General features: G+C 39.6%; 6 protein-coding genes across 8 annotated transcripts; 4 read left to right on the plus strand and 2 right to left on the minus strand.

Moving 5' to 3' along the window:
• Positions 1–47,122: 47,122 nt before the first annotated feature.
• On the minus strand, positions 47,123–56,516 carry prdm13 (PR domain containing 13). The gene is made up of 4 exons (XM_061914747.1): positions 56,223–56,516; positions 55,220–55,351; positions 55,002–55,122; positions 47,123–48,737 (listed from the first exon to the last, which is right to left on the minus strand). Exons 1-4 carry the CDS (start codon positions 56,388–56,390, stop codon positions 47,308–47,310), a joined length of 1,851 nt encoding a protein of 616 aa, XP_061770731.1. The 5' UTR covers positions 56,391–56,516; the 3' UTR covers positions 47,123–47,307.
• A 37,218-nt stretch (positions 56,517–93,734) lies between these two features.
• tstd3 (thiosulfate sulfurtransferase like domain containing 3) lies at positions 93,735–102,046 on the minus strand. The gene is made up of 4 exons (XM_061916432.1): positions 101,796–102,046; positions 101,482–101,649; positions 94,823–94,982; positions 93,735–94,406 (listed from the first exon to the last, which is right to left on the minus strand). The coding sequence occupies exons 1-4, from the start codon at positions 101,929–101,931 to the stop codon at positions 94,349–94,351; spliced, it is 522 nt and encodes a 173-aa protein (XP_061772416.1). The 5' UTR covers positions 101,932–102,046; the 3' UTR covers positions 93,735–94,348.
• Positions 102,047–105,027: 2,981 nt separating this feature from the next.
• Positions 105,028–158,577, plus strand: usp45 (ubiquitin specific peptidase 45). The gene is made up of 18 exons (XM_061916433.1): positions 105,028–105,313; positions 108,828–108,936; positions 110,025–110,194; positions 112,672–112,772; positions 113,007–113,107; positions 124,201–124,352; positions 127,870–127,965; positions 130,745–130,875; positions 140,127–140,214; positions 146,386–146,467; positions 146,721–146,812; positions 148,482–148,538; positions 148,644–148,775; positions 152,580–153,222; positions 153,349–153,446; positions 153,522–153,608; positions 153,700–153,844; positions 157,151–158,577. Exons 2-18 carry the CDS (start codon positions 108,834–108,836, stop codon positions 157,279–157,281), a joined length of 2,409 nt encoding a protein of 802 aa, XP_061772417.1. The 5' UTR covers positions 105,028–105,313; positions 108,828–108,833; the 3' UTR covers positions 157,282–158,577.
• Positions 158,578–163,690: 5,113 nt separating this feature from the next.
• On the plus strand, positions 163,691–177,664 carry pnisr (PNN-interacting serine/arginine-rich protein). Of its 3 annotated transcripts, XM_061916434.1 has the most exons (12): positions 163,691–163,851; positions 164,279–164,384; positions 164,456–164,629; positions 170,363–170,616; positions 170,952–171,123; positions 172,524–172,708; positions 172,838–172,969; positions 173,040–173,139; positions 173,602–173,655; positions 174,017–174,211; positions 175,911–176,946; positions 177,334–177,664. In XM_061916434.1, exons 1-12 carry the CDS (start codon positions 163,798–163,800, stop codon positions 177,365–177,367), a joined length of 2,496 nt encoding a protein of 831 aa, XP_061772418.1. In that variant the 5' UTR covers positions 163,691–163,797; the 3' UTR covers positions 177,368–177,664. The 3 variants fall into 3 exon arrangements, with proteins under 3 accessions (XP_061772418.1, XP_061772419.1, XP_061772420.1); XM_061916435.1 differs by lacking the exon at positions 173,602–173,655; XM_061916436.1 differs by lacking the exons at positions 172,838–172,969; positions 173,040–173,139; positions 173,602–173,655; ... (1 more) ...; positions 175,911–176,946; positions 177,334–177,664 and having other exon boundaries at positions 170,363–170,552; positions 172,524–172,670.
• A 2,273-nt stretch (positions 177,665–179,937) lies between these two features.
• Positions 179,938–193,055, plus strand: coq3 (coenzyme Q3 methyltransferase). Its single transcript, XM_061916437.1, has 6 exons — positions 179,938–180,271; positions 181,945–182,082; positions 185,171–185,270; positions 189,167–189,433; positions 190,409–190,568; positions 192,393–193,055. The coding sequence occupies exons 1-6, from the start codon at positions 180,084–180,086 to the stop codon at positions 192,548–192,550; spliced, it is 1,011 nt and encodes a 336-aa protein (XP_061772421.1). The 5' UTR covers positions 179,938–180,083; the 3' UTR covers positions 192,551–193,055.
• A 2,921-nt stretch (positions 193,056–195,976) lies between these two features.
• Positions 195,977–234,130, plus strand: faxcb (failed axon connections homolog, metaxin like GST domain containing b). Its single transcript, XM_061914748.1, has 6 exons — positions 195,977–196,453; positions 208,651–208,786; positions 208,912–209,108; positions 226,659–226,876; positions 228,780–228,896; positions 233,348–234,130. Exons 1-6 carry the CDS (start codon positions 196,194–196,196, stop codon positions 233,671–233,673), a joined length of 1,254 nt encoding a protein of 417 aa, XP_061770732.1. The 5' UTR covers positions 195,977–196,193; the 3' UTR covers positions 233,674–234,130.
• The last annotated feature ends 48,370 nt before the right edge of the window (positions 234,131–282,500 follow it).

Genomic DNA, 282,500 nt, shown 5'->3' on the forward strand with positions numbered 1-282,500 from the left:
AAAAAGTATCTTTAATTATTATCATGATTTCTGGTTATGTTAGGCCAGCAAAGAAGGCTTTGCTGGACCTGACGGCACAACACTGCTTAAATGGGCTATGAAAAGGAAGTGTCGACCACGTAATTTGTTTTTTGGTGCATCCAAACATGACTGCGTGTATGTAGGGCGTTGACCCTTCACGACTCTAATAATAATAATAAATAAGTTATATTAAAGACCAAAATATGTATTTGTTATATTTTCACTTCAGAGTCATCATTTGGCTGTGAGACACACTCTATAGCAGTGGTCCCCAACCTTTTTTGCATCGTTGCATTATTGTTGGCAAATAATTTTCAGGGACCAGTTTTCTACTTGTGCCAGATAAATACAGCAAAAATAAGTGCATGAAAGATACAACTCACTATAACGCTGAAATAGTGGGAGCTCGGGGCTTGTTTCTTTGCAGTGAGATGCAGATGGACATCAGCCTTTGGCTACAATCTGTCACATTTATATTTATTATATTAATTTCTTTTTTTTTTCTATTAAACAATCCAACAAAACAATACACAACAACACCAAAATAATGCAATTCCAAAACTAAACGGACTCAGTGACATTTAGAATAGCCATAAACAGAGCAAGTAAAAGGGCACACAAACATGACACAAAACTATCTAAAAGCATCCATCCATCTTCTACCGTTTGTCCCTTTTTAGGGTCGCGGGAGCCTTTGTCAGCTGCATTCGGGCACAAGGCGGTGTACACCCTGGACAAGTCGCCATCTCATCACAGGGCCAACACAGATAGACAGACAACATTAACACACCTGGCCAATCAACTTATCCCCAGGTGCATGTTTTTGGCAGTGGGAGGAAGCCGGAGTACCCGGAGAGAACCCATGCAGTCCTGGGGAGAACATGCAAACTTCACACAGAAAGATCCCAAGGCTGGGATTGAACCCAGGACTGCTCAGGATCTTTGTATTTTGAGGTACATGCACTAACCCCTGTCCCACCGTGCGAATCTAAAAGTAGTGGAACGAAAATGAATATTATCAACAACAGTATCAATATTAGTAATAATTTCAACATAGCAGTGATTAAAAATCTGTCATTGACATGATCATTAAAGACATTTATAAAAAATAAAAACATTTTACATTGTTTATGTTCAGTATTGTGCGTTGTACAAACCCCGTTTCCATATGAGTTGGGAAATTGTGTTAGAAGTAAATATAAACGGAATACAATGATTTGCAAATCCTTTTCAACCCATATTCAATTGCATGCACCACAAAGACAAGATGTTTGATGTTTAAACTCATACTTTATCTTTTTTTTTGCAAATAATAATTAACTTAGAATTTCATGGCTGCAACACATGCGAAAGTAGTCGGGAAAGGGCATGTTCACCACTGTGTTACATCGCCTTTTCTTTTAACAACACTCAATAAACGTTAGGGAACTGAGGAAACTAATTGTTGAAGCTTTGAAAGTGGAATTCTTTCCCATTCTTGTTTTATGTAGAGCTTCAGTCGTTCAACAATCCGGGGTCTCCGCTGTCGTATTTTACGCTTCATAATGCGCCACACATTTTCCATGGGAGACAGGTCTGGATTGCAGGTGGGCCAGGAAAGTACCCGCACTCTTTTTTTACGAAGCCACGCTTTTGTAACACGTGCTGAATGTGGCTTGGCATTGTCTTGCTGAAATAAGCAGGGGCGTCCATGAAAAAGACGGCGCTTAGATGGCAGCATATGTTGTTCCAAACCCTGTATGTATCCTTCAGTATTAATGGTGCCTTCACATATGTGTAATTTACCCATGTTTTGGGCACTGATGCACCCCCATACCACCACAGATACTGGCTTTTGAACTTTGCGTCCAAAGCAGTCTGGATGGTTCGCTTCCCCTTTGGTCCGGATAACACGGTGTTGAATAATTCCAAAAACAATTTGAAATGTAGACTCGTCAGAACACTTTTCCACTTTGCATCAGTCGATCTTAGATGATGTCGAGCCCAGAGAAGCTGGCGGCGTTTCTGGATGTTATTGATAAATGGCTTTTGCTTTGCATAGTAGAGCTTTAACTTGCACTTAAAGATGTAGCGACAAACTGTATTTAGTGACAGTGGTTTTCTGAAGTGTTCCTGAGCCCATGTGGTGATATCCTTTAGAGATTGATGTCGGTTTTTGATACAGTGCCATTCAATGCCGCTTACGTGGAGTGTTTTCTCCAGATTCTGTGAACCTTTTGATGATATTATGGACCATAGATGTTGAAATCCCTAAAGTTCTTGCAAATTGCACTTTGAGAAACGTTGTTCTTAAACTGTTTGACTATTTGCTAACGCAGTTGTGGACAAAGGGGTGTACCTCGCCCCAACCTTTCTTGTGAAAGACTGACCATTTTTTGGGAAGCTGTTTTTATACCCAATCATGGCACCCACCTGTTCCCAATTAGCCTGCACACCTGTGGGATGTTCCAAATAAGTGTTTGATGAGCATTCCTCAACTTTATCAGTATCTATTGCCACCTTTCCCAACGTCTTTGTCTCGTGTTGCTGGCATCAAATTCTAAAGTTAATAATTATTTGCCCCCCCAAAAAAATGTTTATCAGTTTGATTATCAAATATTTTGTCTTTGTTACATATTCAACTGAATATGGGTTGAAAATTATTTGCAAATCATTGTATTCCACTTATATTTACATCTAACACAATTTCCCAACTCATATGGAAACGGGGTTTGTATAAGTTCACAAAGTTGGAACAAATATAACAAATGGCAGGTTTTATTGGCGTTAGAGTTAGGGTTAACCCTATAAAAAAAAGCTTATTGGCGTGTCTCGTGGGACAGGAGAAAGATAAGTCAGAGAAAATCAATCAATCAATCAATGTTTACTTATATAGCCCTAAATCACTAGTGTCTCAAAGGGCTGCACAAACCACTACGACATCCTCGGTAGGCCCACATAAGGGCAAGGAAAACTCACACCCAGTGGGACGTCGGTGACAATGATGACTATGAGAACCTTAGAGAGGAGGAAAGCAATGGATGTCGAGCGGATCTAACAGGATACTGTGAAAGTTCAATCCACAATAGATACAACACAGTCGCGAGAGTCCAGTCCAAAGAGGATCTAAGACACAGCAGCGAGGGTCCCGTTCACAGCGGAGCCAGCAGGAAACCATCCCAAGCGTAGGCGGACCAGCAGCGCAGAGATGTCCCCAGCCGATACACAGGCGAGCAGTACATGGCCACCGGATCGGACCGGACCCCCTCCACACGGGAGAGTGGGACATAGAAGAAAAAGAAAAGAAACGGCAGATCAACTGGTCTAAAAAGGGAGTCTATTTAAAGGCTAGAGTATACAAATGAGTTTTAAGGTGAGACTTAAATGCTTCTACTGAGGTGGCATCGCGAACTGTTACCGGGAGGGCATTCCAGAGTACTGGAGCCCGAACGGAAAATGCTCTATGCAGTTGTTTATAAATTATTTAATGTTTCTCTGCAGCCCGGTACCAAATGCGTCACGGACCGGTACCGGTCCCCTTGACCGGTGGTAGGGGACCACTGCTCTACAGGGAATCTGGTTAAATATACATATGACAACCAAATATTTCACCTACTCCGGAGGTGTGATATAGGGACTAAATGCATGTTTGACATGTTGCGATTTACAGGGGACATGTTTCCCTGTGGTTCCTCCTCGCCATCGTCAACACGAGTTCACCAGTGCAGGGAGCTGGTGCAACAGGCAGGGCTGTCATCCACAGATTGAAGGGACAATGGCGCTTCCCTTGGCCCCATTCACTATGTCACTGTGGGAACAGCATAATCAAGCCCATGTCACTGCCAGCTGGTCCAGCGGGAACACATTAAAATAAACAACATGCTAGGTAGGATCAGGGGTATAAAGAGGCTAGACAAGTGGCTCGGGAAGAAAGCGATACACTTCTCATGTCCGCCACTAAAGGGAAAGAGGACAGCTTGAGGCAGTAAGCGAGGGTGAAAGGTTATGATGAAATGGGACTGTTTCGTCACATTCAAGACAAACACGGCTTTTAAACCAAGTTCAAGCTTATGGCCATTGGTAAGCCATATGGTCTTTGAATAATTGCTTTTTTTTGGGGGGGGCCTTTTTGGGTTGGACATTTTACTTATACTCAAATTGAAGATAATGTGAAAGGAAAGTGGTGTAAAAAAAAGCACATCATTGTTCTTTTTCAAGGCCTACTGAAATGAGATGTTCTTATTTAAACGGGAATAGCCGGTCCATTCTATGTGTCATACTTGATACTTTCGCGATATTTTTTGCTTCATAAAAAAAGTCATTTTTAGAGGAGGAAGGGAAGGTGTACAGTAAGGTAAAAAACACACCTTGACTGAGATATATTTACCATCCATCCATCCATCCATTTCCTACCGCTTATTCCCTTTTGGGGTCGCGGAGGGCGCTGGTGCCTATCTCAGCTACAATCGGGCGGAAGGCGGTGTACACCCTGGACAAGTCGCCAGCTCATCGCAGGGCCAACACAGATAGACAGACAACATTCACACTCACATTCACACACTAGGGCCAATTTAGTGTTGCCAATCAACCTATCCCCAGGTGCATGTCTTTGGAAGTGGGAGGAAGCCGGAGTACCCGGAGGGAACCCACGCATTCACGGGGAGAACATGCAAACTCCCCACAGAAAGATCCCGAGCCTGGATTTGAACCCAGGACTGCAGGAACTTCGTATTGTGAGGCAGATGCACTAACCCCTCTGCCACCGTGAAGCCATATATTTACCAACTTTTTATTTTTATTTTGTAAGAGTTTTTGACTTCTACCTCTTAAATATGCCTGGATCTGTTGCAAGATAGTACCTTTTTTCTTCCAAGTAATCTAAGTTGTGGTTGGATTACAAAACGCAAAACTAAATATAAATATATAAAACAAAATTAAATGTTCCCTCGATTTAAATGATTTTGAATGAAATATGTTGAATTTTGCAAATAGGGATGACTTAGCTCGGTTGGTAGAGCGGCCGTGCCAGCAACTTGAGGGTTGCAGGTTCGATTCCCGCTCCGCCGTCGTAGTCACTGCCGTTGTGTCCTTGGGCAAGACACTTTACCCACCTGCTCCCAGTGCCACCCACACTGGTTTAAATGTAACTTAGATACGGGGTTTCACAATGTAAAGCGCTTTGAGTCACTAGAGAAAAGCGCTATATAAATATAATTCACTTCACTTATTGCCATATTTTTGATGAATGGATTTAGTAGAGAACATCCACGATAAAGTTCAAAACTTTTGGTGCTGATAAAAAAGCCTTGCCTTTCCCGGAAGTCGCAGACGATGACGTCACAAGAGTGAGGGCTCCTCACGTCCTCACATTGTTTATAATGTGAGCCTCCAGCAGCAAGATCTATTCGGACCGAGAAAACGACAATTCCCCTATTAATTTGAGCGAGGATGAAAGATTTTGTGGATGATGATATTGATAGCGAAGGACTAGAAAATTTAAAAAAAAATAAAAAATAAAGTTTAAAAAAAAGGCGATTGCATTGGGACGTACTCAGATGTTTTTAGACACATTTACTAGGATAATTCTGGGTAATCCCTTATCTTTCTATTGTGTTGCTAGTGTTTTTGTGAGATTAAATAGTACCTGATAGTCGGAAGGGTGTGTCACGGGTGTCTTGAGGCCAGTGTCTGAGGGAAGTCACGGCAGATACAAGGACGGCGCAAACTCCACTTATCTCCGGTAAGAGGCAACTTTTGACACAATTTTCTCACCGAAACCTGCCGGTTGACAAGTGGTCGGGAACCATGTTCGCTTGACCGCTCTGATCCATAGTAAAGCTTCACCTCCGGGAATTTTAAACAAGGAATCACTAAAGCTTCCCAACTCCATCTTTCTACTTTAACTTCTCCATTATTGATTGAACAAATTGCAAAAGATTCAGCAACACAGATGTCCAGAATACTGTTTAATTGCGCGATGAAAAGAGACGACTTTTAGCCGCAAATGGTGCTGCGCTAATATGTCCTGAGAGTCCGTGACGTCACGAGCATGCGTCATCATTCCGCGACGTTTTCAACAAGAAACTCCGCGGGAAATTTAAAATTGCAATTTAGTCAACTAAAAAGGCCGTATTGGCATGTGTTGCAATGTTAATATTTCATCATTGATATATAAACTATCAGACTGCATAGTAGTGGGTTTCAGTAGGCCTTTAATGAAAGCTTTCAGGCAGGGACGACAATGAGGTGCCTTTGAAAAATCACACACAGAATGGTAAAACGTTTACTATCATTTTTCATCGGGGTCGGCCGTAGTTTAGTTTTTCATGGGGAAAAATTTGGTGCGAAAAGGCACTACATGGCCATTCTTCACACTGCAGGTCAATTCAATTTTTTTTGCCCATATGCAACCTGTATCTGATTTTTTAAATTTCCGTGTGAACTATGCAATTGCACATTTTTCATATCCGACCCAGGCCTGTTTCGTGTGTGGAAATACAAAACCTAAACCAGTGAATTTGGCACGTTGTGTAAATCATAAATAAAAACAGAATACAATGATTTGTAATTCCTTTTAACTTATATTCAATAGAATAGACTGCAATGACAAAATATTTAATGTTCAAACTGGGAATTTTTTATTTTTTTTTCAAATAATCATTAAAGGCCTACTGAAATGAGAGGTTCTTATTTAAATGGGGATAGCAGATCCATTCTATGTGTCATACTCGATCATTTCGCGATATTGCCATATTTTTGCTGAAAGGATTTAGTAGAGAACATCGACGATAAAGTTCGTAACTTTTGGTGCTGATAAAAAAGCCTTGCCTGTACCGGAAGTAGCAGACGATGTGCGCGTGACATCACTGGTTGTGGAGCTCCTCACATCCTCACATTGTTTACAATCATGGACACCAGCATCTAGAGCGATTCAGACCGAAAAAGCAACAATTTCCCCATTAATTTGAGCGAGGATCAAAGATTCATGGATGAGGATAGTGAGAGTGAAGGACTAGAAAAACAAATAAATAAATAAAAAAGTTTAAAAAAAATGGCGAGGGCAGTGGGAGCAATTCAGATGTTATTAGACACATTTACTAGGATAATTCTGGAAAATCCCTCATCTGCTTATTGTGTTACTAGTGTTTTAGTGAGATTATATGGTACCTGAAAGTCGGAGGGGTGTGGCCACGGGTGTGGCGACCGCCAGTGTCTCCGGTGGGAAGAGGTAAGAGAGTCCGCAGCTGCATGAGGACACAAGCTCCGCTCATGTCTACGGTAAGAGCCGACTTATTACTAAAATTTTCTCACCCAAACCTGCCGGTTGACATGTCGTCGGGATCCATGTTCACTTGACCGCTCTGATCCATAGTTAAGCTTCACCTTCGGGAATTTTAAACAAGGAAACACCGGCTGTGTTTGTGTTGCTAAAGGCAGCCGCAATACACCGCTTCCCACCTACATCTTTCTTCTTTGACTTCTCCATTATTAATTGAACAAATTGCAAAAGATTCAGAAACACAGATGTCCAGAATACTGTGTAATTATGCGATTAAAGCAGACTACTTATAGCTTGGATCGGGCTGGAAAAACATGTCCGCCACAACCGGTGACATCAAACGCACGCGTAATCATACCACAACGTTTTCAACAGTGAACCTCGTAAGATCCTGTCCCGGACCATGTTTTGTTATGTTCTGTTCGTTTTGGACTCCATTAGTTCCTGTTATTTGTACACCCTTGTTTGTTTCAGTTACCATGGTTACTTATTATTTCCACCTGCCTCTGATTAGTGTTCGCCCGCTCACCTGCTGCCAGAGCACTAATCAGAGGCATTATTTAAACCTGCCTTGCCCGCCAGTCAGTGCTGGAGTATTGTTTGCTGTATGCTGTGGACCGCCTGTTTTTTGAATGCTGTGAGCAATTCCCTGGATCCCGACTCCTGTCCCTGTTTGCTGTTTCCTGGTTTCTGGTTCGTGTACTCCTTGTTTTTGTTTTTTTTTTAACATTAAAACAATATTTTCTTGTACCAAGCCTGTCATTATCTGCATCTTGGGGTTCGTCACCACCAATACATGTTGCCCTACTCGCTAGCATTATCTTATGACTACAGATGGACATTACAGTGCTTTTCCAACCGTGGGAAGGACCGTGCTAAGCAGAAAAAGTGGATGATATTCATGGAATTAAAGAAATAAATCATCGAAAACATGACAGAGCGTATCACTAACTTGGTCAAGCAATTCGAGTCTTCTGGTCTGCACCTTACTGAAGCAAAATGAGTTTAACACCCAAGAATGTTGAAATGATATCGAAACAGCCGACATGTATCCATGAAAATAAGGAATATCTGCTGATGGTGTGTTTGACAGAGAAGCAGCTGGAAGGAGACGCCGTACAAGTCCACCCTCCAAGGTAAATGCTATACATTATTACATTACGCCATAAAACTACTGTAGTTGTTTGTAGTACATTCTATTGTATTGTTTTTTTACATAATATGTATTGCCTTTTTTTTTCTAATAATGTTACATGTTAAAATGGTGCTTTTTTGGGGGTGGGGGGCAAGAACTGATAAAGTTGATTTCAATTAATTTCAATAGAACTGGTTGATTTGAGATACAATGTTTTCAGTCAAGAGCACCGTCCCTTTTTGTCTTTGAAAAACTTAATTTCATTGACAAATAGATAGATATACTTTAATGCCAAAAACAAACAAGAATGTAACGATTACTGATAAACCGCTGAAAAATGTCAGATGGTTATTATTAACGTTTCAAATTGTAAATATTGTGAAACTGTGATTGATTGCTGCACTTTGAAAACCTGTAATGATGATTACTGTAATTCTCTTCATTCCCTGGAGAAGCAATGTTAACATGAATTCAAGACTCCATCCATCTATCCATTTCCTACCGCTTGTCCCGTTTGGGGTAGCAGGGGGTGCTGGAGCCTATCTCAGCTCATTAACACTTTTTTTTTTTTTTTTACAAACGTCACACCCCAATCTAAAATTGCACGCATACATCACTGTCCGAGCAAATTTCGATAATTGTGCACATGGATTTAAAAAAAATATTTCAAAATAAAACTCGGTTAAATATTTTTTGGGTGTGTATATATAAGTAATTTTTGAGAACATTTAATTATACGGTGATAACATTTTTAATAGTTACATTTAGACATGTCCGATAATGGCTTTTTTGCCGATATCCGATATTCCGATATTGTCCAACTCTTAATTACCGATACCGATGTATACAGTTGTGGAATTAACACATTATTATGCCTAATTTTGTTGTGATGCCCCGCTGGATGCATTAAACAATGTAACAAGGTTTTCCAAAATAGATCAACTCAAGTTATGGAAAACAAATGCAAACATGGCACTGCCATACTTATATTATTGAAGTCACAAAGTGCATTATTTTTTTTTAACTTGCCTCAAAACAGCAGCTTGGAATTTGGGACATGCTCTCCTTGAGAGAGCATGAGGAGGTTGAGGTGGGTGGGGTTGGGGGGGGGAGGGGGGTTGAGGTGGGTTATTGGGGGGTTAGGGGTAGCGGGGTTGTATATTGTAGTGTCCCGGAAGAGTTTGTGCTGCAAGGGATTCTGGGTATTTGTTTTGTTGTGTTTATGTTGTGTTACGGCATGGATGTTCTCCCGAAATGTGTTTGTCATTCTTATCTGGTGTGGGTTCACAGTGTGGCGCATATTTGTAACAGTGTTAAAGTTTTTATACGGCCACCCTCAGTGTGACCTGTATGGCTGTTGACCAAGTATGCTTGCATTCACTTGTATGTGTGAAAAGCTGTAGATATTATGTGACTGGACCGACACGCAAAGGCAGTGCATTTAAGGTTTATTGGCGCTCTGTACTTCTCCCTACGTCCGTGTACACAGCGGTGTTTTAAAAAGTCGTAAATTTAACTTTTTTAAAAACCGATACCAATAATTTAGAAACCGATACCGATCATTTTTTATATTACATTTTAAAGCATTTATCGGACATCTCTAGATACATTACATACTCGCAAAAACAAGTGCATGAGAGAAATGCTACAATTTCACAGAACCAAATGATCGTTAGCCGTGCGTCGTCAGGTCTGGTCTCACATGTTCTTTTGTTTCCTTCATTTTTGGATTTGTTTCCTATCCCGCGCTCTTATTTCTATTCCACTTCCTGCCTGCCTACGTCTGCTTGGCGATCAGGAGACGCACCTGCTTTCGGTTTCTAATCAAAACAAATTATGTTCGTGCTAATCATCGTGTTGCCCTGCGATGAGGTAGCAACATGTCCGGGGTTTACCCCGCCTTCCGACCGAATGCAGCTGAGATAGGCTCCAGCGACCCCAAAAGGGTCGTAGAAAATGGATGGATCGATGGATTTCAAAATAAAACTTGGTTAAATATTTTTTGTGTGTAAATAAGGGCTTTTTGAGAACATTTAATGATATGATGATAACAATTTTAATAGTTACATTCCATAATCCCAAAAACAAGTGCATGAGAGAAATGCTACAAGTTCACAGAACAAAGTGAAAGTTACCCGTCTGACGTCAGGTCTGGTCTCACATGTTCTTTTATTTCCTTTATTACTGTATTTGTTTCCTGTCCCGCGCTCTTATTCCTATTCCACTTCCTTCCTGTCTGCTTCACCCGCCTCTTGATTAGCGATCAGGAGACGCACCTGCTTCTGGTTGCTAATCAAAACAAATTATGTTCGTGCTAATCATTGTGTATACCAATAGTAAAATGACTCGTAACAGCACATTTCCACCTAACTGTTGCATCCCGAGGAGAAGATTTAGGCCCACCAAAAAAGGGGGGCCAGCGGGGTCGTGTGGGTGATTGTTTTATGACCGAAAGTGTTCCCTTCAGGAAGCGGGGGACTGATTTTTGACCCCAAAATTGGGCATGGCCTAAACCGCAAACAGGAAGTATATATCATATCTGTCATGTCTTTGTGATCATGTTCTGTTTAGTTATGTTCTGTTTTGTTTTTGACTCCATTAGTTCCTGTTTTTGCACACCCCGGTTTGTTTTGTCACCATGCCAACCCATCAGTTTTCACCTGTTATGTGTTCACGACTCACACACCTGTCATCACTGCACCTATTTAAGCCTGTAGTTGCCAGGCAGTCAGCCTGGCGACATCACTTTCTACTCACCTCCTACACACCCATGTTTATGACCCCCACGCCCCCATTCAGGAAGCGGGGGACTGATTTTTGACCCCAAAATTGGGCATGGCTTAAACCGCAAACAGGAAGTATATATCATATCTGTCATGTCTTTGTGATCATGTTCTGTTTAGTTAAGTTCTGTTTTGTTTTTGACTCCATTAGTTCCTGTTTTTGCACACCCCGGTTTGTTTTGTCACCATGCCAACCCATCAGTTTTCACCTGTTATGTGTTCACGACTCACGCGCCTGTCATCACTGCACCTATTTAAGCCTGTAGTTGCCAGGCAGTCAGCCTGGCGACATCACTTTCTACTCACCTCCTACACACCCATGTTTATGACCCCCACACCCCTCTTCAGGAAGCGGGGGACTGATTTTTGGCCCCAAAATTGGGCATGGCCTAAAACGCAAACAGGAAGTATATATCATATCTCTCATGTCTTTGTGATCATGTTCTGTTTAGTTATGTTCTGTTTTGTTTTTGACTCCATTAGTTCCTGTTTTTGCACACCCGGGTGTGTTTTGTCACCATGCCAACCCATCAGTTTTCACCTGTTATGTGTTCACGACTCACGCGCCTGTCATCACTGCACCTATTTAAGCCTTTAGTTGCCAGGCAGTCAGCCTGGCGCCATCACTTTCTACTCACCTCCTACACACCCATGTTTATGACCCCCACACCCCCCTTCAGGAAGCGGGGGACTGATTTTTGGCCCTAAAATTGGGCATGGCCTAAAACGCAAACAGGAAGTATATATCATATCTCTCATGTCTTTGTGATCATGTTCTGTTTAGTTATGTTCTGTTTTGTTTTTGACTCCATTAGTTCCTGTTTTTGCACACCCCGGTTTGTTTTGTCACCATGCCAACCCATCAGTTTTCACCTGTTATGTGTTCACGACTCACGCTCCTGTCATCACTGCACCTATTTAAGCCTGTAGTTGCCAGGCAGTCAGCCTGGCGCCATCACTTTCTACTCACCTCCTACACACCCATGTTTATGACCCCCACACCCCCCTTCAGGAAGCGGGGGACTGATTTTTGGCCCCAAAATTGGGCATGGCCTAAACCGCAAACAGGAAGTATATATCATATCTGTCATGTCTTTGTGATCATGTTCTGTTTAGTTAAGTTCTGTTTTGTTTTTGACTCCATTGGTTCCTGTTTTTGCACACCCTGGTTTGTTTTGTCACCATGCCAACCCATCAGTTTTCACCTGTTATGTGTTCACGATTCACGCACCAGTCATCACTGCACCTAGTTAAGCCTGTAGTTGCCAGGCAGTCAGCCTGACCACATCACCTCCTACTCACCTCCTACACACCCATGTTATTCATGCTGATGATCCTTACTTTATCTTGGTTCAAGTAAGTTTTCGTTATTCATGCCATGGTTTGTAAGTTTTGTTTTCTGTCCATAGTTTTGCCATTGTGCGAGTTTTTGTTTTCATAGCCAAGTTTGTTCTCCGCCTTGTGCGCGCCTTTTGATTGTTCCTTTTTATTGTATAATTAAAAGATGTCTTTACTTTTCTCGTCGCTTTGCACCACGGGAAAACAAACCACATGACAATATCCGGCCACCTTAAAACAATCACCCAAAATTATTCCCAGCTGGCCCCCCTTTTTTGGTGGGTCTAAATCTTCTCTGAGGTCACAATTACCTCAGCAGTGCGTTTTTGTGACATTTCCAGAGACGCATCAGTCTTTACGACACAAGCAGGATGCCCAAAAGAAAGTTGTCAGGGCGATAAGGTACATCTTTTTTGCTGTCTTTGTAAAACATTGCTCGATAATACTGTAAAATATTATATCATACGTGAAGTCTTAGATGTCGCTGCTGTAAAAGAACAACCTGTGCTGGGGGTAATGCCGCTTCCAATTTCTGCAATACACGTCAGTCAAATAATTGTCAGATTTTAATGTCTGCGTGTCTATCCAAAAAAGTCAAAGGATTAAATTAACCCAAACACGGAGGTGATAAAAAGTCCTATATGTTGAAAATGAAATGAAGTATAGGTTGTGTGAGGCATATATGACACCCTATTCATTCAGTTTGAAGTGTCCTCTCACTAGCTAAGAATTCTTCTCATCTCCAGTACCTGTGAATTACACAAAATGATGTGTTCGCCCATTTATTTTATCAGTCCAGTAATCCCATTATAACATGTCTGTTAGTACAATAGCCAGATATGCTCTGAATAAAGGGGGCCCTTTCTTTGCCTTGTCAAAGGTAGGCTGTCTTCCAAATTACTTCTTCAGAAGTTAAAAGCCCCCCGTTGCCTAATCAGTCTATTATACAGGCTAATAGATGACCAGTAATTGCAACTAATAACTTATTACTCATCTGCGCAAATATTCTAATAGCTTGTATTTAGAAGCCTTTTTTTTTTTTTCAATGGACATAGTGGGAAAGGGGCAGCTATTCACAAGCTAGACAGAGCACAGCACAAAGACATACTCCCACAAAAGAAGCTTAGAAAGCAACCTGTAGCATTTTTTTTTCTCCATTCTTCTTCTTTTCTCTTTTCTGGATTAATATCTAACCTTATTCATGGGGACGTGAAATCCCGGCTTCGTCTTCGTCTCCAAAAGACGTAGCAGCAAGGCTTTGTTTGCTACCCGGACCCCTTTCTGAGAACGGAACAAGACAGAGAATGGCAGTTAATGTCCTTCTGACAGCCTGCAAGGGTTCAGACGGAGCCCAGTAGGGGCCTCAGGGGTGGACACCAGCGTATTGTCATTAGCAGTAGTAGGATACCTACTTGCAGTCGTGGTCAAAAGTTTACATACACAGGTAAAGAACATAATGTCATGGCTGTCTTGAGTTTCAAATACTTTCTACAACTCTTATTACTTTGTGACTCTACATGCCCCTAAAGCTGACCAACACGCCGGATTGTAGTCAGCTGGAGGCGTGTCTTAATGAAATTAAACAATGGATGTCCGCTAACTTTTTGCAACTCAACGCCAAAAAAACGGAAATGCTGATTATCGGTCCTGCTAGACACCGACCTCTATTTAATGATACAACTCTAACATTTGACAACCAAACAATTAAACAAGGCGACACGGTAAAGAATCTGGTTGTTATCTTCGACCCAACTCTCTCCTTTGAGTCACACATTAAAAGCGTTACTAAAACGGCCTTCTTTCATCTCCGTAATATCGCTAAAATTCGCTCCATTCTGTCCACTAAAGACGCTGAGATCATTATCCATGCGTTTGTTACGTCTCGCCTCGACTACTGTAACGTATTATTTTCGGGTCTCCCCATGTCTAGCATTAAAAGATTACAGTTGGTACAAAATGCGGCTGCTAGACTTTTGACAAGAACAAGAAAGTTTGATCACATTACGCCTGTACTGGCTCACCTGCACTGGCTTCCTGTGCACTTAAGATGTGACTTTAAGGTTTTACTACTTACGTATAAAATACTACACGGCCTAGCTCCATCCGATCTTGCCCATTGTATTGTACCATATGTCCCGGCAAGAAATCTGTGTTCAAAGGACTCCGGCTTATTAGTGATTCCCAAAGCCCAAAAAAAGTCTGCGGGCTATAGAGCGTTTTCATTTCGAGCTCCAGTACTCTGGAATGCCCTCACCTTAAAACTCATTTGTATGCTCTAGCCTTTAAATAGACTCCCTTTTTAGACCAGTTGATCTGCCGTTTCTTTTCTTTTTCTTCTATGTCCCACTCTCCCTTGTGGAGGGAGTCCGGTCCGATCCGGTGGCCATGTACTGCTCGCCCGTGTATCGGCTGGGGACATCTCTGCGCTGCTGGTCTGCCTCCGCTTGGGATGGTTTCCTGCTGGCTCCGCTGTGAACGGGACTCTCGCTGCTGTGTTGGATCCGCTTTGGACTGGACTCTCGCGACTGTGTTGGATCCATTATGGATTGAACTTTCACAGTATCATGTTAGACCCGCTCGACATCCATTGCTTTCGTCCTCTCCAAGGTTCTCTTAGTCATCATTGTCACCGACGTCCCACTGGGTGTGAGTTTTCCTTGTCCTTATGTGGGCCTACCGAGGATGTCGTAGTGGTTTGTGCAGCCCTTTGAGACACTAGTGATTTAGGGCTATATAAGTAAACATTGATTGATTGATTGAGTGATACAGTGATTGGAGCACATAGTTGTTGGTCACAAAAAATATTCATGGATTGGTTCTTTTATGAATTTATAATGGGTGTACTGAAAATGTGACCAAATGTGCTGGGTCAAAAGTACACATACAGGACACCTCAGTCACCTTGGACGTATCCTCGCTCATCCATGCGGACTGGACACTGGCCGAGAGTGGAGTCGGCTGTCTTGGTTGCTTTGTTGGGTCTGCTCCTGTCTCTGGCCATGCTCCCTCCACCCCAGCGGACGATGGCATGGAACACCGCAGAGGCCACCACAGTGGATATGTTTCTTTTACTTTTTACTCATAGCTGTATGTAGAAGTGTCTGGTTGTATCTGCTGCTTTAATGTATTTAATTTCCTCTGTGTTCTTTGATGTTTCATGTTTACCTCTTACACACATTGAAGAGGGATGTGTTCTATGGCTATGAGTTGTTTTTTTCCCCCTTGGCCTCAGTCTGCACCCCCTCTCCAGGGCCCAGGCCAAGACCGATTTTTTTATTTTATTTTAATCTTCTATTTTTTTTCTCCCATTCCCCCCCCTTGTTTACCTGTATCTCATCTTTTTTGTAAGGGGCACTGGAAGCCGGCAGACCCGTCAGCGATCCTGTTCTGTCTCCCTGTAATGTTTGTCTGATCTTGAATGGGATTGTGCTGAAAATTTAAATTTTCCTGAAGGAACTCTCCTGACGGAATAAATAAAGTACTATCTAATTTATCTATCTATCTATGTTAATATTTGGTTACATTTACCTCAGCAAATTTTAATGCTTTTGGTAGCCATCCACAAGCTTCTGGTTGAATTTTTGATCACTCCTCTTGACAAAACTGTGTGCAGTTCAGCTAAATTTGTTGCTTTTCTGAGGTGGACTTGTTTCTTCAGCATTGTCCACACGTTTAAGTCAGGACTAGGGGAAGGCCACTACAAAAACCTTAATTTTAGCCTGATTTAGCCATTCCTTTACCACTTTTGACATGAGTTTGGGGTCATTGTCCTGTTGGAACACCCATCTGCGCCCAAGACCCAACCTCCAGGCTGGTGATTTTAGCTTGTCCTGAAAAATTTGGACATAATCCTCCTTTTTCATTGTCCATGTCAGGCTTGCCCCTGACAGTTTGGTTGGGTTTTAGTTTTTCCTGTGTGTGTGTGTGTGTGTATGTGTGTGTGTGTGTGTGTGTGTGTGTGTGTGTGTGTGTGTGTGTGTGTGTGTGTGTGTGTGTGTCTGTGTGTCTGTGTCTGTGCGTGTGTGTGTCTGTGTCTGTGTGTGTGTCTGTGTGTGTGTGTGTAGTATTTCCTGTCTTTAGTTCCTGTCACCACTCTTATTTTGGTTCAGTTTCCTGTTTGTCTCCCTGAGTGCTGTGTCCCCTCAGCTGCGGATGATTGGCACCTGGCCACACCTGGTGTCAATCAGCCCGCTTGTATTTAGACCTGTTTTCTCCTCCAGTCAGTGCTGGATTATTGTTGTGTCGTATATTGTCGTGTCAATGTCATTTCTACTTGTCGTTCCTATTGGTCGTGTCATTGCAGTGTAGTGGTAAGCTATAATCGGTAGCTGTTTGTAGCTTATTGTCTTTTGTTCCCTGCTTCCAGTTTGTTTGTTCATAGCCAAGTTTGTTATCCGCCTTGTGCGCACTTTTTGTTAGTACCCTTTTGTTTGTTCTTGTTCTTGTATTTTAATTAAATCATGTTTAGCATCAAAAGGCCTGCCGCCTTCTCTGCATCTTGGGGTTTGTCACCAACATACGCTGACAGTCCCATTTACTCTCTGTAAAGCACCAGTTCCATTGGCAGCAAAACAGGCCCAGAGCATAATACTACCACCACCATGCTTGACTGTAGGATTGGTATTCCTGGGATTGAAAGCCTAACCTTTTCTCCTCCAAACATATTGCTGCGTATTGTGGCCAAACAGCTACAGTATATTGTTGTTTAATCTGACATCACATGGACAAAGATGACACCTTCTGGAGGAAGGTTCTGTGGGACATGTCACCAAATATTAACATTGCTGTATGTATACTTTTTGTGTGTGTGTGTGTGAAAATAATCATTAACTTAGAATTTAAAGGCAGCAACATATTGCAAAAAAGTTGGCACAGGGGCATTTTTACCACTGTGTTACATGGCCTTTCCTTTTAACAACACTCGGTAAAGAACAGATTAGACCAGTTTTTGAAGCTTTTCAGATGGAATTGTTTCCCATTCTTGCTTGATGTACAGCTTAAGTTGTTCAACAGTCCTGGGTCTCTGTTGTGGTATTTTAGGCTTCATATTGCGCCACACATTTTCAATTGGAGACAGGTCTGGACCACAGGTATGCCAGTCTAGTACCCATACTCTTTTACTATGAAGCCACACTGTTGTAACAGGTGGCTTGGCATTGTCTTGATAAAATAAGCAGGGGCGTCCATGATAACGTTGCTTGGATGGCAATATATGTTGCTCCAAAACCTGTATGTACCTCTCAGCATTAATGGTGCCTTCACAGATTTGCAAGTTACCCATGCTTTGGACACTAATACACCCCCATAACCATGACAGATGCTGGCTTTTGAATTTTGTGCCTAAAACAATCCAGTTGGTTCTTTTCCTCTTTGTTTCAGAGGACACAAAGTCCACAGTTTCCAAAAACAATTTGAAATGTAGAATTTCAGACCACAGAACACTTTTCCATTTTGCATCAGTCCATCTTAGATGAGTGAAGCCGGCTGTGTTTCTGGGTGTTGTAGATAAATGGCTTTGGCTTCGCATAGTAGAGTTTTAACTTGCACTTACAGATGTAGCGATCAACTGTAGTTACTGACAATGGTTTTTTGAAGTGTTCCTGAGCCCATGTGGTGATATCCTTTACACGCTGATGTCGCTTTTTGATGCAGTACCACCAGAGGGATCAATCGTAATATCATCGCTTACGTGCAGTGATTTCTCCAGATTCTCTGAACCTTTTGATGATATTACGGACCGTAGATGGTGAAATCCCTAAATTCCTTGCAATAGCTCGTTGGGAAATTTTAAAGTGTTGGACGATTTGCTCACGCATTTGTTCACAAAGAGGTGACCCTCGCCCCATCCTTGTTTGCGAATGACTGAGCATTTCATGGAAGCTGCTTTTATACCCAACCATGGCACCCGCCTGTTCCCAATTAGCCTGTCCACCTGCGGGATGTTCCAAATAAGTGTTTGATGAGCATTCCTCAACTTTCTCAGTCTTGTTTGCCACTTGTGCCAGCTTTTTTGAAACATGTTGCAGACATCAAATGCCAAATGAGCTAATATTTGCAAAAAATAACATAGTTTACTAGTTCGAATGTAAAGTATCCTGTCTTTGCAGTCCATTCAATTGAATATAGGTTGAAAAGGATTAGCTAATCGTTGTATTCTGTTTATATTTACGATTTACACAACGTGCCAACTTCACTGGTTTTGGGTATTTGTAGTTGTATGCATATTTGTTTAAAGATGCAAGACTAAATGTCAAACGCCAAGCAGATTGTTTTTCCTTACTGCTGGTGATATGGCTGTCATACCATTCAAGTTCAGCTTTTCCTAGAAATGCAGAGCAAAGCCAACTTATTAACTCTCAATCTATTATAGTTGTGTATTTACTGTATGGTATCTCATAACATTACAATTGCTTTGAACTAAATTGACACTTGGGAGGAAACATTATGACCAAATATGATTATTGGCCGAAGTGCATTGACCAGTGAATGGAGAGAATACAAAAGGAGTAGTTAAAGGGGCAGGACACACAAAAACCCACTGGGACTATACAGCCCCTGCTGATCAATGACCTCATCAAGAGTCAGTTTCGCTTTCAAAGGCGGCAAGACCAAAGAGCGGCACGGCATTTTGCAGCCCCACAGATAACAAACCAACACCAGACACCCAATAAAAAAGACTTCCACTTCATTTAAAAGCAATTAATATTCTTGGCTGGCCGGCGTGGTCTCTTTGGTGTGGCAGGTCTGAACACGCCCCCTGCTCTGTAATGGAGTTGACTGGTTAACTTTTGAGTCTGCGACCAGTGTTGGCTGCCTGGGTGAGAGCGCCGATGCGCAGTGGGACGCAGTGTTTAGATCAGAGTGAAAGGACCTGTCTCACAGCCCACTGCACCCCAAAAGAACCTCCTCTTCTCCATCTTTCTCAATACATGTCTTGTTCTCTCTGTCTTTCCCCCTTTCTGTCTATCTGTCCCCTTATTCTTCTCCACGTTTTCTCCCAGCGTCTATCTCGGCTTTGTGTCCTTTTCACCCCCCCACTTCTTTCTTTTTTAACGTCTCATCTTCAGTCAATATCAATTGGCCTTCAATAGGAGCAAGGGTTTAAATAGTCAGCCTTTGTGTTGTTTGGTAATGATTGGCCCCTCATATTTTGCTCCTTCAAGAACATGCACTCTCGCCTACATTGTGAGTTTAGTGAGGAAGGTAAACGGATGGTCACTCACTTACCTTCAATTTATGGACTGTAAGGTTTTATCTCCAAGTGTATCATTTGTGATTTGAAAATATTATGGGGTGTAACGATTGATCGATACAGCGATAGATCTGTGCTTGGCAGGTTTGCTTTTCAAGAGATAGGTTCAGTATGGTTTTAAAAGGGAATTAGTTGATCTTACCAATACTAGAATAAGGAGAACATAGGATTTAAGAACAGCAGACTTTATCGTATTTTTTGCACCGTAGGGCAAACCGGATTATAAAGCTCACTGCTGATGAGCAGGTATTTTTTTTTATTGATTGTTTGATACTTTTATTAGTAGATTGCACAGTACAGTACATATTCCGTACAATTGACCACTAAATGGTAACACCCGAATAAGTTTTTCAACTTGTTTAAGTCGGGGTCCACGTTAATCAATTCAAGGTACAAATATATACTATCAACATAATACAGTCATCACACAAGTTAATCATCATAGTATATACATTGAATTATTTACATTATTTACAATCCGGGGGGTGGGATGAGGAGCTTTGGTTGATATCAGAACTTAAGTCATCAACAATTGCATCAACAGAGAAATGTGGACATTGAAACAGTGTAGGTCTTACTTGGTAGGATATGTACAGCCAGCAGAGAACATAGTGAGTTCACAAAGCATAAGAACAAGTATATACATTAGAAGTACATTTGAGTTTTTTATAATCCGGGGAGATGGGATGTGAATGGAGGAGGGTATTAGTAAAGTGTTGAAGTTGCCTGGAGGTGTTGTTTTAGAGCGGTTTTGAAGTAATATAGAGATGCACTTACTTTTATACCTGTTGGGAGTGCATTCCACATTGATGTGGCATAGAAAGAGAATGAGTTAAGACCTTTGTTGGATCAAAATCTGGGTTTAACGTGGTTTGTGGAGCTCCCCCTGGTGTTGTGGTTATGGCGGTCATTTACGTTAAGGAAGTAATTTGACATGTACTTCGGTATCAAGGAGGTGTAGCGGATTTTATAGACTAGGCTCAGTGCAAGTTGTTTTACTCTGTCCTCCACCCTGAGCCAGCCCACTTTGGAGAAGTGGGTTGGATTGAGGTGTGATCTGGGGTGGAGGTCTAAAAGTAACCGGATTAGCTTATTCTGGGATGTTTGGAGTCTAGAATGTTTTCAGGTCTTTTGTCATACAAAAGGCACACTGGATTATAAAGTGCATTAAAGGGGTCATGTTATGATTTTTTTTCTGAATTTAAAACACTTCCATGTGGTCTACATAACATGGGATGGTTGTTCTTTGGTCAAAATGTTGCATAGATTATGTTTTACAGATCCTCTTCAAGCTGCTTTCTGACCGTCTCTTCAGGATGCAAACATTTTGTGGGCGGTCTTATTTACGTAGATCACCTTCGGCAGCGTCTTCTCCCCGTCTTCTTTGTTGTAGCAGTGTAGCGTGCAAGGACGGGAATGGAAGAAGTGTCAAAAATTAGAGCTAACTGTTTTAATGACATTCAGACTTTACTTAAAGGCCTACTGCAATGAGATTTTCTTATTTAAACGGGGATAGCAGGTCCATTCTATGTGTCGTACTTGATAATTTCGCGATATTGCCGTATTTTTGCTGAAAGGATTTAGTAGAGAACATCGATGATAAAGTTTGGAACTTTTGGTCGCTAATAAAAAAGCCTTACCTGTACAGGAAGTAGAAACCGATGTGTGCGTGACTTCACCGGTGTGAAGGCTCCTCACATCCTCACATTGATTACAATCATGGCCACCAGCAGCGCAAGCGATTCTGACCGAGAAAGCGACAATTTCCCCATTAATTGGAGCGAGGATGAAAGATTCCTGGATGAGGAAAGTGAGAGTGAAGGACTAGAAGAAAAAAAATAAGACGAGGGAAGTGGGAGCGATTCAGAGGTTATTAGACACATTTACTAGGATAATTCCGGAAAATCCCTTATGTGCTTATTGTGTTACTAGTGTTTTAGTGAGATTATAAAGTCATACCTGAAAGTCGGAGGGGTGTGGTGACCACCAGTGTCTCTGAGTGAAACCATGGAGGAGCCAAAAAAGTCGCAGCTGCCTCTTTGACAGCTGCAGGAAGAACGACACAAGCTCCGCTCATGTTTGCGGTAAGAGCCAACTTATTACCACAATTTTCTCACCAAAACCTGCCGGTTGACATGTGGTAGAGAAAGATGTTCGCTTGACCGCTCTGTTCCATATTAAAGCTTCACAACAAACAAAGAAACACCGGCTGTGTTTGTGTTGCTACAGCCGGCCGAAATACACCGCTTTCCACCAAATGCATTCTTCATTTTAGTATCCATTATTAATTGAACAAATTGCAAAAGATTCAGCAACACAGATGTCCAGAATACTGTGTAATTATGCGATTAAATCGGACGACTTTTAGCCGTGAGTGGTGCTGGGATAAAATGTCCGCTACAACCAATAACGTCACAAGCACGCGTCAACATAAGCATCATCATTCCGCAACATTTTCAACAGGACACTTCGCGGAATATTTAAAATTGCAATTTAGTAAACTAAACCGGCCGTATTGGCATGTGTTGCAATGTTAATATTTCATCATTGATATATAAACTATCAGACTGCGTGGTCAGTAGTAGTGGGTTTCACTAGGCCTTTAAATCAATAACGGAGCAGCATCTCCTTATCTGTGGCTCACTAGTGCAACAACAACACCGGAAATGTGTAACGTGAAAAACCAAAACCGTCCGACCGGAATTCTCTAATAACTAAAGTTCCATGGGTGAATAATGTAAATCCACGACACTGGTAGTTTTTAGCATTTTTATAGTAAGTCTATTGACGGATATGAGTTAAAACTTTACACTACTTTATATTAGAAATGGCAACAGTGGATGATGGATGCCCCATAACAAGAAGATATAGAATAAGAAGAAGCTTATAGACTATGATGTTGGCACGGACTACGATGGCAGATGCGCGCCAATTTTCAGGACTTATAAAGAACCCAAATACAGATCAGCAGGCACCAGAAGGTAAGAACGACATGAACAGGATGGCTTGGTGCATTTGGTGGAGTGGCATAGTGGCCTTGGCAGCAACCAGACGGTTCCTGGTTCGATCCCCAGCTTTTACCCCCCTAGTCACGTCCATTGTGTCCGTGAGCAAAACACTTCACCCTTGCTCCGGATGGGTCGTGGTTAGCAGCTCCTGCCATCAGTGTGTGTGTGTGTGTGTGTGTGTGTGTGTGTGTGTGTGTGTGTGTGTGTGTGTGTGTGTGTGTGTGTGTGTGTGTGTGTGTGTGTGTGTGTGTGTGTGTGTGTGTGTGTGGAAATAGTGCATACTTGCCAACCTTGAGACCTCCGATTTCCGGAGGTGGGGGGCGTGGTCAGGGGTGGGGCAGAGGCGTGGTTGGGGTGGGGGCGTGGTTAAGAGGGGAGGAGTATAATTCACCAACTCGAGTATTTCATATATATATGTGTGTATGAAATACTTGACTTTCAGTGAATTATAGCTATTTATATTTATTTTATTATATATATATATATATATATATATATATATATATATATAAAAAGAAATAGTTGAATTTCCGACGGCACCTATCAAATACACAGTAATAAAAACTCAGTTGTTCTACTAACTGTACTGTGCTTACTAAAAAACAACAACAACACTTACCTTTCACTATTTGAGTAACCTTTGTTCTGCCATTTGCGTATTGGCGAGCGATCTCCGAATCCGGGAACATATCCTTCACGGATTTGTTGTAGACATCCGCAAATGAGAACGGGATGTTGCTTCCAGATATCAGCATAGCCATCTTTGTCTCAGCATAAGTTACACTATCGGGTCTCCATTTTACGAGGTGACCCATAATACTGGGTTGTGAACGATGCTGCGCTGCGGACGCTTTGTGCTTCACTGACCGTTCATGGCTGAGTATATCCGTTCGGCCGCCGTGTTCAATGGAAAAGTCTGTTCTACAAAATTTACAGGCAATATACCCCTTTCCCTTTCGTACTCTCCTGGAAGAACTGAAATTTTTGTTTCCAATCATTCTGGAACTTGCAAGCGTATTTCTTCATTTTGCTCGTCGACGGGTAATCAAGGGGTTGGGTTGGAGTCAATAACCAGGCGACGTGTGAAGTTACGTCTCTTTACTGTGGGCTTCAGAACAGACTCCCTAATACATGTTCCTTGACTGCACTTAAATGTAGAATATATGTCGAATATATTTACATTTTATTCTATTCTATGTACAGTATATGGCAGTATTGTCCTGTTTAAGAGGGTCACAACATTGCTTAGTCAGGTTCTCATGGAGCTGGAGGGGGCGTGGCCTCCCGCTCCGCCTGAATTTCGGGAACATTTCGGGAGAGGCGCTGAATTTCAGGATTCTCCCGGAAAATCCGGGAGGGTTGGCAAATATAAAATAGTGTCAACGCGCTTTGAGTACCTTGAAGGTAGAAAAGCGCTACACAAGTATAACCCCAGAAAAAATTTATTTTTGCATAAGATTGCAAGACAAAATGCCAGATAATATGTCTGCTCATGGGGGCCATTTTGCGGTCCTCATATACACTCCATATGAATACCCTGTATTCATATGGAGTGTAGCCGTAACGCTCCCACAATCCATCATAGCTTACCGAAGTCATACTATAACATTTTGACAGATTTTTGAGCGCCATGTGTAATGTTTTATATTCTCAATGGAACATTTAAAGTTTTGGTGTTGTTTACTGGCCTCATCTTGCAATCCACACATATCTCTTATGTGAGGCTGCCATCTTCTGGTCACACTTATTGTACATACCAAAAAATCAATTAATCCTACCTTATTTTGTTTCCTGATAAGCCGAGGTGGAAGAGCTCTTCCCTCCCAGCTGAGCGCTTGACTCAATGTTTAAATTGTGTAAAGTGCTTCCACCTCATGGTGACGTTACGACGTAGCCAGTTGCAAAACCCTGCGAATAGACTCATCCAAAACAACAAAACCTTCAGCAAAAATGCATTGATCTGATGATTTGACATTTTGTTATTGTTTACACGAATATCCAACAAGTTAGAAAACACAAATTTCCTCACATATCTCACTTAAAAACATTTCCCCTTTCCATGGGTTCTCATTGTTCCCATTGGGTTGAGGTTTTTTTTTCTTGCCCTGATGTGGGATCAGAGCCAAGGATGTCATTGTGGTTTGTGCAGCCCTTTGAGGCATTTGTGATTAAGGGCAGTATAAATAAACATTGATTGATTGATGGTCCCAAGGCGGCCCCGCCTTAAACACAGACCTTGCCCTGTGCAAAGGGCCCAGCGATCAGTGGTGAGCCCCGTTTGGTGTGAAAAGTGATGTAAAATATCAATTAATAAATGACAGGGCACTTCATATCCAATTTTACTGCAAACTTATTGCTAGCCGCTTCCTGCTCTGTCACTGATAAGGCTATAATTGCAGTACTCTTGTGGCACACAGAATTAGTGCTCGCTTTGCAAGGCTCGGGGGTAGTAAATTTAGAATCCTACTCAGAGTTGAAGTAGCAAGTTGTAGATTTTATCATCAGCATTATTTTATTTATTTATTATTTATTTTATTGTCTACTGTGAGCGAACTGTGGTGCTGAATTTCCCCCCGGGATTAATAAAGTACATTCTATTCTATTCTATTTTAAGAACAATTTATTTTCCATGAATTCAGTTTAAAGGGGAACATTATCACAATTTCAAAAGGGTTAAAAACAATAAAAATCAGTTCCCAGTGGCTTGTTGTATTTTTTGAATTTTTTTTCAGAATTTTACCGGTCCCCGAATATCCCTAAAAAAAGCTTTAAAGTGCTTGATTTTCGCTATTTGCGATGCGACTATCCAGTTCCCTGAGACGTCATACAGTGCTGCCAATGTAAACAAACAACGGCGAATACAACAGCAAGATATAGCGACATTAGCTCGGATTCAGACTCGGATTTCAGCGGCTTAAGCGATTCAACAGATTACGCATGTATTGAAACGGATGGTTGGAGTATGAAAGTATTGAAGAAAAAACTGAAGCTATTGAGCGAATAGCTATTGACGCTATTCATAGCCATAGCGTGGCCGAATAGCTGCGTTAGCATCGCCGGTAAAATGTGCGGACCAAACGATCAGGACTTTCGCATCCCGTGACACTGGAGCAACTTAAATTTTTCGATTGGTAAGCCTTTTTTTCGCATTAAATGTGGGTGGAAGGAAACGTGATATAGTTTCAAATACATCTGCAGGTTATCCATACATCTCTGTGCCATGTCTGCTTTAGCACCACCGGTAAATAGCATGTTAGCATCGATTAGCTGGCAGTCAACATCAACAAAACTCACCTTTGTGAATTTGTTGACTTTATTGTTGCAAATGCATCTGCAGGTTATCCATACATCTCTGTGCCATGTCTGCTTTACCACCGCCGGTAAATAGCATGTTAGCGTCGATTAGCATAGCATGTTAGCATCGATTAGCTGGTAGTCACGCCGCAACCAAATGTCTGATTAGCAAATAAGTCAACATCAACAAAACTCACCTTTGTGATTTCGTTGAATTTATCGTTGCAAATGCATCTGCAGGTTATCCATACATCTCTGTGCCATGTCTGTCATCGCCGGTAAAATGTGGAGACACTTTGGCACATTCAATGGGGTTCTGGCGGCAGACACTTTCGCATCTTCGGGCCAGTGGTGCAACTTGAATCCCTCCCTGTTAGTGTTGTTACACCCTCCGACAACACACCGACGAGGCATGATGTCTCCAAAGTTCCAAAAAATAGTCGAAAAAACGGAAAATAACAGAGCTGAGACCCGGTGTTTGTAATGTGTTGAAAATGAAAATGGCGGCTGTATTACCTCGGAGACGTCACGTTCTGACGTCATCGCAAAAAGAGCGATAAACAGAAAGGCGTTTAATTCGCCAAAATTCACCCATTTAGAGTTCGGAAATCGCTTAAAAAAATATATGGTCTTTTTTCTGCACCATCAAGGTATATATTGACGCTTACATACGTCTGGTGATAATGTTCCCCTTTAATACATAACATACGTCAAATTAAAGTTTGATAAAAAAAAAAATTACAAAAATTGTTTCACATAAATACATTTTTAAAATTGTGGGAAAGAATGTAATGGGGAAAGGGAGTGGGGGTAGTTTTCAAAATTTAAACTGTTGCTTTGGGTGACCCTGCCTGGTTCAGATGCACTGCAGGCCATGGGAAGGCCAGAAGTAAGTAAGTTGTTTATTTCCGTGTGTATAAAAGTCTCAGCACAGTCCTGTTACTCAAATTATTTTTAATGCGAACTGCTTGTCAATGTATTTGATGGATCACTGTAAAGTGTTGAGAACCAAGATACTATAAGCATAAATGTCACTTTGCTATGGTTCTCAGTTTGCTGATTCTCTGCTAAAAACTCACCCCTGTTACTTTCAGTCCAGTTATGCAAATGACAAAGGGGTTATCTCCGGCACAAAAATTAAGTTGCCTGAGATGAACCAATACCCATTTTGAGTAGATTTGCAGATGACAAATTCACAAAATTAAAAAAGTTTATTTTGAGCGAGTCACAACAAGCAAATAGCACAATAGCTGAGGGTTAATGCCAATAGTTTTAATACATTTTTCGCTTCCATTGGGGAAAACCTATCAAGTAAAATAAGTCAACCTCCAGGGTATTCCTTTAAATAATTTTTAACAGGCAGCTACCCTAGTTCCTTTTTCATGCAGCCAACTGACATCAATGAGCTTTATACGATTATTATGGACCTAAAGTCGTCACATACAGCTGGAGAGGACAGGATATGTAGCAAAATCTTGAAGGCCATAACAAATGTGATCACTAATCCTCTTTATCACTGTAGAAACCTGTCACTTAGTACTGGTATTGTAGCCAAAATGTCCAAAGTGGCAAAAGTAATCCCAATTTTTAAATCCGGTGATAAAAATAATATAAACAATTATAGGCCAATTTAAATTTTACCAACATTATCAAAAATATTTGAAAAAGTGGTCTATAACCGACTGAATGGCTTTCTAGAAAATGTAAATATCCTTGTCCCCTCCCAATATGGTTTTCGTAAAAAAAAGCACCCCCCGTATGGCTATACTTGACCTCTTGGAAAAGGTCAATGACTGTATTGAGGAAGGAAAATGCGGTATTGGCATTTTTTTGGATCTATCCAAGGCCTTTGACACAATAGACTTTGAGATCTTATTGCACAAACTATATCACTATGGTGTCAGAGGGGTACCTCTCCATTGGTTCCGTTGTTACCTTTACGGAAGGCAACAATGTGTATTCGTCAATGATCACAACTCACCCTGTATGACCATAAATGATGGGGTTCCCCAGGGATCCATCTTGGGGCCTCTCCTTTTTATCCTATACATAAATGATTTCGTAAACTCCTCCGAAACTTTTCATAAAATATTTTTTGCTGATGATACATATTTGTTTACCTCACACAGGAGCCTAGACAATCTACAAGAAACTGTCAATTCAGAGCTTGTGAAAGTGGATTCCTGGTTCAAGTGCAATAAGCTCTCACTTAATGTAAATAAAACACATTTTATTCTATTTTGTTCTAAGAAAAAAACAGACAAATACTGAGCACTGCCATATCAACATCAATGGGCAGGAAATACAGAGAGTATACTCCACAAAATTCCTGGGGGTCATCATTGACGAATACCTCAATTTCAAATGTCACATTAGCCATCTGTTAAACAAATTATCCAAATATGTTGGCCTGTTCTTTCACCTTCGTCATTATCTTCCTCTTTATGCTCTACTTACCTTGTACAAAACTCTTTGAACCACATCTAAACTACTGTAATATCATCTGGTGTGACACCTTCCCTACCTACCTTCACAAATTAGAATCCATGCAAAAGAAAATTATACGGGCCCTGTCATGGTCCAATTTTAATGCCCCCACTCGTCATCTATTTCATAAATATCATCTCTTAAGACTGACAGAGTTCAATATTTATCAAAATGCTTGTTTAACCTATCAAGTCATTTACAGGCTGAATCTTGGGCTCTGTAGTTTGGTTTCTATATACCATCCCCAGCATGCCCACAACACTCGTAACTTCGATCTGATAACAGGTAAACATCGTTTACTGGCTTGTATCGCTCACAGTGTCGTATGCAGGGGACCAAAGATTTGGAACCAACTTAATGAGAGCCTCAAGATGCTGTATCCATTCTCCAACTTCAAAAAGAAACTGAAAAATTACCTATTAACCACATATCTTTAATGCCTCATGTGGGGTAGACTACTGTTGGGTTTTGCATGGTTGAATGAATGTATGTATGTATGTGTATGCTTGCTTTAGTACTATTATCTTGTGTTTATCATATAGCGTTGTTGTTGTGTTGTGCTTGCTACCATATTTGATCTTTCCATGTATATATTGTCCTTTGGACCCCCTGTCAAAAGCTTCTTCTAGCTTATTTGGGGGACCCTTTCACGTACCAACATCTTTAAATGATGATATTCACCACTATTGTAAATGTTATATGGTATTGTGAGTAAACTTGTAAACTTAATGAATGTGTAGTAAAGGGAAATAACGTGTGTCCATTGTGTCTAATCCATCCATCCTCTTCCGCTTATCCGAGGTCGGGTCGCGGGGGCAGCAGCCTAAGCAGGGAAGCCCAGACTTCCCTCTCCCCAGCCACTTCGTCTAGCTCTTCCCGGGGGATCCCGAGGCGTTCCCAGGCCAGCCGGGAGACATAGTCTTCCCAACGTGTCCTGGGTCTTCCCCGTGGCCTCCTACCGGTCGGACGTGCCCTAAACACCGTTCGGGTGGCATCCTGACCAGATGCCCGAACCACCTCATCTGGCTCCTCTCGATATGGAGGAGCAGCGGCTTTACTTTGAGTTCCTTCCGGATGACAGAGCTTCTCACCCTATCTCTAAGGGAGAGCCCCGCCACACGGCGGAGGAAACTCATTTTGGCCGCTTGTACCCGTGATCTTATCCTTTCGGTCATGACCCAAAGCTCATGACCATAGGTGAGGATGGGAACGTAGATCGACCGGTAAATTGAGAGCTTTGCCTTCCGGCTCAGCTCCTTCTTCACCACAACGGATCGGTACAACGTCCGCATTACTGAAGACGCCGCACCGATCCGCCTGTCGATCTCACGATCCACTCTTCCCCCACTCGTGAACAAGACTCCTAGGTACTTGAACTCCTCCACTTGGGGCAGGGTCTCCTCCCCAACCCGGAGATGGCACTCCACCCTTTTCCGGGAGAGAACCATGGACTCGGACTTGGAGGTGCTGATTCTCATTCCGGTCGCTTCACACTCGGCTGCGAACCGATCCAGTGAGAGCTGAAGATCACGGCCAGATGAAGCCAACAGGACCACATTGTCTGCAAAAAGCAGAGACATATTCCCGCGGCCACCAAACCGGAACCCCTCAATGCCTTGACTGCGCCTAGAAATTCTGTCCATAAAAGTTATGAACAGAATCGGTGACAAAGGGCAGCCTTGGCGGAGTCCAACCCTCACTGGAAACGTGTCCGACTTACTTTTTTTATTTTTTATTTATTTTTATTTTTAATCAGTGTCTAATCATTGATTAAAAAAAACAAACTGTTATCACTATTTCTAATTTATTGGCAAACAAAAAAATTTTTCAAATTCTGCACAATTGTCAGGGTTTCTTAATACATTTTTATTTAGCTGCGGTGAGGTGGCGACTTGTCCAGGGTGTACACCGCCTTCCGCTCGCTTGTAACTGATATAGGCACCAGCGCCCCCCGTGATCCCAAAGGGAATAAGCGGTAGGAGATGGATGGATGGATTTTTGTTTAGGATTTCAAGAACTATTCAGCGAGAAAATCCGATCATAACTCGAATGCTGTATTCACGCTTGTCCTTGTTAACCTCGCGCTAAAGCAGTGTTGTAATGTTGTGTTAAGTGGCTTATTAACCTCTAAATGAACCATAGCTTGGACTCATTATCGTTTATTTGATTTCTGAAGAGAAATGGCAGGTTAAAATAAAACACCTCAGTGCATATTTCATTCGTGCTTCTATTTAAACTAAGCGCAGGCGTGCACAAGTGACTGTCCTTGTGGATGGCTGAGAAAGGTTGCTCGTAAGAGACCTCGCCCTGCAAGTTGAATGATAATGACAAGTGCATTAGCAGGCAGTCGCCTGGTTGTTTACTAGGCTGAAGGTAATGGGGAAATCAATGGTCCACAGTTAACACATCATTACTAACCAACACAACTCAGCGATAAATACATTGTCCAGAAATATAGTTCATTTATATTGCGTGCTGATCAAGTCTGCAGCAAACAACAATAATCTGTCAGAGGATGAATCTAAACGTGTTGGACAAGGTTTGCTTTAACAGTGCAAGGTGTAACATCGACCAGCTGATTGCTTCTCTATTATGGGGTTCAATACGCCTGTAGGCCTTAATTGAATTGAATCCAACGTTTCAGCCAATTAGTCTGAGAGATACTCAACCTGTAACTTTTTCCAGAATTTACTGTCTGAGCTACTGTATTGTACACATGTTCCATAACCTCACATTCTAGGTATGTAACAAGACCAAAATAATCAAAGTTCTTTTTATTAGTTCTTTTTATACTCAGTAGAAGCATTTAAGTCTCACCTTAAAACTCATCTGTGTACTCTAGCCTTTAAATAGACCTCCTTTTTAGACCAGTTGATCTGCCGCTTCTTTTCTTTCTCCTATGTCCCCCCCTCCCTTGTGGAGGGGGTCCGGTCCGATGACCATGGATGAAGTACTGGCTGTCCAGAGTCGAGACCCAGGATGGACCGCTTGTCGGGACCCAGGATGGACCGCTCGCCTGTATCGGTTGGGGACATCTCTACGCTGCTGATCCGCCTCCGCTTGAGATGGTTTCCTGTTGACGGGACTCTCGCTGCTGTCTTGGATCCGCTTGAACTGAACACTCGCGGCTATGTTGGAGCCACTATGGATTGAACTTTCACAGTATCATGTTAGACCCGCTCGACATCCATTGCTTTCGGTCCCCTAGAGGGGGGGGGTTGCCCACATCTGAGGTCCTCTCCAAGGTTTCTCATAGTCAGCATTGTCACTGGCGTCCCACTGGATGTGAATTCTCCCTGCCCACTGGGTGTGAGTTTTCCTTGCCCTTTTGTGGGTTCTTCCGAGGATGTTGTAGTCGTAATGATTTGTGCAGTCCTTTGAGACATTTGTGATTTGGGGCTATATAAATAAACATTGATTGATTGATTGATATTATCACATGCTCAGAAAGTACTTTGTTTTTTGTTTTATTTAACAAATAATTAAAAACCACACACACATTGAGTAATGTTCTGTATGTACTAGTGTTGTCCCGATACCAATATTTTAACACCAGTACCGGTACCAAAATGTATTTCGATACTTTTCCGGAACTTTTCTAAATAAGGGGGACCACAAAAATGGCATTATTGGCTTTATTTTAACAAAAAATCTTACGGTACATTAAACATATTTTTCTTATTGCAATTGAACAATTGTGTCCTTAGATAAAATAGTGAACGTACTAGACAACTTGTCTTTTAGTAGTAAAGTAAGCAAACAAAGACTCATAATTTTTCTGCTGACATCTGCAGTATGCGTTTATCATTCTATTATGTTGTCAAAATTATGAGTGACAAGTTGTAAAAATGTATTATTAATCTACTAGTTCATTTACTGTTGATATCTGCTTATTTTCTGTTTTAACATGTTTTATCTACGCTTCTATTAAAATGTAATAATCACTTATTCTTCTGTTGTTTGGATACTTTACATTAGTTTTGGATGATGCAACATATTTAGGTGTCAATCAGATACCAAGTAGTTACCGGATCATACATTGGTCGTATTCAAAGTCCTCATGTGTCCATGGATATATTTCCTGACTTTATTTACATTATATGATTTTTTTTTTAAAAAGGAAAAAAGATTTTGTGATGATAAAAATATCGATATAATCATAGTAGTATTGACTAGACACGCTACTGTACTTGGTATCATTACAGTGGATGTCAGGTGTAGTTCCACCCATGGCATTTATTTACATTCAGGGTGCTAGATTGCTGTTAGTAATACAATCAATCAATCAATGTTCATTTATATAGCCCTAAATCACTAATGTCTCAAAGGGCTGCACAAACCACAACACAAACCACTACGACATCCTCGGTAGGCTCACATAAGGGCAAGGAAAAATCACACCAAAAAAACGGAAATGCTGATTATCGGTCCTGCTAGACACCGAACTCTATTTAATAATACAACTCTAACATTTGACAACCAAACAATTAAAAAAGGCGACACGGTAAAGAATCTGGGTATTATCTTCGACCCAACTCTCTCCTTTGAGGCACACATTAAAAGCGTTACTAAAACGGTCTTCTTTCATCTCCGTAATATCGCTAAAATTCACTCCATTCTGTCCACTAAAGACGCTGAGATCATTATCCATGCGTTTGTTACGTCTCGTCTCGACTACTGTAACGTATTATTTTCGGGTCTCCCCATGTCTAGCATTAAAAGATTACAGTTGGTACAAAATGCGGCTGCTAGACTTTTGACAAGAACAAGAAAGTTTGATCACATTACGCCTGTACTGGCTCACCTGCACTGGCTTCCTGTGCACTTAAGATGTGACTTTAAGGTTTTACTACTTACGTATAAAATACTACACGGTCTAGCTCCATCCTATCTTGCCGATTGTATTGTACCATATGTCCCGGCAAGAATTCTGCGTTCAAAGGACTCCGGCTTATTAGTGATTCCCAAAGCCCAAAAAAAGTCTGCGGGCTATAGAGCGTTTTCCGTTCGGGCTCCAGTACTCTGGAATGCCCTCCCGGTAACAGTTCGAGATGCCACCTCAGTAGAAGCATTTAAGTCTCACCTTAAAACTAATTTGTATACTCTAGCCTTTAAATAGACTCCCTTTTTAGACCAGTTGATCTGCCGTTTCTTTTCTTTTTCTTCTATGTCCCACTCTCCCTTGTGGAGGGGGTCCGGTCCAATCCGGTGGCCATGTACTGCTTGCCTGTGTATCGGCTGGGGACATCTCTGCGCTGCTGATCCGCCTCCGCTTGGGATGGTTTCCTGCTGGCTCCGCTGTGAACGGGACTCTCGCTGCTGTGTTGGATCCGCTTTGGACTGGACTCTCGCGACTGTGTTGGATCCATTCTGGATTGCGACGTCCCACTGGGTCATTATTGTCACCGATGTCCCACTGGGTGTGAGTTTTCCTTGCCCTTATGTGGGCCTACCGAGGATGTTTTGGTGGTTTGTGCAGCCCTTTGAGACACTAGTGATTTAGGGCTATATAAGTAAACATTGATTGATTGATTGACACCCAGTGGGACGTCGGTGAAAATATTCTATCCTCCTACGGTGTATAGTGAAGCATGTTTAACTATTCCTCATTCTTCAGGGATGATACTTGTAAGAGTTACGGTGATTTTATCAAAGTGCGGTTATTAATCACAGTTTTACAAGAACTGAAATTTGACACAGTATTAATAACCGTTGAGAATTTCATATTTTTATAGCGCTGCAACGATTTATCGATTCATTTTGATTAGAAAATCGTTCATTTGCATTGCAATTCTTCAATGATTTGTTTAATGAGTTTACTTAATACAAATGTATTCAATCCAGACCAAATTGACCACCCAGGACTCAAAATACGTGAACATTGTTTCCGCAGGACAGCTCCAATAGCGTGCACATGAGAGAGGTGCACCTACGGTGATGTAAGTCGTTTTTGCGAGGGATGTGGCCTGTGTGCGTGTTGTGTTGGAAACAGGGGAGTAATAACAGCGATGGCTCAAAGAAGAGAGTGAAAGAGAGCAAAGGGCCCAAAGTCAGAGAGTACCTTATTTAACCATGTTTGTGTTTAGATTGTAGTTTATATTGGTGTAGAGCAGACATCCATCCATCAATCCATTTTCTACCGCTAATAATATTTTGCTGGAGACAAAAAAGAAAGTTTGATCACATTACACCTGTACTGGCTCGCCTGCACTGGCTTCCTGTGCACTTAAGATGTGACTTTAAGGTTTTACTACTTACGTATAAAATACTGCACGGTCTAGCTCCATCCTATCGTGCCGGTTGTATTGTACCATATGTCCAGGGAAGAAATCTGCGTTCAAAGTACTCCGGCTTATTAGTGATTCCCAGAGCCCAAAAAAAGTCTGCGGGCTATAAAGCATTTTCCGTTCGGGCTCCAGTACTCTGGAATGCCCTCCCGATAACAGTTCGAGATGCTGCCTCAGTAGAATGATTTAAGTCTCAGCTTAAATCTTATTTGTATACTCCAGCCTTTAAATAGACCCCCTTTTTAGACCAGTTGATCTGCCGTTTCTTTTCTTTTTCTCCTATGTCCCCACCTCCCTTGTGGAGGGGGTCTGGTCCGGTGGCCATGGATGAAGTCCAGAGTCGGGACCCAGGATGGACCGCTCTTCCAGAGTCAGGACCCAGGATGGACCACTCGCCTGTGTATCGGTTGGGGACATCTCTGCGCTGCCGATCCGCCTCCGCTTGGGATGGTTTCCTGCTGGCTCCACTTTGGATGGGACTCTCGCTACTATATTGGATCCACTTTGGACTTGACAACTCTGTACACTGCTGCTGGAATTTTAATTTTCCTGAAGGAACTCTCCTGAAGGAATCAATAAAGTACTATCTATCTATCTATCTATCTATCTATCTGATTCCCACGGTTACGTTAGATCCACTATGGATTGGACTTTCACAATATCATGTTAGATCCGCTCGACATCCATTGCTTTTGGTCCCCTGGGGGGGGGTCCTCTCCAAGGTTTCTCATAGTCATCATGGTCGACGTCCCACTGGGGTGAGTTTTTCCTTGCCCATATGTGCGTCCTACCGAGGATGTCGTTGTGGTTTGTCCAGCACTTTGAGGCACTTGTGATTTAGGGTTGTATGAATAAACATTGATTGATTGATGCTGTTCTAATGTAGATTAATTGTCATTACCTGCCAAAATTTGCAAATTATTTCCCCGTGTTTTGTGTTTATTTATGTGTCAGCGCTCCTTCCTCCCTGTTTTTTCCACTTCCTGTATGCTTCATCTGCAGCCTGTTTTGAGCGCTAATTAACACACCTGTCTCTGTTTGGTAATCAGGAAACTCCCCTGTGGACAATTACTGATTAGAGGGTTATATTTGCCCTGGTGTAGTACATGTTTTGCATTTGTTGTCCTGCTTATTTCTGTTTTTTTGCATTTTCTCCTGTGGTTGTCTGCCCTTCCCACGCCGGCTTTTTTAGTTTTTGATACTGTTTGGTACTTTGGACTTTCTGCTTGCACATCGCCTGCCTTCTCTGCATTCGGGGATCCCTCCGACAACTGCAACCTCGCACCATCGTGACATAAATAATGCAAAATTAGGAGTTAATTATTTCATTCAACATTTTTATGTATGATTAACAAAGCAAGTTGTCCCAATAACTGTAGTAGCGTAGCGTGTAGAGCGGCCGTGTCAGAAACCTGAGGGTTGCAGGTTCGCTTCCCACCTATTGACATCCAGATCGCTGCCGTTGTGTCGTTGGGCAGGGCACTTCACCCTTTGCCCCCGGTGTCGCTCACACTGGTGAAAGAATGATGAATGAATGATTGGTGGTGGTCGTAGGGGCCGTAGGCGCAAACTGGCAGCCACCCTTCCGCCAGTCTACCCCAGGGCAGCTGTGGCTACAGATGTTGCTTACCACCACCAGGTGTGAATGAATGATGAGTTCTCACTTCTCTGTGAGCACTTTGAGTATCTAACAATAGAAAAGCTCGATATAAATCTATCCATCCATCTTCTTCCGCTTATCCGAGGTCAGGTCGCGGGGGCAACAGCCTAAGCAGGGAAGCCCAGACTTCCCTCTCCCCAGCTAATTTATCTAGCTCTTCCCGGGGGATCCCGAGGCGTTCCCAGGCTTGCCGGGAGACATAGTCTTCCCAACGTGTCCTGGGTCTTCCCCGTGGCCTCCTACCGGTTGGACGTGCCCTAAACACCTCCCTAGGGAGGCGTTCGGGTGGCATCCTGACCAGATGCCCGAACCACCTCATCTGGATCCTCTCGATGTGAAGGAACAGCGGCTTTACTTTGAGTTCCACCCGGATGGCAAATCTAATCCATTATTATTATTATTATTATTATTATTATTATTATTATTATTATTATTATTATTATTATCTCCCCCTCCTGTTACTAAATTATTAAAAATGATGAGGTCATCTTTCATGTGAGACATCATAACATGGACAGTATGGCCGAAACGGCGATTGTTTGTTTTGTGACGTAACCGCAATGTTCCACAAATTGCCAATTTCACCAATCTGCTTGCTAACGTTTGGATTTGAATTGTAAATGTTTGCGAGTTGAACATAAATAGACTCCTGAGCCCTCAGACCTGACTGCTCTATGCAAAGGACACAAACAATAGGTATTATAGTTTTCACAAACCTGGGCAAATGAAAATTCATCCCTCATTATTCATGACATCAAACAAATCGAGCTGGGGCCCAAAGCAGGCTAATTTGCAGCTGAATGTGGGAGGCTGCTGAGACAGAGGCCTGTTTAGCATGTGTATGTGTAGCAGAGGTGGCGGAGGGATGGAGGAGGAGTGGGTACCAGTGGGCCACAGCTGGTGTGTCACAGTCCCAACCTTCTACCTGCTGCTATCGCAACTGACACACAGAGGCCTAACTAGGGACTAATCCCGCTGACGTTGTACTCCGTCCATCAACCGCTTCTTCTGGTTTATCAATCTGAACCAAACTTGTCAACTGTTGATCCTTAATTCTTGTACAAACCTCAGTTAAACCTGACCTCAGAAAGCACGTGTTAGGCCTGTAAAGCAGCGGTCTGGACCAAGGCAGTAAATGGTGGCTTATACACTGATTTACATGCACAGCTGTCCATCTTCCAGTCCTCGCATGTCCCTCTCCTTGCCCCCAAGTTAGTCGTGTGCAGAGATGTCAGCATGCATCACTTTGCCCTCAAGGTGCCTTCGGAATTTTCCGTGTATGAGTATTTTTGTGCAGCTCTGGGAAACCAGTTGTGTGTGTTTATTCTACCTGGTTTACCTGCTCCAGGAGCGCAGGCTGCCAGCAACGGCAACATCAGTCCCGGTTTACGTTGTCAGTCTGCAATTGCATGCTGTGTGCACATCGTTTGTTCCATCTCTCTCAGGCAACGTCTGACCAGTTGTGCATGATGACTACTTGTGTTCATGTCCACATTTACCTGCAGCTGAGCAGTCACTAGGCATCACTGGACTGAGAGAGAGATCAGCATCCACTGTCTCTCAACCACAGATTTTTTTGGTTCAATCAACATAACTGCCAGGGAATATCCACAATCCATTTTAAATTCAATTTTCTCCCGGCAATTTTTTTTTACTCTACAGTTGTCCCTCCCGAAGTAGGATTATTATGAATACATTTAAATATTTTCATAGCGCATAATACATTTTTGACCTTTGTGACCTTTTTTAACACCCTCAATACCAGCTCCTGTGACACAAATCCACGTCGTCCAGTGAAATTAATGAAAATAGATGTTTTGGTGCTTGGCCCACGCAAAATAATCAATCAATCAATCAATGTTTATTTATATAGCCAAAAATCACAAATGTCTCAAAGGACTGCACAAATCATTACAACTACAACATCCTCGGAAGAACCCACAAAAGGGCAAGGAAAACTCACACCCAGTGGGCAGGGAGAATTCACATCCATTGGGACGCCAGTGACATTGCTGACTATGAGAAACCTTGGAGAGGACCTCAAATGTGGGTAACCCCCCCCTCTAGGGGACCGAAAGCAATGGATGTCGAGCGGGTCTAACATTATGCTGCGAAAGTTCAATCCATAGTGGCTCCAACACAGCCGCGAGAGTTCAGTCCAAAGCGGATCCAAGACAGCAGCGAGAGTCCCATCCAAGGGAGACCATCTCAAGCGGAGGCGGATCAGCAGTGTAGAGATGTCCCCAATCGATACAGGCGAGCGGTCCATCCTGGGTCCCGACGAGCGGTCCATCCTGGGTCTCGACTCTGGACAGCCAGTACTTCATCCATGGTCATCGGACCGGACCCCCTCCACAAGGGAGGGGGGGGACATAGGAGAAAGAAAAGAAGCGGCAGATCAACTGGTCTAAAAAGGAGGTCTATTTAAAGGCTAGAGTATACAGATGAGTTTTAAGGTGAGACTTAAATGCTTCTACTGAGGTAGTATCTCGAACTGTTACCGGGAGGGCATTCCAGAGTACTGGAGCCCAAACGGAAAACGCTCTATAGCCCGCAGACTTTTTTTGGGCTTTAGGAATCACTAATAAGCCGGAGTCTTTTGAACGCAGATTTCTTGCCGGGACATATGGTACAATACAATCGGCAAGATAGGATGGAGCTAGACCGTGTAGTATTTTATACGTAAGTAGTAAAACCTTAAAGTCACATCTTAAGTGCACAGGAAGCCAGTGCAGGTGAGCCAGTACAGGCGTAATGTGATCAAACTTTCTTGTTCTTGTCAAAAGTCTAGCAGCCGCATTTTGTACCAACTGTAATCTTTTAATGCTAGACATGGGGAGACCCGAAAATAATACGTTACAGTAATCGAGACGAGACGTAACAAACGCATGGATAATGATCTCAGCGTCTTTAGTGGACAGAATGGAGCGAAATTTAGCGATATTACGGAGATGAAAGAAGGCCGTTTTAGTAACGCTTTTAATGTGTGACTCAAAGGAGAGAGTTGGGTCGAAGATAATACCCAGATTTTTTACCGAGTCACCTTGTTTTATTATTTGGTTGTCAAATTTTAAAGTTGTATTATTAAATAGAGGTCGGTGTCTAGCAGGACCAATAATCAAAAATAACACTATTTTGATATGGTACTTGCCTTTTTTAAAGTTAAAGTTAAATTACCACTGATAGTCACACACTCACACTAGGTGTGGTGATATTCCTCCCTCTCATTTGCTCCATCCCCTTGTTCCACACCCTGGGAGGTGAGAGAGCAGTGAGCAGCAGCGGTGGCTGCACTCGGGAATCATTTTGGTGATTTAAGCTCCAATTCCAACACTTGAAGCTGAGTGCCAAGCAAGGAGGTAATGGGTCCCATTTTTATAGTCTTTGGAATGACTCTGTTTGAACTCACGACCTACCGATCTTTTAAAGAGAAAACCAAACATTTTGATAATATATTTTGTATAAAAACAATACAATCAAATTAATACTCACAGCTGGGCAGCGCCTAAAGAGCTGCAGCCATCCACCGTAGCCCCTACTCCCTCCCCTCTGTTGCAAGTCTCGAGTTATACGTTGTGATATGTACAGTGGGGCAAAAAAGTATGTAGTCAGCCACCGATTGTGCAAGTTCTCCCACTTAAAATGAAGACAGAGGTCTGTAATTTTCATCATAGGTACACTTCAACTGTGAGAGACAGAATGTGAAAAAAAAATTGAAGGAATTTACATTGTAGGAATTTTAAAGGATTTATTTGTAAATTATGGTGGAAAATAAGTATTTGGTCAACCATTCAAAGCTCTCACGGATGGAAGGAGGTTTTGATTGATTGATTGATACTTTTATTAGTAGATTGCACAGTTCAGTACGTATTCCGTACAATTGACCACTAAATGGTAACACCCGAATAAGTTTTTCAACTTGTTTAAGACAGGGTCCAGGTTAATCAATTTATGGTTTTGGCTCAAAATCTCACGATACATGGCCCCATTCATTCTTTCCTTAACACGGATCAATCGTCCTGTCCCCCTTAGCAGAAAAACAACCCCAAAGCATGATGTTTCCACCCCCATGCTTCACAGTAGGTGTGGTGTTCTTGGGATGCAACTCAGTATTCTTCTTCCTCCAAACATGACGAGTTGAGTTTATACCAAAATGGATACATGGATGATACAGCAGAGGATTGGGAGAATGTCATGTGGTCAGATGAAACTAAAATAGAACTTTTTGGTAGAAACTCAACTCGTCGTGTTTGGAGGAAGAAGAATACTGAGTTGCATCCCAAGAACACCAGACCTACTGTGAAGCATGGGGTGGAAACATCATGCTTTGGGGCTGTTTTTCTGCTAAGCGGACAGGACGATTGATCCGTGTTAAGGAAAGAACGAATGGGGCCACGTATCGTGAGATTTTGAGCCAAAACCATAAATTGATTAACCTGGACCCTGTCTTAAACAAGTTGAAAAACTTATTCGGGTGTTACCATTTAGTGGTCAATTGTACGGAATACGTACTGAACTGTGAAATCTACTATTAAAAGTATCAATCAATCAATCAAAACCTCCTTCCATCCGTGAGAGCTTTGAATGGTTGACCAAATACTTATTTTCCACCATAATTTACAAATAAAATATTTAAAATCCTAAAATTGGAATTCCTGAATTTTTTTTCACATTCTGTCTCTCACAGTTGAAGTGTACCTATGATGAAAATTACAGACCTCTGTCATCATTTTAAGTGGGAGAACTTGCACAATTGGTGGCTGACTAAATACTTTTTTGCCCCACTGTATATGTACTTTGCTATTGAATATTTTTTCCCACTCCAGACTGGGCCCCCTTAGCAGCCCATAGTCTAGATTGTATTTTTTTTACTCATCCATCTTTTACGGGGTGCCTTATGGCGACCCATCAGCATTCTTGTTCAGTAACCCTGTACATTGTTAATTTGTCTAATCTTGAACAGGTTTGTGCTGAAAAGTTTTGCTGTACTTGTGCAAGGACAATAAAAACCTACCTATACCTACCTAGGACCAAATGTTTTGGTTGGATCTTAACAGGGTCCACATTGGCATTTCTTATGCCAAAAAATTATGTCCAATTAAAATAAAAGTAAAATTCAAATAAACCAATCTTTTTTTTGTTTTATAACTCCAATTCATGAAACAAAAATAGCGATGACCAAAACATATACTGACTCATGTACGGCTGTCTTGGACTAAGGATTTTATTCGTCAAATCTGATTCGCTAGATAAGTAGATCAATTATTAGTTTGTCATTTTTTATATATTTAAAAGAAAAAAAAGAAGACAGGGATCAATATGACTAAACAGATATTAAATATGATTTTTTTCCCACCTCAAAGAAAAAGGCTAACAGACTCAAATACAAGGTAAAGATTTGGTTGTTGAGTGAGATCCTCAGATTGCCTACACCAGGGTTTGCTTCGACTCTGGCGGAACGCCAAAAAGACAATCAAACTTGACTATCGAGGCAGGAAAACAAATCAGAACGTGGTTCCTGTAGGTGAACCTGAGGAACGATCATTACGTTGGTCGGATGTGAGCAATAAGGGAGCCCTAAAGCCCAAGCGACAAAGGCGGGCTTTGGAACCACAGGGGGTGCTTCTCGTAGTCAACTCACCTCCCTCCCACGAATTGAATCTCATGATCTAATTGTTGAATGATTGACTACTAACGTAATTTCTGTTTTGCATAACACAACTTTTTTTGGGGCCCAAAACAAAATGTCAACTGGAGAGTGTTGATTCGCAAAAAGATATCACAGCGGTATAGCTCGGTTGGTAGAGTGGCCGTGCCAGCAACTTGAGGGTTGCAGGTACGATTCCCCCTTCCGCCATCCTAGTCACTGCCGTTGTGTCCTTGGGCAAGACACTTTACCCACCTGCTCCCAGTGCCACCCACACTGGTTTAAATGTAACTTAGATATTGGGTTTCACTATGTAAAGCGCTTTGAGTCACTAGAGAAAAGCGCTATATAAATATAATTCACTTCACTTCACTTTCAGTAATTTTCCACATAAACTCTATTATTGATGTACCCCCAGTAATCCTTTTTCTTCACGACAATGATCAGAACTAACTGCCTTACCTCATATAAAGGAGTCAATAGTAGGTGTCGAAGAGGTAGAATAATAATTATTGGTTAGTTGAAAAATCTTCCAGACAGAATTTCCCAGTTTTTGTTGGAAAAAAAAAGTCACTGATTTGCAGCTGTTCAAGGCTGACCATATAAAAAAAAGAAAAAACGGAATGGAAAAAATTGTCCCCACAACCCTGACCCATTGTTGTTCCTCTTGTCCCTGTTGAGAGCATTATAAGCTGTGAAGCCTCACTTGATGATTGCCTTTGGCTCCCCTGCACCTTTGTGCCTCGTTCTTTGAAAATTAGTGCTGTACAGTGAACCGCATTCCTGGAAATCAAACAAGTATCTTTTTGACCTGTTCCTTATGGCCTGCTATGGAAAATAGCTGAATGGAGGTTGTAGAAGAAATACAATAATATTCTAGAGACGCGTAAGCCTTGACTTGCCAGTAAAGTCTGACTTTGGATCAGAATTTACACAGTCAAACTTTCCCAACCAGTTTTTCTTGCACCCGCCCCCAGTTGTTCCCAATGGAGGATGGTAATTATTTGAAAACACTGATAAGAAGTGTGTTAGTTTGAGAGGCCAAAGATGAGTTGTTGGTTCGAAAACATTGGAATCTGGTCAAAATTGACATAGCGGCCCACACCGGAGAGATTCGGATGAAAATACTAAAACAATATGTTTTGAATCTTCTGTTTTGTAACAATACACTCACCTGTCTAGAGATAACTGCACAATAGGTTGGTCCGAACACTGTCAGAGAAGTATTTATTTAACAATAGGTTGATTATCGGCGGTGTATGGTATGTAAGGCACATTGGTTGTTTTTGGTTTTTTAATTTTTTAAAATAATCTCATTATTATTACTGTTGATCAATAAAAGGATAAGGAAAAAAAGAGCATAGACTTAGACTTCCTTTGTTGTCATTCAAATTAGAACTTTACAGTACAAATAAGAACACAATTTTGTTGTATTAGCTCGTTGTATTGCAGGATAAAAGAGCAATAAGTTGCAGATGTAAATAGATTTACTGCACAGATAAATATATTGCTTTTGCATATGCATCCATGTTTACAGATGTATGTTATATTGTCTTTATTGTCCAGAGAGTTAATCCGTTTTTGGGGGGAATTGAGGGGATTATTTTGATGCATTATTATGGACTGAGGGGGGTGAGCTGTTACAGAACCTGGAGGTTCTGCTACGGAGGCTGTGGAACCTCTTTCCAGAATCCAGCAATGAAAACAGCTGACTTTCATAAAAATATTATCAAATACTTTGTGCATGTGTGTAAAATTAAATATCATTTGGGGTCTTTATTTGTACATGAAGTCCATGCACCTTCCTTCCTTTCAGGAAAAGTTATTGATCAGTGTGTATTTTGATTTTAAAAGTCTGATCTCCTTTTGTTTGGCCTGAAAGTTCAGTTTTAGTAGAAGTTTTTTAGCCTGTCCTCCGTCTTTATTCATTCATACAGCAGAACATTAAATAGTATTTCTTGTGTATGTGTAATTATGTTTTAAACTAAAATGTGCTGGCTTCTTCCGTTGTAAAAAAATGTGGTATGGTAGCAACAAGCGCCTGCTAGCTCACGTACGCCACCCCAATTCATACTTGAACATTCTAAGACTCCCCACTCAGCAGTACTGAGGTCACCAGCAATGAAATCCAAAGATTAGATCCAGTCGGTGAATACAAGTTCAAGTAGCACAGCCCTTTCCCAGAAATTGATTTCACACTTACAGCAATCTCATAATCCATTTTGCTATCACTTGATAAAAAAAAACTCTACATTTTTGAACTCCTCTTCAGTGGTGAAAAGCGTCCACTTTCATCATTCCAGTCCCAACAGAATGCCGGGATCAAGATACTCAAGCTTGCGACATGTTAGAGCATTTTTCCCCCATTCCTGCTGCTTCTTAGCATGATATTCACATGTGTAAAAACTATTTATTATTTTAGATTTGGCTGCAGTGAGTGAAAACAGGAAAGGTTATTTTTAATTTGATGTCTGCAATGAAAGGCCTTGAAAGAACTGCACTCTTTGGTTAAGCTACCTGCTATGCAAGCATTGTGGTGTGTTCTTCTTTGTTGTCATTTTTAAATCAAACTCAACCTCAGGCACGCAACAATGCCAGTGTGTCTGCATCATAACCGCCTCCTTATAACTCTGCATCCTGTCAGACTTGCATGACGTCACTTCATGTCACATCATGCATGCCTGATGGAGATAAGGCAGGCTAAACCATATTCGCCCACGTTATATGCGGATGTGGCATTACCTTTAAAGTATGGGGAAGGTTTGGTAATTATGCATCAAAATGTTGTCAATAGCCTAAGAAATACTGTACATAAGCAATAATTATTTTTCATATTTTAAATTGACAAACTTGCATATATTTTTTTTGCCATACAGCTGATTATTCATTAGTGACTGTGAAATTATATGCATAAAATAAAACACATTCTGGTTATTTAATGTCACAAATGGTAAATAAAATGTCAGCAGATTGTTTTTATTTTGGTTGGAAGTTTTGGTCAAAATTGCTACAGTAATTAGGTAAATAAAAAGCCTATATTTGGATTTAAAAACTAAACACACAACATTATGCTGACATATTGATGCTTTAGTTTATCAGAATTGCAGGAGAAAGTATTGTATCTGCAGATTAATTCATAAAAAGAACACAGACTGACAATCATACCGTTTTATTCTCCAAAGAAAACTGAAACATAAAAGAAATAAATGCACCACTTGAATGAGATCAAAATAATAATGTATATTTTTAAAGAATTAACATTTTTGGGTACAAAAAGTGGCCACTGAGATTAATAAGTATTTAATCAGTATAGAGGCAAATGAGTGAGGTTTTACTATGATATATAATTATATTTTGTAAAAATATCCCAAAATATTATAGTATTAAACTGAAAATCATAATAAAAAATATATACAGACAGGTTGAAAAATGTGTATTATTTTCATTTCAGTTTTTAATTTTAACAAATTAAACGAATTGTATAGTAGTACTCCATTGTGAATTGCATGGATAAACATATAATGGAATCGGGTCCCAATTGTTCTGGAGTTTAATTGTAATTGGGAAAAACAATCTTAAAAATCCTCAAGGAAAAACACATTGCATTTTTTTTGTTTCCAATTTAATTTATTAAAAAACAACAACCACATATCGGACAGGGGTAAAAATCTTGTCCCGTTTGACAATGTGACATATAAACAAGCACGTACAAGACGGTAAAGTGAAATATCATACTTTACACATTTTTACATCGATCAAGTCTATACATTTTCTCTCTGTAGAAATAAATTCCATAAATAAACTGGGCGCTGCTGGTTGGTTCTTTAAGAACAGCGTGCCTCGGCAAAAAAGTGCAAAATTAAGTACAGTGTGTTCAAGAGTGAGGCAAGGATCTGTGTTTTAAATGAAGTCAAGGAAATACATTTTATTCATAAAATATTCATCAGGCAGCCAGTTTGTTCTTTTTTTTTTTTTTTTTTTTTTTGCAAATGTTGTTTTCCTTAAAGTGCAGACAGTAATTGTCAGGGAAGTGTGACTGTAGTTAATTAATCAATCAAGCAAAATAATAATTAAACAAAAATAATTTTATGTGCCATGTTTGGTGGAATGCAACATATATGTTTGTTTTTGTTTTTTCATCTGAGTAAACCACAGTGGTACATTAAAAAGAGAAGCCTATTTTTTTTATTGCTGCAAAATAAAAATAAATGTAAATAAGTAGTAATATACTGTCACTTTCTTATTGAAACAACTTTGACATTTTGCAATTTTAACCAGTTTTCGACTTGCTTATGGTTTCATACAGTCTCCATCGTCTCTTGAATGTTTGATTTATAGGAAAGGGGTGTCCAAACTAAAACTGTTTAAAGGAAAGGATAAAGACGATCCAAAATATGCAAATATTTAACCTGCAGGTCAGCGTTGTGTTAATTGGATCAATGTTAACGTTTTCCTTTACATTATGCATGTTGCTCCTCTTTTTAAAGTATTGGATTTTGATTTTCTTTTTTGTGTGTGCCAAAATATTTTAAAAACGTATTTTGTTTTTGTAGTACAAAACTACAGTTTTTACTATTCATGTGCCATTTTGCTTTGTTTATTAGTTTTTTTGTAATTTGTACAATGTGAGATGGGCTAATAAAAAACAAAACCATGGGTGCCACCTGGACTCCCCTGCTTTAGGACAGTGGTCCCCAACCTTTTTGGAGCTGCGGACCGGTCAACGCTTGATAATTAGTCCCGCGGCCCGGATGGGGGGTGGGGGATTGTTTGGGGGAATTCTTTATTTATTTATTTATTTATTATGTTTTTCCTTTGTCATGAAACATGGAGGGTTTTGTCATGAAAAAGGGAGTTTTTTTGGGTTGGTGCACTAATTGTAAGTGTATCGTGTGTTTTTAGGTTGATTTGATTAAAAAAAAAAAAACATATATATATATATTTTTTTATTATTATTATTATTTTTTTTACTTTATTTTTTTAAATAAAAATTAATAAAAAAAATATTCTGCGGCCCGGTGGTTGGGGACCTCTGCTTTAGGATATAGTTTTTAAATAAACATGGCAATATTAGGACAGGGGCGAGAGAAGTATCAATATATGGTGAAATTGTACATTAAAAAAATGTCAAATTGTCTTAGTCGTTATTCTTGCTGGATTCGGGCTCGCTTTGGTCGTCCGTGAAGCAGACGTCCACGTCGCTGTCGTTATCGCTCTTCGGCTCCGCGCCTTCAAACAAACCGGCCTTGTCGTCCAACTTCCGGACGGTCTGACCCGGATGTCTGGACTTGACGTGCCTCTCCAGGTCCCGCCTCCGCACTAGAACCTTGCCGCAGAAGTCGCACCTGTACGGGGTGTTGCCCTCCGCGTGGAGCCGGATGTGCTTGTTCAGGTTGCTGGGGTCCCCGAAAGGCCGAAAGCACACTTTGCACTTGAGCGGCTTGTAGCCGGTGTGAGTCCTCATGTGGATTTTCAGGCCGTATTTCCGAGAGTACAGTTTACCGCAGTACAGACACAAGTGGCCCTTTTTGGGTTTGCCGGAGCCGGCGTTGCCGTTACTGCTCGCCGGCAAAGGGTCCAGTCGGGCGCGGTTCTTTTCCGCGGCTATTTCGGAGAGCTGCTGCGTGTGCATGGCGATCTCCCGGTCGATGTTGGTGATGGCGCCCAGGTCTTGGCTGATGGGGGGCGCTCCGAAGTAGGACATGGAGTCTGGGTACTTGAGGAGGTTGCTGAAATGGAATTTAAGAGGGTAATACGGGGAACTGTACAGCAGCTCGCCGTTGTAGAGCGTGAAGGGCATAAGAGGGATGTTGCAGTCGCCGCCATAAGTCTTAACGCCGTCGAGGTGAGGCAGGGAGAACCGTTCAAAATGGAGTCCCGGGGGCACGTGGGGGTAGCGGGAAGGGGACAAGCCGGCGTGGACGCGACTCTCAACGTGCTTGAAAGCGGAGGTTTCCTCCACGTGTGGCAGGAGAGGAAAGCCCCGGATGGCGTTGGAGCAAGGCATTACGGGAGCGTCCAAGATGGCGGGGCCGCACTTGGCTGAGGGGTTCCCGCTTCCGTTCGGCTTCATGTTCCCGAGAAGTTTGCCGAATCCCATCTTGGAGCCGGCGTCGTCGTCGCCGCCGATTGGGCCTTTCGCCACGCCGGTGGGCTTGAAGGCGGAGCGCACGCCGGGGTGGAAGCCCATGGATGTCAGCACCGACGACGCCGAGCCGAGGCCGAGCATGTGTGCGTGGTTGCGGGACGAGGTGACGCTCATGTCCAGGGCTCGGTCCTGCTCCTCGGCGCTGCTTCTCTTGGCCAGCCCGGCTTTGCCCAGGAAAGGTGAGGACAAAGGCCGCCTGTTGGAGTCTGAGATGCTGTGCGAGGTCCTCGGCGAGGAGGACGTGTTGGGGATGTCCCCGGACTTCGGGGACCGGTTGAAGGTTTCCGTGCCGCGGGCCTGCTCGCTGTTGACGAAGCCTCGGCCGTTGCTGAGGGCGCAGTGGAAGTGGACGTGAGCTTTGAGGGTGTTGGGGTACTTGAAGATTCTCCAGCAGTACCAGCAGATGTAACGCTCCTCGCCTGCACAAGTCAGAAAGACCAAGGTTAGTGATGGATGCACAGAGATCGTCGGGTCTGAATCAGATCTTGAGTACCATATTTCCCTGGCTAATTAATTCAAAACCTCTTCTCACTCCTGCGCTTATCAAAGGCATGCGGTAAAAGTAAGCATGCGCTAATTATTTTAAAACCTCTTCTCACTCCGGCACTTACCAAAGGTATGCAGTAAAAATTTGAGTGTGATGTAAGCTTGGACCTTAAATCAGTGGTTCGATCGAACCCTAGGGGTTCGGTGAGTCGGGCTCAGGGGTTTGGTGGAGGTCGAAACACACCCAACTCATCGTGTATATAAAAACTTTTCCCATCGGCGTACTACGGATGCAGCAACAGCAAAAGTCAGACTGATTTGCAGGTGTGTAATTTGTTGTGAGTTTATGCACTGTGTTGGTTTTGTTCTTTGAACAAGGTGATGTTCATACACGGTTCATTTTGTGCAGCAGTAAAAAAAAACATAGTAGCACTTTAGGGACGGCGTGGCGCAGTGGGAGAGTGGCCATGCGCAACCCGAGGGTCACTGGTTCAAATCCCACCTAGAACCAACCTCGCCACGTCCGTTGTGTCCTGAGCAAGACACTTCACCCTTGCTCCTGATTGGTGCTGGTTGGCGCCTTGCATGGCAGCTCCCTCCATCAGTGTGTGGGAATGTGTGTGTGAATGGGTAAATGTGGAAGTAGTGTCAAAGCGCTTTGAGTACCTTGAAGGTAGAAAAGCGCTATACAAGTACAACCCATTTATCATTTATTTAGTATGGGGAACATATTCACCATTAATTAGTTTCTAATTAACATGCAAATTAGTAACATATTGGCTCTTTACTAGTCATTATTAAGTTATTTGAATGCCTTATTTGGCATGGGCTTTTTATAACCTTAACCCTCCAACCCTGGCCCTAACCCTCTAACCCAGGAGTAGGGAACCTTTGGCTCTGGAGCCAGATGTGGCTCTTTTGATGACTGCATCTGGCTCTCAGATAAATCTTAGCTGACATTGCTTAACACGGTAAGTAATGAATAATTCCGCTGGTAATCATTGTTAACAATGTTTTTAATAAGAATAAGAGATTTATTATAGTCCAAAAATGTTGGTCCTACTTAAAAAAGGCACATTTAGTTGTATTCAGTGTTATAAAATATTGTACAGCTCTCAAAGAAATACATTTTAAAATATTTGGCTTTCATGGCTCTCTCAGCCAAAAAGGTTCCCGACCCCTAACCCTAACCAAATAACTCTAAATTAAGTCTTTGTTACTTAGAACATGTTCCCTTAGTGTCCCAAAAACTCTAAATTAAGTATTTGTTACTTAGAACATGTTCCCCATACTAAAGTGTTACCCAAAACATATTACTTTGTCTTGAATTTGTAAAAAAAAAAAAAAAAAAAAAAAGGAGGGTTCTGTGAATGTGCACATGAAACTGGAGGGGTTTGGTACCTCCAACAAGGTTGCCTTAAATCCTACTGAATAGCTCTTAATCTTCTTCCCTTTTTGCGATTTCAAATTACCGGTATTGAACTCGGCCTCCTGCATTTTGAAAATGATGACAGGGGAAGTGCCACTCGTGACGTCACGAGTTTGAACATGCGGTAATACTAAGCATGCGCTAATTATTTTGGGAAGCCAGTTTGACCCGGCAGTAATTGAAGGCAGGCGCATACTATATGCCCTGCGGCAATTCAAGGAAATATGGTGTTTTGGGGTCGGGCGGAAGGCAGGGTGCACCCTGGACAAGTCGCCACCCCCGCGACCCCGAAAGGGAATAAGCGGTAGAAAATGGATGGATGGATGGATGGTGTTTTGGAAATCAATACAGCCCAAAGTGATTCGTATAAATGTCTGATGGTGCCAGGATGATGTAAACGAGTTTGAAACCCATCCATCCATCCATCCATCCATTTTTTACCGCGTATTCCCTTTGGGGTCGCGGGGGGCGCTGGTGCCTATCTCAGCTACAATCAGGCGGAAGGCGTTGTACACCCTGGACAAGTCGCCACCCCATCGCAGGGCCAACACAGACAGACAACATTCACATTCACACACTAGGGACCATTTAGTGTTCCCAAACAACCTATCCCCAACCATGCATGATTAAAGACAATAGAAGTCAAGAAAACAAGATCATGATGAATAAATGGAACGCTGGCAATAATTAAAAAATTATAAATTATTATTAATATGATGGTTTAATATGCTGCATGTCCTCTGATCAAAATACGACCATTAAAAATGTGTATGTTTTAATTATTTGGTTCTCTAATAATTTACCCTGGATGTCACAGCATTTAAAATAATTATTTCACAGAAAAATACTATAATCAAAATGTACTGTAGCCTTGCAACACATTACTGAAAAAATTACAATGCCCTTATATTTTACAGCATTTAACTTCACATTATGTTACTCATGCATGAAAGCGAGGCATCTATTAGCCAGCAATTTACTGTGAATTCACAATTTTTACAGTGTATACAGTATAAATGTATGCTTCTGGCCGCCTAGAGGCCAATTTCAAAAAGTCTTAAAAATGTTCTTTGTTTTTTGACTGTATTTTTAAAAATGTGTGCATGTTGCCTTTGGAAAATTAAGAACTGACTGTAATAAATCCCATTCATATATTTCATCCAAAATATATGATTGTATGGATCATTTTGTCCATTGTTTATTTTACAGGTGTTAAACTCAAGGCCCGGGGGGGCACATCTTTTATAGGCCCACGAAAGCCTGAAAATTAATGGTTGTCAATTAAGCACATCATCTTTGACACTAAATGTATTTGTTCTTTCATATTTGACAGAAAAATAGCATTTGAGTGCATGTCTTTGAAATGTAATGTTACATGTTTAAATGAAAAAAATACTTAAACATTGCCTTGTTACTCCAATTTATGATTTCAAGCAAGTTATTCATCAATTTGTACTTGTGAAAAAATATTAATCAAACGCATAATAATTGTGAAATAATATCATGAGTCACATATACATTAACAATTAATTATATTCACTGTTGAACTGCAGTGTGGCCCTCAATGAAAACGAATTGCCTAAATCAGTGGTTTTCAACCTTTTTTTAGTGAACTTTTTTTTAATTCAATTACCCCCTATTTAGAGCAAAGCATTTTGGGGTGGAAAAAAAGAGATAAAGAAGTAAAATACAGCACTATGTCATCAGTTTCTGATTTATTAAATTGTATAACAGTGCAAAAATATTGCTCATTTGTAATGTTTTTTCTTGAACTATTTGGAAAAAAAGATATAAAAATAACTAAAAACTTGTTGAAAAATAAACAAGTGATTCCATTATAAACAAAGATTTCTACACATGGAAGTAATCCTCAACTTAAAGTGCCCTCTTTGGGGATTGTAATAGAGATCCATCTGGATTCATGAACTTAAATCTAAACGTTTCTTCACAAAAAAAAAATCTTTAACATCAATATTTATGGAACATGTCCACAAATCCAGCTGTCAACACTGAATATTGCATTGTTGCATTTCTTTTTATAGTTTATGAACTTACATTCATATTTTGTTGAAGTATTATTCGATAAATATATTTATAGGGGCGGTATAGCTCGGTTAGAGTGGCCGTGCCAGCAACTTGAGGGTTGTAGGTTCGATTCCCGCTTCCGCCATCCTAGTCACTGCCGTTGTGTCCTTGGGCAAGACACTTTACCCACGTGCTCCCAGTGCCACCCACACTGGTTTAAATGTAACTTAGATATTGGGTTTCACTATGTAAAGTGCTTTGAGTCACTAGAGAAAAGCGCTATATAAATATAATTCACTTCACATAAAGGGTTTTTGTATTTTTTTCTATTTTTAGAACATTTGCAAAAAAAAGCTCGCATACCCCTTGTCATATCCCCAGGGGTACGCGTACCCCCATTTGAGAACCACTGGTCTAAACGTATAGCTCGGTTGGTAGAGTGGCCGTGCCAGCAACTTGAGGGTTGTAGGTTCGATTCCCGCTTCCGCCATCCTAGTCAATGCCGTTGTGTCCTTGGGCAAGACACTTTACCCACGTGCTCCCAGTGCCACCCACACTGGTTGAAATGTAACTTAGATATTGGGTTTCACTATGTAAAGTGCTTTGAGTCACTAGAGAAAAGCGCTATATAAATTTTTGAATTTCTTTCTATTTTTAGAACATTTTCAAAAAAAATCTCGCATACCCCTTGTCATACCTTCAAGTACCCCCATTTGAGAACCACTGGTCTAAATAAACAAGAAATATTAAGATGCAAACCACTAAATAAATATAAAATGTATATATATTGCCCACAGCGACCCCAAAGGGAATAAGCGGTAGAAAGTGGATGGATGGATGGATGTTGTATTTTAATTAAAAAAGTGAAACTCTTACTTGTTATAGATTGAGTATACATGTTTATTATAATTATGATATTTGAATTTTATAGCTAATAGAAAAACAAAATCAGTGTCTCAATTAAAACATAAAATGTTTCTAATTAGCTGCAAAAACGTCCTGTAATTTGTTTCCTAATTTACCTCTTGAATTAAAAAAAAATGTTTCACAGTTGATCGACTATAATAATTGTACTTGGAGTTATTTACATGCCTTTTTTAAATGTAACAGGTACGGCGACCTGTGCAGAAAGAAGCCATTTAACCATCTTTTTTCGAAACGGCCTCACGCTCCCAATAGTTTGAAAGGCTGACAGCCAGGGTGAGTCATGTTTTAATGACTCCCAGGCGGGCGTTCAGAGGTTGATATAGATGTAATGATTTTGTAATCCTCACCCGGGCCTTTGTTAATGATTCCCATCAAAAGCGCAAAACGCCCAGCCCAATCTGGCGCCCCGAGAGCGACGCATTGAAGAGTCTACTTTCCTCCTCTCGCCGTGGAAGTCCCAGCAGCTGTGGCTTGAAATCGCAAGTCTGCAGAAACAATGAGGCCGACCCATCTGTTGACGCCTAATAATGGGCCGCGGCGTATGTCCAGGAGCGTCCACGCGGTGCGCTGGGCCGGGGAATCAGGGCAATATACACTCCACATAAAAGTCAGCATTCATTAGGCCACAATACCTTAACGCACCCACCTAATTTACCGTGAAGCACTCGTTTTTTTTGTAATTTATTTGCTTTTGAATGCATGAATATTAATAGCCTGGTGACATTCGTTAACCTCCATATAAATCAACAGGGACTCCTCTCGTGGTGATTAGGATGATGTTTTTTTTAATCCAAATTTCAAATTCGGTAATTTTACTTTGCTATAGTTTTGATGTTCAAGAAACATATAAATCATTCATGGTTAATTAAATAATGTGTATCTAATTATAGGTATTTATGTGTGAAAAGGATTTGCTTTTCTTTAATAAACGGATTAACTCTTGCAGTGGGATTACAAGCATTTAGGATAATCCCCAAGCACCGGCGTCATTATCCCCAAATAGTGTTTATTTTTTATTAAGAACGAATTATTGTTGTACAGTATTTTTTTTTATTGAGTGTGGGTGTTTTTGTTGTTTTGCCTTTTGCAGCATTGTTCGTTTTTGTTTTAATTTATTTTTTTAATCTTTGTATGTGATTGCAGTGGGCTTCACGGTGGCAGAGGGGTTAGTGCGTCTGCCTCACAATACGAAGGTCCTGGAGTCCTGGGTTCAAATCCAGGCTCGGGATCTTTCTGTGTGGAGTTTGCATGTTCTCCCCGTGAATGCGTGGGTTCCCTCCGGGTACTCCGGCTTCCTCCCACTTCCAAAGACATGCACCTGGGGATAGGTTGATTGGCAACACTAAATTGGCCCCAGTGTGTGAATGTGAGTGTGAATGTTGTTTGTCTTTCTGTGGCGACTTGTCCAGAGTGTAACCCGCCTTCCGCCCGATTGTAGCTGAGCCCCCCCGTGACCCCGAAAGGGAATAAGCGGTAGGAAATGGATGGATGGATGTGATTGCAGTCATTTTAATTGGCAGCATGTTGTGCGTGTGTGTTTAACAACAATTCCGTGTTGGGTCTGTTGGGTCTGTCATATAGGCCATTCTATCGAATCTATAAAGGTAAATTATTATTTTTTTTTACGAAATAACTTCGTTATATCGAGGGAAAAAAACATGTCATTGATTTCCATCCCAGAAAAGAGGCCGATATTGGCATCCTTTAACCATGCAGTGATCCATCCATCACTTTACAAAATGTTTAATTTTGTCATTTAATGGTATTTATTTTAAATGTGTCATTTTTTTTTTGTTTCTGTCGGCTCATGTCTCACCTTTCTCGTCATGCGTGGGGGTGGCCGTGGTGGGGATGTCGTACCACTGAGCCAAAGCATTAGAATACCAAACACTGAGCTCCTCTCCGGCTGGGATTTCTCTCATCACTCGGTAAAAAATCTTTACAAAAAAAAAAAAGAATGTACGTTTTTTTTTAAAGTGTCCATGCACAAGTTGGGGATTATAATATTCATGAACGCAGTTGGTTAATATTTACCTGTCCGCCAGGGAGTTCTGAAACAGCCTCCAAGTTTTGTTCTTGACTGTTTCTGGCGGCTCGGATGAGTCCGATCCAGTCCGGCACCGGACAACCCGACTCGTCCACAAACTCCTCCCGCACCAAACGAATCTAAATGAACCAAATTCATATTTTAATGACACACACACACACAAAAAAAATATGTTTAATGATTTTATTCGTTTCTATAAGCCAAATCCTCACTTCCAAGCGTGAAGGCGCATGAGCACAACTGCGCGCTTAATGCGTCTTTATCCGCTCTGCTGATAATTTACTAAAGTGAATGACACACGGGCCTAATTGACTTGATATGGGAAACGAATTTGAGGAGTGTCAAAGCGTTTCTAAACTGTTCAAGGACATTAAAGATCCAAGCGTGACATTTGACACGGAGATTGCACCTGATGATCGCCCGCAGCCCCGAGGGGCCACGCATTTAGATGCATCAATCACCGCCGCTGACAGCCGCCACAATAACAGGGCGAGCCTCTAAATGCATTTATGGGGAGGAAATTGTTTATAATCGTTTATCTTTAATAATAATACAAATATTTTCTTTTTTAAATGATTAAGATATTGAATCCCCGCAGCTGGATATTTAGTTTTCTCACCCCGAGTCTGCAGTGACATCTTTCTGAGGCCACATTCCATTAAAATGAAACATCGGGATAACAGGCCCGCCAGGCGGGGGAAATGTGAGGCGTTTGAGGGCATGGAAGCCGCTTGCCCATTAGGACGGTTAAGTAGAAGCCCAGACTGACAAGTTGGTCACTTATTGGGTTCAATTATTTCTAGCCTGACAGCTTGCCTTATTAATATAAGGCAGGCGGGGTCCGATTGAGCTTGACAGTGCTACTTTTTTTTTTCTTCAAAATAATAAACAAATTCCTCATGCATAATTTGTTGTCATTGGGAGAAAAAATGCATAATGTAAGAATAATTAGAAAAAAAAAGTTATGCATGCAATTTAAAAAAAAGTTACCTTCTTCTTGGGCCCAAAATCTTTGCGGTCCGACACGTACTTCCCCAATTTAAAGACCCCCGGCATCGGTCCTATCCGGAGCCCGGCTGGGATCCCGCAGTCTGCAACCAGACTGACGGCGGTGGACGCCCGGGTGGCTTGCATGGCGTGGGGTGAGATCAGAACCATGAAGGCTGATGGAAGCCAAGAGAGGGGAGAGAGAGAGAGAGAGTGCGTGCGGCGGGGAAAGTTGACGCGGGCTGCACTAAGGAGGAGGACTAATGGCCGATATCCGCCCTCAAAGTGACGCGGTGGCGTTACGCACCCCGCTTTTCTAGTGATGGGTGCAGGCAAGGTGACCCCCCCACGCACACACCCTCCTCCTCTTCCCTATAGGGATGCAAGTGCACTGCAAGGTGGCTCAGATGGAGAGTGGTGCGCGTGCGCGTGCGCGTGAGTGTGAGAGAGTTGCAGCTGTGAGGACAGTGAAGAACACACCGGCCTGCTCACATGGAGACTTTCCCTCACCCCCATGCCGCATAATGAATGGCTCCGAACCGGTCATGAGAACAAAAGCGCCCGGCGACCTTCCCATCCCCAAAACCCAATTTGTCAAGGGCCGAGAAAAGAGGGCGCAGAATCAAAGGTCCAGTGCGACCATTAATCCTCAGCATGTGGCTTTGTCCCGCAGACAGTTCCGATATTTGAACTGACAAATCCACTGTATAATTTCTCCATAAATCGCCATCCTTTTCCACGCTTCCCCATTCAAGCCATGCTTTTTTTTTTTTAAAAGAAATCAATGGTTACTTTAAATCTACTCTGCTGGCATCCTTTGGTCTATTATAGACGTCAACGCGCACTTTTCTCCCCCTCCTTTGTTTCCTCACTGAGACAAAAGGAGCAGGAAAGTTTAGAGGACTTGTTAACTTCTATTGACTCTCGGCGTGTGCCGGCTTGAGATGAGGCAGGTACTGAAAGGGAACAACCAGCAGCGGGAGAAGAGGCCAGAAAAGTGGAAAGAAGCCTTTCAAACACACACATGCATGCAGCAACACCCTGTCCTTATGCCATTTTATTCTGCTTCACGAACTGCAACACCATGTTCTTATATCATTTTATTCTGCTTCACGTTACAAACTGCAACAGCATGTTCTTATACCATTTTATTCTGCTTCATGATACAAATAGCAACACCCTGTCCTTATGCCATTTTATTCTGCTTCACGATACAAATAGCAACACCATGTCCTTATGCCATTTTATTCTGCTTCACGAACTGCAACACCATGTCCTTATACCATTTTATTCTGCTTCACGATACAAACAGCAACACCATGTCCATATATCATTTTATTCTGCTTCACGATACAAATGGAACACCATATTCTTATACCATTTTGTTCTGCTTCACGATACAAACAGCATCACCCTGTCCTTATGCCATTTTATTCTGCTTCACGTTATAAACTGCAACACCATGTTCTTATACCATTTTATTCTGCTTCACGATACAAATAGCAACACCCTGTCCTTATGCCATTTTATTCTGCTTCACGATACACATAGCAACACCATGTTCTTATACCATTTTATTCTGCTTCGCGATACAAATAGCAACACCCTGTCCTTATGCCATTTTATTCTGCTTCACGGTACAAATAGCAACACCATGTCCTTATACCATTTTATTCTGTTTCATGATACAAACTGCAACACCATGTCCTTATACCATTTTATTCTGCTTCACGATACAAATAGCAACACCCTGTCCTTATGCCATTTTATTCTGCTTCACGTTATAAACTGCAACACCATGTTCTTATACCATTTTATTCTGCTTCACGATACAAATAGCAACACCATGTCCTTATACCATTTTATTCTGCTTCACGATACAAACTGCAACACCATATTCTTATACCATTTTGGTCCGCTTCACGATAGAAACTGCAACACCATGTCCTTATACCATTATATTCTGCTTCACGATACAAACAGCAACACCATGTCCATATATAATTTTATTCTGCTTGACGATACAAATGGAACACCATAATCTTATACCATTTTGTTCGGCTTCACGATAGAAACTGCAACACCATGTCCTTATACCCTTTTTTCTGCTTCACGATACAAACAGCAACACCATGTCCTTATACCCCTTTTTTCTGCGTGACATACAACTGCAACACCATGTCCTTATACCATTTTAATCTGCTTCACGATAAAGACAGCAACACCATGTCCTTATACCATTTTGTTCCGCTTCACGATAGAAACTGCAACACCATGTCCTTATGCCATTTTATTCTGCTTCACGATACACATAGCAACACCATGTTCTTATACCATTTTATTCTGCTTCACGATACAAATAGCAACACCCTGTCCTTATGCCATTTTATTCTGCTTCACGATACACATAGCAACACCATGTCCTTATGCCATTTTATTCTGCTTCACGGTACAAATAGCAACACCATGTCCTTATACCATTTTATTCTGTTTCATGATACAAACTGCAACACCATGTCCTTATACCATTTTATTCTGCTTCACGATACAAATAGCAACACCCTGTCCTTATGCCATTTTATTCTGCTTCACGTTATAAACTGCAACACCATGTTCTTATACCATTTTATTCTGCTTCACGATACAAATAGCAACACCATGTCCTTATACCATTTTATTCTGCTTCACGATACAAACTGCAACACCATATTCTTATACCATTTTGGTCCGCTTCACGATAGAAACTGCAACACCATGTCCTTATACCATTTTATTCTGCTTCACGATACAAACAGCAACACCATGTCCATATATCATTTTATTCTGCTTGACGATACAAATGGAACACCATAATCTTATACCATTTTGTTCGGCTTCACGATAGAAACTGCAACACCATGTCCTTATACCCTTTTTTCTGCTTCACGATACAAACAGCAACACCATGTCCTTATACCCCTTTTTTCTGCGTGACATACAACTGCAACACCATGTCCTTATACCATTTTAATCTGCTTCACGATAAAGACAGCAACACCATGTCCTTATACCATTTTGTTCCGCTTCACGATACAAACTGCAATGCAATGTCCTTGTACCATTTTTTTCTGCTTCACAATACAAACTGGAACACCATGTCCTGATACCATTTTATTCTGCTTCACGATACAAACTGCAACACCATATTCTTATACCATTTTGTTCCGCTTCACGATACAAACTGCAATGCAATGTCCTTGTACCATTTTTTTCTGCTTCACGATACAAACAGCAACACCATGCCCTTATACCATTTTATTCTGCTTCACGATACAAACTGCAACACCATGCCCTTATACCATTTTATTCTGCTCGATGGTACAAACAGTAACACTGTGTCCTATTCTGCTTCAAGATAGAAACTGCAACACCATATCCTTATGCCAATTTGTTCTGCTTCACGATAGAAACTGCAACACCATGTCCTTATACCATTATATTCTGCTTCACTATACAAACAGCAACACCTTGTCCGTACACCATTTTATTTTTATCCTGCTTCACGATACAAACTGCAACACCATGTGCTTACACCATTTTATTGTGCTTCATTATACAAACCGCAACACCATGTCCTTATACCATTTTAATCTGCTTCATGATACAAACAGCAACACCATGTCCTTATACCATTTTATTCTGCTTCAAGATAGAAACTGCAACACCATATCCTTATGCTAATTTGTTCTGCTTCAGGATAGAAACTGCAACACCATTTCCTACCATTACATTCTGCTTTACTATACAAACAGCAACACATTGTTTTTATAGCCTTTTATTCTGCTTAAAACAGCAACACCTTGTCCGTATACCATTTTATTTTTATCCTGCTTCATGATACAAACTGCAACACCATGTCCTTACACCATTTTATTGTGCTTCACGATACAGACAGCAACACAATGTCATTATACCATTTTGTTCCGCTTCACCATAGAAACTGCAACACCATGTCGTTATACCATTTTTTTCTGCTTCACGATACAAACAGCAACACCGTGCCCTTATACCAATTCATTCGGTCTGACGATATAAACCGCAATACCATGTCCTTAAACCATTTTATTCTGCTTCACCATACAAACTGCAACGCCATGTCCTTAAACCATTGTATTCTGCTTCACGATACAAACTGCAACACCATGTCCTTATACCATTTTATTCTGCTTCACGATACAAACAGCAACACCATGTCATACCATTTTATTCTGCTTCAAGATAGAAACTGCAACACCATATCATTATGCTAATTCGTTCTGCTTTAGGATAGAAACTGCAACACCATTTCCTTGTACCGTTATATTCTGCTTTACTATTCAAACAGCAACACCTTGTCCTTATAGCATTTTATTCTGCTTAAAACAGCAACAACTTGTCTGTATACAATTTTATTTTCATCCTGCTTCATGATACAAACCGCAACTCTATGTCCTTATACCATTTTAATCCGCTTCACGATACAGACAGCAACTCAATGTCCTTATACCATTTTGTTCCGCTTCACGATAGAACACCATGTCCTTATACAATTTTTTTCTGCTTCACGATACAATCAGCAACACCATGCCCTTATACCAATTCCTTCTGCCTGACAATATAAACCGCAATACCATGTCCTTAAACCATTTTATTCTGCTTCACCATACAAACTGCAACACCATGTCCTTATACAATTGTATTCTGTTTCACTATACAAACAGCAACACTTTGTCCTTATACCTTTTTAATATGCTTCACGATACAAACAGCAACACCATTTCCTTATACCGTGTTATTCTGCTTCACGTTACAAAACGCAACACAATGGCCTTTTACCGTTTTATTCTGTTTCACGATACAAACAGCAACACCATGTCATTATACCATTTCATTCTGGTTGATGATACAACTGCAACCCCATATCCTTATGTCATTTTGTTCTGCTTCACGATAGAAACAGCAACACCTTGTCCTTATACCATTTTATTCTGCTCCATGATACAAACTGCAAAACCATGTCCTTATACATTTTTATTCTGCTTCACGATACAAACTGCAACACCATGACCTTATACCATTTTATTCTGCTTCATCGTGTATGAACAGCAAAAGCATATCCCTATACCATTGTATTCAGCTTGCACATGTACAAAAACAGATACACCATGTTCCTATACTGTTTTATTCCACATCATAATATACAAACAAAAAATGCATTCTTATTTGGAATCATGACACATTGGAAACAAATTTTCGATATATTATGGAACTCATGCTTCATGACCCATGCATGCAAGCAGAAACACCATTTCCCTTTTATTCTTCTTCATCCATACAAAAAGAAAGACCATTTCTTTAAACGACCTTCATTCTGCTTCAAGCACCATCCAAAAACTTTTACTAATTATTTTTACTGCTGCTCTTTTTATGAAGAAAAATACCTAATGAAAAAAAAAACTCCTCGATCAGTTAATTAGTACATTCATGCGCATTCAAGCAATATGAACTCGTGGCAATGTTTTAAAACTATTTTGGACATAATAGTGTGTTTGCTGCAGTGTGCATGTATACTTTAATCACATGTAAATTGTTCAGATGAGGTGTTCCATGCAAAAACAAAATAGATCAGATTGGATTTTCTTATCGATGAATAAACCACAGGTAGAACTATTGACAGCAGTCCGTATACTAACTTTTGACCTGTCATGCAAAACTTGATTAATAACCCAATATAATCACACATATGTATTTATTCATCAATTGCAATGATTGTCGCATAGTGACTTATGACATAATGCATGAGTAAATGTGCAGCTTGCACGGTGTTGCGCCTTTCTATGCGCGCTCCTCCATTGCGCCTGTTTGCATGTGTGAAGGAGTTATTTATTAACATGTCTTTTTTTTTACGTTGGTTCCCATCCATTTTCTGCAATCCAAACAGGAAAAAAAATCTGATTTAAAAACTAGTCTTGCAAGCATGGAACATTAAATGTGTTTCTTGCACTAAACATTAATTACATTGTTGGATTTTTTTTAATTCAAGGACAATTTAGTCAAGTCAATGCAGTTCTTAAATCCAACTGACATCTATATAAAGTTGTTTTATTACAACCTGAGAAGGAATTGAAGTTTTGAAGGGTTTATGGGAGCCTCAGCCCGGCTCTTGCCATGCTTTATTTTTACAGTGTCAACGACGGGGGCTGTGATTTAACCGGTCGGCCATTGATGATGCATGAACATAAGAAGGAACAACCTGTCTGCAAAGCAAGGCGTAAATACAGAGAGCAATGCCCCACCAGGGATCTCCATTCATGCCCCCTGACTATACTTGAGCGGTGCCAAGGGTTCACCACCACCTCTCCTGGACCGCTTTCAATGGCCCACTATTTAGGGACCCCTCCGAGCTCTGAAGAAAACACATTTTTTATGTCGACCCATAAAACTTTGTGTGCCTCTATTCAAGAGAGCCCAATCATTGTGCAACCTATTTCTGAAAGTTTCCCACGTTTAAAAAAAAAACAACACCTCAAATATAATAATAAGAATATGAGGAATGCATGAATCAGCCACATTGGATGCATTCTATGTAAATATATTTTGTGTGTGTGTGTGTGTAGGGAAATATGCAAGCTGCAGCATCATGACCAGCTGCTTAACGCGGGTGGGACATTGGCGACCCAGTGAATAGTAATTGTGCTCGTATGGGACTCCCACCAGGTGACACGATTAGGATTTTTAACCCAGACTAATATTCCGGAGTATGCAAATAAACGCCGCATAATTCAACTCCGCTCATGCATGCGTAATTTTATTCCCAACCTTTTTTTATTTTTTTTGCCCCTGCCCTTGCGCCCATTCAAAAAAAAAAAAAAAAAAAAAAGTCTTAGTTTTCAGAGGCACATTTGCAGGGGTTCAAACTCACTTTGTCGCGCATGAGAGGAGGCGCACAAAAGGCGCGTGAAGTCGCGTGAATTGATATGTTTCGGTGTACCTTATAAATTCATACCTTTTCTCACTCGAGCGCCCCAGAAAGAACGTGTCACTCAGGCCGATTCTCTGTGGTGTCCGCCGCGTTTAGCGCCACATCCATTCCTAGGCAAATGTATGCAGGCATGAATAGAGCAGCGTGTCAGCCGACCCTAATTGGGATTTAGCCACCAAAGCATATGCACAAAGTGACTGCAGATCACCAGTTTCTAAGAAAGTGACAACTTTTGCCCCTTTCTTGCTGAATACAAGCAGCTCCTTGCCTCGTCCCCGCGCGTAAAAAAAAAAAAGTGCAGGATGAAGGTTAGTGACCCACTTGGGTTTTCTGCAAAGCTAAGAAAAAAAGTCATGGCAAAGAGCATGTTTCTAACATGTAACCTTCACCGGTCTGTTCTTACGTTTGAAAAGGATCTAGTGGGTTTTAACTGACCAAGCATAATTTCTATTATTGGTCTTTCTTAAAACATGACCATGGTCTCCACCATAATAAAGCAGGAATGTGCTATAGTTAAAAAAAAAAAAAAAGTTTAAAAAAAGACTACTAAAGAAGCAAATTTATGTTTCAAAATATAACATTAAATACAGTTGACAGAATGTATGAAATTATTGTGACATTTAAAGTTGGAATGAAACGGTTCTGCATAATTTTTCTTTAATTCGATATAAATCATATATACCGGTGGTTCTCAACCTTTTTTCAGTGATGTACCCCCTGTGAACATTTGTTTAATTCAAGTACCCCCTAATCAGAGCATAGCCTTTTTGGTTGAAAAAAAAAGATATAGAAGTAAAATACAGCACTATGTCATCAGTTTCTGATTTATTAAATTGTATAACAGTGCAAACTATTGCTCATTTGTAGTAATCTTTCTTGAACTATTTGGAAAACAAAGATATAAAAAAAAAATAGAAACATGTTGAAAAATAAACAAGTGATTCAATTATAAATAAAGATTTCTACACGTAATCATCAACTTAAAGTGCCCTCTTTGTGGATTGTAATAGAGATCCATCTGGATTCATGAACTTAATTTAAAAAATTTCTTCACAAAAAAATAAATCTTTAAAATCAATATTTATGGAACATGTCCACAAAAAATCTAGCTGTCAACACTGAATATTGCATTTTTGCATTTATTTTCACAGTTTATGAACTTATATTCATATTTTGTTGAAGTACTGAATACAGCACTGAATACAGCACTATGTTATCAGTTTCTGATTTATTAAATTGTGTAACAGTGCAAAATATTGCTCATTTGTAGTAATCTTTCTTGAACTATTTGGAAAACAAAGATATAAAAATGACTAAAAACTTGTTGAAAAATAAACAAGTGATTCAATTATGAATAAATATTTCTACACATAAAGGTAATCATCAACTTAAAGTGCCCTCTTTGGGGATTGTAATAGAGATCCATCTGGATTCATGAACTTAATTCTAAACATTTCTTCACAAAAAATAAATCTTTAACATCAATATTTATGGAACAAGTCCACAAGAAATCTAGCTGTCAACACTGAATATTGCATTGTTGCATTTATTTTCACAGTTTATAAACTTACATTCACATTTTGTTGAAGTATTATTCAATAAATATACTTATAAAGGATTTTTGAATTGTTGCTATTTTTAGAATGTTGTTTTTTTTTTTTTTTTTTTTATCTCACATACCCCTTGGCATACCTTCAAGTACCCCCAGGAGTACGCGTACCCCCATTTGAGAACCACTGACATATACTGTGCGTTATTTTACTTGCAGATGCATGTGCATTTACAATACTATTAAAAAAAAAAGCTTCATTCAGGTGTGAGTTTTATTTGGTAACTATTTCAGTTCAGTTAATTTGGAACATATACAATACAATGTAATGCATCACACAATTCCAGTAGTTTCATTACAGCACGTCTGAAAAGGAGTAGAAAGAAGCAGAGTTTATTTAATCCTCCCCCTTTTCATACCAATAGCGATTTTATCCAATTTCCTTGTCCTCTGTAACAGAACAGTGAACAAATGCATAATAATAAATAATATACAATAAGCAAACAAACATAAATAATCATTGTCTCGATGAAAAAAAAAAAGATTCAAGATGTTCATCATAATTCTTGTTTTGTGCAGTCAGTGAACACTTGTAGTTTAAACTGAATCATATTGGTGCTTTGTTTGATTTATGTGGTTAATCCGTTCCATAATGTAATTCCACATACTGATATGCTAAAGGTTTTAAGTGTTGTATTGTAAAAGCATACAAATGTTTTAAATTATATATTTTTTCCTCTTTTGTTGAGAAGAAATGTTGTACATTATTGGGTAGTAAGTTATAGTTTGCTTTGTACATCATTTTAGCTGTTTGCAAATGCACCAAATCTTTTAATTTCAATAATTGTGATTTAATAAATAAAGGGTGTGTATATTTTCTATATCCAACATTATGTATTGTTGTAACTGATCTTTTTTGTTACACATTTGAGACATTTAAATGTGAATTGAATTAATGATTTTCCTTTCATTCGATATGATATATATATATATATATATAGAAGTATGTATATAAATAAGTATGTATATAAATATAAGTAATATAAGTATATATGTATATATATAAATATAAGTATATATGTGTGTACATATATATATGTGTGTATACATATAAATATATGTGTATGTATATATATATATATTTATATAAAATCTCCTGACGATTGAAGGAACCCCTCATGAAACAGTTCTGTAGAGATTAACTAGTCTTGTGATTTTACACACACACACACACACACACACACGTGTGTATACAAATAAATATATGTGTATGTATATATATATATATTTATATAAAATCTCCTGACGATTGATGGAACCCCTCATGAAACAGTTCTGTAGAGATTAACTAGTCTTGTGATTTTACACACACACACACACACACACACACACACACACACACACACACACACACGTGTGTATACAAATAAATATATGTGTATGTATATATATATATATATATTTATATAAAATCTCCTGACGCTTGATGGAACCCCTCATGAAACAGTTCTGTAGAGATGAACTAATCTTGTGATTTTTCACACACACACACACGCACACACACACACACACACACACACATACACACGTGTGTATACAAATAAATATATGTGTATGTATATATATATATTTATATAAAATCTCCTGACGATTGATGGAACCTCTCATGAAACAGTTCTGTAGAGATTAACTAGTCTTGTGATTTTTCACACACACGCACACGCACACACACACACACACACACACTCACACACACACACACACACACACATGAATATATATAGTGTGCATTATTTTATACAATAAATTCACCAAAAAGTAAACACACTTGCAGATGCATGTGCATTTAAAAATAGTATTTAAAATAAAAAAAGTTTCATTCTGGTATTAGTTTATTTTAATAATTAAATCAGGTTTAATGTTGTGCAGGTATTTGTTGCTGCGTCTGCATGGAGGCACCATGGAGAGCTCCACGTTCAGCTTCCACGCACTCACACAATCACACGCACACATAAGCACTGTGACGGTGGTTCATTATTTCCATGAAGAATTCCACCGTGCCGCCGTCATTTCGATGCTATTGTCGTTAATCCTTTTTACAATCAAGTCTGAACATGTACATTCCGATTGGATGCACGTTGGTAAATCACTATAGTATGGAATCTAATGACGTCAGTGGCATGATTGGCATTTCTGGGTTTAAACTAATTGGGTTCTTATAGTTGGAGTACATGGGTAAATGCTGACCCGTTTTTGCTGCAGCTGTTACATATACTGTAATATTATGCATGGTAATTGGAATTCTTTATATATTGTATATATTATGTAGAAATATAATATAATAGTATAATATATCAGTACTGTATATATGATATGTAAATATTACACATGTTATATTTGATATTGCTAGTGAGGTACATTTTTAGTCAACTTTATACCAGCATTAATTATCCTTTTCATCCTTGCCCTTTCCGTCCTTTGTAACTGAGCAACAATTTCCCTTTTGGATCAATAAAGTTTGTCTAAGTGTAAGTCTAAATAATGTGGATACACAAATATTGATTACTGTATGAACGCTGTAAAAATGTACCAAGATTTTACAACATATTTTCACAGTAAAATGCTTTACCATTCCTTGATACCTTGTTATTTCACAGCAATAAACCACTATTTCCCCAGTAAGCTACTGTGAAAGTACAATGCAATTATTAGCCAATAATTAGTATTGAATTTACAATGAAAATATTTACAGTGTTTTACATATACAGTTTAGTCTAGGTGTGCCAAATGTATGGCCCAAGGGCCAGCTCAGGCCCGCCAACAAGTTTTAAGTATGAAAATGAACCTGAAAATTTAGAATGAAAGAAACTGCTGTTCTAAATGTGTCCACTGGATGTCACAATAGCAATTATTTGTATCTTTGTAGATGATGCTACATATGTACAAAATAAACCACATCATGTTAGTGAATCAGTCGAGTAAAATTATCAAACTACATATACAGTGGGGCAAAAAAGTATTTAGTCAGCCACTGATTGTGCAAGTTTGCCCACTTAAAATGATGAAAAAGGTCTGTAATTTTCATCATAGGTACACTCCAACTGTGAGAGACAGAATGTGAAAAAAGAAATCCAGGAATTCACATTGTAGGAATTTTAAATAATTTATTTGTAAATTATGGTGGAAAATAAGTATTTGATCAACCATTCAAAGCTCTCACTGATGGAAGGAGGTTTTGGCTCAAAATCTCTCGATACATTGCTCCATTCATTCTTTCCTTAACATGGATCAATTGTCCTGTCTCCTTAGCAGAAAAACAGCCCCAAAGCATGATGTTTCCACCCCAATGCTTCACAGTAGGTTTTGTGTTCTTGGGATGCAACTCAGTATTCTTCTTCCTCCAAACACGACGAGTTTAGTTTATACCAAAAAGTTCTATTTTGGTTTCATCTGACCACATGACATTCTCCCAATCCTCTGCTGTATCATCCATGTATCCATTTTGGTATAAACTCAACTCGTCGTGTTTGGAGGAAGAAGAATACTGAGTTGCATCCCAAGAACACCAAACCTACTGTGAAGCATGGGGGTGGAAACATCATGCTTTGGTGCTGTTTTTCTGCTAAGGGCACAGGACGATTGATCCGTGTTAAGGAAAGAATGAATGGGGCCATGTATCGTGAGATTTTGAGCCAAAACCTCCTTCCATCAGTGAGAGCTTTGAATGGTTGACCTTATTTTCCACCGTGATTTACAAATATTCCTATAATGTGAATTCCTGATTTTTGTTTTCACATTCTGTCTCTCACAGTTGAAGTGTACCTATGATGAAAATTACAGACCTCTGTCATCTTTTTAAGTGGGAGAACTTGCATAATCGCTGGCTGACTAAATACTTTTTTGCCCCACTGTATCACATACTGTAATTTGATTTTGATATAATTGTTTTATCTTGACAGATTGAAAATTAACACCAATGAATTGACTGATGAACATCATCACATAATTTAGAAAATATAAATAACGACAAATAAAGATCAAAAACTATTAACCGCAATGTAAGTGTTAAAAAAACAAAAAAAACAACAGCTATGATTTGTATATTTTCAGAATGTGCTTGTTCTATTTTTAAACAAAGAAAACAATCTGAAGTTGTCTTTATTTTTAAGTTATCGTGTCCTGATTACATTACCAGTCCGGCCCACTTGTGAGTAGATTTTTCTCCAAGAGGCCCCCTATCTAAAATGAGTTTGACACCCCTTGTTTAGACCTATAGAACTATATCGTATGAATATGCAACCTGTTAAATTTGCTGTGTCCTTATAAGGCAATTCCACCTTTTTTTGTTTTTTTGCTTGACACTCTTGTCATGCTTTTTACTCTTGAAATAAGTTGTCATATATGCAGCAAAGTCCCATCAAAATGAAGAGCAATACTGAATTCACTGTAAGCCATAGAGGCAAATCACCGACATACGGTTTTGCATCAATCTGTAAAGATTGATAAAAAATTGCGTTCTCACATGATTTCCATAATAACTCTGGTCTGTTCTTTTCTTCAGCTTCTATATGCTTTGCATTTCTCTGCTGCAAAAAGCCCCGCTAAAAGACACTGAGTGTATTTGGCATCCCCTGGCCAAATTCGATCGCTCTCAATCAGCAGCAGGAGGAAAAGGTGTGGAAGTGGATGGAATGAGGACAGGAAACGGCTGTATGCTGTCATTTGGCTGTAAGGACACAATTTGACTGATGGATTTTGGGCCCTCCAGAAAGTGTCAGGACAACATACCTCAACCCTCAGGTGACTTCGCATCTCCTTTCAGTTGCTCCTCTTTCTCCATGCTCTGCATGCCCCTGTATCCGATTGAATTGCACTTTTGAATATTTCAAAATGTTTTTGAGATACAGTGGGGGAAAAAGTATTTAGTCAGCCACCGATTGTGCAAGTTCTGCCACTTAAAATGATGACACAGGTCTGTAATTTTCATCATAGGTACACTTCAACTGTGAGATACAGAATGTGAAAAAAAATCCAGGAATTCACATTGTAGGAATTTTAAAGAATTTATTTGTAAATTATGGTGGAAAATAAGTATTTGGTCAACCATTCAAAGCTCTCACTGATGGAAAGAGGTTTTGGCTAAAAATCTCACGATACATGGCCCCATTCATTCTTTCCTTAACACGGATCAATCGTCCTGTCCCCTTAGCAGAAAAACAGCCCCAAAGCATGATGTTTCCACCCCCATGCTTCACAGTAGGTTTGGTGTTCTTGGGATGCAACTCAGTATTCTTCTTCCTCCAAACACGACGAGTTGAGTTTATACCAAAATGGATACATGGATGATACAGCAAAGGATTGGGAGAATGTCATGTGGTCAGATGAAACCAAAATATAACTTTTTCATATAAACATAACTCGTAGTGTTTGGAGGAAGAAGAATACTGAGTTGCATCCCAAGAACACCAAACCTACTGTGAAGCATGGGGGTGGAAACATCATGATTTGGGGCGGTTTTTCTGCTAAGGGGACAGGACAATTGATCCGTGTTAAGGAAAGAATGAATGGGGCCATGTATCGCGAGATTTTGAGCCAAAACCTCCTTCCGTCAGTGAGAGCTGTGAATGGTTGACCAAATACTTATTTTCCACCATAATTTACAAATAAATTCTTTAAAATTCCTACAATGTGAATTCCTGGATCTTTTTTTCACATTCTGTCTCTCACAGTTGAAGTGTACCTATGATGAAAATTACAGACCTTTTTCATGATTTTAAGTGGGAGAACTTGCACAATCGGTGGCTGACTAAATACTTTTTTGCCCCGCTGTATGTTATACCATTCCTAAATATGTCAAACGAAAGCATGGCTCCTGATGACTTTATCTGCTGCAAAATCAGAGGATATGTTTAGAGAATGGTGGGGTTAACATTCCATCCTCTAACTCTGGTGGGTCAGTGTCTGACTCCGTTGCAAAGGCCTTTTAAGGTCTTCTGTGTAGCAAAGGTCAAAGGTCAGTGTCCAGACAAGGGGTTTGGTCTGTGCAAAGCACAGAGGGGCGTGGAGGTTTAAGGGAGAGCGACAGTCACGTGGGATTTCTTGCTAATCTTGTCCGGTCATCAAAGTCATCAGCTGCACCAAAGGTGATGAAAAACTGGATCGTCTGCAGCAGGGGTGGAAAACTCGCCACCCGTAGGCCATTTGTGCTCCCACAGGTCCATATTTTGCACCCTGGGCAGCTAACAGTTAAATATATAATGGCAATCTTAAATCCCACTAAAAAGAGCACTAAATACTGTGAATGCTAACCCTACAACAAATTCCGGATTCTTGCGGTGGTGATTTGATTCAGAATGCATTCTCAAATTACCACACTTCTTAATTCAAATTGTTTCTCTCAATATATTACTTGGTTTATAAATTACAATTTAACAGGTTACAAAAGCTGCTCTTGCCTGCTGACATGATGTACAGTATATAGGTGCCAAAATTAAGCGCGGACATGACCTGAAAAAACGTATTTGAAAAATAGATTCTCGAAAAATTTTAATCAGTTCAGCATCGCAACACGTTTTGGATGTGAATCAAGTTTTCAGAGCCTCACTACTAAATACAACAATGATACAAACACAAAAAATTACAACTTTCTGTCAGCCAGTGTAATTGTACCATTTTACATAGCTTAAGTCTCTAGATACAGTCGTGGTCAAATTTTGCATACACTTGTAAAGAACATAATCTCATGGCTGTCCTGAGTTTCCAATCATTTGTACAACTCTTGTTTTTTTGTGATATAGTGATTGGAGCACATACTTGTTTGTTACAAAAAACAGTCATGAAGTTAGGTTCTTTTATAAATTTATTATGGGTCTACTGAAAATGTGACCATCTGCTGGCTCAAAAGTATACATATTGATATTTTGTTACATGTCCCTTGGCAAGTTTTCACTCAAGAAAACCATGCCTACCATCAAGCATGGTGGTGGTAGTATTATGCTCGGGGCCAGTGTTGCTGCCAATGGAACCGGTGCTTTATAGAGAGTAAATGGGACAATGAAAAAGGAGGATTACCTCCAAATTATTCAGAACAACCTAAAGTCATCAGCCCCGATGTTGGGTCTTGGGCGCAGTTGGGTGTTCCAACAGGACAAGTGCTAAAGGAATGGCTATATCAGGCTAGAATTAAGTTTTATAATGGCCTTCCCAAAGTCCTGACTTAAACGTGCGGACAATGCTGAAGAAACAAGTCCATGTCAGAAAACCAAAACATTTAGCTGAACTCCACCGATTTTGTCAAGAGGAGTGGTCAAACATTCCACCAGAAGCTTATATTAAACTTATAGCAAATATTAACATTGCTGTATGTATATTTTTGACCCAGCAGATTTTCTCACATTTTCAGTGGACCCATAATAAGTTCATAAAAGAACCAAACCATGAATATTTTTTGTGACCAACAAGTATGTGCTCCAATCACTCTATCACAAAAAATAAGAGTTGCAGGGATCATTGGAAACCCAAGACAGCCATGACATTATGTTCTTTACAAGTGAATGTAAACTTTTGACCATGATTGTAGCTGCGAGTAGGAGTTGTCAACAAATGTAGTCACATGGTGAAAATGGGATTGTGAAGTGAATACTATGCAGCCCAGCCTCACCCACACAATAGCTCTAGCAGCCCTCAGGTAAATTGAGTTGGAGACCCCTGGTCTACAATACACTGTACCCAGTGTTAAATCCAATGTTATCCTTTTGTGTCTTATAATTCGGAAGAAGAAAAGGTAGATTGATGGAAGGGGATTTACAGGAAGCCAAACAAGAGTTTGTAATTCTGCCCTGTTGTGTTGAAAGCAATTGTCACTTCCGACTACGTATTGTACATCCCACCAGATTTTGGCACTGTTTATGGGTCTCCGTATGAAGGATGATCAGAATAGATCCCTTTGCAGGTTAACTGCATTAAAGCCAGTCTTGTACAGTATATATTTTCTAACAACACTGAAAAAATAACTAATAAGATTTACTTGAAAAAATTATTGTAAGTATTAGCACGCAAATGATTTAAGTAAAATTTAATGCTGCAATATCAAAGAAACAGTCACTTGTCAGTATCAAGTAAATTCTACTTACCATATAACATAAAAGTTGTGAAGATATTAAGTAACAGTTACTTAATTACATCCAAGTTTTAAGTTATATTTATACAAACAAATTAAGTAAAGTCTACTTGTTTTTCATCGGCAGGAACATCATTTTACTCAGAATATTAAGTACATTTTATATACCGTATTTCCTTGAATTTAATTTAAAACCTCTTGTCACTCCTGCGCTTATCAATGGCATGCAGTTATAAACTGAGTGTGATAAAAAAAATGTAATAAGTTATTCTGCGGCCGCGCCCCATTGGATGGGGAACATTGTTCTACATGTCATCGCGCCCACTTATACACCATGCTGTCTGCGTGCTGGAAGGATGCATGCATTTCGCCGCTTTTCATACGAGATTGCAATGCATACTTGCTCAACAGCCATACGTTTTACACTGACTGTTGTGATATAAACAACTTTAACATTCTTGCTAATATGCGCCACACTCTGTGAACCCACACCAAACACATTTCTGGAGAACATCGGCTCTGTAACACATTCTAAACGCAAGATAGGCATTACCCATAATGCCACCTTGCAGTGCTGTGTGAAGTGATCCTAACGGCTGGAGTAGAGCCAGTCGGCCGGAGCCTGTTGTGCTGTGCGCATGCGTTGTCGTGCATGCGTTTCAAAACACTAGATTTTCACAGTAAAGTTTATGTAATATTTTTAGGTTTATGTACGTACAACTATTAAACATTTAAATAGTATGAGGAAACATAAGCAAAACTTACTCTTCCCCCATAATTCATGCATTACGTTAATAAAATGTTTAATTTTACTTAACATTCTTACTGAATGTTAAAAATACTAGGTATAAATTATGACAGTTACTCTAATAGAGTTTACAGCACCAAAAAGTAACTTTTTTCAGTGAAGCGTCCTTTGCAGAGGACATTTATGTTTTGCTTAACATGGCTATTTTTGTCCCCCGAAATGTGAAGTCTGAGCTTTCTGTTGAGGGAGTATGCAAGAAAATTAAGCAATATCTGTTATGTTTACACAACATTGTGAATGTATGTTCATGAATGTTCACTGCAATGGACGCTGGTTCCCGGGAGGCAATAGCTGGATTTAATATAGGTATAAAAAAAAAGCAGCCAAATTGTTTATTACCACTATCTAGGACTGCGAATCTTTGGGTGTCCCACGATTCGATTCAATATCGATTCTTGGGGTTGCTATTTGATTATTTATCGATTTTTTTTCGATTCATCGCAATTCTCGATTCAAAAACGATATTTTTCCGGTTCAAAACGATTCTGTATTCATTCAATACATAGGATTTCAGCAGGATCTACCCCAGTCTGCTGACATGCTAGCAGAGTAGTAGATTTTTTTAAAGAAGCTTTTATAATTGTAAAGGACAATGTTTTATCAACTGATTGCAATAATGTAAATTTGTTTTAACTACTAAACGAACCAAAAATATGACTTATTTTATCTTTGTGAAAACATTGGACACAGTGTGTTGTCAAGCTTATGAGATGCGATGCAAGTGTAAGCCACTGTGACACTATTGTTTTTATTTTTATTTTTATAAATGTCAATGAGGGATTTTTAATCACTGCTATGCGGAAATTATAACTATTATTGATAATGTTGTTGATAATATTCATTTTTGTTTCACTACTTTTGGTTTGTTTTGTGTCGTGTTTGTGTCTCCTCTCAATTGCTCTGTTTATTGCAGTTCAGAGTTTTGCTGGGTCAGGTTTGGTTTTGGAATTGGATTGCATTGTTATGGTATTGCTGTGTATTGATTTGTTGGATCACTAAATTGGCCCTAGTGTGTGAATGTTGTCTGTCTATCTGTGTTGGCCCTGCGATGAGGTGGCGACTTGTCCAGGGTGTACACCGCCTTCCGCTCGATTGTAGCTGAGATAGGCGCCAGCGCCCACCGCGACTCCAAAAAAGGGAATAAGGAGTAGGAAATGGATGGATGGATGGTTTGTTGGATGGATTAAAAAATATATATATATATTTTTTTTTAATCAATTAAAAAAAAAAAAAAAGCGAATCGATTCTGAATCGCACCACGTGAGAATCGCGATTCATATTCGAATCGATTTTTTCCCACACCGCTACTACTATCACACTTCCAATGCATCCGTAATGTGTTTATATGACACTGCTAGTCAGCAGGATTTGTAGAAAGATAATGCATTCCAATATCATGGGAATTTACATTATTTTAATAAGGATGTGATATTCTGGGCAAAATGCTTTCAATTTTATCTGTAACTCTTATTTTTTTATTAATGCACACCTTAAAAGTGTCTTCTCAATGTTGATGATGTGCATTTTTCAGAAAAAAGAATGAAAATTTTTGGAAGCAGAAACAATCTTTAATATTCCCAAAAATACACATTGGTGCTACAACAAGTGTTTCATCTGATTAATTAATTAATCGAACAAACTTTAATCGATTAATAGATTATTCGAAGACTAAAATAATCGATATCTGCAGCCCTAATTTAGTCCTCTGCTTTCCTTATCTGCCATATTTGTAGATATATCCTCAAGTTGAGCAGCTGCGGGCTCCTTAGCTGCCAAGGAAATGAGGTACTGAAAACCACAGTGCCAGAAGTAATACGGTCATCTAGTAGTTGGAGGTGTGTGCATGGCTGTGTGCACAATGTAGATCAACCTATTCTGCTTTTGTGTGTGTGTGTGCAAATGCATAATAAGGCTGTCTTATCTGTGCATAAAATGGAGTTGAAGACAGCTGTGCTTCATGACACATTTACACACTGAGGCAGTCCTCTGTGTGCCTGCCAGAAACAAGCCTGTATCCAGGTAAGGAACCTTGACAACACCAAGATGACATCTTGGAGGTTATTGTTGCTTGAGTGGTTCTTGGTCTGTTCTGTTGGCTGCAAGAATTCAGTTCCTAAAAAAATATTGTCTCACCCGGTGACATCTCACTGGTTACCGGTGTGATTTTTTTTTTAGGGACGTGGTTGATTTGCATTCAGAACCGCTGGTTAGTTTGTACTGCAAATTAGGGGAATACAAACAGTAACACTAATTGTTACTTATCAAAATAAAAGCACAGTTGGAAAACAATTATGTTTACAGGATCTTAAAGTATATGACAGGAGAAGTCACTCTATGTCCAAGATTTCCTAATCTGGGCATTTTTGCTCCGAAAGTAACACCCAATGTGTAAATACTGAAAGGACATCACTTTTCTATAACCATGCAAATGCTTTTTGAACATTAGGTGGCAGTCATACTCTTATCGGTGCATGGCAGGCCTCTTTTTAATCTGATATTTCGTACCCAGAAATGTTACTTTTGGGCTCAAAGAATGCTACATCATCTTGGATTTCTAACTATGATACTATAAATAAAAACTCTGTGCAGTTGTTAAGGGCCACAGCTACTAGGGGGGCCAACTGAATGGCACTTCACTAGTTGATCATCATGTGTCTGCTAAAGTTTTATTCAGCAGTGACTCAACATGTCCTTTCTCATATTTTTAGTTTGGTTTAGCAGCATCCATTCAAAAGCCCTTAAACATAATTGCTCATTTAGCATTGCTTAGAACAGGGGTGCCCATTACGTCGATCTCGGAGGGTGTGTCAGTCGATCTCAAGCCAGGCATTAAAAAATATACATAAAAATGAGCAATCATCAATCATACCAAGACTTCACTTTCGTCAGTTGTTTTACATTCTCGGCACCCGAGGATCTTGTGAGATGACGCTGGCTGCTGCGAGCTCATATTTAAGAAAAAAATCACTAACAGGGCGGACGCAGAGAAACACATTTTATTTCTAGAGACTCCGTACCTACTGTCAAAACTCTAAAGACCGACTGCACAGTTCCTGTCTTCACCATAAAAGACCTGTTTCATCCTGCCTGTGCTAACAAAATAAGAGTCTCAGAAAGCTAGCGTGCACAAGCTAGCAAGCTACGGAGTTTGATGCCAATGTATTTCTCCCCCGCCCTCAGCGACCGCTTTCTCACTTGCTTGCCCACCCGCACACTCACTGACGTCACTCACCTGCTGCCAGACATTAAAGGGCCACACACATATGCTACTCTCATAACAAAGTGTTTAAAAACGAGTATGCAAGTTGGACAAATGAGATGCCAAATCCAACCACTTTCATGTGGTATTGTACAGAAAGGAGGACTTTTTTTTTCCTCCATTTGAAAATGCGGACGTTATCAGCACCACTGTCTAGTTCCAATCAATGCAAGTCATCAGAATCAAATACACCAACTTATATTCTTGTCTTCATGAAAGAAAGGAATCTATGTGGACGGCGTGGCACAGTGGGAGAGTGGCCGTGCGCAACCCGAGGGTCACTGGTTCAAATCCCACCTAGAACCAACCTCGTCACGTCCGTTGTGTCCTGAGCAAGACACTTCACCCTTGCTCCTGATGGGTGCTGGTTGGCGCCTTGCATGGCAGCTCCCTCCATCAGTGTGTGAATGTGTGTGTGAATGGGTAAATGTGGAAGTAGTGTCAAAGCGCTTTGAGTACCTTGAAGGTAGAAAAGCGCTATACAAGTACAACCCATTTATCATTTATTTATGTGTGTTAAACATGCTTGTATTATCATTAAACACCATTAACTTGTTAACAAAAATGTCTCTTTCATAAATAAATAAATATAAATTATAAATAGGAATGAGGTAGATCTCCTCGACTTGGTCAATTGAAAAGTAGCTCGCCTGCAGAAAAGTGTGAGCGCCCCTGCCTTAGAACATTGTCATCGTGACAAATTTACGGACATATTTCTAGATTGACGATAATATTTAAGTTTGTATTGTAGCCGAACCTTTTACTTAAAGATATAATGTTGAAAGAATACTGTAATTTTTGTGTATTGCCGATGACTGGATCTATTCAGGTAGGTCTATTTTAAAACAAAAGGCGAATCAAATTAAAGGGGTCCTATTTATTTGTTTACATTCACAACATTTCCTTTTGGTCTACATAACATGTAATTGTCTTTTTTTGCTCAAAATGTTGCATAGATTATGTTTTGCAGCCCATCTTGAAGCCGCTTTCTGACCGTTTTTTTTGGATGACTTTATTTACCTGGCTCTACTTCGACAGCATCATCTCCCAATCATCTTTGTCGTAAGAGTAATTTGTAGCACTTCCACATCCCAGAGTCTACTGACAAATATAAGTTAGAACTGTACGTTACTTTTAGAAACGGCAACAGTGGAAGATGACTGCCCCATAACAAGAGGATAGAGAAAAAGAAGAAGCTTATTGAGTACGGTGCGAACTACAAACATGTTTTTGGGACTTATGCAGGTCCCAAATACACATCAGCAGATACCAATATGTAGGAAAAGTTGGTTTTGCATAACATTGTGAAACAAAACGCCAAAAGATGTTTCCAATAGGTGCCATTTTGGAGCCCTTATACACAACATAATTCCGGTATGCACAGTATGTCTGACTACGGTAGCTGTAATGCTCCACGTTCCATCAAGAGCGGTGTGGCTTCATAGCTTACTAAAGTTGTACTAAAACATTTTGACAGATTGTCTTAGCACTGAGTGTAATATTCTACACACCCCGTTTCCATATGAGTTGAGAAATTGTGTTGGATGTAAATATAAACAGAATACAATGATTTGCAAATCCTTTTCAACCCATATTCAATTGAATGCACTACAAAGACAAGATATTTGATGTTGAACTCATAAACTTAACTTTTTTTTTGCAAATAATAATTAATTTAGAATTTCATGGCTGCAAGACATGCCAAAGTAGTTGGGAAAGGGCATGTTCACCACTGTTTTACATCACCTTTTCTTTTAACAACACTCAATACATTTTTGGGAACTGAGGAGACACATTTTTGAAGCTTTTCAGGTGGAATTATTTCCCATTCTTGCTGGATGTACAGCTTAAGTTGTTCAACAGTCCGGGGTCTCTTTTGTCGTATTTTAGGCTTCAAAATTTTCAATGGGAGACAGGTCTGGACTACAGGCAGGCCAGTCTAGTACCCGCACTCTTTTACTATGAAGCCACGCTGTTGTAACACATGGTGTGGCATTGTCTTGCTGAAATAAGCAGGGGCGTCCATTATAACGTTGCTTGAATGGCAGCATATGTTGTTCCAAAACCTGTATGTACCTTTCAGCATTAATGGTGCCTTCACGGATGTGTAAGTTACCCATGCCTTGGGCACTAATACACCCCCATACCATCACAGATGCTGGCTTTTGAACTTTGCGGCTATAACAATCCGGATGGTTCTTTTCCTCTTTGTTCCCGAGGACACAAATGTCCACAGTTTCCAAAAACAATTTGAAATGTGGACTCGTCAGACCACAGAACACATTTCCACTTTGCATTAGTCAGTCTTAGATGATCTCGGACCCAGAGAAGCCGGCAACGTTTCTGGATGTTGTTGATAAATGGCTTTCGCTTTGCATAGTCGAGCTTTAACTTGCACTTACAGATGTAGCGACCAACTGTATTTAGTGACAGTGGTTTTCTGAAGTGCTGAATGTGGCTTGGCATTGTCTTGCTGAAATAAGCAGGGGCGTCCATGAAAAAGACGGTGCTTGGATGGCAGCATATGTTGTTCCAAAACCTGTATGTACCTTTCAGGATTAATGGTACCCTCACGGATGTGTAAGTTACCCATGCCTTGGGCACTAATGGACCCCCATACCATCACAGATGCTGGCTTTTGAACTTTGCGTCGTTAACAATCTGGATGGTTCGCTTCTCCTTTGGTCCGGATGACACGATGTCGAATATTTCCAAAAACAATTTGAAATGTGGACTCGTCAGACCACAGAACACTGTTCCACTTTGCATCAGTCCATCTTAGATGATCTCGGGCCCAGAGAAGCCGGCGGCATTTCTGGATGTTGTTGATAAATGGCTTTCGCTTTGCATAGTAGTGATTTAACTTGCACTTACAGATGTAGCGATCACCTGTATTTAGTGACAGTGGTTTTCTGAAGTGTTCCTGAGCCCATGTGGTGATATCCTTTAGAGATTGATGTCAGTTTTTGATATAGTGCCATCTGAGAGATCGAAGGTCACAGTCATTCAATGTTGGATTCCGGCCATGCCGCTTACGTGGCGTGATTTCTCCAGATTTTCTGAACTTTTTGCTGATATTATGGACCGTAGATGTTTAAATCCCAAAATTTCTTGCAATTGCACTTTGAGAAACGTTGTTCTTAAACTGTTTGACTATTTTCTCACGCAGTTGTGGACAAAGGGGTGTACCTCGCCCCATCCTTTCTTGTGAAAGAATCAGCATTTTTTTGGTAAGCTGTTTTTATACCCAATCATGGCACCCACCTGTTCCCAATTAGCCTGCACACCTGTGGGATGTTACAAATGAGTGTTTGATGAGCATTCCTCAACTTTATCAGTATTGATTGCCACCTTTCCCAAATTCTTTGTCACGTGTTGCTGGCATCAAATTCTAAAGTTAATGATTGTTTGCAAAAAAAAAAAAATGTTTATCAGGTTGAACATCAAATATGTTGTCTTAGAAGTAAAAGTGTAAAGTTCAAATTTGAATGACAACAAAAAGGAAGTCTAAGTCTTTGTAGCATATTCAACTGAATATGGGTTGAAAATTATTTGCAAATCATTGTATTCTGTTTATATTTACATGTAAAACAATTTCCCAACTCATATGGAAACGGGGTTTGTATATTCTCAGTGAAACATCTATGTTTTGGTGTCGCTTACAGCTAGCGTCATTTATTGAATAGGCGTCAACTTGCAGTCCACACTTGTCTCTTGTGTGACTACCATCTACTGGTCAAGCTCATCATTACACCATGTACCAAATAAAATTGCTTTGACGTCGGTATGCACAACCAGAATTATTTCATGCATTAGGTACATCAGGTTATACAGTGGGGCAAAAAAGTATTTAGTCAGCCACCGAATGTGCAAGTTCTCCCACTTAAAATGATGACAGAGGTCTGTAATTTTCATCATAGGTACACTTCAACTGTGAGAGACAGAATGTGGAAAAAAAATCCGGGAATTCACATTGTCGGAATTTTAAAGAATTTATTTGTAAATTATGGTGGAAAATAAGTATTTGGTCAACCATTTAAAGCTCTCATTGATGGAAGGAAGTTTTGGCTCAAAATCTCACGATACATGGCCCCATTCATTCTTTCCTTAACACAGATCAATCGTCCTGTCCCCTTAGCAGAAAAACAGCCCCAAAGCATGATGTTTCCACCCCCATGTTTCACAGTAGGTATGGTGTTCTTGGGATGCAACTCAGTATTCTTCTTCCTCCAAACACAGCGAGTTGATTTTATACCAAAATGGATACATGGATGATACAGCAGAGGATTGGGAGAATGTCATGTGGTCAGATGAAACCAAAATAGAACTTTTTGGGATAAACTCAACTCGTGAAAATGAAATGATTTTAAGTGCACCTTACGGTCCGAAAAATATGTTTTTTTTTATTTCATTTTCATAGTTTTTGCCTATTTATTGTGTTTGTTTACTTTTTTAATTAATGCTTATGTGAAATAACGGTATGAATGGTTACTTATTATGCAAAACCAACTTTTCTTATTTACTGGTACCTGTTATTGTGTATTTTGTCCCGAAAATGTTAAATCAAACAACAAAGGCATGGCGGTGATATTTATAAAACAATCTTAACTTCCTTCAAACTAGCCATTTTTAATTAGCCCAATTTGTGACATTTTTCCCCCTTGGTGATGTCAGCAGATATCTCCATATATGGTAAAGGCTTACCCAAAGAGCTTTGCGCAAGTCCGCCATTGTAGTCCAACTTTTTAGTCACTAAGTTTCTTCTTTTTCCCTATTTTCCTGTTGTGGTGCAGACTAGCTCGTAGATGCACATGCATCCTCTGCTTTTGCCATTTCTAATACAAAGTAATTCTAACTTGTACCTGTCTTTAAACTTGCTATGGAAGTGCTAAAAAGCGCCCAAAAAATGTTGCATCCCTAGGCAATCAGAAAGCGGTATTGATATGGTCTATAAAACATAATCTGTACAATATTTTGACCAAAGCAGCACAACGAAGTGTTTTAATTGTAATGAAGAAATCCTAATAATATCCTTATAAATTGTCTTCACTGCTTTAGAAGATATTGAACACTTTCATTTCCCACTTGGTCATATCAACCTATTTTTTTTCTTTATAGATTTATTGAATATAGACACATGACTCTTTATCATATTGGATTAAACTGAAGTATACATGTCATTGTAGCTTTTTTTTTGCTAATTGTTCATATGTGATTATTTATAGTAGTTACAAATCTTTACAGAACTCACTCTTTACATATTTCACTGTAGAAAAGAAAGAACACCCACGCACCTTTACAAGCCCTAAATTACTTATTTGACGTGACAAGGGACGACTGTACTACAACGGTCATGGTTATGTTGGTTATGGTTTAATTTATTTCGAACATGTAAACAGATACAATATGATACATCATAGACAAACAACGTTTCCATTTGACTTGGGAAATTGTGTTAGATGTAAATATAAATGGAATACAATTACTTGCAAATCCTTTTCAACCCATATTCAGTTGAAAATGCTACAAAGACAACATATTTGATGTTAAAACTGTTAAACATTTTTTTTTGCAAATAATGATTAACTTTAGAATTTGATGCCAGCAACACGTGACAAAGAAGTTGGGAAAGGTGGCAATAAATACTGATAAAGTTGAGGAATGCTCATCAAACACTTATTTGGAACATCCCACAGGTGTGCAGGCTAATTGGGAACAGGTGGGTGCCATGATTGGGTATAAAAACAGCTTCCATGAAATGCTAAGTCATTCACAAACAAGGATGGGGCGAGGGTCACCAAATTGTAAGTCAATTATCGAACAGTTTTAGAACGTTTCTCAATGAGCTATTGCAGGGAATTTAGGGATGATATTACGGACCTTTGATCCCGCAGGCGGTACAGCATCATAAACTGACATCAGTGTGTAAAGGATATCACCACATGGGCTCAGGAACACTTCACAAAACCACTGTCAGTAACTACAGTTGGTCGCTACAGCTGTAAGTGCAAGTTAAAACTCTGCTATGCAAACCCAAACCCATTTATCAACAACACCAAGGAACGCCGCTGGCTTCGCTGGGCCCGAGCTTATCTAAGATGGACTGATGCAAAGTGGAAAAGTGTTCTGTGGTCTGACGAGTCCACATTTCAAATTATATTTGGAAACTGTGGACGTGGTGTCCTCCGGAACAAATAGGAAAATAACCATCCGGATTGTTATAGGCGCAAAGTTCAAAAGCCAGCACCTGTGATGGTATGGGGGTGTATTGGTGCCCAAGGCATGGGTAACTTACACATCTATGAAGGCACCATTAATGCTGAATGGTCCATGCAGGTTTTGGAGCAACATATGTTGTCATCCAAGCAACGTTATCATGGACGCCCCTGCTTATTTCAGCCAAACAATGCCAAGCCACGTGTTACAACAGCGTGGCTTCGTAGTAAAAGAGTGCGGGTACTAGACTGGCCCGCCTGCAGTCCAGACATGTCTCCCATCGAAAATGTGTGGCGCATTATGAAGCGTAAAATACGACAACAAGACCCCGGACTGTTGAACAACTTAAGCTGTACATCAAGCAAGAATGGTAAATAATTCCACTTTCAAAGCTTCAACAAATAGTTTCCTCATTTCCCAAACGTTTATTGAGTGTTGTTAAAAGAAAATGTGATGTAACACAGTGGTGAACATGCCCTTTCCCAACTACTTTGGCACGTGCTGCAGCCATGAAATTCTAAGTTAATTATTTATTTGCAAAAAATAAATAAAATGTATGAGTTTTAACATCAAATATCTTGTGTTTGTAGTGCATTCAACTGAATATGGGTTGTAAATGATTAACAAATAATTGCAATTCCGTTTATATTTACATCTAACACAATTTTCCAATTCATGTGGAAACGGGGTTTGTATACTGTTGAGGTGGTTCAATGCCCAATAGTGCGTAAATGTGTTCCTGTATGGTATTTCTTCAGCAATGGTAATGTGGTGACATAAATTATGGTATTTTGAGAGGTAATCATTGAAGTCGGCCATCACCGAAGGCCTAGGTGGGAAACGCACACCGTTGTGTAATTGTGACAAAATGTACACCAATGAATACAACAGTTGTCTTAATAGTTAAACCAGTCATACCTACGTTTCAAAAAAGATGTTTTTCAAAATTCTTCTTCCTTGCACTTTATAAACACTTGTTTGAACCGCCTCTTAAATGTTATCATATTGGTACATTGATTCACAATACAATTAACAACATTAAAGACGAAATAGGGCCTCAAAAAGCCTGTTTAGTCTACAACTCACTGACTGCTATACCAGATTTGATACAACCGTTAACTGCCATACTTTTAGTCTATGTCAATCTGACCATGAGAATTTTTAGTGAACATCTGTGCGATCTTAAACTTCCACATTTGCATGATAGCAACATGTGACAACTTCTTGTGAGGGTCTGGTCAAGGTGTGTATAGCTGAGAATACATCTGGGTCTTTATTATAATCCGTCCGGCTTAGTAGTAGTAGTAGTAGTTGATTTAACCAGGTTAACACCACCACTCCATTTTGCATTGCATCACGGAGGCCGGGCCCTGGTCATTGAGAGCAGAGAGAAGATGCAGAGCTGATGTGATCTGCCCTGATGGGATGCTGGATTTTAATTGAATGCCAAGTAGAAGCTGAAGGGGTGACCTGATGAGGGCAGCTGAGGAACAAAAGAGCCCTGGCAAGATTTGACATAAATGAGTATTTATTAGTCTGGTCTGTTTTCCGCACATTAAAACCCAGAGTATGCAGAAATGCAGGGGCAAAAACGTGGAATTAAGTGCAACTGGGGGGAAATAAGGAGGCAGAAGAAAAGGGGCGGGTGAGGGTGTATAGTCTGAATTTTACGGTTGACATGGCATAGTGATATGAGAGGCCAAAATAGAGTGGTCAGGCCTGCTCAGGGGGATTATCTATTGATACCTAAACATTAGTTGATCAAGTAATTACACACCACACCGTCTACCTCATTAACGCAATCAGAGCCCTTTTAATGCACGGTTATCTAAAGTGTTTTTTTTCTGGCCAGAGCTCGTTTTATTGCATCCTCATATTGTGTAAAAAACAAAAACAAAAAAAAAATAACTTACCCAGTAAAGGACTGTTTTCACTGCTGCACTCTAGAAAGAAGTTCCGCAGCCTCCGTAAACAGAACCTCCAGGTTCTGTAACAGCTTCTTCCCTCAGGCCATAAGACTGTTGAACGCATCATAATAATGCCCCCAGGCCATAGAACTCTTTAACGCATCATAATAATCCCCTCAATTCCTCCCCAAAAACGGATTAACTGGCTGGAATATAAATAAATGATAAATGGGTTGTACTTGTATAGCGCTTTTCTACCTTCAAGGTACTCAAAGCGCTTTGACACTACTTCCACATTTACCCATTCACACACACATTCACACACTGATGGAGGGAGCTGCCATGCAAGGCGCCAACCAGCACCCATCAGGAGCAAGGGTGAAGTGTCTTGCTCAGGACACAACGGACGTGACAAGGTTGGTACTAGGTGGGAATTGAACCAGGGACGCTCGGGCTGCGCACGGCCACTCTCCCACTGCGCCACGCCGTCCCTTTTTATCTAATCACCTGTCGCTCTGTTATAAGCAGCAGCCAGGGGCAGAGACAGGGTTGGGGCTGGAGCCAGAGCGCGAGTGAGGACGAAAGAGAAAAAGACAATTGCAGGAAAGCAACTGAGAGACTAATTAAAAAACAAACAATATTTTAACCCTAAAACAGGCTCTCATGTTGGTGCGTGGTGGTCTGAAGAACCCCTAAGAGGGCAATATAAAGAAGATATGACATACATCCATAAATGTGGATGCATATGCAAAAGTGCAATATATTTATCTGTACAGTAATCTATTTATGTATATCTGCACCTTACTGCGCTTTTATCCTGCACTACAAGCTAATGCAGGGGTCGGGAACCTTTTTGTCTGAGAGAGCCAAGAAGCCAAATATTTTAAAATGTATTTCCCTAAGAGCCATATAATATTTTTTTTTAACACTGAACACAACTAAACGCGTGCATTTTTAAGTAAGACCAACACTTCCAGAGTATAATAGGTCTCTTATTCTTTGTATTAACATTGTTATTCTGAAGTTAACTGTGGAGGGGGCGTGGCCTGCGGGCCTGCAGCAAAGCGGGATGTTGCCAGGACCGGCCTCGAAATCAGCGACAGGTGCGCAGAAGGCCCACCTGGGCCTTTTTATCTAATCACCTGTCGCTCTGTTATAAGCAGCAGCCAGGGGCAGAGACAGGGTTGGGGCTGGAGCCAGAGCGCGAGTGAGGACGAAAGAGAAAAAGACAATTGCAGGAAAGCAACTGAGAGACTAATTAAAAAACAAACAATATTTTAACCCTAAAACAGGCTCTCATGTTGGTGCGTGGTGGTCTGAAGAACCCCTAAGAGGGCAAGCCCAACACTAACCAATAATAAATAAATTACTTAACATTAATGCAACTTCTTGAACATGAAAATGCATGAAAATGTTTTATATTTTGAACGTTATTGAATTATTCATTACTTATCGTGTTAAGCAATGTCAGCTCAGATTTATCCGAGAGCCAGATGCAGTCATCAAAAGAGCCACATCTGGCTCTAGAGCCATAGGTTCCCTACCCTTGAGCTAATGCAACACAAATTCGTTCTTACCTGTACTGTAGAGTTCAAATTTGAATGACAATAAAGGGAAGTCTAAATCTAATCATTAATAGGACATATTAGAAATTATACAAGTAATTATTTGCTTTGTCACCCTTACAGCCCCCCCCCCCCCCCCACACTCATTACAAAAAAAATTATCCTTTTTATGTGAACTGATTTATATACTTTTTTAATCAAACCTGAATGTATTTTAAAGCATGCTTTGTACTAACGTATATTTATTTCTGTTATATCTCACATTCTATATTGTGTTTTGGAAAAAGGTTGTCCTAAACATTACTTAATTCACACAAAAAATAATACAAAACAAAACCATTTTTTATGCATACGTAAATTTATTCAGTTATAAACATTTATGCCCTTTCTTCTTTCCTTCATGGATTTAAACTTTACCGCCCACGCCCGGTAGATTTTTCTATATTTTTATTGTAATATTTTCCGAATGTGTTTGTTCTATTTTTGGACTTAGTAAGACAAAGAAAATAATCTGAATAAATAAATTGTTTGATATAAATATATTTTTGTGCAAAATAATTCTTACATCATTAAAACGTACATTTATTAACCTTCCTAACTCAACTCGGGGATTAGAAACCAGCACTACATCCCTTTAGAACAGGGTTAGGGAACCTATGGCTCTAGAGCCAGATGTGGCTCTTTTGATGTCTGCATCTGGCTCTCAGATAAATCTTAGCTGGAATTATTCATTACTTATCGTGTCAAAAATAACGTCCATCCATCCATCCATCCATCCATCATCTTCCGCTCATCCGAGGTCGGGTCGCGGGGGCAACAGCCTAAGCAGGGAAACCCAGACTTCCCTCTCCCCAGCCACTTCGTCTAGCTCTTCCCGGGGGATCCCGAGGCGTTCCCAGACCAGCCGGGAGACATAGTCTCCCCAACGTGTCCTGGGTCTTCCCCGTGGCCTCCTACCGGTTGGACGTGCCCTAAACACCTCCCTAGGGAGGCGTTCGGGTGGCATCCTGACCAGATGCCCGAACCACCTCATCTGGCTCCTCTCGATGTGAAGGAGCAGCGGCTTTACTTTGAGTTCCTCCCGGATGGCAGAGCTTCTCACCCTATCTCTAAGGGAGAGCCCCGCCACACGGCGGAGGAAACTCATTTCGGCCGCTTGTACCCGTGATCTTATCCTTTCGGTCATGACCCAAAGCTCATGACCATAGGTGAGGATGGGAACGTAGATCGACCGGTAAATTGAGAGCTTTGCCTTCCGGCTCAGCTCCTTCTTCACCACAACGGATCGGTACAACGTCCGCATTACTGAAGACGCCGCACCGATCCGCCTGTCGATCTCACGATCCACTCTTCCCTCACTCGTGAACAAGACTCCTAGGTACTTGAACTCCTCCACTTGGGGCAGGGTCTCCTCCCCAACCCGGAGATGGCATTCCACCCTTTTCTGGGCAAGAACCATGTACTCGGATTTGGAGGTGCTGATTCTCATTCCGGTCGCTTCACACTCGGCTGCGAACCGATCCATTGAGAGCTGAAGATCCCGGCCAGATGAAGCCATCAGGACCACATCATCTGCAAAAAGCAGAGACCTAATCCTGCGGTTACCAAACCGGAACCCCTCAACGCCTTGACTGCGCCCACAAATTCTGTCCATAGAAGTTATGAACAGATCCGGTGACAAAGGACAGCCTTGGCGGAGTCCAATCCTCACTGGAAATGTGTTCGACTTACTGCCGGCAATGCGGACCAAGCTCTGACACTGATCATACAGGGAACGGACCGCCACAATAAGACAGTCCGATACCCCATACTCTCTGAGCACTCCCCCAAAAATAACGTTCAAAATACAAAACATTCTCATGCATCATCCATCCATCCGGTTTCTACCGCACCTGTTCAAGAAGTCGGATTAATGGTAAGAAGTATTTTATTTATTTTTGGCTAGCCTCAGAATAACAAATTTACTAAAAAGAATAAGAGACTTATTATACTCTAAAAATGTTGGTCTTTCTTAAAAATGCACGCATATAGTTGTATTCACTGTTAAAAAAAATAAATATATGGCTCTCACGGAAATACTTTTAAAAATATTTGGCTTGTATGGCTCTCTCAGCCAAAAAGGTTCCCGACCCCTGCTTTAGAACAAGCACTAAAGCCGTGTGCCATGAGCCCCAGTGCGACTGTGAGGGGAAGTTTGCCATTATGTTTTTATCAGTGACGGAGCAGGCAGCAGCTAGGAATAAGTTTGTGGTAAAGTTTCACGTTAGGCACCTGATTGTTTTTTTATTTAATATTTTACATGCGCTTCTTTATGCAAAAAAGGACACCCTATCGATCGTGGGCCCTATTTATAGCGCTTGATCAGCATATAGGGAGGGGCAGCCCTGCAAATATAGTTTGAACTTCATTGGTTTTATTATTTTTGGGTGTTTAATGTACAAGTCTCAAAGTGGCTCCTCACATCCATTAATTGTTATGTATGCAGCAATTGATGGAGAAAGTTTGGACACCCTTGTTAGAAATTATATAGATAGGGAATATTTTAGTTAAAATGTATAACACTTGTGGTCTATTCCAGTGGTTCTCAAATGGGGGTACGCGTACCCCTTGGGGTAATTGAAGGTATGCCAAGGGGTACGTGAGATTTTTAAAAAATATTCTAAATATAGCAACAATTAAAAAATCCTTTATAAATATATTTATTGAATAATTCTTCAACAAAATATGAATGCAAGTTCATAAACTGTGAAAAGAAATGCAACAATGCAATATTCATTGTTGACAGATTTTTTGTGGACATGTTCCATAAATATTGATTTCTTTTTTTGTGAAGAAATGTTTCGAATTAATTTCATGAATCCAGATGGATCTCTATTGCAATCCCCAAAGAGGGCACTTTAAATTGATGATTAATTCTATGTGTAGAAATCTTTATTTATAATTGAATCAATTCTTTATTTTTCAACAAGTTTTTAGTTATGCTTATATCTTTTTTTTCCAAATAGTTCAAATAAGACCACTACAAATGAGCAATATTTTGCACTGTTATACAATTTAATAAATCAGAAACTGATAACATAGTGCTGTATTTTACTTCTTCATCTCTTTTTTTCAACCAAAAATGCTTTGCTCTGATTAGTGGGTACTTTAATCAAAAAAAATGTTCACAGGGGGTACATCACTGAAAAAAGGTTGAGAACCACTGGTCTATACAATATGTATTGGATAACCTTTGGTGTAGAGTTTGCTCCACAGTCACTTTTATGACACATTTTGTTAATCTTTCGGCAAGATGTTAAATTCCGGAAGTGTTCCCAGATTGCAAATGAAAGCACGCCCCACCTTAAAATCAAAGTGTATCATGTGCACTTTTGAACATATATGTTGAAGTTGTCACCACACAATTTTTTTTTTCCACACACGGTCCAAGACAAGACTTTATAAACATTTATAGATTCACAAGAAAACCATTGACTAGCTTATGTTATACCATTAGTGCATGGGTGTCAAACTCCGGCCCGCGGGCCAAATTTGGCCCACCGTATAATTTCATTTGGCCCCTGAGGTAATATCAAATTAAGATTAGAGTTGGCCCGCCGGTATTATTCGATGCCTATGTAACACTGCATTCACCGCTGATACTCATACTTGCCAACCCTCACGATTTTCCTGGAAGACTCCGAATTTCTGCCGATTTCCACCCGGACAACAATATTTGGGGCGTACCTTGAAGGCACTGCCTTTAGCGTCCTCTACAGCCTGTCGTCACGTCCGCTTTCACGCCATACAAACAACGTGCCGGCCCAGTCACAGAATATATGCGGCTTTAACACACGCAAGTGAATGCAAGGCATACTTGATCAACAGCCATAAGGGTCACACTGAGGGTGGCCGTATAAACAACTTTAACACTTTTACAAATATGCGCCTCATCAAACAAGAATGACAAACACATTTCGGGAGAACATCCGCACCGTAGCACAACATAAACTCAACAGAAGAAATACCCAGACTCCCTTGCAGCACTAACTCTTCCGGGACGCTACAATATACACCCCTGCTACCACCAAACCCCGCTCCCCCAATTTTTATTTAAATTTTATCTGATATGCCATTGACATTTATTTAATAATTATTATAATTTGAACCTCGATTTTGCATGTCACTATAAAGTTATATAAGCCTTGCTTGTTCAATATTCAATGCAAAACTTGTTTGGGTCTCTATTAAAAGGTTAATTTGTTCAACCTTGGCCCGCGGCTTTGTTCAGTTTTAAATTTTGGCCCACTCTGTATTTGAGTTTGACACCCCTGCATTAGTGGTTTAACAGAACCCACTTATTTCAAAACTGTCTAAATATTTCACAATTGCTAAGTTTATGTAATAAAAATGGTCTCTGGCCAAAACAAAAACAATTAGTTTACGGCTGTTACCCTGTTTCGTCATAACATTGGCATACAAAAACAGTCCCAGAGGCAAATGAACAATTTGCATTCATGTTATGATAGAATATACATTTAATGACAGCTAACACCAACTATCCAAATCGCTATATCCATCCATCCATCCATCTTCTTCCGCTTATCCGAGGTCGGGTCGCGGGGGCAGCAGCCTAAGCAGGGAAGCCCAGATTTCCCTCTCCCCAGCCACTTCGTCTAGCTCTTCCCGGGGGATCCCGAGGCGTTCCCAGGCCAGCCGGGAGACATAGTCTTCCCCGTGGCCTCCTATCAGTTGGACGTGCCCTAAACACCTCCCTCGGGAGGCGTTCGGGTGGTATCCTGACCAGATGCCCGAACCACCTCATCTGGCTCCTCTTGATGTGGAGGAGCAGCGGCTTTACTTTGAGTTCCTCCCGGATGGCAGAGCTTCTCACCCTATCTCTAAGGGAGAGCCCCGCCACACGGCGGAGGAAACTCATTTCGGCCGCTTGTACCCGTGATCTTATCCTTTCGGTCATGACCCAAAGCTCATGACCATAGGTGAGGATGGGAACGTAGATCGACCGGTAAATTGACAGCTTTGCCTTCCGGCTCAGCTCCTTCTTCACCACAACGGATCGGTACAACGTCCGCATTACTGAAGACGCCGCACCGATCCGCCTGTCGATCTCACGATCCACTCTTCCCCCACTCGTGAACAAGACTCCTAGGTACTTGAACTCCTCCACTTGGGGCAGGGTCTCCTCCCCAACCCGGAGATGGCACTCCACCCTTTTCCGGGAGAGAACCATGGACTCGGATTTGGAGGTGCTGATTCTCATTCCGGTCGCTTCACACTCGGCTGCAAACCGATCCAGTGAGAGCTGAAGATCCCGGCCAGATGAAGCCAACAGGACCACATCGTCTGCAAAAAGCAGAGACCTAATCCCGCGGCCACCAAACCGGAACCCCTCAATGCCTTGACTGCGCCTAGAAATTCTGTCCATGAAAGTTATGAACAGAATCGGTGACAAAGGGCCCTGGCGGAGTCCAACCCTCACTGGAAACGTGTCCGACTTACTGCCGGCAATGCGGACCAAGCTCTGACACTGATCATACAGGGAGCGGACTGCTACAATAAGACAGTCCGATACCCCATACTCTCTGAGCACTCCCCACAGGACTTCCCGAGGGACACGGTCGAATGCCTTCTCCAAGTCCACAAAGCACATGTAGACTGGTTGGGCAAACTCCCATGCACCCTCAAGAACCCTGCCGAGAGTATAGAGCTGGTCCACAGTTCCACGACCAGGACGAAAACCACACTGTTCCTCCTGAATCCGAGGTTCGACTATCCGGCGTAGCCTCCTCTCCAGTACACCTGAATAAACCTTACCGGGAAGGCTGAGGAGTGTGATCCCACGATAGTTGGAACACACCCTCCGGTCCCCCTTCTTAAAGAGAGGGACTACCACCCCGGTCTGCCAATCCAGAGGTACTGCCCCCGATGTCCACGCGAGTACCCAAATCGCTATATCCAAAAGGTAATTTGTGTGTTACGTTTTGTATACGTCACTACGTCCCAGAAGCCTTAAGAGGGCGGGATATAAAATACATTCCATTGGTAAAGTTGGCGCCTTTTAGGCATCCGTGCAAATGTTGCAAAAAGCTACTTTAATATCCTAAAAAATGCTTCCATCTCACAGTGATGTCACAATGCAGCAACCCAGCAAACAGAGCCATCCAAAAAATGTGTGCAAGCTCCTGTCAAAATTCATAAAACTTATGCTTTGACTCATTTAACATTGTAAAATTATAAGTCAGAATAAATTAGTCAAAGGTCCTCTTTAAGGACTAAACCCTGCAATGATAATGCTTTTCAATCAGCATTTTGAATGCATTACCTAACAGTTAATTATTTTAGGAGAAAGTAAAGATTTTAACACATGACAAAGTAAGATTCGGGTTTACGTTCACATTTGAAAGGAAATCAAATTAACTCAAGAAAGAGACTACTGTAGACACAGTGTCAGCATGTATTTGTGTGAACTAAATCAATTCAAAATCTCTGTGACCTTAAGTGAGTCCCAAGTCTATGTATCCCTTGACATCAGATCAAACAATGGTGAAACTAAGTTCACATTGGAGGTGGTAGGTGATACAAGAGAACTGTGAGTAGCACACATACGCAATTTCAAGGACAAAACAGGTAATCAGACAAGCGATTCTGTTGCTGCAGCATCTTCTGAATGCAAGCACACAATGCACTCATTTGTGGAAAAAAAACAACTTTTTTTTTTTTTTTTTTTTAAAGCCTCTTAACGGTGGTAGTATTTACCGATACAAGGTTAAGTCAAAAGGTCAGTGTCCATTGACATTTGACGAAAATTTACTCATCTTTAAAGATGTATTGACTTTCCAGTCGAGATGGAATGTGTTACAGTACACTGAACAGTATTACATTACTACAGCTATCCAAGCTTGATATTCCATTGAAGGTTAGCGGCATAGCCTAATGTGAATACTTCACAATCAGAGATTTAGAAATCCAATCCCTGAGTTTTATTATCTCAGATGCAGTGTTTCATTTGAACAAATTTAAGTTTGTCCAACAAAACATACACAAAAAAGCGGTAGACAACACAGAGGGACTGAATAAGAAAAACAACATTAGTAATTTAAAACTGTAATTTATTCACAATAGGATGGAATACATTGGGACATTTCACATACAACATGCAATATTTATTCACATTCTTTAATATTAGACTTTATTTTAACACTGAATCATACACCGTTATTTATAAACCTTAAGTTAAAGTCAAGGCATAATAGAAAACATTGGCATCTCCTGATGATCACAAATACATCTTTTCTATAACCTATTGAAAACAAGCGTTCCCTTAAGTGGACTCTTGTGTTTTGCATAACAGGGCAATATTTTTTTAATCAAAATGTGAAATTTTGGTAAAAGAAATGGACCTAACAAATGTCCACTGTCGTAAAAAGCAGTTGTTTGTTCTTTTACGGTTAGTGTTATATGTTTTTCAACTCAAATTGGCAAAACAAAAAGGAACAATTACGTCATGTATTATGGCAGTAGTATTAGTAATTAGTGTGTGTTTGTGTTTTGAGCCCTTAAATGTCACATGTCTTGTGATTCAAACATTTCCAATTTACTGAGTAATAAGTTCAAAGACAAATCAAACCATTCATTGCATATAAAGATACCTATCATTTCCAAGAAAGAAAAAACAAAACAAAAAAGCTTGAATCTTAAATGAACCTTCAGTTTTTATGTTCATTTTTAGCCCAGTCTTGCCATCCACCGGGGTAATGCTGGACACTGAAATAGGGGATAGAGTGAAATAGTGAACTGGCAGAAATAGTTTGGTTTAAAAATCATAATATATTTCATTTTTTTTAGTATTTGTTTTGAACTTTTAGACACTGCGGTCAAAGTTGGAATTGCCAAAAAAAACTACTGTTGGTTGGCGGCTAAAGTGGATAGTGCACCCCCTCAATTTGTCACATTTCATGTGTCAGGTAAACCGCGACAAATGGGGCCTTATGAATCCCCTTTCTGTGTATAAGAACAGGGGCATGTGACCAAAGGGCCACAAAACTCTTGAGAACTAGCGTCCTCTACAGCGCACATTTGTGTGCATAACAGACAAATACAACATTCAATTCAATTGGTAAATTCTCTGTTTTGGGATTGTTTTAAAAAAGCAAAAAAAAGGTAGTTGTAAAAAGTCTTACTCTTTGTATCCCAGCGAGATGGCTGTGTCTAGTGCAGTCTTGCTCCGGATGCCTTTCAGGCAAGTGAACACTACGTTGTCTGCTTGTCCAGGCATCTCACCGCCATACTGCTTCCTGAATTCTTCAGGAACAAGCTGCAGGGCTCCGTTCACTTGGCCCACTGCAAAAACAAGTACTTACAAACAAGCTAAACAGGCAAAACAGGTGACGTTTTGTGATAAATAAATGAATAACATAATTTTAGTGTATATATATAGCAGACCTGCTTTAGTGCAGGGGTGTCAAAGTCAAGGCCTGAGGGAATGAATTATCTATGGCCCCCGGGATTATATTTAATTAGTATTTGAAACGGCCCGCAGGCCACATCCGCCTGCTGCTGTTTTGCATGCACCAATACTCCATCAGTGTTGGCACTAGGAATTTTCAAAATGGGGTGCCAGGGACCCCATCAAGTCATAAAAATGAGGTCCCGCAGTAAATTTTTGGGGTGTCTTGAAAACAAATGATGAATGTATCCATTATCCGGTTATATCTCACATTCTATATTGTGTTTTGGAAAAAGGTTGTCATAAACATTACTTATAATACAAAACTATTTTGTATGCATACGTACATTTATTCAGTTACAAACATTTATGCCTTTTCTTCTTTCCTTCATGGATCTAAACTTTACCACGCCCGGTAGATTTTTCTAAATTTTTATTGTAATATTTTCCGAATGTGTTTGTTCTATTTTTGGCCAAAGTAAGACAAAGAAAAGAATCTGAAGATTTTAATAGTCCGAACCGCGTGTGCACAGATTTTTCCTCCATGTGGCCCCTGAGCTAAAATGAGTTAGACACCCCTGCTTTAGTATATATAATACAGTACCGCGCACCAGCCAGATGAGTACTATACAGTATGTGTTATGCGCATAACTACACTGAGTAAGTATAACATTGATTATTAGTTCACTTTTTGCACTTCTTTATGTCTCCTAAGTTTAGGTGACAGTGCGCCAAATTTAATTATATTGCTCACACTTTTAGTCTCAACCACCCAACTGTCGTCGCCACCATCATTAAAGATTGTATCCTTCCTATGAAAGTGAGTGTTAACTAAGCAGCGTATGTGTCTTAAAAGGTTGTGATAGTGCTTTGGCCTGAAGACCAGGTAACAGTTCGAGATGCCACCTCAGTAGAAGCATTTAAGTCTCACCTTAAAACTCATTTGTATACTCTAGCCTTTAAATATACTCCCTTTTTAGACCAGTTGATCTGCCGTTTCTTTTCTTTTTCTTCTATGTCCCACTCTCCCTTGTGGAGGGGGTCCGGTCCGATCCGGTGGCCATGTACTGCTTGCCTGTGTATCGGCTGGGGACATCCCTGCGCTGCTGATCTGCCTCCGCTTGGGATGGTTTCCTGCTGGCTCCGCTGTGAACGGGACTCTCGCTGCTGTGTCGGATCCGCTTTGGACTGGACTCTCGCGACTGTGTTGGATCCATTATGGATTGAACTTTCACAGTATCATGTTAGACCCGCTCGACATCCATTGCTTTCCTCCTCTCCAAGGTTCTCATAGTCATCATTGTCACCGACGTCCCACTGGGTGTGAGTTTTCCTTGCCCTTATGTGGGCCTACTGAGGATGTCGTAGTGGTTTGTGCAGCCCTTTGAGACACTAGTGATTTAGGGCTATATAAGTAAACATTGATTGATTGATTGATTGATCAACATTGTATTGCAGTGAGCCCTTATGTTTATGTAGCATAGAGTTAAAAGATTGAAACGTTAAAACGTAAAAAGGGCCAAAAAGGCGTTAATGGCCAGGAAGGTGTGGTTTATGCGGTTTAGGTGTTCATTTAGGTAGGAGTTCAAATAGGGTTTGAGTGATGTAAACAATACATGATAGAAAGTGGCCTACGATAGATATTTTAATTCTATCATATCGTGAGAATACATGATGACACATTCTAGCAGTGTCCCACAAAACAGAGAGTGACAAGTTCTAACAGGTTGCAACAAATGGCTAATGTTTGTCTATTCACGGTGCGGAAATGTTTTTGCCGGTTATTAATAATCCTTGTCCACGTGGTGGCAAATTTACTCGCAAATGCGCCTAAAAATAGACTGTGACTCGAAAAAAAATGAAAAAAACTTTTGCACATGTGCAAATAGGGATTTCAACCCTTTCATGAATCCATCCAAATTTGATCAAACATTCAAACTCACATTGTAAACGATCAATGACTCCATACAAAGCTAAGAACCGGAGATTCACGAAATACATGTAAAATTGTGTCCGAGAAGGGGGACCTTGAACCCTGGTTTAGTGTGGCTTAGGCTTAATAAGTAATTGTTTAAGGCAGGGGTGCCCATTACGTCGATCTCGGAGGGTGTGTCAGTCGATCTCAAGCCGGGCATTAAAAAATATACATAAAAATGAGCAATCATCAATCATACCAAGACTTCACTTTCGTCAGTTGTTTGACATTCTCGGCACCAGAGGATCTTGTGAGATGACGCTGGCTGCTGCGAGCTCATATTTAAGAAAAAAATCACTAACAGGGCGGACGCAGAGGAACACATTTTATTTCTAGAGACTCCGTACCTACTGTCAAAACTCTAAAGACCGACTGCACAGTTCCCGTCTTCACCATAAAAGACCTGTTTCATCCTGCCTGTGCTAACAAAATAAGAGTCTCAGAAAGCTAGCGTGCACAAGCTAGTAAGCTACGGAGTTTGATGCCAATGTATTTCTCCCCCGCCCTCAGCGACCGCTTTCTCACTTGCTTGCCCACCCGCACAGTCACTGACGTCACTCACCTGCTGCCAGACATTAAAGGGCCACACACATATGCTACTCTCATAACAAAGTGTTTAAAAACGGGTATGCAAGTTGGACAAATGAGATGCCAAATCCAACCACTTTCATGTGGTATTGGACAGAAAGGAGGACTTTTTTTTTTTCCTCCATTTGAAAATGCGGACGTTATCAGCACCACTGTCTAATTCCAATCAATGCAAGTCATCAGAATCAAATACACCAACTTATATTCTTGTCTTCATGAAAGAAAGGAATCTATGTGTGTTAAACATGCTTGTATTATCATTAAACACCATTAACTTGTTAACAAAAATGTCTCTTTCATAAATAAATAAATAGGAATGAGGTAGATCTCCTCGACTTGGTCAATTGAAAAGTAGCTCGCCTGCAGAAAAAGTGTGAGCGCCCCTGGTTTAAGGGGTCATCCAGCTTAGTGTCGACACAGCCTTAGACTTAGACAAACGTTATTGATCCACAAGGGAAATTGTTCAACTTGGGCACTTTCTTTCACATTTTGAGCTTTTGTGTTTTTATTAGCTGAAAAATTGAGCACAGCTAAAATTGTTTAAAGAAGATCTGAGATTGTATTAGACTTTTCTTATTGGTTTGAAGAATTTTTATTATGGGGGTTTTAGACGGTATTAGGGCTGGGCGATATATCGCGGGTTTGTCTCTGTGCCATATAGAAAATGACTATATTGTGATATTTGAGTATATGTTCTCACACAGTTGTTTTTGGCTGCAGGCATTACATTACAGGCTCTTCCCACTCCTTTTTGTGTCTCCTTCACACAGACAGTAAGCGCACCTTCTCACACACGTCACATACGTATAAGCCCTCACGGAGAGAAGTAGCACCATGGGGGCGTTAGCTGTGATGCTAGCAGAGCCGTGCGAGTGGTAATGCAAGAGAAAGAAGGTGCGAATGAAGGAATAAATAATTCACAAGAAAAACAACAGTGGGTCTACAGTATCGTCTGGCGGTGGTTCGGCTTCAAGCGGGAATATATCGAATAGACAACTTTAATTTGTCATGTGTGGGGCACAAGTGTTGCTACAAAAAGTAGCATTACTGCTAATATGTAGCATCATTTTAAAAGTGACCTGCTAATAACTTTAGTAAATACAGTTTTGGTAAATTGACTTAGTTGTGATTTCCTTCTCTGCATGAAAGTTTAAAAGTAGCATATATTAGTGCAGTATGAACAAGAATGTTTTAATGTAGACACATAGAATCATCATACTGCTTTGATTATATGCATCAAGTGTTCATTCAAGGCTAAGGCAAAATATCGTAAATCGCGATATGGCCTAAAAAAGGATGCCACCCGAACGCCTCCCTAGGGATGTGTTTAGGGCACGTCCAGCTGGTAGGAGGCCACGGGGAAGACCCAGGACACGTTGGGAAGACTATGTCTCCCGGCTGGCCTGGGAACGGCTCGGGATCCCCCGGGAAGAGCTAGACGAAGTGGCTGGAGATAGGGAAGTCTGGGCTTCCCTGCTTAGGCTGCTGCCCCCGCGACCCGACCTCGGATAAGCGGAGGATGATGGATGGATGGATGGATGGATGGCCTAAAAATATCGCGGTATTAAAAAAAAGGCAATATCGCCCAGCCCTACCATGACGTCACGCGCACATCGTCTGCTACTTCCTGTACAGGCAAGGCTTTTTTATTAGCGAACAAAAGTTGTGAACTTTATCGTCGATGTTCTCTACTAAATCCTTTCAGCAAAAATATGGCAATATCGCGAAATGATCAAGTATGACACATAAAATGGACCTGCTAGCCCCGTTTAAAATAAGAAAATCTCATTTCAGTAGGCCTTTAAATGCCTACTGAAACCCACTACTACCCACCACGCAGTCTGATAGTTTATATATCAATGATGAAATATTAACATTGCAACACATGCCAATACGGCCTTTTTAGTTTTACTAAATTGCAATTTTAAATTTCCCGGGAGTTTCTTCTTGAAAACGTCACGTAATGATGACGTGTACGCGTGACGTCACGGGCTGTTAGGGAATATGAGCGTTGCGCACACACACAGCTAAAAGTCGTCTGCTTTAACGGCATGATTACACAGTATTTTGGCGATCTGTGTTGCTGAATCTTTTGCAATTTGTTCAATTAATATTGGAGAAGTCAAAGTCAAAAGATGGAGTTGGGAAGCTTTAGCCTTCAGCCACACAAACACACGGTGATTTCTTATTTAAAATTCCCGGAGGTGAAACTTTACTTTGATTGATTGATTGATACTTTTATTAGTAGATTGCACAGTTCAGTACATATTCCGTACAATTGACCACTAAATGCTAACACCCGAATAAGTTTTTCAACTTGTTTAAGTCGGGGTCCACGTTAATCAATTAATGGTACTATGGATCACAGCGAACATGGATCCCGACTGAATGTCAACCAGCAGGTTTCGGTGAGAATATTGTGGTAAAAAGTCGCTTCTTACCGGAAATCAGCTGAGCTTGTGCCACCCATAAAGCTGCCGTCGTCTTCCCTAAGACACTGCGCATCAAGACATCCGTGGACACACACCTCCGACTATCAGGTACTATTAAACTCACTTAAACACTAGCAACAATAGAAAGATAAGGGATTTCCCGGAATTATCCTAGTAAATGTGTCTAAAAACATCTGAATTCGTCCCAATGCAATCGCGTTTTTTTTTTAACTTGTTTTTTCTTATAGTCCGTCGCTATCAATATCCTCAAACACAAATCTTTCATCCTCGCTCAAATGGGGAAATTGTCATTTTCTCGGTCCGAATAGCTGTTTTTGTTGGAGGCTCCCATTAAAAACAATGTGAGGATGTGAGGAGCCATCAACATGTGACTTTGTCTGCAAAAATCCGGTAGAGGCAGGGCTTTTCTGTTAGCGAGCGAAAGTTGCGAACTTTATCGTGGCTGTTCTCTACTAAATCCTTTCAGCAAAAATATAGCAATATCCCGAAATGATCAAGTATGACACATAGAATGGACCTGCTATCCCCGTTTAAATAAGAAAATCTCATTTCAGTAGGCCTTTAAGTGCATCCTGAAATTGAACCCTAATGCCAAAACTGTAACTTTTTGTGCGTATTTTGTGTATGCAGTTCTCCCGTCCAAAGGCAAAACCCAGTAACTCAATTTTGGTCAAAACTGAGCTGATAATAATTTTGGAGTTCCTAGGTGACATGCTTTACATTAGTGTATGCGATATTGTCATTTGTTCCGTAAGTAAGCTGTTACGCACATGGCAGGACCTAGCAACTACCACATAACCATGTAGATACAACAGAAAAACCTAGTATCTCAAGGGACCAATCGGAGCTTCTTTGTCAGTCGCCTTATTGTCTTTAATGAGACATTTGCACGAATGGGGGCCGACGGTCAACCTGATTATGTGATATTATGGCACGAGGGGATATTTGGAAGATTGGCCCGGGACGTTGCAAGCACCTTCATTAAATGTATTGTTCTTGATTTTTCCCCTTGCGTACTCTTTTGGGCAGATAACTGTGGAGGTCAAAATAAAAACTGGACGCTGTACACGGCTCTTGCCCATTGTGCAAACGCAGAATGGGGCCCACCCCGAGATTGTGATAAAATATCTGGAGAAAGCCAGGGCACACGTTCATGAGAGATGATTCAATCCATGGCTCAATCGGCAAGAAAACCAAAGCTCAAGAAAACATCTATACGTTTGATGACTTTGTAAATCTTTGCAAGACAGCATCAAGATAGATTGATTTTCCTTTGTTTTCTCAAAATCAGCTGGAAGCGAGTTACTAGGTTTTGCCTTTGGACGGGAGAGTTGCGGACAGTAACAAACATTTCAAGTTGGGGGAAACAACACCCACGGGGGACGTTAATGGATCCAGGGATGACGCCGTACTCTCGGAGCTCCCACGGCTCTCTGACGTCTATAACAACAGCCTTTCCCCCGGCCAGGAGCCGCCTCAGCTGGGCATAAGTCAAATCTGTGCTCGCTGTCACGGAGGCCACGCTGCGGGTGCCGAGCCACAACTCTGCGGTTGAAAGAACGACCAAACAACTTACCACATATTGTAAATGCACACAATCCACATTTTGTGTCAAATACAAAGCGACACCCACGCTAAAAGTAGGAACATTTCTTATAATAATAATAATTAAAGTAAAGGAGAGAACTCACTGGTGCAACATGGCCGCGTGTAAACACCGGACAATGTTCGTCTGCTCGGGGCAGAGGCACTACGTGGAAGGACATGACTGTTCCCAACCAGCCGGCGGTCAGCTCTGAAAGCTTTCAGACACCAGCAGCGAAACATATTTAATTAATAAACACACAACTAACTTGATTGTAACACGACTTTTGGTGAGAGGTAATGGAGCGTAAGTAAGCGTCACCTCTCTTGTAATCATTTATAGCGCATGCGCGAAGTACGGGTCGTTCAAAGGACAAAACGCAGGCTCTGTACACTGCAGTGGTTCTCAACCTTTTGTCAGTGATGTACCCCCCTGTGAACATTTTTTTTAATTCAAGTACCCCCTAATCAGAGCAAAGCATTTTTGGTTAAAAAAAAAGAGATAAAGAAGTAAAATACAGCACTGTTATCAGTTTCTGATTTATTAAATTGTATAACAGTGCAAAATATTGCTCATTTGTAGTGGTCTTTCTTGAACTCTTTGGAAAAAAAGATATAAAAATAACTAACAACTTGTTGAAAAATAAACAAGTGATTCAAATATAAATAAAGATTTCTACACATCGAAGGAAACATCAACTTAAAGTGCCCTCTTTGGGGATTGTAATAGAGATCCATCTGGATTCATGAACTTAATTCTAAACATTTCTTCACAAACAAAGACATCTTTAACATCAATATTTATGGAACTTGTCCTCAATAAATCTAGCTGTCAACACCGAATATTGCATTGTTGCATTTCTTTTCACAGGTTATGAACTTACATTCATATTTTGTTTAAGTATTATTCAATAAGTATATTTAAATGATAAATGGGTTGTACTTTTATAGCGCTTTTCTACCTTCAAGGTACTCAAAGCGCTTTGACACTACTTCCACATTTACACACACACTGATGGAGGGAGCTGCCATACAAGGCACTAACCAGCACCCATCAGGAGCAAGGGTGAAGTGTCTTGATCAGGACACAACGGACGTGACGAGGTTGGTACTAGGTGGGGATTGAACCAGGGACCCTCGGGTTGCACACGGCCACTCTTCCACTGCGCCACGCCCTCCCTATTTATATTTATAAAGGATTTTTGAATAGTTGCTATTTTTAGAATATTTAAAAAAAAATCTCACGTACCCCTTGGTATACCTTCAAGTACCCCCATTTGAGAACGCGTTCCCCTGGGGGTACTTGAAGGTATGCCAAGGGGTACGTGAGATTTAAAAAAATAATATTCCAAAAATAGCAACAATTCAAAAATCCTTTATAAATATATTTTTTGAATAATATTTCAACAAAATATGAATGTATGTTTAAATCAGGGGTTCCAAACCCATTTTAGCTCAGCGGCCGCATGGAAGAAAATGCATGAGAGGCAGGCGGTTAAAATCATGGCATAATAACTTAAAAATACAACTACAACAACTTCAGATTGTTTTTTTCTTTGTTTGTTTTTTGCCAAAATAGAACAAGCACATTTTGAAAATGTACATTTCACAAATAATTGTTTTGTCAAAACACTTCAAGTTAGTGAAAAATTCTGAGGAAAAAATGTTTGATCATATTACGCCTGTACTGGCTCACCTGCACTGGCTTCCTGTGCACTTAAGATGTGACTTTAAGGTTTTACTACTTACGTATAAAATACTACACGGTCTAGCTCCATCCTATCTTGCCGATTGTATTGCACCATATGTCCCGGCAAGAAATCTGCGTTCAAAAGACTCCGGCTTATTAGTGATTCCTAAAGCCCAAAAAAAGTCTGCGGGCTATAGAGCGTTTTCCGTTCGGGCTCCAGTACTCTGGAATGCCCTCCCGGTAACAGTTCGAGATGCTACCTCAGTAGGAGCATTTAAGTCTCACCTTAAAACTCATCTGTATACTCTAGCCTTTAAATAGACCTCCTTTTTAGACCAGTTGATCTGCCGCTTCTTTTCTTTCTTCTATGTCCCCCCCTCCCTTGTGGAGGGGGTCCGGTCCGATGACCATGGATGAAGTACTGGCTGTTCAGAGTCGAGACCCAGGATGGACGGATCGTCGGGACCCAGGATGGACCGCTCGCCTGTATCGATTGGGGACATCTCTACGCTGCTGATCCGCCTCCGCTTGAGATGGTCTCCTGTGGACGGGACTCTCGCTGCTGTCTTGGATCCGCTTGAACTGAACTCTCGCGGCTGTGTTGGAGCCACTATGGATTGAACTTTCACAGCATCATGTTAGACCCGCTCGACATCCATTGCTTTCGGTCCCCCAGAGGGGGGGTTGCCCACATCTGAGGTCCTCTCCAAGGTTTCTCATAGTCAGCATTGTCACTGGCGTCCCACTGGATGTGAATTCTCCCTGCCCACTGGGTGTGAGTTTTCCTTGCCCTTTTGTGGGTTCTTCCGAGGATGTTGTAGTCGCAATGATTTGTGCAGTCCTTTGAGACATTTGTGATTTGGGGCTATATAAATAAACATTGATTGATCGATGTGCAGTTTCAAATTACAATGAAGAACACAATGAATTGAAGACTTCACCTCAGTATATAAGTTCATAAACTGTGAAAAGAAATGCAACAATGCAATATTCAATGTTGACAGCTAGATTTTTGGTGGACATGTTCCATAAATATTGATGTTAAAGATTTCTTTTTTTTGTGTAGAAATGTTTAGAATTAAGTTCATGAATCCAGATGGATCTCTATTACAATCCCCAAAGAGGGCACTTTAAGTTGATGATTACTTCTATGTGGAGAATTTTTTATTTATAATTGAATCACTTGTTTATTTTTCAACAAGTTTTTAGTTATTTTTATATCTTTTTTCTAATAGTTCAAGAAAGACCACTGCAAATGAGCAACATTTTGCACTGTTTTACAATTTAATAAATCAGAAACTGATGACATAGTGCTGTATTTTACTTCTTTATCTCTTTTTTTTTTCAACCAATAATGCTTTGCTCTGATTAGGGGATACTTGAATTAAAAAAAATTTTCACAGGGGGTACATCACTGAAAAAAGGTTGAGAACCACTGCATTAAAACATCTGCTTTCAAAGTTCAAGTATCCAGCTGGATCTTGCAGGACACTAGGAAGGGTAGGAGATTATGTTAACTGGCTAGTAGGTCCCTTTTTTTAGCTTTCCGAATCGTAAACGACATTATTCAAGATTGTAAACACGAAGCTTTCTCGTATTATTCCGGCGTGTTTCCAAAATTCCCCGTTGGACGTGAACGCAACACCCCAGTTTGCCATATTGCTTCCGAGTGCGTCACGTGTTGTTTACTTGCTGCGCTACTTGACGCCAATACGAAACCAGGCAACATCCGTAAAGTCCAGGTCAACATTGACTATATTCCGCATTAAGGTCATGTCAGGTGGTTTGGCTTCATTTGGCGATGACATTATTGTCACGCGTACTGGCGTTAAAGCCACTCATTCATCGTGCAATTAGTTTCGCAAGTCTTCGGCTAGCTTGTTTGCTAGCCAGCGAGAGTTAGCATCGTCAGTGTTAGCCATCTTCAGAAAAGAGGTGAGTTGTCTTTCCTTGCGTCTGCTGCAGCCCCAATACTGCGAGCAGTCTGTCACCTTGCAGGCCTATCTGATTGCCTTATTTTTCTGGTTGAAATGTGGTCAATCAAGGCTTCAATGGCGTGAGTGGATACAGTAGTAAATGGTTTCGATTATCCTCCTACACTTATGACGTGTTGAAGTCTCAGAAAGAATGTCCATCCATTGCATACCGCTTGTCCCTGCAGCTGAGATAGGCTCCAGCGATAATACCTTGACTACTAATCCGAGATCATTGCTTTCGACATGCTTCTTTTACTTGCGAGGCCATGTTTAAAGTTAAAGTACCAATGATTGTCACACACATACTATCCATTCATCCATCCATTTTCTACCGCTTATTCCCTTTTGGGGTCGCGGGGGGCGCTCAGCTACAATCGGGCAGAAGGCGGCGTACACCCTGGACAAGTCGCCTCCTCATCGCATGGCCAACACAGATAGACAGACAACATTCACACTCACATTCACACACTAGGGACAATTTAGTGTTGCCAATCAATCAACCTATCCCCAGGTGCATGTCTTTGGAAGTGGGAGGAAGCCGGAGTACCCGGAGGGAGCCCACGCGTTCACGGAGAGGACATGCAAACTCCACACAGAAAGGTCCCGAGCCTGGGATTGAACCCAGGACTGCAGGACCTTCGTATTGTGAGGCAGACACACTAACCCTTCTTCCACCGTGAAGCCACACACATACTAGATGTGGCAAAATTATTCTCTGCATTTGACCCATCACCCTCTATCACCCCCTGGGAGGTGAGGGGAGCAGTGGGCAGCAGTGGTGCCGCACCCGGGAATCATTTATGGAGATTTAACCCCCAATTCCAACCCTTAAAGGCCTACTGAAATGAGATTTTCTTATTTAAACGGGAATAGCAGGTCCATTCTATGTGTCATACTTGATCATTTCGCGATATTGCCATATTTTTGCTAAAAGGATTTAGTAAATAAATAAATGATAAATGGGTTGTACTTGTATAGCGCTTTTCTACCTTCAAGGTACTCAAAGCGCTTTGACACTACTAGTAGAGAACATAAACGATAAAGTTCGCAGCTTTTGGTCGCCAATAGAAAAGCCCTGCCTGTACCGGAAGTATGTGCGCGTGACGTCACGAGTTGCATGGCTCCACACATGTTCCCATTGTTTGTAATGGGAGCCACCTGCAGTAAGAGCAATTCGGACCGAGAAAGCAACAATTTCCCCATTAATTTGAGCGAGGGTGAAAGATTTGTGAATTAGGCAGTTGATAGTGAAGGAATAGAAAGAAAAAAAAGCGACGGCAGTGTGAGCGTTTCAGATGTAATTAGACACATTTACTAGGATAATTCAGGAAGATCCCTTATCTGCTTATCGTTTTAATAATGTTTTAGTGAGATTTTAAATGTTGTAAAGACATACCTCGAAGTAGGATGGCTGCGGTGAACACCCAATATAGTAGCTTTGAGTGCATTCTACTGGTAGATTACAATACTTAACAGTAGGCCGGAAGATCCTCCAAGCCTTGTTGCTTGGCCGCTACAACAATTACACGGCCACTATGTTGAAATACTTTGTCACAACCCGGGTAATTCCTCAAAGTTTGAACTGGGTTTTGATGTGCTTGAGAGTCGCAGCTACACCCGTTAGCTGTGTTGTTTGCATTCTGTGTTGTTAGCATTCTGTCTTGCATTGTCAGTCCACATCATTAACGCCAAAGGCTCACTCTGAGGAGCTGATGATATTGAAAATGAAGTGCATCAACAGTTCATCTCCACTTAACATTCCCTGGATACGTAATAGCAGTCTTGTTTGCATTAAATGGCGCATCAGTACTGGTATGTGTCGCGTCTTGTCTTTTGACATTGCCCATGCCAGAGGCTCACCAATATAGAGATGAGTTATTTATGAAGCTGGAGTTGAATATGAAGTGCATCAAAATGTTATCTGCCAAAAGTTTGTCAAGTTAATTGTCACGGTAAAGATACAGGAGTGTCGGGATTAGCCGCCATGTTGTAACCATTGTTCACTCTCAACCCGCAAACAGAAGTCCTGCTTGGTAAATGTCTATCAATTGCCACAACCTTATAATAATAAAAATAGACAAACTGTAACACATTTAAGACAATAATACGTAGAGTACCGTATTTCTTTGAATTGCCGCCGGGGCGCTAATTAATTTAAAACCTCTTCTCACTCCCGCGCTTACCAAAGGCATGCGGTAAAAGTAAGCATGCGCTATCCATCCATCCATCCATCATCTTCCGCTTATCCGAGGTCGGGTCGCGGGGGCAACAGCCTAAGCAGGGAAACCCAGACTTCCCTCTCCCCAGCCACTTCGTCTAGCTCTTCCCGGGGGATCCCAAGGCGTTCCCAGGTCAGCCGGGAGACATAGTCTTCCCAACGTGTCCTGGGTCTTCCCCGTGGCCTCCTACCGGTTGGACGTGCCCTAAACACCTCCCTAGGGAGGCGTTCGGGTGGCATCCTGACCAGATGCCCGAACCACCTCATCTGGCTCCTCTCGATGTGGAGGAGCAGCGGCTTTACTTTGAGTTCCTCCCGGATGGCAGAGCTTCTCACCCTATCTCTAAGGGAGAGCCCCGCCACACGGCGGAGGAAACTCATTTCGTCCGCTTGTACCCGTGATCTTATCCTTTCGGTCATGACCCAAAGCTCATGACCATAGGTGAGGATGGGAACGTAGATCGACCGGTAAATTGAGAGCTTTGCCTTCCGGCTCAGCTCCTTCTTCACCACAACAGATCGATACAACGTCCGCATTACTGAAGACGCCGCACCGATCCGCCTGTCGATCTCACGATCCACTCTTCCCTCACTCATGAACAAAACTCCTAGGTACTTGAACTCCTCCACTTGGGGCAGGGTCTCCTCCCCAACCCGGAGATGGCATTCCACCCTTTTCCGGGCGAGAACCATGGACTCGGACTTGGAGGTGCTGATTCTCATGCCGGTCGCTTCACACTCGGCTGCGAACCGATCCAGATTTCAAATTACCAGTATTGAAATCAGCCTCCTCCATTTTGAAAATCATGAAATGGGAAGTGTCACTCTTGATGTCGCGAGTTTGACCAGAGGGTAATACTAAGCATGCGCTAATTATTTTGGGAAGCGAGTTGGACCCGGCAGTAATTCAAGGCAGGCGCATACTATATGCCTTGCGGCAATTCAAGGAAATACGGTATTCAATATTTTTTATTAGATTTTTAAAAACATTTGCGATGTTGCGAATCTGCCATTTTTGATGTGCGTTGTAGCTAGGGATGACAGTATTGGGTTAATAAATCAAGCAAGTCACTTGTCTCGTGATAATAAAATAAGCTACACATTAACATTTCTCCATGCATCCTGCTGATTTGGCACATGAAAAAGAAAATACTTATGAATAACAGCAGGTTAAAGTTGACACTGCAAGTACAAAGAGCAGCTTGAAAAACTGTGGTTGTGTTGTGTGCTAACGCCAATGTTTTAACCTCCAAAGCTCCAAATGCGTCTTAAGGACCCCCTGTCCTTGACAGCCGCCAGCATGACAAAGCGGACAAATAAACCAAGAAAACCTCGAGATGAAGAATCGTCAGATGAAGTCAGTGGTAAGTCGCTCATTGAGCGTTATCAATTTGCTATAGTACTCAGTATGGTTTGGTTACTGAATGGGATGGATCCTAAATTAAGGCCCATATTAATATTGTACTATGGATTTTTATTAATATAATAATTTGATACTTGTGCACACTGATTTTTCATTTGCATCTGTTAATTCATAACTGAAATAGTTAGACTGGCTGAAGTACAACAGTTATAGTTCAACATTCATATGCATTTTAGATGTATAATTACTATGTCTTGCAAGACCATGGGCAGCACGGTGGAGGAGGGGTTAGTGCGTCTGCCTCACAATACGAAGGTCCTGGGTTCGATCCTGCGCTCAGGATCTTTCTGTGTGGAGTTTGCATGTTCTCCCCGTGACTGCGTGGGTTCCCTCCGGTTACTCCGGCTTCCTCCCACTTCCAAAGACATGCACCAGGGAATAGGTTAAATGGGAACACTAAATTGTCCCTAATGTGTGAATGTGAGTGTGAATGTTGTCTATTTGTGTTGGCCCTGTGATGAGTTGGCGACTTGTCCAGGGTGTACTCCGCCTTCCGCCCGAATGCAGCTGAGATAGGCTCCAGCACTCCCCGCGACCCTGAAAGGGATAAGCGGTAGAAAATGGATGGATGGATGCAAGACCATTGATACACAGTATAACTAAATCCAGTGAAATATAGTAACTCAGTAGAAATTACTGTTAATTATCGTCCCCAATTATTTGTAACATTTATTACACTAGCGCTTTTTTGCAGCCGGCCACTGTAGCGTGGTTGCTCCTTTCAAACTGATTTGCAAAATTGATTGTTACATCGGACTATTACGTGCATTTTGGGGCGGCATAGCTCGGTTGGTAGAGTGGCCGTGCCAGCAACTTGAGGGTTGCAGGTTCGATTCCCGCTTCTGCCATCCTAGTCACTGCCGTTGTGTCCTTGGGCAAGACACTTTACCCACCTGCTCCCAGTGCCACCCACACTGGTTTAAAAATGTAACTTAGATATTGGGTTTCACTATGTAAAAGCGGTTTGAGTCACTAGAGAAAAGCGCTATATAAATATAATTCACTTCACTTCACATTTTTCTTACTTAGGATTGACTTGCCAGCATGTGACGAAAGCGGTGGACTTGAGCTCGGTGAAGAAAGCGATGTTGTCCAGCTTGTGGCTAGTGTGTGCTGAGTGTCTAAAGGAAAGGACTATGATCAACAATGAGCCTGCAGCATCTCAAGACATCTTAATTTGCCTCAAATGTGGTTTTCAAGTAAGTCTTCCTGCAGATGCACACAAAGGACCTCAGCACAGTCAAGATACACATTTAGAGACGTATTTATCCCTATACTATAAGCCATTCATTAAGATTTGCAATGAGATGAAAGGGTCAAAGGTTTGCTGTGGATTTATTTTGATTAATCACGATTAAATATAATCTAATTCTTTTTTCCCTAACATCTTATATTGAGCATGAACAATGGAGTACAACCCCTCTGCACAGATAAACACAAGTTATAATGCTAAGATTTTTCTCCCAATTTTTTAAAGTTGAGCTTTAATGTCATTTATTATTATTTTATATTATTTTTTTTACTTTATTCTAACAACCCACCGGCCACACCCCTTCAAAAAACAAGTAAATGAAAATAGATAGATTCAATTAAATAAATAAATGCAATTTAAATATAAAAAAAGTCTTGACGGCTTGAAATTAATTCATTAGTTAGTATAATAATACAATTTTAAAAAGTAAAAGAAAAATAAGAAATGAAAAAAAATGGAGATCATATTTTGTTAAAATTATATAAAATGAGCTCAACATCACAGGGTAGCAAGTCATGAAGTTGTTGCAGTAGCGAAGTTGTTAAACCCATATTAAGCATGTTTCATTTAGCAAAAGTAAAGAATCTAATAAAAAAAGGGAATATATCAGGTGTCAGCAAACCAAAATGTTGAAAGAGCCATATTGGACCAAAAATACAAAAAAACAAATCTGTCTGCAGCCGCTAAAAATGAAAAGCCGTATGCAAGTCTTATAATGAAGGCAACACATGATGTACGTGTCTAAATTAGCTATGATAGCCTACTATCAAAATGACTATGTGTCGCAGGCACATGTCGCAAATCTTCATTGACAGAAATGTTAAAATGTAATATTTATTCTACACATTTTTACAACATTAGAAACCATTAGTAAATCAGAGGCTACTCAGAAGGTGAGATAACTCCTGGAAATTACTGTCTTTTAATGGCCAAAGGTATAGATGTGTGTGTCCAAGTTAAAGGAAACAGCAGGCTGTATTCTTTTAATACATTTATTACAATCTTTGGCCATTTAAGAAATGTTTGCTGTGGTCTGGAACAACATGGCATACAAACAACTATTTGAAATGCAGCCAATATTACATACAGGTGATGTGTCATGAAACATGCAAAACAAAATTTTACACTTTGAGAATAAAAGTAGAGGATATTGTCTCAAATATGCCTACAAATGAGGCATAATGATACAACGTGTATATACAACTAGCCTAAATAGCATGTAAGCATTGATTAGCTTGCACTCATGCACTGACCAAATATGCGTGATTAGCACTCCAACAAGTCAATAACATCAGTAAAGCTCACCGTTGTGCATTCACGCACAGCATGAACCTGTGGACAAAATGACCCAACCCCCAAAAATTTTTTTCACCCATCTTTTTCCATTTTCAATACTTTTTAAAAAATGCTCCAGGGAGCCACTAGGGCGGCACTTAAGAGCCCCATGCGGCTCGAGAGCCGCAGGTTGCTAACACCCGGAATGCATATTCACTTAACATGCTTATCAAACATTTTTAATTCCATGTTCATGTTATGTCAAATTTTCTATAATCATACATTTATTCACATTGATGTGGACCTGATAAATCCTTCTGCAGCGTATTGATAATACTTTGTCAATCGACTGTTCCATCATGTTTTCTATTTTTATTTTAAATGCATTGCCAGAGTTTTTTCAGGAATTTTTAGTTAATCTACACTGCAGATGGGTTAATTACATTACATTTTTTAATCTGATCAGTAATAGAGTAACCCATTTTGACAGCCCTATACACAATACAGTATACTGTATAGAAACAATAAAATCCCAGAACAAAAAGTAATGTTTTCCACAGTATTGTAAGTGGCAGTGTGTATCAGAGATGCAAAAACAACACACCACATAAAAACACATTTTTTAAATTCAACTTCAGTAGCTCAGTCTGTAAACACTTGGCCTGCGCGCCGCAAGGTCATAGATTTGTATTCCATTGAACATAAAAAAAGCAAATTGGGGCTGGTTGTTGGAGAGATTCTTGTCACCACCTGAGCACGCTTGCTGCCCTTGATGAAGCCACCAAACACACACAACTGCTTAACAGCACCACACATGCCTGCATGCAGCGGAGGAAAGGAGCACTCTCCCTATTATGACTAATAACACAGATCAACTAATCTGATCTGGAATATTTATTCAACATTATTATGTTTTCATTATATAAATTAATCGAATGATGAAAATAAGTTTTAATATTAAAATGTATTAACAAACATTTTTAATTTGAGTGCAATTTAGCTTAAGGTCACATATGTTGTACAGTTATTTCTGTTGTCTTATTTTGTTTGGTAAAAGTAGGGCGTGTTGCATGTGCACCACGGTGTTTTGTACCAATCGGACAACAGATTATATGACTAACATTTGTTATATTATGTACTACTTTACAGGGCTGTAACCACTCAGGGATTGAACATGCTGTCAAGCACCACAAAGCTTTCCATCCTGAGTCACACTGCATCACCATAAGCTTGAGCACATGGAGGGCCTGGTGAGAAATGTCTCAAATTCGGATAAAATGCAGAAACTAAATATTTTAGTAATGTATGTTTCTTGACCAGCCAATATCTACAACTTCCAATGTCTTTCCTATAAAGTGCCCCCCACAGTCAAGTTGTTCTTCTTTTATGTCAATAAGAAAAGTATTATGTGTGTGAATATTATTATTTAATTTTAATGTCGGTCTCAGTTTTTGTATTTATATTGTGTACTCCCTTTGTGCCAGGTGTTTTGAATGTAATGAGGAGCTCTCCACTCACTGTAACAAAAAACCTCTGGCACAGACTCTGGATTTTCTACAGAAGCACTCTGTCAAGGCAACGTCTGGTAAGGTGTTTGTCTCACAAGTTTTCTACCTTATTACAAACACTCCTGCTGCAAATAATTTCAGCAAGACTAAGTGCTCATTTCTGTTGTTTTTATTACATACACAATTCTCAAACATGGTAGTAATCCTTAAAGTATGATAGAGTGACACACTATGAATATCGTCAGCCAGCTCATTAGCGTCAACAACAATAACATACATACATACATGACAATCTATTCTCATAAAGGTACCATACAGAATACATTTTCTGTCAGGGATTTACAGCACTGCAGCATACCTGCTCCCCCTAGTGGCAGAAGGTGCAGCAGTGTCAGACTTTTATGTGCAAATTGGAACTGTTTTTGAAAATATTTGTGTTATTCACACATTCTTTGATAGCAAGTACATTATATGTAAAATGTGAACATTTTAAATCATGGTCCTTACCTAGGACCACTAGATGATCCCTCTATAGTTGTAGTGCAATCCATTAAAGAGAAACATTATAGTAGTAGGGCAGCACGGTGAATAGATAGATAGATAGATAGATAGATAGATAGTACTTTATTGATTCCTTCAGGAGAGTTCCTTCAGGAAAATTAAAATTCCAGCAGCAGTGTACAGAGTTGAGATCAATTTAAATAAAAATAAAAGTAAATAATGGGGGTTTAAATGGAAACAAAATAGAGAAATATTATAAACAGGGGTTAGTGCATATGCGACACAATACGAAGGTACTGAGTTCAATCCGGGGCTCAGAATCTTTCTGTGTGGAGTTTGCGTGACTGCATGGGTTCCCTCCGAGTACTCCGGCTTCCAAAGACATGCACCTGGGGACAGGTTGATTGGCAACACTAAATTGGCCCTCGTGTATGAATGTGAGTGTGAGTGTTGTCTGTCTATCTGTGTTGGCCCTGCGATGAGCTGGCGACTTGTCCAGGGTGTATACCGCCTACCGCCCGAATGCAGCTGAGATAGGCTCCAGCACCCACCCCCGACCCCGAAAGGGACAAGCGGTAGAATATGGATGGATGGATTGTAGTAGTTGAATGGTACGGTTTAAACAGGTGGGACATTTAGCGTTTTGTATTTGCTTTGACCAGTGTGAGGCCAGTAATTGCCACTAGGCTCTTTGTGTGGTAACCATGGAGACTGTTTCTTGAGTTATAATTTGTAACTTGCTTATAAAGGAAACCTATTGTGCAAAACCAACTTTTCTTATCTATTGGTACCTATTTTGTGTCTTTGGGATCTGCGTCTTAACTTAGTCCTCTTCACACTTTGCAGTGCTTAGTGCATCCATAGCTCAACGACAGTTGCCTCTGTTCTGCGCAAGTCTCCCTAGGCTGTTCAATATGTGGTTCTGTTCTTCTCCGTGTACCCTTTGGTCTGCCTCTCTTTCTAAAGTAACTGAATAGTTACTTTTCACGGCAACGCATTACTTTTTGGTGTAAGTAACTGAGTTAGTAACTGAGTTACTTTTGAAATAAATTAACTAGTAACTGTAACTACTTACTGGTTTTCAGTAACCAACCCAACACTGTTTATATTTACCTGAAATAATCACCTCTTGGTGACTAGATGTACATCATGTGACGTTATACTGACACCTATAGTGACCAGTCGGTGTACAGTACTATCATCACAATCTGTTACTTCTCTCTTTAAAAAGCACCATTAATTTGACTGATAGTCGACTACGTGCAATATTTAGCGAATCAGATTGACTATAAAATCTTTAGTCGAAGACAAACCCTGGTAGTGATTAGTTATTTTTTCAAGTAATTATATCTGACTGTTTGGACATCATTTCATCCGTCAGTACATATCTTCACTTAAATCTATTGTGTTTCCAATGCAATATTTACTGTAAATGTGTATATTATTCACATTTATGAGTCCATACTCCATACTAAACACAAAGTAAAGAGGAAAGTTTTCGCTAATATTCCCAATATTGTCAGCTACTGAAGGACCCTGTTTTGTGACGCACCTATTGTATATAACAAGAATAACTGTGATGATGGTATGCACATGAAATGTAAGAACAATTCTTGTCACAGGACTGTGCCTATCACTCCAACTCATCATTTGGATGCTCCTTTTTGGACACTTAGTGTGCACTAATTATGCATTGGGTCTTTCTTCTAAACCAGGGGTGTCATTTTAGATCGGGGGCCACATGGAGAAAACTCTACTCCAAAGTGGGCCGGACTGGTACAATCACCGCAAGATAACTTAAAAATAAAAAGAACTTCAGATTGTTTTCTTTGTTTAAAAATAGAACTAGCACATTCTGAAAATATACAAATCCTAATGTTGTTTTTTGTTTTTTTCACACTTACATGGTGCAGTTAAGGGTATTCTATCTTTAATTGTCGTTATTTATGCTTTCTGAATTAATTATGTGATAATGTTCATCAGTCAAGTCATTTGTGTTCATTTTCAATCTATCAAGATAAAAACATATTAAAATCAAATAACAGGATGTTATTTATGTAGTTTGTTCATTTTCCTCGACTGGTCCACTAACATGTGGTTTATTTTTTATATATATATGTAGCATAATCTACAAAGATAGAAAAAAATGCAATTGCAACAGCTAGTGGACAGATTTAAAACAGCAGTTTCTTTCTTTGAAAAATTTCGGCTCATTTTTATACTTAGCAAACTCATCCCACGGGCCGGATAAAACCAGTTAGCGGGCCTAATCCAGCCCGGGGGCCGTACGTTTGACACCCCTGATCTAAACTGAAGCATGAAGGCAGTTGTGTATATATAGATATGATAAAAGGCTTTAAAAGTATGGGAGATGATTGGCGTGGTGGCTCCTCCTCCCTTCGTAGCGTCACTAGTTTCGGCCTCTCGGTGTCCAGTTCCCGGTGTCCGTAGGCCAGCCGACCGTGCTCATTGGGACTGGTCCTTTGTCAGTCTCTCAAAAAGAGTTACAGGAATAATGCTGTAAGTCTCCCACACTCGCCATGCACGTCACATGACTGCACAAATTAGAGAAATTAGGCGCTTGAGTGATGCTCCCGCCTGGGTTCCCTGAAGAACAAGAGCAGCTGTGTGGAGTTAGGCCTCTTCTCCCATACCTATTGTGTTTTTCCTTTTTATCTGTCCCAGTCTCTTGTTCCTCAGTCTAGTTTGCCACCTTTGGGCCTGTGTGCAGCACTAGTGGGTAGCCGCTGTTAATAGAAGCTCTTCACAGCTGGACTGCACAACTCTCTCTGGACTTGCACACAGATAATGTGGAAAATAACATTAATTTCAAGGCAGCACTGTATTTTATTGTGAAACTATATCACCCATTACACAGTCATTTTACATTTTCACTAGCAAACGGGATACAAAGTAGTTTTTTTTTCCCCAGAGAAGGTGCAAGCTCTGAAAAAAACAGCAAATACATGTAGCTGACAAGTACATAACATACGTGAGGGATAGCAGATAATTTGATAAAAGGTGTGTATAGTTTGCTTCATTCTGTCTCAACACATTTTTCTGTAATAAACAAGCCATGATAGAGAACAAGAAATGAGCAAGTTCTACAAATAATTTTTTGGGGGCAAATGGGCACATTTTCACCTGTATGAAGAAAACTTGTCTCAAAATGTTCTTCAAGCATATACATAATTTAGCTTTGCAGTAAGTTAAGAAAATCATTTTTGGACAAGCTATTGTTTGGCATATATTGTGTTGAAGTATTATAATATTATTTCATGGGGTAGGCCTTTGGTGGATTTGTTCTAACTAACTGTTTAACTGTCAACTATTAACTTGGGCACAATTTTCCTGTACCTACTGTTCTGACTGAATAATTAACCAGTCACCTTTCCTGCCACACAATTGTTCTATACTGGTTGAGGAAAATGCTATATAAATAGGCACTCAATAATGGGCAAACTAGAGTGTCTGTATTGTGGCTGAGGAGCATGTAAAACTGCATTTCGGTGTGAAGGACAAATTTTAAGAAAACACTGTTGTTGTTTTTCTCCTATGCCACTTAATAACAAAATAACCTTTTAAAAAGGATTTTTTTGAGAATCCAAGATAATTTGGTACAACAATTCATGGAAGACGGCAAGTCAATTAACTGTGCTCTTTCACCATCAAGGTCTTTGGCTCATGTACCAGATTCTTGGTAAAAGAGCGTTGACCTTAGGAAGTTTGACCCTGTCTTACAATGCAGCTGGGGAGTCTTTGTAAAGCATATCAAAGGCTTCTGAATGGACATACAAACATTTCTATCATCAGAATCTTTTAATTTGTTATTGTTTTACTGTGGTAATAGTATTCAGTAATTAGTCTACTAACATGTTGTTTTAATAAACTATGTAAATATAACTGATTTGGTTAAATTTTTTAATCACTAAATTCTCACTCCTCGAGTTGAGTAGATTTGCAAAAATAAATTATATATCCAGTACAGTGGTACCTTGTCTTACGAGTTCCTAGCATTCTGAATTTTTTGAGATACAGGACGCCTTTTGGCCAATTTTTTGCTTTAAGTCGCGAGCAAAAACATTAGTTACAAACCAGCTAGGGAATGCTTAAGGAAATCCCTTAAGATCCCCCTAAAATTGCAGTGGCTCACTTGTTAATATTATTTAATAGTAGACGGAATGCTAGACAAAACTTTGATGTTTTTGAACCATGGGTCTGAAAAAAGAAAGTGTGAAGGACAGTGCTGAGAAGAAGCAGATGATACATTTACTTAAAGAAATAATCCAAAAACATGACTGATGTGTGTTTTGGGGAAGCAGTACAAGCGTAAGAGGATACAGTCGATAACGACTACTATAATACCGGCATTGGGCGATAAGATTGTTGTTTTTTTTAAATGTGGACATGTACCAGTGAAAATATAACGACACTGCTTGTTGTGTGTTTGATGGAGAAGCAGCTAGTAGTAGATGCAGTAAACCCTCATTTATCGCTGTTTAATGGTTCCAGGCCTGACTATGGTAAATACATTTTTGTGAGGTAGGAATTATTCATTATGAATGAGACATTTTCATAGCTAGGACGTTAAAAACCCGTTAACCTGTTTTATTAACATCTAGACATGGAGTAACACCCACATAGTTACTGTCACACTCTTTTTATCTAAGGTAGTAATACTGCTTGAGGCTGAGCCAATAAGTCGTCACGATACTGAAAAGTGCGCTCTGATTGGTTTAAGCTCAAACTTGTGGCCAGTACTGCTGTTACCATTTTAATTCTTTTAGCCATTTATATGATTTAAGTTAAATACATTTTAATTCAGGCAAACATATGTAAACCGTAGCGCGGTTGGGAGAGTGGCCGTGCCAGCAACCTGGGGGTTCCTGGTTCAACCCCCACCTTCTACCAACCTCGTCACGCCTGTTGTGTCCTTGAGCAAGACACTTCACCCTTGCTCCTGATGGTTCGTGGTTAGGGCCTTGCATGGCAGCTCCCACCATCAGTGTGTGAATGTGTGTGTGTATGGGTGAATGTGGAAATAGTGTCAAAGCGCTTTGAGTACCTTGAAGGTAGAAAAGCGCTATACAAGTATAACCCATTTACCATTTAATGCATGCTTAAAAAAACACAGGAAATCCACGAAAGCCACACATTTCAAAGCGTGTTGTTACAAGGGGTGATTGTACTGTAGAAAACCGCTTTCCAAGGTACATGCTATTCATTATTATGTTATTTAATAAAACTACTGCAGTTGTTGTACATTCAATTATATAGTTTTTAATTCAATATTTGTTACAGTGCATGTTAAAACATTTTTAAGAATTTTTTTGCAGGCCCGACACTAATTAATTTAATTTCAAATCTGTCTTATTTTTACTTTACTTTGAATCAGTCTTCATTAGCATTCACTTTCTAAAAGATAATAATAATAATTGGTCCATAAGCCACTTGACACTTACTTATGCAGCCAAGTCAGTGGCCAGTGAAATACTTTACAACCATTCCCTGGTGGTGCCTTCATAGACGTAATCAAGGGTGATCCCGCCTTAATTCCCACCATTGCACATGAAAGTAGGCCAGTGTGTGTGTGCATGTGTATGATTACTATACATCACCAAAATTAGCCTGAAAAATAAATCTCAAATACATTCCCTCTAATTGAAAGCAACATTTCTGTAAAGATATTATTTGGTAAGAGTCAAATTGCATACAATTAATTTGACCAAGTTTCCCCTAACATATTGGCATGTTAATGTGTGTGTAAGTAAAATGTCACCGTGCTCGCCTGGCCTCAGATGGCAAGGAAGCAAGCTTTTTATGCCCAGCAGTCACAACAAATTAGTGAATTAATAAGAAATTTGGTGTTGCTCGTCCTTCCTCATGACTGCTTGCTCTGCATGAAAGGAGCTGACTTTGGTCTTCCACACTGTAAGCAAACATTGACGCTAAAACCCGGATGGCCAAACAACTGTCTTATAAACAAGTCCCTGAATGAAATTTTTTCACTGGCTCTAGGGCTTGCAATAACTGCGATATAGCTTATACAGCTACTTAATTATCTAGATTGCAAAGAATAATTGTTTTGCATTGTTGTTGATTCTCACTCCAAACCGGCTGATCGCCTTTTTGCAGTCACATAAAATGATGGTGGTGGGTGTTTGGTTAAACCTTGTATGTCTTTGTTTACCATACAGTTTTATACAAAATAATATAAGCAGTCCTACGTTTGGTTAGCTCTCGTGTGAAAAGAGCAGGGAGCTCGGGAGGTGTTGGTGTACAAGCATGCATGTGGATGACTCTGAGCACCGTGATGCTTTTCTCCACCCTGGGGAAAGGCTCCACACTGTTTCTGCTGCCCATACTCGGTGGCTGAGCAAGAAGGGCCAGGTGGTGATGCTTAGTGCGGCACAGTCAAGCGTGGACATGGCGCATGCTGACATTTGCCATCGTTGACTGCTGCAGGGAGAGGAAAAATCTGCTTTTCCATATGCTTGTGCTCATTGCAACCCTTCCCTCCACCCACTGCCCCCAACAACTGCACTCCACTGACCCCCCCACCCCCTTGCCAGTCCCAACCAGATGGCTCCCTGAACATTGTTTACCTTCGGTGACGGTCCCAGATGTAGTGTGTCCATAGGCATCCCCATTCTACCAATTTAGTTTTTTCGTCCCTTTCCTCTCTTTTGGCTAGTGCCTGTTACAACTCTACCACTGACGTTGCATGAGGTTAGTTTTGTCCTCCTCTCTCCACTTGTTCTCCTTTCCTCTTGCCCCACAACAGGTAGAGGCACTTGACATGTCCACACATTTTCAGTGGCAGTCCTAGTATTGAAATGCACTTTGTTTTTTAAGATCAGTTTCCCTACCACTACAATGTGTCTTGACATATGGGAGCTCCCTTATGGCTTCATAGGCGATCTGTAAACCCCAGATGTTGCCAGCACAGGGAGCCAGATGTATTTAGCACCACTGAGTGGAGTGCTGCAACAGTCTGCAATCTTTTCAAGCTGAACCTCTATAATCCCAGAACTACAGGATTGGCCTTCAACGGCTCTCCTCACATGTCATCAGTTTTTAACACTTTACACTTACTGTATTTTTCGGACTATAAGTCGCAGTTTTTTCATAGTTTGGCCAGGTGTGCGACTTATGTGTGAAATTATTAACACTTTACCGCAAAATAATGAATAATATTTTTTAGCTCATTCACGTAAGAGACTAGACGTATAAGATTTCATCGGATTTAGCAATTAGGAGTGACGGACTGTTTGGTAAACGTATAGCATGTTCTATATGTTATAGTTATTTGAATGACTCTTACCATAATATGTTACGTTAACACTCCAAGTACGTTCTCAGTTGGTTATTTATGCCTCATATAATGTACACTTATTCAGCCTGTTGTTCACTATTCTTTATTTATTTTAAATTGCCTTTCAAATGTCTGTTCTTCGTGTTGGGTTTTATCAAATACATTTCCCCAAAAAATGCGACTCATACCCCAGTGCGACTTTTATGTTTTTTCCCTTCTTTGTTATGTATTTTCGGCAGGTGCGACTTATACTCCGGAGCAACTTATACTCCGAAAAATACGGCAATTCCAAGTAACATTGTTTCAGTTGCATTAATTTATTATAAATTGAATAATTGTCTTTTTCAAAGCTGACATTTCAAATAAAGTTTGAGTCTAAAATGTCAATCGCCAAGCCAAGATTATAGCTGAATTGTAATATTTCAGTGGACAATAAATGGGCGTGGCCTTGAATGGAACTGAATTTAACAGGAAGTTTTTGCCAGGTACTATGGCCACCTGCCACAATCCAAAAGCATTCATGTGAGGTTTTTTTGATATAGTAAATTTTCCATACAGTGGGGCAAAAAAGTATTTAGTCAGCCACCGATTGTGCAAGTTCTCCCACTTAAAATGATGACAGACGTCTGTAATTTTCATCATAGGTACACTTCAACTGTGAGAGACAGAATGTGGGAAAAAAAATCCAGGAATTCACATTGTAGGAATTTCAAAGAATTTATTTGTAAATTATGGTAGAAAACAAGTATTTGGTCAACCATTCAAAGCTCTCACTGATGGAAGGAGGTTTTGGCTCAAAATCTCACGATACATGGCCCCATTCATTCTTTCCTTAACACGGATCAATCGTCCTGTCCCCTTAGCAGAAAAACAGCCCCAAAGCATGATGTTTCCACCCCCATGCTTCACAGTAGGTTTGGTGTTCTTGGGATGCAACTCATCTGACCACATGACATTCTCCCAATCCTCTGCTGTATCATCCATGTATCCATTTTGGTATAAACTCAACTCGTTGTGTTTGGAGAAGGAATACTGAGTTGCATCCCAAGAACACCACACCTACTGTGATGCATGGGGGTGGAAACATCATGCTTTGGGGCTGTTTTTCTGCTAAGGGGACAGGACGATTGATCCGTGTTAAGGAAAGAATGAATGGGGCCATGTATCTTGAGACTTTGAGCCAAAACCTCCTTCCATCAGTGAAAGCTTTGAATGGTTGACCAAATACTTATTTTCCACCGTAATTTACAAATAAATTCTTGGGACGGCGTGGCGCAGTGGGAGAGTGGCCGTGCGTAACCCGAGGGTCACTGGTTCAAATCCCACCTAGAACCAACCTCGTCACGTCCGTTGTGTCCTAAGCAAGACACTTCACCCTTGCTCCTGATGGTTGCTGGTTGGCGCCTTGCATGGCAGCTCCCTCCATCAGTGTGTGAATGTGTGTGTGAATGGGTAAATGTGGAAGTAGTGTCAAAGCGCTTTGAGTACCTTGAAGGTAGAAAAGCGCTATACAAGTACAACCCATTTATCATTTATTTAAAATTCCTACGATGTGAATTCCTGGATTTTTTTTTCACATTCTGTCTCACAGTTGAAGTGTACCTATCATGAAAATTACAGACCTCTGTCATAGTTTTAAGTGGGAGAACTTGCACAATCGGTGGCTGGCGAAATACTTTTTGCCCCACTGTAGGTGTTAATGTGGCAGTGAAAGGTTATGTGTCACCAGCCTCGTACTCCCACTTCTTGCTAGTCAGGTAGGATAAGCTCCAGTTGTGGCCCTAATGAGAGCAAGTAGTACAGAAAATGAAAGCATTTTTAAGACTTTTTTTTTGAATACATGTGATTTTCCCATAGATAATATTTTTTCGTGGTAAGTAGCCTAAAATGTCTAAATATCGAATAACAATCAATATGAGAGTGGCCCTGTTTTTGAGGCCTTTAGTAACACATACTAAAATATTTACAAAATAAATTATTTTTGTGATGACTAAAGTTACATTTCTGACAAATGTACTGCATAAATGTCTCGTAAAATATAGGAATTTAAGTTTTTGGCACAATGTCAACAATTAACCTCCTTATTATGTCTACAATAGTCTGTTTGTATACATCACTGTTCAATTGTTGCCATTAGTGCCTGACTTTCTGTTTTAAAGGGTAGTTTTTATTGGGTAATCAAGAGTAACAGCTGTCTCTGGAGAACAGTCTTTCAATACCGAAACCCCCCACCCCTCATTACCCAGCGGTAACTTCTACATCTGTCATCTGATTTCCTACATGACCCAACTTTCCTTCCAGCTGCCAATCTCGTACTGTGCTCCCAGCATGTTTTTTTTTTGACACGGCTCAGTCCAATTTTTGTTCAGTCTTAAAATGAAGAAACGTCAAATATAAATTATTAGGCCTCACAGTGTTTGTACTGTATTTCCATTATCAATTTAAAATTGCTTATGTTGGCTTGAGCACAATTTAGAGCCTTTCTGGTGCAAATTCAAAATTTAAGATGCCATTTGATAATTAACAAGCTTAATGTAATTTGGGGTGTCCATCTTTGTCAGAATCATCGTAACTCCACAGAGCAAGGACAATTGACGTTTGTTTAATTTCAAATGATTGTTTTTTTTTGTGAGTGTTTTTAATTTTGTTTTGCTCACCAAGTTTTTAGTGAAGGGACAAGACTAGCGGTATAGCTCGGTTGGTAGAGCGGCCGTGCCAGCAACTTGAGGGTTCCAGTTTCGTTTCCCGCTTCCGCCATCCTAGCCGCTGCCGTTGTGTCCTTGGGCAAGACACTTTACCCACCTGCTCCCAGTGCCACCCACACTGGTTTAAACGTAACTTAGATATTGGGTTTCACTATGAAAAGCGCTTTGAGTTACGAGAGAAAAGCGTTATATAAATATAATTCACTTCATTAATTTGTGTGCTTCATAGTCACTTAACCAGTCAGAACGGTTGTTGGTTGGCAGGAGATCAAATATTTATATCACTCAATCAAATACAAATTATTTAGATTTATAACCTTTTATTTATGTATATTCGAAAATGATCATGAAAATTCGGATTTGGAGATCAAATAATATTTTTACCTTCTCTGGCTAAATAAATCCAACTTGTACACCCAATTTTTGTTTCCAAAAATAAATAAAGATATGTTGCATAATAGTTCCAACCTAGAAAAACACATTTAAGACAAAATTACATTCAAGCCCATAAGTGTATGTAAACCTCTGACTGCAACTGTAGAGAAAATGTCTGACAGCAACCCAGTTCAACACGTTTAAAGCAACTGATTTAAAGCCATGTAACCACCAGGCTCTTGAGTCATATATTTTTATATGCTTTGTGTTTTAGCATCAACCCTCAAGATCCTCAAACCAAGAGAGGAAGCCTCAAACTGTAGTGACCCTCCAAGAGGAAAGAGTTCAGCCATCAGCAGTGCATTGGTTCCTGTTAAAGGCATCAGTAACCTTGGTAACACATGCTTCTTCAATGCTGTTATGCAGGTTTGTACATTTATAAGTGGTTTAGTTGCTTAAATTGTTTTTAATTTCATCAAAGTATTGAAATTAACTACTACAGAATCTTAGATTTGACCAATTATATATTAATCTATGTTCAACCAGGGCTGCTCATTTATTAAATTTTGAATTGTATTCGGAATGATTAATTATGATAATGTTAAAAAGGAAATAATTAATCTCTGTATCCTGTCCTCTTCATGCAAACTACCATACAATCTGTTTTCCTGTGACAACTGTCTCCATAGACATGTCAGTGTTTCCCATATATTTATTTATTTGTGGCAACTAATGACATTTTCTCAGTAACAAATGCGGATTTGGCGCTTCCAATTTGCCATCGTTGATGAACATTATAATCATTGCTAAGAAGACAGAACTTAGAGACACTCTTCCATTGTATGGCAACACTTTACCCTTTTGGTGGTCTGGATCACCCCAATATGTCATCACTTGTTTGAGTTTATTTTGAACATTTATGCATACAACATGATACATCACAATCTCCAGTTTCTCCTTTCAACATGTCCGAAAAGGAGTAGGAAGATGCAGAGTTCATTTAATCCTCGCCCTCTTTCTTTACATAGCAGTTGCTAACACTTTTGTTCACTTACTGTTCTCAATTTATTCACAGTATACTCCACAAGTAAAAACATTAAAAAATAAATGAAATAACAACTAGGGAAGTAAGTTGTATTTCATATGGTGAGATATATAAGATAATCAAAAATTCAGAATGTTTATCATGGTCATTTTTCTTTGTAATTTGTGAACACTTTAAGTTTGAAGAGTTTCTTGAATTGGATCAAATTATTACATTGTTTGATTTCTTTGCCTAATCCATTCAATAATTTAATTCCACATACTGATATACTAAAGGTCTTAAGTGTTGTACACGTATACAAATGCTTTAAATAAAAACGTTGTTTAAGGTTATATTTCTTCTCTTTTGTTGAGAAGAATTGTATGTTCTTAGGTAGAAGGTTATAGTTTGCTTTATGCACAATATAGCTGTTTGCAAACTCACTGTGTCATGGAATTTCAGTATTTTCGATTCATTAAATAATTCCGTCTATTTGTATTTGTGTTTGACTTTCGCTTCTACTGTGAAAGAATAGCATTATTTTAGTTTTACTAAGTTCGAAGGATAATCTCTTTGTGAAACCACCATTTTAATCTGTTAATTTATACTGTTATTATTTGTATTAGCTTCTGTGTGTTCTCTCCTGAATGAAACGCTGTTGTATCGTCCGCAAATAATACTAATTTGAAGTATTTTGTAACTTTACAAATGTCATTTATATAAAGACTTTTTGCAGAAAGTTGGCCACTTGCTGTTCTGCTGAGGCAACATCCACATCATCTGGTTCGCCTCCAAATATTCACAGCTTTCGCATAGGATCTTGGTTTAATTCAGTGCCCTGTCACAATGTTATCGTTGTTATCCTGATCCATTTCATCTATGATATTCCTCAGCATGTTGTCTCGTTTCACTGCAATAACTTCTTCTTGAAGAATCCTCATTTAATGACGCATTTCTAGAAAGTCCTTTCTTATGTTGTCATTCTGACCTTTTTTTATATTTTCCTGCAGACTTCTCATATCTTCTTTGTATTCTGTTGTTGCTTTTTAGGATTTTCTTTTATTACTCTTTCCAGGTCTGCTTTGTGTTTTAATTTGACTCTTTCTATGTCATTGACTATTTTTTTTAGCATCAAGTCTTGCTTCCCATCATGTCCTTTGGCCTACATCAAATCTTGCTTCCCCTTGTGTCCTGTGTCCAGAGAATCATTTTATTCGGATGACACAGAAGTTTCAGGGTTTGATATTTTCTTTTAGACTTTGACGTCGCAGCAGCTCGTTGACGTCAGTGCCTCTCGTATAAACTCGCTAACCAAATCAGTTTGAAGATGCCAGGTAACTCTCCTGTGGCTGTGATTACAAATCATTGGCCAAAAGACTTCACATTTATCAAAAACCCCAGTAGCAAAAATAGAGCCTTTTTCTTTGCATCTTCTCCCATTGACAGGAACTGACGAAACTTTTTCCTTTTCTGTTTTTGTTTCCATTTCTGACATTTTTGGAAAGTTTATTTGAGAAATGTTACTAACAGACAGGCAGACAAAACACTGGCAAAACAACATTTTCTGAGGGAACCCTCTTGTCAGTCATCCACTCTTTATGTCTCTGTGTGTGAAGGCAGTGCTGCAACCATACACACATAGAGAAGTTGAGCTTCGTAACTTAAACATAAGTAAAATGGATGGCCCCTTAATCCGTTTATGACATTTTCTTAAAGATTCATTAGATTCAGCCCGTAACTTTTTAAGAGAAAAACTGAACATTTGATGGTCCTTTGCAAGTAATGCATAAGCAGGCTTATTGAAAGGAGGAAGTCTTAATAATGAGGCTGCTTAGTTGTCACTGTCCATTAATGTAGCGGAAGATCCTTTCACACCGTTCAAAACCCCAAAATTTCCTAACACAGATCGTCGTAAACCGAAGACCACCTTTAAACCTAGACAATTTGTTATCATAACTCTCTTGGTGTATATATATTTTTTCACTAATCCCTTTGTTATTTTTGTGTCTACAAAGTGGACAGATGATAGATAGTATATGGCATTAAAATTGAAAAACTGCTGGTTTTTTTGTATATCTTTTGTCGTAATTACCTTGTGGCCTCTTATGTTGTCACAACTTTTGTAAACACTCCTGACAATGGCTGTATGCAAACAGGCTAGGTGGTTTTGAAATGTGGTCAATTCAGTGACAAATGCAATGCTAACATGTTTACCTGCCCAGACACGAGTGGCTTTCAGTTGGTGCAGAGCATGATCACCATACAGTTCAACCATACAGCCTCCTTGTCGCTCTCCGGTTGTGTCATGGTCACTGCAAACCGGCACGCCTCTTTAACAATAAACCTGTTTTTTTCCGCCATTTTGTTAATCACCCCTAGGACCTTCCTCGTTTGTTGAAATTCGAGTGGGCGCGCTTTATTTTCTATTTTTTCTGTCTCTTTCTCTCTTGCTCCCTCCCTTTATTTTCTCTCCTTGAAAATTGCAATCTTTTGGGTGAAAACAGGTGATTGTTAGAGGATGAGCTGTGTCTGCATTCACAATGCCAGCTCCATTGTGTGTGTTTTCCATAGCAACTGTCATTGCCAGGATGTGACAAAACAAATCTCCTGCAAGAAAAGGAACAGATACTCCTCTCTTATGATGGGATATTTCCTCACCGACATGTCCTTCATTTAAATACTGATTTAAAACCTGTTTTCATAGAATGAACGCACCACCACCCTACTTAAGTTAGAGAAACTTTTAAAAAAATGATCGCATTGAATTAAATGAAGCTAGGAGTGGAAACTACTCGTTCATAATATGCAATACAATAGATACTTTATACATGGCATTTTTAGAACTCATTTGATACAGCAATGAGATTTTCTAAATCATAAGAAATGTTTTTTTATATTGACATAAAATATCTCTTGCAGAACCTGTCTCAAACACACATGCTCATTGACCTCATCCAGGAAGTGAAGGACAAAGGGTACAAATTGAGGATCTGTCCTCTCGTTGATGGCCATCTGGTATGACTGCATTTCTCAATCTTCTTGACCTCTGCAATATATTTTAAAGTAGCAGATTTTGGTCAAATGGTTACTGTTGTTAAAACATTTGGTCTGATTTGTAATATTTATCATGAAATATTTGTTCATTGCACATTCTAATAAAAGAAAAGTTGATAAACTAAAAGTTTATTGAATTTTAGTCTTGAGGGTAGTCCTTCATGGAATAGAAGTCCCCACTCCCGAAAAAACCTACAAATGCATAAACGTTTTCAGTTGGTCAAGGGTTTACTCAAATTCTGCATTATACTGTATCTAAACTGCAGGACGTGCCGATGAAATTGTGTGATTCATTAATATATGATTCTTCATCTTTCAACGTTGTGGTTGAAAAGGTGAAAGTATGCACCAAATTTTTCGGGGTATAAGTCGCTCCGGAGTATAAGCCGGACCTGCCGAAAATGCATCATAAAGAAGGAAAAAAACATATATAAGTCGCACTGGAGTATAAGTCGCATTTTTGGGGGAAATTTATTTGATAAAACCTAACACCAAGAATAGACATTTGAAAGGCAATTTAAAATAAAAAAAGAATAGTGAACAACAGGCTGAATACGTGTATGTTATATGACGCATAAATAACCAACTGAGAAGGTGCCTGGTATGTTAACGTAACATATTATGGTAAGAGTCATTCAAATAACTACAACATATAGAACATGCGTTTACGTATACGTTTGCCAAACAATCTGTCACTCCTAATCGCTAAATCCGATGAAATCTTATACATCTAGTCTCTTACGTGAATGAGCTAAATAATATTATTTGATATTTTACGGTAATGTGTTAAATATTTCAGACATATGTCACTCCTGAGTATAAGTCGCAAACTATGAAAAAAACTGCGACTTATAGTCCGAAAAATACGGTATTTGCCGATTTAACCTATGATCTTTGAGATTGTTTAAAATTGTTACAGTTGTCCTTCTGACAGGGAGTAATAACAACTAAAGGTAGATGCGTAGAGAGTAGAAAGTGGTAAATTCCAATAAATAGTCATGACTAATCTACTTTATAAACTTAATTCTAAGGGGAACTTCCTTTTTTTTTTTTAATGTTGCCTATTGTTCACAACCATTATGAAATATATGATGACGGATGTATTTTTTTTTAATGCATTCTAAATATTAAATACATGCGATCAAAGGTTTGCTGACAATGGAGCCCATGGGAATCGCTCTATTCCGCCTATAAAGCCTTTAAAAATGTCCAAACACCTTAATTAGGATTTTATATGCATGTTGTAAGTATATATGTAATGTTCCAACAGGCATACTTATAATAATATTTAATGTTTACGTATTTTGCTCATTTTAAGCATATGTGGCACAAAAATTGTTCACAATGTCCGCTTTTACGGTGTAATGCAGGTTACACCGTGGACAAATCGCCACCTCATCGCAGGGCTAACAAAAATAGACAACTATTCGCACTCCCATTCACACACTAGGGCCAATTTAGTGTTGCCAATCAACCTACACTCAGATGCATGTCTTTGAAGGTGAGAGGAAGCCGGAGTACCCGGAGGGAACAGACAGTCACAGGTAGAACGAAAGACTCCAAGCCCGGGAATCAAACCGTCTTATTGTGAGGCGTGAGCACTAACTACTGTTTCACCGTGCTGTCCTCATTATCAGTAATACTTGGTTAATAATCAATTAATGAAATGTAAATGGGAGTATTGTTTGTGCTTTTTTGATTGGTTTTTATTTGGGTTTTATGGGCGGAATGGAGGACCTCAAATTGGCTTCACTGTAAGCAGACTTTTATTTACATTTATGAGTTAGAATGCATTAAAAACATACGTCCATTGTCATGTCTTTCATAATGATAGTGAAAAATGGGCGACATTTAAAAAAAAAATGTGATTCCCTTTTAATTCTAGGCCCGGGCAAAAAGGTCTAAAAAATTTTTTTTCAATTAACCATTTTTTCAGATTTTTTTCCTTACCTTTTAAATTAATACATAAATACAAATGACAGAGATAATTGAAAACAACTTTTTTTTTATTTGATCAAAAACAACTAATTTGATAGGAGACAAGCAATGTCACAAGATACATGCTATCAACATACAGTCTCACTCAATTTTAGTTTCACTCTGACATTTTACTCAAATGTTATTTTTCCAACATATTTGAATTAAACTTTGTATAAAATAATTTCCAAAAAAACAAAATAAAGAGCTGTGTTCTGGGATGCAAAACTTCTGTCTTGAATAAAATATTTCTGTAATGAAAATTATACCTTTGCACGTTATATGCAAATGAATAATAAACTCTGACATCGAGTGGGGTCTATAGTTTTAGTGAGTGGGAAAAAAAGTCTTTTCCACTGTATGTAAGGGTAGCAAATGATTAACAATGTGCAGAGCAACAGCTTCAGTGATTGCTATATGCATTAGCAGTAGCCGTGTTGTTGGTATGTATTTATGTGAATCTTTACTAAGGAGTTGAAGTGAAGGGCAGGACGGAAGCTACGAATGCTCCTTTAAAAAGATATGTTACAAAAAACTCAAGTCTATGGATAAAATGTATTTATTGCACATGCATACGTTGCAATATTACAAATGTAAAATGTTCCCAATGTGTTGCATGTCATACCATATAACCATTATACAACTATACAGATTAATTTAATTTTCTAAAGTTGATGTTAAATAATAAATATAACCATTTGGTACTGCCTTTATAAACAAAATGTCTGTCAACAATTATTTATGTTGTCTTCATTAATTGCAGGGTCCGTTATTAGTAACCCTTCCCAGTCCTGAGCCTCTGACTGCAGCCATGTTTCTCTTCCTACAATGCATGAAAGAACCAGGAAAAGGTCCGGTCAGTCCCAAGAGCCTCTTTAATCAGCTCTGCCAGAAGTAAGACACTAACATTATCAATGATCATTCTATTTTATAGTAAGTCTGTTGTCACTTCAAGTTATTCTCAGATTATAGCTCTCTGTATTTCAACCATGGTACATTACAGCATGTTTCTTGTTATGTGGGATCCAATGGTAGCCACCCTTAAATGTGGAGTGCCTTTGCTCTCCTAAAGAGTATACAACTCAGCTGTTAAAAGTCCCCCATTATCTAATGGAGTGGATTTGACAGACTGCCCACAATTTCTGCCATGTTATAACGTCCTTAATTTACTTACCTTCACATGAGCATGTTCCTTAGCTAAATTCTTGTTTGTGTATCCAACCTGTACTCTGCTGTGCTCATTTTGTGCGTGCATAGAGTTTAGGGTTGGTCTTGCACTGTTGTGCAGGTGGGTGACCAGGACATTTGATACTGGATGACTAGATACATCTCTGGTGTGGCTTTGACATTTATTCTGGTACCTAGCTTTCGAGCAGGCCTGTGTGTCTGTTTTTGTTTGAAAGTGTGTGCGTATGTGTGTGTTTGTGCTTCAATCTCACCTGGTACCGCTTCAGCCAACAGCACTCAGGCAGTCAATGTGCACTCAGACAGCAAGCACTGCAACCACCTGTATGCAATCACATGGAACTGATATTTCGTTGAGCTAATCTATTCCACGTGCATGCATTTAAAATGAGATATATCATGTTAAGTACTTGGTGCCTGTTAGTCTTATGATAAACGTATATAAACTTGTAGTGTACTATTTGTGGATTTTATATTGTGACCACATTGTGCTTCTTTTCCACTTGTACCCCATAGAACCCAGCTTTGTGTTAATGCTCTTATTTAAGTGTGCGCATATGTGTGCTTCAGCCAACTGATTACCTCATTACCGGCATAATCTGTGATCAGAATAATGCTAAACTTTAGTTTTATGAAATAGTAAGTCAGGCTTAGCGATATGGCTGAAAACTGTATCACAATATACATTTTTATATTGGCAGTCATTTTTTATGACCTATGGAAAATATGGACGAGGAGAAAAGTATACAAATTTTAAAATTTTTGTTTTAAATGCAACCCTACTCCTCAGATTTCAAGGCAGAAAAGATAGGAAAGATCAACACAACCATGGAAACCACTCAATTACTCTAAACAAAATTCTAAAATCACATTAGAAATCTTAACAATAATCTATTTAAATTAAAGTGCAAAAATTAGGACTATGTAAGAAATGCTTGATAAAATTTAACAAAATAGTGTTAGAAAAAATTAGAAGAACAATTCTTTTCAGGTTTAGTGCCAGGAAGTTAAGTGGTCTGTACAACATTTAATTTTGGTCTGTTATTCTTATTTAAGTACGAAAATGAATTTATTTTATGCAGTTAATAATTATTTAAAGTATCACATTTGTTATATTTTGTTATTTATTCATACAGTCCTCCACTTTAGTTTATAGCTGTTGTTTCCGTACATCTGAATAGGGAACGGACGAGGGTGGAAAGGATTACGGTCCTCCATTTGTTATTGATATCGATTTTGATAGTTTTATCGGCCAAGCCCTACCAGTAAGTAGAATACACTCTTTAAACCGTCAAACACCGTATTCTTCATCTCTACAACACTTTATAGATTTGGCTTTTTCCACTTGTCACTTTTTATTTAACTAACACCATGTCATGGTAACTTTTAAGAAACGTCAAGTAAGACAAACACCTTGGCCCATTCATAAGCGTTCTTAATTGATCAAATTGCTCTTTAGATTTTGATATTATAACCACACATATTCAATAACAAAAAGAGTATATACATCATATTATATTTCCAATTTGTTGGACATACAGTAAAAGCTTGTAACATTCTGTCAAATTAGAGGTTGAAAGAACAAGTGTTCCTTTTTTTTTGTTGAGATATACCACCTTTGGTTATATTCTTTATTAATAAATCATCTATGTGCAGCGGTTCCTCACCTTACAAGTACCCCAACTTACGACTCTTTTGAGATACAATCTCTCAGCTAATTGTTATACTTTAAGTTTCGAGCGAAATTTAAGTTAAAATATGAGCCTTCCAGCAGCTTGTTGGCATAGCAAACGCCACAGTGAACTCAATAAAATCTGCCCAAAACACCTTGTCTTACTAAATAGTATTAGTTTATAGTTTGAGATCGACATAACTTTGTCTCTTTACTTATGTCGCTTAATGTCCTCGAGGAACAGTGAGAGCTACAGCAAATCTCAATGATGTCGCACTTGCTTCACGCTGCTGCTCCAACTGAACTTTCTCTCCTTTAAGGAGTGCCACCCTCCTTTTAATATTCGCAGATTGCACATTTCGTCGATCGCTGTTTGTGGGGTATACAGTATCTCAAATATATTAAAGTACGTCAACAACGCGGCAAATAAACGCGTGCGTATTGCTTATGTCATCGCAACATCCGGTTTTGGCATTGCTGTTTCAAAGATCAAAGTCTTTTTTTTCTGCAGCACATTTTTGGTGCATCACTAGTCAATAGTGCGCAAATAATAGGCTATATATATCCATGCAATTTGCAAACATTATTTTACTTAAATTTGTTTTCACGTTCAAATAGCTCCTAATTTTTTAGGTGTGGCAGGTTTTATTTTGCCGTGGCTGACCGCTAAGATCAATTAGACGTAGGGGAAACTCTGTTATTATTACATTACAGTACCTCATAAAACAACTGTATTTGTCAGTCGTACATTGTAGTGTATTCTTTTTCAAACAGTGTCTTATCTAAAAGTTAGTTTTTATTTTTAAAAAGCCTGTTACATGTTACAATTGTGGTATGTAACGGGGTGGCCAAGAACCAATTAACTTAAATGAAGTTCAATGGGTCTTGTTCATTGAATCAATTGAGCTCATAAGTTGAAGTAGTACTGTATATTGTGAACGTTGTCAACGTTATAAAATTCAAATATTTGTCCTCATTCAATGTACCTCGAAAAGGTACTTTTATTCTTTTCATTGAATCATACTAAATTCTTGTTGAAAATATTAATACTTGTAATTATAGTTGCAGTGGAAGTGACATGTTTAATAAACAGCCTTGACAAAAAGGTTACCTGCTTTCTCGGACAGAGATGACCCACTTTACGCTTTGTTGTATTGGGAGAAAAGAATTGAGAGCTGGCTTCTTTTTTATATTTACTTTGCGGAAATGTCAACATACCCACATCTTTCAAATATTATTCACCATCCTCCACGAGAAGCCTTGCATTTCAGTTGGAAACAGCCAAGAATAACAATGAACTTCATCTATTGCTGTCCCACGTACACACACGTTCGGTACAAACACAATGAGTCGAGCCTCTTGTGTTTGTCTGCACAAGAGGAAGATTTTTTTTTTTTTAAAGAAGGCAATATTTACTGTTTCTTTTGAAAAAAAAAAAAAGGGTACAAACATTGTGCTTGTGTGCTTTTCTAAGACATGCCCAGAGGCTAACATTGTTGTCTATTAAATTTGGAGTACAAATTCATTGGAATACAGAAGGGTTTCTAGGTGTAAAACAGGAAGACCTGCAAATACAAATGAACGGATTGCATCTTAATAGAAATATTTGTAAACTTCAAACATTTCCCTTCTTTTTGCAAGGTGCTACACTTCACCATCCACCCAAAACCATTTTAAGAGGGCTTCCGAACAATTATTGAAAGTAGTTCCAACTAAATGTTATTACACAGGACCTGTTCAAATATTTATAAGAGGGTGTAATATGACGCTGGTTGCTGTAAGCTCAGAATGAAGAAAAAAACAACCAGCAGGAATGCGAGAAGCATTTTTTATTTTAACAAACTCTTTACATACCGGCAGTCATTGGTGGACAGACCGACTGCACAATTCTTGTCTTCACAATAAAAGTGCTGTTACATTCTGCCTGTGCTAACAAAATAAGGGTCTCAGAAAAGTTGTGCAAACCAGCTCGCGATCTACGGAGATAACTCTAAAGAATTTTTGTAAAGTTCAATACAACTAGTATGGAAGCTGGACAAATAAGAAGCTCAAAACCAACCACGTTAATTTGGTATTGGAAAGAGAGGAGAACTTTTTTCCCCTCCACGATGTAAATTTATGAATTGTGGAACTTATCACCAACTACTGTGAATCCTGTATGACTGCAATCGATGCAAGTCATCAGAATAAGGTATTACGCAAACTTATATTATTGTCTTCAAGAAAGAAAATAATCTATATGCGTTAAACGTCCTTGGATTTTTATTAAACACTGTTAACATTTAAAAAAACAAAACATATCTTATATATTCTATATATACATAGGGTACAGGCCAAAACTTAGGACACAGCTCATTCACTACACAACTGATGGTCCCAACCCCATTGATGAAGCTAGAAATTCCACTAATCAACCCTGATAAGGCAAAACCCAGTTACTCAATTTTGGTCAAAACTGAGCTGATAATAATTTTGGAGTTCCTAGGTGATATGCTTTACATTAGTCTATGCAATATTGTAATTTGTTCTGTAAGTAAGCTGTTACACGCATGGCTGGACCTAGCAACTACCACAGAACCGCGCAGATACAACAGAAAAACCTAGTATCTCAGGGGACTAATCGGAGCTTCTTTGTCAGTCGCCATATTGTCTTTAATGAGACATTTGCATGAATGGGGGCCGACGGTCAACCTGATTATGTGATATTATGGCACGAGGGGATATTTGGAAGATTGGCCCAGGACGTTGCAAGCACCTTCATTAAATGTACTGTTCTTGATTCTTCCCCTTGCATACTCTTTTGGGCAGATAACTGTGGATGTCAAAATAAAAACTGGACGCTGTATACGGCTCTTGCCCAATGTGCAAACGCAGAATGGGGCCCACCCGAGATTGTGAAAAAATATCTGGAGAAAGCCAGGGCACACGTTCATGAGAGCAGATTCAATCCATGGCTCAATCGGCAAGGAAATGAAAGCTCAAGAAAACATCTATACGTTTGATGACTTTGTAGATCTTTGTAAGACAGCATCAAGATAGATTGGTTTTCCTTTGTTTTCTCAAAATCAGCTAGAAGTGAGTTACTAGGTTTTGCCTTTGGACGGGAGACCTGTGAAGGGAAAACCATTTCAGGTGACTACCTCTTGAAGCTCATCGAGAGAATGCCAAGAATGTGCCAAGCAGTAATCATAGCAAAAGATATATATATATATATATATATATATATATATATATAATTTTTTTTTTTTTTTTTTTTTTTTTGGCACAGTTGGGTGATTATTCTATAAAAGTGTTTGTCTTCATGTGAGTAAGTGGAGTAGTCAGTTATTTTTTTATTTCTTTCCAAGTGCATTGTGCTTATACGTGTGTGTTTGGGGGATGAGCTTGTGTGGCCTTGTGTCTGGTACTAACTCATCCGGCTATTAATTGTGTTAGCACCGCAGCTGTTTGCATTGGCCAGATTGAGAGCACCGCTACAGGGTCCTTCTGCTTCCCTCCACTGGGATGAGCTTACAGACCTCTTCTTTCCCAGTAACTCTTAGCAAGCTTTCCAATTTTTACACGTTTATTTTTATGTGTCATCTTTCTACGTCCCTGTGACTTGTAGTTTTCAGTCTCTCTGGTCTCCTCGAGGAGGTTAACAGACATGTTGCTGAAAGAAAAAGGTGGACATTCCTTTGCATGCTGTTAATTTTTCGGTCTTGCGAACAAATGACATATGTGCCCTCCACCATTCTTACCCCTCCACCCGCCCACCTTTGCCTTTCCAATGCACGCATATCGTGTCAGTATTTAAGGATGGGGGGAGGTTGATTTACAGTAAGGTAGCACTAGACCCCCCCGCCCTCCGTCCCGTCTGTGACCTGCATTAAGGACCGGTTGTTGGCCATCTTTCTTCCGGGCATGGATATCTATTCTTTTACCCACTGTGTACATGTCCAAAAAAAGTTATTGTCTATTTGTCCCAACTTTCTGCCTAAAAAGCAATTATTAAATTATTTCATTTTTGTTCTCCACGACGGGATGTCTTGCATCCTAGTTTTTGTAATGCCGTAAGACAAACCTGTCCTTTGGTAATGTGGCAGCCCAAGCCCAACAGGTTGAAGTGACTCTATCCTTTGCTGCCCATCTGGCCTTAACATCTGCCCACACATCTGTTCATTGTTGACAGCCAGGGGACGGTACCAAGGAGAGCCTCTCCTCTCAACACATTGGTGGTAATGCTTTGCTTGGAAAGTGTTCCAACTAAAAAAAAATAATCCTGCAGCTCACAAGATAAAACATTTGTATACCTGCTACTACTAGCCAATTCATTGTCTTTAAAATGTTTTCCTAGATTTGTACTCAAAACTATTTGACTCCTCTTAGTATATTAGATTATTTTGTAAAATGCACATAACTTCTGAAAATATTACAGTAAAATATTTACTTTTTAATCCCAGTTGCCTTGATCTGTTAATTTTTTTTTGTTTTGGTTTTAGACTCAATCACACGTGGCCAAAGTTGAAAGCGCATTTAAGATCTTGGGTCAAAACAGAATTTAATATTTAAGAACCTTGCGCTAAGGCTGCATTGTAGCCTTGCGGTAAGCACATACAGTAGGTCGCACAGTCAGGAGTTTTGGGTTGACATTTTTGTTGGGATCTCTCTGTGTGGAATTTCCATGTTGTGCCCGTGTGTGCGTAGGTTTTTTTTTCCCTAGGTACTCTGGCTTCCTCCCACATTCCAAAAATATGCATGTTAAGTTAATTGAAGACTCTAAATTGTACATCGGTATGAATGTGCCTGTGAATGGTTGTTTGTCTATACAGTGGGGCAAAAAAGTATTTAGTCAGCCACCGATTGTGCAAGTTCTCCCACTTAAAATGATGACAGAGGTCTGTAATTTTCATCATAGGTACACTTCAACTGTGATAGACAGAATGTGAAAAAAAAATCCAGGAATTCACATTGTAGGAATTTTAAAGAATTTATTTGCAAATTATGGTGGAAAATAAGTATTTGGTCAACCATTCAAAGCTCTCACTGATGGAAGGATGCTTTGGCTCAAAATCTCACGATACATGGCCCCATTCATTCTTTCCTTAACACGGATCAATCGTCCTATCCCCTTAGCAGAAAAACAGCCCCGAAGCATGATGTTTCCACCCCCATGCTACACAGTAGGTGTGGTGTTCTCGGGATGCAACTCAGTATTTTTCTTCCTCCAAACACGACGAGTTGAGTTTATACCAAAAAGTTCTATTTTGGTTTCATCTGACCACATGACATTCTCCCAATCCTCTGCTGTATCATCCGTGTATCCATTTTGGTATAAACTCAACCCGTCGTGTTGAGTGCATTAATAACATATATAATAATAATAATATTATTAATAATAATAATATATAAATTAACAGATCAACGCAACTGGGATTAAAAAGTAAATATACTGTATATCTACAGTATGTGTATATGTACAGTATATACACATACTGTATATAAATATATACATGCATACTGTATATAACATAGAATGTAGATTGTTACTCAAAATGCTTTGGTAAAATGAAATACAAGCTCAGTAGAAAAAAAGAAGGTAGAGAGTAAGTTTAGAGTCACTTTTATCTGAGACTTTCGTCAAAACTTGTCAAGACACTTCTAATAATAATCCCACACTTCTGGCTTCACAATAGCGCTATGCGTCACATCCGAGTTTGTAATGTAATATTTTACATTTCTCCCTGAATAAATATTTCATGGCAAATTTAAATAACTTATATATTCTTTTATAACCTGTTCTGATTAATAGTCCGCAATTACAGAATGTTCATCAGGCTGAATATTACATTTTATTAGTAAATAAAGAAGGTTTAAACATTGTCATGCAGAGATATGAATACCATTAACTTGTATATTATGTAAGATACAGAATATCATAAGCATTTATTCAGGTAGAAATATCACAGATTACATTACCTCACATGATCGTAACAATCCACATTTTATGTTAATAATGTGTGAAACTGGTATTGAAACATGGTGTAGCGCTTCTCCTCTGAATGCAAGTGCTTCTACAGCAGGGGTACAAATTCTGTATTCTTACAAAATGCAATGCAGGTATTTATTTTAATTGTTATTAAAAGCGTGTTTTTGTCAGTTTTGGGTTGAGTTGTTTAAAGAGAATATTGTTCAAAAAACATTTCATTAAAGCAACTAATTGTTCAGTCATGGCAATATAAACCTAAAAAATTATCTGTCGAGGGTACACTTACTAATGACGAAAAATTATATTTATCTGCAATAAATTGCGTTTCATTTTGAGTTAACTCTGAACAAATTGCAGTTAGATATTTAAATTGTTTGACAATCGTAATCTAAAGATATTCAAATTTCTGTAAAAACTGCACAAAAGTCTACCAACAATTTCACGGACCCCTGCAGTACCTGTGTGGACACCATGTTCTATTTTTGTTGTTTTAATTAAATACTGAATATCTCTAATGTCACAGTGAAAAAGTCCTGCCTTTGATTCCCGAGCTCGGGGTATTTCTGTGTGGAGTTTGTATGTTCTTCCCGTGATTGCGTGGGCTCTCTCTAATTACTCCGGCTTCCTCACCTCTAAAAGCATGCACCTTAGTATTGGCTGATTAACAACACTAAATTGACCCTCATGTGTGAATATGAGTGTGAATGGTTGTTTTGTCTATCTCTGTTGGCCCTGTGATGAGGTGGCGATTTGTCCAGGGTGTACCCTGCTTTCCGCCTGAGTGCAGCTCGGATAGGCTCCACTCCCACTCCCTCATGACCCCGAGAGGCACAAGCGGTAGAATATGGATGGATTGATGGACCTGTTTACTTTCTCCCAATGGATTTAAAAAAAAATATGCCTTTGAAGGCCATGTGTAATAAACATGTTTCAAAATATGGTTTTTCTACTGAATCTGCATCATGAAAATTTGGAAAGCTTTTGGTCTGCTCTGTATAATGTCTCTTGATGTGTTATTTGGTCTACTGACACACAAACAGATACGTTTGGATGCAATAACCTGATGAGTACATATTTGGTTTATGTGATATTTCAGTCAGTTCAGTTGTTGCCATACAGCTACAAACAAGGAAGAATTGATTCACTTTAGAAGCATCAGAATGTTTTCAACATTTGAGAAAAGTACCTTTTTGTCTGTTGTAAAACATTACTACATTTAAAAGAATTGCAAAAGTGAGCATTGTTTGATTTTTGATATATTGTATGCCCTTTTAATCTTGCATGAATATTTTAGTAATGTTTTCCTTTTTTTCCTTTGAGGGCTCCACGTTTTAAAGGCTATCAACAACAGGACAGCCAGGAGCTTTTACACTCTTTACTGGACTCCATACGAGTAGAAGAAACTAAAGTGAGTGATATGTTTTCATTTCTTTGATGAATAAGAACCTCTGATATCCTCCTGAGAACCAACATGCTCTGTAGTGGAGATTTGTTTTTGCTCAATTTCTGTGGTTGGAGTTTCAAATCTCTGAAAAAAATAACCCCGTTATGCAAAACCCACGTGTCCACTGCAGAGGATGCTGGTTTTTAGAAAAACATTTTTCTACACAAAATAAGTTGCAATCATCCTAAATATTAACGCCAAATTGTTCATAAAACCCAAATAACCCTGTGGAGACTTGTTAGAGATGGGCTTTATGGCTCCTTGAAGGGAGCCATATCTTGAGTAGCCGTTCCTTTTAAAAGAGCCGTTCAAAAGTGTGTCTTGTTCTTACATGTATATGTATATACATTATTCATTTATTTATTTATTTATTTTTTTTAAACTTGTTTTAATCAAGGAAACAATCACTCTTTGCAGTAATAACTAAAGGTTTGGTCAATAAATCAAAATGTATACATTACACCGGACCTGGACAATTATTTTGACTCGAGGGCCACATTGGTTAATAAAAATGCCTCTGGGAGCCGGTATGTGTGTGAACGTGCAAAACAAAGGGGGAAAGGGAAGTACTCGGATTGAGCCTAAATAGAGGCTAAAAGACCTCGGTAGATTAAGGGTGAGAGACATAATTTTTTGGATACCTCTAACTCAGTGATGTCATAACTCCTTCAATAAATAAACCCGATAAAGCTGCTTTTGATTCTGATTCTGAGAGGACAGTGTGAAGAACGACTCTCAAACGAATGAACTACAACTGTTAATCGGTTCTCATCGTTCACTTGAAAAAGACTTGGGGACATTCGATTTCAAATATCTTCAAAGCTTGGTCACATATTTTTCCCCGTGTTTTTTGTTTGTTTCTGTCTCAGCGCTCCTTTCTCCCTGTTTTATTACACTTCCTGTGTCCTTGCTCTGTCAAGAGCATTGATTAACATGCCTGTCTCTGGTTTGTAATTAAAAGATTCACCTGTGGACAATCACTGATTAGAGGGGGTATAATAGCTGACAGTGCTAGTACATTGTTGAGTGGACACTTAAGTTGTGCAGTTTACGTTTCGTCTACTGCTTAAGATACGACAATCCTTTATTTTTTTTTACAAGGAAATTGATACTATCTTTTGCAGTTTTACTTATGGTTGATTGCTTGGCACACACGGGTGTGCTTTGTTTTTTTTTAATACTCTGCTTGCTAGCTAATACACTCAGCATCAACGGTTGGAACTGTTGGTTAAATCACTGAAATGATTCCCGGGCGTGGCCACCGCTGCTGCTCACTGCTCCCCTCACCTCCCAAGGGTGAACAAGGGGTTGGGTAAAATGCAGAGGTTAATTTCACCACACCTAGTGTGTGTGTGTGACAATCATTGGTACTTTTTTCAATAAAGAGACCTGCTTGCACACTGCCTGCCTTCTCTGCAGCCTAGGTTTATGTCCCGTATGTCACAACGACACAAACGGGACAAACCCCTACATCAGGGGCGCTCACACTTTTTCTGCAGGCGAGCTACTTTTCAATTGACCATTCGAGGAGATCTACCTCATTCATATTTATAATTTATATTTATTTATGAAAGCGACATTTTTTTTTAACAAGTTAATGGTGTTTAATGATAATACAAGCATGTTTAACACATATAGATTCCTTTCTTTCACAAAGACAAGAATATAAGTTGGTGTATTACCTGTTTATGGTGACTTGCATTGATTGGAATCAGTCAGTGGTACTGATAACGTCCGCATTTTCAAATGGAGGAGAAAAAAAGTCCTCCTTTCTGTCCAATACCACATGAAAGTGGTTGGATTTGGCATCTCGTTTGTCCAACTTGCATACTCATTTTTAAACACTTTGTTATGAGAGTAGCATATGTGTGTGGCCCTTTAATGTCTGGCAGCAGGTGTGTGACGTCAGTGAGTGTGTGGGCGAGCAAGGAGAGGGAGCGGTCGCTGAGGGCGGCGGAGAAATACATTGGCATCAAACTCTGTTGCTTCCTAGCTTGTGCACGCTGGCTTTCTGAGACTCTTACTTTGTTAGCACAGGCAGGATGAAACAGGTCTTTTATGGTGAAGACAGGAACTGTGCAGTCAGTCTTTAGAGTTTTGGCAGCAGGTACGGCCCAAGAGTCTGTTGAAATAAAAAGTGTTTCTCTCGTCCTGTCAGGGATTTTTTTCTTAATAATGAGCTCGCAGCAGCCAGCGTCATCTCACAAGATCCTCGGGTGCCGAGAATGTCAAACAACTGACGAAAGTGAAGTCTCGGTGAAGATTGATGATTGCTCATTTTTATGTCTGTTTTTTTAATGCCTGGCTTGTGATCGACTGACACACCCTCCGAGATCGACCGGTAGCTCGCGATCAACGTAACGGGCACCCCTGCCCTACAAGAAGTCTTTTTTTGGTTTGTTTTGATATAGTGTTTTTTGCTCAGATTTCTCTATAAACTTCAGTTATTAACACAAATATCGAACATGTTTTTTTTTTTTTACCCTTTTTGAGGATGAGATGTAAAAGTTTATATAAAAGAGTTGCCGGGGTTGGTGCAGACGGACAATGATAGCCGGGCTGAGCGACGGGAGGCTACACACCACGAGTGTAAGGCCCGGGTGAAGACAGACACCCCCCGGCCACAGAGAGTCTAACGCACAAATGCAGGGGTCCACTGACCAGCGCTAAATGACCTGCAAACGACCTGATTCTGGGTCGGGGTTTTATAAGTACCAGAGCAAAAAACCCACGTTGAGATCTATTGAGAGTCATCCTTTGATCTATATCTTAAAACAGTGGTTCTCAAATGGGGGTACGCGTAACCCTGGGGGTACTTGAAGGTATGCCAAGGGGTATGTGAGATTTTTTAAAAATAGGAACAATTCCAAAATCCTTTATAAATATATTTATTGAATAATACTTTAACAAAATATGAATCTTTTCACAGTTCATAAACTGTGAGAAGAAATGCAACAATGCAACATTCAATGTTGACAGCTAGATTTTTTGTGGACATGTACCATAAATCAGGATGTTAAAGATTTCTTTTTTTGTGAAGAAATGTTTAGAATTAAGTTCATGAATCCAGATGGATTTCTATTACAATCCTCAAAGAGGGCACTTTAAGTTGATGATTACTTCTATGTGTAGAAATCTTTATTCATAATTGAATCACTTTTTCAACAAGTTTTTAGTTATTTTTATATCTTTTTTTCCAAATAGTTCAAGAAAGACCACTACAAATGAACAATATTTTGCACTGTTATACAATTTAATAAATCAGAAACAACTTCTGTATCTCTTTTTTTTCAACCAAAAAGGCTTTGCTCTGATTAGGGGGTACTTGAATTAAAAAAATGTTCACAGGGGTTACATCACTGAAAAAAGGTTGAGAACAACTGTCTTAACTGATACCGATAAATAAAGATTGACTTTGTGGGCCCTCCTTTAGGAAAATGTTAAATATGAGCAAGTTCCAAACAGCCTCTTTTAATACAGTAGCTTGTAGTGCTGTGAGATGTCCAGGGAAGGGGGGCGTGATAAGCAGTAGCGTAATAGCATCTTTAGGGGTCGTAAAAAAACTACCTTGAAACATACAGATAAAAAAAAATAATAATAATACAATTCTGTCCCCTAGGAATGGGGGATATGACAGAAAATAGTTGAGAAACCCCTGAAATAATCAGAGGTACAATCTAATGTTATTTATCATTTTGAATGAAAGACGAGCGGAATGTTACATTGTCAATTTTTTACAATTTTATATTAGTAAGTTGGACAATGTTTGGGAGGCTTTTCTTATTTTAGACAATTAATGATGCCATGCATTTTGCACTCTCATGGTGCTGCCACCCACCAATTGCAATTAGCAGACCCACAGCTCGCTTTTTGAAGGCTGACATGTTCCCAGTTGCCCCACCAGTGGCTGCGTAAACCTAGCAAGAGAAGTTAGCGGGTGTGTTTAGTGGTCAGCCTCGGGCTCCACCGTCTAGGCTCCCCGTCTCCCATTCAAACTTGTGAACACTGACAGTTGTGCCACTTAGTGGACTTGCAAGTGGCATAACCAGCGTCATTGTATGATCTTGGGAAACCCGCAGCTGCTGAATGAACTCCACGTCGCCCCATTGTGCTTGAGGGTCGCCCATCACCCCCTCCCACACGCACACTCAGCCAATTTCCACTGTAATAAAGGGAAGCATATAGAATGAGGAACAGCCTCTTTATTTCATTCAATCAAACAAATGTATTCAATCAGGCGTGTGGAACGCCATATTTACTCGTTGTTCCATTTTGGACGGAAACCAACCATTCTATAACACATGATAAAGTAAAACAATTTACTCAACAGATGTTAAACAGTCATAAATTTAATTATATTGTGCACACATAGCATTTGCAATATTCTACTCGTACAGAGTCCATTCACAAGTTTGTGGTGAGCTAGCTGAGCATGAGACCGAGAAGGGTGTGACTGTCCTTTTAGAGGCCCTAAGTGTTTGTGTTCATTGGCCATTAGTATCAGAGATTTAAATATGCTAATTTGGCCCCAGTCAATTATCAGCAATTAACTGCGATGGTCGCTATTACTCTCTCAGGGCATAGACTGTCCTTCTTCGCCCCATCTTCATTTTCTTTCCGCTCTTGCACCAGTTAACCTTTCCATCCCCCCCGCCCCCTTGTCCCTACCCATCCAGGGTGAGACTGTGCATGCTGTTACATTGGAGAGGATAGGTGGGGGTGACCAGTAATTAATTAGGAGAGCTGCAGCCTGGTCTCAGTGTGCTCACTGATGTGACCGCAGCCACTGTGGGTGCGCTGAGACTGGCTGGACTGGGATTAACGAGGCTTTTTGACCTAAATTCCCAGTCCAGTGCGTGGGTCCCGGGACAATGGGGGGTGACTGGTCTCAAACGCAGGCATAGACCATGGCCAATTATGTATTGATTGGTGCTTTAATGTGGTTGTGCCTCTTCACAGCTCTCTCATCAACAACTCACTGACCATGTCACCTTTAATCAGAGGGCCCTCTAAAAAAACTTCACACACACACACATGGACGCGCATACACTCATAGTCTTTCTTACACACACGCGTGCACACAGAAACATGCCCAGTTAGTGACAAGAGCCCCGTGTCAACAACTTCAGACAAGGACAATAATTATTTTACACTAATGATGCTTATGATAAATGTAACTGTCAAAGTGAACTATTGTAAGGATACTAATATTTTACTAATGGTCGTAATTAAGAGAATGTAAGACAGGGGTGTCCGAAGTTGTGCCCAGAGGCCATTTGCAGCACAAAGCTTAGTTTTTATTGGCCTCCGGCATAATATTAAAACCACAATATTTGGGCCACTTAAAACAAAAGTTTTACATTTGTTTTAACTATTAAATCAACTTAAAATAGTAGTATTTATTTATTGTGATGTATAATGTTTACAATGTGGTTGTCAAGCTTATGAGATGCATTGGTTTTTCATTATTATTGGTTGTGATGGTGATGGAAATTATTACTAATAATAGTATTGATGCATGTTATTTCTGTTATTGTAATTAATTTAGTTAGTTGTTTTTTAATATTTTTTATTCATTATTATTGATGTCATTATTGTTATTGATAATGTTACTGATACTTAATCATTTATTTTTATTTTTTTCCATATCGTATTTCTATGTCTTCTCAGTAAATTTCTAGTATTGTCAAACTGGGATTGTGTTGGAGTTGGGATTGCTTTCTTTTCTTTTATAAGATTACCGTTATGTGTGTTTTTTGTAAATAAAATACCTGAAAAAAAGTTTGTGAAAAAAGACATGATGTTTTGGGAACAGTTAAAATGTTGATAATAATAATATGCCGTTTGACACACAACACAAATGCTGGAAGATATTTTATTCTTTAAATTAATTGAACTGCATGGTATAATTTCTTGAATTTGCATCTTTAAAATGGGTGAGAAATATCAAAGTAGCCCAGCCAACCTGTTATTTTGCAACACTTGGCGCTATTTGTAAAAAAAAAGTGGCCACTCCTGATATATATTTTTTAAAAAGCAGTAGGAATTTATCATGGAATTTATAGTCTAATATATTGATTTAAATTTCTCCAAGGAACCCCATTCAAAGTCACAATTAATGTATTTCCTTTCCAGAGAGTGAAGGCTGGAATTCTCAGAGCTTTTAACAATCCCACAGAGAAGACAGCCGATGAAGAAACCAGGCGTCAAGTCAAAGGTTTGTTATGCTGCACAATCAGGGTGGCTAAGAGCCATAGTTCCATCTTGTGGTAGTTCAAGGAAATACAACTAAGACTAGATTAATAGGAAAACATCATGGGAATCTTAAGGAAGATTTGTAGCTGTGGTTGTGTTGTTGTGCATTATAGTAGGGGACTATTATTAGATCATATAACATATATATAAAATATTGAATTACAACTGATGTAAAATAATGCTTGCAACTAATCGAAAGCTGTCTTCCCTATCAGCGTATGGGAAGGAAGGTGTAAAGATGAACTTCGTTGATCGCATCTTTGTTGGAGAGCTAACCAACACAATTATGTGTGAAGAGTGTGAACATGTAAGTGTGTTTGCGAAAATCCAGAGTTATTACATTCTACACTACATACATATCATGTATATTATAATGCATATAGTAGATGAACATGTAGCCGTAATACCAGGTTTTACTGCTGGGGAAAAAGACAGCACATTAAAGCATTTAACAATATTAATGTGACTCCTAACTTTTACAAAACCTGGGCAAGAAATATTTAACCAGCTTATTATATATATATATATATATATATATATATATATATATACATAAGGGGTGTGGGGAAAAATCGAATCGAATACGTTGTGCGATTCAGAATCAATTCTCATTTTTTTTAAAATCGATTTTTATTTTTTTAATTTAGTTTTTAGTTTTTTTTTAATCAATCCAACAAACCACTACACAGCAATAACATAACAATGCAATCCAATTCCAAAACCAAACCTGACCCAGCAACACTCTGAACTGCAATAAACAGAGCAATTGACAGAAGACACAAACACGACACAGAACAAACCAAAAGTAGTGAAACAAAAATGAATATTATCAACAACAGTATCAATATTAGTTATAATTTCAGCATAGCAGTGATTAAAAATCCCTCATTGACATTATCATTAGACATTTATAAAAAAAAAAAAAGAACAATAGTGTCACAGTAGCTTACACTTGCATCGCATCTCATAAGCTTGACAACACACTGTGTCCAATGTTTTCACAAAGATAAAATAAGTCGTATTTTTGTTTCGTTTAATAGTTAAAACAAATTTACATTATTGCAATCAGTTGATAAAGCTTTTTCTTTTTTTTTAAATCTACTACTCTGCTTTCATGTCAGCAGACTGGGGTAGATCCTGCTGAAATCCTATTTATTGAATAAATACAAAATCGTTTTGAATCGGAAAAATATTGTTTTTGAATCGACAATCACATCGAAAAAATCGATATGTTACTGTATCGATTCTTGGGGTCACGATTCGATACAGTAACATATCGATTTTTTCGATGTGATTCTCGATTCAAAAACAATATTTTTCCGATTCAAAACGATTTTGTATTTGTATTTTGTATTTACATATATATGTATATGTGTATATGTATATATATGTATAAATATATGTATATACATATATGTATATATGTGTATATATGTATATATATGTATATATGTGTATATATGTATATATGTATGTATATGTATATATATATGTATATATATATATATACATATGTGTGTGTATATATATATACATATGTGTGTGTATATGTATATATAATAAACTGGTTACCTATTATTATATTGATGTGAATAAAGCAAAAAAGCACCTTTTGCATGGATTACATCCTTCAGTTTAGAATACATCCTAAATAAAGACTTTCGAATGGATTCGGTCCGGGCTCGGACTTGGCCATTCCAAAACTTCAATTATATTGTTGCCAAAGAAACACAGAATTTTGGGAAATCATTTTTTAAAATAGGTCATCACAGCAATTAACGTTGGAAAATGTGTTTTGGTCTGATTAATCAGCGATGGAACAATATGCTTTGTTTGCTACAAAAACATCATCATTATTTTGGTGAATTGTTGTAGGGACATATTTTGGACTTGTTTTACTCTAGGTGTTTTTCATAAACAGTACCTAATGTGATTACATGATCTTTATTTTGTAATGCCTTGTTTTTTTATTTCAGATCTCAACTGTGAAGGAAGCTTTCATAGACATTTCTTTACCTATTATAGAGGAACGGGTAAGATGATGAATATCACTGTAAATATTGATTGATGATTCATAGCGGACAAATTAGATATTAGGCAATGATTATGTTGGGATGTATTGTATCTGTTGGCCTTAGATATCAAAACCATCCGAACGGGGCAGGCCGGGAAAAGGAAGCCGAGAACACGAATCCAACACGACACATAATGAGCAAGCTATTTCCTCTGCAAATGCGGCTAACAGGAAAACAAGGCATCCAAATGGACAGGTAATTCATTGTTACTTGTTGCCATACAATATGCATTCCTATACATGTATTATGAATATAAGATTTAGGAACTTAGTTGTTTCTTAAGCAGGGTTGGTAAATATAAAAGTTTTTATATTGAAGCAATTTTTTCCACTAGAAACAATGTAAATATGAATTATGGGTAGCAACCTTGGTACTTTTTTTAAAGGTTTGTACACTTTGAACTTGGGCTGGGCGATATGGCCTTTTTTTAATATCGCGATATTTTTTAGGCCATATCGCGATACACAGTATATATTTCAATGTTTTTCCTTAGCCTTGAATTAACACTTGATACATATAATCACACCAGTGTAATGATTCTATGTGTCTACATTAAAACATTCTTGTTCATACTGCATTAATATATGCTCATTTTAAATTTTCATGCAAAGAAGGAAATAACAACTAAAAAAATCACAATTTTTTTCATACGGTGTTTATGTGCAAATGTTTGCCTTGGCCTTTTGATGGTGTGGGCGTGTGGCACTGAATGAAGATGTTGACATGCAGAGTAAAAACTCTTCATTCTCTAGCAGGTGACTTTTCAAATGATGCTACATATAACAAGTAATTTATAGCAATGCTTTAGCCCCACACTTGACAAATTACGGTTGTCTGTTCGACATATTCCCACTTGAAGCCAAACCACCGCCAAACAATGGACCCCTTGCTGTTTTTCTTGGGAATTGATTATTCCTTCATTTGTTACCAGATTTGCACCTTCTCTGTCTCATATTACCACTCGCACGGCTCAGCTAGCATCACAGCTAACATTACCCATGCCGCTACCTCTCTGCTCTGCGAGGTTGTATACGTATGTGACGTATGTAAGAAGGTGCGCTCGCTGTATGAGAGAAGGAGAGACAAGAAAGAGCGAGGAGAACCTGTAGTGTAATGCCACACTGCAAAAACTGATATCTAAGTAAGATGAAATATCTCAAATAAGGGTGATATTTGATTATTTTCTGTCTGATAAGATTATTCTTCTCACTAAGCAGATCTTATGTCAGTGTGTTTTACTTGTTTTAAGGGTTTTGGTCCTAAATGATCTCAGTAAGATATTACAGCTTGTAACTGAGATTTTATGACCTATATTGAGTAAAACATGCTTGAAACTAGAATATCAACTGATGCAAAGCTGTGTCATTAACACAAGTATAATATTACTTTTTTAAAGTAATAATTTCTTACTTCAAGCATGAAAAAAATCTAGATGTGGAGCGCATATTATTATGTCAAGATAATGGTGCTGGCATTTACTTAATTTAAGAATATTTTTCAACATATTGAGCAAAAAGGTCTCATTTTTTTTCTACCAAAAAAAGTGCACTTGTTTTTAGTGAGAATATACTTTTTTTTAATGTATTTTGGGATTCTATTGGCAGATCATTTTGCTTAGTTCGAATAAAATACCCCTAATTTTTGTATTGTTTTTGAACACTTTTTGCAGTGTATCATTATGTCATTGAGGTTAGCTAATTGTACTTGTTTTGGAAAGTCTTGACAAGCCAAATTTTCTTGTTCTATTGGTAGATAATTTTGCTTAGTTCAAGTAAAAATACCACTAATTTTTCTTTCTTTTTCTTCTAGTTTTTAAAGACTGACTTTTTGCAGTGCAGCAGCTAAAAGCAACTGTGTGAAAACGTATACTCATTTTCTATATCGCACAGAGACAAACCCGCGATATATCGAGTATATCGATATATCGCCCAGCCTTACTTTATATCAAACAAACATAATAAGACAATAAATGTTACATTTATTATCAAAGTGAAGCTGAAATGTCCTCATTTGTAGCCGCCCTGCTGACACCAGGGATGGGAATTTTCCGCAGATCCGCGGAATTCCGACGATTTTGGCGCCGCCAGCGTCATTTCTGTGAATCGTTTAAATCCGGGGAGAAAATTTTAGGGGGGGTTAGGTACTCGTGGTTTTTGTCTCTGCGTTGACCTAGTTATCAGTACAAGGCAGACAATTCCCGCCAAAAATATAATGTCAATGTGTGAAGGCACCAGATTGGCTAGCTCTACTATCAGTTGACAACATCAACCAATGACATTGCCCGTTAAAGGCGTCTGCACGTGTCGTTTGCTGACAATATCTAGTCCCTGATCCTCAATTATTGTGAGCGTTTCTGAACTTGTATTCTGTTTTAATTGGTTGTGTTTATCGGCGACTAATCTGGAAAGAAAACACAGTAGCTCTCAATTAACACGTTTCTTTATTGACAAAACAGTTTCAGACACGGTTAAGCTTATTCAAGATAGGAATGCTTCATTAGCGAAAGATATCAATAAGGGCGTGAGAAACAAGTGGAACTGGGCATGGCTCGATATATCTATCAAACTAAAGGTGAAGATTAACAATAATATCGTAGAAGTAGACGAACTGATCAGCGATTTCATTGCAAAGTGCGATGAACCGGGACGTGCTCAGTGCTTATATTGCAAGGACATTGTGAACTACGGATCTCGGGGAAAGGTGGCACTCTTTGACCACGCAAAATCGGCAAGGCATCTAAGTAAAGTGAGTTTACGGAGAATAATTCTGCTTAATCCATTTGTAGGCCTATTTTTCTCTATAATCCAAAAGTATGCAATAATTTGATATATGTGTAAACTTGTATACAACATTTCATCACATGATACATTTTTATGAAAATATTTGCTAATAAATGTGAAATTTTGGTCTGGAGAATATTGTTAGATTTTGATTCAAAATAGCAGCTAACATAGATTTCTGGGGAGTCATGCCCCCAGACCCCCATAGCAGGCGAGTGCACCTCGGGTGCAGCCGCTGTGCGGCCTTCCGCAAAGCGGTGTTTTAGGATTAAAATATTTTCAGCTGATTTTGTAAATCTTCATTCCCATCCCTGTGACACGCAGACACACTGTGTCTTTAGCCCTGTGGTGCTTAACTGACGGTTTACAATCACACAACTTTAATGTTAACAGCCAGGTCACCACTATAATTAGAATTTTAAAATATCCAAACTAATTTGTCAGTTAATTTTCTTGGTGTGCCGCACAAGGAAGGGCAGTTGGGGAGAACGCTGTGGATACTTTTTAAATGTTTTAAACCACATATCGCTTGTCCATTGCTTTCTTTAGACTCATTTTGAGCTACCAAAACTAAAAACATTTACTAAAAGTCTGAAAAACACTTAAACATCAGCGTAAATAGTCCTTGAACACATTAGCTAATGGCTGCAACACTTAGCTGCCAAACACTGAGCACCATTGATCGATCAGCACACCCACAATTGCTGTGTTGCGAAGCCCACAATGGGTGAGTGAAACATTTGTATACTAACACTAGGTTCGAACAACAAAACATATATTTTATTCAGTCTGTGGTTTGTGAAATTAGAGGTAAAATTAGTTTAAAAAAAAAAAAAGTGAATGCAAATAAGTTAAAAGTTATGTGCATTTAGTCTGTTGTCACCTTATCTCCTGGGCAACATTAGGGCACAGCGCTTCTATGCTTCTAGCCAGCGCAGCTATCCCCATGTGACGCTACAAGCCAAACGGATTTGCATTTCTGTTTTGAGCAGTTTCACATTTCAGTGCTTCTAATGGACTTTTTCAACTTTTCAGACCCCATTATGGACTTACTGCCTAGAAAGTAAACTGGAAACTGTAATTTGAAAAGTGTCACTAGTTTTGGTTTATGTCCTGGAAAAGTCATGTGAAATATATTTAGTGGAAGACTGGGATGATGGTATCCCAAATGTTTCCCTTTGCCATCTAAAAATGGCTAACAATTGTATTGTTCTTCTAGAAAACACAGGGCAGGAGGTCTTCTGGCTCGATGGATGGAAAGGGTGCAAGCTGCAGTACGGAACACCCTGAGGAGGAAAGCACTGGGGGATCAGAACGCCGTGTCTCAGCTTGCAAAATGGCTGCTTGTGGAAGCTTTTCAGATTGCAGCGAAACAGATTCTGGTCCTCGGGACAGCAGTAACGATGCCGACAGTGAGGCTTCAGAGGGCGAGTGGACTCCTCACACATCCATCTCCAGCCATGTCCAATCTCACTTGACACCTAATGTCAATCAATCTCCAATATCTGCATTTACCTCATCATCATCATCCTCTTCCAGGCAAGGTGGCGCTGTAGAGCCACTACTCTACACTTTGTCCAAAGTTAGCCTTGGTTTCAGTTCAGGGGACAGCTCACCCACTTTGCAATGTTCTCCAGAGGAGCCTACAGAAAATAGATCACGTGATAATTTCCACCATCAGCATCACCAGACGGCATTCCAAGCTCTGTCCCACAGTTACACGCCCAGCTCCAAGGAGTGCTCCGTTCAGTCCTGCCTTCACCAGTTCACCTCTGTGGAACTACTGATGGGCAACAACAGGTTGCTTTGTGAGAGCTGCACTGAACACAGACAGAAGCTAATGCGAAAGAGCAGGTCCACTGGTGAGCCCCAATCTTTAAATGTGCGATTGTTTAGCTACACAGGATTGTAATAGGGCTGTTTTTAAACACTTTAGTTTGGCATGTTGAATGCAGGCTCAGAGTCCCACATTACTTTTTGTGTTGTAGATAAAAAATTGGAAAAGATCTACACCAGTGCAAGAAAACAAATGCTCATTTCCTCACTTCCTCCTGTCATCACATTGCATCTAAAACGCTTCCATCAGGTTTGTTACATTTAGGTATTACAAGTTTAATGTTTTACAGTTGAATATTTATGTGGGTGTTTTTTTGTCTCAAAGGCAGGGATGAATCTACGAAAAGTAAACCGCCATGTTGACTTCCCTTTGGTGTTGGATCTGGCCCCATTCTGTTCAGCATCATGCAAGGTAACTTCCACTGAACATTAATACCGTTTTTTGTTAATCATTTGTATGTTTATTGAGTTTTCCTTTTCGATCTTTTTTTTGTCAATGACAGAACTTGGCACATGATGAACGTGTCCTTTACAGCTTGTATGGGATTGTGGAACATAGTGGCTCAATGCGTGGCGGTCACTACACTGCATATGTAAAAGTCCGTGCTCCCCAGAGGAAAACCGAACAACATCACAGGAACTTGTCAGGTCAGGGTTCAGCGGTCATTTATCAAACTTGGGGCTTCACGGTGGAAGAGGGGTTAGTGCGTCTGCCTCACAATACGAAGGTCCAGGCTCGGGATCTTTCTGTGTGGAGTTTGCACGTTCCCTCCGGGTACTCCGGCTTCCTCCTACTACCAAAGACATGCACCTGGGGATAGGTTGATTGGCAACACTAAATTGGCCCTAGTGTGTGAATGTGAGTGTGAATGTTGTCTGTCTATCTGTGTTGGCCCTGCGATGAAGTGGCGACTTGTCCAGGGTGTACCCCGCCTTCCGCCCGATTGTAGCTAAGATAGGTGCCAGCGCCCCCCGGGATCCCAAAAGGGAATAAGCGGTAGAAAATGGATGGATGGAGCCTTTTTATTTGTTGATCGGGTATGGCAGCATGCTTGCAGTTGTCTTTGATCTCTCTTCTGTAAAGAGAATGTTTGATGGATGCCTTTGTGCTCTATGGATCCAGATTTTGTTTTAATTTTAAAAATTCAATACACTGTATAGCAGTGATTCTCGCACTGTAGTACAAGTACCACTAGTGAGTGCTCTATCGAGTGGTACGCCAAAAAATCACTTAATTAAATATTATTGTGTAACAGTTTTATTTTTCTATATTCAAACAGTGTTACTTTTCAAACGGTGTGTAATGTTACAATAGACCTGCGAAGTAGAACTTGTTCTTAATGAACTGTATATACTGTATTTCAATGTTGCTCATTATGGTGGTACATTGTGGGTTCTTCCGAGGATGTTGTAGTCGTAATGATTTCTGCAGTCCTTTGAGACATTTGTGATTTGGGGCTATATAAATAAACATTGATTAATTGATTGATTGACTTTGAGAGCCAAGGGTTTTTTGAGGTAGTACTTGGTGAAACAAGTTTGAGAACCACTCTGTCCATCCATCCATCCATCCATCCATCCATCCATTTTCTACCACTTATTCCCTTTGGTGTCGCCGGGGACGCTGGTGCCTATCTCAGCTAAAATCGGGCTGAAGGTGGGGTACACCCTGGACAAGTCTCTACCTTATCGCAGGGCCAAAACAGATAGACAGACAACATTCACACTCACATTCACACACTAGAGCCAATTTAGTGTTGCCAATCAACCTATCCCCAGGTGCATGTCTTTGGAGTTGGGTGGAAGCCTGGAGTACCCAGAGGGAACCCACGCAGTCACAGGGAGAAACTTCCAAACTCCTCACAGAAAGTTCCCGAGCCCGGGATTGAACACAGGTCTACTCAGGACCTTCGTATTGTGAGGCAGACGCACTAACCCCTCTTCCACCATGCTGCCCGCAGAACTACTCTGTATATTCTATTAAAAATCTCCAAGAAGTTGCTTAAACTGAGACAGTTACCATTGCTGCTAATATGATAACAGTACAATGTGTTTTTTTAAGTTACATCAAGATTGTTATGACTTGAAATACCTTTTCTAATTGATAACCTCAATTATGGCTTCAGAACAATGCCAAAATGTTTGCGCAGAAACCACACTCGCATGGACACACTTTGTGCTGTGTCTTTCTGTTTCTCTACTAGCAAAGTGTACCCCCCTTTGGGCACTTTAGGGTGGGAATAAATACACAGCCTCTGCAACTCATCTCCTTTATGATTGGTCAGTTTAAACACCTACTGTCTCCTGGTTAGAGCTAATCCAAGGTAACTTTTACCGTCAAACTGTGTCCCTTTTGAAGAAAAGTAGTCTTTAGAATCTAAAATTTAGACAAACCCCATTCCATTATTCCCTTAGAAAAGGAAAGTGCTTAAAAAATAACACACACATGTTATCACATTGTGAGCGCATCACATTTGCAACTCTGACACTATCACATCAAAGCATTGATAAATGATCTACCTTTTTTAATATAAAGTATGTGTATTAATTCCAAAATTGCTGATAGCTGGGGAGCATGCTGTATATCCAGAACAACATTTTGCTGGTCGAAATACACTATCTATCGCGCGGGGTGCTGGAGCCTATCTCAGCTGCATTCGGGCAGTAGGCGGGGTACACCCTGGACAAGGTGCCACCTCATCGCAGGGCCAACACATAGACAGACAACATTCACGCTCACATTCACACACTATTCTTACCCATGATAATACAGTTAAATTAAAGCAATTTGCTCTTTGCGGATTTTCCATATCGTTTTCTTTCTTTCTTTAGTTTGTTTCGAACATGAACACACTTACAGTATAATACATCGCACAGTTTCTTATAATTTCTGTTTACATCATGTCTGAAAAGGAGTAGGAAGAAGCAAAGCTTATTTAATCCTACTCCTTTCCCACTTCAGAGCGTTTACAAATATATAGAATCATTTACTGACCTTTTTATAATAAAATAACATCTGTGAATTAGTATACACAACAAATTTGTAATATGTAATCAATTAATTCAGTCATTATTAACATACTGAGATGCAGAATATCTTATTTTCAATGAGGTTGAAGGTATTTCTCATAATTCTTCTTCTTTGTACTTTGTAAGCACTATTATTAATTTAAACAACCTCTTAAACTGGATCATATCAGTACAATGTTTAACTTCATTACTTAATCCATTCCATAATTCCACATACTGATATGCTAAAGGTTCTAAGTGTTGTACATGCATACAAATGTTTTAAATTAGATTTTTTTCCACTAAGGTTATATTAGTCCTCTTTAGTTGAAAATAATTGCTGTACATTTGGTAGCATGTTATAATTTGCTTTGTACATCATTTTAGCTGTTTGCAATTTTACCAAAATACCGAACTTTAATATTTTTGACTCAATAAATAAAAGTTTTGTATGTTCTCTTTATCCAACATTATGTATTATTCTAATTTATCTTTTTTGTAACGCGGTTAACAAATGTAGCGCACATTTGTAGTTATTTCCCCATATTTCTGCACAATACCTCAGATATGGTGACACTAGCGAGCAGTAGAGAATATGTAGTGATTTTTGAACCAGGACGTATTTTGCTTTTTTCATTATTGAAATGTTTTTTGCCACCTTATGTTGTATGTTTTGTACATGAGATTTCCAGTTCATTTTATCATCTATTTATACTACCGAAAAAAATGTTTCTTTTACCGTTTCAATATATACTCTGTCTATTTGTTTTGTGTATAATACTCTTTTCTACTGTTACCAAATAGCATTATTTTAGTTTTACTGAGATTCAAAGAGTCTGTTTTTATCAAACCATTTTTTTAATTTGTTCATTTCTTCTGTTATTATTTGTATTATATTTTCCACTCACCACTTTGTTGTATTAACGGTGCATGCGTGTGTTTCAGGTGCCAAGGATTCAAGCAGCAGCTCCCAGGGCCAGTGGTTCTACATCAGTGATACTACAGTCCAGACGGTACCAGAGTCCAGGGTTCTTAATTCTCAGGCATATCTGCTATTCTATGAGGAAATCCTGTAATTGGACTCAATCCCTCTCACAGTAGACAATTGTGTTTGTCCGTCTATTACAATGTGTAAGCATTTGAAAAAAGGGAAATGATTGGACTCTTTATTGAATGACTAATTTGCATATACATTTGTCCATAAATCCCTATACTACATAGATTAACATGTGAAGATGCGGTTTATTTAGGATTAACTTTTCACTTTTATTTTGCTAAAACATGTCTATCTATCATTGCTCTCTTTAAATTACAGTATGCTTATTTTTTTATGCTTGCAGTAACCGTGGTAACACGTCTTATCAGCGTTTTCAGCAATCTTTGAAATCCAGTGATGCTGGTTAGGCTCAGTAAAAGGCAATTGACAATTGATTATTATTACTATCAGTTGGTACTATAGCAATACATGCATAAATACATGGTCAAGTGTAGTGAAAGCCATATTTTGTATGACCCCCGTGAAACATATACGCCAAAATGCAGCATATATAGAATAGGCGTAGTAAAACAGTTAAGTATTGGAAAGTAGTGGTATCTTACTTAATAAGGTATCAATAGGTCACGTTTGCCAAAGATGCAGCTACAGGTCAGGGCTAAAAGTAATGAACAAATCAAACACAAAATTATATATATTTTTTTAGCAGAACTTTTCAATTTTTCTGTTGTATGTATTTTGTTGCGCGCACAATTTACTCCCTTTTTTTTTAATCATCCTTACAAATCACCTTGCCTTTATTGTACAGTATTTAAGTTCTACTGTAAGTAAATCTGTTCATTAAAATTGTCTACTTCGTTACTGTCAGTGAAGTTGGACAAAATAATATAAATTAAAATATAGATCTTAGCTGTAATGTGCATTAGATTACTGCTCTATTGATTTATATTTGCCACGTTTGAATCATCGACATCATTGAATGAGCTCATACAGTATTTCTTTTCTAGATATATATTTTTTTGTTTGTTTGAACATTTGCCAAACCGGAATTGGTTGCCATGTGCAGCCATCAAAAGATGAATATTAGATTAAACATTTTATGTGCCTCCTGTAATCCTAATGAAACGTGTGCATGGTGGAAAGAAAAACATGAACTGCTCTGATTGATATGACATTCATGTACAACATACAGCTTGTACTAATAGTACATGTAAATGTATACTGTATACAAACAAAAGCAATGCAAGGTGATGGTGCTTTAGGCATGCAGGTGTTTTTTTTCCTGTTTAAAGGAGAACTTTTCATCATAAAATGTTGAACTTATTTGCATCAAGCTGTTATGTATCATAAACTAAATAAATCTGACATATGGACAATATATTATTCTCTTAAATGTTTTACCCACTCTTGGGAGAAAAGCCTGAGTTAGAAGCATGATGAAGATCTTTGTTGTTTTCAACTCTGGAGTTGTCATCTTGCGTTCCCTGCGGGATCGTGGCGACAAACGCTCTAAAGTGTCACTGTGTGCGCCACATTGTCGTCGCTGATGTGGCCTGACAGGGGCAAAGCATCACTGCTCCAGAACATGTCGCCAGCTGGTGAAGAGGAGGTGGGTGTGGAATCTGGGAAAAGGCCAACGTCCACAAACATTGCCATGCGCATCTTCTTGTTACTACAAGCTGTGACATACAAGTCATGCTGCTGGAACATAAAAACAGGTTGTCAAGCTGCCACCAACGAATCAGCAAATATTTGCTGAAATTGTCTATTTTTAAAATGGCCTTTGGCTCAGGAACATGCTGCTGATGCATTAGACATGAGTTAATCTCCGCTAACAAAAGACGCCCCTTCGCCCCCCTCAGACTTGCAGACACTTGTAAATAACAAATTTGTCATCAATGTCGACCAGCAGTGTCATTTTTGCTGCTCTCACCACATCATCACTGCTTGACGCCACATCTCACATGCACGCATTAATACAACGTAAACACATCCCTTCGTGTAAAGCTCTACACATTGCCTGAGGCATTGCTTTTCACACATCATAATTACAATGCCACTTAAACGCAGCAGGAAATGTTTTGATATAAAAATAAATGTACATAAATGTCAGACAGGAGCAAAATTTGGAATTTCAATTCAATTTAAATTTCAGCACGTTTTTGCATGTGCCTCACAATACGAAGGTCCTGGGTTCGATCCCCGAGCTCTGGGTTTTTCCTGTGTTGAGTTTGCATGTTCTCCCCGTGACTGCGTGGGTTCCCTTCGGGTACGTTGGCCTCTTCCCACCTCCAAAGACATGCACCTGGGGATAGGTTGATTGGCAACACTAAATTGTACCAAGTGGGTGAATGTTGTCTGTCTGTCTCTGTTGGCCCTGGGATGAGGTGGCGACTTGTCCAGGGTGTACCCCGCCTACTGCCCGAATACAGCTGGGATAGGCTCCAGCACCCCCCGCCACCCGGAAAGGGGGATAGGCTCCAGCACCCCCCGCCACCCGGAAAGGGACAAGCGGTAGAAAATGGATGTATGGATAGCCCAGTGCTTAAGTCACTGCACTGAGTTCTTGTTGCGCAGAGAATAGACTTTACCACAGCTCTGCTTGTGTACAAGTTTCTTCACAGTCTTGTATATCTCTGACATGTGAATCGTATAAAAATCTCAAGCTCTGAAAAGCTCAGGGAATGGTCTCCTGCTGGTGCCCATGCAGAGTCAGGACGAAACATGGCGAGGCTTTGTTTAAGTTTTATGCTATTGAAATCTGTAATAGTCTTCCTGAAGATGTGAGACCAACCTCAAATTTCAACTATCGACACTATTTGGTTTTAATGTGGATTAATACGCCTTCTACCGCCCAAATGCAGCTGAGATAGGCTCCTGCACCCCCTGCAAACCTGATAGAGACAAGCGGTATAAAATGGATGGATTAATAATAGTTTTTGTGAATATTTTATGTTTTATTTTTAATTTGAACTATAATTACTTTTATGATATTTTTATTTATAATTGTGCCTTGTGGGCTTCACGGTGGCAGAGGGGTTAGTGTGTCTGCCTCACAATACGAAGGTCCTGCAGTCCTGGGTTCAAATCCAGGCTCGGGATCTTACTGTGTGGAGTTTGCATGTTCTCCCCGTGAATGCGTGGGTTCCCTCCGGGTACTCCGGCTTCCTCCCACTTCCAAAGACATGCACCTGGGGATAGGTTGATTGGCAACACTAAATTGGCCCTAGTGTGTGAATGTTGTCTGTCTATCTGTGTTGGCCCTGCGATGAGGTGGCGACTTGTCCAGGGTGTACCCTGCCTTCCGCCCGATTGTAGCTGAGATAGGCGCCAGCGCCCCCCGCGACCCTGAAAGGGAATAAGCGGTAGAAAATGGATGGATGGATGGAATTGTGCCTTGTAATTCTATATAAAAAAACACTTTGGATTGCCCTGTGTACGATTTGTACTTGGCTTCTCTTATGCATGATTATGCAATATTCTTTGTGGTTAATCACATCAGTTAATAAAATAAATTTGACAGCCCTACTAAAAATATTTAATCAAAAAAATTCAACATGGCCTCCTATTTTGAATGCGTGGATAAAGTAACATTTGCTGCAATTAAAATACAATACGTACATGAGTTTAAAAAACATCAGTCTATTATACCTATTTCTTCTCTCTGCATGATTAGCATATAGTTCTGAGTAGGGCTGCAACGATTAATCGATAAAAAAAGCTTCAATTGTTGCTTTGATTATTCCTTTGAGGGTAACTAATAAACAATCTGGGCATACGTACCGTACCCTCTCCCCCTAACCCTTATTTTGGGGACGGCGTGGCGAATTTGGTAGAGTGGCTGTGCCAGCAATCTGAGGGTTACTGGTTCAATTCCCACCTTCTACCATCCCAGTCACGTCCGTTGTGTCCTTGGGCAAGACACTTCACCCTTGCTCCTCATGGGTCCTGGTGAGCGCCTTGCATGGCAGATCTCGCCATCAGTGTGTGAATGTGTGTGTGAATGGGCGAATGTGGAAATAGTGTCAAAGCGCTTTGGGCTCCTTAAAAAGGGGTAGAAAAGCGCTATACTAGTAACACCCATTTACCATTTAAGCCCTGTGAATATTAATGTGACCATTGTTACTCTCCAACAATTGTACCTTGATTTAGGTAGATTTGGTTTTCTAACGGGTTAATATATTAAACCGAGGTACGACTGTCTGTATTTAAAACCGCAAAAATGCAGTGAGGTCCTACACTACTAAAAACAACTAAAATTATATATTGTATTGCACAAGTGTCCAAACTTTTTTTCCGCATAGGGTGATGAGAGAGAGGAAGGAGCATGTTGTTGGACTGCTTCTCTGAACTTCAGAATGTCTGCAGTTGCCGAAGATGGCCTGCATTAAACCCCGTATCCTTCCTCCTCTCCACCAACTCCTTCACAGTGATCACACCTGTGAAGTGAAAACTATTTCAGTTGCCTATTTCCTGAAGCTCATCGAGAGAATGCCAAGAGTGTGCAAAAAAGTAATCAGAGCAAAGGGTGGCTATTGTGATGAAACTATAATACAAAAAATGTTTTCAGTTATTTCACCTTTTTTTTGTTAAGTACATAACTTCACGTGTTCATTCATAGTTTTGATGCCTTCAGTGACAATCTACAATGTAAGTAGTAATGAAAATAAAGAACATCCGTTGAAAGAGGTGTGTCCAAACTTTTGACCTGTCCAGTATATATATATATATATATATATATATATATATATATATATATATATATATATATTGTAAATTATGGTGAAAAATAAGTAGTTAGTCAACCATTCAAAGCTCTCACTGATGGAAGGAGGTTTTGGCTCAAAATCTCACGATACATGGCCCCATTCAAAAAGTTATATTTTGGTTTCATCTGACCAGATGACATTCTCCCAATCCTCTGCTGTATCATCCATGTATCCATTTTGGTACAAACTCAACTCGTCGTGTTTGGAGGAAGAAGAATACTGAGTTGCATCCCAAGAACACCAAACCTACTGTGAAGCATGGGGTAGGAAACATCATGCTTTGGGGCTGTTTTTCTGCTAAGGGGACGGGATGATTGGTCTGTGTTAAGGAAAGAATGAATGGGGCCATGTATCGTGAGATTTTGAGCCAAAACCTCCTTCCATCAGTGAGAGCTTTGAATGGTGGACCAAATGTCTATTTTCCACCATAATTTACAAATAAATTCTTTAAAAATCCCACAATGTCAATTCCTGGATTTTTTTTCCACATTCTGTCTCTCACAGTTGAAGTGTACCTATGATGAAAATTACAGACCTCTGTCTTCATTTTAAGTGGGAGAACTTGCACAATTGGTGGCTGACTAAATACTTTTTTGCCCCACTGTATATACATACATATATATATCTATATATATATCTATATATATATATATAGATATATATAGATATATATTCTCCGGATAATCCAATCAAGACATATATATATATATATATATGTCTTGATTGGATTATCCAGAGAATAGTGCTCGATACCGTGGTAGAGCGCAATATGTAGGTCTGGGAAAAATCACAAGACTACTTCATCTCTACAGAACTGTTTCATGAGGGGTTCCCTCAATCATCAGGAGATAGAAAATCTCCTGATCACCCCCTGGGAAGTGAGGGGAGCAGTGGGCAGCAGTGGTGCCGTGCCCGGGAATCATTTATGGTGATATATATATATATATATGTATATATACATATGTTTGTATATATACATATATGTATGTACGAGTGTATATATATATATATATATATATATATATATATATATATGTGTATATATATATATATGTGTATACATGTATATGTGTATATATGTATATATGTATATATATTCATTCAATATTTTAACTTGTTCTCTTTACAATGTGGCTTTAAACCTAATTTATATATATATATATCCATCCATCCATTTCCTACCGCTTATTCCCTTTTTTTGGGGTTGAAGGGCGCTGGCGCTTATCTCAGCTACAATCGGGCGGAAGGCGGGGTACACCCTGGACAAGTCGCCACCTCATCGCAGGGCCAACACAGATAGACAGACCACATTCACACTCACATTCACACACATATATATATATATATATATATATATGCCCGATTGTAGCTGAGATAGGCGCCAGCGCCCCCCGCGACCCCGAAAGGGAATAAGCGGTAGGAAATGGATGGATGGATGGATATGTATATATATATGTGTATATGTATATATATATATATATATGTGTGTGTGTATATATATATATATATATATATATATGTATATATATAAACACACACACATACACACAATTGAATATTTCTTGAGGGACAATAAATACCAAACCACGAACTGCACTCTGCCGTATTAGAACTATGAAAGAATGGTTATTTATGTTATGGTTACAAGTTTGCTCATTTTCTTCACTTTGTCAGCACACTGCACTATAATAGCTGCCAAAAACGGACACGACCGCGTCTTAAAAAAAAAAAAGTCCAGCACGAAGGTACATTTTGAAGCCTCTAACGTGGCTGTGAAATAGCGGACAGGAAGCCGCACAGTCGCTGCTCTTCATCACAGCAGTTCGCTCATGCACGGTCGCCATTTTGGACCTCCAGCGCCTCAGAGAAATTGTCCGGAAAAGGTAACAATGTTTTTCATCCATTCCTCTATCTTACGCTTACTCCGTCGTATCTTGTCCGGGCGGTGTAGAAATGCTCGAATTGCAGGTATTTGCCTAAAAAGACGCGGGGAGGCTCTGCTGGCCTTCATTCTTGGGCTAATCAAGTTAGCTTAATGCTTGAGCTTTCTTAGCTGCCGAACGTATCTTATTTGGGATTGGAGGTTCAAACCGCCTGCTGTGTTAGTTTGTTGTCATTATTGTAGTTACTCTGCATTATATTCTGCGGCAAATATTGTTTAATATGAATTATACACTCGATAAATGTAGCTCGTCAGTTGTTGCTAACATTAGCATGACGCCTGCGCTTGTGGTGTAAATAAACCCGCATTCAAATCAGCTTTAATCTGCGATTCAAACTATTATATCACTCAGACTGCTTTCCTTCCAGATTATATCTCAGAGAGGAATGTGGGACCAGGGAGGTCAACCCTGGCCACAGTGGCCTCTTAGCCAGCAGCAATGGATGCAGTCTTTCCAGCACCAACATGATCCGGGTCAGTAAGCATGTCAGTACCGCCACTAAATACCTGTCTTTTAAATGCTTTGTTTTGATGGTTTTCAACAGGTCAGGTGGACTGGGCTGCACTGGCGCAGGCATGGATAGCGCAGAAGGAATCTACAGGAGCAGATCCCAAAATTGAGCCTAATGGACAGGACATGCCGGGTCTAGAACCACCTACACAGGGCAACCACGGCTCCTTCCAGGGTGAACCTGCTTTTGGCCGAATGTGGCAGCCAGGTACGCATCTACTACAAAAATGGGACCCATTAAAGGGGAACATTATCACAATTTCAGAAGGGTTAAAACTAAAAATCAGTTCCCGGTGGCTTATTTTATTTTTTGAACTTTTTTTCAAACTTTTACCCATCCCGGAATATCCCTTAAAAAAGCTTTAAAGTGCCTGATTTTTGCAATCTGTGAAGCCAACTCCCATTTTCCTGTGACGTCACATAGCGATGCCAATACAAACAAATGGTGGATAGCACAGCAAGATATAGCGACATTAACTTGGATTCAGACTCGGATTTCAGCGGCTTAAGCGATTCAACAGATTACGCATGTATTGAAACGGATGGTTGGAGTATGGAGGCAGATAGCGAAAACGAAATTGAAGAAGAAACTGAAGCTATTGAGCTATTCGGCCATGTTTGCTTTAGCATCGCCAGTAAAATGTGCAGACCAACGATTGGAAGTTTTGCATCTTGTGACACTGGATCAACTTAAATCCATCGATTGGTAAGTGTTTGTTTGGCATTACATGTGGGTGGAGGGAAACGCTGGATGTAAATATAGTTTAAAATGTACATATAGCTAGCTTAAATAGCATGTTAGCATCAATTAGCTGGCAGTCATGCCGCGACCAAATATGTCTGTTTAGCACATAAGTCAACAACATCAACAAAACTCACCTTTGTGATTTAGTTGACTTTATCATTGGAAATGCATCTGCAGGTTATCCATACATCTCTGGGCCATGTCTGCCTTATCACCGCCGGTGAAATGTGCAGACACTAAGGCACATTCAATGGGGGTCTGGCGGCTGATGTCTTTGACTTTATCGTTGGAAATGCATCTGCTTTGAGTGTCGCAGGATATCTACACAATCTTGCCATCTCTGTAGTAGCATAGCTTTCGTCGGTAAAGTGTGCGGAACAAACGACTGACCATTTCGTCTGCTTTCCCCACACCCTCGTATTTTGAACAAATTTCGTCCAATTTCTTGCCACTTTCGCATGTTTGGGCCAGTGGTGCAACTTGAATCCCTCCGTTAGTGTTGTTACACCCTCTGACAACACACCGACGGGGCATGATTTCTCCCAGGTTCCAGAAAATAGTCGAAAAAACGGAAAATAACAGACCTGAGACGCGGTGTTTGAGAAAATGAAAATGGCGGCTTTACTAGGTGACGTCACGTTCTGACATCATCGCTCCGAGAGTGTTAAATAGGCGTATAATTCGCCAAAATTGACCCATTTAGAGTTCAGAAATCGGTTAAAAAAATATATGGTCTTTTCTGCAACATCAAGGTATATATATAGGTTTGGTGATAATGTTCCCCTTTAAAAGCCTACTGCAGTGTTTTTCAACCTTTTTTTGAGCCAAGGCACATTTTTTTGTTGGAAAAATTCCGGAGGCACACCACCAGCATAAATCATGAAAAAAAAAAATGAAACTTAGTTGACAGTAAAAAAAATCATTGTAGCAATTAATGGATATGAATTCAAACCATAACCAAGCATGCATCACTATACCTCTTGTCTCTGAGTAGGTGTACTGTCACATCACGCCGTGACTTATTTTGAGTTTTTTGCTGTTTTCCTGTGTGTCGTGTTTTAGTTCTTGTCTTGCGCTCCTATTTTGGTGGCTTTTTCTCTATTTTTGGTATTTTCCTGTAGCAGTTTCATGTCTTCCTTTGAGCGATATTTCCCGCATCTACTTGGTTTTAGGAATCAAGAATATTTCAGTTGTTTTTATCCTTCTTTGTGGGGACATTGTTGATTTTCATGTCATGTTCAGATGTACTTTGTGGACGCCGTCTTTGCTCCACAGTAAGTCTTTGCTGTCGTCCAGCATTCTGTTTTTGTTTACTTTGTAGCTAGTTCAGTTTTAGTTTCGTTCCGCCTTACTTTCCCTAAGCTTCAATGCCTTTTCTTAGGGGCACTCACCTTTTGTTTATTTTTGGTTTAAGCATTAGATATCTTTTTTACCTGCACGCTGCCTCCCGCTGTTTCCCACATCTACAAAGCTATTAACTACCGCCTGCCACCTACTGATATGGAAGAATATTACATGGTTACTCTGCCGAGCTCTAGACAGCACCGACACTTAACAACAACAACATATCATTTGAAGACTATAATTACTGGTTTGCAAAAAAATATCTTTAACCCGAATAGGTGAAACTTTATAATCTCCCACGGCACACCAGACTATCTCACGGCACACACGGCCTACTGAAATGAGATTTTCTTATTTAAACGGGGATAGCAGGTCCATTCTATGTGTCATACTTGATCATTTCGCGATATTGCCATATTTTTGCTGAAAGGATTTAGTAGAGAACATCGAGGATAAAGTTCGCTAACATTTGGTCGCTAATAAAAAAGCCTTGCCTGTACCGGAAGTAGAAGCCGATGTGTGCGTGACGTCACCGGTGCGAGGGTTCCTCACATCCGCACATTGTATACAATCATGGACAGCAACAGCGCGAGCGATTCTGACCGAGTATGCGACAATTTCCCCATTAATAGGGGCGAGGATGAAAGATTTGTGAATGAGGATACTGAGAGTGAAGGACTAGAAGGAAAAAAATAAAAATACGAGTGCAGTGGGAGCGATTCAGATGTTATTAGACACATTTACTAGGATAATTCTGGAAAATCCCTTATATAATTATTGTGTTACTAGTGTTTTAGTGAGATTATGAAGTCATACCTGAAAGTCGGAGGGGTGTGGTCACCGCCAGTGTCTCTGATGGAAGCCATGGAGGAGCCAAGAAAGTCGCAGCTGCCTCTTTGACAGCTGCAGGAAGAACGACACAAGCTCCGCGCATGTTTACGGTAAGCGCCAACTTATTAACACAATTTTCTCACCGAAATCTGCCGGTTGACATGTGGTAGAGAAACACCTTCGCTTGACTGCTCTGTTCCATATTAAAGCTTCACAACAAACAAAGAAACACCAGCTTTGTTTGTGTTGCTACAGCCGGCCGTAATACACCGCTTTCCACATAATGTATTATTCTTTGTAGTATCCATTATTAATTGAACAAATTGCAAAAGATTCAGCAACACAGATGTCCACAATACTGTGTAATTATGCGATTAAATCGGACGACTTTTAGCCGTGAGTGGTGCTGGGATAAAATGTCCGCTACAACCAATAACGTCACTAGCACGCGTCAATATAAGCGCCATCCTTCCGCGACGTTTTCAACAGGACACTTTGCCGGGAAATTTAAAATTGCAATTTAGTAAACTAAACCGGCCGTATTGGCAATAGCATGTGTTGCAATGTTAAGATTTCATCATTGATATATAAACTATCAGACTGCGTGGTCGGTAGTAGTGGGTTTCAGTAGGCCTTTAACTCCCTGCTCGGTTGGTAGAGTGGCCATGCCAGCAACTTGAGGGTTGCAGGTTCGATTCCCGCTTCCGCCATCCTAGTCACTGCCGTTGTGTCCTTGGGCAAGACACTTTACCCACCTGCTCCCAGTGCCACCCACACCGGTTTAAATGTAACTTAGATATTGGGTTTCACTATGTAAAGCGCTTTGAGTCACTAGAGAAAAGTGCTATATAAATATAATTCACTTCACTAATTCACTTGGCACTCAGCTTCATGGGTTAGAATTGTGGGTTGAAGGCCTACTAAAACCCACTACTACCGACCACGCAGTCTGATAGTTTATATATCAATGATGAAATCTTAACATTGCAACACATGCCAATACGGCCTTTTTAGTTTACTAAATTGCAATTTTAAATTTCGCGTGAAGTATCCTGTTAAAAACGTCGGTATGATGACGCTTATGATGACTCGTGCGCGTTTGATTGATTGATTGATTGATGATTCATACTTTTATTAGTAGATTGCATAGTTCAGTACATATTCCGTACAATTGACCACTAAATGGTAACACCCAAATAAGTTTTCAACTTGTTTAAGTCGGGGTCCATTTTAATCAATTCATGGTAAGTGACGTCACGGAATGTAGCGGACATTTTGTTCCAGCCAGATCCCAGCTATAAGTCGTCTGCTTTAATCTCATAATTACACAGTATTCTGGACATCTGTGTTGCTGAACACATTTTCAAATTGTTCAATTTATAATGAAGACGTCAGAGAAGACAGATGTCGGTGGGAAGCGGTGTATTGTGGCTGCCTTTAGCAACACAAACACAGCCGGTGTTTCGTTTTTTACATTCCGGAAGGTGAAGCTTTACTATTGAACAGAGCGGTCAAGCGAACATGGTTCCCTACCACATGTCAACCGTCAGGTTTCGTTGAGAAAATTGTGGTAATAAGTCTGCTCTAACCGTAGACATGAGTGGAGCTTGCGTCGTTCCTCGTGCACCTGTTAAAGAGGCAGCTGCTACTCTCTTGCCTCCTCCGACCGGTTGCCCCCCGAACGTGGGATGCTTCCACCGTGGAGGAGGGGAATAAAAAGCTCAGCCCGGCCCAACCGGCTGCCTTCGCTTCGCCTCGTCGAGAAAACGTGGCTTTCCTCAGAGACACTGGGGAACATTAAATTGAAAATTAATAAAAAAAAAAAAAAAAATTAATTAGTTCTGCTCAACGATTTGGTTCTTTATCGGGTTGTGTCATCAATTCTAATTTGGGGAAATAAGAGAACTAACAGATGGTTTAGCATCAGTGCTGTTTAGTTTATAGGTAACATGATCTTACAAAGCCAACAATGAGGTGTTAAGTGGGACACATCAAAAAAAAAAAAAAAACTTAAAAAAAATTAAAAAAACATTATACAAAATATATATTCTCCTGTAGAATTTTACAAACTAAAATACACGTGGAAATTACACAAGAACGTAACATTCAGTCACATTTTCAAAACCTTTAGGAATGTTTGTCATCTCCTTAGAAAATGTATTGGAATTACAATTACAATATCGTGCACTGTTTGTTTAGATTTACAAGGTGAAACAAATATGACATCAGCTCATAACATGCTACTGAAGATATTGCAATCCTTCTTTTGATATAATTTTGACAATTATGGCTTACAGTTTATACATTTCCATGGTATTAATGACTTACTGATCTAATCTTAATGTACTTGTTTTAAAGGGGAACAGCACTTTTTTAGAATTTTTGCCTATCGTTTACAACCATTATTCTCCCTGCCCACTGGGTGTGAGTTTTCCTTGCCCTTATGTGGGTTCTTCCGAGGATGTCGTAGTCTTAATGGCTTGTACAGTCCTTTAAGGACATTTGTGATTTAGGGCTATATAAATAAACATTGATTGATTGCTTGATTATGAGAGACATGGCGATAATAGATTTTTATTAAATTTTTTTGTATTCTAAATATTAAATACATGCAATCAAAAGTCTGCTTTCAATGGAGACTATTGGAGCCGCTCTATTCCACCTGTAACGCCCTTTAAAAAAAACATCCAAACACCTCTATTGGGGTTTTATATACATGATTAAAGTGTATATGTTGTTTAGTAATGGGCACATTTATAACAAAATTGATAATTCATATATATTTTTTAATGCTAAAAATTATTTTAATTACATGATGACATCCCATTGACCACGCCCCACCGCCACTTGTACATTGCAAGCTGGGGGAAACCCTTGTAACAGTTAATAAATCGAAACTTTGTTCTTTTCGATTTAACTGATTAATTTTGCAATCCTAAACAAAACAAAGACAAATCTATTTGTGTTACATTATGCTGTTTTGCCCTATTTTTGTTTATTAAGTAATTTTGTTATCAACAGAATGGGGAATGCATAGCCGGCCGCCATCGCGGCCTCCTCCCCCTCCTCCACCACCCCCGGAACAAACCTGGATCCCACCTGGTTCAGCGCCGATGGATGTGGTGAACCCCAGTGAAGATAGCAACAGCCAGGACAGCGGAGAGTTCAACTCTGAAGCGCATCGTGGGGTTTTCTCCCAGAACAGCCATGGGTATGGGGCACAGCCCGACAGCTACGACATGGCCCCCATGGCCATAAACCAGTTTGATTATCAGGTATGCAGATGATACAGTAAAGAGTGTTAAAGCATTTGGGTTTTCCATAGAAACTTTACCGGGTCCCATCATCTAAGTGTATCAGTCAATGCCTTCTTGAGGCGGTTCAGAGGCATCTATTGACATTTTGAGGATCCAGCATGGATTGGTATTGTTTTTTTTGTTGTTTTTAATTTAATTTACATTTTTAAACCAAAAACAAAACCAGCCTATGCATTAATAATTTTGGCTGTTGCGTTTTAACGAGAAGACTATAGCAATCTAGAATTCAGCAAGCCGTGGTGTCATTTTATATTAGCTTCATCTCACTTTAATTGTGTACTGTCTTTTAACAGCATGGACTACATGGAGCTGATTCATCCTTTGCCCCGCCGCCCTCCGGCTTTCATTCACCCTACTGGCAGGGACCGCCTCAGAACAGACGGGAAGCCCGACCGCCAGGTTTTAGGGAAAGAACCAGATCCCCCATCCGGCTTCCCATTAAACAAGAAGCGACAGCACCACTTGGTAAGGAGAACACAAAGTTTCCTGAAAATAGTTTTAAGGATTTTTTAAATGTAATTTTTTTTTTTAATTACCTATTGATTATTCATTGTGCAAGTCTAAATATATACGTTAAATAGGGATAGGCAATACGTTGTGAAATGTATATCGATATATGTATTGCAAACTCTTGTAATGATAATCAATTATTTGATATCATCCATCCATTTATACATTTTTCTACCGCTTATTCCCTTCGGGGGTGCTGGAGCCTATCTCAGCTACAAAAAAAATCATAATTGGACCATTTCAAAATGGGTTACAAAAGTTCCTAATTTAGCTGCTGACGTATTTGGTACATATTGGGTCATTTCCGAGTGTATTATTTTCCCTTAACTATTATCATTATGGTACTTGCTAATTTACTGTTCAGAGCTGGTTACTCTCTCTTGTAACATGGTTATCTCTACACTTCTCTTAAAATGTACTAAACACTTATGTTGTTTCAATACATCTACATTAGTTTTGGGGAATACTAAAAATGTGCGTATTGTATTAGTCACAGGAGCAGTATTGGTCATATCGATGCTCATACTAAAAATGTTCAGGATTAAGTTATTACATTTTTGATAACTGTAATCTGACAAAAACACAGGGTGACAGTGTAACAATATTAAGTTTTTTTTTTTATTTTTTTTATTATTTCCTTATTCCCTTTTAATACATACGGAATTCATACAAGTCAATTGTGCAAAACAAAAGCAAAAACTACTATTAGCTATTTTTTCCAGAGTTTTTAAACTAACGATCAACAAAACGTGTGGTCATAAAATATTGATATTATTACTGTGGTAATATGCTGAATTTATACTTAGTGTTGTTACTGTTGATATTTGTATCGATTCACCCACCTCTGTTGAGCTGTAGCTTAGCGGTTAGCTTCGGGTTTTTTTTTTTGTGTCCTTTGTGTTTAGTGTTGCATGTTTTAGCAATTTTTTTTGTCCTCTGGTGATAATGATGCTTATTAGAAATGTAGTTTATTTGCCGCCTTGCAGGTTGGGATTAATCATTTAAAAGCTGCACTGTGTAGGGACGTTATCTGCTCTCAAGGATGCTATGATGTGTTAAGAAGGATGCAGATGTTCACAGGTTGCTGTCAAAGAAAATGTGTATAATATGTGATGTATTGTATTGAAACTTAATACATGTTCAAAATAAAATTAACCTAAATTTGCAGGAGACAGCTAAATAATGACATTATGTCTCATCAGGAAATAAGGATTGTATCTGTGACCAAATGTATATAATTTATCTTGTGTAACATTTAAATCACACAACCCTATTGGACAAACTGTCAGTCATTGAAACCTGCAAAGATGCGATCATGGTATTCAAGTAATATTATGTGTAACACTCATTTTCAGACGCGTTGAAAAGGCGCACACTTCCTGCATGGATACGAGAGGGACTAGAAAAGAGGGACAGGGAAATGCAGAAGAAACTTGAGCAAGAGCGAATGGAGAAGGAGCGTGCAGAAATTTCAGATGATTACAAAGAGCACAAGGTTGATGATGGTGAAGGGCCACATATGCCGCGCAAAAGTAAATTTGTAAGTGTTTTTATTTCATAACAAATTTTAAAAAATGATCTTGCAAAAACATTTGTTTTTGTAATGTGCTGAAGGATTTCTGAGGTAATGAACTGGTCAAAGATTGTTTGTATGTCTTGTCTTTTACAGGACAGTGATGATGAAGACAATATTTATGAAGAAAAGTCTTCCGTAGAAAAAGAGTTTTATGTCCGGAGTCCATCGCCTACAGCAGAAGAAAGCGAGCCTGAAATGACTGACGAAGAAAAAGAATTCCAGCTGGTCTGTCTAACAATACAAATATTCTTAAAGTAGTGTGACTGTGACTGACCGACGTTCTTTTATTCTTTAGATGATCATCACAAAAACTCTTCTCACAGAGATCCTTTTGGAAGTGACCAATGAAGAAATCCTGCATGTGGCAAAAGAAGTCCACCGCAAAGCAACGCGAGGTCTGCTCTTGTCTTGTCCAGCAAATACATCATTGATTTTCACGCACACAGTTCAGTCTGAAGTGTATTTTAAGTGCACAATAACTAGAACTTATAAAAAAAAGCTATCATTTGCTTTTAGAAACCATTCTCTGCTAATGCATCGAGAAATGAGCCTTTGAAACTTGCACTGACCCATAACCCTTAAGGTCCTGCTGCCCAGCAGCTACCGATGTGATGCACTAGTACAGAGTGGTTCCTTCTCTCCTCTCCGACTTTTTGACTTGAAGTGTCTGAAAGAAGTTTAACTCTCTCTCTTGTCTCCATTTTTTATGTTATATTTTTATCCTGTTACCAGTGGCAGCTGGTGTGAATAGTGAAGCTTTATCTGTGATCCCCGTCCCTTCTCTAGCGACTCTTGCCTTTGAGAGAATGGATGTATGTGTTTTAACATGTTGTTCCTGTTGTTGATGTGAATCAAAGCTCCTGCAAAACAGCTGGCACAGTCAAGTGCACTGGCTTCTCTGACTGGTCTCAGTGAGTATCCATTTTTTTACAGTGGGTGGGAGGGCAGGAACATTTCATTATCTTATTCTAAAATGACTGGGCTTACAGGGTTGTGGGAGGGCGGGGGTTGTTTGGGGGAAGGGGTGTCCAAGATAACAACCAACTATCCGAAGTTTTGGCTTTTTATTATTAGAAGCATGCTGTATAAAATTAGATAAGATTTTAAGCCGTTGTATTGAATGCTCTGAGGTCTTCTATTGTGAAATGTAGAAAACAAAGTTGTGAAGAATTTAGTGCTGTTCAGTGAGACATTGATTTGTGTTTTTATGCTGAACATTTGACAACTTATCATTTTCCAACACTCAAAAACATGGGGTTTCTATTGTGGCAGGCGGGTTGGGCGACTACGGTTCGGAGGAGAGTGCGGATGAGGACGACCATAGTGCCCGAGGGTCTGAATCGTCTGACACAGATGAGGAGGAGTTGCGCCATCGTATCCGGGAGAAACTGGATGCCTTCCACCGCAAAGAGCGAGAAATTCAACTGCACCAAGAAAAACTTGCACACGAAGCTCAGCTTGCACGTGGTAAGATGTTGAAATGTTGTCGGTGAATGTTTAATTTCTTATGACTTTTAGTTACACATTAGGAGGGATTCACCAAAATTAACATTTGTGTCCGAAACCAGAGGCTAAAAACCGAAATGCCAAAATAAATTGTAATGGCAATCATTACTATTGCCATTGCATTTTCAGTTATGCCTTGTTTATTGCAGTTAATTGGTAGGATGTAGGAATTCATAACAGAGATGTACGTTTAGGTTTTTTATTAGAATCACCGGTGCTACTAAATTTTTGCAGAACATGAAAATTTAGGAGCAATATGAAATGTCTTAAATATCACTATTTTATTATTAACACTCAAACAACATACATGTAAACACAATGCCACCATAAAGCCTCCTGCAACGCTCAAACATCGCTAAACTGTGCTAGCGCTGTCGGCAAGACTAGGGTATGGCTGGGTGAAATGGATCAAAAATCTATTGAAGTAAATAAATATCTCCACCATGCCTTCATTATACATTTTCAGGACTAATGTGGATCCCAAATACACAAAAACTGGTATTATCAAGTAAGAACAGTTAGTTTAGCGTGATAGGATCTAAACTTAAGAGGTGTTTTGAGATATGAACAAAGAGATAGCCCTAAAATATAATTTAAGAAAAGTCAAATATAATCTCCAATCTTCTTCTAAAAATGTAACTATGCTCAATTCTTTAGATAACAAAAAAAATAAATGTGATAAAGTGCCCTGATTTAAGAGGACATGTTTAAAGGTCAGAAGCAACATGAAAACAATAAACCTTTAATAATGGTGTTTTTAGAGGTAAACATTACTATAGGACATACAGATTTTAGCCAGGAACACCAACCTGCCAACTGCCTCATAATGCTGTGAGTCAGGCCTTGTTCTGAAAATTACTTTTAAGTATTTAGTTATAGTTACTCATTACTCTACCCCAAAAGTAATTGAATTACTGATGGAATGAATGACTCTTTATTTAATGTAATTAGTTACTGGGGAAAGTAATTAATGCATTACTTAAAAAATAATTCAAGTATCTAGCAGAAAGCAGTTGAGGAGTTTCATAGAAAGTTTGTGTGTGTACGCACACGCGCTTTTAAAAGGCGGTGCCTGTTGCCTAGTGACGTCAGTGAGTCCACGCTCATTATGAGTCCCACAGGCATTTTAGCTTGAGCTCATTTTGTTAGCTTAGCAGGCTAGCAGCAGCAGTTTGTCAGCTGTGACAGCAGCTCTTTTGAATATTTCACTGGTTTTAGTTACCTCTGTTTAATAAATCGATTTAATGTGCTTCCATGACTGTATGTTCTTGTCAACAAACGGGGTATTGTTTGGGTCTTTTTAATCTTTGATTTATTAAATATTTTCTCCGACCTCCGTAGTTACTAGAGCGCAGGGCAGTTTGTGTCAAGTTTTAAGGTGGTGAAAAAAACGTCTTTTACTAACCGAAAATATTCATCATTGGTCCCCTTTTAAAGAGCAGCAGCCGCCACTACCCTCCTAATATTTATATACTGCACGTTTTGTATATCACTGCCCGCTGGTCTTTCTTGTATATTTTGAAATACAAACATTGAAAAGGCAATATTGGGCCATTACAGACATATTCATTCGATGGCCAAAATGTTGGCGCATCACTACAACTTGTTTTAAATTGTCATATCTACTCATAATGGACTTTTATTTTCTGTGTTTCTGCAGATGAGATGTTGAGGGAACGATTAAGCAGAGAAAGGGGTGAATATGAAGAGATCCACTCAGAGAATTCTCACAAAGAGGAAATAAAAGAGAGGGAGGTGGAGCCCTTAGTAGAGAGACGTAGGTCCCGTGGTGAGTTGGAGAGTAGTGAGGGCAGAAATTCAGGCAGAGGGAAAGAGAGATCGAGCCGAGGTGGCAGCAATTCCCCAGCCAACGGTCACAGCAGCAGCTCTCACTCTTCCTCCAGCCACAGCAGTAGTCGGTCATCCTCTTCATCCTCAACGTCATCTTCTCGTAGTTCTACTCGATCCTCTTCCCCCCGCAGGAAGAGGAGGCGTAGCCGCAGCCATAGTTCTCATAGACGTCGCAGTGAAAAGATCCGGGACAGGAGGAGAAGCAGCACAGAGCAAAGAACCGGGAACCGTAAGAAAGACCGTAGCGATTCCAGAGAACGAAGGAGTCGCCGTAGTAGGTCCAGATCAAGAGATCGAGACCGCGGCAGGGCTCGGGCGAGAGACAGCCGCAGTCGCAGCAGGGACAGGGGGAAGGATAAGGAGAGGAAAAGAAGCAGGGAGCGCAGAGAGAGTAGCCATAGCAGCAAACACAAACAGAAAGCTTCCAGCAAAGACCGAGAGAGGAAGCGAGATCGATGCCGTAGCCATGAGAAAGACAGGAAAAGGAAGGATATGGATAGGGAGAGAGATTCTGAAAGAAGGCGAGACAAAGCAAGGACTAAAGAAAAAAGCAACTCTTTAGTTAAAGAGGAAAATGGCAAGTCCAAGAAACAGAAAGAGGAGGACTCTCATACAGACTCTCAGAGTGACAGGCAGTCTCGGCATGATGGCAAATCCAGCAAAAAAGGCTCGGCCAAAACTTGCAAGAAACACTCAGACTCGGATTCGAGTAGATCCCCTTCCCCTGAAGTTAGTAAGGAAAAGAAATATAAGAAATCCAAACGTAGTCGCTCAAGGTCAACGGAAAAATCTCACAAGTCTGGTAAGAAGGCAAGCCGCAAACACAAGTCTAAGTCGCGATCAAGGTAGTATTCCTTTTTTTTTTCTCTCCTATTCCCATTCTATGTTGTCATTGTTTGTCATTGTGATTTATCCTCAGTCATCTTAACCAATTTTGTAATACATTAAAATATTAATTACTGCGAAATTGTTTTGGAAATGACCTACCATGTGTAGATTTAATTCCTGTGAGACTTACAGCCATGAAACAGTGCTCACACCTTGTCTGCAGTCAGTTAAATTATAAATTAATATATGGTTCCTTTACAGGTTGGACTCCTAAGTACGTCTTTGTAAATTGTGTGTATTTGAGACTGTATGTGGGGGAACAGCTGATATGTTTCTCTACTTTTTGCACTCTGGATTGTGTCTGATTGGTGCATCTATTAACTTGTTTCATGCATCTTTTCCAGGTCAACTTCCCCCTCTCATCGTAGCAGACGCTGAGGCTGCTTTCCCATCGCTAAATTCCAAGAGTTTAAGTGGCTTGTCTCATTATAGAGGCAACTATGTAGGTGATCATCCCCCTTACATCTCTTTCCCCTTTGTAAATATGTTCTTTTTTTAAGTGTCTGAAGCTAACAGGACATTATGAATGGTTTGCAATCTTTATGTATGTTGAGTAGTGATGAATAAGCCTCGGTCAACACTAAGAACTGAAGTTGTATGGTTTTAAATCTTAACAGAATTCACAGTCCCACAACAAACATTATTGTAAGCTGTCCAATAAAAACTTCAACCCTGTGTTGCTTTATTGGTACCTCATTATAATAGTAATGCTACAGTTGACTTTTCTTAGCACCAAATTAAGTGCAAATGCTACAAATAATTATACATTAATACTTTAAAGCCTGATAACTGTTGCAGGTTACTGTTTGCATTTGTTCTGACTGTATAGGCCTTAAACTTACTATACATAATTATGCATTTTAGAGACCTTGTGCCCTCTTTAATTTATTGGGTTTCCATTTACACAATACAGCATATATTAGTAAACAGGCTGTATAATAAATGATAAATGGGTTGTACTTGTATAGCGCTTTTCTACCTTCAAGGTACTCAAAGCGCTTTGACACTACTTCCACATTTACCCATTCACACACACATTCACACACTGATGGAGGGAGCTGCCATGCAAGGCGCCAACCAGCACCCACCAGGAGCAAGGGTGAAGTGTCTTGCTCAGGACACAACGGACGTGACGAGGTTGGTTCTAGGTGGGATTTGAACCAGTGACCCTCGGATTGCGCACGGCCACGGCCACTCTTCCACTGCGCCACGCCGTCCTTGGTTTCCTTAAATTCTTGATGTGGGCAAAGTGGCTAATTTTAATGAAAGTAAATGGTCAACATTTTAATTGGAACATTAACGTGTAAAATTTTGCAATATGATTTGAAACGTTTGTGATGCAAACGTTGATTCCCTTTGCTGGATACATGTGAACGCCGTTATCTCCAAGCAGTGACTTGCAACGACACATCCACTGTTCTATAGTGTTGTTTTTGCAACATCCATTTATCATATATATACCACCTGTCATAAATAAAATGCAAATGCTGAAGATACATAAAGATAGTTCATTACAAGGAATGTAAGTTGAAATAAGTTTACAATATATGCAATAATAGTGTTAGCGTGGACAGTATGTGTGTTAGATACACTATATAACCAGGGGTCACCAACCTTTTTAATAATTATTAGAATAATTTCGCGACATCCAGTGTGTGTGACATTCATTGGTACTTTAACTTTTTGAAACCAAGAGCTACTTCTTGGGTACTGATTAATGCCAAGGGCTACCAGTTTGATACACACTTAAAATAATTGCCAGAAATAGCCAATTTGCTCAATTTACCTTTAATTTAAAAAAATATATATATATAAATGGGTATTTCTGTCTGTCATTCCGTCGTACATTTTTTTTTCCCTTCGACAGAAGTTTTTTTTGTAGGGGATAAATGATGAAAACAAACACTTGAACGGTTTGAAAGAGAAAACACGAAAAAAATAATTTAATTTTTAAACATAGTTTATCTTTAATTTCGACTCTTTACAATTCAACCGAAAAAAAAGAGAAAAACTAGCTAATCCGAATCTTTTTGAAAAAATTAAAAAAATAATTTATGGGACATTTGTAATTTTTCCTGATTAAGATTAATTTTAGAATTTTGATGACATGTTTTAAATAGGTTAAAGCCCAATCTGCACTTTCTTAGACTATATAACAAATTGGACCAAGCTGTATTTCTAACACAGACGAATCATTATTTCTCCTAGATTTTCCAGAACCAAAATTTTTTAAGAAATTCAAAAGACTTTGAAATAAGATTTAAATTTGATTCCAAAGATTTTTTAGATTTGCCAGAATATATATTTTTTAATTTTAATCATAAGTTTGAAGAACTATTTCACAAATATTCTATGTTGAAATAACAGAAGCTTAAATGAAGAATTAAAAATGTATTTATTACTCTTCACAGTAAAAAAATAAATTTACTTGAACATTGATTTAAATTGTCAGGAAGGGATTTAAAAGGTAAAAAGGTATATGTGTTTAAAAATCCAAAAATCATTTTTAAGGTATTTTTTCTCAAAAATTGTCTTCCTGAAAGTTTTAAGAAGCAAAGTAAAAAAATAAAGGAATTTATTTAAACAAGTGAAGATCAAGTCTTTAAAAATATTTTCGTGGATTTTCAAATCTATTTTAGTTTTGTCTCTCTTAGAATTAAAAATGTAGAGCAAAGCCAGACCAGTTTGCTAGTAAATAAATAAAATTTGAAAAAATAGAGGCAACCCACTGGTAAGTGCTGCTATTTGAGCTATTTTTAGAACAGACCAACGGGCCACTCATCTGGTCCTTACGGGCTACATGTAGACCGCGGGCACCGCGTTGGTGACCCCTGATGTATACATACTGTCCCCCGATGAACCGCGAAGTTGGACTATTGTGACCTCGCCGGCGTACCGTATATACGCTTCCAAAATGGCGGCTGAAGGACGCTTCCGCAGTATGTAGAATTATAATTTCCGTTCCAGATTGGCCACCACAGGAACTTTAAAGATCCTCGCGGTTTCCGGCCGAGCAATAATGACCCGAGCACAGTGAGCGGCTGACTTTAATGTCAAATGTATCTGAAGTCCTAAATTGTATAAGACGAACACCATGTTGCCAAACAAGTTTGGCCGCATCATGTCAGGGTTGTACAGTCGCAGGTCAGTGTCCTTGTGCGGTGTTGTCCAGTCGACTGTTGGTCAGAGTGGATTCTGTTGGACGTCGGTGTGTAAACATGGTTCCCAGTGGCTCCAGAGAAGGTGTGCTGGGGAGCGGACACAGCGACACTGTCGCAGCAGGTACTACTTTTGTGATGATTACTGTACCTGTGGAAAGAAAATACATCAATCTAGGTAATAATATGTTAAAGTTTATAAGGTACACTTTATTTGCAATTAGAAACACATTGTTATTACCATACATCCATCCATTTTTTACCGCTTGTCTCTTTTGCAGCTGCACACGGGCAGAAGGTGGAGTAAACCCTGGACAAGTCGCTATCTCATCACAGAGCCAACACAGACAATCACACTAACATTCACACACTAGGGCCAATTTAGTGTTATCAATCAACCTATCCCCAGGTGCATGTCTTTCGAAGTGGGAGGAAGCCAGAGTACCCGAAAGGAACCCACGCAGTCACGGGGAGAACATGCAAACTCCACACAGAAAGAGACCCGAGCCCAGGGTTGAACTCAGGACGTTCGTATTGTGAGGCACATGCACCAACCCCTGTTCTTTCGTGCTTTATATATTTTTATTAACTAGTAATTGTGTTGGGCAGCGCGGCAGGACAGAGGTTATAGTGCATCTGCCTCACAATACGAAGGTCCTGGGTAGTCCTGGTTTCAATCCCAGGCTCGGGATCTTTCTGTGTGAATGCGTGGGTTTCCTCCGGGTACTCCGGCTTACTTTCACCCCCAAAAACATGCACCTGGGGATAGGTTGATTGGTAACACTAAATTGGCCCGAGTGTGTGAATGTGAGTGTGAATGTTGTCTGTCTATCTGTGTTGGTCCTGCGATGAGGTGGCGACTTGTCAAGGGTATACCCGCCTTCCGCCCGATTGTAGCTGAGATAGGCACCAGCGACCCCAAAGGGAATAAGCGGTAGGAAATGGATGGATGGATAGTAATTGTGTTTAAAAAAATACCAAGGAATGTTAAGAAAATAGAGCAAACCCAACTCTTACCCAGTCCCAGCTTTGCAATATTTCATAAAAATTTACAGACCAATTGAGAATACACACACACACACACATATATATATATATATATATATATATATATATATATATATATATATACCGTATTTCCTTGAATTGCCGCCGCGGCGCTAATTAATTTAAAATCTCTTCTCACTCCTGTGCTTACCAAAGGAATGCGGTAAAAGTAAGCATGCGCTAATTATTTTAAAACCTCTTCTCAGTCCGGCACTTACCAAAGGCATGCAGTAAAAATTTGAGTGTGATGTAAGCTTGGACCTTAAATCCTACTGAATACCTCTTACTCTTCTTCCCTTTATGCGATTTCATATTACCGGTATTGAAATCAGCCTCATTATGAAAATGATGACAGGGTAAGTGTCACTCGTGACGTCACGAGTTTGACCAGGCGGTAATACTAAGCATGCGCTAATTATTTTGCGAAGCGAGATTGACCCGGCAGTAATTCAAGGCAGGCGCATACTATATGCCCTGCGGCAATTCAAGGAAACACGGTATATATAATAGCAACAGCATTATCAATAATGATAACAATAATAGTGATTAAACACATAACATAATCCATTCCATTTGATGATTAGGTTAATTATTGTTTACATAATAATTTACATTTTTTATTTTTAAATGTTTCAAACAAGACTGCAACACATGATCCCTGAGTTCTACACCCTTTTTCCCCCCAACCATAATTTTCTCTGGTTAGGGGGTTCAAAAATGTCCCACGTCCGTCCATTTCTCCCCGCACAGTACTCGATTGGTCCATCAATCTACAGTAGACCCTGAAGAGCTGAAGCGATTCCAGTCACTGGCCAGCAAATGGTGGGATGAAGATGGAGAATTCAAGGCCCTCCATGCCATGAATGACCTGAGAGTGCCTTTTATAAGGTGTGTTTATGCAATTTATATGTTTAAATACTGTACTTTTTATTGAAATTGTAATGCTTATACTAATGCTTATGGGGGATGTTAGCGCCTTGCATTGCAGCTCCCGCCATCAGTGTGTGAATGGGTGAATGTGGAAATAGTGTCAAAGCGCTTTGAGTTCCTTAAAAAAATTGTTGAAAAGTGCTATACAAGTATAACCCATTTATGTAGCTGTATTGGTTATCTAAACACAACTGGGGGCCTTATGTTCTTGTAGGATTTTGAAACTAGCTGTATTCCCATACGTGCCAACACTCCCGGATTTTCCGGGAGACTCCCAAAATTCAGCGCCTCTCCCGAAAACCTCCCGGGACAAATTTTCCCCTGAAAATCTCCCGAAATTCAGGCGGAGCTGGGGGGCCACACCCCCTCCAGCTCCATGCGGATCTGAGTGAGGACAGCCGGTTTTCGCGTCCGCTTTCCCACAATATAAACAACGTGTCTGCTCAATGAAGTTATAACTGTAGAATGATCGAGGGCGAGTTCTTTGTTTCTTATGTGGGTTTATTGTTCGGCAGTTTCGTTAACGCCCTCCTAGCGCGGTAACGACACACAACAACAGCAGTCACATTTTCGTCTACCGTAAAGCAGTTTTTCTGCCGTAAACAGCAATGTTGTGACACTGTTAAACAGGACAATACTGCCATCTACTGTACATGCACCACAACACCTCCAGGCAACTTCAACCCTCTTCTAATACCCTCCTCCATTCACATCCCATCTCCCCGGATTGTAAATAACCTTATGTAAATAATCAAATGTACTTCTAATGTATATACTTGTTCTTATGCTATCTGAACTCACTATGTCCTCTGCTGGCTGTACATATCCTACTAAGTAAGACCTACACTGTTTCAATATCCATTTCTCTGTTGATGCAATTGTTGATGACTGAAGTACTGATATCAACCAAAGCTCCTCATCCCACCCCCCGGATTGTAAATAATGTAAATAATTCAATGTATATACTATGATGATTAACTTGTGTGATGACTGTATTATGTTGATAGTATATATTTGTACCATGAATTGATTATGGTGGACCCCGACTTAAACAAGTTGAAAAACGTATTCAGGTGTTACCATTTAGTGGTCAATTGTACGGAATATGTACTGCACTGTGCAATCTACTAATAAAAGTATCAGTCAATCAATCATGCATATGTGACAATAACATCTACGGCTTTTAAAGTGCAGTGCACAACTGTGCACACAACAGCTGTAAATATACTCCTCCCCTCTTAACCACGCCCCGCCCCCAACCTCGCCATCATGCCCACCCCCCGACCATGCCCCCCACGTTTCCCAAACCCCACCTCCCGAAATCGGATGTCTCAAGGTTGGCAAGTATGTGTATTCCTAACCCAAATAAGTGAAATTAAAAGTGACAGAATTCCTCCACACTTCAGCACTTTTTCAGCCAATAGCATTTGAGTAGCCCCAGCATTGCATATGTGTGCATGTTTTTTTGGAGGGGGCTGGCTTAGCTCGTCTTGATTGATAAGATCTGTTGTTATGGCCAAGCATGATAAACATTACTTAATCCATCCGGCAGGAAGAATATAGCTGCTCTCCTCCTCCCCCATTGTGGTCCCATTGGTGCTGTTGATGTGTGCTGATGGTGACAGTGTGACATATCCAGTGCCAGTGTGCCTATGTCTTCAGTGTGGCTGATTTTCCTGATGTGTCTTTACCCTCAGGGCGTGTCTGAATAAGACGCAGCTTCACCCCTACTGTTGCTGTGTGACTGTCACCTTCTGACATTCTTACTGTGATACGTTTAATGCGGCTGTGGTACTTTTTTCTATAATAAGCCAATGCACATTTGGGAGCACTCCTCATTTTGAGGTAGCAGGAAATATTGTAACCACTTATATTATTTGTTGTTCTGCTCAGACGATATTCACACATGTAGTTATAAGATTATCTTTCCCTTTCTAGTGGTGCCCTTCTGAGCTAGTTACCGTCTGTAATTACAATAATGTTTTGCTTTTTTTGCACCAAAACTTACAGAAACTGCATATTTCAGACTTCAAAGTATAAGTTGTCTTGTTTGACTGTGGAGATAATGAATTAATCATGTATATGGAGTTCTCATTCATCTAGGTCAGTGGTTCTCAACCTTTTTTCAGTGACGTACCCCCTGTGAACATTTTTTTGATTCAAGTACCCCCTAATCAGAGCAAAGCAGTTTTGGTTGAAAAAAAGAGATACAAAAGTAAAATACAGCACTATGTCATCAGTTTCTGATTTATTAAATTGTATAACATTGCAAAATATTGTTTATTTGTAGTGGTCTTTCTTGAACTATTTGGAAAAACAGATATAAAAAAAACTAAACACTTGTTGAAAAATAAAAAACAGATTCAATTATAAATAAAAAAATGTTACACATAGAAGTAATCATCAACTTAAAGTGCCCTCTTTGGGGATTGTAATACAGATCCATCTGGATTCCAAAAAATAAATCTTTAACATCAATATTTATGGAACATGTCCACAAAATATATAGTTGTCAACATGTAATATTGCATTGTTGCATTTATTTTCACAGTTTATGAACTTACATTCATATTTTGTTGAAGTATTAATCAATAAATATATCTATTAAGGATTTTTGAATTGTTGTTATATTTAGAATATTTCTAAAAAATCTCACGTACCCCTTTGCATACCTTCAAGTACCCCCAGGAGTACGCGTACCCCCATTTGAGAACCACTGATCTAGGTCATTATAATCTCAGGGCATTCAATCGATCACAACTGGACTGCTTAGTTGGTCTTGGAAGACGTTCCGCTTCTCATCCAAATATGCTTCATCAGTTTGTGCTCATAGACTTAGATTGGTCAGATCTAGTCCAAAACCCCAAATGTTTATACTCCAATCCCAGGGGGGTGTGCCAGGGCAAGGATGGTTTCGCCCATCTTAATGAGAAAAACAACTTTTTTAATGCAAACGAGCAATCCTACTGTCATTTCCGGTGAAAGTTTCTGTGTGGACAAAATCTGACTAAATTAAAAACAAACATTCATCTATTTTGCTGGTCAGGGATAATCTGCTGAATGTCCACAAAGCGAATCATCCTGGGAGACCACTGGCTGGACTGCGCCTACTGGATGTTGGCTGTGGGGGCGGTCTGCTCACCGAGGTAATAATTTGTCTGTTCTCGTATATTCGACTCTTGGCAAATAAAAATATGGAATCACCAGACTTCAATGATGTAGAGTTAGACTTAGACAAGCTTTAATGATCCACAAGGGAAATTGTTCCACACAGTAACTCAGTTACAATGATGTTAAGTGAAAGGAAGGAAAGGATAATGCAGGTATAAATAGACTAAATATAGCGGTGAAAAATATAACATATTTACATAATATATGTAAAGTATATTATATATAATAATATATTATGTCTATAGCAGTGTTTTTCAACCACTGTGCCGCGGCACACTAGTGTGCCGTGAGATACAGACTGGCGTGCCGTGGGAGTTTATCTAATTTCACCTATTTGGGTTAAAAATATTTTTCAGCAAACCAGTAATTATAGTCTGCAAATGATGTGTTTTTTGTTTGTTAATGAATTTACTAATCAATCCAACAAAACAATACATAATAATGCAATCCAATTCCAAAACCAAACCCGACCCAGCAACATTCAGTGTCATGTTTGTATGTCCTCAATTGAGAGCAATTGAGGACATACAAACATGACACTGTACAATCTAAAAGTACTGAAACAAAAATGAATATTATACATATTAGTAGCAGTGATTAAAAATCCCTCATTGATATTATCATTAAAAACGTTAATACAAAAAATAATAATAAAAAAAAAAAGAACAATGCATGTTATTTTTTTTTTTGTACAAAATGAAAAAACTGATAAACATCCTCCAAGACTGGTGATTCCGTAAGATTTATCGGGTGGTGATTGTGTGTGTTTGTGTGTGTGTGTGCGGGAGGGGGCAAAATGCTGTATTGGCATTAAAAGGACAAGCGAAAGAAGTGTGTATTATGTTCCATCCTCCCACACAATTGTGTAAATGACTTCCTTTCACATCAAATTGTCTTCCCTACAAAACAAATCTTTGTTACTGTGTGAGAACTTGCTTGCAGCCCTCACGTGCAGCAGAAAAACATCCGCAACGTCTGACAATTCATAATCTGTCTTGACTTGACTGGTCTCCGTTTGGTAGAGTGGACAGTCGGTCGTTTACACTTGTTTATAGTTTGTTAGCATGGTTAGCTTCTCAGCCAAGACAGAGATCCTGTCTCAGCTTTCATCCACACTGAGGACACACCAGCTGCACTTTGTGATTGGAGAAGACAAAATCAGGTCCTGTATTTACTGCGGCTCACACAGGCTGTCATTTACATGGCGACACAGGAGGAAGCCGCAAAGTTCGTCTGTGAGGAAGGCAACTGGGAACGTGTCTCTGGAGGTTTTTGTCACCCATCAGAGAGCATCAGCTTTAGAAGAGATGCTGGCCTCGGGCAAGCGGGTGCTGTTCTGCACACTGGGCTGCATGCATGGCTTTGGTCCACAAGGGGGCACTACAAATGCAATTTAAATCATTCCACTGGGGGCTAATGTGCTTTTGCTAGTTTCAAGTGGATATTTGGGCAGCAATATTCAATTATTTTAAGACCCCAAATTGCCTGCACTGTAGGTGTCAACAGTGTTAAGACACTGTCACCATCATAGTCTCTTGTACCTTAAAGAGTCTTTTTAATCACAGACTTATGATGTGACACCAGGTGAAACAGGAGGTTTCGCACCTCGTTTTGGCAGTCTTTTAATTCCTAATTTACTATAGCAGTTTGTGTTTGAGCAACTTAGTTGTGCCTATTGTTTTTATATGAACAATAAAATGCCTGTGATGAGGCGGCAACTTGTCCAGGGTGTACGCCGCCTTCCGCCCGATTGTAGCTGAGATAGGCACCACCGCCCCCCGCAACCCCAAAGGGAATAAGCGGTAGAAAATACATAAATGGAGAGAATAAATAAATGCAATTCAATATGATCTGCAACATTGTTATCAATAATCAGGAGATCATGTGCCCATGCCAGAACCTAAATTTAACACCTTCACTGCTGGTTCCTTCCAATTTGATTGCATTTGGAAGCACATTAGGAAAAGGGGGTATTCTAGAGAACTGGTTAATTGAAAACCCTCACTATGTAAAACCTGAAGTGAGGGAAATTCAGGTTTTTCCATTTCAGACAGAGATAAGTCAAATTTAATCAGTTACCTTGGTAACTTACTCTGTAAACAAAACTATATGTTATTTTCATGACTCTTCCATCCTGTTAAACCTGATGCACACTGTCAGGCGTGAATTTTTTTTTCATTTTTGGTTACTTCATAACCCAGTCGATGTCCAAACAGAATCAATTCCTAAACCCTTTTTTTCCGCAGAGGATTTTGGGGCCATAGTTAGTTCGATTTACAGTACAATATCATTATGTAGGACTGGTCAAAAATTATCTGGTTAGTCAATAATTAAAAAAAATCATTGATTTTATATAAATTTTGGGTTTTAGTTTATTCCGAACATGCATACAATTACTATATGATACTTCACGTAATTACAGTTTCTCATTACAGGATGTCTGAAAAGGTGTAGAAAGAAGCACATTTTATTTTATCCTGCCCCTTTTTGTATCATAGCAATTACGAATACATTTGTCGCTACTCATTCCGTAACACAACAATGAATTAATAGATCAGCAGATAAAAACACAAATGAGTACATAAATGAATAATATTTTCTCATTTTTTTAAAAAGTTCAGGTGGTTTATCAGGATTATTTTTCCTTGTACTTTGTAAACACTGAGTACGAACAGTTTATTAAACTTGATCTTATTAGTACATTGTTTACATAATTTAAATTCACATAATTATATGCTAAAGGTCTTAAGTGTTGTGCATGTGTACAGATGTTAATAATTGGTCTAACACAAATTTTTAGCAAAAAAAGTAAAACTTGTTTATCCTTGAATTTAAAGGATCTGTTTTAGTCATAATTGTAAACTATTTAGGAAAAAACATTAAAAGTAGATTTTCTTGTATTTTGTTATTCTAGATCTAATATGTGCCATATTACTTACAATAAGCAAAATAACCTACCAACAAGAGTTGTCATTTCAAGAAGTATATATCATATTTCAGTGCATTATAAGTCACGATTAGCAAATTTATATAACAGAAAATACCTGCTTCAGGAAAAAAAATATTCACTTTGCATTGACTTTAGTTGTCAAATATCCATCCATCCATCCATTTTCTACCGCTTATTCCCTTTCGGGGTCGCGGGGGGCGCTGGTGCCTATCTCAGCTACAATCGGGCGGAAGGCGGGGTACACCCTGGACAAGTCGCCACCTCATCGCAGGGCCAACACAGATAGACAGACGTATTTAAAACAAATAAGATACTGTATACTATTTTCAGCTGCCTTTACCTTTGAATTTCTCTCTGGATCAATAAAGTATCTATCAATGTACGTTTTTACCAGTGGAATTGCACCCACATTACATCTCTCACATATGTCAACCTGTGGGCTAATAAGAAAACATGACTTAATGTTAGATTACTGCATTCAAATATTGTCATTGACTCAGTCAGTAATTATCTTTCACTTCAGTCCAATTTTTTTTTATAGTATTACTTAAAAAAATTCTCCTTACATAAACACACATTAATACTTTCAATTCCAGTGAGGTAATGAAAGATGGCCTTTTCATTTCCCAATTACTATGGTGGATCGTACAATCCGTGCTCCATTAATCATGGATTTTTATTGTTGTCCTAACTTAGGGTTAACACACTCAGGATTATGGAAATAACTCAAATCAGCTGTTCTGCAGTTTACCCATCTTAGGCTAAATCAAATCCGACTTCAGGTTTGTTGGGATACACCCCAGCGACAGGAGAACAATTAAGGGTGTGTATACAAAATGTTTGTTTTTCCCTGAGACATGCAAACTTTTGCCTACTAATAATATCAATAATATATCTCTCTCTTGTGTCACATTACGCCAGCCCCTGGGTCGCCTGGGAGCCAGTGTGTTGGGTATAGACCCAGTGGAAGACAGCATTGGCACGGCACGGCTGCATTCGTCATATGACCCTGATCTTAGCGAGCGGGTAAGCTATAGAGCATGTGCCCTGGAGGAGCTCTGTGCCGATGGGGCTGGAGGCGAGGCGGCGCGGGAAGCCGGTTCGTTCGATGCCGTCGTAGCATCCGAGGTGGTGGAACATCTGGCCGACCTGGAAACGTTTGCCGTCTGCTGCAGCCAAGTACTGAAGGTGTGTGTTTTTCTTCCAGATGCTGCCTCATGTCAGATACTTTTCTATATCCAAGGGTCTCTATGTTCATATGTGGCACGTGGGGCTAGTTTGCCTCATCTAGGCCTCAATGGGAATAAACTAGCATACATTTTGCAAAGTTTTACATTGCACTGAAGCTAGGAAAAGTTTTTGTGAAAACAGTGAATCAGCACTGAAATTACTTCTGTTCAGTATTAAATAGTAGGTTTGTGTGTCACTTACAGCAGGGGCTCTTAACCTTTTAGACCTCGCGACCCAACATTTCCACTACATAAGGGCCAAAAAATATTAACTTTGAATTAGTAAATATTACCCGTGATTTTATTCGTATTTAATAATACTATCTAACTTACTTACAGTTTACCATGATAAACCTAGTCAAATTATATAAAAGCATGTATTAATCACAAATATTATTATAAAGGCTTAGGTCAGGTTGATTGAAAAATAAATACTAATCAATGAAAAATATTTTTACATCCAATTAAGCAATCTATTAACCAATGAATTGGAACTTAATTCATAAAAAATGTTACCATTTGTTTCTTAAATAAACAGTCAATAAAATTAAAGTGCCAATGATCATTCAGTTTCACTACTTTAGTCATCATTTTTGCGCTCGAGGAACCATCTCTATGACTTTAGCGCCATACTTCTTCTGTTTGTTTTATTACTGGCACAAGTGGTGGAAAAGTGTATTTACAACGGAGTACCGCTGCGGCCCACAGCTGAGAAACAGATATTTTTTTGTCAGCTCTCGCTGTCCAAAATGGTTTAAGAAACACTGAATGTAAGGTTGTGACGAAAACAGCTTACTTATTATTGCCACCATTTCACCCTTATTCTATTGTACACATCCTTTTTGAAACACTGTTTCACATCATCATGTAGTTTGTAGACTGATGCAAATAGAGAAAATAGTTCCAACAAAAGTGTTGATGTTGTCCAATGCAGCCAGGCGGCTCACTCTTCATCACCACCATCAATAAAACCAACCTATCCTACGTGCTGGCAATCGTTGTAGCCGAGCAGCTGCTGCGCATCGTTCCCAGCGGGACACACGACTGGGAAAAGTTCATCAGCCCTGTAGATTTGGAGCGCCGTCTGGAGTCCAGTAAGTTGCTAGCAGTGTCAAAAACTGCAGAAAACTAAATATACGTTTAATTTTTTCTAACCATAGTGTACAGTATTTATGTTCATTTTGCATCTGCTTGTTACAATGTAATATTTTCATTATCAGCTGTTAAAACGTGTTTAACTGTCAAAATGGAGGATGCAATGTATAGTCAATAACCATTTTGTTAGAAAACAACCTGGTTCAATCCCCAGCTTCTACCAACCTAGTCACGTCCGTTGTGTCCTTGAGCAAGACACTTCTCCCTTGCTCCTGATGGGTCGTGGTTAGCGCCTTGCACGGCAGCTTCCGCCATCCGTGTGTGAATGTGGAAATGGTGTCAAAGTGCCTTGAAGGTACAAAAGCGCTGTACGAGTATAACTCATTTACCATTTATATTGATAGCAAATATACAATCAAATTCAAAAGTATAGAAGGAATATGCTTGGTTGTGCTCTTCATCTTGTTGCTTTTGTATTATGGAAATGTATTTAATCACACCAACATATATTTCTATACAGGTATCATTAACCCAATTAGGGCTGCAATGATTAATCGATTAAAAAAAAGCTTAGATTGACATGTTCTGTTGCTTAAAATAATCGTTAGAAAAATTGATAAACTCTTCATATACACTGAGATAGTTTCTGCACAGGTGGTTTGTGGGTGCAGCAATCTGTTTTTTTTTTAATGCTCAAGCTAAAATGGCAATTTAAGTATTGATTGTGGTCATTTATGAGAGAAAAAAAAAGGTCAACGATATGGCGAACTGAAAATGTGTTTATTTTAACTATTTTCATGAAAATAGTTATAATAGTGTGTTTTGTCTGATTATTTGATTGAACAAACTAATAGATTACTAAAATAATCGATAGCTGCAGCTCTACACCTGACACTGAATTAGATGGTTGATAATTACAATTCTCTTGTTTGTAATATTATTAATGGCATATCATTGTATATTGTACTCAAAATACAATAGGACCCTTAAGGTCATACCCATTTTATTATATACCTCCTATTGAAAACCAATTTCAAATATAATAGCAATAATCTGCTCCAGGGTCAACCTGTCACTACTCTAAAACCTTTATTTGGTGTAAAGAGATGTTTTGCAAGGTTTCCGCAGGTCATTAAATAAATTTACTGTCACACAAGTGTAAAAATAAGTTGAGTGACCTTGGGAACTCCTAATTCAAAAGTAAATGATAAATGGGTTGTACTTGTATAGCGCTTTTCTACCTTCAAGGTACTCAAAGCGCTTTGACACTATTTCCACATTCACCCATTCACACACACATTCACACACTGATGGCGGGAGCTGCCATGCAAGGCCCTAACCACGAACCATCAGGAGCAAGGGTGAAGTGTCTTGCTCAGGACACAACGGACGTGACGAGGTTGGTACTAGGTGGGATTTGAACCAGGGACCCTCGGGTTGCGCACGGCCACTCTCCCACTGCACTGCGCCACGCCGTCCATTTGTGTATATTCTTCTTTCAATATTGAAAATGTTAAATTATCCTTTTATACTTGGATATATATATATATATATATATATATATATATATATACATATATATAGATATATATATGTATATGTATATATATATATATACATATATATACAGGTAGTCTTGTGTGAAGTTATGCATTATGATGTTTTCAACTCCAACTATTTGCGCGTATTTTCTCCCAAATGATTTATTGTTGAAACCAACTCTAAATAGTCCAATATCAGTAGTGTTCAACGTTAGAGTATGCTCTGTGTTGTGCTCTGTACATAGTTTACTTCCACCCACATCTCACATGGTCTTCCATCAGATGGTTTCTCAGTGCAGTCAGTCCAAGGGATGCTGTATAATCCAGCATCAGGAGCCTGGAGTCTGACTAACAGCACTGCCATCAACTATGCATTGCATGCTGTCAAAGTGGCTGAGGACCCCCAACAGGACCACTCTGAAAGCTCACACTACACGTGATATATGGACAGTGGTCAAGAAACCCGAGCCCTGATGTTCAGGTATCTAACAGGTATCTGTGCTAACGTCTGCTACGCTTTGACCATTTCAAGTCCTTCTGATTATTTTGAGAAATGGAGTCTGTCATTAACTACTTGCTAGAGAAGCAATCCCATTAATTAGATGACATGGAATCATTATGCACACTGATACAGCGTGGTTTTGGATTATTTTGAGTGTTTGAATTGTGTCAGTGATGACTAAAAGTTTGCAAGTACAGTAATTCTGTGACTGGGCTTGGACATCCTTACACAGAACCGTGTGACTTGCTGATTTTTCTTTGAAGACCGTGGTCAAATAGTAATGAAAATATTCACAACAAACACAACTCCATGTGGCTCTGTGCATGCTGCTGAGTATATTTAGCTTGGGAAGCACGAGAGGGGGCGGTCACATCCTCAGGGAGTGGAAGCATTTCATGTGTCAGTGTTATGTAATGGCAATAAAGGCAGTGGCATAGAACAAATCATGTTATGTCTGTCTTTATTATACTGCAAGGGGCTTTTTTTAACCTTTTGTACAAAAGTGAGCTATTAAGTAATTAAAATCTGAACCGTACCTTGTATAGTTCACATTTTGTTTGTAGGCAGTTTAATCCTCTGTCCAGTTTTACTCGCATGCTGCTCCTGCTTTGTGCTCCACTGCATACTCACTCAAGCCGCGGGAACACACACACACACACACCGTCCTGGTGCTTTTCTAGTAGGTGATCTTATCCATCTTGGCCACCTGTTGACCTGCACAGATGTTGGAGGGACCTTGACCACATTTTCTTTGGGACGTTGGTCACACTCATTCTTTAGGCATGCCAGGCCAACAGCGTCCAGCAACAGAGCATCAACATGAATTACCTCCTGCACTTTCGAGGCTGCTCCAGAGTGAGTACACTATACTACTATACAGTAAAGGCTAAATGCTTATGTATGCAATATTAATAACTACGTAAGAAGTTACATGTGCCCCTTGTGCAGTTGTTTTATTTTGCTTGCAATGCAAGTTAAACCTTCTGTATATTTGCAATGTGTTGCATTATCGAGTGAGCATTATGATCTAAATAAATGCATGTTTGTGCATTTAAAACTGTCACATTCATGCTGGCTTTCCTCGAGCGCATCACTGCTTTCACTGGGATGAGATTAGGGGCTCTTTAGGGTGGGGTGGTTTCTCCATCGGAGCAGACAATAGGTCTGCTGTGTCAAGTCAGCACTATTTGGACCACCTAGTTTGCTTTGAAAATAAAAGTAGTACAACTCAACAGTGACATTGTTTAAAATTTTAAATGGCATCATTTTTAAGCAGGGGTTTCTATCTTTTTTTCTTCCTAAGAGTTACTTAAAAAAAACAAACGGCGAAGAGCTATTTATTTTTGTATCATTTATTCCCAAAGCTTGATTCAACCCAAGGGAATAAACAATTTTTCCCTGAGCATTAACTAAAAATATGTTGATCTGCATCTTTATAATTCAGTATGCATGTATTTCTTGTGCAGTTTTGTAAAAATCATTATTTGAGCTACTTGGACAAACAGTTATATTTATATGACTGGCAACATTTAAATCGCATCTAATTTAGGAAGCAGATCTGCACCCAAACATTCTGGTTTTGAGCTAATTCGTTACTAAATGTCTGAATTTGAACAGCTAGTGGTTGGATTACCATTGACCCTGCTTTTAAAGGGACTAATTTAACAGTATTCACACACACCTGCACTAGCTGTTTTTATCTTTGCAAATAAAACAATGCTAAGTTTTAGAGGTACAGTAGTTATATAACTATATATTTTATTGGTTGTAAGTTATAGTTAAACCTGGATTTTATATCAAAATACTAGACACTTGCGCTTATGTTGCTTTTCGTAGGTATATTAGAAAGGAACAGAAAGATAATGTTCTGCAACACTGGACTGTGTTTCATAATTTTTTAAAGTGTATTTAGTAAGAATTATATTCAAGTAAATTAACTGTATGCGAATAAAAAAATACATGTTCAAAATCAACTGACGCTGAACTGAATATATTAGTGTCGATGGACAGTTTGATTTATTTTGAAAAACTGTATGCAAATGAAAAAATACATGTTCGAAATCAACTGAAGCTGAACTGAATTTATTAGTGTCGATGGACAGTTTGATTTATTTTGAAAAACTGTGTGCGAATTAAAAAAATACATGTTCGAAATCAACTGAAGCTGAACTGAATTTATTGGTGTCGATGGACCGTTTGATTTATTTTGAAAAACTGTATGCAAATTTAAAAAATACATGTTCGAAATCAACTGAAGCTGAACTGAATTTATTAGTGTCGATGGACAGTTTGATTTATTTTGAAAAACTGTGTGCGAATTAAAAAAATACATGTTCGAAATCAACTGAAGCTGAACTGAATTTATTAGTGTCGATGGACAGTGATTTATTTTGAAAAACTGTATGCGAATAGAAAAAATACATGTTCGAAATCAACTGAAACTGAACTGAAGTTATTAGTGTCGATGGACAGTTTGATTTATTTTGAAAAACTGTATGCGAATTAAAAAAAATACACGTTCGAAATCAACTGAAGCTGGACTGAATGTATTAGTGTCGATGGACAGTTTGATTTATTTTGGAAAAACTGTATGCAAATAAAAAAAATACATTTTCGAAATCAACTGAAGCTGAACTGAAGTTATTAGTGTCGATGGACAGTTTGATTTATTTTGAAAAACTGTATGCGAATTAAAAAAATACACGTTCGAAATCAACTGAAGCTGGACTGAATTTATTAGTGCCGATGGACAGTTTGATTTATTTTGAAAAACTGTGTGCGAATTAAAAAAATACATGTTCGAAATCAACTGAAGCTGAACTGAATTTATTAGTGTCGATGGACAGTTTGATTTATTTTGGAAAAACTGTATGCAAATAAAAAAAATACATTTTCGAAATCAACTGAAGCTGAACTGAAGTTATTAGTGTCGATGGACAGTGTGATTTATTTTGAAAAACTGTATGCGAATAGAAAAAATACATGTTCGAAATCAACTGAAGCTGAACTGAATTTATTAGTGTCGATGGACAGTTTGATTTATTTTGAAAAACTGTATGCGAATTAAAAAAATACTTGTTCGAAATCAACTGAAGCTGAACTGAATTTATTAGTGTCGATGGACAGTTTGATTTATTTTGAAAAACTGTATGCGAATTAAAAAAATACTTGTTCGAAATCAACTGAAGCTGAACTGAATTTATTAGTGTCGATGGACACTTTGATTTATTTTGAAAAACTGTATGCGAATTAAAAAAATACTTGTTCGAAATCAACTGAAGCTGGACTGAATGTATTAGTGTCGATGGAGAGTTTGATTTATTTTGAAAAACAAAATCCGGAAGTGAAGCTGTCTTCCTCTCCGTGGATTGACGATGATAAAAGCCCAAGGGAAAGTGAACTTGGGGCTGACCATCATCATCATCATCCTCATGCTGGGGAGGGGGAGCCAAGATGTTTACTCCTCGTAGTTTTGTGGGACAAACATTAACCGCCGCAGCCGCCATGTCGTAGACCACATGACGCCTTCCTGGGAGCGCAGGGCCGAGAAAGCGGGGAGGCTGTGACCGAGGGAGGGGAGGATGTACTGGGCTGCCGGCTTGGCCTCTTCCCGGCCGTGTGTGGTGGATCTCGGGCGGAATCACAGCCTCCCTCTCGGGCTGTGTGTGCCCGAGCAGCACCAGTCGTTGTATGGATACATCATCGCCCTCCCTTTGCAGGACTACGGAGGCATCATGACGGCGCTGGCCTCGGACTCCTGGTGGAAGAAGACCCTGTACATCACCGGGGGGGCCCTCCTTGCTGCTGCAGCCTACATACTACACGAACTGCTCGCCATCAGGTAGGCTCGTTTTGGCACAACTCCTCTTGGCTTCCTCGATGGCCGCTTGGTGTGTACTGTGACAACACGCAGACGCTTTTAGTCAGTCGCCTCCCTCCAAGGGCACGACTCGTTGGTTAAGGGAAAAATAGATTTAAATAATAGTCGAGTCACGTTTCCGCTCGTGTGCCAGACCCGTCGCCACCTAAGCGTGAATAAAACGAACCGCTCCCTGGGGCGCTGCGGAGTCACGCCGACCTTTAATGAACCCTGCTGTTGTTTACAGGTTTAATTAGATGCGACGATAAACAGATTAATGTACTATAGTTAGGCAGGTACCGAGGAGTAAACACATCCCATTTAACCTGCTGCAGGATCACATGTACCCCTCTTAGGTTGCCAGAATCATCTGTTTAAGACATGTGACGTCATATTGGTGGAGTGCAGTTGTTTTTCTTATGCTTATGTGTGGATGTCCACTCTCTTTCCACAGAAGGTCACACTGAATGAATGAATGGTTTATTTTGAGCCGTGCAACAAAACAGAAGAATGACATAAAATACAAAATAAATATATATATATATATATATACATTATATGTACAGCTACATTGAAAACATTACATGTGACTAATCTTTTGTAGATGTCAAGATTGGCTCAAAAGGGAGTGGGAAGAAGTAAACTTATTAGGTTCCACCCCTATAAATATACAATATATATATATATATATATATATACACAATATAATGCAATAATATATTAAATATAATTCAATTCAGTGGTTGCTGCGTAGATGCTATAGATTATCTATATATAATACATTTAAATTCACACACACTTACATATATACATATGCACACACACATATATACAAATTATCCATCCATCCATCCATTTTCTACCGCTTATTCCCTTTTGGGGTTGCGGGGGGCGCTGGCGCCTATCTCAGCTACAATCGGGCGGAAGGCGGGGTACACCCACATATATATGTGTATATATATATATATATATATATATGTGTGTGTATATATATATATATATATATATATATATATATATATATATACACACATACATACAATACATATACACTGACAAGTCAAATAATGCAGGGAGACAATTTGGATGTGTATGTACAGTATTATATATCAGTTAGCGTGTTAATGTGCATTAATACATTAGCATTAACTTGATAACATTTTTAAGCAATCAAATCAAAGCCATGCTTTAGAGCAGGGGTCACCAACGCGGTGCCCGTAGCCCGTAAGGACCAGATGAGTCGCCCGCTGGCCCGTTCTAAAAATAGCTCAAATAGCAGCACTTACCAGTGAGCTGCCTCTATTTTTTAAATGTTATTTATTTACTAGCAAGCTGGTCTCGCTTTGCTCGACATTTTTAATTCTAAGAGAGACAAAACTCATAGTATTTTTGAAAATCCAAGAAAATATTTTAAAGACTTGGTCTTCACTTGTTTAAATAAATTCATTTATTTTTTTACTTTGCTTCTTATAACTTTCAGAAAGACAATTTTAGAGAAAAAATACAACCTTAAAATTAATTTTAGGATTTTTAAACACATAACTTTTTCAATTCCGTCTTCTTTTTTCCTGACAATTTAAATCAATATTCAAGTTTTTTTTTTTATTATCGTAAAGAACAATAAATAAATTTTAATTTAATTAATTTTAGCTGCTGTTTTTTCGACGAAGAATATTAGTAAAATATTTCTTCAAATAATTCTGGCAAATCTAGAAAATCTGCAGAATCAAATTTAAATCTTATTTCAAAGTCTTTTGAATTTCTTTTAAAATGTTTGTTCTTGAAAATCTAGAAGAAATAATGATTTGTCTTTGTTAGAAATATAGCTTGCTCCTATGTGTTATATATTATAACAAAGTGCAGATTGGATTTAAACCTATTTAAAACATGTCATCAAAATTAAAAAATGTATCTTAATCAGGAAAAATTACTACTGATGTTCCATAAATACTTTTTTAAATTTTTTCAAAAAGATTCAAATTAGCTAGTTTTTCTCCATTTTTTTTCGGTTGAATTTTGAATTTTAAAGAGTCGAAATTGAAGAAAAACTGTTTAAAAATGTAATTTTCTTTTTTTTCGTGTTTTCTCTTTTAAACCGTTCAATTAAGTGTTTTTTTCGTCATTTATTCTCTACAAAAAACCTTCTGTAAAAGGAAAAAAAATGTACAACGGAATAACAGACAGAAATACCCTTTATATATATATATATATATATATATATATATATATATATATATATATATTTATTTTTTAAAGGTAAATTGAGCAAATTGGCTATTTCTGGCAGTTTATTTAAGTGTGTATCAAACTGGTAGCCCTTTGCATTAATCAGTACCCAAGAAGTAGCTCTTGGTTTCAAAAAGGTTGGTGACCCCTGCTTTAGACACCCCTGACATAGACTTATGAACATAGATGTAGTGCATTGGTTCTCAACATTTTTTCAGTGATGTACCCCCTGTGAACATTTTTTTTAATTCAAGTACCCCCTAATCAGAGCAAAGCATTTTTGGTTGAAAATAAGAGATAAAGAAGCAAAATAAAGCAGTATGTAATCAGTTTCTGATTCATTAAATTGTATAAAAGTGCAAAATGTTGCTAATTTGTAGTGGTCTTTCTTGAACTATTTGGGAAAAAAAGATTTAAAAAAAACTAAAAACTTGTTGAAAAATAAACAAGTGATTTGATTATAAATAAAGATTTGTACACATAAAAGTGAAATTATTTATATATATATACGCTTTTCTCTAGTGACTCAAAGCACTTTACATAGTGAAACCCATTATCTAAGTTACATTTAAACCAGCGTAGGTAGCAATGGGAGCAGGTGGGTAAAGTGTCTTGCCCAAGGACACAACGGTAGAAACTAGGATGGCAGAAGCGGGAATCGAACCGGGAACCTTCAAGTTGCCGGCACGGCCACTCTACCAACAGAGCTATACCACCCGGGTACTTAAAGTGCCCTCTTTGGGGGTTGTAATAGAGATCCATCTGGATTCATAAATTTAATTCTAAACTTTTCTTCACAAAAAAATAAATATTTAACATCACTATTTATGGAACATGTCCACAAAAAAATATATAGCTTTCAACACTGAATATTGCATTGTTGCATTTCTTTTCACAGTTTATAAACTTACATTCATATTTTGTTGAAGTATTATTCAATAAATATATACATTTTTGAATTGTTGCTATTTTTAGAATATTTCAAAAAAATCTCATGTACCCCTTGGCATAGCTTCAAGTACCCCCAGGGGTACACGTACCCCCATTTGAGAACCACTGATACAAGTCATATAATGCAGGGAGACAATTTGGACGTGCATGTACAGTATTAGATATCAATTAGCGTGTTATTGTGCATTAATACATCAGCATTAACTTGATAACATTTTTAAGCAATCAAATCAAAGCCATGCTTTAGACACCCCTGGCATAGATTTATGAGCATAGAAGATGTAGTGTGTGAGTAAAGTGTGTTACTAGGAGCTGTTTCAGCACCACACAGCAGTGGACAGAGTCACCATGTCAGCTCACCAGCACTAAGATGTTGTATAATATCCTGAGGGAACTCTCCGGAAGGAATCAATACAATACTATCTATCCATCTAATATGCCATAACACTCATTTTCTTTTCGATTCGATGCATTGTGCAAACATATCCAATATGTCTGCTAACATTTTTTAAAGAAGCTGTGTATTTCAAATAATACCATGTCTCATAGCATAAAGCAGTGGTTGTCAACCTTTTTTCATGGATGTATCCCCTGTGAAAATTGTTTTTAATTCAAGTACCCCCTAATCAGAGCAAAGCATTTTTGGTTGAAAATAAGAGATAAAGAAGTAAAATACAACACTATGTCATCAGTTTCTGATTTATTAAATTGTATAACAGTGCAAAATATTGCTCATTTGTAGTGGTCTTTCTTGAACAATTTGGAAAAAAAGATATACAAATAACTAAAAACTTGTTGAAAAATAAACAAGTGATTCAATTATAAATAAATATTTCTACACATAGAAGTAATCATCAACTTAAAGTGCCCTCTTTGGGGATTGTAATAGAGATCCATCTGGTTTCATGAACTTCATTCTAAACATTTCTCCACACAAAAATAAATTTTTAACATTAATATTTATGGAACATGTACACAAAAAATCTAGCTATCAACACTGAGTATTGCATTGTTGTAATCTTTTCACAGTTTATGAATTTACATTCATATTTTGTTGAAATATTATTCAATAAATATATTTATGAAGGATTTTTGAATTGTTGCTATTTTTAGAATATTAAAAAAAAAATCTCACGTGTGACGTTTCGCTGGCATCGGGGTACAGGTGGCACTCTTTCAAGATGCAGATCGGGCTCGAACACAGCGTAAAGGTAAGAAATATTGGTTTATCTAAACTAAAAACAGACTAACAACAGAAACACTGGCACTAGGCACAAAAGGCAAAACAAACAGAACTAGCATGAGAGCTAGAAAGAACCAAAAGCGTAGCGCAGAAGCTAGCGAGTACAAAATGTTTTACCAAAGTCGGGAATCAGCGCCGTCACCTGTTGCGTGGAACAAAAACTTACGAAGCAAGAACGAGTCAACTAAAAGGGCAGGCTTAAATAAGGATGGTAATCAACAAACAGGTGTGAGTCCGGAAACAAGGAACAGGTGAAAAAAATAAACTACCATGGTGACAGAACAAACAAGGAAGTGCACAAACAAACTCAAAAATCCACAAAACATATGATCCGGGTAGCAGATCATGACACTCACGTACCCCTTGGCATACCTTCAAGTACCCCCAGGGGTACGCGTACCCCCATTTGAGAACCACTGCCATAAAGAATACAAGACAGTTATTCATATTGAGGTAATGGCATGTATAACTATATAGTCAAACTTCTGTAATAAAACAGCAAAAAAAAAACAGGACAAAATCATTCAAAGTACACAAAAATGGTGTTACAAAGCAAGAAATGGGAAATTTAGTAAAATAATAAAAGCTTTAAAATAAATGTACTATTAGCAAAAAACAAATTCATTCTCAATACAGTTACACGAGCATGTTGATGTAGAAATGTAAGTTTAGCTACTTTATTACACTGTATTCCTGTTAATGATGTACAATATCTCAAATAACAAAAGTACCGATATTTTGATTTGAGAATCGATATTACAGCATAAATATCTAGTATCAGTGGTATCGATATTTCAGTATCGATCCGCACATCACTACTAAAATGTACATTTACATTCTTGGCTTAAGGCGGAAAGGCAAAATTCCAAAAAAAGTGCACATCGTTTACAATCCTTATGAGAGACAAGAACAGATTAGGTTTTTATACATTCTAATTTTTAATAATTGGCTCTTACTAGGTAGCCAGCAATGCAGCTAATGGAAGCAAACCATTCTGCCTTTAAATTAAATAATTATTAAAAACACCATTTCAATCAATCAATCAATGTTTACTTTTATAGCCCTAAATCACTAGTGTCTCAAAGGGCTGCACAAAGCACCACGACATCCTCGGTAGGCCCACATAAGGGCAAGGAAAACTCACACCCAGTGGGACGTCTGTGACAATAATGACTATGAGAACCTTAGAGAGGAGGAAAGCAATGGATGTCGAGCGGGTCTAACATGATACTGTGAAAGTTCAATCCACAATGGATCCAACACAGTCGCGAGAGTCCAGTCCAAAGCGGATCCAACACAGCAGCGAGAGTCCCGTTCACAGCGGAGCCAGCAGGAAACCATCCCAAGCGGAGGCGGATCAGCAGCGCAGAGATGTCCCCAGCCGATACACATGGCCACCGGATCGGACTGGACCCCCTCCACAGGGGAGAGTGGGACATAGAAGAAAAAGAAAAGAAACAGCAGATCAACTGGTCTAAAAAGGGAGTCTATTTAAAGGCTACAGTATACAAATGAGTTTTAAGGTGAGACTTAAATTTCCATCTCCAGTTAATTATTGGTAGGTTGAACAAAGTTTCTGCAACTGCAGGCATGCAGAGTTAGTCAGTGCAAACAGTTTGTCTTTCATCATACTTACCAACCCTCCCGATTACCTGGCAGAGCCTTGAATTTCAGAGCCCCTCACGAAAATCTCTTAGAGCTACCATTCTCACAAATGTCTCCTTATTTACACCCAGACAACAATATTGCTATTTTGCAATATGTGTATTCAATAATAGTTAAGAGGAGATGCTTCGTTAAGCTGAAAAAAAAAATCTGTTTTTTCGCGGCCTTTCTAACTATCTCCCTAATTCTTGGGACTCAAGGTTGTCAAGTATATCTTTCGCTTTGAGGCAGTGTCCTCCTTGCCAGATACAAAAAGATTTTCCATCGATAAAAACATTGTGTACCTTTCAGTGCAGCAAACGCACTCCATTTCTGTCGGTTTGTGTGTGCGACCTCCTGTTTCACCGTCTCAAAAAGTGAGGCTTAATGTTCAATCAGCGTTGTGCCGTTTCTCTTTTACACAGCTGGAAGTGCAGAATACAGAAGACCAAAATACATAAATATGACTAACACCGGCATAGAAGAAGGAGCAGCAACTTTAGTGATACACTTTACTTTCACTATCTGCTGCAGCTCACCAGTAATCCTGCCCTGAATGCGGGCTTGCAGGCACTCAGAAGGTCTATGTAACTGTATTGGTCCCGACTGGGAGAATCGACACATCCACTGATTTTAATCAGAAAAGGTATTTTTTAATCCGACTATTTGTTTATGTGCCTGGAATATATAGGCCAGTGGTAGGCAACCTTTACCACTCAAAGAGCCATTTTGACCCGTTTCACAAAGTAAAGAAAACAATGGGAGCCACATAACTCTTTTGAAATTTATAATGAAATAATACTGCATACAGAGTTTTTTTTTGCTTTGTGCTATGTATAAACCAGGGGTCTCAGACACGCGGCTCGCACCTTAAAAATTTAAATTTAATGTTAATGTGGCCCGCGAGTTTTATATGAATGCCGCTTGACAGCGTCACACCTGCCAACCCTCCCAATTTTCCCGGGAGACTCCCGAATATCAGAGTAACTATTCTCTCGAATGTACGCTGGTGTTCACCCAATGAACAATAATAAGGTCGTACAATGATGGCACTACCGCTAGCGCCCTCTACAGCTTGTACAAATAGCTTACCAGCCCAGAGAATTGTTTGACGGGGCTATTGCAGACACACGTAAGAGATTGCAAGGCATCCTTATTCAACAGCAATACAGGTCACACTGAGGGTGGCCGTTTTAAACAACTTTAGCACTCTTACTAATATGCGCCACACTGTGAACCCACACCAAACAAGAATGATAAACACATTTCAGGAGAACATCCGCACTATAACACAACATAAACACGGCAGAACAAATATCCAGAATCCCTTGTACATTATACCACCCAGCTACAACCAACCCCACCCCTCCGTGCGTCATTTGAGGTGGGCGGGGTTGGTGGTAGCTGGGTGTATAATGTACACGGGGATTCTGGGTATTTGTTCTGTCGTGTTTATGTTGTCTTATAGTGCGGATGTTCTCCCGAAATTTGTTTGTCATTCTTGTTTGGTGTGGGTTCTCAGTGTTGCGCATATTACTAAGAATGTTAAAGTTGTTTATATCACAACCCTCAGTGTGACCTGTATGGCTGTTAAACAAGTATGCCTTGCAGTAGCGTATGCGTTCAGATTGAGGACGCATCCAAAATGTGACTTGGCGGCACGCAAATAGCATGGTGAAAATCCTGGTGCGATGACATGTAGAAAGGATGTTAGAGGCATTGTCATCACGGCGCGCCCTCAAAGTTGATGTCTGAGTGAAAATCGAAAAATGTTTACCTGGGAGATTTCTGATAGAAACACTAAAATTTGGAAATCTACCTGACTTCTCCGGGTGGTCGGCAAATATCCGGCTGAGCCACGTGAGAGTGGTCAAGGAGGCGCATGCGGCTCCGGAGCTGCGAGTTGCCGACCTCTGATATAGGCACATGAACAATAACAAGATCTGTTGGCTCAGTCACAGCTCATGTTATTCTATTCTGTGTTATGTGTTTTATGTTGCACAATTGCGCCAAGTAAAATTCCTAGTTTATGAACCCGTTCTCAAACAATGGCAATAAAAACTCTTCTGATTCTGATAAAACATGTTTTCAGATATTTCACCTTTTTTTGTTAAGTACATAACTCCACATTCATAGTTTGAATGCCTTCAGTGACAATCTACAATGTATGTAGTACAGTGTTTACCTTTTGCATTGAAACCTTAAACAAATACTATGTTTTTTAATCATTATACTGTAATAAATGTGTGTGTGTGTCACACACAGTCGTGGTCACAAGTTGACATACACTTGTGAAGAACATAATGTCAGGGCTGTCTTGAGTTTCCAATAATTTTTACAACTCTTATTGTTTTGTGATACTGTGATTGGAGCACGTTTGCACAATCAATCAATCAATCAATGTTTATTTATATAGCCCCAAATCACAAATGTCTCAAAGGACTGCACAAATCATTACGACTACAACATCCTCGGAAGAACCCACAAAAGGGCAAGGAAAACTCACACCCAGTGGGCAGGGAGAATTCACATTCAGTGGGACGCCAGCGACAATGCTGACTATGAGAAACCTTGGAGAGGACCTCAGATGTGGGCAACCCCCCCCCTCTAGGGGACCGAAAGCAATGGATGTCGAGCGGGTCTAACATGATACTGTGAAAGTTCAATCCATAGTGGCTCCAAGACAGCAGTGAGAGTCCCGTCCACAGGAAACCATCTCAAGCGGATCAGCAGCGTAGAGATGTCCCCAACCGATACAGGCGAGCGGTCCATCCTGGGTCCCGACGAGCGGTCCATCCTGGGTCTCGACTCTGGACAGCCAGTACTTCATCCATGGTCATCGGACCGGACCCCCTCCACAAGGGAGGGGGGGACATAGGAGAAAGAAAAGAAGCGGCAGATCAACTGGTCTAAAAAGGAGGTCTATTTAAAGGCTAGAGTATACAGATGAGTTTTAAGATGAGACTTAAATGCTTCTACTGAGGTAGCATCTCGAACTGTTACCGGGAGGGCATTCCAGAGTACTGGAGCCCGAACGGAAAACGCTCTATAGCCCGCAGACTTTTTTTGAGCTCTAGGAATCACTAATAAGCCGGAGTCTTTTGAACGCAGATTTCTTGCCGGGACATACGGTACAATACAATCGGCAAGATAGGCTGGAGCTAGACCGTGTAGTATTTTATACTATGAGTGGAGTTTGGTTCTTTTATGCATTTATTATGGGTCTACTGAAAATATGACTGTATCTGCTGGGTCAAAAGTATACATACAGCAATGTTAATATCTGGTTACATGTCCCTTGGCAAGTTTCACTGCAATAAGGCACTTTTACAGTGGTGACTGACGTTAGCTGCACCTTAGCAAGCATTTTTTTTATATTTAGATTGTGATTGATGAGCAAAATGACAAAAATAAGTGCAGTTCCCCCTTTAACATCCACCACTTAACACATCAATCTCAGTACAGTACTGCTGAATGTGCAGATTATACACATCTGTTCTGTCCACGTAGACAAGAGAATTAAGTAAGATACTTTTTTGGGATGTTTAGGCAGCTTAATTTCAAATCAGCTTACTTAGCGTTACTGTAACTGATTGACACTAAATAACTTGATCGTACTGACAGTTATACAGTCGTTTATACAGTGTGTTTACTTTTCTATGCTGGCAAGGTTGCAGTGGTCTAGGATATGTAGATATTTCAAATGTCACAGTATGTGTAAAGTGCATTAACTTGTTTATTTGTGAAGCATACGCAGCATACCACTTACAATATGCCTCACCACTGTCATAGCTGAGCTTAAAACCCGTCTTTCATTTCAATAATCACGATTTTATGACATATAAGTTGTGATTCGTGATTGGAATGAAACCCCCTCTTTTTTTTTTGTTAACATTTCCCTGGGAAATTTCCAATCTCTTGCAATGCAAATATTGATGGGTATGCCCTCTCTTCTTTCACTGAATAACAATCACCTCCACTATGACAAATAAACTGAATTTTTTTGTATTGTTAGTCACTGGAGGATGAGGCTAAACATACTATATACACCATGAGCAACTCAGGAGCAGGCACGCCTTGGCTAAGCTATTAAATAAATACTTAGTAAAGTTTAGGAAGTGTAGATGGAACCACATTACAGGAGAAAGTAAGCAGCTATAAACAGGAAATTAACAAGTAGATTAATAACAGTTAAAGATAACAACTGTTGTGTCACAGTCAGTACGCGACCAGTAACAGGAGGGCTGATCAATCTATAAATGTGTGATGTTGACACCAGCGATAGTACTAGAATATAAATGATACATGAGTGATCCGGGCAATATTTTATTTTCACAAAATCAATCAATCAATGTTTACTTATATAGCTCTAAATCACTAGTGTTTCAAAGGGCTGCACAAACCACTACGACATCCTCGGTAGGCCCACATAAGGGCAAGGAAAACTCACACCCAGTGGGATGTCTGTGACAATGATGACTATGAGAACCTTGGAGAGGACCACAGAAGTGGGTCAAGTAAACATGTTGTTTGTTTTATTCCATTTACACGTGACAATTCCTCTGTTATTTCCTCAAAACGAGAGAACCTATTTTGGAGGGCAGTATCCGCCGTATATACAATCGTATCTGTGTTAATAGAACCCAGGTGTAGCTGGGACGCATTGTCTTTAATCTCCTTTCTAATGACTTCAAGTTTCTTATTAAAGAATTGCATAAAGTCATCTGCTCACTGGGTGGAGCTACTGAAAGGGGTCCCTTGTTGGGTTAGCGATGCTACCGTACTAAACAAAAATTTAGGATCGTTTTTATTAAGGTGGATGAGATTTGAGTAATATTTAGCTTTAGCTAAGGTAAGCATGCTTTTATAAGTTATTAAACCATCACTTCATGCTTGATGGTGCACCTCAAGTTTAGTCGTGCGCCATTTGCGTTCCAGCTTTCTACATAATAATTTCTGAGCTCTAGTTTCTTCTGTAAACCATGGTCATTTCTTTGTTGTTTTTGTTAACATAATTTATAAACTCAGGAAACAATTCCTTGGATACAGGGGGACTTTAGGAGTGACCACCAAATAAGTTAAATGAGTAGTAGAAAGTAGTTTTTGTTTAGTTATTGTGTACTACTGACTTTGTTGTACGTCATAAAAGAGAATAAGGGACTAGATAAAATTTTGTGTTGGTATTGTTACACTGTCAATGGCACTCAACTAAATAGAGAATTTAAAGATAACATATGCAATCAGTGTCAGTCGATCTCACTCGTAGATGAATTTCTTCAATCGGCAGTATAAAACCCTGATTGGAACATCCCTACCTTGAGAAGATGTAATATCCCCCTCACCTCAGCACCCCATCATCATAAACACACAAACAGTTAAAACAGTTGACACTTTTAAATACCTGGGCGTAAACTTGTACAATAAACTCACCTTTGATCAGCACACCACGGACATTCAAAAAAGAAGTCAACAAAGACCGTCAGCCATCCGAAAACTTAAAGGACTATACGTTGCACCTCGTCTCCTGTTATTACTTTACCAAAGCATTGTTCAACCCATCCTTATCTACTGTTCCACATGTTTTTTCACCATGCTTTCTGTAACCAACCGGACCAAACTCACGCGCATTACAAACATAGCAGTTAAAATCATCATTTCAGATTCAAAACACAGGTCCATCATTCGACTGGCAAACACGATAGTCCAGGATATCAGTCACCCACTCCACAAATACATAATCCCACTACCATCAGGGCGCAGGTACAGAACCGTCAAATTCCGGAGGGCCCACCTCAGGAAAAGCCTTATCCCTGGAGCTATAGCCGCCCTTAACAGCAGCCCCGGCCGACCTGTCTGACAAAGCCTGTAAATGTGTTGGTCATGTATGATGTCTTTTTGTTATTTTTGTTTTGTGATGTGTAATGTCTATATGTTTAAATGTACAGCAGTGAAAATGAATTTCCCCAACGGGGACCAATAAATCTAACTCTAAATCTAAAATACGATGGTTGCAGATATGTGGTATTATTTTGTGAGCTACTGTATAATTGATGATGTACTGTGACTGTAAGGCAAGCAGGCTTTTAATTGATTTGTATCTTCTGTGTGTGTGCAGGAAGGAGCAGGAGCTGGACTCTAAAGACGCCATCATCCTCCATCAGTTCTCCAGGCCAAAGAACGGGGTTCCCAGCCTCTCACCTTTCTGCCTCAAAATAGAGACATATCTAAGAATGGTGGACCTGCCCTACCAGGTACGTGTTGGCCAGGTGTTGTAGGTCTGATTTAGCATGGAGTCTGAAAATTGTGATGACTTCCCTTCTTTGTTCTGTTAGTACTGCATAAAATATTCTGACGTGCAGCTTTGTGTCCCCCATAGAACTATTTTGACGGGAAGCTGTCTCCTCAGGGCAAGATGCCCTGGCTGGAGTATAACTATGAGCAGGTCTCAGGGTCAGAGTTCATCGTAGACTTCCTTGAAGAGAAGCTGGGCGTCAACCTCAACCACAACCTCACGCCTGAGGAGAGAGCCGTGTCACGTGCTGTCACCAAAATGGTTGAAGAACATCTGTACTGGTAAGTTGCACGTTGTTATGATATGTATTTTATGATTCTTGTACGTTAGGAGTCTCCAAAGTCTGGGTAGGGGGACATTTCCAGCCGGTAGATTTTTTTTTAATTGTCCTGTGTCTTATTCCAAAAAATTAAATGCATAAAAACAAAATATTAGACTGGCTAAAAATAATCGAATGTTTTGTTGTTGGTATTACAACTCAGATGGTAAAAATAGCATCTTATTTTGTGGAAACTACTAACTACACTACAAAGACTGAAATCCAAGCTTAAATACCTTAAATCAAGGTATGAAATAGGTAATTTTTGACAAAAAAATATATATTTTTCATTATCAGGCTATTTTATTTTAAGTATACAATGTATACTTCTTGAAAATAAGCTCAATAATTTGCCTGTAGAACAAAACAAAATGTGATTCCAAAACGCTTTTTGGCGACAAAGTGAAACCTCGATTTATAAAACCCCTCACTGGACAATTTTTTTAATTTCTGAACCCCTTGCTGAAAAAAATATGAACATTTCTTCCACCAATTGTGTGCCTCGCAGGGCAACCATTTTGTGCTCGACATCACAGCCACTGTGGACGGGGAGATCAATCATACTCGGTTAACACAGCAGTGTCGTTAGCAACTACTGTGCTAATTGCTATTGCGTGTGCTTTTTAAGGGTTTTCAAAAGCCTACTTACAAAGTTTTTTTTAGTTTTGCTAGCTCAGTATGAGTCCAAAAAAAGCTATCCGGTTTGGTTTGAAACATTCAGGAATAATCCACAGCCATGTCAACCCTGCCTCCTTCCAATCTCCCCTTCCCTTCCGCTGCACAGCAAGAAAATTGATTGTCTGACAAGTTAAGGTGGATTTTCTTTTATTATTTATTGCTAATCACTGTAGCGACTTGGCTTTTAGAGTTTTGTGATTTTAAACTGTAAATGCACCACAAGGCTAGTGACAGTGTGTGTGTACGTGTCAGCAGGGCGGCTGAAAATAAAGACAGTTCTGCTTTTTGTTGTTGTTTTGGCTTTGTTTTAAAATAGTTGATTTATCACCCCTTTGTTGTTTATTTGATATACAGTGGGGCAAAAAAGTATTTAGTCAGCTACCGATTGTGCAAGTTCTCCCACTTAAAATGATGACAGAGGTCTGTAATTTTCATCATCGGTACACTTCAACTGTGAGAGACAGAATGTGGAAAAAAAATCCAGGAATTCACATAGTAGGAATTTTAAAGAATTTATTTGTAAATTATGGTGGAAAATAAGTATTTGGTCAACAATTCAAAGCTCTCACTGAAGGAAGGAGGTTTTGGCTCAAAATCTCACGATACATGGCCCCATTCATTCTTTCCTTAACACTGATCAATTGTCCTGTCCCCTTAGCAGAAAAACAGCCCCAAAACATGTTTCCACCCCTATGCTTCACAGTAGGTATGGTGTTCTTGGGATGCAACTCAGTATTCTTCTTCCTCCAAACACGATGAGTTGAGTTTATACCAAAAAGTTCTATTTTGGTTTCATCTGACCACATGACATTCTCCCAATCCTCTGCTGTATCATCCATGTATCCATTTTGGTATAAACTCAACTCGTGGTGTTTGGAGGAAGAAGAATACTGAGTTGCATCCCAAGAACATCATTCCTACTGTGAAGCATGGGGGTGGAAACATCATGCTTTGGGGCTGTTTTTCTGCTAAGGGGACAGGACAATTGATCCGTGTTAAGGAAAGAATGAATGGGGCCATGTATCGTGAGATTCAGAGCCAAAACATCCTTTCATCAATGAGAGCTTTGAATGGTTGACCAAATACTTATTTTCCACCATAATTTACAAATAAATTTTTTAAAATTCCTACAATGTGAATTCCTGGATTTTTTTTTCACATTCTGTCTCTCACAGTTGAAGTGTACCTCCATCAGTGTGTGAATGTGTGTGTGAATGGGTAAATGTGGAAGTAGTGTCAAAGCGCTTTGAGTACCTTGAAGGTAGAAAAGCGCTATACAAGTACAACCCATTTATTTTATGTATTATTATTTATTTTGCTTCAAAATACAAACATATTTATTATCCATGTTAGAAGCTTTTTGCTTATTTAATCAAATGTTTTGTTGTTTATTTTAATTTTTTTTTATTTTACAGTGATTTAAAGCCTTACATATAAATATTGATCATGGTTTTACGAAATTGCCTGAGTGGAAAAACATTTTTTAAATTTTAAGTCTGTTAATATATGTGTGTGCCTCAGGTTTAAACATTGCTTTGACAGCTCTTACATGCATGTTTACATTCACCTATTCTTATTTAGGGGAATGTTTTAACACCAAATTAATCTTTATAAGAACAGTAGGAAAACCGTGTCAGTCATTATTGTGGTGAGTCACTGCAATTTTCCTGAGTAAGAAACGCAACACTTCTCGAAACTCATGTTCCACTTCCCTCAAGTCTCGAGTGTTTCCACTACTAAAGCTCCACTGAGACATACACGAGCCAAGGTATTGTTATAATTTTATATGCTCTTCTATGTAATGCGTTGGAACACATGGTCATTATTACATCCCCAGATTAAGTACAGTGCATCCAGCACTTCACTTTTTCCACATTTCATGTTACAGCCTTATTCTGAAATAATACATTCCTTTTTTTTCTCAAAAAATTATAGCAAATACCCGATAATGACAATTAGAAGTTTTACATTTTTTAATTTTGCAAATTCAATAAAATAAAAAAAAAAAAAAAAAAAAATCACATCTTAAGTATTTGATGCACCTTTGGCAGCAATTACAGCCTCAAGTCTTTGAATACGATGCCACAAGCTTGACACACCTATTTTTGGGCAGTTTCGCCCATTCCTCTTTGCAGCACCTCTCAAGCTCCATCAGACTGAATGGGAAGCATTCGTTTTCATCCAAGATGTCTCTGTACATTGCTGAGTTCATCTTATTCGAGTCAGGGAGGTGACCAAGAACACAATGGTTACTCTGTCAGAGCAACAGCATTCCTCTGTGGAGAGAGGAGAACCTTCCGGAAGGAAAACCATCTCTGCAGCAAACCACCAATCAGGCCTGTATGGTATAATGGCCAGACAAAAGCCATTTCTTAGTAAAAAGGTTGCCAATGTGCACCTCTCAGACCATGAGGAACATAATTTTTTGGTCTGATGAGACAAAGATTGAAATTTTTGGTGTGAATGCCAGGCATCATGTTTGGACGAAACCAGGTACCGCTCATCACCAGGCCAAAACCATCCCTACAGTGAAGTATGGTGGTGGCAGCATCATGCTGTGGGGATGTTTGCCAGTGAGATTAGTCAGGATAGAGGGAAATATGATTGTAGAAATGTACAGAGACAGCTTGGATGAAAATTAATGCTTTTCATACAAGGTGATAGAGCTTAAAGGCCTACTGAAATTATATCTTCTTATTTAAACGGGGATAGCAGGTCCATTCTATGTGTCATACTTGATCATTTCGCAATATTGCCATATTTTTGCTGAAAGGATTTAGTAGAGAACATCGACGATAAAGTTCGCAAATTTTGGTCGCTAATAAAAAAGCCTTTCCTGTACCGGAAGTAGCAGACGATTTGCGCGTGACGTCACAGGTTGTAGAGCTCCTCACATCCTCACATTGTTTACAATCATGGCCACCAGAAGCTAGAGCGATTCAGACCGAGAAAGCGACAATTTCCCCATTAATTTGAGCAAGGATGAAAGATTCGTGGATGAGGATAGTGGGAGTGAAGGACAGAAAAGAAGGAAAAAAAAGACGAGGGCAGTGGGAGCGATTCAGATGTTATTAGACACATTTACTAGGATAATTCTGGAAAATCCCTTATCTGCTTATTGTGTTACTAGTGTTTTAGTGAGATTATATAGTTGTACCTGAAAGTCGGAGGGGTGTGGCCACGGGTGTGCTGACAGCCACTGTCTCTGAGGGAAGCTACGGAGGAGGCAAGAGAGTCGCGACTGCCTCTTTTACAGCTGCAGGAGGAACGACACAAGCTCCGCTCATGTCTACGGTAAGAGCTGGAATATTACCACAATTTTCTCACCGAAACCTGCCGGTTGCATGTGGTAGAGAGCCATGTTCGCTTGACCGCTCTGTTCCATATTAAAGCTTCACCGTCATCTTTAGGGAATGTAAACAAAGAAACACCGGCTGTGTTTGTGTTGCTACAGCCGGCTGCGATACACCGCTTTCCACCAACATCTTTCTTCTTTATGGTCACTATTATTAATTGAACAAATTGCAAAAGATTCAGCAACATATGTGTCCAGAATACTGTGTAATTATGCGATTAAAGCAGACGACTTTTAGCCGTGATCGGTGCTGGAAGAACATGACTGCTACAACACGTGACTTCACGCGCACACGTCATTTTCAGCAGGACACTTTGCGGGAAATTTAAAATTGGAATTTAGTAAACTAAAAGGCCGTATTGGCATGTGTTGCAATTTTAAGATTTAATCGATGTATAAACTATCAGACTGCGTGGTCGGTAGTAGTGGGTTTCAGTAGGCCTTTAAGAAATGGGCAAAGAGGAATGTACGAAACTGCCCAAAGATAGGTATGCCAAGCTTGTGGCATCGTACTCAAGAAGACTTGAGACTGTAAATGCTGCCAAAGGTTCATCAACAATGTAATGAGCAAAGATTGTGAATAATTATGTACATGTCATCCCACTGCGTCATCATCGTCACCGACGTCCCACTGGGTGTGAGTTTTCCTTGCGCTTATGTGGGCCTACCGAGGATGTCGTAGTGGTTTGTGCAGCCCTTTGACACACTACTGATTTAGGGCTATATAAGTAAACATTGATTGATTGATTTTTTTCTATTTTTAGTTTTAATACATTTGGGAAAAAAAAAATCACATTGTCATTATAGGGTATTGTCTGTAGAATTTTGAGGACAATCAATTTATTTCATAATTTCAAGGCTGTAACATAACTAAATGTGGAAAAAGTGAAGCGCTGAGTGTGTGAATTATTTCCGGATGCACAGTAAATGATGTATACTCCAGTATAGTGGACCCTCCCTCCCACTCATCTCGTGTTTTCTTCTTGTCCTCCATTGTCCACCATGTGCCATGTTTAGACTCGCCTGCAGTTGAATTATTCATGTCAGGGAAGGGCAGTATAGTGGTTTGTTGTGAGCTGCAGGCTAACACTTTGCAATTTGAAACTACTCTGCATCTTGGAAACGCTACCACTTCTAATTGAAATTTAAAGCTTGTGAGCAGTTATGGGTGTCAAAATGATATAGAAAACAAATTATTTAAAATGTTGTTTGAAACATTTCTGTAACCATTTTCTCAATTGAGTATATAGTAATACTGGGGCTGTCAATGTTCTTTAACTGCACAAATCGTTTTAACGGGCATTTAACATACTCTCGTCCTTTGACCCTTGGGACGTTTCGTAGGTTGTGGGGGGAATTGGCTGCGTTCACTTGTAGTGATGAGCCACAAGCGGGAAAATAGCGATCAGAAATGGACAGAGGACTTTCATTTATGAGCTAGAATGCATTAAAAAAATACATCTGTCATGTCTTTCATAATCATTGTGAATGATAGGGAAAAAAGTGCAATTCCTATTTAAAGAAAACTAATTATCCAGGTGTGGTATTAAAAACTTGAAAATCATCTGTCTAAGGCATTGGTTCTCAAATGGGGATACCCGTACCCCCGGGGGTACTTGAAGGTATGCCAAGGGGTACGTGTGATTTAAAAAAAAATATTCTAAAAATAGCAAAAATTTTAAAAATCTTTATAAATATATTTATTGAAAAATACTTCAACAAAATATGAATGTAAGTTCATAAACTGTGAGAAAAATTACAACAATGCAATATTCAGTGTTGACAGCTAGATTTTTTTGTGGACATGTTCCATAAATATTGATGTTAAAGATTTCTTTTTTTGTAAAGAAATGTTTAGAATTAAGTTCATGAATCCAGGTGGATCTCTATTACAATCCCCAAAGAGGGCACTTTAAGTTGATGATTTCTTCTATGAGTAGAAATCTTTATTTATAATTGAATTACTTGTTTATTTTTCAACAAGTTTTTAGTTTGTTTTATATCTTTTTTTCCAAACAGTTCAAGAAAGACCACTACAAATGAGCAATATTTTGCACTGTTATACAATTTAATAAATCAGAAACTGATGACATAGTGCTGTATTTTACTTCTATATCTCTTTTTTTCAACCAAAAATGCTTTGCTTTGATTAGGGGGTACTTGAATAAAAAAAAATGTTCTATTGGGGGTACTTGAATTAAAAAAAATCTTATATGGTTGCAATTTATTTTGAGTCAACTATAAACAAAATGCGATTAAATATTGAAATGTGAGATGTGTACTAATTTTTTGCAAGTTAAACTTAAGTACAGTAGATCAAATATATTTACCTTTGTAATTTCAGGAAAACTGACTTTACTGCATTCAAATACGAAGACACTCAGCAGTACAGAAAATGAATAATTTTAACTAAAATAGGTCGGAGTAGCTCTTCTTAGTCCCGTGGAAAGACCACTCCTCCAGCTAAATCATTTTTAATATTTTGGTCATCTGACTTGCACTTAAATGAGTCTTTGCAAATCTACAAACAAAGGACAGCGTATGCCCTCAGGACCAGAGATAATGTAACAAACAGGAAGTTACGTGTTGCCTAGTGATAGTCACTAACCTCATCTGAAACGTGAACCAGATGCTTTTATCAAATTTCCATGGGGCAATGAAGAGTGAAGCAGAAGGACTATTGGAGAGAAACTCTTCCTTATCATATCGTATCAACAGCCTGATATACTAAAGGTTTGCATGTGTAGAAACATACAAACTAGATCATGCTCACAAAGCCACATTTTTGCCTTCATGCATATGCCGACTATATGCCGATTATCAGACATCTGGCATTTGGTAAAATTATATTTTTTACGATTTGTTAAAATCACTACTCATAATGACATACATTTTTAATTCTAATTTTAAGGCAATGGTGCAAGCGCCCTGGCGGCAATTCAAGGAAATACGGTACCCCCATTACCTCTTCCTCTTGACCACGTGTGCACAACCTTGCTATAAGGTCTAATGCTTCTTATTCAAATTACAAACATCGTGGAGCGCACATTTGTGCTAAAAAAGTCAGTTCCTTTGTCTATAATTGCACTGAAAGAGCGTTTCTATCTAGCCCAGAAAAGGTGGCACAGGTTATACTGTAGTTGTGTGCTACGCGTCTTACAACATAGCAACGGGTTGGAGCATGATGCCATTAATGTATTATGACTGTTTCTGTGGTGACAGCAAACACTTATTAAAACTCTTTTGCACTATTAGTAGATCACCTGCTACACGCCCACTGTTAGTACGTGTAATTTTTTAAAATTGCACACCCTATCTGTTTTTGATTGATTGAAACTTTTATTCGTAGATTGCACAGTACATATTCCGTACAATTGACCACTAAATGGTAACACCCGAATACGTTCTTTAACTTCTTTAAGTCAGGGTCCAGGTTAATCAATTCATGTTATCTAGTGCTTGTTATTTGAGATTTTAGTAGTCTCAACTTTCAGTTGAACTAATCCAGGCCTGTTCAACTGGCGGCCACATCCAGCTCGACAAAGGTTTTGATTCAGCCATATTTGGCCAAAAATAGGCTTGATGAAATCATTTAAAACAGGGTTACTCCTGTATGCAGTACTCCCGCTATCCGGCAGGGGGCAACAGCGAAGCATATGTGTCACAATGACGCAGCAGTGGCTGAGCAGAATAAGATGACACTATCGACCCTGCAAAAAATCAAAATAAATTTAAAAAATCTGACTTTTAAAAGTGACTGGACAACAAAGCATGAATGTATTGAAATTGATGACTTTGTGATGTATTTTGTATTTGTAGTCGTGTTGTTTTTGGCTGTGTCCATGCCTGAGTTTACAGGAATAGTCGACAGGCTAAAACCCTCATCCTGTCCCACAGACCCAGTCCCCCCTCGCTTTTTTAAAGACATCTGGAACACTATTGACTTGTCTGTTAGGGACATCATCAACAGCAGCTTGACTTCTGGCTGTGTGCCCTCTTTTTGTAAAACAGCTATTGTTGAGCCTTTGATTAAAAAGCCAAGTCTTGATCCGACAATTTTGTCAAATTATCGGCCCATTTCAAAATTACCTTTTGTGTCGGAAATTTTGGAGAAATGTGTTTTGGCACAATTGCAGCCTTGTTTTAGATGAAAATAGCACTTTAGATCCATTTCAGTCTGGATACAAAGCTTTGCAAAGTACTGAATCTGCACTTTTAAAGGTTTTTAATGACTTGCTTTTAATGTCTGATTCTAGCAACTCTGCCATTTTAGTACTTTTAGATATTACAGCTGCCTTTGACACAGTCGACCACACAATTCTTTTAGACCGCTTGAGAGACTGTGTGGGTGTCAGGGGGACTGCATTACAGTGATTCAGATCCTACCTGTCAGAGAGGTCCTTCTCTGTCAGGCTGGGGGACGCCACCTCTTCATCTGCCCCGCTTTACTGTGGTGTCCCCCAGGGATCTATTTTAGGCCCCATCCTGTTCGCTCTTTATCTCCTCCCTCTTGGAGAGATTTTTAAAAAACATGGAGTGTTTTATCATTTTTATGCAGATGACTGGCAAATGTATATGCCAATTTCAAAAGGCCACGGCCCCCTGACACCCTTTCTTAACTGTCTATGTGACGTCAAGGCTTGCTTAGCACAGAATTTTTTGATAATGAATGAGGGAAAAACGGAAATTTCAGTTTTTGGTCCGGCCCTTACTGACTTGGGACCATTGCAAAATTATGTGCGTCCCAAAGTCACCAGCCTTGGCGTCACTATAGACAGCGATTTTAAACTTGACAAACAAGTCAATGGCGTTTTAAAATCATGTTTTTATCACCTTTGTCTTTTAGTAAAGGTTAAACCCTTTTTATCTTTTGACCTTTTTGAACAAGTCGTGCATGCTTTTATTTCAAGTCGCCTGGACTACTGCAATGCACTTTATGCTGGCATTAGCCAAAAAGCTCTCTCCCGGTTGCAGTTAGTCCAGAACGCGGCAGCACGACTTTTAACAGGGGCCAGGAAACATATAACCCCAATTCTTCAGAGTTTGCACTGGCTCCCTGTTCATTTTAGAATTGATTTTAAAACATTGCTGTTTGTTTTTAAATCTTTACATGGACTGGCACCTCAATATATCTCGGACCTCATCCAAATTTACACTCCTGCGCGCGCTCTGAGGTCCGAGAGCCAGTTCCAGCTCGTGGTGCCCAAGACCAGACTTAAGACCAGGGGAGACAGGGCCTTCTCTGTGGTCGGCCCTAAGCTCTGGAACACTCTGCCCCTCCATGTTCAAACTGCTTCAACAGTGGAGTGTTTTAGGTCTCGTCTTAAGACCCACTTTTATTCTTTGGCTTTTAACACTACGTGAGTTGTGTGGTCCTCTGTTGTCCTCTGTGTTTTTTATACACTTTGATTTCTATTTTACTATTTTAATTGATTTTACCCTTTAAAATTGTTTTTAATCATATTTATTTTTGTATTGTTTTTATATTGGTTTTATATTTATTTATTTTGTGACAGCGTGGCGCAGCTGTAGTGGCCGTGCGCAACCCAAGGGTCCCTGGTTCAATCCCCACCTAGTACCAACCTCGTCACGTCCGTTGTGTCCTGAGCAAGACACTTCACCCTTGCTCCTGATGGGTGCTGGTTAGCGCCTTGCATGGCAGCTCCCTCCATCAGTGTGTGAATGTGTGTGTGAATGGGTAAATGTGGAAGTAGTGTCAAAGCGCTTTGAGTACCTTGAAGGTAGAAAAGCGCTATACAAGTACAACCCATTTATCATTTATTTTTTATTCAGTCATTGGTGGAGTATAATATTGGTTTTTAATATTGTTTTTAACATGGCTGTGCAGCACTTTGGAAACGTTCTTGTTGTTTAAATGTGCTATATAAATTGGATTGGATTGGATTGGATTGTTTAACTAGCAATCAAAAACCAGTTAAAAAAATGTAGGGCTAAATTTGACCAGGAGAGGGCAATAAAACTACAACTGAAGTTTAATTGTGTTAAACCACATGTGTGCAATGTTTGCTCTGTATTAACACTAAACTTTTTATTTTATTTATGTAACAAACACAATGGACACATTCATTTTGTAATGTTGTTTTTTTTAGTCTTTTAAACCTAAATCCCGGAAGACTTATGAAGAAATGAAACTGAGGAAGAAAAATAATTCAAAAGAAGAAACATCAATCATCAACAAAACTTAGCTTAATTTTTTTATGCTGTTAACTATCTGTCTTGTAGCGCATGCTGGAAGCGAGTATCCTTACATCCATTTTTTAACGCTTATTCCCTTTTTTGGGTCGCGGGGGGCGCTGGCGCCTATCTCAGCTACAATCGGGCGGAAGGCGGCCTACACCCTAGACAAGTCGCCACCTCATCGCAGGGCCAACACAGATAGACAGACAACATTCACACTCACATTCACACACTAGGGCCAATTTAATGTTGCCAATCAACCTATACTCAGGTGCATAGCAAGAAAATAATGTATTTATTGACAGTGCAGTGTGAAAGCCAATCTGGCTACTTTGTAGATAAGTAAAGACTGTCTCAAAGGAATATTATCTGCGGAAGCACTTTCTAAAGAAACAGCCAAATGTTGATGTCCGGCCTCTGAGACCTTGGGCTCTTGAGACTTCGGCCCTCCTTATTATGTAGTTGAATAGCCCTGGACTAATCCGTGATATCTAAGGAGGTGAGGTGAGGTGAAGTTTGTAAGGTGCTAGCAGCTTAATCCTGTTAGTGTCTGCACGCACAATAATAAAGGACACTGACATTAGACACAAGTAGTGTTACAAACGTGAAAACTATTAAATTTTCTTGTGCGGATTAATGAGGTTACTTCAGGTCAGGCAGTTGGGTTGCTTGTTTTTTTGTTTTTGTCAACTCTGTGGTCACACATGCACAGATTCAAATAAACATGAGAAGAATTAGAGAGGGATTGTGAGGCTTTGAGTCAGGCTTGTTTGCAAACACACACGTTTTTAATCTTCTATCTATACAATATGTAGTATTTATTACTCTTTTTTTGTTTTTCTGTTACTTTATGTAAGAACCTGCACTGCAACAATGTAAGGTGAACAGCACCATGTCTATAAAATTCGATACCGAAGTACATGTCAAACTATTTCCATACCGTAAATGACAGCCATAACCGGCGGGGGTCGATTGGGAGAGTGGCCGGTTGGGAGGGTGGCCGTGCCAGCAACCTGAGGGTTCCTGAATGAATCCTCACCTTCTACCAACCTCGTCACGTCCGTTGTGTCCTTGAGCAAGACACTTCGCCCTTGCTCCTGATAGGTCGTGGTTATGGCCTTGCATGGCAACTCCCGTCATCAGTGCGTGAAAGTGTGTGTGTGAATGGTTGAATGTGGAAATCGTGTCAAAGCGCTTTGAGTACCTTGAAGGTAGAAAAGCGTTATACAAGTTTAACCCATATACTTGTGGTTCTCAAATGGAGGTACGCGTACCCCTGGGGGTACTTGAAGGTATGCCAAGGGGTACGTGAGATTTTCCCCAAATATTCTAAAATGAGCAACAATTCAAAAATCCTTTATAAATATCCCATCCATCCATTTTCTACCGCTTATTCCCTTTTTGGGGTCGCGGGGGGCGCTAGCGCCGATCTCAGCTACAATCAGGCGGAAGGCGCGGAAGGCGGGGTACACCCTGGACAAGTTGCCACCTCATCGCAGGGCCAACACAGATAGACAGACAACATTCACACTCACATTCACACACTAGGGCCAATTTAGTGTTGCCAATCAACCTATCCCCAGGTGCATGTCTTTGGAGGTGGGAGGAAGCCGGAGTACCCGGAGGGAACCCACGCATTCACGGGGAGAACATGCAAACTCCACACGGAAAGATCCCGAGCCTGGATTTGAACCCAGGATTGCAGGACCTTCGTATTGTGAGGCAGACACACTAACCCCTCTGCCACCGTGAAGCCCCTTTTGTAAATATATTTATTGAAAATTACTTCAACAAAATAGGAATGGAAATTCATAAACTGTGAAAAGAAATGCAACAATGCAATATTCAGTGTTAACAGCTAGATTTTTTTATGGACATGTTCCATAAATATTGATGTTAAATATTTCTTTTTTTTGTGAAGAAATGTTTAGAATTAAGTTCATGAATCCAGATGGATCTCTATTACAATCCCCAAAGAGGGCACTTTAAGTTGATGATTACTTCTATGTGTAGAAATATTTATTTTTAATTGAATCACTTGTTTATTTTTCAACAAGTTTTTAGTTATTTTTATATCTTTTTTCCAAATAGTTCAAGAAAGACCACTACAAATGAGCAATATTTTGCACTGTTATACAATTTATTAAATCAGAAACTGATGACATAGTGCTGTATTTTACATCTGTACCTCATTTTGTCAACCAAAAATGCTTTGCTTGGATTAGGGGGTACTTGAATTAAAAAAATGTTCACAGGGGGTACATCACTGAAAAAAGGTTGAGAACCACTGCCATATACCATAACCAAAACACCAGGAGAATCTCCACAAACCATGTTAAACCCAGATTCTGATCTAGCAAAGGTCTTAACTCATTCTCCTTCTATGCCACATCAATGTGGAATGCACTCCCAACAGGTGTAAAAGAAAGAGCATCTCTACCCTCCTTCCAAACCGTGCTAAAACAACACCTCCAGGCAACTACAACCCTAGACTAACACCCACATCCCACCTCCCCGGATTGTAAATAATCAAATGTATATACTTGTTCTTATGCTTTCTGATCTCACTATGTTCACTGCTCGCTGTACATATCCTACAAAGTCAGACCTACACTGTTTCAATGTCATTTTCTCAGATTATATAATTGTTAATGACTGAAGTGCTGATATCAACCAAACCTAACTCCCCCACCCCCCAACCCCCTCCAGATCCCACCTCCCGGATGGTAAATAATGTAAATAATTCAATGTATATACTCTGATGATTAACTTGTGTGATGATTGTATTCTGATGATAATATATATGTGTACCATGAATTGATTAACTTAAACAAGTTGAAAAACTTACCATGAATTGATTAACGTGGACCCCAACTTAAACAAGTTGAAAAACTTATTTGGGTGTTACCATTTAGTGGACAATTGTACGGAATATGTACTGTACTGTGCAATCTACTGATAAAAGTATCAATCAAAAAAATTTCCCCATTGTGGGATAAATAAAAATATATCATATCCTTCATTTCATTTAACTTCTTTATAGCAGTGGTTCTCAATCTTTTTTCAGTGATGTAACATTTTTTTTAATTCAAGTACCCCCTAATCAGAGCAACACATTTTTGGTTGAAAAAAAGAGACGAAGAAGTAAAATACAGCACTATGTCATCAGTTTCTGATTTATTAAGGGGCGGTATGGTGTAGTGGGTAGAGCGGCCGGCCAGAAACCTGAGGGTTTCAGGTTCGCTTCCCACCTATTGACATCCAAAAAAATCGCTGCCGTTGTGTCCTTGGGCAGGACACTTCACCCTTTGCCCCCGGTGCTGCTCACACTGGTGAATGAATGATAGGTGGTGGTCGGAGGGGCCGTAGGTGCAAACTGGCAGCCACGCTTCCGTCAGTCTACCCCAGGGCAGCTGTGGCTACTGATCTAGCTTACCACCACCAGGTGTGAATGAATGATGAGTCCCACTTCTCTGTAAGGGCTTTGAGTATCTAGAAAAGCGCGATATAAATCTAAGTCAAGTATAACAGTGAAAAATATTGCTCATTTGTAGTGGTCTTTCTTGAACTATTTGGAAAAAAAGATATAAAACAAACTAAAAACTTGTTGAAAAATACACAAGTGATTCAATTATAAATAAAGATTTCTACACATAGAAGTAATCATCAACTTAAAGTGCCCTCTTTGGGGATTGTAATAGAGATCCATTTGGATTCATCAACTTCATTCTAAACATTTCTTTACAAAAAAAGAAATCTATGGAACATGTCCACAAAAAATCCAGCTGTCAACACTGAATATTCCATCTATCCATCCATTTTCTACCGCTTATTCCCTTTTTGGGGTCGCGGGGGGCGCTGGCGCCTATCTCAGCTACAATCAGGCGGAAGGCGATGTACACCCTGGACAAGGAACCAACTTATCACAGGGCCAACACAGATAGACAGACAACATTCACACTCACATTCACACACTAGGGACCATTTAGTGTTGCCAATCAACCTATCCCCAGGTGCATGTCTTTGGAAGTGGGAGGGAACCCACGCATTCACGGGGAGAACATGCAAACTCCACACAGAAAGATCCCGAGCCTGGATTTGAACCCAGGACTGCAGGAACTTCGTATTGTGAGACAGACGCACTAACCCCTCTGCCGCCGTGAAGCCCAACACTGAATAATGCATTGTTGTAATTTTTCTCACAGTTTATGAACTTACATTCATATTTTGTTGAAGTATTATTCAAAAAATGCATTTATAAAAGATTTTTAATTTTGTGCTATTTTTAGAATATTAAAAGAAAATCTCACGTACCCCTTGGCATACCTTCAAGTACCCCTACATTTGAGAACCACTGCTCAATAGGACAACTTTTGACTTCTACTATTTCCCATTGTGATCGATGGTTGAAGTCAGTTACACACAGTGGCCACACTACTTAAGGTACAGCTAAATTACACATTTTATATACAGTAAAGGGTGCACCCCGCCTTCCGCCCGATTGTAGCTGAGATAGGCGCCGGCGCCCCCCGTGACCCCAAAAGGGAATGAGCGGTAGAAAATGGATGGATGGATATACAGTAAAATCATTGTCATATACTGTGTGGGGTTTCTTCCAACAATTAAATGTCTTGAACTTTAGAAAAAAATATGTATTATTGTGATTATTTTGTAGAATGGTACTAGATTTTTAAAATGTTTTTGTAATATGCATTTCTTTATGACATGAAACAAGGTACATATTTGCAATAATGTTTGTCCTAGCTTATGTCTAAAATACTTTTTAGGTTCCTAAATGATATGTTGTATGTGTGGAGTTCCTCTATTGATGTCTGGTGGGTGTGTGTCCCGGTTGTGTTGTCACAACAGTGTTGTTGTTGTTGTTATGGTTCCCCGGCGTGGCTGGTAAACTGCTGTTCTGTGTGTGTTGAGGGGCATCAGCGCCATAATGATTGTGTCAAACGGCTGAATGAACGCTTGATAAATATCTATTGTACTATGCAGTCAATTCTGCAGTTAGGGTGCAACTCCGCTAGAGGGCGCCAAAGAGCTACACAGAGGCTGAGGTAGGAAAACAATGAATGCAGCTATGCATTAAGGCTAAATTAATCTTTTTGCATTGAATATAGAGCAGTGGTTCTTAACATTGTTGGAGATACCGAACCCCACCGATTTAATATGCGCATTCACCGAACCCTTCTTCAGTGAAAAATAAAATGTTTTTTTTTTTTCAAATTCAAGACAAAGTTATACGTTTTTGGTAACACTTTAGAATGGGGAACCTATTCTAAGTAACAAAGACTTAATTTAGAGTTACTTGGATACTAGGAGAACATATTCTAAGCAATAAAGACTTAACTTAGAGTTATTTGGTTAGGGTTAGGGTCAGGGTTAGAGTCATAATAAGGCCATGCCGAATAATGCATCAATAAGTACTTAATAATGACTAGTTAAGAGCCAATATGTTACTAATTTGCATGTTAAAATGCAACTAATTAATGGTGAATATGTTCCCCATACTAAAGTGTTACCATGTTTTTTTTTTACTGGTGCACAAAATGAACCGTGCATGAACATCACCTTGTTCAAACAAGAAAGCCAACACAGTGCATAAACTCACAACAAATTACACACCTGCATATCAGTCAGCTGTTGCCGTATCCGTAATATGCCGATAGGGAGAAGTTTGTATTTACACGATGAGTCGGGTGTGTTTTGACCTCCACCGAACCCCTGAGGCCGACTCACCCAACCCCTTTGGGTTCGATCGAACCCAGGTTAAGAACCACTGATCTAGAGTGTAAGAAGAATGATGCAGTATCCAGATGACTTCAGGGTTAATAAATAAAGGGGTTTCAGCACATTTGGACAATTATGTCTCAAAATTTGCATTTTGGGGGGGGGAATAAAGGGAGAGCTTTTTAAAATAATTTTAAAAGAAGTGAACTGAGCAAGTTTTAAAATGTTTTACTATAGCATTAATATTGTACATCAATGATATGTAGAAACTATTTGCTCACGAGTGTTACTATATCTGAGTTACTGCGTAGAAATATGGGGAAATAATTACATAAGTACAGTTAGTGCGTCTGCTTCACAATACGAAGATCTCACAGTCCTGGGTTCAATCCCAGGTTCGGGATCTTTCTGTGTGGAGGTTGCATGTTCTCCCCGTGAATGCGTGGGTTCCCTCCAGGTGCTCCGGCTTCCTCCCACTTCCACAGACATGCACCTGGGGATAGGTTGATTGGCAACACTAGTGTGTGAATGTGAGTGTGAATGTTGTCTGTCTATCTGTGTTGGCCCTGTGATGAGGTGGCGACTTGTCCAGGGTGTACCCGCCTTCCGCCCGATTGTAGCTGAGATAGGCGCCAGCGACCCCAAAAAAGGGAATAAGCTGTAGAAAATAGATGGATGGATGGCACTTCGTTTACTAACAGTGTTACAAAAAAGATAAGTTAGAATAATACAAAATGTTGAATACAGAGAACATAAAAATCCTTTAAATATTGAATCAAAAATACTGAAATTCCACGACATCGTGAATTTGCAAACAGCTAAAATTATACACAAAGCAAATTATAACCTGCTACCCAAAAATATACAACAATTCTTTTAAAAAAAGGAGGAATATAATCTTAGAGAAAAATTTAATTTAAAACATTTTTAAGACCTTCAGTATATCAGTAAGTGGAATTAAATTATAGAATGGATTAAGTAAAGAAATCAAACAATGTACTAATATGATCCACTTCAAGATACTCTTCAAACTTAAAGTATTTACCAAGTACAAAGAAGAAGAACCATGATAAACATTCTGAATTTATTCATCCATCCATTCTTTCATTCTCAAAATCTTACTTATCTCATCGTATGGAACATAATTTAGTTCACCAATTATTTATTCATTTATTTTTTTATTGTGATTATTTATGGAGTATATTGTGTATAAATTGAGAACAGGAAGTGAACAAAAGCTTTCGCAACTGTTATGTAAAAGAAAAGGGGTAGGATTAGATAAGCTCTGCTTCTTCCTAATCCTTTTCAAACATGTTGAAAAGAGAAACTGTAAATTGTGATGTATCATGTTGTATGCTTGCATGTTCGAAATAAACTCAAACTCAACTCAACTTTTATTTGTTGTGTAAGCTTCAAGCTACACTTGTATGTTACGTGTGTGTCTAATATCTTTTTATTAACGAAGTAAAAGCACAAGAAGTAAAAAAAATGCATAAAAATGCTTCATAGAGTTCTGCATAGAGTCTAATGTGTTTTTTCCAGGACCATCGCCTACTGTCAGTGGGTGGACAACCTGGAGGAAACCCAGAAGCTGCTGGCCATGAGCGGCCCTTTAAGCAACACACTGAAGTGGCTGCTGAGCCAACTGAACGGCAGCATGGTACGCAGGGAGATGTATGGACACGGCATCGGGCGCTTCTCCCAGGAGGAAGTCTACGGCTTGATGGAGAAGGACATGAGGACACTGGCCACGCTCCTGGGTAGGAGGAACTGTTTCTAATTTCTACAAGGCTGGACAAAAACGTAACTGACGACTTAATTGTCACTAGTTTCACTTAAAGAGGAAATGGTAAATTAATGATGTAGTTGCATACTTTAGCACAGTGGTTCTCAAATGGCAGTACGCATACCCCTGGGGGTACTTGAAGGTATGCCAAGGGGTACATGAGATTTTTTAAAAAACTTTCTAAAAATAGCAACAATTCAAAATTCCTTTTTAAAATATATTTATTGAATAATACTTGAACAAAACATGAATGTAAGTGCATAAACTGTGAAAAGAAATGCAACAATACAATATTCAGTGTTGACAGCTAGATTTTTTGTGGACATGTTCCATTGATGTTAAAGATTTCTTTTTTGTGAAGAAATGTTTAGAATTAAGTTCATGAATCCAGATCGATCTCTATTACAATCCCCAAAGAGGGCACTTTAAGATGATGATTACTTCTATGTGTAGAAGTAATTTATAATTGAATCACTTGTCAATTTTTCATCAAGTTTTTTAGTTATTTTTTTTATATATTTTTTTCCAAATAGTTGAAGAAAGATCACTACAAATTAGCAATATTTTGCTCTGTTATACAATTTGATAAATCAGAAACTGATGACATAGTGCTGTATTTTACTTATTGATTTCTTTTTTTCAACCAAAAATGCTTTGTTCTGATTAGGGGGTACTTGAATTAAAAAAATGTTCACAGGGGGTACATCACTGAAAAAAGGTTAAGAACCACTGCTTTAGCACATCCACAATAACCCTAAGGCAGGCTGGCTAGAGCAGGTAGACTTATGCTTTTATTGTGTTTTGGACGTGGCCAGTTTAAAACGTGGTAGTTTTTTGTGATTTATTACATTACTTGAACATGAACAGTAAGTGGACATATTCTAATAGTCAATACATGCTAGATGCTTTTCATGCATTAAAAAAATAAAAATAAAAATTTTCCATTGTGATACTTCCTAAAAATATTGATATTGTTTTAGGTTGCATTATTGAAATGGTCCAATGGTTGTGTTAACTTTAAAAAAAGTACTAAAATGTACCTTTACTTTGTATAGCGCTTATCGTATATGAAGTAATGACTAATAAGTATTCAAATTGGGGGAGTTAACAGTATTTTTTTTTAACTGAGAAAATTTGTTTTTACAAAAGGCTCTATATTATTATCTATTTAAGTACTTAGGTGAAAAAGCACCCTTAAAGTCAAGTTTGGGTGTATGTCTGGTATTTTTTGGGGGGATGTGTTTTAGGCAAACGCATTAATTTGTTCAAGTTCTATATTATACAGTACAGTCCAAAAGTTTGGACACACCTTCTCCTCATTCAATGCTTTTCTTTATATACATGGCTATCGTAGATTGTCACTGAAGGCATCAAAATTATGAGTGGAGTTATGTACTTAATAAAGTTGAAATCATTGAAAACATGTTTTATATTCTAGTTTCTTCAAAATAGCCACACTTTGCTCTGATTACTGCTTTGCACACTCTTGGTATTCTCTCGATGAGCTTCAAGCACACCTGTGAAGTGAAAACCATTTCCGACTACCTCTTAAAGCTCATCGAAAGGATGCCAAGAGTGTGCGAAAAAGTAGTCTGAGCAAAGAGTGGCTCTTTTGAAGAAACTAGAATATAAAACATGTTTTCAGTTATTTCACCGTTATTTTTTATGTACATAACTCCACATGTGTTTATTCATAGTTTTGATGCCTTCAGTGACAATCTACAATGTAAATAGTAATGAAAATAAGGAAAACGCATTGAATGTGAAGGTGTGTCCAAACTTTTGTTCTGTACTGTAATATATCACTCGTCTGACAATCAGCTTTAAACACAAATCATTTTAAAAATGTGAACGTTGTCTTTTACATCTTTATGTAGGAGACAAGAAATACTTCATGGGTTCCAAGATATCAACATTAGATGCGACCGTGTTTGGACATCTCGCCCAAGCCATGTGGACGCTGCCTGGTACTCGACCGGAGCAACTCATCAAAGGTTTGTGCAATATGATCAAAATGTATACATAGCGGTTTTATTTGGGATCTTTCATTTTTCAGAATTGTCCATGACGCATATGCAATTTTTAAAAAAGGCTAAAAAAAATGAAAGTATACAAATATGACGTATTTGTGTTAATAGTTATCAATCAATCAATCAATCAATGTTTACTTATATAGCCCTAAATCACTAGTGTCTCAAAGGGCTGCACAAACCACTACGACATCCTCGGTAGGCCCACATAAGGGCAAGGAAAACTCACACCCAGTTGGACGTCAGTGACAATGATGACTATGAGAACCTTGGAGAGGAGGAAAGCAATGGATGTCGAGCGGGTCTAACATGATATTGTCAAAGTTCAATCCATAATGGATCCAACACAGTCGCGAGAGTCCAGTCCAAAGCGGATCCAACACATCAGCGAGAGTCCCGTTCACAGTGGAGCCAGCAGGAAAACATCCCAAGCGGAGGCGGATCAGCAGCGCAGGGATGTTATCAACTTTACCTTGTTACAAATATGCAATTTTGCTGTATTTTTTAGTTTATTATATTTCTACCGTCCATGTACCACGGGCTTATACAAAAACGAGTAGCAGTGTGAAAAGGACTAACTGTTTAGGCTGCTGGAAAAAAAAGCAATATTATCCACAATTCGAGGCAGGCTTGTGAAACATATGCAATTATATGTATTTCATAGTGAATCTGTATTTTTTTTTTTACATTTTAAATATGACAAAATTGATGATTCACCTTTTATTTTACGGTGTCACAATCAGGTTTTCTATGCATGGTTGAAAGAGTGCGTCCATCCATCCAATCTTCCGCTTATCCGAGGTCGGGTCACGGGGGCAGCAGCCTAAGCAGGGAAGCCCAGACTTCCCTCTCCCCAGCCACTTCGTTCAGCTCTTCCCGGGGTATCCCGAGGCGTTCCCAGGCCAGCTGGGAGACATAGTCTTCCCAACGTGTCCTGGGTCTTCCCCGTGGCCTCCTACCGTTTGGACGTGCCTTAAACACCTCCCTAGGGAGGCGTTCGGGTGGCATGAGTGCGTATGATATGCAAACCTTTCTGCATAGACGTTTTTTAACGATTCAGATTTATCACTGTCTTTCAAACATTTACATCAGAGATGCATTGAAGAATGGAATTACGTTAGATGTTCAAGCCATGATAAAAGGAAATACGATAAATACAGTTAGATTTTTTTTTTTAAATGTAGTGAGGTAGTGACTTGTCCAGGGTGTACAACGCCTTCTGCACGATTGTTGCTGAGATAGGCTCCAGCGCCCCCCGCGACCCCGTAGGGAATAAGCGGTAAAAAATGGATGGATGGATAGGCAGTTTAAAAGTTCTTTAAAAAGCTGTACTGTATTTTTCGGACTATGAGGCGCACTTAAAATTCTTTCATTTTCTCAAAAATTGACAGTGTGCCCTATAACCCGGTGCGCCTAATGTACGAAATAATTTTGGTTGTGCTTACCGACCTCGAAGCAATTGTATTTGGTACATGGTGTATTGCTAAGTGTGACCAGTAGATTGCAGTCACACAAGAGATACATGTAGACTGCCATATGACGCCAGAAAACAACACCAAAACTTTAGATGTTCAATTGAAAATAAAGAACATTACACACGGCACTCAAAAATTTGTCAAAATGTTTTAGTATGACTTTGAACCCACATCGCTTGATGGATTGTCGACCCATTACAGCTACTGTAGTCAGAGATACAAGTATTACTATGGTACGTGTATAAGGACCGCAAAATGGCACCTATTAGCAGACATATTATCTGCCGTTTTTTTTCACAATATTATGCAAAACCAACTTTTTTTACCTTCTGCTACCTGCTGATGTGTATTTCAGATCTGCATTGATCGTGAAAATATACGCACGTCACTGTAATCCATGACGATGACGTAGTCGATAAGCTTCTTCTTTTTCACAATCTTCTTGTTATGGGAGATTCATCCTCTGCTGTTGCCATTTCTAATATAAAGTAGCGTAAAGTTCTTACTTATATCTCGCTATGGAAGCGCTAAAAACTACCTGTGTAGTGAGTTTACATCATTCACCCACGAAACTGTAGTTACTGGAGAGGTCTGGTTGGATGGTTTTTCATGGAACACATTTCCAGTGTTGGGCGGTGTAGCTCGTTTGGTAGAGCGGCCGTGCTAGCAACTTGAGGGTTGCAGGTTCGATTCCCGCTTGCACCATCCTAGTCACTGCCGTTGTGTCCTTGGGCAGGACACTGTACCCACCTGCTCCCAGTGCCACCCACACTGGTTTTAAATGTAACTTAGATATTGGGTTTCACAATGTAAAGCGCTTTGAGTCACTTGAGAAAAGCGCTATATAAATATAATTCACTTCACTTCACTTCACTTGTTGCCACGGATGAGAAGATGCTGCTTCGTTGTTGATTTATGTAAAGTCTGAATGTCATTAAAACAGTTAGTTCGATCTTTTGACTTTTCTTCCACTCCCGTCCTTGCACGCTACACCACTACAACAAATATGACGGAGAAAAGCGTGCCGAAGGTGAGCCACGTAAATAAGACGGCCCACAAAACGGCGCATCCTGAGGCTGGCTAGGCTAATTGAAATTTGCTTAATACAGTCTTTCATCAGTATTCAATACTATAAATAATCGTAATATAACCCGTTGTAAAACCGGCAGGGCAATATCAACTCAGCTCATTGCACACATGTAAGTCCAATCTTTCATTGTGGTGCATGCAGTTCATAAATACCATTGTTTGCGGTGAAAGATACGTGCGTACATTGCACCCCAGCTCAGTGACATTACTTGTTTGTGCACACAGCAACCTTTATAACCACCAAACCGTTAAAGTTAAAGTACCAATGATTGTCACACATACTAGATGTGGCAAAATTATTCTCTGCATTTGACCCATGACCTTTGATCACCCTCTGGGAGGTGAGGGGAGCAGTGGGCAGCAGCGGTGCCGCGCCCGGGAATCATTTATGGTGATTTAACCCCCAATTCCAACCCTTAATGCTGTGAGTGCCAAGCAGGGAGGTAACGGGTCCCATTTTTATAGTCTTTGGTATGACTCGGCCGGGATTTGAACTCACGACCTACCGATCTCAGGGCGGACACTCTAACCACTAGGCCAGTGTTTTTCAACCACTGTGCCGCGGGACACTAGTTTGCCGTGAGATACATTCTGGTGTGCCGTGGGAGATTTGGTAATTTCACCTATTTGGGTTAAAAATATTTTTTTGCAAACCAGTAATTATAGTCTGCAAATTATATGTTGTTGTTAAGTGGTGGTGCTGTTTAGAGCTCAGCAGAGTAACTGTGTAATATTCTTCCATATCAGTAGGTGGCAGCCGGTAGCTTCTAGCGTTGTAGATGTCGGAAAGGGCGGCAGGCAGTGTGCAGGTAAAAAGCTGTCTAATGCTTAAACCAAAATAAACAAAAGGTGAGTGCCCCTAAGAAAAGGCATTAAAGCTTAGGGAAGGCTATGCAGAATGAAACTAAAACTGAACAGTCTACAAAGTAAACAAAAACAGAGTGCTGGACGACAGCAAAGACTTACTGTGCAGCAAAGACGGCGTCCACAATGTACATCCGAACATGAAATGACTATCAATGATGTCCCTACAAAGAAGGATAAAAACAACTGAAATATTCTTCATTGCTAAAACCAAGTAGATGCGGGAAATATCGCTCAAAGGAAGACATGGAACTGCTACAGGAAAATACCAAAAAAAAAAGAAAAAAACACCAAAATAGGAGCACAGGACAAGAACTAAAACACTACACAGAAGAAAACAGCAAAAAACTCAAAATAAGTCACGGCGTGATGTGACAGGTCGTGACCTACTTTGAGACGAGAGCTATATTGATGCATGCTTGGTTATGCTTTAAAGTCTTATCCAACAATTCCGACAACGACTTTTTGCTGCCAACTTAATTTTGTTAATGATTTCTGCCGATGGTGTGCCTCCAGATTTTCTCAACGCAATAAGTGAAGTGAATTATATTTATATAGCGCTTTTCTCAAGTGACTCAAAGCGCTTTACATAGTGACACCCAATATCTAAGTTACATTTAAACCAGTGTGGGTGGCACTGGGAGCAGGTGGGTAAAGTGTCTTGCCCAAGGACACAACGGCAGTGACTAGGATGGCACAAGCGGGAATCGAACCTGCAACCCTCAAGTTGCTGACACGGGCACTCTACCAACCGAGCTATGCCGCCTTGGCTCAAAAAAGGTTGAAAAACACTGCACTAGGCCACTGAGCAGGTAGTCATTTGTAGCTGTCCAAATATATCTTGTTTCGGATGGAATGTACAGAAAACAATGGCCTGCTCACTAACTAACAGAAGTACAGACAAGAATGTAATATTGATGCAAATGATTTAACGATAGTCGTTTTACGACTTTTCGTTCTCTACATGTGACCTTCCTGTTCTCACAGGAGAGCTGATCAACTTGGCCATGTTCTGTGAGCGCATGCGAAGGAAGTTCTGGCCCGAGTGGTTTGTGGACGTGGAGGATCTTTATTACGACGGTGACAGCGAGAGTAGCAGCGGCGGCACCGCATCTCCGACGGGCCTGCTGGACTTTGGGCTTTTCTCCAGGACTGACACGCTTGACGACAGCGACGCCAGCATCCATTCGGCCAGAAACACACGCACACACACCCCGAAGTCCGACCACTCGCTGTTCGATTCCGATGTGGGCACGGGGTCGGACAATGATATCCACCTACAGGAAGAAACAATGCCCGACCTGGAGGTTTGACCTGAACAAGAACATCCAACTTCCTCTCCAAGACGACATACCAGTGGGCAAGTGTGGCTACGTTATGCACAGCATCACAGCTGAATCTCTTAACTTTTACTTGTTATGGTCCAGCTTGTTCTCTCCCAAAACGTCACAACTGTCAAGGTGGCAGTTTCTCTTTGCCTTATTTGTCTGGTCTTGTGATACAGAAGATGGCGTGTGAGACAATAGTGGGAAGAAAAACATCTCATGGAGGTACACGGACTCCCTGCTGGGGAACGCAACTAATCACCGTTTTGCCATTTGTCTTAAAGCTGAAAGTCACTGAAACATGTGGCTAAAACCTTCACACGTCACAATCATCATGTTCTTATCAAAGGTATGTGCATGTCCCTGTCAGCTGATTGGTCACAGTGGGGCAAAATAGTATTTAGTCGGCCACCGATTGTGCAAGTTCTCCCACTTAAAATGATGACAGAGGTCTGTAATTTTCATCATAGGTACACTTCAACTGTGAGAGACAGAATGTGGAAAAAAAAATCATCCAGGAATTCACATTGTAGGAATTTTAAAGAATTTATTTGGAAATTATGGTGGAAAATAAGTATTTGGTCAACCATTCAAAGCTCTCACTGATGGAAGGAGGTTTTGGCTCAAAATCTCACGATACATGGCCCCATTCATTCTTTCCTTAACACGGATCAATCGTCCTGTCCCCTTAGCAGAAAAACAGCCCCAAAGCATGATGTTTCCACCCCCATGCTTCACAGTAGGTATGGTGTTCTTGGGATGCAACTCAGTATTCTTCTTCCTCCAAACACGACGAGTGGAGTTTATACCCAAATGGATACATGGATGATACAGCAGAGGATTGGGAGAATGTCATGTGGTCAGATGAAACCAACATAGAACTTTTTGGTATAAACTCAACTCGTTGTGTTTGGAGGAAGAAGAATACTGAGTTGCATCCCAAGAACACCATACCTACTGTGAAGCATGGGGGTGGAAACATCATGCTTTGGGGCTGTTTTTCTGTTAAGGGGACAGGACGATTGATCCGTGTTAAGAAAATAATAAATGGGGCCATGTATCGTGAGATTTTGAGCCAAAACCTCCTTCCATCAGTGAGAGCTTTGAATGGTTGACCAGATACTTATTTTCCACCATAATTTACAAATAAATTATTTAAAATTCCTACAATGTGAATTCCTGGATTTTTTTTTTCACATTCTGTCTCTCACAGTTGAAGTGTACCTATGATGAAAATTACAGACCTCTGTCATCATTTTAAGTGGGAAAACTTGCACAATCGGTGGCTGACTAAATACTTTTTTGATCCACTGCACATTGTTTCTTGATATTATTTTATCTGGTCAATGGGGGGTTTTGGTCATTATGACAAGGTTGTAACTAACGCAAACAACCAGTAGATGGTGTAAGCATCCTGCCTGCAAGATGATCTTTGGCTGAGATGTAATATTTAATACATGCGTACTGCTGAGTTCAGCTCCAGTTCCGCCTTAGTGCTCGAATCAAACAATCGAAGCAAATTTTGTTCACCGGTGCCACTTATTTATTTTTATGAAAGATTAACTGTATGCATTTTTTAGTTTGTATACTTAATATAATCCCTCATGGGGAAGTTATGTTTTTATTAAATATTTTACGTGTCAAATACATATATATTTTTATTAGTCTTGTATGTATTATTGCCCTCAGAAGAAACATTATTTTTGCACTAGTGGAGATTTATTTTCCCTTTATTTACAGGAAAGCTGGGGAAGAAGAATATATTTGGTTCTGAAAAGGGAAAGAAATGTAGTATTTGTGCTGAGGGACTGTGCTACTATTAGGCCATCTTCACATGGAAACTCTCGTTTCTGGGCACCCAGAAAGCCGTTGCCATGCGGATGAAAGGGCGAAACAATCCGATACTTAGAACCTATTTTGTGTGGATGTGAGTGATGCCTGATCGAACAAAAGTCTTCATTGAATACAGTCGTGAAAACAAGTATGTTACAAAAAAGGGGGGATGTATCTAAAATATGTATGAAAAAGGTTAAAGGCCTACTGAAATGAGATTTTGTTATTCAAACGGGGATAACAGGTCCATTCTATGTGTCATACTTGATCATTTTGCGATATTGCCATATTTTTGCTGAAAGGATCTAGTAGAGAACATCGACGATAAAGTTCGCAACTTTTGGTCGCTAATAAAAAAGCCTTGCCTGTACTGGAAGTAGCAGACGATATGCGTGTGACGTCACGGGTTGTGGAGCTCCTCACATCTGAACATTGTTTACAATAATGGCCACCAGCAGCGAGAGCGATTTGGACCGAGAAAGCGACGATTTCCCCGTTAATTTGAGCGAAAGATTTGTGGATGAGGAAAGTGAGAGTGAAGGACTAGAAAAAGAGAAAAAGACTGGGAGCGATTCAGATGTTATTAGACACATTTACTAGGATAATTCTGGAAAATCCCTTATCTGCTTATTGTGTTACTTGTAGGGGTGTAAAGGTACACAAAAATTTCGGTTCGGTACGTACCTCGGTTTAGAGGTCACGGTTCGGTTCATTTTCGGTACAGTAAGAAATCAACAAAATATACATTTTTTGGTTATTTATTTACCAAATTTGTAAACAATGGCTTTATCCTTTTAACATTGGGAACACTATAATAATTCTGCCCACGTTAATCCACATTGAACTGCCTCAAGTTGTTGCTGTGATTAAATAAAATGAAAAAACCTTTCTTCTATGTATAAAAAGTGCAACATTAAACGGTTTCCATTGAAACTGTTTGTCAAATTATCATGCTTAATTTATTACAGTATTTGGGAAGCCTGTAGTTGACTTTTATTATGTAAATGTGGTATTTTTTATCAACATGTGATAGCAGGGACCCTGCTATTCAAAACTAGGCTGCTACATTACTAACTATATGTAACTATAGCTGAAAAATAGTACAATTGCAATAGGAGAGACTATTCATCCCTAAACACAAATGAGTTCAATGAAAGACAGACAGGGCTTTGCTGCCCCTAAAACACGCACACACGCACGCACAGACACACACACGCACACACACACAGAAAAATGAGCTAACGTTACGCTAAAAGCTAATTAGCTTTCATCTCAAGCCTATACTGTGAGCTAGCTGAGCTGCAGTTTAAGTTTCTAGAAGGTCAACGGGCTCATAGTGATGTTTTTGATAGTTTTGACTGGTAATTGTTTAGTATAATTTGGGTAGAGTCCGCTCATCCCCTGCTAGACGAATACCTCTGCTCGATGCTGAAGCATTGACTACATCGTTTTGAAGTCTGAATACGAACTGCTGATTGGCTGTTACATCGCTCTGAATACGCACTGCTGATTGGCTTTGTATGTAACCAATCAGATGGTTGTGTGGGCGGGACAATGAGACAGAGGCAGAAAGCAGAGCATCTTGTGAAGACTTCTGCTTCCGAACTCGTTCGGTACACCTGCGTGCCGAACCGAAACCCCCGTACCGAAACGGTTCGATACAAATACACGTACCGTTACACCCTTAGTTACTAGTGTTTTAGTGAGATTATATGGTCGTACCTGTACAACCTGAAGGTCGGCCCCGCACCTTTCTTCAGCACTATTCGACGGGTGATGGCAATGCCCAACTCTGCCCTTCGCAAGGGACCTTCTTTGAAACACGATCTTTCGAAATGATCGCTGCATAATACACTGTACTTTGTGTGTGTGATCGAATCCAACCGTGTTCGCTTGACCGCTCTGTTCCATAGTAAAGCTTAACCGTCACCTTTCGGGAATGTAAACAATGAAACACCGGCTGTGTTCGTGTTGCTAAATGCGGCTGCAATACACCGCTTCCCACCTACAGCTTTCTTCTTTGACGTCTCCATTATTCATTGAACAAATTGCAAAAAATTCAGCAACACAGTTGTCCAGAATACTGTGGAAGTATGCGATGAAAACAGACGACTTATAGCTGGGAATGGTGCTGGAACAAAATGTCCTCTACAATGCGTGACGTCATCATACCGCAACGTTTCAGCAGGATACTTTGGCGCGAAATTTTAAATTGCAATTTAGTAAACTAACCCCGCCGTATTGGCATGTGTTGCAATGTTAATATTTCATCATTGATATATAAACTATCAGACTGTGTGGTCGGTAGTAGTGGGTTTCAGTAGGCCTTTAAAAGCAACATTTTACCTAGATTTTCATTTGAATGTTTTGTTTTGTAAATATGTTTAAACCCTGTAATTACTGACATGCATGTCAATAGGATCATTGAAAGGGGTGTGGCTTATCATATTATCATGCATCACTATAATATCAAGTTATATCGACATTATACATTTGACTGGCGAGAAGAAATCATGTGATTCTGTATTGCCTCACAGTGAGGGATGCAAGGTCCAAGTATAGAAATAATCATGGGAAGCAAAGCAAATATTTCTGCTAGCTCGGCTTGCTCCCCTACATCGCCAAGACATGGGTTTTCGATTAATTCAGCGGTTCTTTCATACCCGCTTCTCGGGTACAAAAATCTTTGAAATACACCTGAGAACCTGATGAGAATTATTTTTTAATTACGACAAGTACCCGCTGCCTCCCTTCACCCTAACGCTCAACTTTTTGTAAAGTTGTTCGTCCTATCGGTGTGATTGGTGGTTTATATTGTATGTCCTACCTGGGATTGACTGGCGACCAAGTCAGCTGGGATAGGCTCCAGGTCACCTGTGGGTATAGAAAATAGCATTTTAGCATAACCCCTTCTGTTGTTTTACCCACTTCATATCAATAATGGTTTAACTCCCATCACTTTCAGCTGCAGTGATAGTACAGCATACTGAAGGATTTAAGGCAGCTTACTGATAATCTCTCGATACCCTAAAAAACAAAAAGTTTTTTCTTGAAATACCTGTTTTGTCCAAAAAGGAAAAATGTTTTAAATGCAAGAGTGTCTGGTGAATAAATACTATTTTTTACTGCCATACCATGTATATCAAACAAATTCGGAATAAATACTGCAATAAGTAATTTTGCTTCTTGGGTACACTCATGGATGTCTACATCTTGATGCATCAACCGTCATCATTTGATATGAAAACGTTTTTAAAAAAGTGGACATTGGATATATATTCAGTATCTTCAAAATGACTGCTTGTTACCGATACCGCCCTTAAAATATTAATAAACACTTAACGCCTACCTTTTAAAACATGCTGAATGGGAAAACAAATCTATTTATTTGGACAAACCCCCCCAAAACTTCACTGAGAAGCCTTTTATTGAGTGTTTTGAAACGGAGGACAACGACGCATTGCTGGGTCTCAGGAGGCTACAAAGGCAATGGTCTGTTTTGATGTAAACAACACACACAGTGTGTACCTCAGGAGTCAGTAGGAGTTCATAATAAAACTACGTTTTATGCAGTTTTAGAATTGATTTAATGTCAACGTCAGTGCAGTCGGCTATAGGCGCGTCTCCAAACCTGGACACAAAAAAACAAGGCTCCGTGCTTGACTGCGAACTGAAGTAGCTGTCAGGATATTTTGTTCATAAGCAAATATAAGACTTGAACAATGAATGAATGAAGGCTTAAGTAAACAAATCCCATCATGTTGTCTTGTCCCCATGCAACTTGAATGTTTTTTTTGTTTTTTTGTTTTTAACCAAACCATATTAAAAGTCTCAAACAATGTCATAAAGGATCTCTGCTGGGATCATGTAAATATTGTATGTGTGACAAGGTGTACCATATTATATGTAGAGCAGACTGGGTGATCTGTGAATATGTAGTCATAAACTGGGTCAAAAGGCTCCTTTCAATAAAGAAAAGCGGTGACAATTTTAAACTGACTAACTTATTGTGTCTGAGTTGACATTTTTTTTAAATATGTGTGATTGATCTATGAAAGAATAATTTCTTTGTCGCCCCGTTTTGGTCATTTACAAACCCCGTTTCCATATGAGTTGGGAAATTGCGTTAGATGTAAATATAAACGGAATACAATGATTTGCAAATCATTTTCAACCCATATTCAGTCGAATATGCTACAAAGACAACATATTAGATGTTCAAACTGATAAACCTTTTTTTTTTTTCAAATTATCATTAACTTTAGAATTTGATGCCAGCAACACGTGACAAAGAAGTTGGGAAAGGTGGGATAAATACTGATAAAGTTGAGGAATGCTCATCAAACACTTATATGGAACATCCCACAGGTGTGCAGGCTAATTGGGAACAGGTGGGTGCCATGATTGGGTATAAAAGCAGCTTCCATGAAATGCTAAGTAATTCACAAACAAGGATGGGGTGAGGGTCACCACTTTGTAAGCAAAATGTCGAACAGTTTTAGAACAACATTTCTCAACGAGCTATTGCAAGGAATTTAGGGATTTTACCGTCTACGGTCCGTAAAATCATCAAAAAGTTCAGAGAATCTGGAGAAATCACTGCACGTAAGCGATAATATTAGACTTTTGATCCCTCTGCATCAAAAACCGACATCAGTGTGTAAAGGATATCACAACATGGGCTCAGGAACACGTCATAAAACCACTGTCAGTAACTACAGATGGTCGCTACAGCTGTAAGTGCAAGTTAAAACTCTACTATGCAAAGCCAACCCCATCTATCAACAAAACCAAGGAACGCCGCTGGCTTCGCTGGGCCCAACTCACCTAAGATGGACTGATGCAAAGTGGAAAAGTGTTCTGTGGTCTGCAAGTCCACATTTCAAACTATATTTGGAAACTGTGGACGTAGTGTCCTCCAGAACAAAGAGGAAAAGAACCATCCGGATTGTTATAGGCGCATAGTTCAAAAGCCAGCATGTGTGATGGTATGGGGGTGTATTAGTGCCCAAGGCATGGGTAACTTACACATCTGTGAAGGCACCATTAATGCTGAATGGTCCATACAGGTTCTGGAGCAACATATGTTGTCATCCAAGCAACGTTATCATGGACACCCCTGCTTATTTCAGCAAAACAATGCCAAACCACGTGTTATAACAGCATGGTTTCGTAGTAAAAGAGTGCGGGTACCTTCCTGGCCCGCCTGCAGTCCAGACTTGTCTCCCATCGAAAAAAAATGTGTGGCGCATTATGAAGCGTAAAATACGACAGCGGAGACCCATCCTTGTTTGTGAATTACTTAGCATTTCATTGAAGCTGCTTTTATACCCAATCATGGCACCCACCTGTTTCCAATTAGCCTGCACACCTGTGAGATGTTCCAAATAAGTGTTTGATGAGCATTTCTCAACTTTATCAGTATTTATTGCCACCTATCCCAACTTCTCTGTCACAAGTTGCTGGCATCAAATTCAATGATTATTTGCACAATTTTTTTTTTTTATCAGTTTGAACATCAAATATGTTATCTTTGTAGCATATTCAACTGAATATGGGTTGAAAATGATTTGCAAATCATTGTATTCCGTTTATATTTACAGCTAACACAATTTCCCAACTCATATGGAAACGGGGTTTGTGCATTGCCTATTTACTCCTGAAGGACCCCCTCCCCACACCTCACACACACACACACACACACAATATTTACATGCACTAAAAAATTCATTGACTTAAAGGTGCTGTTTGCAACTTCCTCACAGTTACATTTTTCAAAGAAATAATAACAAAAATACCGCAGCGAGCTTATGATACCATTATTGGTTTAACAGAACACATTTGTTTGGCAATTGTCTATATTTTTCACAATTACGAAGTTTATGTTATACAATTTTATTCCCGGCCCGGATAAAATGAGTGGTGTTTACGGCTGTCACTCACACGGTTTTGTTAAAATGTACGCAAAGTCCAAGAGAAAAAACAATTTGTAGTGTTGCAATGTTTTTATTAAAATATACATTCTATGACCGCTATTACTAGCTATATTTTAGGTAAAAGACTTTTAAGGTTTTTGACTTTTTACAGATTGGCTGAATATCCATTCATCCATCTTCTTTCATAATTTGAGGTCGGGTCGCGGGGGCAGCAGCCTAAGCAGTGAAGCCCAGGCTTCCCTCTCCGCAGCCACTTCGTCCAGCTCCAGGCCTCCCAACATGTCATGGGTCTTCCCTGTGGCCTCCTACCGGTGGGGCGTGCCCTAAACACCTCCTTATCTCTAAGGGAGAGCCCCGCCAACTGGCAGAGGAAACTCATTGGCCGCTTGTACCCGTGGTCTTGTCCTTCCGGTCATAACCCAACGCCCATGACCATAGGTGAGGATGGGAAAGTAGATTTGGAATTTCAAAAAAGCTGCCACAAGTGGCAAGACTGAGAAAGTTGAGGAATGCTCATCAAACACTTATTGGGAAAAGAGCAGCTTCCATGAAATCTTCAAGTCATTCACATACAAGGATGGGGCGAGGGTCACCATTTTGTGAACAAATGTGTGAGCAAATTGTCGAACACTTAAAGAACAACATTTCTCAACGCGCTATTGCAAGGAATTTAGGTATTTCACCATCTAGGATTGGTAATTTCATCAAAAGTTTCAGAAAATCTGGAGAAATCACTGCACGTATGCGGCATGGCAGAGGAATTAGATTTTTTCGGGCTGGGCTGCATCAAAAACTGACATCAGTGTGTAAAGGATATCACCACATGGGCTCAGGAACACTTCAGAAAACCACTGTCGGTAACTACTGTTTGTCGCAAGTTAGAACTCTACTATGCAAAGCCGAAGCCATTTATCAACAACACCCAGAGACGCCGGTGGCTTCGCTGGGCCTTAGCTCATCTAAGATGGACTGATGCTAAGTGGAAAAGTGGTTTGACAGGTCCATCCATCTATTTTTTCTACCGCTTATTCCCTTAGGGTCGCGGTGGGTGCCGGTGCCTATCTCAGCTACAGCCGGAAGGCGGAGTACACCCTGGACAAGTCGCCATTCATCGCAGGTCCGACGAGTCCATATTTTAAATTGTTTTTGGAAACTGGACATTGCGTCCTCCGTAACAAAGAGGTAAAGAACAATCCGTATTTTTTCAAAAACCTGCATCTGTAATGGTATGGGGGTGTATTAGTGCCCAAGGCATGGGTGACTAACACATTTGCAAATCATTATATTCTGTTTTTATTTACGAATTACACAATGAGCCAACTTTACTGGTTTTGGGTTTTGTACATTGCAGAACAAAATGGATTTTAAATTGAAAGGGGGAAAAAGTAAGAAATTTCATTTTAAGCATTTAGCGTTATTGCAGCATGTGTGTGATCTGTTTGCCTGGAGCTGTGGCAGGAAGGAGGCGCCTAGAGGAAAAAGTTGGACGCAAACAAGAGGTTGAAAGGGTGAGGAGAAGCAGGTGGTGGCGACAAGAAAGCAGGTGAAGAGACAAGACTTGTGGCATGAAGGCATGGAGGAGAGGGACAAGAACATAAGGACTTGTGAGAGCAGATAGAAGAGGGCTCAGGCTGAGGAGAGGAGACGCAAAGGATGGAAGTCAATAAGGAGGCTGCTGGGCAGGCAGCCCGCAAGGAGAAAGCGAGGGCCACGGATCAGGAACCAAGCTCCCTGGGGACGGAGCAGGTGTGAGCTGCGAGCGAGGCCTTTGGGCCTGAAGGGGCTGCCAGAGCTTAAAACAATCTGCACCGTTTTTTTTTTTGTTTTGTTTGTTTTTTTTTGGCTTTGTGAGGAGCCCACCCTCCTCGCTATCTCTCTCCCGCTCTCTGTCTCCATGCTTAACAGATCAGCGAGCCACAAAGAGAGGTAAACACAAAGCTAAATTAAACCGGGGAACTCCCCATGGCACAGCAAAACAAATTAGAGCAAACAAATTACACAGAGTCAACACAAACTGTGGAGCATCTGTGGCTCGAAAGCTGGTGGCTGACTACAGCCGCAGCACACGCTGTCTTTACAGCACGGCTGCATGCCACAAATCACATGTGGATCATTTAATAATCAATTAGTAGTTAGTTCCTCATCAATCTTAATTCTTCATCTGAGTGGGACAGAACCTTGACCTCAAACCGGTCAGCATAAAACAGATGCTGACCTCTACTCTCAAAAGTGTTCTTGTGCACAAAGGGAAAATGTATTCTACAAACCCCGTTTCCATATGAGTGGGGAAATTGTGTTTGATGTAAATACAAACGGAATACAATGATTTGCAAATCCTTTTCAACCCATATTCACTTGAATATGCTACAAAGACAACATATTTGATGTTCAAACTGATAAAAAAAAAAAAAAAATTGCAAATAATAATTAACTTAGAATTTCATGGCTGCAACACGTGCCAAAGTAGTTGGGAAAGGGCATGTTCACCACTGTGTTACGTCACATTTTCGTTTAACAACACTCAATAAACGTTTGGGAACTGAGGAAACTAATTGTTGAAGCTTTGAAAGTGGAATTCTTTCCCATTCTTGTTTTATGTAGAGCTTCAGTCGTTCAACAGTCCGGGGTCTCTGCTATCGTATTTTACGCTTCATAATGCGCCACACATTTTCTGGACTGCAGGCAGGCCAGGAAAGTACCCGCACTCTTTTACTACGAAGCCACGCTGTTGTAACACGTGGCTTTGCATTGTTTTGCTGAAATAAGCAGGGGTGTCCATGATAACATTGCTTGGATGACAACATATGTTGCTCCAAAACCTGTATGGACGATTCAGCATTAATGGTGCCTTCACAGATGGGTAAGTTACCCATGCCTTGGGCACTAATACACCCCCATACCATAACAGATGCTGGCTTTTGAACTTTGCGCCTATAACAAACCGGGTGGTTATTTTCCTCTTGGTTCCGGAGGACACTACGTCCACAGTTTCCAACTATAATTTGAAATGGGGACTTGTCAGACCACAGAACAATTTACCACTTTGCATCAGTCCATCTTAGATGAGCTCGGGCCCAGCGAAGCCAGCGGCGTTCCTGGGTGTTGTTGATAAATGGTTTTTGCTTTGCATAAATGAGTTTTAACTTGCATTTAAAGATGTAGCGACCAACTGTAGTTACTGACAGTGGTTTTATGAAGTGTTCCTGAGCCTGTGTGGTGATATCCTTTACACACTGATTTTGGTTTTTGATGCAGTACCGCCTGAGGGATCAAAAGTCTGTAATATCATCGCTTACGTGCAGTGATTTCTCCAGATTATCTGAACCTTTTGATGATTTTACGGACCGTAGATGGTAAAATCCCTAAATTCCTTGCAATAGCTGGTTGAGAAATGTTCTAAAACTGTTCGACAATTTTCTTACAAAGTGGTGACCCTCACCCCATCCTTGCTTGTGAATTACTTAGCATTTCATGGAAGCTGCTTTCATACCCAATCATGGCACCCACCTGTTCCCAATTAACCTGCACACCTGTGGGATGTTCCAAATAAGTGTTTAATGAGCATTCCTTGACTTTATCAGTATTTATTGCCACCTTTCCCAACTTCTTTGTCATGTGTTGCTGGCATCAAATTCTAAAGGTAATGATTATTTGCAAAATAAAAAATGTTTATCAGTTTTAACTTAAAGTATGTTGTCTTTGTAGCATATTCAACTGAATATGGGTTGAAAATGATTTGCAAATCATTGTATTCCGTTTATATTTACATCTAACACAATCTCCTAACTCATGGAAATGGGGTTTGTACATCCTGGCCATACATTGAATTGTAGCATGTATGAATTTTGTGTTTTGAAACACTTCAAACATATTTTGTGTTGCAAAATTATTAACATTTCGCTGCACTACATCGCGCTTTGAAGTTTGTGGCTTCACTACATCATACATATTTTAAGGTACATTTTTTTGGCCTGAATTAGCAATTTCAAACTATTCACGACTTTGTATAGCTGTTCTTCGACACGTGACTTAAGATCTTGTGCAGCAAGCAGGCGCGAACTATCTGCGTACGCAAGAGGCCTCGATCTCAATAGCTCCTACTCCCGCTTCGGTCTCACTGCCAACATTGCAAAGACTTTAAGATTCTTGCGCACACGGCACACTGACAAAGTTTAACCTATTGTTACCATAACAATCTACAAGGTTAATACCGTTCCATTTACATGGAATACTCCAATTAAATTTTGTGACTTCAATATTAACCAAGTATTAGTGATATTGTTTTTATAAGCGCTAACGCAGACAAACTATTTATAGCAGCTCTGTTCTCATGACCCTGTCTCCCTTTGTTTACGTCACCGAATGATGATCTTCCTTCCTTTAAGTTTGTTCTAGAAGATGTCAGGTTCAAACACTGATGATCTCTATTAAGCAGACAAGAAGCAAGGAATCACGCAGAGACAGAGTTCAATTTAGCTCATGAGGAGAACGCATGGAGCTGCACACTTAGTCAGAGTCTTGCCCTACGCTCTAAGGGGCAGCTCCCGCGTCCCTCTATTTATTCAGGAGTTCCCCAGTCAACATCACTGGGGCCGCCTCTAAAAGGAGTGGTCACATATATCATGCAAGGCAGCTCCAGTACGCACAAGACGTGACGGAATGTGCTGGGGCTTTCCGATTTCGCCTTGTCTCTGCTTCGTCTGCGTGCTGTCATCTTATTTTCATTGAGGTCCTTGTAATCCTTGGCTGTTAACGGGCTAAAACTAAGAAACATCTGCGGCATATAGAAAAAGTATAGCTTGATCACAATAGCTAATAACTATAGCAACAGACTTTAAGCATACTAAAGTTTTGTGATAATATATACATAATTATTCTAACAGGACCATAAATCATGCATCTCACCTGGACAGAACAAGTCTGAGTAGGTATTCCGACAAGTTGGCATACTTTAACAGCCATTTAGGACACGAAAATGGTCAGACTTGGCCACTAAAAGATACTTGATCCTCCTAGCCCCAACCCCGTTTCTTTGTGAGGATTATGAGTCATTCTTAACCTAAACGGGAATATAAGAACATCATACAGCATCAATTTAGGACAATGTAATTGTTAAATTTGTTGTGTATTAATTTTGTGATTAGGTTGCATCGGAATGTAGCTTTTGTTTTATTTAGAATTTTTCTAAAGACAGTTCCTGTTTCAAAAAATTGACCTTTGAAGTCTTTGAAGATCTTTTAATACTTACATATTGGAATATGTTAAAATATGTGAACAAAATGTTAAAGATCGCTAGCACATGTTATAGCATTTACAAAATCTTATTTTGTTCATCCATCCATCCATTTACTACTGCTTGTCCCTCTCAGGGTCGCGGGGGTGACTGGAGCCTATCCCAGCTACACTGAGGGGGACGGCGGGGTACGAACCTGGACAAGTCATCATTTATACCTAAAAATCTTCACATCTTCAGATGCATGTTGTTCACTATAGTGGAAAAATTCTGAAAAAATTGATGTTTTTAAAAAATATTAGCATTTTTTAAGTAAAATAAAAATAATTAAATCTTTAAAAATCATTAAAAAAGGCTCAGGAAGTTTTAGCAGTTAACTTGCTGGTGAGTGCCACTGCTTGGGTGCACATTCATGCACCTCCTGGAGCGCGCCTGCCGTGTGTCAGTCCGGCTGCAGCAAGCAGCTGCAATCAATCGGCAGCAATCAACACACCTGTCGCTGATGAGAGGATCTGCCTTCATAAGCCAGCACAACCTGCTATCCTGTACCAGAACATAGTTTCCTGTTCAGTACAGTAAGCCACTATGCGCATTATTTTGCTCTCTGTGTTTCTCTCCTGTCATGTTCATTGTCTCCTGTCCTCCTTGTCGCCTCCCTGCAGCCTGCCTTCGTTCCCACGTCACGAGCTGTGTGTCTCGTCTCCACGCTTTCCCTTTGGTTCCATGGCTGCATCTCAGATCTTGACCACCCGCTTGGACACGGACTTTGACGCCTCTTTCCTCCCCTCAACCTCACATCTGCTCACGAACATACGAGCCAGCCCTGCCCTTCTTGCACTCCCACTTCTCACTCAACACTACGGGTAAGACACTACAGTTAATTCCCACACATAGTCGCACACCACACACATCGTTTGGATTAATTATACATCTCATTTCCCTTGTTAATTATATATATATATATATATATATATATATATATATATATATATATATATATATATATATATATATATATATATGTGTGTGTTTTCTTCCCCTGTACACCCATAACAGGAAGAGCGTAAAACTGTAGTTTTCAATACCAAAACTTTTTGACAATTTTTCAAATGTCATTAGATATACTGAATGTGTTATTTTTACTAGATGTAATATATGATAATCATCATTTTTATGAAAATAAATACATTCTTTAAGTATATATTTTGTGGTGACTGTATATAAGAGTTGAAGTATTGAATTACAGCCGCCTCTTGTTTATTACGGTCAACAAATTAGTCCAAGTAGGATTCATTCATTATAAAAGGAATATTTTCTCAGCTAGAGCATAACAAACCTGTTTATTTACTTTGTAAATCAGTTTTTAACATTACGAGTGCCCTCAATTAATCCAATATAGTAATGCTGCCTGCAGCTGGACCATTCAATGGCCATGATACTGAACAGCGCACTCTTATTAGTTTGGTCTCATGTAGTGGCCAATACTAAACTCTAGTATTTCTATTTTTTTACTTTATTTTGCCATTTTTATCAAAGAAACAATGTGGTGAAACTGCAATATTGAACAACTGTACCGCACTGTACAGCACTCAGGGAATCGATTGATTGATTGAGACTTGTATTAGTAGATTGCACAGTTCAGTACATATTCTGTACAATTGACCACTAAATGGTAACACCCCAATAAGTTTTTCCACTTGTTTATGTCGTTATTTATATAGCCCTAAATCACAAGTGTCTCAAAGGGCTGCAAATACTTTTCAACAACATTCACTGAGATGAACCAGCATATGAAATCTGTAAGCCTCAATCCTTTTTTTTTTAAATATAACACATCAAAATAATACAGATCTACTTAATATCATCGTAAATGTGTGTGTAGACAACTGATTTAAAGGCCTACTGAAATGAGATTTTCTTATTTAAACGTGGAAAGCAGGTCCATACTTGATCATTTTGCGATATTGTCATATATTTTTGCTGAAAGGATTTAGTAGAGAAGATCCACCATAAAGTTTGCAACTTTTGGTCGCTGATAAAAAAGCCTTGCCTTTACCGGAAGTCGCAGATGATGACGTTCAAAGAGTGAGGCCTCCTGATGTCCTCACATTGTTTTTAATGGGAGCCTCCAGCAGCAAGAGCTATTCGGACCGTCAAAATGACAATTTCCCCATTAATTTGAGTGAGGATGAAATATTCGTGGATGATGATATTGATAGCGAAGTACTAGAAAAAAATAAATAAATAAAAAATAAAGTAAAAAAAAAACGCGATTGCATTGGGACGGATTCAGATGGTTTAAGACACATTTACTAGGATGATTCTGGGAAATCCTTTATCTTTCTAATGTGTTGCTAGTGTTTTAGTGAGATTAAATAGTAACTGATACTTGTAGGGGTGTGTCCACGGGTGTCTTGAGGCCAGTCTCTGAGGGAAGTGGACGGCAGCTGCATGGACGGCGCAAGCTCAGCTGATCTCCAGTAAGAGGCGACTTTTTACCACAATTTTCACACCGAAACCTGCCAGTTGACAAGTGTTCAGGAACCATGTTCGCTTGACCGCTCTGATCCATAGTAAAGCTTCACCTCCGGGAATTTTAAACAAGGAATCACCGTGTGTTTGTGTGGCTAAAGGCTAAAAGCTTCCCACCTCCATCTTTCTACTTTGACTCCTCCATTATTAATTGAACAAAAGATTCAGCAACACAGATGTCCAGAATACTGTTCAATTGCGCGATGAAAAGAGACGACTTTTAGCCGCAAATGGTGCTGCTGCGCTAATATGTCGTCTACAGTCCGTGACGTCATCATTCCGCGACGTTTTCAACAAGAAACTCCGCGGGAAATTCAAAATTGCAATTTAGTAAACTAAACCGTCCGTATTGGCATGTGTTGCAATGTTAATATTTCATCATTGATATATAAACTATCAGACTGCGTGGTCGGTAGTAGTGGCTTTCAGTAGGCCTTTATTCAACTACTGCATTACAATTGAATACATTCCACAACATTGATATATTCTATAATGACTTATAATCAACCAATATCTTTACCAGTCAGTTTGTAGTAGTACTAACATACATGTACTCACCACTCATTGTACTACTTTCTGGCAATAATATATTCAGCATATTTTCAGACTTACAATATTCTGCTTCCTTACCATCTCAAGGTACCATTGTCGATTCTCAAAGATGTCAACTTTTTATTTCCATTTCCCATGCTTACCTTTTTTTTGTTTGTGCTTGTTTGTCTTTCAGCTCATTCAAACATCTCCCCGGGCTCCTTCCCCTCCCCCCGGGGCCCTTTGGCCCCCTGACTGCGGCTTTGGCCTGTCCATCTGCCTCCCCACTGTCTGGGTCTGGTGGGAAGGGGTCCGTGGAAGACCCCTGCACCTCCTCTCAAACCCCAGCCTCGCCAGGCCAGCTGCTCGCTTGCCAGAATGTGCACATCGCTGCCAGGTGCGCCCCGGGATTCCCAGTAGGAGAACACAAACACACACTCTCACAATACCAACGCATATGCTCAGTAAGCCGCTTTACAAATGGAGGCCCTGCAACACACATGCTAATAGGGGTTAACCCAATGAAAGTAAAAAGTCACACGCACACACACACACACACACACACACACACATTCTTGACTTTGGCCTAAGCTTTAATGCACAGGCTCAGGTGTTTCCCACAACCCCCCATAATGGTCTGCAAGCACGGTAGCCAGATACCAACAGGTGGCGCTGTTTTCTTAACTAATTGGAGCTTTATTTATTTATTGGTATGAAGCAGCTTCCAGATTACTTTGGCTGGCCTATTCATTTTCAAGACATGCGCCTGTGTGTGTGTGTGTGTGTGTGTGTGTGTGTGTGTGTGTGTGTGTGTTCTTGTATTTCAACCCTTCTTGAGACATCAACAATCAATCAATCAATCAATCCATTTTTATTTATATAGCCCTAAATCACCAGTGTCTCAAAGGGCCGCACAAACCACAACGACATCCTCGGTAGAGCCCACATTAGGGGCAAGGAAAAACTCACTCCAGTGGGACGGCGGTGACAGTGACAATGATGACTATGAGAAACCTTGGAGAGGACCGCATATGTGGGCAACACCCTCCCCCCCCCTTTATACAATTGAAAAAACATGTGGGGTCTTACTTTTTAACATTTACCATGAATTGATTAACGTGGACCCCGACTTAAACAAGTTGAAAAACTTATTGGGGTGTTACCATTTAGTGGTCAATTGCACGGAACATGTACTGAACTGTGCAATCTACTAATAAAAGTATCAATCAATCAATCAATCAATCAAAACGTTCATTCGTTCAGCAGAGTATTAACATATTCAATCAATCAACCAATCAATAAATCAATGTTTATTTATACAGTCCTAAATCACCAGTGTCTCAAAGGGCCGCACAAACCACAACGACATCCTCGGTAGAGCCCACATTAAGGGCAAGGAAAAACTCACCCCAGTGGGACGTCGTTGACAGTGACAATGATGACTATGAGAAACCTTGGAGAGGACCGCATATGTGGGGAACCGCCCCCCCCCCTTTTATACAATTGAAAAAACATGTGGGGTCTTACTTTTTAACGTTCATTTGTTCATATTCATTCATATTCATTCAATCAATCAATCAATCAATCAATAAATCAATGTTTATTTATACAACCCTAAATCACCAGTGTCTCAAAGGGCTGCACAAACCACAACGACATCCTCGGTAGAGCCCACATAAGGGGAAGGGAAAAACTCACCCCAGTGGGACGTCGGTGACAGTGACAATGATGACTATGAGAAACCTTGGAGAGGACCGCATATGTGGGCAACAACCCCCCCCCCCCTTTTATACAATTGAAAAAACATGTGGGGTCTTACTTTTTAACGTTCATTCGTTCATATTCATTCAATCAATCAATAAATCAATGTTTATTTATATAGCCCTAAATCACTAGTGTCTCAAAGGGCTGCGCAAACCACAACGACATCCTCGGTAGAGCCCACATAAGGGCAAGGAAAAACTCACCCAAGTGGGACGTCGGTTACAGTGACAATGATGACTATGAGAAACCTTGGAGAGGACCGCATATTTGGGCAACCCCCCCCTTTATACAATTGAAAAAACATGTGGGGTCTTACTTTTTAACGTTCATTCGTTCATATTCATTCATATTCATTCAATCAATCAATCAATGTTTATTTATATAGCCCTAAATCACCAGTGTCTCAAAGGGCTGCACAAACCACAACGACATCCTCGGTAGAGCCCACATAAGGGCAAGGAAAAACTCACCCCAGTGGGACGTCGGTGACAGTGACAATGATGACTATGAGAAACCTTGGAGAGGACCGCATATGTGGGCAACAACCCCCCCCCCTTTTATACAATTGAAAAAACATGTGGGGTCTTACTTTTTAACGTTCATTCGTTCATATTCATTCGTATTCATTCAATCAATCAATCAATCAATCAATAAATCAATGTTTATTTATACAACCCTAAATCACCAGTGTCTCAAAGGGCTGCACAAACCACAACGACATCCTCGGTAGGGCCCACATAAGGGGAAGGGAAAAACTCTCCCCAGTGGGACGTCGGTGACAGTGACAATGATGACTATGAGAAACCTTGGAGAGGACCGCATATGTGGGCAACAACCCCCCCCCCCTTTTATACAATTGAAAAAACATGTGGGGTCTTACTTTTTAACGTTCATTCGTTCATATTCATTCAATCAATCAATAAATCAATGTTTATTTATATAGCCCTAAATCACTAGTGTCTCAAAGGGCTGCGCAAACCACAACGACATCCTCGGTAGGCCCACATAAGGGCAAGGAAAAACTCACCCCAGTGGGACATCGGTGACAGTGACTATGATGACTATGAGAAACCTTGGAGAGGACCGCATATGTGGGCAACCCCCCCGCCCCCCTTTTATACAATTGAAAAAACATGTGGGGTCTTACTTTTTAACGTTCATTTGTTCATATTCATTCATATTCATTCAATCAATCAATCAATAAATCAATGTTTACTTATATAGCCCTAAATCACCAGTGTCTCAAAGGGCTGCACAAACCACAACGACATCCTCGGTAGAGCCCACATAAGGGCAAGGAAAAACTCTCCCCAGTGGGACGTCGGTGACAGTGACAATGACGACTATGAGAAACTTTGGAGAGGACCGCATATGTGGGCAACACCCCCCCCCCCCCCCCCCACACTTTATGCAATGGAAAAAAATCTTACTTTTTAACGTTCATTCGTTCAGCAGAGTATTAACATATCCATTCAATCAATCAATCAATCAATAAATCAATGTTTATTTATACAACCCTAAATCACCAGTGTCTCAAAGGGCTGCACAAACCACAAGGAAATCCTCAGTAGGGCCCACATAAGGGCAAGGAAAAACTCACCCCAGTGGGACGTCGGTGACAGTGACAATGACGACTATGAGAAACCTTGGAGAGGACTACATATGTGGGCAACCCCCCCCCCCCCAATGGATGTTGAGTGGGTCTAACATGATATTGTGAAAGTCCAAACCATAGTGGATCAAACATAACGGTGAGAGTCCAGTCCAAAGTGGATCCAATATAATAACAAGAGTCCTATTCATAGTGGAGCCAGCAGGAAACCATCCCAAGCGGAGGCGGATTAGCAGCACAGAGATGTGCCCAACCGATGCATAGGCGAGCGGTCCATCCTGGGTCCCGACTCTGGACAGTCAGTACTTCATCCATGGCCACTGGACCTGTGTACCCCCCCTTCCACAAGGGAGAGGGGGACAGAGAAGAAAAAGAAAAGAGACGGCAGATCAACTGGTCTAAAAATGGGGTTTATATAAAGGCAAGAGTATACAAATGAGTTTTTAAGATGAGACTTAAATGCTTCTACTGAGGTAGCATCTCGAACAGAGTACTGGAGCCCGAACGGAAAACGCTCTATAGCCCGCAGACTTTTTTTGGGCTCTGGGAATCACTAATAAGGCGGAGTCCTTTGAACGCAGATTTCTTGCCGGGACATACGGTACAATACAATCGGCAAGATAGGATGGAGCTAGACCGTGTAGTATTTTATACGTAAGTAGTAAAACCTTAAAGTCACATCTTAAGTGCACAGGAAGCCAGTGCAGGTGAGCCAGTACAGGCGTAATATGATCAAACTTTCTTGTTCTTGTCAAAAGTCTAGCAGCCGCATTTTGTACCAACTGTAATCTTTTAATGCTAGACATGGGGAGACCCGAAAATAATACGTTACAGTAATCGAGGCGAGACGTAACAAACGCATGGATAATGATCTCAGCGTCTTTAGTGGACAGAATGGAGCGAGGAAAGGTACTGTCCATATGAGGACCGGTGAACAAGTTAGGACATAAATCGTGGTCCCAATACGTAAAACCATTGCATCCTATAGGGCAGTGGTTCTCAAATGGGGGTACGCGTACCCCTGGGGGTACTTGAAGGTATGCCAAGGGGTACGTGGGATTTTTTAAAAATATTCTAAAAATAGCAACAATTCAAAAATTATTTATAAATATATTTATTGAATAATACTTAAATAAAATATGAATGTAAGTTCATAAACTGTGAAAAGAAACACAACAATGCAATATTCGGTGTTGACAGCTAGATTTTTTAGACATGTTCCATAAATATTGATGTTAAAGATTTCTATTTTGTGAAGAAATGTTTAGAATTAAGTTCATGAATCCAGATGGATCTCTATTACAATCCCCAAAGAGGGCACTTTAAGTTGATGATTACTTCTATGTGTAGAAATCTTTATTTAGAATTGAATCACTTGTTTATTTTTCAACAAGTTTTTAGTTATTTGTATATCTTTTTCCTAATAGTTGAAGAAAGACCACTACAAATGAGCAATATTTTGCACTGTTATACAATTTAATAAATCAGAAACTGATGACATAGTACTTATTTTACTTCTTTAGCTCTTTTTTTCCAATTTAAAAAATGTTCACAGAGGGTACATCACTGAAAAAAAGTTGAGAACCACTGTAATAGAGACTCATTTGCACCACTGGTGGTGAAATCTATCAAAAATGATGGTGGTCCTAAAAAGGAGGTATTTTTCAAAATGCAGCTGAGGTAGGCTCTAAAGCAGGGGTCACCAAAGCGGTGCCCGCGGGCACCAGGTACCCCTTAAGGAGCAGATGAGTCGCCCGCTGGCCTGTTCTAAAAATAGCTCAAATAGCAGCACTTACCAGTGAGCTGCCTCTATTTTTTAAATTGTATTTATTTACTAGCAAGCTGGTCTCGCTTTGCTCGACATTTTTAATTCTAAGAGCGACAAAACTCAAATAGAATTTGAAAATCCAAGAAAATATTTTAAAAACTTGGTCTTCACTTGTTAAAATAATCCATCCATCCATCCATTTTCTACCGCTTATTCCTTTTCGGGGTCGCGAGGGGCGCTGGCGCCTATCTCAGCTACAATCAGGCGGAAGGCAGGGTACACCCTGGACAAGTCGCCACCTCATCGCAGTTGTTAAAAAATAGATTTATTTTTTTACTTTGCTTCTTATAACTTTCAGAAAGACTATTTAAAAGAAAAAATACAACTATAAAAACGATTTTACGATTTTTAAACACATATACCTTTTTACCTTTTAAATTCCTTCCTCTTCTCTCCTAATATAAAGAATAATAAATACATTTTAATTTTATTATTAATTTTAGCTTCTTTTTTTTTTCAACAAGGAATATTTGTGAACTATTTCTTCAAACTTATTATGATTAAAATCCCCAAAAATTATTCTAGCAAATTTAGAAAATCTGTACAATCAAATTTAAATCTTATCGCAAAGTCTTTTGAATTTATTTTACCATTTTTGCTCTGGAAAATCTAGAAGAAATAATGATTTGTCTTTGTTGGAAATATAGCTTGGTCCAATTTGTTATATATTCTAACAAAGTACGGATTGGATTTTAACCTATTTAAAACGTGTCATCAAAAATATATATTTATTGTGAGAAATCATTAAGATGATCAGTTTTTCCACAAAGATAAATATTATTAATAATAACATAGACTTAAAGGTAAATTGAGCAAATTTGCTATTTCTGGCAATTTATTTAAGTGTGTATCAAACTGGTAGCCCTTCGCATTAATCAGTACCCAAAAAGTAGCTCTTGGTTTCAAAAACGTTGGTGACCCCTGTTCTAGACCCACTCTCTGTGGATGGATGGACGGTGTGTTGATTTTAAAAGTGCTCTCTTCTAGTCAACATATGAAATAACATGTGTGTGTAAATATTGTCTTTGCGCCCCCTCTGGTCAACATATGTAATAACAAGAAATAAGAAATTGAAATATGCCCCCTTTGGCCAAAATTAATACAAAAAAATATATAAATATGTGTATAGAGACATACTGCAATAACTTAAAGTAAATAATGAAGATTAAAAACCAATTCTAAACAAAAAATGAAAATATTATCTACAAGCTTACCTTTTTTATTTTCAAATATTATTGATATATTAATAATGTAATTTATTAGCACTTAACACACAATTAATTAGTTGCTTATAAACATAGGGTTAGGTTTAGGGTTGGGGTTGGGGTTAATGTAAAGGTTAGGGAAGACTCTTAGGTAATGGCTTACTGCTTGTATAATAAGGCCATGCATTTACCATGAATTGATTAACGTGGACCCCGACTTAAACAAGTTGAAAAATTATTCGGGTGTTAACCATTTAGTGGTCAATTGTACGGAAGATGTACTGAACTGTGCAATCTACTAATAAAAGTTTCAATCAATAGGCAGAAGAAGCCGGACCCCCTACTGACTGCACCTTGCAGGTTTAAGATGTAAATATGAATACATAATTGCAAGATGGCGGCGCCCGGACGGGCTGCGACACTGCGGTGCTCTTGCTAAAGATGGAACATTTGGCGGAAATGCCGGACAGTTCTGCAGACTTCATGGCTGGCTCGCATCGTGGTCACTCCGTGATCACGTACGACCGCCAGACACTTCTGGACATGGACATGTTGGGCCGTTTTGGACTGATAGACGCGGGCGTGCTAAACATGCTAACTAGCATGGGAATACATCTGCGGCTACATCCAGCGGCCTGTGAAGCAGCGGAGTCTAGTAGCAGCGGGGGCCGTCTACGGAGCAGACGCCAGCGGTGTGTTCGGAAACGCGGATGCCGAGCGGGGCTAAAAACAAAGCAGAAGGCTAATCCCCACAGAACACCACTTCCCTCCACCCTGAAGACGGATTTAGATGGAAAATGCGAGACTACTGGTCTGGGTAAGGAGTCAGTTAAATTAGAACACGTTTTTTCTGCTTTGAGTGTTTCAGAGTTGGACATGTGTTTTACTGAGGTGGCAAACTATGATGCGTGCAGTTTATCAAAGCAACAAACAAACAATCGGAAAATCCCCGTTACTGAGGAGGCTAACCATGATGCGTGCAGTTTATCAAAGCAACAATCAAACAATCGGAACATTCCCGTCGTATCAATTCCTAGATATGGTCGTAATTATACTGAATGCACTGGGCATAATAAACACAACATTATTAATATTGCTACTACGGATAATTTGATCAAAAATTCCCTAAAACAGCCCACTACCTATAATATAGGTTTTTTAAACATAAGATCATTGTCTCCCAAAACGTTGTTAGTTAATGATATCATCAGAGACAACAATCTTAACGTCATCGGTCTCAGCGAAACCTGGCTTAAACCAAACGACTTTTTTGCGCTAAATGAGGCATGTCCTCCTAACTTTACACATGCGCATATTGCCCGTCCGCTTAAAAGGGGTGGGGGGGTCGCACTAATATACAACGAAAACTTTAACCTTAGTCCTAACATAAATAATAAATATAAATCGTTTGAGGTGCTTACTATGAGGTCTGTCACACCGCTGCCTCTACACCTGGCTGTTATCTACCGCCCCCCAGGGCCCTATTCGGACTTTATCAATGAATTCTCAGAGTTCGTTGCTGATCTAGTGACACACGCCGATAATATAATCATAATGGGGGACTTTAATATCCATATGAATACCCCATCGGACCCACCGTGCGTAGCGCTCCAGACTGTAATTGATAGCTGTGGTCTCACACAAATAATAAATGAACCCACGCATCGCAACGGTAATACGATAGACCTAGTGCTTGTGAGGGGCATCACCGTTTCCAAAGTTACGATACTCCCGTATACTAAAGTATTGTCCGATCATTACCTTATAAAATTCGAGGTTCAGACGCATGTTCGTCAAACTAATAATAATAATAACTGCTATAGCAGCCGCAACATTAATACAGCCACAACGACAACTCTTGCTGACCTACTGCCCTCGGTAATAGCACCATTCCCAAAGTATGTGGGCTCTATTGATAACCTCACTAACAACTTTAACGACGCCCTGCGCGAAACCATTGATAACATAGCACCGCTAAAGTTAAAAAAGGCTCCAAAAAAGCGCACCCCATGGTTTACAGAAGAAACTAGAGCTCAGAAATTATTATGCAGAAAGCTGGAACGCAAATGGCGCACGACTAAACTTCAGGTGCACCATCAAGCATTTAGTGATGGTTTAATAACTTATAAACGCATGCTTACCTTAGCTAAAGCTAATTATTACTCAAATCTCATCCACCGTAATAAAAACGATCCTAAATTTTTGTTTAGTACGGTAGCATCGCTAACCCAACAAGGGACTCCTTCCAATAGCTCCACCCACTCAGCTGATGACTTTATGCAATTCTTTAGTAAGAAAATTGAAGTCATTAGAAAGGAGATTAAAGACAATGCGTCCCAGCTACAACGGGGTTCTATTAACACTGATACGATGGTATATACGGCGGATACTGCCCTCCAAAATAGTTTCTCTCGTTTTGAGGAAATAACATTAGAGGAATTGTTACAACGTGTAAATGGAATAAAACAAACAACATGTTTACTTGACCCTCTTCCTGGGAAACTGATCAAGGAGCTCTTTGTATTATTAGGTCCATCAGTGCTAAATATTATAAACTTATCACTCTCCTCGGGCACTGTTCCCCTAGCATTCAAAAAAGCGGTTATTCATCCTCTTCTTAAAAGACCTAACCTCGATCCTGACCTCATGGTAAACTACCGACCGGTGTCTCACCTTCCCTTTATTTAAAAAATCCTCGAAAAAATTGTTGCGGAGCAGTTAAATGAACACTTAGCGTCTAACAATCTATGTGAAACCTTTCAATCCGGTTTCAGGGCAAATCACTCGACGGAGACAGCCCTCGCAAAAATGACTAATGATCTATTGCTAACGATGGATTCTGATGCGTCATCTATGTTGCTGCTCCTCGATCTTAGCGCTGCTTTCGATACCGTCGATCATAATATTTTATTAGAACGTATCAAAACAAGAATTGGTATGTCAGACTTAGCCCTGTCTTGGTTTAACTCTTATCTTACTGATAGGATGCAGTGTGTCTCCCATAACAATGTGACCTCGGACTACGTTAAGGTAACGTGTGGAGTTCCCCAGGGTTCGGTCCTTGGCCCTGCACTCTTCAGCATCTACATGCTGCCGCTAGGTGACATCATACGCAAATACGGTGTTAGCTTTCACTGTTATGCTGATGACACCCAACTCTACATGCCCCTAAAGCTGACCAACACGCCGGATTGTAGTCAGCTGGAGGCGTGTCTTAATGAAATTAAACAATGGATGTCCGCTAACTTTTTGCAACTCAACGCCAAAAAAACGGAAAGGCTGATTATCGGTCCTGCTAGACACCGAACTCTATTTAATAATACAACTCTAACATTTGACAACCAAACAATTAAACAAGGCGACACGGTAAAGAATCTGGGTATTATCTTCGACCCAACTCTCTCCTTTGAGGCACACATTAAAAGCGTTACTAAAACGGCCTTCTTTCATCTCCGTAATATCGCAAAAATTCGCTCCATTCTGTCCACTAAAGACGCTGAGATCATTATCCATGCGTTTGTTACGTCTCGCCTCGATTACTGTAACGTATTATTTTCGGGTCTCCCCATGTCTAGCATTAAAAGATTACAGTTGGTACAAAATGCGGCTGCTAGACTTTTGACAAGAACAAGAAAGTTTGATCACATTACGCCTGTACTGGCTCACCTGCACTGGCTTCCTGTGCACTTAAGATGTGACTTTAAGGTTTTACTACTTACGTATAAAATACTACACGGTCTAGCTCCATCCTATCTTGCCGATTGTATTGTACCATATGTCCCGGCAAGAAATCTGCGTTCAAAGGACTCCGGCTTGTTAGTGATTCCCAAAGCTCAAAAAAAGTCTGCGGGCTACAGAGCGTTTTCCGTTCGGGCTCCAGTACTCTGGAATGCCCTCCCGGTAACAGTTCGAGATGCTACCTCAGTAGAAGCATTTAAGTCTCACCTTAAAACTCATTTGTATACTATAGCCTTTAAATAGACTCCATTTCAGACCAGTTGATCTGCCGTTTCTTTTCTTTTTCTTCTATGTCCCACTCTCCCTTGTGGAGGGGGTCCGGTCCGATCCGGTGGCCATGTACTGCTCGCCTGTGTATCGGCTGGGGACATCTCTGCGATGCTGATCCGCCTCCGCTTGGGATGGTTTCCTGCTAGCTCCGCTGTGAACGGGACTCTCGCTGCTGTGTTGGATCCGCTTTGGACTGGACTCTCGCGACTGTGTTGGATCCATTGTGGATTGAACTTTCACAGTATCATGTTAGACCCGCTCGACATCCATTGCTTTCCTCCTCTCCAAGGTTCTCATAGTCATCATTGTCACCGATGTCCCACTGAGTGTGAGTTTTCCTTGCCCTTATGTGGGCCTACCGAGGATGTCGTGGTGGTTTGTGCAGCCCTTTGAGACACTAGTGATTTAGGGCTATATAAGTAAACATTGATTGATTGATTGATTGATTATATGTCATGCAATACACATTCTGTCTCTCACAGTTGAAGTGTACCTATGATGAAAATTACAGACCTCTGTCATCATTTTAAGTGGGAGAACTTGCACAATCGGTGGCTGACTAAATACTTTTTTGCCCCACTGTATATATAATCTTTTTTTTTTTCCCCCCACGCACCACCTTTTACCACAATTTATGTTAAAATCTCATCCTGTTTTTGAGAACGCAATGTCGTCACACTCCTAGTTATTAGTATTAACACAGCAAATTGCTGAACACTTTCATTTCCCCCCTTACTTCCTGCTAAATGTCCGTGGATGCATGCGGCATCTTCATAGTAATGGCCAGTGTAACGCGTTAGTTTCGGTGCACTGACTAATGCACCCCCATACCAACACAGATGCTGGCTTTTGAACTTTGTGCCTATAACAATACAGATATTTATTTTCCTCTTTGTTCCCGAGGACACGAATGTCCACAGTTTCCAAAAACAATTTGAAATGTGGACTCGTCAGACCACAGAACACTTTTCCACTTTGCATCAGTCCATCTTAGATGATCTCGGGGCCGGAGAAGCCAGCGGCGTTTATGGATGTTGTTGATAAACGGCTTTCGCTTTGCATAGTAGAGCTTTAACTTGCACTTACAGATGTAGCGACAAACTGTATTTATAGCCAGTGGTTGTCTGAAGTGTTCCTGAGGCCATGTGGTGATATCCATTACAGATGGGATGTCGGTTTTTGATACAGTTACGGTCATTCAATGTTGGTTTCCGGCCATGCCGCTTACGTGGAGTGATTTTTCCAGATTCTCTGAACCTTTTGATGATATCATGGACCGTGGATGTTGAAATCCCTAAATTTCTTGCAATTGCACTTTGGGAAACGTTGTTCTTAAACTGTTTGACTATTTGCTCACGCAGTTGTGGACAAAGGGGTGTACCTCGCCCCATCCTTTCCTGTGAAAGACTGAGCATTTTTTGGGAAACAGTTTTTATACCCAATCACGGCACCCACCTGTTCCCAATTAGCCTGCACACCTCTGGGATGTTCCAAATAAGTGTTTGATGAGCATTCCTCGACTTTATCAGCATTTATTGCCACCTTTCCCAACTTCTTTGTCACGTGTTGCTGGCATCAAATTCTAAAGTTAATGATTATTTGCAAAAAAAAAAAAAAAAGTTTATCAGTTTGAACATCAAATATGTTGTCTTTGTAGCATATTCAACTGAAAATGGGTTGAAAATTATTTGAAAATCATTGTATCCCGTTTATATTTACATCTAACACAATTTCCCAACTCATATGGAAACAGGGTTTGTATGTGCTAGAAGACATGCAGGCTATTTCTACAGTCGGTCAGCCGCTTTCAGGCAGATAATTAGCATGATTAGTATAATTAGTATAAACACAACTCGTCGTGTTTGGAGGAAGAAGAATACTGAGTTGCATCCCAAGAACACCATACCTACTGTGAAGCATGGGGGTGGAAACATCATGCTTTGGGGCTGTTTTTCTGCTAAAGGGGACAGGACGATTGATCCGTGTTAAGGAAAGAATGAATGGAGCAATGTATCGTGAGATTTTGAGCCAAAACCTCCTTCCATCAGTGAGAGCTTTGAATGGTTGACCAAATACTTATTTTCCACCATAATTTACAAATAAATTCTTTAAAATTCCTACAATTTTTTCACATTCTGTCTCTCACAGTTGAAGTGTACCTATGATGAAAATTACAGATCTCTGTCGTCATTTTAAGCGGGAGAAATTGGCGGCTGACTATTTTATTTTATTAACGAGAAATATTGTCACAATTTAATCTTGCAAGGTCTGGTCATGAAATCTCGTCACACCCCTGCTAATAATGCACTGCTTTGTATTTAAATATACAAGTGTTTTTACAGCATAAAGAAAATATATGAATATATCGATGAGGGCCAACTCTATTTCTTAGAAAAGTTGCTACGAGAGTAACAGATTTTCTCATTGGTTTCCTCTCAATGTTATTCTAGCATCTGTTGCCATGCAACCCAGAAGAAAGCGTCCGGGTCCAGTAAATCATTGTCCAACACGTTTCCTGCCAATAACGCATCTCAGTTGACACTTATTGTAGAGTGTGAACAATGGACATATAACTTGCTAATTAGTGAGCCTCAGGGGTGTTTTTTTTTTTTTTTTTTTTTGCAAACGAACTGAGCCAGGCGAGCTGTTTCCTGTCATTATACGCTGTGAATGCTCTCGCTACATATTTATCAACATGATGTTCTTGGTCCAGCTCCCAGCAGGGAAGCAGACAAGTTCATGTACCGAAAAGCTCAGCCTTTGCCTGTGAAGTGAGCAAAACTTTTGGGGTGACGCTGATTGTGGATAAATGATAAAGTTGAAAGTGTACCGCTTGAAACTCACTTTCAAGTAACTTTCAGGCGATAGAGGGAGTCGGAGGCTGGGTTTCAAATAAGGTACTTCAATCAGTAAACTTCAATTACCTCTCGAGACCCCGTGACATCTGCAGTTTTGCATCACAGGTCTGTTTTTTTTCCCCCCCGAAAACAAACAGACCAAAAACAAATCAAAATGTATTTATTTGTTTATTGCTTTGTAATCAAACATTTGTATCCAAGATGCACTGCAGAACAATTTCAAGCTACCATAAAAACACAGTAAGCTGAATAAACCGTGTTTAAAATGTTGTTTTCAAGTTCACGGTGGCAGAGGGGTTAGTGCGTCTGCCTCACAATACGAAGGTCCTGCAGTCCTGGGTTCAATCCCAGGCTCTGGATCTTTCTGTGTAGAGTTTGCATGTTCTCTCCATGAATACGTGGGTTCCCTCCGGGTACTCCGGCTTCCTCCCACTTCCAAAGACATGCACCTGGGGATAGGTTGATTGGCAACACTAAATTGGCCCTAGTGTGTGAATGTGAGTGTGAATGTTGTCTGTCTATCTGTGTTGGCCCTGCGATGAGGTGGCGACTTGTCCAGGGTGTACCCTGCCTTCTGCCCGATTGTAGCTGAGATAGGCACCAGCGCCCCCTGCAACCCCATGCAGGGAATAAGCGGTAGGAAATGGATGGATGGATGGATAACAGCAAAAAAGGCTAATTACATTGATTGATTGATTGGAACTTTTATTAGTAGATTGCACAGTACAGTACATATTCCGTACAATTGACCACTAAATGGTAACACCCGAATAAGTTTTTCAACTTGTTTAAGTCCGGGTCCACGTTAATCAATTCAGCCTATTGTCGATTAAACATACTATAAAGCAGTAACGTAAAATTAATGTCCACTGCGGTGGACGCTACTTCTTAGGTAGGGAACCTATGGCTCTAGAGCCAGATGTGGCTCTTTTGATGACTGCATCTGGCTCTCGGATAAATCTTAGCTGACATTGCTTGAATGAATAATTCCGCTGGTCATCACAATGTTAAGAATAACGTTTAAAATATAAAACATTCTCATGCATTTTAAACCATGCATCCGTTTTTCTACCGCACCAGTTCAAGAAATAATGTTATTCAAAAGAATTAGAGACTATTTATACTCTAAAAATGTTGGTTTTACTTAAAAAAATGCACGCATTTAGTTGTATTCAGTGTTAAAAAAATATGATATGGCTCTCACAGAAATACATTTGAAATTATTTGGCTTTAATGGCTCTCTCAGCCAAAAAGGTTCCCGACCCATGTCTTAGGAGAACATGTATACTACGTACATTATTCTTAACTGTACATTTTTGCCAAGTAGTCTCTGAGCAACACTCAAACGCTCACATCAACTGGCTAGTCAAAACATACATGTATGTAACAATATAGCAACTCTTTAATTCTTAAATGCTTTTGGTTCAAACCTAATTATTGTTCACGCCTGCAGTGCTAAACCTTCTGGGTAATGTAGTTTATTTAACGACACTTCCTGGTTTACATGCATCTGTACTTATAACTTTTACTTATTCAGGTAAGGCAATTAAGCTCAGATTCTGATTTGCAATGCTGACCTTACAAAGAGGCAGCCTTTACATGTTAGAGATGTTGAAGTGTGACGATAATCTCCCATCTACTAACACAAATGAGAAAATAGGTCGCTCTCAACAGTTTGCAAATGCTCCGAACACGCGGGGGTAAATGAATGTTTAAGATTGACACTTTTCAAGCGTAAAACATACAAAGAGAATGTCTGCTACTTGTGGACGACAGAGAAGGACAATACGATCATGTTTTGTTTTGGTCATGTTATGTTTTGTTTTTTGGACACTCAGTTCTGTTTTGCACTTCCTGGTTTGTTTTCGTCTCCATGCCAACTCATTGATTTTCACCTTGCCCTCAAGTCACGCCCCTGTCCTCAGCCTTCACACCTGTTTGTAATGATCTTAGTTATTATTTAAGCCACAGTCACCCGATAGTCAGTCTGGCAACTTTGCACTTTACCCACATCTCCATGTACCTACCTTCATGCCTTGCTGTTTGTTTTTTGACCATGCCACGTAAGTTTTGTTTTTTCATGCCACAGTGCAAGTATTTTTGTTTCACGTTTATACTTTACAGCCTTTGTTCGAGTCATTTGTTTTTATAGTCAAGTATTTTTTCTCCGCCATTGTGCGCGCCCTTTGTTTGCCTTTGTGTAGTTTTTTTTTAGAATATTAAATAACATGTACTTACATTCACACCTGGCTCGTGCCAATCATCCTTTGCGTAGAAGAAACAACCCAAGTCCATGTTTGACATTTTGTAATTACACTTCAATATAGTTATACTGAATACTACTGTGCAATAAGTTAACAATGATCTCTAAGTGTGTATTTTTGCTGCCGTCTAGGGTCTATTTTTTGAGTCGGTGCGTTACAAAACATATAAACCAGGGGTCCCCAAAGTAGGCCCCGCGGGCCGCATTATGTCCGCCAACGTCCAAAAACCGGCCCACGGGACGTTCCAAGTTGAAAAAGAAAAATAAATAAATATATATATATATATATATATATATATATATATATATATATATATATATATATATACACAAACCCCGTTTTCATATGAGTTGGGAAATTGTGTTAGATGTAAATATAAACGGAATACAATGATTTGCAAATCCTTTTCAACCCATATTCAATTAAATGCACTACAAGAACAAGATATTTGATGTTCAAACTCGTAAACTTTATTTTTTTTCGCCAATAAAAATTAACTTTGAATTTCATGGCTGCAACACGTGCCAAAGTAGTTGGGAAAGGGCATGTTCACCACTGTGTTACATCACATTTTCTTTTAGCAACACTCAATAAACGTTTGGGAACTGAGGAAAAAAATTGTTGAAGCTTTGAAGGTGGAATTACTTCCCATTCTTGTTTTATGTAGAGCTTCAGTCGTTCAACAGTAACAAATTAGGGGTAACAAATTACTAAAATCACAAGTTTATTTAATGTTATTGAAAGAAAAATAAGCATTGCATCTTTGGCCGCAACTTTCTTAAAATATGCCGAGAATTCCTGCATTTTAGGCCGAAACAATCCCTAATAAAGCCGGCGAAACCCTGGAGTGACGACCATGTTCACTCCAAATGCTAAGTGGAACGCTAAGTATGGAAGTGATATCATCGGGCGTTGCACTGCGGAGAGATGACATCACCATCTACCAGTTCTTTTGTGCACACCCCTTACTCCCCTTGCTTCTTCTCCCTGGCCCCTCCCTCTCCTCCATCTGGATCTTATCTGCTTATGCCCTCTAACACCCCGATTGCTGTGCTCCGAAAACAATAAATATCAATCCCAAGCAAGACTGAGGGAGAAATATAACAGCTTTCTTCTGGTGTACCCTGCACCTTTTTTTTTTTTAATTTTTTTTTTTTTTTTTTTTTTAATCTCCCCCTCCTCTGTTTCATAAGAGGCAAGGGAGGTGAAGAAGGGGGGGTGTGGGGGTTCGGCGGTGTGCTAGCAAAGCCTCTTTAAACTCTCCGGCATTATAGAGGATTATTTTGTGCAGAGATCCCGGCTTATGTGTCTGTTTTTTTTTTTTTTTTTATCCCCTCCCTCTCCCCGCTCGTGGCAGACATGCTCTGTAAACAGGTTGTGTCACACTTGATTGCATTTGAGAAATTAAAAAGCAGCGGTGACAATAGGCCGGGGGCTGGGGGAGAGGGCCCGGGGGGGGGAGGGCGGCGATGGAGGGACACTGACACCATAAGTCCCAACTCTTTGGGGACCCCTGCGACGCCGTGTGACAGAGCAGCCCTCGCTGGCACAACAATGCGAGGCCTCGTCCTTCAGAGAACACTCCTCGCTTGCACTCGGCATGACTATCTGCACCGGGCCATCTGCTCGCCCTCGCCTTCTCTCTTCTGTGTTTGAATCCACCTCAAGTTTTTACAAGCACTAGGACAGGGGTCGGCAACCCAAAATGTTGAAAGAGCCATATTGGACCAAAAATACAAAAAACAAATCTGTCTGGAGCCGCAAAAAAAATTAAAAGCCATATTACATACAGATAGTGTGTCATGAGATATAAATTGAATCAAAAGGACTTAAATGACCTCAAATATACCTACAAATGAGGCATAATGATGCAATATAGCTAGCCTAAATAGCATGTTAGCATCGATTAGCTTGCAGTGACCAAATATGTCTGATTAGCACTCCACACAAGTCAATAACATCAACAAAACTACCCTTTGTGCATTCATGCACAACGTTGAAAGTTTGGTGGACAAAATGAGACAGAAAAAGAAGTGGCATAAATCACGTCCTAGAAAGTCGGATAAAGTTATACATGTAACCCAGGGGTGTCCAAACTTTTTCCACAGAGGGCCACAGACTGAAAAATCAAAGTATGCAGGGGCAATTTTATAAATAAATAAATAAATGATAAATGGGTTGTACTTGTATAGCGCTTTTCTACCTTCAAGGTACTCAAAGCGCTTTGACACTACTTCCACATTTACCCATTCACACACACATTCACACACTGATGGAGGGAGCTGCCATGCAAGGCGCTAATCAGCACCCATCAGGAGCAAGGGTGAAGTGTCTTGCTCAGGACACAACGGACGTGACGAGGTTGGTACTAGGTGGGATTTGAACCAGGGACACTCGGGTTGCGCACGGCCGCTCTGCCACTGCGCCACGCCGTCCCGTATATATATATCAAAATATATATATTTTGATATATATATTTTCTATCTCAGCTACAATCGGGCGCCAGCGCCCCCCGCGACCCCGAAAGGGAATAAGCGGTAGAAAATGGATGGATGGATATATATATATTTTTTTAAAGCAACACAATAGTTGTTGTTTTTTTTACCGGTCACGGAAGGGTCTCAGTCATAAACATGTTAGAAATAAGTCATAAATTATTATTTTTGTCATTTAACGCTTGAATCTCGAGATCAACTTCAGGTCTGTCTGTCCTTATAGAAAAATTTTAAATTTAGTTTTTTATGTTTATGGCCTTCATGTCCAAACTTTTTTTATTTATAAAAAGTGGGAGAGTGGCCGGTCGCAACCCGAGGGTCCCTGCTTCAAATCCCACCTAGTACCAACTTCGTCACGTCCGTTGTGGCCTGAGCAAGACACTTCACCCTTGCTCCTGATGGGTGCTGGTTGGCGCCTTGCATGGCAGCTCCCTCCATCAGTGTGTGAATGTGTGTGTGAATGGGTAAATGTGGAAGTAGTGTCAAAGCGCTTTGAGTACCTTGAAGGTAGAAAAGCGCTATACAAGTACAACCCATTTATCATTTATTTATTTATTTATTTATATGGCAAACACACAAACTATGCAACCAAAACATTTCAAAGTGGAATATTTGACGTGAAGTAATTGGAACCCTAAATAGGTCAATAATTCATGACAATAAAAAAAAAAGAATAAGTGTTGAAAATAAACCAAATCTATATTTATATTTGTTTACTTTTAACGCTTAAGTCTGTAGATCTCTTGATTATAAGATTTTATCATTTTATTCATACTTTTTTGTTTGTTTGATGCCCTTTTTGTGAAAGAAAACTTTGTTCCGTACCAAATATGCAATATTATCCCCCCAAAATATTTGAAAGTGAAATTGTTCCAGTGAAGTAATTGGAGCCTTCAGCAGGTCAAAAACAGTCCGCATGGCTGCTTTGTGTAAATATTTATTTTTACATGTCACTGTTTACTCTTTTATCACACCCGTTTATGTTTTATATTTTTATTCTCGTATTTTTTAGAATGGGCCGGGGGCGGTGAACAAATTAGCTGGGGGCCACAAATGGCCCTCGGGCCGCACTTTGGACCCGCCTGATGTAAACAAACTACGGTGAGTTCAAGGATCGGCAAAAATAGTGCTCGCCAAATACTCTAATCAGTGAAGCAAGTTTATTATAAACAGTGTGCTTTATAACAATAAGGGAGGTTTGTGTCATGTTTTTCCTCCTACAGAAATCATATTACCACAAAAAAATATTTTTTCCCCCTCATCTTTTTCTATTTTTCATACATTTTTGTTAAAGCTCCAGAGAGCCACTAGGATTGCCGACCCCCGCACTAGGCCAGCTCGAAGGTGTGTTTTCTTCTTCTTGTGTGTCATCAACAGCAAATGACCCTGGTAGGCACGCAAAGTTTATTACCAACACAACTCAACATACAGGAAGACCTTGCTAAAAGGCTTCATAACATCATGTGACTATCTGGTTTTGAATTATTGTTATTAAGGTTTATTTGAAATAGGGACGGATACAAAAAAAACATAGACATCTGAAACAGTTATCCAATGTATGCATCATAGTGTTTGTATCCAAAGGTAATTTACAACACTTGTCCCCAACAACAAAAACAACAACACAGATCCAACAGATTATAGACTGTTGATTTTTTTTTTTTTTTTTTTTTTTGGGAGGGGGGGGCAAGTGGGGTTCATGTACTGAGGGTAAAACTCCTGCAGTTGGAAGCTTGTCCTATAGGGGGCAGTGAAACACTGTGAAAAAAGACAGAGCAGTGATCCTCACAAGTTTCCTGAAAAATGTGAACCTAAATAGAATGACTGATAGGGCATCACGGTGGTTAAGGGGTTAGTGCATGTGCATCACAATACGAAGGTCTTGAGTAGTCCTGAGTTCAATTCCGAGTTCGAGATCTTTCTGTGTTGAGTTTGCATGTTCTCCCTGTGAATGTGTGGGTTCCTTCCAGGTGCTCCGGCTTCCTCCCACTTCCAAAGACATGCACCTGGGGATTGGTTGATTGGCAACACTAAATGGTCCCTAGTGTGTGAATGTGAGTGTGAATGTTGTCTGTCCGTCTGTGTTGGCCCTGTGATGAGGTGGCGACTTGTCCAGGGTGTTTACCATGAATTGAGAAACATGGACCCCGACTTAAACAAGTTAAAAAACTTACCATTTAGGTAAATTGTGCAGAATATGTACTGTACTGTGCAAAGTCTAAATCAATCAATCAATCAATTAGCGTACCCCGCCTTCCGCCCGGATGCAGCTGAGATAGGCTCCAGCACCCCCCGCGACCCCAAAAAGGGACAAGTGGTAGAAAGAGGATGGATGGAGTATGACTTATACTGTTTAGTTATCATGGGCCATTTGCAGTGGAAGACATTTCTACTTTCAGAAAGAAATCATAATAATGAATGCATTTTCCCCCAAAAAAGTAATTGAACCAGGGATTAGTAATACAGTAGCACCTTAAATTGCGCGCTTTTGTGACGGAGCGCCTAACTCAAAACATTTTAAATGAAGGGAAACTGGCCCTAGTGTGTGAATGTGAGTGTGAATGTTGTCTGTCTATCTGTGTTGGCCCTGCGATGAGGTGGCGACTTGTCCAGGGTGTACCCCGCCTTCCGCCCGATTGTAGCTGAGATAGGCGCCAGTGCCCCCCGCGACCCCGAAAGGGAATAAGCGGTAGAAAATGGATGGATGGATGGAAATCAATTTCAATTCAAATGAATCAAGCCCCAACCAAATTTGCACCATTTTAACTTGTAACATGTAAAGAAATTTGATTACCGTATTTTCCGGACCATAGGGCGCACCGGATTATAGGGAGCACTGCCGATGAGCTCGTCTAGTTAGGTCTCTTTTCATACATAAAGCGCACCGGATTATAGGGCGCATTGAAGAGGTCATATTACTATAATTTTTTTTCCAAATTGAAAACACTTCCTTGGGGTCTACATAACATGTAATGGTGGTTCTTTGGTCCAAATGTTGCAAAGATTATGTTTTACAGATCATCTTCATGCTGCTTTCTGACAGTTGCTTCAAGATGCGCCGTTTTATGGGCGGTCTTATTTACATGGCTCACCTTCGACAGCGTCTTTTCTCCTTCGTCTTTTTTTGTAGCGGTGTAGCGTGCAAGGACGGGAGTGGAAGAAGTGTCAAAAGATGGAGCTAAATGTTTTAATGACATTCAGACTTTACTTAAATCACTAACGGAGCAGCATCTCGTCATCCGTGGCTCACTAGTGCAACAACAACAAATGTGTCCCGTAAAAAAAAAAGTCAGACCAAAAAGCTCTAATAACTAAAGTGCCTTGAGTGAATAATGTAAACTCACTACACCGGTAGTTTTTTGCGCTTTTATGGCGAGTTTAGTGAATCTGTGTGTAAATGGGTGAATGTGGAAATAGTGTCAAAGTGCTTTGAGTTCCTTAAAAAAAAAAAAGGTAGAAAAGCGCCATACAAGTACAACCCATTTACCATTTTCTGACAGATATAAGTAAGAACTTTACACTACTTTATATTACGAATGGCAACAGCGGATATCCCATAACAAGAAGATGGAGAAAAAGAAGAAGCTTAGCAACTAAGGTGTCGGTGCGGACTACAAAGGTGGGCGCAAATGTTCAGGACGTATGCAGATCCCAAATACAGATCAGCAGGTACCAGAAGGTAAGAAAAGTACCTTTTGCATAATATTGCGAAACAAAACGCCAAGTAATACGTCTTACATTATACACACACCATAATAATACTCGTAGGTTGAAGCACAGTACAAGACATTAAGCGGTACGGCTTAATAGCTTACCAAAGTCGTAATAAAACATTTTAAAAGATTTTTCAGCGCCGTGTGTAATGTTCAATATTTTCAATGGAAAATATAAAATGTTGGTGTTGTTTACTTATTACTTACTTCTTGCAGTCTACACTTATCTCTCATATCTACTGGTTACACTTATCATTTCACAATGTACCAAATAAAATAGCTTTGAGGTCGGTAAGCACAACCAAAATTATTCCATACATTAGGCGCACTGTCGCGTTTTGAGAAAACGAAAGGATTTTAAGTGCGTCTTGTAGTCTGAAAAATACGGTAACATATTTAATCGCGATTAATCACATTTTCCTCATAGCGAACTTAAAAATAATCGTGATAATCGCAGGTGGATATAATTTTTCAGTATTAATAAGTGCACCCTTGAGAGATATTTTTTAAGTTTTTAATACCATGACTGGAAAATTAGTTCGCTTAGCTTTAGACATCCATCCATCCATTTTCTACCGCTTATTCCCTTTCGGGGTCGCGGGGGGCGCTGGCGCCTATCTCAGCTACAATCGGGCGGAAGGCAGGGTACACCCTGGACACGTCGCCACCTCATCGCAGTAGCTTTAGACAATATTACTTTTTAAACAGCTCAATGCAAAAGGGACACAAACACGATTTTAATGGCAATTTAAAAAAGTACTTGCAGTGCTTTGGTGTCCTACCAGATTTTGTATTTTGTAGGAATACAACATATGAATTTCTGCTGTAGGAGCACTCGCATTCAGAGGAGGAGCTACACCATGTTTCATGCATTTATATCACAAAATGTGGATTATCACACTCATGCTTTGGATATCAAAGATATTTATTAATGTAATCTGTGATATTACTACCTGGATAAATGCTTCTGATTTTCTTTACATTACATGTTGTACAAGTTGTTTTTTACTTGTCTTATGTCTTAACTTTTTCTATTCATTAATAAAGTGTTATAATTACCCTGCCAAATATTCTGTAATTGAGAACATGTTTCGAAAGAACACACACAATCGTCCACATGATAACCTTGCTTAGATGGCAACATATGTTGCTCCAAAACCTGTATGTACCCTTCAGCATTAATCGCGCATTCACAGATGTGTAAGTTACCCATGCCTTGGGCAGTAATACTTTTGAGCTTTGCGCCTATGACAATGCGGATGGTTCTTTTCCCCCCAAAACAATTTGAAATGTGGACTCGTCAGACCACAGAAAACTTTTCCACTTTGCATCAGTCCATCCTAAATGAGCTCGGGCCCAGCAAATACGGCAGCGTTTCTGGGTGTTGTTGATAAATCAATCAATCAATCAATCAATGTTTACTTATATAGCCCTAAATCACTAGTGTCTCAAAGGGCTGCACAGACCACCACGACATCCTCGGTAAGCCCACATAGGGGCAAGGAAAACTCACACCCAGTGGGACATTGGTGACAATAATGACCCAGTGGGACGTCGGTGACAATGATGACTATGAGAACCTTAGAGAGGAGGAAAGCAATGGATGTCGAGCGGGTCTAACATGATACTGTGAAAGTTCAATCCACAATGGATACAACACAGTCGCGAGAGTCCAGTCCAAAGAGGATCCAAGACACAGCAGCGAGAGTCCCGTTCACAGCGGAGCCAGCAGGAAACCATCCCAAGCGGAGGCGGACCAGCACCGCAGAGATGTCCCCAGCCGATACACAGGCGAGCAGTACATGGCCACCGGATCGGACCGGACCCCCTCCACACGGGAGAGTGGGACATAGAAGAAAAAGAAAAGAAACGGCAGATCAACTGGTCTAAAAAGGGAGTCTATTTAAAGGCTAGAGTATACAAATGAGTTTTAAGGTGAGACTTAAATGCTTCTACTGAGGTGGCATCTCGAACTGTTACCGGGAGGGTATTCCAGAGTACTGGAGCCCGAACGGAAAATGCTCTATAGCCCGCAGACTTTTTTTGGGCTTTGGGAATCAATAATAAGCCGGAGTCCTTTGAACGCAGATTTCTTGCCGGGACATATGGTACAATACAATCGGCAAGATAAGATGGAGCTAGACCGTGTAGTATTTTATACGTAAGTAGTAAAACCTTAAAGTCACATCTTAATTGCACAGGAAGCCAGTGCAGGTGAGCCAGTACAGGCGTAATGTGAGCAAACTTTCTTGTTCTTGTCAAAAGTCTAGCAGCCGCATTTTGTACCAACTGTAATCTTTTAATGCTAGACATGGGGAGTGGCATTCACTTTGCATAGTAGAGTTTTAACTTGCACTTACAGATGAAGCGACAAACTGTAGTTACTGACAGTGGTTTCCTGAAGTGTTCCTGAGCCTACGTGGTGATATCCTTTACACACCGTTTGTATATTCTACCGCTTGTCCCTTTCGTACAAATGTAAGTAATTATGCATAATGAATGATTTTTATAATAATGACACTCGTAAAGTCGTTCAAACCTTTGCCACGTCACGTAAATATAGGCAAATGTTTTAATTCTTGGTTGTATTAAAATGTAAAAATGGCTATACCATTTGTTTTAGCAATGTTGACAGAATTATAAAACAGCCATACTACACACAAGCTATTGTAGTTGAAGCACTTGCCTGTTTTTCTTATAACTCCATACCTCGTCAGTAATATAACGTGATGAATTTTTGTGAAAAGTCTATAAATTTAAATTTGGTGTCCTGGGACACACTAGACACCAACGTAATAATATAAATACCAAATGCGCTTCAGGACAGACCATAAGAAAGGCTTTTTAAAAGCAAAGTTTGGTGCCGGGAAAATGTGGGAGGGAATACAACATAAATATTACATTACATTTGCCTCTCTGTGTGAATGGGTGAATGTATTGCATGATGCAAAGCGCTTTGGTTGTTGTGCAGGTATAGTAAAGCGCTATATAAATACAGACCATTTACCATTTGATGGTGTGACATTTGTGATATCCATTTTTAATACAGGACATATGTAAAAGACAGAGGTCTGGCCGGAAAAGTGACAGGGCAAAAAGTGTGAGTATTTGAAAAAGAAATACAAGGTGTGATCAGTCTAAAATGTCGTAGCAAATGCATTTGTAGAGCTTTCATTATTTGCATCTTTCATTTTTCTATGTGTCTCGTTGAAGGAATTACTGACACCAAAGACTGGGTCAGGCACTGATTATGGATCATGGCAATATTTTCAGCCAATGCACGAGGCTTTAAGTGCGACGCCGGCAATTGATTCACTTGTGCAGGGTAAGATATGTTTATGGTATTCAGCATGCATTATGTTCGGTGTGGAATTTCTGTGACCTTAAATAAAAGATAGCAGATGACAGTATGTGGACACGGCACTTCCAGATTCAAACGTTTAAAGGCCTACTGAAATGAGATTTTCTTATTTAAACGGGGATAGCAGGTCCATTCTATGTGTCATACTTGATCATTTCACGATATTGCCATATTTTTGCTGAAAGGGTTTAGTAGAGAACATCGATGATAAAGTTTGCAACTTTTGGTCACTAATAAAAAAGCCTTGCCTGTGACGTCATCGGTGTGAGGGCTCCTCACATCCTCACATTGTTTATAATGTGAGCCACCAGCAGTAAGAGCAATTCGGACCGAGAAAGCGACGATTTCCCCATTAATTTGAACGAGGATGAAAGATTAGTGGATGAGGATATTGATAGTGAAGGACTAGAAAAAAAATAAGTGTGAGCGTTTCAGATGTAATTAGACACATTTACTAGGATAATTCTGGAAGATCCCTTATCTGCTTATTGTTTTAATAACGTTTTAGTGAGATTGTAAAGACATACATCGAGGTCGGATGGCTGCGGTGAACACGCCAGTGTCTCAGAGAGAAGCTGAGGAGCCAAGTTCACAGCTGCCTTTTTTGACAGCTACTGCAGGAGGACGCATATTCCACTCAAGTCTCCGGTAAGAGCTGACTTAATATCACAATTTTCCCATCCAAAAACATGCTGGTTGACGTAGAGAAACATGTTCGCTTGACCGCTCTGTGTTAAAGCTACACGACAAACAAAGAAACACCGGCTGTGTCTCGGTGCTAAAGACAGCTGCAATACACCGCTTTCCACCAACAGCATTGTTCTTTATAGTCTCCATTATTAATTGAACAAATTGCAAAAGATTCAGCAACACAGATGTCCAAATTACTGTGTAATTATGCGATGGAAAACGACAACTTTTAGCCGTACTGTAGGTGGTTCTGAGCTAAAATGTCCCCTCCAACCAATAACGTCACAAACACACTTCATCAATCCGCGACGTTTTCAACAAGAAACTCCGCGGGAAATTTAAAATTGTAATTTAGTAAACTAAAAAGGCCGTATGTAATTAGACAAATTTACTAGGATAATTCTGGAAGATCCCTTATCTGCTTATTGTTTTAATAGTGTTTTAGTGAGATTGTAAAGACATACCTCGAGGTCGGATGGCTGCGGTCAACACGCCAGTGTCTCAGAGAGAAGCCGAGGAGCCAAGCTCACAGCTGCCTTTTTTGACAGCTACTGCAGGAGGACGCATATTCCACTCAAGTCTCCGGTAAGAGCTGACTTAATATCACAATTTTCCCATCCAAAAACATCCTGGTTGACGTAGAGAAACATGTTCGCTTGACTGCTCTGTGTTAAAGCTTCACAACAAACAAAGAAACACCGGCTGTGTCTCGGTGCTAAAGACAGCTGCAATCCACCACTTTACACCAACAGCATTGTTCTTTATAGTCTCCATTATTAATTGAACAAATTGCAAAACATTCAGCAACACAGATGTCCAAATTACTGTGTAATTATGCGATGAAAAATGACAACTTTTAGCCGTACTGTAGGTGGTTCTGAGCTAAAATGTCCCCTCCAACCAATAACGTCACAAACACACTTCATCATTCCGCGACGTTTTCAACAAGAAACTCCGCTGGAAATTTATAATTGTAATTTAGTAAACTAAAAAGGCCGTATGTAATTAGACACATTTACTAGGATAATTCTGGAAGATCCCTTATCTGCTTATTGTTTTAATAGTGTTTTAGTGAGATTGTAAAGACATACCTCGAGGTCAGATGGCTGCGGTGAACACGCCAGTGTCTCAGAGAGAAGCCGAGGAGCCAAGTTCACAGCTGCCTTTTTTGACAGCTACTGCAGGAGGACGCATATTCCACTCAAGTCTCCGGTAAGAGCTGACTTAATATCACAATTTTCCCATCCAAAAACATGCTGGTTGACGTAGAGAAACATGTTCGCTTGACCGCTCTGTGTTAAAGCTACACGACAAACAAAGAAACACCGGCTGTGTCTCGGTGCTAAAGACAGCTGCAATACACCGCTTTCCACCAACAGCATTGTTTTTTTATAGTCTCCATTATTAGTTGAACAAATTGCAAAAGATTCAGCAACACAGATGTCCAAATTACTGTGTAATTATGCGATGAAAAACGACAACTTTTAGCCGTACTGTAGGTGGTTCTGAGCTAAAATGTCCCCTCCAACCAATAACGTCACAAACACACGTCATCATTCCGCGACGTTTTCAACAAGAAACTCCGCGGGAAATTTAAAATTGTAATTTAGAAAACTAAAAAGGCCGTATGTAATTAGACACATTTACTAGGATAATTCTGGAAGATCCCTTATCTGCTTATTGTTTTAATAACGTTTTAGTGAGATTGTAAAGACATACATCGAGGTCGGATGGCTGCGGTGAACACGCCAGTGTCTCTGAGAGAAGCCGAGGAGCCAATTTCACAGCTGCCTTTTTTGACAGCTACTGCAGGAGGACGCATATTCCACTCAAGTCTCCGGTAAGAGCTGACTTAATATCACAATTTTCCCATCCAAAAACATGCTGGTTGACGTAGAGAAACATGTTCGCTTGACTGCTCTGCGTTAAAGTTTCACAACAAACAAAGAAACACCGGCTGTGTCTCGGTTGCTAAAGACAGCTGCAATACACCGCTTTCCACCAACAGCATTGTTCTGTATAGTCTCCATTATTAGTTGAACAAATTGCAAAAGATTCAGCAACACAGATGTCCAAATTACTGTGTAATTATGCGATGAAAAACGACAACTTTTAGCCGTACTGTAGGTGGTTCTGAGCTAAAATGTCCCCTCCAACCAATAACGTCACAAACACACGTCATCATTCCGCGACGTTTTCAACAAGAAACTCCGCGGGAAATTTAAAATTGTAATTTAGAAAACTAAAAAGGCCGTATGTAATTAGACACATTTACTAGGATAATTCTGGAAGATCCCTTATCTGCTTATTGTTTTAATAACGTTTTAGTGAGATTGTAAAGACATACATCGAGGTCGGATGGCTGCGGTGAACACGCCAGTGTCTCAGAGAGAAGCTGAGGAGCCAAGTTCACAGCTGCCTTTTTTGACAGCTACTGCAGGAGGACGCATATTCCACTCAAGTCTCCGGTAAGAGCTGACTTAATATCACAATTTTCCCATCCAAAAACATCCTGGTTGACGTAGAGAAACATGTTCGCTTGACTGCTCTGTGTTAAAGCTTCACAACAAACAAAGAAACACCGGCTGTGTCTCGGTGCTAAAGACAGCTGCAATCCACCACTTTCCACCAACAGCGTTGTTCTTTATAGTCTCCATTATTAATTGAACAAATTGCAAAACATTCAGCAACACAGATGTCCAAATTACTGTGTAATTATGCGATGAAAATAGAACAACTTTTAGCCGTACTGTAGGTGGTTCTGAGCTAAAATGTCCCCTCCAACCAATAACGTCACAAACACACTTCATCATTCCGCGACGTTTTCAACAAGAAACTCCGCTGGAAATTTATAATTGTAATTTAGTAAACTAAAAAGGCCGTATGTAATTAGACACATTTACTAGGATAATTCTGGAAGATCCCTTATCTGCTTATTGTTTTAATAGTGTTTTAGTGAGATTGTAAAGACATACCTTGAGGTCAGATGGCTGCGGTGAACACGCCAGTGTCTCAGAGAGAAGCCGAGGAGCCAAGTTCACAGCTGCCTTTTTTGACAGCTACTGCAGGACGACGCATATTCCACTCAAGTCTCCGGTAAGAGATGACTTAATATCACAATTTTCCCATCCAAAAACATGCTGGTTGACGTAGAGAAACATGTTCGCTTGACCGCTCTGTGTTAAAGCTACACGACAAACAAAGAAACACCGGGTGTGTCTCGGTGCTAAAGACAGCGCTTTCCACCAACAGCATTGTTTTTTATAGTCTCCATTATTAATTGAACAAATTGCAAAACATTCAGCAACACAGAAGTCCAAATTACTGTGTAATTATGCGATGAAAAGAGACGACTTTTAGCTGCAAGTGGTGCTGGGCTAATATGTACCCTCCAACCCGAGACGTCACAAACACACTTCATCATTCCGCAACGTTTTCAACAATAAACTCCGCGGGAAATTTAAAATTGTAATTTAGTAAACTAAAAAGGCCGTATGTAATTAGACACATTTACTAGGATAATTCTGGAAGATCCCTTATCTGCTTATTGTTTTAATAGTGTTTTAGTGAGATTGTAAAGACATACCTCGAGGTCGGATGGCTGCGGTCAACACGCCAGTGTCTCAGAGAGAAGCCGAGGAGCCAAGCTCACAGCTGCCTTTTTTGACAGCTACTGCAGGACGACGCATATTCCACTCAAGTCTCCGGTAAGAGCTGACTTAATATCACAATTTTCCCATCCAAAAACATGCTGGTTGACGTAGAGAAACATGTTCGCTTGACCGCTCTGCGTTAAAGCTTCACAACAAACAAAGAAACACCGGCTGTGTCTCGGTGCTAAAGACAGCGCTTTCCACCAACAGCATTGTTTTTTATAGTCTCCATTATTAATTGAACAAATTGCAAAACATTCAGCAACACAGAAGTCCAAATTACTGTGTAATTATGCGATGAAAAGAGACGACTTTTAGCTGCAAGTGGTGCTGGGCTAATATGTACCCTCCAACCCGAGACGTCACAAACACACGTCATCATTCCGCAACGTTTTCAACAATAAACTCCGCGGGAAATTTAAAATTGTAATTTAGTAAACTAAAAATGCCGTATTGGCATGTGTTGCAATGTTAATATTTCATCATTGATATATAAACTATCAGACTGCGTGGTTGGTAGTAGTGGGTTTCAGTAGGCCTTTAAAGGTTGCATGGCAAAATGGATTCTTTGACGTTGTCACGCCAAATTTCTTCCCTCCTACAAAAACTTTCCCCCCCGGAAGCCCCTCCAATGCCTGAAGGACCCCAATGAGAGCGGAACAATACCATGTTATATGACTCTTAAGGGTTACAGCTGCCAAATTAGCGAAGCAAAAATAGATTGAAAGGTTAGCATGCCGGAATGCTAATATTTTTTCCTCACCGTTATTTTTCACCAATGACAATCAAGCCAATTATAATGCTTTTAAAACAGGCAAGCTGTGTGGGCTGCTTTAAGGTCCTTCCACACTCATTGGGGTCCTTCAAGCATTAAGGCCAAATGTCTTCCGGGGGGAAAATTTTTGTTGGGGGAAGAAATTTGGCGTGACAACGTCGTCAAAAATTGTTTTTCCCATCAAGCCCTCTGTCCATAAGCAGAAGGCACAACCAAAACGTGTTGGAGTTCCTCCCAGAGGAGTTTCGGGTTCAGCAGCTCCAGGAGTTAGCCCATCAAAATGCCCAGCTATGAAAGGTTCTATGAAAGTGTGTGCATTGTCTACATTTTATGTTCTTACATACCTTTACAACTACTCATTAAAACACTTATCGGACTGAGAAGTTTAATAAAGAATGAAACCATTACAAGATTATTATTATTATTTATTATTATTTTTTTTACAGTAAACGAGTAGTTGTAAAGGTATGTAAGAACATAAAATGTAGACAATGTACACAATTCAATTTGTGGTAAACATTTTTATTATAAAATAAAAAAAGGAGTTACCTTTACAAACAGTTAACGATAGCAGCAAAGAGCAAACAAAGTTTGTCTCATGCAGGGCGGACTCCATCTGAAATGAGACCGGCCAGTCCGTCCCTTGTATTGGTTCTTGATGTCTCGTTTACTGCAGCAGGTTCATATTTACCATGACTTAATTTACGTGGACCCCGACTTAAACAAGTTGAAAAACTTTTTCGGGTGTTACCATTTAGTGGTCAATTGTACGGAATATGTACTGTACTGTGCAGTCTACTGATAAAACTTTCAATCAATCAATCAATATGTGGTGAAATTACCCTCTGCATTTGACCCATCCCCTTGCTCCACCCCCCGGGATGTGAGGGGAGCAGTGAGCAGCAGCAGTGGCCTTGCTCGGGAATCATTTTTGGTGATTTAACCCCCAATTCCAACCCTTGATGCTGAGTGGCAAGCAGGGAGGTAATGGGTCCCATTTTTATAGTCTTTGGTATGACTCGGCTGGGGTTTGAACTCACAACCTACCAATCTCAGGGCGGACACTTTAACCACTAGGCCACTGAGCAGGTTCTTCTTAATATGGAGGCTGGGGGTACTGCTTGCCTGTGTATCGGCTGGGGACATCTCTGCGCTGCTGATCCGCCTCCGCTTGGGATGGTTTCCTGCTGGATCCGCTGTGAACGGGACTCTCGCTAGTGTGTTGGATCCGCTTTGGACTGGACTCTCGCGACTGTGTTGGATCCATTATGGATTGAACTTTCACAGTATTATGTTAGACCCGCTCGACATCCATTGCTTTCCTCCTCTCCAAGGTTCTCATAGTCATTATTGTCACCGATGTCCCACTGGGTGTGAGTTTTCCTTGCCCTTATGTGGGCCTACCGAGGATGTCGTAGTGGTTTGTGCAGCCCTTTGAGACACTAGTGATTTAGGGCTATATAAGTAAACATTGATTGATTGATTGATAGTATCCTTCTGATTGAGACTTGTATTAGTAGATTGCACAGTTCAGTACATATTCCGCACAATTGACCACTAAATGGTAACACCCGAAAAATGTTTTCAACTTGTTTAATTCGGGGTCCACGTTAATCAATTCATGGTAATGCCATGCTTGGAAAACAAAGGTTTAATAAGCGAAGAAGACCAGATGTTTTGGGCGGATTTTACGGGGTTTACTGTGCTTGTAACTCAATTTTTTGCTTGCAATTTAAAGGCCTACTGAAACCCACTACTACCGACCACGCAGTCTGATAGTTTATATATCAATGATGAAATATTAACATTGCAACACATGCCAATACGGCCGGTTTAGTTTACTAAATTGCAATTTTAAATTTCCCGCGGAGTTTATTGTTGAAAACGTCGCGGAATGAAAATGTGTGTTTGTGACGTCTCGGGTTGGAGGGGACATATTAGCCCAGCACCACTTGCGGCTAAAAGTCGTCTCTTTTCATCGCATAATTACACAGTAGTTTGGACATCTGTGTTGCTGAATCTTTTGCAATTTGTTTAATAATGGAGACGTCAAATGAGAATGCTGTTGGTGGATTGCAGCTGCCTTTAGCAACCAAAACACAGCCTGTGTTTCTTTGTTTGTTGTGAAGCTTTAATACAGAGCGGTCAAGCGAACATGTTTCTCTACGTCAACCAGCAAGTTTTTGGATGGGTAAATTGTGATATTAAGCCGGCTTTTACCGGAGACATCGGTGGATTATACCTCCTCGTACTGCAGCTGTCAAAAAAGGCAGCTGTGATCTTGGCTCAACGGCTTCTCTGAGAGACACTGGCGTCACGCGTACATCGTCTGCTACTTCCGGTAAAAGCAAAGCTTTTTATTAGCGACCAAAAGTTGCAAACTTTATCGTCGATGTTCTCTACTAAATCCTTTCAGCAAAAATATGGCAATATCACAAAATGATCAAGTATGACACATAGAATGGACCTGATATCCCCATTTAAATAAGACAATCTAATTTCAGTAGGACTTGAGGGTTCCCGG

This window comes from Nerophis ophidion, linkage group LG11 (assembly GCF_033978795.1).
Source record: "Nerophis ophidion isolate RoL-2023_Sa linkage group LG11, RoL_Noph_v1.0, whole genome shotgun sequence".
NCBI classification, from domain to species: domain Eukaryota; kingdom Metazoa; phylum Chordata; class Actinopteri; order Syngnathiformes; family Syngnathidae; genus Nerophis; species Nerophis ophidion.

Bases quoted from the DNA above. Each gene is read 5' to 3' on its own strand.
- coq3 (XM_061916437.1), top strand. From the start codon at position 180,084: ATGTTGCCAAACAAGTTTGGCCGCATCATGTCAGGGTTGTACAGTCGC. The intron at 185,271-189,166 runs GTAATAATTTGT...ACATTACGCCAG, and splicing joins GGGGCGGTCTGCTCACCGAG to CCCCTGGGTCGCCTGGGAGC. The intron at 190,569-192,392 runs GTAAGTTGCTAG...GTCTTCCATCAG, and splicing joins GGAGCGCCGTCTGGAGTCCA to ATGGTTTCTCAGTGCAGTCA.
- prdm13 (XM_061914747.1), bottom strand. From the start codon at position 56,390: ATGGTTCTGATCTCACCCCACGCCATGCAAGCCACCCGGGCGTCCACC. The intron at 55,352-56,222 runs GTAACTTTTTTT...TGGTTCATTTAG, and splicing joins ATTTTGGGCCCAAGAAGAAG to ATTCGTTTGGTGCGGGAGGA. The intron at 55,123-55,219 runs GTAAATATTAAC...TTTTTTGTAAAG, and splicing joins CAGAACTCCCTGGCGGACAG to ATTTTTTACCGAGTGATGAG.
- tstd3 (XM_061916432.1), bottom strand. From the start codon at position 101,931: ATGTTTCGCTGCTGGTGTCTGAAAGCTTTCAGAGCTGACCGCCGGCTG. The intron at 101,650-101,795 runs GTGAGTTCTCTC...TTTCAACCGCAG, and splicing joins CACGCGGCCATGTTGCACCA to AGTTGTGGCTCGGCACCCGC. The intron at 94,983-101,481 runs GTGGGTGTTGTT...TTGTTTTTGCAG, and splicing joins TGGATCCATTAACGTCCCCC to TGGGCCAAGTGAACGGAGCC.
- pnisr (XM_061916434.1), top strand. From the start codon at position 163,798: ATGCACGGTCGCCATTTTGGACCTCCAGCGCCTCAGAGAAATTGTCCG. The intron at 173,140-173,601 runs GTCTGCTCTTGT...TGTGAATCAAAG, and splicing joins CCACCGCAAAGCAACGCGAG to CTCCTGCAAAACAGCTGGCA. The intron at 176,947-177,333 runs GTAGTATTCCTT...CATCTTTTCCAG, and splicing joins AAGTCTAAGTCGCGATCAAG to GTCAACTTCCCCCTCTCATC.
- usp45 (XM_061916433.1), top strand. From the start codon at position 108,834: ATGCGTCTTAAGGACCCCCTGTCCTTGACAGCCGCCAGCATGACAAAG. The intron at 113,108-124,200 runs GTAAGGTGTTTG...TTTGTGTTTTAG, and splicing joins CTCTGTCAAGGCAACGTCTG to CATCAACCCTCAAGATCCTC. The intron at 153,447-153,521 runs GTTTGTTACATT...TTTGTCTCAAAG, and splicing joins ATCTAAAACGCTTCCATCAG to GCAGGGATGAATCTACGAAA.
- faxcb (XM_061914748.1), top strand. From the start codon at position 196,194: ATGTACTGGGCTGCCGGCTTGGCCTCTTCCCGGCCGTGTGTGGTGGAT. The intron at 208,787-208,911 runs GTACGTGTTGGC...TGTCCCCCATAG, and splicing joins TGGTGGACCTGCCCTACCAG to AACTATTTTGACGGGAAGCT. The intron at 209,109-226,658 runs GTAAGTTGCACG...TGTTTTTTCCAG, and splicing joins GTTGAAGAACATCTGTACTG to GACCATCGCCTACTGTCAGT.